This window comes from Vanacampus margaritifer, chromosome 6 (assembly GCF_051991255.1).
Source record: "Vanacampus margaritifer isolate UIUO_Vmar chromosome 6, RoL_Vmar_1.0, whole genome shotgun sequence".
NCBI classification, from domain to species: Eukaryota; Metazoa; Chordata; class Actinopteri; order Syngnathiformes; family Syngnathidae; genus Vanacampus; species Vanacampus margaritifer.
Genome location: NC_135437.1, coordinates 6624500 through 6911119, shown reverse-complemented (window position 1 = coordinate 6911119; position 286620 = coordinate 6624500). Strand labels below are relative to the sequence as shown.

General features: G+C 38.7%; 11 protein-coding genes, 1 long non-coding RNA gene and 41 other non-coding genes across 63 annotated transcripts; 48 read left to right on the top strand and 5 right to left on the bottom strand.

Moving 5' to 3' along the window:
• The first annotated feature begins 131 nt into the window (after positions 1-131).
• Positions 132-202, top strand: trnaq-cug (transfer RNA glutamine (anticodon CUG)). Its single transcript has one exon. It is a non-coding gene; the product is annotated as a tRNA-Gln (tRNA).
• A 449-nt stretch (positions 203-651) lies between these two features.
• Positions 652-723, top strand: trnaq-cug (transfer RNA glutamine (anticodon CUG)). Its single transcript has one exon. It is a non-coding gene; the product is annotated as a tRNA-Gln (tRNA).
• A 264-nt stretch (positions 724-987) lies between these two features.
• Positions 988-1059, top strand: trnaq-cug (transfer RNA glutamine (anticodon CUG)). The gene has a single exon. It is a non-coding gene; the product is annotated as a tRNA-Gln (tRNA).
• A 96-nt stretch (positions 1060-1155) lies between these two features.
• On the top strand, positions 1156-1227 carry trnaq-cug (transfer RNA glutamine (anticodon CUG)). Its single transcript has one exon. It is a non-coding gene; the product is annotated as a tRNA-Gln (tRNA).
• A 431-nt stretch (positions 1228-1658) lies between these two features.
• On the top strand, positions 1659-1730 carry trnaq-cug (transfer RNA glutamine (anticodon CUG)). Its single transcript has one exon. It is a non-coding gene; the product is annotated as a tRNA-Gln (tRNA).
• Positions 1731-1994: 264 nt separating this feature from the next.
• trnaq-cug (transfer RNA glutamine (anticodon CUG)) lies at positions 1995-2066 on the top strand. Its single transcript has one exon. It is a non-coding gene; the product is annotated as a tRNA-Gln (tRNA).
• Positions 2067-2483: 417 nt separating this feature from the next.
• trnaq-cug (transfer RNA glutamine (anticodon CUG)) lies at positions 2484-2555 on the top strand. Its single transcript has one exon. It is a non-coding gene; the product is annotated as a tRNA-Gln (tRNA).
• Positions 2556-2996: 441 nt separating this feature from the next.
• Positions 2997-3068, top strand: trnaq-cug (transfer RNA glutamine (anticodon CUG)). Its single transcript has one exon. It is a non-coding gene; the product is annotated as a tRNA-Gln (tRNA).
• A 753-nt stretch (positions 3069-3821) lies between these two features.
• Positions 3822-3892, top strand: trnaq-cug (transfer RNA glutamine (anticodon CUG)). The gene has a single exon. It is a non-coding gene; the product is annotated as a tRNA-Gln (tRNA).
• A 449-nt stretch (positions 3893-4341) lies between these two features.
• trnaq-cug (transfer RNA glutamine (anticodon CUG)) lies at positions 4342-4413 on the top strand. Its single transcript has one exon. It is a non-coding gene; the product is annotated as a tRNA-Gln (tRNA).
• A 96-nt stretch (positions 4414-4509) lies between these two features.
• trnaq-cug (transfer RNA glutamine (anticodon CUG)) lies at positions 4510-4581 on the top strand. Its single transcript has one exon. It is a non-coding gene; the product is annotated as a tRNA-Gln (tRNA).
• A 425-nt stretch (positions 4582-5006) lies between these two features.
• Positions 5007-5078, top strand: trnaq-cug (transfer RNA glutamine (anticodon CUG)). Its single transcript has one exon. It is a non-coding gene; the product is annotated as a tRNA-Gln (tRNA).
• Positions 5079-5663: 585 nt separating this feature from the next.
• Positions 5664-5734, top strand: trnaq-cug (transfer RNA glutamine (anticodon CUG)). The gene has a single exon. It is a non-coding gene; the product is annotated as a tRNA-Gln (tRNA).
• Positions 5735-6344: 610 nt separating this feature from the next.
• On the top strand, positions 6345-6416 carry trnaq-cug (transfer RNA glutamine (anticodon CUG)). The gene has a single exon. It is a non-coding gene; the product is annotated as a tRNA-Gln (tRNA).
• A 264-nt stretch (positions 6417-6680) lies between these two features.
• trnaq-cug (transfer RNA glutamine (anticodon CUG)) lies at positions 6681-6752 on the top strand. The gene has a single exon. It is a non-coding gene; the product is annotated as a tRNA-Gln (tRNA).
• A 417-nt stretch (positions 6753-7169) lies between these two features.
• On the top strand, positions 7170-7241 carry trnaq-cug (transfer RNA glutamine (anticodon CUG)). Its single transcript has one exon. It is a non-coding gene; the product is annotated as a tRNA-Gln (tRNA).
• A 449-nt stretch (positions 7242-7690) lies between these two features.
• Positions 7691-7762, top strand: trnaq-cug (transfer RNA glutamine (anticodon CUG)). The gene has a single exon. It is a non-coding gene; the product is annotated as a tRNA-Gln (tRNA).
• Positions 7763-8026: 264 nt separating this feature from the next.
• Positions 8027-8098, top strand: trnaq-cug (transfer RNA glutamine (anticodon CUG)). Its single transcript has one exon. It is a non-coding gene; the product is annotated as a tRNA-Gln (tRNA).
• A 96-nt stretch (positions 8099-8194) lies between these two features.
• trnaq-cug (transfer RNA glutamine (anticodon CUG)) lies at positions 8195-8265 on the top strand. Its single transcript has one exon. It is a non-coding gene; the product is annotated as a tRNA-Gln (tRNA).
• A 264-nt stretch (positions 8266-8529) lies between these two features.
• Positions 8530-8601, top strand: trnaq-cug (transfer RNA glutamine (anticodon CUG)). Its single transcript has one exon. It is a non-coding gene; the product is annotated as a tRNA-Gln (tRNA).
• Positions 8602-9186: 585 nt separating this feature from the next.
• On the top strand, positions 9187-9257 carry trnaq-cug (transfer RNA glutamine (anticodon CUG)). Its single transcript has one exon. It is a non-coding gene; the product is annotated as a tRNA-Gln (tRNA).
• Positions 9258-9706: 449 nt separating this feature from the next.
• Positions 9707-9778, top strand: trnaq-cug (transfer RNA glutamine (anticodon CUG)). The gene has a single exon. It is a non-coding gene; the product is annotated as a tRNA-Gln (tRNA).
• Positions 9779-9874: 96 nt separating this feature from the next.
• Positions 9875-9946, top strand: trnaq-uug (transfer RNA glutamine (anticodon UUG)). Its single transcript has one exon. It is a non-coding gene; the product is annotated as a tRNA-Gln (tRNA).
• A 96-nt stretch (positions 9947-10042) lies between these two features.
• trnaq-cug (transfer RNA glutamine (anticodon CUG)) lies at positions 10043-10114 on the top strand. Its single transcript has one exon. It is a non-coding gene; the product is annotated as a tRNA-Gln (tRNA).
• Positions 10115-10378: 264 nt separating this feature from the next.
• Positions 10379-10450, top strand: trnaq-cug (transfer RNA glutamine (anticodon CUG)). The gene has a single exon. It is a non-coding gene; the product is annotated as a tRNA-Gln (tRNA).
• Positions 10451-11716: 1266 nt separating this feature from the next.
• Positions 11717-11788, top strand: trnaq-cug (transfer RNA glutamine (anticodon CUG)). Its single transcript has one exon. It is a non-coding gene; the product is annotated as a tRNA-Gln (tRNA).
• A 264-nt stretch (positions 11789-12052) lies between these two features.
• On the top strand, positions 12053-12124 carry trnaq-cug (transfer RNA glutamine (anticodon CUG)). Its single transcript has one exon. It is a non-coding gene; the product is annotated as a tRNA-Gln (tRNA).
• A 96-nt stretch (positions 12125-12220) lies between these two features.
• On the top strand, positions 12221-12292 carry trnaq-cug (transfer RNA glutamine (anticodon CUG)). Its single transcript has one exon. It is a non-coding gene; the product is annotated as a tRNA-Gln (tRNA).
• A 617-nt stretch (positions 12293-12909) lies between these two features.
• trnaq-cug (transfer RNA glutamine (anticodon CUG)) lies at positions 12910-12981 on the top strand. Its single transcript has one exon. It is a non-coding gene; the product is annotated as a tRNA-Gln (tRNA).
• Positions 12982-13077: 96 nt separating this feature from the next.
• Positions 13078-13148, top strand: trnaq-cug (transfer RNA glutamine (anticodon CUG)). Its single transcript has one exon. It is a non-coding gene; the product is annotated as a tRNA-Gln (tRNA).
• Positions 13149-13412: 264 nt separating this feature from the next.
• trnaq-cug (transfer RNA glutamine (anticodon CUG)) lies at positions 13413-13484 on the top strand. The gene has a single exon. It is a non-coding gene; the product is annotated as a tRNA-Gln (tRNA).
• Positions 13485-14069: 585 nt separating this feature from the next.
• trnaq-cug (transfer RNA glutamine (anticodon CUG)) lies at positions 14070-14140 on the top strand. Its single transcript has one exon. It is a non-coding gene; the product is annotated as a tRNA-Gln (tRNA).
• A 785-nt stretch (positions 14141-14925) lies between these two features.
• On the top strand, positions 14926-14997 carry trnaq-cug (transfer RNA glutamine (anticodon CUG)). Its single transcript has one exon. It is a non-coding gene; the product is annotated as a tRNA-Gln (tRNA).
• Positions 14998-15093: 96 nt separating this feature from the next.
• On the top strand, positions 15094-15165 carry trnaq-cug (transfer RNA glutamine (anticodon CUG)). Its single transcript has one exon. It is a non-coding gene; the product is annotated as a tRNA-Gln (tRNA).
• Positions 15166-15261: 96 nt separating this feature from the next.
• trnaq-cug (transfer RNA glutamine (anticodon CUG)) lies at positions 15262-15333 on the top strand. Its single transcript has one exon. It is a non-coding gene; the product is annotated as a tRNA-Gln (tRNA).
• Positions 15334-15427: 94 nt separating this feature from the next.
• trnaq-cug (transfer RNA glutamine (anticodon CUG)) lies at positions 15428-15499 on the top strand. Its single transcript has one exon. It is a non-coding gene; the product is annotated as a tRNA-Gln (tRNA).
• Positions 15500-16000: 501 nt separating this feature from the next.
• trnaq-uug (transfer RNA glutamine (anticodon UUG)) lies at positions 16001-16072 on the top strand. Its single transcript has one exon. It is a non-coding gene; the product is annotated as a tRNA-Gln (tRNA).
• A 930-nt stretch (positions 16073-17002) lies between these two features.
• trnaq-uug (transfer RNA glutamine (anticodon UUG)) lies at positions 17003-17074 on the top strand. Its single transcript has one exon. It is a non-coding gene; the product is annotated as a tRNA-Gln (tRNA).
• A 656-nt stretch (positions 17075-17730) lies between these two features.
• On the top strand, positions 17731-17802 carry trnaq-uug (transfer RNA glutamine (anticodon UUG)). The gene has a single exon. It is a non-coding gene; the product is annotated as a tRNA-Gln (tRNA).
• A 2948-nt stretch (positions 17803-20750) lies between these two features.
• trnaq-uug (transfer RNA glutamine (anticodon UUG)) lies at positions 20751-20822 on the top strand. The gene has a single exon. It is a non-coding gene; the product is annotated as a tRNA-Gln (tRNA).
• Positions 20823-22154: 1332 nt separating this feature from the next.
• On the top strand, positions 22155-22226 carry trnak-cuu (transfer RNA lysine (anticodon CUU)). Its single transcript has one exon. It is a non-coding gene; the product is annotated as a tRNA-Lys (tRNA).
• Positions 22227-28953: 6727 nt separating this feature from the next.
• On the bottom strand, positions 28954-136684 carry LOC144054191 (polypeptide N-acetylgalactosaminyltransferase 18-like). 3 transcript variants are annotated; one of them, XM_077569387.1, is made up of 12 exons: positions 136564-136684; positions 136149-136456; positions 72489-72690; positions 72239-72405; positions 65376-65562; positions 63393-63590; positions 62552-62666; positions 58416-58601; positions 54295-54432; positions 50179-50274; positions 41137-41301; positions 28954-30304 (listed from the first exon to the last, which is right to left on the bottom strand). In XM_077569387.1, exons 2-12 carry the CDS (start codon positions 136390-136392, stop codon positions 30158-30160), a joined length of 1845 nt encoding a protein of 614 aa, XP_077425513.1. In that variant the 5' UTR covers positions 136393-136456; positions 136564-136684; the 3' UTR covers positions 28954-30157. The 3 variants fall into 3 exon arrangements, with proteins under 3 accessions (XP_077425513.1, XP_077425512.1, XP_077425514.1); XM_077569386.1 differs by having other exon boundaries at positions 136149-136679; XM_077569388.1 differs by having other exon boundaries at positions 62552-62630; positions 136149-136679.
• Positions 86129-87340, top strand: LOC144054273 (uncharacterized). Its single transcript, XR_013294636.1, has 3 exons — positions 86129-86345; positions 86565-86635; positions 86727-87340. It is a non-coding gene; the product is annotated as an uncharacterized LOC144054273 (long non-coding RNA).
• A 17635-nt stretch (positions 136685-154319) lies between the features above and the next one.
• On the top strand, positions 154320-177345 carry slc12a3 (solute carrier family 12 member 3). 4 transcript variants are annotated; one of them, XR_013294327.1, is made up of 27 exons: positions 154320-154929; positions 155066-155197; positions 156472-156547; positions 156645-156740; positions 157240-157379; positions 157698-157808; positions 158070-158181; positions 158278-158408; positions 158507-158591; positions 160477-160634; positions 161006-161113; positions 161366-161489; positions 161959-162060; positions 162280-162435; positions 162520-162619; positions 163779-163890; positions 164804-164929; positions 165535-165641; positions 165736-165818; positions 165983-166057; positions 166398-166502; positions 166584-166695; positions 168760-168846; positions 170846-170932; positions 171434-171714; positions 171831-171985; positions 172313-172391. XR_013294327.1 is itself a non-coding variant. In XM_077567171.1 (26 exons), exons 1-26 carry the CDS (start codon positions 154648-154650, stop codon positions 176852-176854), a joined length of 3066 nt encoding a protein of 1021 aa, XP_077423297.1. In that variant the 5' UTR covers positions 154320-154647; the 3' UTR covers positions 176855-177345. The 4 variants fall into 4 exon arrangements, 2 of the variants coding, with proteins under 2 accessions (XP_077423297.1, XP_077423296.1); XR_013294328.1 differs by lacking the exon at positions 170846-170932; XM_077567171.1 differs by lacking the exons at positions 170846-170932; positions 171434-171714; positions 171831-171985; positions 172313-172391 and adding exons at positions 173366-173504; positions 176555-176622; positions 176713-177345 and having other exon boundaries at positions 166401-166502.
• A 903-nt stretch (positions 177346-178248) lies between these two features.
• herpud1 (homocysteine-inducible, endoplasmic reticulum stress-inducible, ubiquitin-like domain member 1) lies at positions 178249-188489 on the top strand. The gene is made up of 8 exons (XM_077567175.1): positions 178249-178701; positions 179371-179448; positions 183679-183756; positions 184080-184246; positions 184714-184824; positions 184908-185282; positions 186890-187004; positions 187085-188489. Exons 1-8 carry the CDS (start codon positions 178549-178551, stop codon positions 187259-187261), a joined length of 1254 nt encoding a protein of 417 aa, XP_077423301.1. The 5' UTR covers positions 178249-178548; the 3' UTR covers positions 187262-188489.
• A 1940-nt stretch (positions 188490-190429) lies between these two features.
• cetp (cholesteryl ester transfer protein, plasma) lies at positions 190430-201333 on the top strand. Of its 3 annotated transcripts, XR_013294329.1 has the most exons (19): positions 190430-190590; positions 190953-191315; positions 191949-192063; positions 192143-192274; positions 192459-192529; positions 192634-192721; positions 192830-192899; positions 193024-193084; positions 194674-194765; positions 195096-195195; positions 195512-195591; positions 195674-195724; positions 195827-195973; positions 197950-198017; positions 198232-198271; positions 199820-199889; positions 200203-200288; positions 200369-201079; positions 201229-201333. XR_013294329.1 is itself a non-coding variant. In XM_077567173.1 (18 exons), exons 2-18 carry the CDS (start codon positions 191174-191176, stop codon positions 200465-200467), a joined length of 1512 nt encoding a protein of 503 aa, XP_077423299.1. In that variant the 5' UTR covers positions 190430-190590; positions 190953-191173; the 3' UTR covers positions 200468-201333. The 3 variants fall into 3 exon arrangements, 2 of the variants coding, with proteins under 2 accessions (XP_077423299.1, XP_077423300.1); XM_077567173.1 differs by having other exon boundaries at positions 200369-201333; XM_077567174.1 differs by having other exon boundaries at positions 190437-190590; positions 190956-191315; positions 200369-201333.
• Positions 201334-204531: 3198 nt separating this feature from the next.
• chka (choline kinase alpha) lies at positions 204532-226567 on the bottom strand. Of its 3 annotated transcripts, XM_077567916.1 has the most exons (13): positions 226423-226567; positions 224944-225135; positions 223698-223806; positions 221245-221298; positions 215276-215389; positions 214778-214911; positions 211925-212029; positions 211526-211584; positions 211364-211451; positions 208901-209009; positions 208690-208796; positions 208528-208609; positions 204532-207816 (listed from the first exon to the last, which is right to left on the bottom strand). In XM_077567916.1, exons 1-13 carry the CDS (start codon positions 226479-226481, stop codon positions 207757-207759), a joined length of 1272 nt encoding a protein of 423 aa, XP_077424042.1. In that variant the 5' UTR covers positions 226482-226567; the 3' UTR covers positions 204532-207756. The 3 variants fall into 3 exon arrangements, with proteins under 3 accessions (XP_077424042.1, XP_077424043.1, XP_077424044.1); XM_077567917.1 differs by lacking the exon at positions 221245-221298; XM_077567918.1 differs by lacking the exons at positions 221245-221298; positions 226423-226567 and having other exon boundaries at positions 224944-225427.
• A 69-nt stretch (positions 226568-226636) lies between these two features.
• Positions 226637-232806, top strand: LOC144054330 (uncharacterized). The gene is made up of 3 exons (XM_077569656.1): positions 226637-226898; positions 227539-228160; positions 230694-232806. Exons 2-3 carry the CDS (start codon positions 227555-227557, stop codon positions 231279-231281), a joined length of 1194 nt encoding a protein of 397 aa, XP_077425782.1. The 5' UTR covers positions 226637-226898; positions 227539-227554; the 3' UTR covers positions 231282-232806.
• A 2701-nt stretch (positions 232807-235507) lies between these two features.
• anpeplb (alanyl (membrane) aminopeptidase-like b) lies at positions 235508-252085 on the top strand. The gene is made up of 21 exons (XM_077568368.1): positions 235508-236143; positions 237976-238118; positions 238232-238365; positions 239560-239680; positions 241450-241604; positions 242010-242123; positions 242318-242461; positions 242550-242615; positions 244190-244255; positions 244363-244511; positions 245383-245462; positions 245765-245895; positions 246277-246332; positions 246462-246609; positions 246817-246862; positions 247010-247052; positions 249016-249132; positions 250353-250520; positions 250681-250821; positions 251234-251297; positions 251897-252085. The coding sequence occupies exons 1-21, from the start codon at positions 235539-235541 to the stop codon at positions 252047-252049; spliced, it is 2844 nt and encodes a 947-aa protein (XP_077424494.1). The 5' UTR covers positions 235508-235538; the 3' UTR covers positions 252050-252085.
• arpin (actin related protein 2/3 complex inhibitor) lies at positions 250062-257336 on the bottom strand. Of its 2 annotated transcripts, none has more exons than XM_077568366.1 (6): positions 257156-257336; positions 256264-256339; positions 255642-255774; positions 255089-255295; positions 254011-254210; positions 250062-253902 (listed from the first exon to the last, which is right to left on the bottom strand). In XM_077568366.1, exons 1-6 carry the CDS (start codon positions 257245-257247, stop codon positions 253894-253896), a joined length of 717 nt encoding a protein of 238 aa, XP_077424492.1. In that variant the 5' UTR covers positions 257248-257336; the 3' UTR covers positions 250062-253893. The 2 variants fall into 2 exon arrangements, with proteins under 2 accessions (XP_077424492.1, XP_077424493.1); XM_077568367.1 differs by having other exon boundaries at positions 252878-253902; positions 254047-254210; positions 257156-257335.
• A 2461-nt stretch (positions 257337-259797) lies between these two features.
• fam169b (family with sequence similarity 169 member B) lies at positions 259798-264004 on the bottom strand. Its single transcript, XM_077569415.1, has 7 exons — positions 263843-264004; positions 262459-262598; positions 262222-262324; positions 262055-262140; positions 261172-261334; positions 260403-260585; positions 259798-260217 (listed from the first exon to the last, which is right to left on the bottom strand). The coding sequence occupies exons 2-7, from the start codon at positions 262582-262584 to the stop codon at positions 260072-260074; spliced, it is 807 nt and encodes a 268-aa protein (XP_077425541.1). The 5' UTR covers positions 262585-262598; positions 263843-264004; the 3' UTR covers positions 259798-260071.
• A 128-nt stretch (positions 264005-264132) lies between these two features.
• ldhd (lactate dehydrogenase D) lies at positions 264133-277709 on the top strand. Its single transcript, XM_077569619.1, has 11 exons — positions 264133-264259; positions 267429-267541; positions 268159-268300; positions 268757-268898; positions 269806-269965; positions 270059-270258; positions 270441-270569; positions 271651-271778; positions 272162-272252; positions 272728-272839; positions 277418-277709. The coding sequence occupies exons 1-11, from the start codon at positions 264185-264187 to the stop codon at positions 277596-277598; spliced, it is 1473 nt and encodes a 490-aa protein (XP_077425745.1). The 5' UTR covers positions 264133-264184; the 3' UTR covers positions 277599-277709.
• Positions 277710-279048: 1339 nt separating this feature from the next.
• Positions 279049-280174, bottom strand: LOC144053139 (apelin receptor A-like). Its single transcript, XM_077567251.1, has one exon. It carries the CDS (start codon positions 280172-280174, stop codon positions 279128-279130), a length of 1047 nt encoding a protein of 348 aa, XP_077423377.1. The 3' UTR covers positions 279049-279127.
• Between the last annotated feature and the right edge of the window lie 6446 nt (positions 280175-286620).

Sequence of the window (286620 nt, the reverse complement as noted above, 5' to 3'; positions counted from 1 at the left end):
ATCCAGTGATCCGACTTTAAGTCTCGGTGGGACCTTAAATGTTTGTCATTATACTGGAAAGGAAAATTTAGTTCTCAGTGCGACTTATGCAGCCCTATGAAACTGTATGATCCTCAAAAACTATATACCACGGTTTCATGGTGTAATGGTTAGCACTCTGGACTCTGAATCCAGTGATCAGAGTTCAAGTCTCGTGAGACCTTAAATGTTTGTCACTTTCCTAGAAAGGAATATGTAGTTTTCAGTATGTTATATGCAGCCCAATGATACTGTATGATCCTCATCCTCAGGGTTCCATGGTGTAATGGTTAGCACTCTGGATCTAGTGAACCGACTTCAAGGCTCGGTGGGACCTCAAACATTTGTCACTTTACTGGAAAGTCATTTTTATGTTTTCAGTACGTTGTATTGTATTGTTGTAAAATTTAGTTCTCTGTGCGACGTAATGCAGCCCTATGAAACTGTATGATCCTCAAGCAGTATATACCAGGGTTCCATGGTGTAATGGTTAGCACTCTGAATCCAGTGATCCGAGTTCAAGTCTCGGTGGGACCTTAAATGCTTGTCATTTTACTGGGAAGGAAAATTTAGTTCTCAGTGCGACCTAGGCAGCCCTATGAAACTGTATGATCCTCAAACATTACATACCTGGGTTCCATGGTGTAATGGTTAGCACTCTGGACTCTGAATCCAGTGATCCGAGTTCAAGTCTCGGTGGGACCTTAAATCATTGTTATTTTACTGGAAAGGAAAATTTAGTTCTCAGTGCGACCTATGCAGCCCTATGAAACTGTACGATCCTCAAACAGTATATACTAGGGTTCCATGGTGTAATGGTTAGCACTTTGGACTCTGGATTCAGTGATTCGAGTTCAAGTCTCGGTGAGACCTTAAATGTTTGTCACTTTACTGGAAAGGAATATGTATTTTTCAGTATGTTATATGCAGCCCTATGATACTGTATGATCCTCATAAAGTACATGCCACGGTTCCATGGTGTAATGGTTAGCACTCTGGACTCTGAATCCAGTGATCCGAGTTCAAGTCTCGGTGGGACCTTAAATGCTTGTCATTTTACTGGAAAGGAAAATTTAGTTCTCAATGCGACCTATGCAGCCCTATGAAACTGTATGATCCTCAAACATTACATACCTGGGTTCCATGGTGTAATGGTTAGCACTCTGGACTCTGAATCCAGTGATCCGAGTTCAAGTCTCGGTGGGACCTTAAATCATTGTTATTTTACTGGAAAGGAAAATTTAGTTCTCAGTGCGACCTATGCAGCCCTATGAAACTGTATGATCCTCAAACAATATATACTAGGGTTCCATGGTGTAATGGTTAGCACTTTGGACTCTGGATTCAGTGATTCGAGTTCAAGTCTCGGTGAGACCTTAAATATTTGTCACTTTACTGGAAAGGAATATGTATGTTTCAGTATGTTATATGCAGCCCTATGATACTGTATGATCCTCATAAAGTACATGCCACGGTTCCATGGTGTAATGGTTAGGACTCTGGACTCTGAATCCAGTGATCGAGTTCAAGTCTCGGTGGGACCTTAAATGCTTGTCATTTTACTGGAAAGGAAAATTTAGTTCTCAATGCGACCTATGCAGCCCTATGAAACTGTATGATCCTCAAACATTACATACCTGGGTTCCATGGTGTAATGGTTAGCACTCTGGACTCTGAATCCAGTGATCCGAGTTCAAGTCTCGGTGGGACCTTAAATCATTGTTATTTTACTGGAAAGGAAAATTTTGTTCTCAGTGCGACCTATGCAGCCCTATGAAACTGTATGATCCTCAAACAGTATATACTAGGGTTCCATGGTGTAATGGTTAGCACTTTGGACTCTGGATTCAGTGATTCGAGTTCAAGTCTCGGTGAGACCTTAAATGTTTGTCACTTTACTGGAAAGGAATATGTATTTTTCAGTATGTTATATGCAGCCCTATGATACTGTAAGATCCTCATAAAGTACATGCCACGGTTCCATGGTGTAATGGTTAGCACTCTGGACTCTGAATCCAGTGATCCGAGTTCAAGGCTCGGTGGGACGTTAAATCTTTGTCATTTTACTGGAAAGGAAAATTTACTTCTCAGTGTGATGTATGCAGCCCTATGAAACTGTATGATCCTCAGACAGTATATACTAGGGTTCCATGATGAAATGGTTAGCACTCGGTACTTTGAATCCAGTGATCCGAGTTCAAGTCTTGGTAGAACCTTAAATCTTTGTCACTTTACTGGAAAGGAATATGTAGTTTTCAGTATGTTATATGCAGCCCAATCATACTGTATGATCCTCATCCTCAGGGTTTCATGGTGTAATGGTTAACACTCTGAATCCAGTGATCCGACTTTAAGTCTCGGTGGGACCTTAAATGTTTGTCATTATACTGGAAAGGAAAATTTAGTTCTCAGTGCGACTTATGCAGCCCTATGAAACTGTATGATCCTCAAAAACTATTTACAAGAGTTTCATGGTGTAATGGTTAGCACTCTGGACTCTGAATCCAGTGATCAGAGTTCAAGTCTCGGTGAGACCTTCAATGTTTGTCACTTTCCTGGAAAGGAATATGTGGTTTTCAGTATGTTATATGCACCCCAATGATACTGTATAATCCTCATCCTCATGGTGTAATGGTTAGCACTCTGGATCTAGTGAACCGACTTCAAGGCTTGGTGGGACCTGAAACATTTGTCACTTTACTGGGAAGTCATTTTTATGTTTTCAGTACGTTGTATTGTATTGTTGTAAAATTTATTTCTCTGTGCGACGTAATGCAGCCCTATGAAACTGTATGATCCTCAAGCAGTATATATCAGGGTTCCATGGTGTAATGGTTAGCACTCTGAATCCAGTGATCCAAGTTCAAGTCTCGGTGCGACCTTAAATGCTTGTCATTTTCCTGGAAAGGAAAATTTAGTTCTCAATGCGACCTATGCAGCCCTATGAAACTGTATGATCCTCAAAAAGTATATACCCGGGTTTCATGGTGTAATGGTTAGCACTCTGGACTCTGAATCCAGTGATCCGAGTTCAAGTCTCGGTGGGACCTTAAGTCATTGTTACTTTACTGGAAAGGAAAATTTAGTTCTCAGTGCGACCTATGCAGCCCTATGAAACTGTATGATCCTCAATCAGTATATACTAGGGTTCCATGGTGTAATGGTTAGCTCTTTGGACTCTGGATTCAGTGATTCGAGTTCAAGTCTCGGTGAGACCTTAAATGCTTGTCATTTTACTGGAAAGGAAAATTTAGTTCTCAGTGCGACGTATGCAGCCCTATGAAACTGTCTGATCCTCAAACAGTAGATACCAGGGTTCCATAATATAATGGTTAGCACTCTGGTCTCTGATTCCAGTGATCCGAGTTCAAGGCTCGGTGGGACCTTAAATCTTTGTCATTTTACTGGAAAGGAAAATTTACTTCTCAGTGTGATGTATGCAGCCCTATGAAACTGTATGATCCTCAGACAGTATATACTAGGGTTCCATGATGAAATGGTTAGCACTCTGTACTTTGAATCCAGTGATCCGAGTTCAAGTCTTGGTAGAACCTTAAATCTTTGTCACTTTACTGGAAAGGAATATGTAGTTTTCAGTATGTTATATGCAGCCCAATCATACTGTATGATCCTCATCCTCAGGGTTTCATGGTGTAATGGTTAACACTCTGAATCCAGTGATCCGAATTTAAGTCTCGGTGGGACCTTAAATGTTTGTCATTATACTGGACAGGAAAATTTAGTTCTCAGTGCGACTTATGCAGCCCTATGAAACTGTATGATCCTCAAAAACTATATACCACGGTTTCATGGTGTAATGGTTAGCACTCTGGACTCTGAATCCAGTGATCAGAGTTCAAGTCTCGTGAGACCTTAAATGTTTGTCACTTTCCTGGAAAGGAATATGTAGTTTTCAGTATGTTATATGCAGCCCAATGATACTGTATGATCCTCATCCTCAGGGTTCCATGGTGTAATGGTTAGCACTCTGGATCTAGTGAACCGACTTCAAGGCTCGGTGGGACCTCAAACATTTGTCACTTTACTGGAAAGTCATTTTTATGTTTTCAGTACGTTGTATTGTATTGTTGTAAAATTTAGTTCTCTGTGCGACGTAATGCAGCCCTATGAAACTGTATGATCCTCAAGCAGTATAGACCAGGGTTCCATGGTGTAATGGTTAGCACTCTGAATCCAGTGATCCGAGTTCAAGTCTCGGTGGGACCTTAAATGCTTGTCATTTTACTGGGAAGGAAAATTTAGTTCTCAGTGCGACCTAGGCAGCCCTATGAAACTGTATGATCCTCAAACAGTATATACCAGGGTTCCATGGTGTAATGGTTAGCACTCTGGACTCTGAATCCAGTGATCCGAGTTCAAGTCTCGGTGGGACCTTAAATGCTTGTCATTTTACTGGAAAGGAAAATTTAGTTCTCAATGCGACCTATGCAGCCCTATGAAACTGTATGATCCTCAAACATTACATACCTGGGTTCCATGGTGTAATGGTTAGCACTCTGGACTCTGAATCCAGTGATCCGAGTTCAAGTCTCGGTGGGACCTTAAATCATTGTTATTTTACTGGAAAGGAAAATTTAGTTCTCAGTGCGACCTATGCAGCCCTATGAAACTGTATGATCCTCAATCATTATATACTAGGGTTCCATGGTGTAATGGTTAGCACTTTGGACTCTGGATCCAGTGATTTGTGTTCAAGTCTCGGTTGGACCTTAAAAGCTTGTCACTTTACTGGAAAGGTAAATTTAGTTCTCAGTGCGACGTATGCAGCCCTATGAAACTGTCTGATCCTCAAACAGTATATACTAGGGTTCCATGGTGTAATGGTTAGCACTCTGAATCCATTGATTCGAGTTCAAGTCTCGGTGAGACCTTAAATGTTTGTCACTTTACTGGAAAGGAATATGTATTTTTCAGTATGTTATATGCAGCCCTATGATACTGTATGATCCTCATAAAGTACATTCCACGGTTCCATGGTGTAATGGTTAGCACTCTGGACTCTGAATCCAGTGATCCGAGTTCAAGTCTCGGTGGGACCTTAAATGCTTGTCATTTTACTGGAAAGGAAAATTTAGTTCTCAGTGCGACGTATGCAGCCCTATGAAACTGTCTGATCCTCAAACAGTAGATACCAGGGTTCCATAATATAATGGTTAGCACTCTGGTCTCTGATTCCAGTGATCCGAGTTCAAGGCTCGGTGGGACCTTAAATCTTTGTCATTTTACTGGAAAGGAAAATTTACTTCTCAGTGTGATGTATGCAGCCCTATGAAACTGTATGATCCTCAGACAGTATATACTAGGGTTCCATGATGAAATGGTTAGCACTCTGTACTTTGAATCCAGTGATCCGAGTTCAAGTCTTGGTAGAACCTTAAATCTTTGTCACTTTACTGGAAAGGAATATGTAGTTTTCAGTATGTTATATGCAGCCCAATCATACTGTATGATCCTCATCCTCAGGGTTTCATGGTGTAATGGTTAACACTCTGAATCCAGTGATCCGAATTTAAGTCTCGGTGGGACCTTAAATGTTTGTCATTATACTGGACAGGAAAATTTAGTTCTCAGTGCGACTTATGCAGCCCTATGAAACTGTATGATCCTCAAAAACTATATACCACGGTTTCATGGTGTAATGGTTAGCACTCTGGACTCTGAATCCAGTGATCAGAGTTCAAGTCTCGTGAGACCTTAAATGTTTGTCACTTTCCTGGAAAGGAATATGTAGTTTTCAGTATGTTATATGCAGCCCAATGATACTGTATGATCCTCATCCTCAGGGTTCCATGGTGTAATGGTTAGCACTCCGGATCTAGTGAACCGACTTCAAGGCTCGGTGGGACCTCAAACATTTGTCACTTTACTGGAAAGTCATTTTTATGTTTTCAGTACGTTGTATTGTATTGTTGTAAAATTTAGTTCTCTGTGCGACGTAATGCAGCCCTATGAAACTGTATGATCCTCAAGCAGTATATACCAGGGTTCCATGGTGTAATGGTTAGCACTCTGAATCCAGTGATCCGAGTTCAAGTCTCGGTGGGACCTTAAATGCTTGTCATTTTACTGGGAAGGAAAATTTAGTTCTCAGTGCGACCTAGGCAGCCCTATGAAACTGTATGATCCTCAAACAGTATATACCAGGGTTCCATGGTGTAATGGTTAGCACTCTGAATCCAGTGATCCGAGTTCAAGTCTCGGTGGGACCTTAAATGCTTGTCATTTTACTGGAAAGGAAAATTTAGTTCTCAATGCGACCTATGCAGCCCTATGAAACTGTATGATCCTCAAACATTACATACCTGGGTTCCATGGTGTAATGGTTAGCACTCTGGACTCTGAATCCGGTGATCCGAGTTCAAGTCTCGGTGGGACCTTAAATCATTGTTATTTTACTGGAAAGGAAAATTTAGTTCTCAGTGCGACCTATGCAGCCCTATGAAACTGTATGATCCTCAAACAGTATATACTAGGGTTCCATGGTGTAATGGTTAGCACTTTGGACTCTGGATTCAGTGATTCGAGTTCAAGTCTCTGTGAGACCTTAAATGTTTGTCACTTTACTGGAAAGGAATATGTATTTTTCAGTATGTTATATGCAGCCCTATGATACTGTAAGATCCTCATAAAGTACATGCCACGGTTCCATGGTGTAATGGTTAGCACTCTGGACTCTGAATCCAGTGATCCGAGTTCAAGGCTCGGTGGGACCTTAAATCTTTGTCATTTTACTGGAAAGGAAAATTTACTTCTCAGTGTGATGTATGCAGCCCTATGAAACTGTATGATCCTCAGACAGTATATACTAGGGTTCCATGATGAAATGGTTAGCACTCGGTACTTTGAATCCAGTGATCCGAGTTCAAGTCTTGGTAGAACCTTAAATCTTTGTCACTTTACTGGAAAGGAATATGTAGTTTTCAGTATGTTATATGCAGCCCAATCATACTGTATGATCCTCATCCTCAGGGTTTCATGGTGTAATGGTTAACACTCTGAATCCAGTGATCCGACTTTAAGTCTCGGTGGGACCTTAAATGTTTGTCATTATACTGGAAAGGAAAATTTAGTTCTCAGTGCGACTTATGCAGCCCTATGAAACTGTATGATCCTCAAAAACTATTTACAAGAGTTTCATGGTGTAATGGTTAGCACTCTGGACTCTGAATCCAGTGATCAGAGTTCAATTCTCGGTGAGACCTTAAATGTTTGTCACTTTCCTGGAAAGGAATATGTAGTTTTCAGTATGTTATATGCACCCCAATGATACTGTATAATCCTCATCCTAAGGGTTCCATGGTGTAATGGTTAGCACTCTGGATCTAGTGAACCGACTTCAAGGCTTGGTGGGACCTCAAACATTTGTCACTTTACTGGAAAGTCATTTTTATGTTTTCAGTACGTTGTATTGTATTGTTGTAAAATTTATTTCTCTGTGCGACGTAATGCAGCCCTATGAAACTGTATGATCCTCAAGCAGTATATATCAGGGTTCCATGGTGTAATGGTTAGCACTCTGAATCCAGTGATCCAAGTTCAAGTCTCAGTGCGACCTTAAATGCTTGTCATTTTCCTGGAAAGGAAAATTTAGTTCTCAATGCGACCTATGCAGCCCTATGAAACTGTATGATCCTCAAACAGTATATACCCGGGTTTCATGGTGTAATGGTTAGCACTCTGGACTCTGAATCCAGTGATCCGAGTTCAAGTCTCGGTGGGACCTTAAGTCATTGTTATTTTACTGGAAAGGAAAATTTAGTTCTCAGTGCGACCTATGCAGCCCTATGAAACTGTATGATCCTCAATCAGTATATACTAGGGTTCCATGGTGTAATGGTTAGCACTTTGGACTCTGGATTCGGTGATTCGAGTTCAAGTCTCGGTGAGACCTTAAATGTTTGTCACTTTACTGGAAAGGAATATGTATTTTTCAGTATGTTATATGCAGCCCTATGATACTGTATGATCCTCATAAAGTACATGCCACGGTTCCATGGTGTAATGGTTAGCACTCTGGACTCTGAATCCAGTGATCTGAGTTCAAGTCTCGGTGGGACCTTAAATGCTTGTCATTTTACTGGAAAGGAAAATTTAGTTCTCAATGCGACCTATGCAGCCCTATGAAACTGTATGATCCTCAAACATTACATACCTGGGTTCCATGGTGTAATGGTTAGCACTCTGGACTCTGAATCCAGTGATCCGAGTTCAAGTCTCGTGGGACCTTAAATCATTGTTATTTTACTGGAAAGGAAAATTTAGTTCTCAGTGCGACCTATGCAGCCCTATGAAACTGTATGATCCTCAAACAGTATATACTAGGGTTCCATGGTGTAATGGTTAGCACTTTGGACTCTGGATCCATTGATTTGAGTTCAAGTCTCGGTGAGACCTTAAATGTTTGTCACTTTACTGGAAAGGAATATGTATTTTTCAGTATGTTATATGCAGCCCTATGATACTGTGTGATCCTCATAAAGTACATTCCACGGTTCCATGGTGTAATGGTTAGCACTCTGGACTCTGAATCCAGTGATCCGAGTTCAAGTCTCGGTGGGACCTTAAATGCTTGTCATTTTACTGGAAAGGAAAATTTAGTTCTCAGTGCGACGTATGCAGCCCTATGAAACTGTCTGATCCTCAAACAGTAGATACCAGGGTTCCATAATGTAATGGTTAGCACTCTGGTCTCTGATTCCAGTGATCCGAGTTCAAGGCTCGGTGGGACCTTAAATCTTTGTCATTTTACTGGAAAGGAAAATTTACTTCTCAGTGTGATGTATGCAGCCCTATGAAACTGTATGATCCTCAGACAGTATATACTAGGGTTCCATGATGAAATGGTTAGCACTCTGTACTTTGAATCCAGTGATGCGAGTTCAAGTCTTGGTAGAACCTTAAATCTTTGTCACTTTACTGGAAAGGATTATGTAGTTTTCAGTATGTTATATGCAGCCCAATCATACTGTATGATCCTCATCCTCAGGGTTTCATGGTGTAATGGTTAACACTCTGAATCCAGTGATCCGACTTTAAGTCTCGGTGGGACCTTAAATGTTTGTCATTATACTGGAAAGGAAAATTTAGTTCTCAGTGCGACTTATGCAGCCCTATGAAACTGTATGATCCTCAAAAACTATATACCACGGTTTCATGGTGTAATGGTTAGCACTCTGGACTCTGAATCCAGTGATCAGAGTTCAAGTCTCGTGAGACCTTAAATGTTTGTCACTTTCCTGGAAAGGAATATGTAGTTTTCAGTATGTTATATGCAGCCCAATGATACTGTATGATCCTCATCCTCAGGGTTCCATGGTGTAATGGTTAGCACTCTGGATCTAGTGAACCCACTTCAAGGCTCGGTGGGACCTCAAACATTTGTCACTTTACTGGAAAGTCATTTTTATGTTTTCAGTACGTTGTATTGTATTGTTGTAAAATTTAGTTCTCTGTGCGACGTAATGCAACCCTATGAAACTGTATGATCCTCAAGCAGTATATACCAGGGTTCCATGGTGTAATGGTTAGCACTCTGAATCCAGTGATCCGAGTTCAAGTCTCGGTGGGACCTTAAATGCTTGTCATTTTACTGGGAAGGAAAATTTAGTTCTCAGTGCGACCTAGGCAGCCCTATGAAACTGTATGATCCTCAAACAGTATATATCAGGGTTCCATGGTGTAATGGTTAGCACTCTGGACTCTGAATCCAGTGATCCGAGTTCAAGTCTCGGTGGGACCTTAAACGCTTGTCATTTTACTGGAAAGGAAAATTTTGTTCTCAGTGCGACCTATGCAGCCCTATGAAACTGTATGATCCTCAAACATTACATACCTGGGTTCCATGGTGTAATGGTTAGCACTCTGGACTTTGAATCCAGTGATCCGAGTTCAAGTCTCGGTGGGACCCTAAGTGTTTTTTATTTTACTGGAAAGGAAAATTTAGTTCTCAGTGTGACGTATGCAGCCCTATGAAACTGTATGATCCTCAAGCAGTATATACCCGGGTTTCATGGTGTAATGGTTAGCACTCTGGACTCTGAATCCAGTGATCCGAGTTCAAGTCTTGGTGGGACCTTAAATCGTTGTTATTTTACTGGAAAGGAAAATTTAGTTCTCAGTGCGACCTATGCAGCCCTATGAAACTGTATGATCCTCAAACAGTATATACTAGGGTTCCATGGTGTAATGGTTAGCACTTTGGACTCTGGATCCATTGATTTGAGTTCAAGTCTCGGTGAGACCTTAAATGTTTGTCACTTTACTGGAAAGGAATATGTATCTTTCAGTATGTTATATGCAGCCCTATGATACTGTGTGATCCTCATAAAGTACATTCCACGGTTCCATGGTGTAATGGTTAGCACTCTGGACTCTGAATCCAGTGATCCGAGTTCAAGTCTCGGTGGGACCTTAAATGCTTGTCATTTTACTGGAAAGGAAAATTTAGTTCTCAGTGCGACGTATGCAGCCCTATGAAACTGTCTGATCCTCAAACAGTAGATACCAGGGTTCCATAATATAATGGTTAGCACTCTGGTCTCTGATTCCAGTGATCCGAGTTCAAGGCTCGGTGGGACCTTAAATCTTTGTCATTTTACTGGAAAGGAAAATTTACTTCTCAGTGTGATGTATGCAGCCCTATGAAACTGTATGATCCTCAGACAGTATATACTAGGGTTCCATGATGAAATGGTTAGCACTCTGTACTTTGAATCCAGTGATCCGAGTTCAAGTCTTGGTAGAACCTTAAATCTTTGTCACTTTACTGGAAAGGATTATGTAGTTTTCAGTATGTTATATGCAGCCCAATCATACTGTATGATCCTCATCCTCAGGGTTTCATGGTGTAATGGTTAACACTCTGAATCCAGTGATCCGACTTTCAGTCTCGGTGGGACCTTAAATGTTTGTCATTATACTGGACAGGAAAATTTAGTTCTCAGTGCGACTTATGCAGCCCTATGAAACTGTATGATCCTCAAAAACTATATACCACGGTTTCATGGTGTATAGTTTAGCACTCTGGACTCTGAATCCAGTGATCAGAGTTCAAGTCTCGTGAGACCTTAAATGTTTGTCACTTTCCTGGAAAGGAATATGTAGTTTTCAGTATGTTATATGCAGCCCAATGATACTGTATGATCCTCATCCTCAGGGTTCCATGGTGTAATGGTTAGCACTCTGGATCTAGTGAACCGACTTCAAGGCTCGGTGGGACCTCAAACATTTGTCACTTTACTGGAAAGTCATTTTTATGTTTTCAGTACGTTGTATTGTATTGTTGTAAAATTTAGTTCTCTGTGCGACGTAATGCAGCCCTATGAAACTGTATGATCCTCAAGCAGTATATACCAGGGTTCCATGGTGTAATGGTTAGCACTCTGAATCCAGTGATCCGAGTTCAAGTCTCGGTGGGACCTTAAATGCTTGTCATTTTACTGGGAAGGAAAATTTAGTTCTCAGTGCGACCTAGGCAGCCCTATGAAACTGTATGATCCTCAAACAGTATATACCAGGGTTCCATGGTGTAATGGTTAGCACTCTGAATCCAGTGATCCGAGTTCAAGTCTCGGTGGGACCTTAAATGCTTGTCATTTTACTGGAAAGGAAAATTTAGTTCTCAATGCGACCTATGCAGCCCTATGAAACTGTATGATCCTCAAACATTACATACCTGGGTTCCATGGTGTAATGGTTAGCACTCTGGACTCTGAATCCGGTGATCCGAGTTCAAGTCTCGGTGGGACCTTAAATCATTGTTATTTTACTGGAAAGGAAAATTTAGTTCTCAGTGCGACCTATGCAGCCCTATGAAACTGTATGATCCTCAAACAGTATATACTAGGGTTCCATGGTGTAATGGTTAGCACTTTGGACTCTGGATTCAGTGATTCGAGTTCAAGTCTCTGTGAGACCTTAAATGTTTGTCACTTTACTGGAAAGGAATATGTATTTTTCAGTATGTTATATGCAGCCCTATGATACTGTAAGATCCTCATAAAGTACATGCCACGGTTCCATGGTGTAATGGTTAGCACTCTGGACTCTGAATCCAGTGATCCGAGTTCAAGGCTCGGTGGGACCTTAAATCTTTGTCATTTTACTGGAAAGGAAAATTTACTTCTCAGTGTGATGTATGCAGCCCTATGAAACTGTATGATCCTCAAAAACTATTTACAAGAGTTTCATGGTGTAATGGTTAGCACTCTGGACTCTGAATCCAGTGATCCGAGTTCAAGTCTCGGTGAGACCTTAAATGTTTGTCACTTTCCTGGAAAGGAATATGTAGTTTTCAGTATGTTATATGCACCCCAATGATACTGTATAATCCTCATCCTAAGAGTTCCATGGTGTAATGGTTAGCACTCTGGATCTAGTGAACCGACTTCAAGGCTTGGTGGGACCTCAAACATTTGTCACTTTACTGGAAAGTCATTTTTATGTTTTCAGTACGTTGTATTGTATTGTTGTAAAATTTATTTCTCTGTGCGACGTAATGCAGCCCTATGAAACTGTATGATCCTCAAGCAGTATATATCAGGGTTCCATGGTGTAATGGTTAGCACTCTGAATCCAGTGATCCAAGTTCAAGTCTCGGTGCGACCTTAAATGCTTGTCATTTTCCTGGAAAGGAAAATTTAGTTCTCAATGCGACCTATGCAGCCCTATGAAACTGTATGATCCTCAATCAGTATATACTAGGGTTCCATGGTGTAATGGTTAGCACTTTGGACTCTGGATTCAGTGATTCGAGTTCAAGTCTCGGTGAGACCTTAAATGTTTGTCACTTTACTGGAAAGGAATATGTATTTTTCAGTATGTTATATGCAGCCCTATGATACTGTGTGATCCTCATAAAGTACATTCCACGGTTCCATGGTGTAATGGTTAGCACTCTGGTCTCTGATTCCAGTGATCCGAGTTCAAGGCTCGGTGGGACCTTAAATCTTTGTCATTTTACTGGAAAGGAAAATTTACTTCTCAGTGTGATGTATGCAGCCCTATGAAACTGTATGATCCTCAGACAGTATATACTAGGGTTCCATGGTGTAATGGTTAGCACTCTGGACTCTGAATCCAGTGATCCGAGTTCAAGTCTCGTGGGACCTTAAATCATTGTTATTTTACTGGAAAGGAAAATTTAGTTCTCAGTGCGACCTATGCAGCCCTATGAAACTGTATGATCCTCAAACAGTATATACTAGGGTTCCATGGTGTAATGGTTAGCACTTTGGACTCTGGATCCATTGATTTGAGTTCAAGTCTCGGTGAGACCTTAAATGTTTGTCACTTTACTGGAAAGGAATATGTATTTTTCAGTATGTTATATGCAGCCCTATGATACTGTGTGATCCTCATAAAGTACATTCCACGGTTCCATGGTGTAATGGTTAGCACTCTGGACTCTGAATCCAGTGATCCGAGTTCAAGTCTCGGTGGGACCTTAAATGCTTGTCATTTTACTGGAAAGGAAAATTTAGTTCTCAGTGCGACGTATGCAGCCCTATGAAACTGTCTGATCCTCAAACAGTAGATACCAGGGTTCCATAATGTAATGGTTAGCACTCTGGTCTCTGATTCCAGTGATCCGAGTTCAAGGCTCGGTGGGACCTTAAATCTTTGTCATTTTACTGGAAAGGAAAATTTACTTCTCAGTGTGATGTATGCAGCCCTATGAAACTGTATGATCCTCAGACAGTATATACTAGGGTTCCATGATGAAATGGTTAGCACTCTGTACTTTGAATCCAGTGATGCGAGTTCAAGTCTTGGTAGAACCTTAAATCTTTGTCACTTTACTGGAAAGGATTATGTAGTTTTCAGTATGTTATATGCAGCCCAATCATACTGTATGATCCTCATCCTCAGGGTTTCATGGTGTAATGGTTAACACTCTGAATCCAGTGATCCGACTTTAAGTCTCGGTGGGACCTTAAATGTTTGTCATTATACTGGAAAGGAAAATTTAGTTCTCAGTGCGACTTATGCAGCCCTATGAAACTGTATGATCCTCAAAAACTATATACCACGGTTTCATGGTGTAATGGTTAGCACTCTGGACTCTGAATCCAGTGATCAGAGTTCAAGTCTCGTGAGACCTTAAATGTTTGTCACTTTCCTGGAAAGGAATATGTAGTTTTCAGTATGTTATATGCAGCCCAATGATACTGTATGATCCTCATCCTCAGGGTTCCATGGTGTAATGGTTAGCACTCTGGATCTAGTGAACCGACTTCAAGGCTCGGTGGCACCTCAAACATTTGTCACTTTCCTGGAAAGTCATTTTTATGTTTTCAGTACGTTGTATTGTATTGTTGTAAAATTTAGTTCTCTGTGCGACGTAATGCAGCCCTATGAAACTGTATGATCCTCAAGCAGTATATATCAGGGTTCCATGGTGTAATGGTTAGTACTCTGAATCCAGTGATCCGAGTTCAAGTCTCGGTGGGACCTTAAATGCTTGTCATTTTAGTGGGAAGGAAAATTTAGTTCTCAGTGTGACCTAGGCAGCCCTATGAATTTGTATGATCCTCAAACAGTATATACCAGGGTTCCATGGTGTAATGGTTAGCACTCTCTACTCTGAATCCAGTGATCTGAGTTCAAGTCTCGGTGGGACCTTAAATCATTGTTATTTTACTGGAAAGGAAAATTTAGTTCTCAGTGCGACCTATGCAGCCCTATGAAACTGTATGATCCTCAAACAGTATATACTAGGGTTCCATGGTGTAATGGTTAGCACTTTGGACTCTGGAGCCAGTGATTCGAGTTCAAGTCTCGGTGAGACCTTAAATGTTTCTCACTTTACTGGAAAGGAATATGTATTTTTCAGTATGTTATATGCAGCCCTATGATACTGTATGATCCTCATAAAGTACATGCCACGGTTCCATGGTGTAATGGTTAGCACTCTGGACTCTGAATCCAGTGATCCGAGTTCAAGTCTCGGTGGGACCTTAAATGCTTGTCACTTTACTGGAAAGGAAAATTTAGTTCTCAGTGCGACGTATGCAGCCCTATGAAACTGTATGATCCTCAAACAGTATATACCCGGGTTTCATGGTGTAATGGTTAGCACTCCGGACTCTGAATCCAGTGATCCGAGTTCAAGTCTCGGTGGGACCTTAAATCATTGTTATTTTACTGGAAAGGAAAATTTAGTTCTCAGTGCGACCTATGCAGCCCTATGAAACTGTATGATCCTCAAACAGTATATACTAGGGTTCCATGGTGTAATGGTTAGCACTTTGGACTCTGGATCCAGTGATTCGAGTTCAAGTCTCGGTGAGACCTTAAATGTTTGTCACTTTTCTGGAAAGGAATATGTATTTTTCAGTATGTTATATGCAGCCCTATGATACTGTGATCCTCATAAAGTACATGCCACGGTTCCATGGTGTAATGGTTAGCACTCTTGACTCTGAATCCAGTGATCCGAGTTCAAGTCTCGGTGGGACCTTAAATGCTTGTCATTTTACTGGAAAGGAAAATTTAGTTCTCAGTGCGACGTATGCAGCCCTATGAAACTGTCTGATCCTCAAACAGTAGATACCAGGGTTCCATAATGTAATGGTTAGCACTCTGGTCTCTGATTCCAGTGATCCGACTTCAAGGCTCGGTGGGACCTCAAACATTTGTCACTTTACTGGAAAGTAATTTTTACGTTTTCAGTACGTTGTATGCAGCCCGAAGGATTTTTTAGTTTTCATTATGTTGTATAGAGCCCGATGAAACTGTATGATCATCATAGAGTAAATGCCAGGGTTCCGTGGTGTAATGGTTAGCACTCTGGACTCTGAATCCAGTGATCGGAGTTCAAGTCCCAGTGGGACCTCAAATATTTGTTACTTTAAACAAAAGTAATTTGTTCGTTTTCATTATGTTGTATGCAGCAATAAGGAATTTTGAGTTTTCAGTATATTGTATGCAGCCCTACGAAACAGTTTCATCTATAAGCCTGGGTTCCATGGTGTAATGTTTAGCACTCTGGATTTTGAATCCAGTGATCCGAGTTCAAGTCTCGGTGAAACCTTAAATGTTTGTCACTTTTCTGGAAAGGAATATGTCGTTTTCAGTATGTTATATGCAACCCAATGATACTGTATGATCCTCATCCTCAGGGTTCCATGGTGTAATGGTTAGCACTCTGAATCTAGTGAAGCGACTTCAAGGCTCGTAGGGACCTCAATTATTTGTCACTTTACTGGAAAGTCATTTTTACGTTTTCAGTACGTTGTATTGTTGTAAAATTTAGTTCTCTGTGCGACGTATGCAGCCCTATGAAACTGTCTGATCCTCAAACAGTAGATACCAGGGTTCCATAATGTAATGGTTAGCACTCTGGTCTCTGATTCCAGTGATCTGAGTTCAAGGCTCGTTGGGACCTTAAATCTTTGTCATTTTACTGGAAAGGAAAATTTACTTCTCAGTGTGATGTATGCAGCCCTATGAAACTGTATGATCCTCAGACAGTATATTCTAGGGTTCCATGATGAAATGGTTAGCACTCTGTACTTTGAATCCAGTGATCCGAGTTCAAGTCTTGGTAGAACCTTAAATCTTTGTCACTTTACTGGAAAGGAATATGTAGTTTTCAGTATGTTATATGCAGCCCAATCATACTGTATGATCCTCATCCTCAGGGTTTCATGGTGTAATGGTTAACACTCTGAATCCAGTGATCCGACTTTAAGTCTCGGTGGGACCTTAAATGTTTGTCATTATACTGGAAAGGAAAATTTAGTTCTCAGTGCGACTTATGCAGCCCTATGAAACTGTATGATCCTCAAAAACTATATACCAGGATTTCATGGTGTAATGGTTAGCACTCTGGACTCTGAATCCAGTGATCAGAGTTCAAGTCTTGGTGAGACCTTAAATGTTTGTCACTTTCCTGGAAAGGAATATGTAGTTTTCAGTATGTTGTATGCAGCCCTACGAAACAGTTTGATCTTAAACCCTTGGTTCCATGGTGTAATGGTTAGCACTCTGGACTTTGAATTCAGTGATCCAAGTTCAAGTCTTGGTGGGACCTTAAATGCTTGTCATTTTACTGGAAAGGAAAATTTAGTTCTCAGTGCGACGTATGCAGCCTTATGAAACTGTATGATCCTCAAACAGTATATACCAGGGTTCCATGGCGTAATGGTTATCCCTCTGAATCCAGTGATCCGAGGTAATTTCTTTTTTGGGGACCTGAAATATTTGTCACTTTACTGGAAAGTAATTTTTATGTTTTCAGTACGTTGTATGCAGCCCGAAGGACTTTTTAGTTTTCAGTATGGTTTATGCAGCCCTACGAAACAGTTTGATCTATAAGCCTGGGTTACATTGTGTAATGGTTAGCACTCTGGACTTTGAATCCAGTGATCCGAGTCTAAGTCTCGGTGGGACTTCAAATGTTTGTTATTTTTTCTGGAAAGGAAAATTTAGTTCTCTGTGCGACAAATGCAGCCCTATGAAACTGTATGATCCTCAAAAAGTATATAGCAGGTTTCCATGGTGTAATGATTAGTACTCTGTACTCTGAATCCAGCGATTGGCGTTCAAGTCTCGGTGGGACCTCCAATATTTGTCACTTTGCACGAAAGTAATTTTTTCGTTTTCACTATGTTGTATGCAGCCCGAAGGATTTTTTAGTTTTCAGTATGGTGTATGCAGCCCTACGAAACAGTTTGATTTATATTCCTAGGTTCCATGGTGTAATGGTTAGCACTCTGGACTTTGAATCCAGTGAGCCGAGTTCAAGTCTTGGTGGAACCTTAAATTTTGGGCATTTTACTGGAAAGGAAAATTTAGTTCTCAGTGAGACGTATGCAGCCCTATGAAACTGTATGCTCCTCAAGCAGTATATACCAGGGTTTCATGGTGTAATGGCTAGCACTCTGCACTCTGAATCCAGTGATCTGAGTTCAATTCTTGGTGAGACCTTAACTCTTTCACTGCCAGATGTTTTCAGAAACGGGATGTCGCCAGCGCCAGCTGATTTTAGCATTTTGACTGATCTTTCAAGGTCGACAGAAAATGTTGTGTTTGGACTATGGAAACACACATACTACCAAATGAAAGATTGAACTCTCATCTTTCATCAGAAAAAAAAGTTTGTTTCTACCTTATTCCGTTCTTCAGTAATCAACAATAGAAAATGGTTACTTTCACCGAAATTCTCTGTTTTGAAACAAAAAATGGAGAAAAAGAGCTTTTTGTGAAACGATGTTATTTCATGCACTCTAGTGAATTGTACACTTCTTTTTGTCCATGAATGATGCCACAAACACCTAAATAGTGCTTTACTTCTGTAAAACGCTTTCACCAACAATGAAAAAGTGTTTTTAGATTGCAAAATACGTTTATTTCCATTCAACAGTGTAACAATTTGACAAAACAATTTCGCAAACTATTTACAAATGTGTGCAACTCTGGTACTACTTACAATTATGTGGATGTTTCAAATACAGTTTTTCTTTTTATATCGCTCCCCTGCGTGCAAGGAGACGCCGCAGGACTCACACAACAGATTATAGTTTCACTTTCGCTTGTCCGTTTCACGTCCAAACGTTACACTTTCTTGACGACCTTTTTTTCCGGGGAATAAATAGCAAGTAGCAGACTGTACACACTCCTCCGATGAATATGCATTGGACTCGGGGCACTCTTCGTCGTCCGATTGAACGTCCGCCTGTGCAGAAGAGCTCGGTTATGCTCCGTGTTTTCCGGTGTCAGCATCGCTAGTCCGTGAGCCTTTATAACGTCGTCATAGCCGCCGCGTCAGCGCTTGCGACTTCGGCGTCAACTTCGGATTCACCATCATCATCATCGATGATGATCATCGTCATCATCAATGTGCTCTTTTAGCGTTGGTCGATGCCTTTCGTCTTGTAAGTGTAGAGCTGCTTGCAAACGGGCACCACTTCCTCCTCAGCCATCTAGCTCCCCCCACGTCTTCTACTGCCGCGTCAATGCTTTCCAACCTCGGATTCACCATCATCATCATCGATGATGATCATCGTCGTCCTCAATGTGCTCTTTATCGTTGTTTGATGCTTTTCGAATTTGAAAAAAACGGCTCGGGCGTGAGCTGCTCGCAACCGGTCGCCATTTTTCCTTTGTCTAACATTCTCATCTCCTGCTCGACGCTTTAGCTCCGCCTCTACTGACGCCCACCCGATCTTGTCAAAAGAGAGTCGTCGCTGCCTTCTAGGGGCCAAAAATAGTCCTTAGGCACAACAGACCTGCAGGAAAATTTCACAACAGATGAGGAAGGCTTCCCTCCACCCGTTTCAAAAAATAAAAATAAAAAATTGGATGAATTCTTTTGACGTCATTGGCAGCCCTCCGTAGGTTTTTACTTGACGTCTTTAAACGTCAGTGGCAGTGAAAGAGTTAATTGTTTGTCACTTTACTGGAAAGCAATATGTAGTTTTCAGTATGTTATATGCAGTAGTGATGGCAAAATGAAGCTTCATGAAGCACTTGTGTTTTTTTTAAGCCCCCTAGATGGTGCTCTTGGTTTAAATATTGAAAGAGGCTATTTATTTGTCCTCTTTTGCGTGTTCCAAAAATTTGAAGACAGATTTCTTGTAAGAAAAAACACCTTGCAAGGATGATTCATTAAACAGAGAATTCTCCGGTCACCGCAACAACACTGAACATCACGTATGAGGTGGAATTTTCAGAGTGCCCATGTGCCCCCTCCCTTTGCGGAATCCAGCTTTTAAAGAATCGAGATTTGAAAGTAAACGCCCCTTCTCCTCCTACTAAGAATGAGTAGAACAGATTGGTTCTCACACAATATGTTACATAATATTATTTTCGTACACAGACTGCACCTGTTTTCATTTTTAGACAAAATATACTCTCAGGGTACTTTTTCCCAAAACAAAATCTAGAGTAGCCGTGAGTGATGATGCGAACAGAGTCAGTGGTGTGTGTGTGGGTGTGTGCGCTCCCCCGAAGCAGAGTACGCTCCCACGAAGAGAATGTGTGTGCGTAAACACTGAGAGGGAATTTTAGACCAAACAAGGTGTACCAGCTTAGGTTAAGGTCAAATTATACTGAGCTCAACACCACCCTACCTACTTCACATCTATAAAACACCACAACATGGTCAATATATAAAACAAAGAACTAAAAATATTAATAATGTCTAACAGTATAAAGGCTAGTGCAATGGAAATGTATTAAATTTCCACTGCATTTTCCAACCAAGAGCACCATCTAGGGGACTTAAAAAAAATCACAAGTACTTCATGAAGCTTCATTTTGCCATCACAAATATGCAGCCCAATGATACTGTATGATCCTCATCCTCAGGGTTCCATGGTGTAATGGTTAGCACTCTGAATCTAGTCAACCGACTTCAGGGCTCGGTGGGACCTCAAACATTTGTCACTTTACTGGAAAGTAATTTTTACGTTTTCAGTACATTGTATGCAGCCCGAAGGATTTTTTAGGTTTCAGTATGGTGTATGCAGCTCTATGAAACTGTATGATCCTCAAAAAGTATATACCAGGGTTCCATGGTGTAATGATTAGTACTCTGGACTCTAAATCCAGCGATTGCAGTTCAAGTCTTGGTGGGACCTCAAATATTTGTCACTTTACACAAAAGTAATTTTTTCTTTTTCTCTATGTTGTATGCAGCAATAAGGAATTTTGAGTTTTCAGTATGTTGTATGCTGCCCCACGAAACAGTTTGATTTGTATTCCTAGGTTCCATGGTGTAATGGTTAGCACTCTGGACTTTGAATCTGGTGATCTGAGTTCAAGTCTCGGTGGAACCTTAAATTTTTGTCGTTTTACTGGAAAGGAAAATTTAGTTCTCAGTGAGACGTATGCAGCCCTATGAAACTGTATGATCCTCAACCAGTATATACCAGGGTTTAATGGTGTAATGGTTAGCACTCTGAATCCAGTGATCCGAGTTCAAGTCTTGGTTAGACCTTAATTGTTTGTCACTTTACTGGAAAGGAATATGTAGTTTACAGTATGTTATATGCAGCCCAACGATACTGTATGATCGTCAGGGTTCCATGGTGTAATGGTTAGCACTTTGAATCTAGTGAACCGACTTCAAGGCTCGGTGGGACCTCAAACATTTGTCACTTTACACAAAAGTAATTTTTTCGTTTTCACTATGTTGTATGCAGCAATAAGAAGTTTTGAGTTTTCAGTATGTTGTATGCAGCCCAATGATACTGTATGATCCTCATCCTCAGGGTTCCATGGTGTAATGGTTAGCACTCTGAATCTAGTGAACCGACTTCAAGGCTCGGTGGGACCTCGAACATTTGTCACTTTACTGGAAAGTCATTTTTAAATTTTCAGTACGTTGGATGTAGCCATAAGAAATTTTGAGTTTTCAGTATAATGTTTGCAGCCCTACGAAAGAGTTTGCTCTATAAGCCTAGCTTCCATGGTGTAATTGTTAGCACTCTGGTCTTTGAATCCAGTGATCCGAGTTCAAGTCTCGTTGAGACCTTAAATGTTTGTCATTTTACTGGAAAGGAAAATTTAGTTCTCAGTGCGACGTATGCAGCCCTATGAAACTGTGTGATCCGCAGACAGTATATACCTGGGTTCCATGGTGTAATGGTTAGCACTCTGAACTTCGAATCCAGTTGTCCGAGTTCAAGTCTCGGTGGGACGTTAAACTTTTGTCATTTTACTGGAAAGGAAAATTTAGTTTTCAGTGTGACGTATGCAGCCCTATGAAACTGTATGATCCTCAAAAAGTATGTACCACGGTTCCATGGTGTAATGGTTAGCACTCTGGGCTCTGATTCCAGTGATCCCAGTTCAAGTCTCGGTGGGACCTTAAATGCTTGTCATTCTACTGGAAAGGAAAATTTAGTTCTCAGTACGATCCTCAAACGTTCTCAGTATGATCCTCAAACAATATATAGTAAGTTTCCATGGTGTAATGGTTAGCACTTTGGACTCTGAATCCAGTGATTTGACTTCAAGGCTCGGTGGAACCTCAAACATTGGTCACTTTACTGGAAAGTAATTTTTACGTTTTCAGTACGTTGTATGCAGCCATAAGGAATTTTTAGTTTTCAGTATGTTGTATGCAGCCCTATGAAACTGTATGATCCTCAAACAGTATATACCAGGGTTTCATGGTGCAATGGTTAGCACTCTGGACTCTTAATTCAGTGATCAGAGTTCAAGTCTCGGTGAGACCTTAAACTTTTGCCTCTTTACTGGAAAGGAATATGCAGTTTTCAGTATGTTATATGCAGCCCAATGATACTGTATGATCCTCATCCTCAGGGTTCCATGGTGTAATGGTTAGCACTCTGAATCCAGTGATCTGACTTCAAGTCTCGGTGGGCCCTTAAATGTTTGTCATTATACTGGAAAGGAAAATTTAGTTCTCAGTGCGACGTATGCAGCCCTATAAAACTGTATGATCCTCAAACAGTATACACCAGGGTTCCATGGTGTAATGATTAGCACTTTGGACTCTGACTCCAGTGATCTAGATTCAAGTCTCGGTGAGACGTTAAATGTTTGTCACTTTCCTGGAAAGGAATAGGTAGTTTTCAGTATGTTGTATGCAGCCCTATGGTACTGTATGATACTCATACATTATATGCCAGGGTTCCATGGTGTAATGGTTAGCACTCTGAATCCAGTGATACGAGTTCAAGTCTCGGTGGGACCTCAAATATTTGTTACTTTACACAAAAGTAATTTTTTCGTTTTCATTATGTTGTATGCAGCAATAAGGAATTTTGAGTTTTCAGTATATTGTATGCAGCCCTACGAAACAGTTTGATCTATAAGCCTGGGTTCCATGGTGTAATGTTTAGCACTCTGGATTTTGAATCCAGTGATCCGAGTTCAAGTCTCGGTAGGACCTTAAATGTTTGTCATTTTACTGGAAAGGAAAATTTAGTTCTCAGTGCGACGTATGCAGCCCTATGAAACTGTATGATCCTCATAGAGTAAATGCCAGGGTTACATGGTGTAATGGTTAGCACTCTGGACTCTGAATCCCGTGATCAGAGTTCAAGTCTCGGTGAGATCTTAAATGTTTGTCAATTTACTGGAAAGGAATATGTAGTTTTCAGTAAGTTATATGCACCCCAATGATGCTCTATGATCCTCATGCAGTATATGCCAGGGTTCCATGGTGTGATGGTTAGCACTCTGAATCTAGTGATCCGAGTTCAAGTCTTGTTTGGGACCTCAAATATTTGTCACATTACTGGAAAGTAATTTTTACGTTTTTTACGGATTTTTTTAGTTTTTAGTATGTTGTACAGTATGCAGCCCGATGAAACTGTATGATCCTCATAGAGTAAATGCCAGGGTTACATGGTGTAATGGTTAGCACTCTGGACTCTGAATCCAGTGATCCGAGTTCAAGTCTCAGTGGGAACTCAAATATTTGTCACTTTACTGGAAAGTAATTTTTACATTTTCAGTACGTTGTATGCAGCCGTAAGGGATTTTGAGTTTTCAGTATGTTGTATGCATCCCTACGAAACAGTTTGATCTATAAGCCTGGTTTCCATGGTGTAATGGTTAGCACTGTGGACTTTAAATCCAGTGATCTGAGTTCAAGTCTCGTTGGGACCTTAAATGTTTGTCATTTTACTGGAAAATAAAATTTAGTTCTCAGTGCGACGTTTGCAGCCCTATGAAGCTGTATGATCCTCAAAGTGTATATACCAGGGTTCCATGATGTAATGGTTTGCACACTTTCTTGGGACCGCAAATATTTGTCACTTTACTGGGAAGTAATTTTTACATTTTCAGTACGTTGTATGCAGCCCGAAGGATTTTTTAGTTTTCAGAATGTTGTATGCAGCCCTACGAAACAGTTTGCTCTATAAGCCTTGGTTCCATGGTTTAATGAGGTCAAGGCTCGGTTGGACCTTGAATTTCATGTCGCTTTAGAGGAAAGGAATTTGCGGTATTCAGAACGTTTTATTTAGCCCAATGAAACTGTATGGTCCTCATACAGTACTTACCAGGGTTCCATGGTATTATAGTTAGCACACTGAATCCAGTGATCCGAGTTCAAGTCTCGGTGGGACCATTTTTAGAGACTTACCTAGCACCTTGCCAAACCTGATTACCTTGTGTGCACCCTTAGGAAACCGCATGTCCTTCCAACAGTCCCTCCCATGGTATAATGGAGACCACGCTGACTCCAGTTACCCAAGTTCAAGTTTAGTTTGGACCTCAAATATTTGGTCACTTCCCTGGGGTGTATTTTACAAAGCAGTTTTAGTGAGAACTCTGGGTCAAGAAACTCTGAAATGTGGGAAACTGCGTTTTCTGTTTCAGAAAGGGAGGTAACTGAAACCAGAGAAAAAGAGGTACCTCTAGCCTGTTTCATAAAAATAGGTAATTTAAGCTCTCAGACAGTTACTGTAGTAACATGTTCCATGAACTAAACCTGGCCGGTTGCACGTTTTTCACAATGAACCTCCAGGTTTTCATCAGCGAAATGTCTTTGTCAAAAAGGAGAAAAGTGGACACAGGGTGTCGGATTTTCAAGAAAAATTGACATATTCTTATAAGTTCACGGAGGTGAATGGGAAGCCCGTGTGCCTGGTGTGCCAGCAGCAAGTTTCGTTGCTGAAAGAATACAATATTTGGCGGCACTATGAATCTCAGCATGGTGAAAAATACAACTTTCACGGATAATTGAGACAACAGGTGAATGAAATTATGGCGCGTCTGAGAAAACAACAATCTGTCTTCAACCACAGCCGAGAAGCAAGTGAGGCTGCGGTGAGAGCCAGCTACGTAATTGCTAGCCAAATAGCAATAGCAACAAAGCCGTATAGGGATGGAAAGTTTGTCAAAAACTGCATGCTGTAGGCTGCCGAAATTTTGTGTCCTGAAAAGCGGCAAGCTTTTGCCAATATTAGTGTGGTGAGAAATACCGTGGCAGATAGAATTTCTGAGCTATCGGCAGATTCGGGCCACCAACTGAAACACAAAGTGGAGTCATCAGAACACAACAAAAACAACAAAAACAAGAGGGACCTCGCAGCGGTCGCTGCTTTGGCCCTAATAACTAGAGCTGTGAGCTGTTTTTTTTTGGTAGGTGTGATGAGTGTGCAAAGCGAAGAAAATATGAAACACAAAAAATGACGTCGCGTCCCCGTCAAATAGTATTTCTAAGGGTCAAGATTTTTTTCCACCTGTTGATGGGCAAGGTCTTGACATGGTATAGGCCAAGTTTGAAGTAAATCGGCTGAAACGTGTAGGAGAAATGGACAAAAGAATGCCCCCTGTAAATGTGCAAAAATCGGCAAAAAAATGGGACATTCAGAAATTCATAGCTCACTTTCTGTAGCTGTTGGGCTCCCCTCATATACCTAAATTTTGCCAGGCCAGATGTGTGAGCCAAGTTTTACGAGTTTCTGTGCATGTTTAGGCCCTCAAAATCGGCATTGTGTTCTTGGCAAACAGTGTGTAGCCCCACCCACAGTGATTCACAAAAAGTAACAAACTTTGTGTTGTAACATCATGAAGGCCTAAACAGTCTTCTGAGCAAATATGAGGTAGATTTGGTTAACCAGGTTGAAGAACAACATTGAAGAAAAAATAACATTTGTTTGGCCAGTAGAGGGCGCTATGACTATGATGAAATATCAATTCGTAGCTGTCTTCAGGACTGGACTCTCATCAAATGTTTGAAATTTGGATAGGATAATTTGGGTCAAGTTAAACCAGCTTTTACTGTCACGGTGAATCATCAGACTTTGCAGCACCATCGTGGCCATGCCCTTTGCCGAAAAGTCACAATATTTGGTGTGGGACATGATCAACATGTTAAGGCTTCTGTGACAAATTTTCCACTGGATCCCTTTTACGGTCTCAGGGCAGTAGATGTAAACGTAAAAAATCTCAACTTTTGTCACCACTAGGTGGCGATATAGATATGACCGAATATTATCATATAGATGCTTTTAGGCTGTAACTATTAACATACATGACAAGTTTTTATTTTTTTTGGGAGCATGTACAGGGGAGTTATTAAACATTTTCTCCTTTGTGGCAAAGCAAATATGAGACGCCCCCGTCATATAGTATTTTGAAAACTCAAGATTTTTTCCCAGTACTTAAGATGATACAGGCCAAATTTGAACTCCATTGAATGTATCGTCTAGAAAAAGAGGTCAAATGTATGACCCCTGTAAATGTGCAAAAATGGGCCAAAATTGGACATTCAAAATTTTCATAGATCACTTCCTGTACATTTTAGGATATGGCCCAAATTGACTTTTTTGTACGCCTCGGGGGCCACACGTGCCTGCCAATTTTCGTGGCTGTAGGTCAAACGTGCTGGGATTGTTTATTTTTGTGATTTAGGGGGCGCTATGGAGCCATGTCATTATGACAACTTAATAATATTACACATGCCCGAAGAGTGTGCAAAGTTTGGAGAGTTTTCGTTCATGTCTAGGGAGTCAAAAATGTGATCGTTTGCAGAGAAGAAGAAGAAGAGGAAGAAGAACAAGAACAAGAACAAGAAGAAATAATAGTGCATATATTTGTGAAGACAATTTTAAAAATGTGCAGAATTTCATATTAAAGTTTAGATAGCTCTTAGTATGAAAAGAAGAAGAAGAAGAATACCAACGAAAAACAATAGGGACCTCGCATGGGTCGCCGCTGGGGCCCTAATAATAATAATCCAGACAAAAACAATAGGACCTCTCAGCGGTTTCTGCTCGAGCCTTAATAATAATTCACACAAAAACAAGAGGGACCTCGCAGCAGTCGCTGCTCGGGCCCTAAAAATTCTGGTTACTTTTCAGAATAAAATACTCGCCAGATCCTATTTCGCAGTCATGTCAGCAAAACGTCATAATGCTTGACGCTTTACAAGCACTGCAGCGAACATGGACGAGGTGAGATTTATAATGGAGGTGGATTATATATGACATGGACCATCCTTTTTATTTGGACAACCTAAAAATGTATGTTGCAAGGAACGTAGTAGACTTCCTGTCCAGCTCGTGTAATGTCTTCAGCTTCATGAAAATCCGCATGTGGAATTCGGAAAAAATAGAAAGCTTGCGGAAACCCTTTGCAGCGCCGCATCCAATCGGCACCGCACTGTAGCTAGTGTGAAATGACACGCAGACTCGAATGCTTTCTATTCCTTGCGGCGTCCGTTCCGCAGTCAATTGGGCGTCACTCCAGTGATCCGAGTTCAAGTTTTAGGTCAACCTCAAGTGTTTGTCAGTTTACTGGAAAGGAATTTTCAATTTCAGTACCTTGTTTGAAGTCCTATTAAACCGTATGTCCCTTATACAGTACCTGTCAGGGTTCCATGGTGTAATGGTTAGCACTTTGGACTCTGAACCCAGTGATCCGAGTTTAAGTCTTGGTGGGACCTTCCTTATTTTGAGACTTAGCTGGCACCATGTTGCCAAACCTGATTACCTTGTGTGCACCCCTCGGAAACCACATGTCCTTCCCACAGTACTTACCAGGATTCCATGAATCCAGCAATCTGAGTTCAAGTCTCGGTGGGACCTTGGGTAATTTAACACTTAACAAAGATGCAAACACTTGAGGAAAATGGCCCAGCTTGTAATTATCGACCATGCAAGTCAATATATATTAAGCATGATTAGAGCAAAACAACTTCCTCCCTCCTGCACACTTAAAGTATTGACACAGACAACAAATTTTGCATTTGGTGCGGTGTAGTTTTATTTACACTTCTCATAAATATCTAATTTTGATACACCAATAAAATAGCTTGAACATTTTCACAACTTGAAATATTAACAGCCTTTCCAAAATTGATAAACTACAAAAATTCCAGGTTGTAAAACCTGAATCACAAGGAAAAGATTGAATAGGTTTGGTAATGGATGCTACACGGTAGCTGAGGAAAAGTGCACAGCTGCAGTCAAATAACAAATGTTTTATTTTTGTTTGTTTTAAACCAATTTTATCAGTAGGCTACCTGTGTCTGACTGGATTGAATAAGTCAACAGTCAGTTTGAAGTTATTATTTGTTTTACAATGCCTTAGGAGAACTAGTTAACCATAGAGATTTTGAGAAATCCACAAATGCCAAAAATATAGTCATATAGAAAATATATAGATTAATTATAACTAATATACTTGTGAAGGAGTTAGGTAGTACACAAAATATGTAGGGATGCATTTATCGGCCAATTTGATGTCAAACAGATGAACAAGATAATAAAGAAATCAGCTGATAGTTATCTTCACCCCCTCCCCTCTTCTATGGTAGTGTAGCATATTTGTGACGTCATAATGCGCGCGACCTCGTGTTCACAAAAGATGCATCGTGGGCTTTCTTTACTGTGTCTGCTCAAAACGTTACCCTCGCAGTTTTTTTTTTTAAAACATGATTGTTTTGTTTTGGCAAACTCAAAATGAGTTACTGGTTGTCTTTGAAGCAGAGATATCAATAAAATTCACTTTCACGGTGCTTTAGACAATGTTTCAATGAATTTGGACATGTTAGACTTATAGTAGGACTTGAAAGTATATTTGTATTCAAGTTAATTTTGCAAACAATTATCGGCTTACTTATTGGTTATTGACATCGGCACTTTCTAAATTATTGGTTTATTGGTATTGGTTGAAAATAGCATTATCGTGCATCCCTTAAATATGTAATCACATGTGGGTCACATGTTACACCATATCATGTGTTTACTACATCAACACGCAATAATGGTAATAATAGAAAATAGCAGAACACAATCTGTTAAGAAAAATGGGACGGATTGTGACCTGTTCCACTGTGTCACTGCTGAGATGCAGGGGGCCGGGAGCAAAATTGGTCACTGCGAGGATTGGCTTAGGGGGGAAAGGAGGTGCAGGTTCAAAACCCCTGGTGAAGGGCCCAGTCGGGGTGATGTGGTTTTTGTCTAGAAATAATGACCTTAATGAAGGAGCCCAGAAGCGAAGCAGAATATTTTTGTACTCCAGTGACATCATCAAACACCTGGCGAGCTATTACAACCTTCTCAAGAAACTTTGAGCAGACATCGACATATTTGTGACACTCCATTTTAGCTGTAATGACAAGGTTATTAACACAAGCACAGTGACTGACAGCATCATTAAAAACACTTTGGTCTATTCAGAGAAATTTTTTACAATATTATATTGATGTCTAATTTAGACTGACGTTTAGTAGTATGGAGGCTGTTTCTCGTGCTCTTTGTTGTTTCTCACCATCAGTGTAAGAATGAGATGTTAGTTTCACTTGAGTCATAAATCATCATGTGAATGAGTTGACACCAGTGTAAAAGCACTTGTGGAGCTGGAAGGTAGAAAAGCTGAGCACTTCAAAACTCTTCAGGCAGAGACGTTGCATGCTGTGCATTTACATGTAGAAACAAAAAATATTTCTCACTTTACAAACATCTGTCCAAAGAGTCTTCCCTTACCAGCAGTTTGTAGTAAATGTGGCAGAAAGAAATGTACTGGAATGAACCCACATATATTTTGGGCACTTGGGAATATTGTTTTTCAAAAGATATTCTGTATTGTGGTCTATGTGTATAGTTACTACTAATGGCATGCCATCAATCCATCTATTTCCTGGTTGCAGATTTATTTTGAAGCGTATTGCTGGGGTTTGTACAAGGCCATAGAACTTGTGAATATCAAACATTAAAATGGCAGTTAACTAAATTGGTTATCATACATTCTGTTCATTAGAATAGGTTGCCCTCTGCCCCAAAGCATATTGGAACAATCCAGATTGAATTTGGTATAGTTTTGTGATATGATAGTGGGGGCACAACTGCGGCCTGATACCCAAAATTTCTATTCTGCGAGCATGATTCATCTGTGAGCATCTACTCTTGAGTTATTGCAGGTGTAAAATGGTTATTAGGGAACTGATACTATGTTTCTGATTGAAGAATTTTTTTTGCAGTTCTCATTAAAATTACATCTCATATCAAAGCATGTTTTCATGCTCTGATCAGCAGCAGAGTCCTTTTCAAACTCAATTCTTCTTCTTCCACTGTGAAGCAGAGCTTACTTAGTAGGTGTCCATCTTCAGGTTGTTGTTGCCTTTTGTTTTGCAGCAGCTCATAAAGTCTTTCTTTTTCCATCACAACAAGGATGTCACAAATGTTCACTTGGGCAGGACAGTCAGTACATTAGTGATGGTCCATTTTTGTCCGCTGCAGTCCTTAATGGCAAGCTGGAAACTAAACTGCGACTGACTGCTTTCCACCATCTCCAGACAATGCTGAGACTCCGTGTTCTGGATGGCACCGTTCTAGACAGAGAGATTTAGGGAAAAAGAGCAAATGAGAGATTATTAAAATGAATGTGGCACTTTTGCTAGCAGTTTTTTGCACTTGGTGGAAAACGTGTTAGAGAATTCTGCTTACAAGGAAATAATTCAGCCATCAGTCATAATAATGATAACACACCTACAATGTGGTGTATGTGCAACATTTCTGTTCTGAGTAAAAGTGGGCAGTAAATGCTCAGATACCAAATACAGATAGCCAAAAATGAACAAAAAGAATTTGGGGGGGGGGGGGGGTGAGAAAATTGGAAGCGTGGGGAAAATATGCAAAGCTCTGACATGTTCAGGGTGCTCTCAACTGGAGATGGGGGACCTGAGAGAGAATGCAGCACTAACCACCCTTCTAAATGATATTTCAATATTGTACAATGAATTTGTTACAATTGATGATGTTGAAGAAAACGTTTAAGCAAACTCGTGTAACATCTTAATGTCTAAAAAAAAAAAAAAAAAAAACTGAACGCAAAAATAACATTTCTACCATAGTACAATCATTAAAATCCAATCCAGACCAATCCAGTTTGACATATTTTAGCATGCAGGAAATGACAAGCCACAGGTCTTTTAAATGTTTTATTTATTTATTTATTTTAGTTCACAATTTTTATTTCAAACATGTATTATAATAAATTTAAAAAAAAGTACAATAATACACAAAAATAATTGCACAAGAAACACATGAAAAATAAAACATGAAAAATAAAACATAATTTAACTTTACATATCTGAAAAGGAGTGGGAAGAAGTGAAACGTATTTACTCTCAACCCTTATTAATAAAATGATGTGATCTTCTTATAAGTTATTACTATAATCAATGTAGTGATTAACTGGACTTGACTGGACTTATTCAATGGCATTATCACTCGTCTTTACCTTAAGACCTAAATTAATTCCAAATAAGTATTAATATAACAGTTTGCAGTCTGTGTTCCTGATATTTTCATACAACATATATAAATACATATAAAGAATGTAATGATAAATCATTAACAAAATAAATTACCAGTAAACACCCCCATGCCTCCCATTCCTGTATATATTGAAATAATCTCTTTATACATCTTTTTAAATAGGATTATATTTGTACATTGTTTCAATCAATCCATCGTTTGACTCCATACATACAGTTAAACTACATTATTATAGCTACCTGCCACATGTGAAGATAATGACAGGAAACACAGTGTTCTTTCTTTGTTCATCATTTGGCGATGAATTACTGTTATCCTTGCTAGCGTTCTTTTATAATACATCAGACAAAAAAACAAATCCCTCTTTCCGTCCTGTATTTCTTGCAAAAACAGTAAACACATTTCATCACATCTATTGCAAGATTGAATGATTGGCTACTGTGCAAGTTTTACAAATGTTGCTCTCATGTATTTGCTGTTTAATATGCACTACTGACTACTTTATTTTATTAGAGGTTTCGTAATGCTGTTGCTCTGATGCTTCCAATAAATCATTCTTAATGTGGACTGGGAGAAGCACAGACATAGCATGAATGTAAAAATATGTCTGCGTTCTAAGCTTGTTTAAACCAATGCCACATTGAATAAAAGGCTTGCTTCACCCTAATTCAATTTGAGTCGCCACAGTTCCATTGTGTGTATGAGACCATGACTACATGTTTGTTTGTTTGCTACATGACAGAGCCTTGAGCATTAACATGGCACCCAGAGTTCCTTGGTGAGAGTTAGGAACAGGAACATGTTCTAATGAGTTTACAATGTCCCAGGAGAGCAGACTAAGTCTATTAACATCAAGCGTCTCGTGTGCTTCAGCATCACTTTTAAATCAATATGTTCGACATTACAGGGATGTCCAAATTTATTCCATCTAGGGTTGCATCCAGAAAAGTTGTCGGCTGCTGGCCAATTCAGCATTCATCATCGTCTTGTTTATGAACATGCCAATCAGTCAATGTGGTCAAAGAAATTATAATTAATTACATAGTATTACTTGGGGTGTCAAAATGAGTGTGTCAATTTTGAGTTAATTTAAAATTCCTTTAATGCCACAAAATTTGTAAACGTACGATTAATGACCTTATTTGGAATGCCTTTACTCTGGGAATTCCAGTCGCAACGCAGCAGACACGTCCACGTCAAAATTTAGCAGTAACAAATGTAATAATAATGCATATATTTGTGGAGCCTGGGTTCAAGCTGTATTTTACAGAGATTTTGCAGAATTTACTTCATGTTGAGGCCCTGCCGCTGCCTCCTGCCCTTCCTGTCATCTCCTTCCCCCGTCCCCTCCCCCTCCCCTGTCCGCCCGCCTCCCCCTCCCCTAGGCCAGGGGTTCCATCCGTGGCCCGGGTCTCGGCGCTCCGGGGGCCGGGAGAGTGGGCGGGATCGGTGTTGTGCCCGCCCCGCTCCGGTGGGCACTTAGGGCGGGCCCCGGCAACCCCGCTGTGGTCCCGGTGGGGTGGGTGGGGCATTGGTGGGCGGGTGCGCCCCCCCCCCCCCCCCCCCGCCCGGTTGGGGGGTGCCCAGCTGGTCGCTCCTCTTAACTCACTGCACTAGTTTTGCACAATACATTTTAGGGCACATAACACACTTTGGGGGGGAGTGGAGTAGGGTGGAGACACCGTCTCCGCCCTGCAGCTCCCCTCCAATTTTAATGCACCACACAACTGGGGGGGGGGGGGGCATCGGTTGGGGCAGGCCGCAGTATGGAGCAGTGCTGGCGGGGGTGGGGGTTGTGGGCCGGTGGGGTGCCTGGTGGGCCTGCAGTGCCCCGTCCTGCTGCGTTGGGTTGGGGGCGCGGGCCGCGTTGGGGTGGGGGGCGCTCCTGCTCCTGGGTTTGCTCTCCGGCCGGTGGCCCCTGCGGGGCCCGGGGGTCGTCCTTTGGCGCTGCCGCGGCCTGGGGGGCCCTGAGGTGTTGCGCTTGCTCTGTCCTGGCGGGGGTCGACGGCTCCCCTCTTTGGTGGAGATTTTCATGCATGCCAGATCCACCACACCAGCATCTACCGAAACTCAGACACAATTTGTTTCTCCCTCAGGTCATTGATTCGGTGGAGGCTGGTGTCTGTGGATCTCACTCTACTTCGTCTGTCCTTTCTACCTTTCCTCAGTTTCTCCTTTGGGCCCTTGAGGTTTGTTGGAATTTAGATGTCTCTAGGGTTGGTGAAGGACTCTGGTTAGTGGCCCGGTGGGTGGTGTCTGGTCGGTGCTGGGCTTCGCTTTTTCTTTCTTTTCTTTGGTCCCTCTTCGGGTCTCCTGGCGGCCCCACGACTCTGGCTGGATTTTGAAGTATTCGGTTTAGGTGAACGGTATGGGAATTCTTTTTTTTTTTTTACACGCACGCACGCACGCACGCACGCACGCACACACACACACACACACACATACAAAAAAAAAAAAAAAGGAGAACAATGATGATGACATGTCAAATGATCAATACTGAGCTCTCCCCGAGAAAAAGAAAAAAAAAAAAAGAATTTACTTCATGTTAAAGATTAGATCTTAATATGAAAAGAAAAATGCACTGAGTTGTCACCGTCTTACAAATGCGATTATGCCATCCAGTGGCAAAAAAATTACCAACACAAATATCACAAAATATCACACTTGTTTTTTTACAGTACATCTTTTTAATTTTAACTCAGTTTTATGAATATTATGAAATTACTGTATCCATGTGCAGTCATATTTCTATTAGTTTAACATTTTCTATTTTTATGTTAACAAGAGTATGAAGACTATTATAATATTTTATTGTACATTTAGAACAGGTCTAAAATCTGTGATTCATAATGAGTTAATTATTGAAGTCATGCAATTAATTCCGATTAAAAAAATGTAATCGCCTGACACCCCTAATTATTACACACACAAGCCAAAACAATATGACAATTGCACGATGTACTGCTTTATAATACAAGAGCTGTATGAAAAACATTGCCTTTAAAAATGCAATTCTATTCAATTGAACACCACGTTTATTATTTTGGCTGTAGTTTGCAATAGTGTCAAGCTGCTCGGCATCATTAAGAGAGCTGCCATCATTTGGACTCACTCATGTCATTAAGGGAAGCAGTATTAGGAACAAACTCTCAGTGTGACGCAAAACCGTTAAACTCCAATGAAAACAACAACTACACTAATAAACAGCCGAAGACTGCTAGTATGTTATGTTTTTTAAATCTGAGATTTACACCATTTTCTGCTGTAATTGAATTATCTGTGTTCATCAGCGTAATAAGAATTGAGATTTGTTTTTAGAATTAACAAAGCTACATTTTAAATCAAGATTGATTAAAGAAGACATTTGTTAGGCCTTATGTCATCATATAATCCCTTACAAACAATTGAAAGGTGTTAAAACAGAATGCAGACACGCAAAAGTTCAATGCGCGTATTACATTTAAAATGTGTCAGGGGCCTGTAAAATTGATCTTTGAGCCAGACTTTGGAAAGCTGTGCTTTAGAAGTTGCCCCTGAATCAGTACAACAGCCCAGCTCTGCAAAAGCTATTGATTCCCATGTCCTTTGCAGGGAATCCAACATATTGAAGGCCTGTGCAGGTGGGATAGCTTGCAGACTCACAACGTTCACACTACACACACATATAGACAGAGAAAGCAGAGAGAATCAATCTCCTGGTCTACTGAGCTTTTCCCACAGACCACAATGGACACGGACCTTTGTGCTGCTTTTGCGGTACATAGAGCGCTAAAGGGATCAGGTAGAAGCACCATTTAAATGATAACACAAATTAACTTGTTAATGGTGATGGTAATTAGTTTTGTCTAGAGTATGTAGATTTGTCTGATGCGCGTCTCCCCTCACCCATCTGCCCATCCCGATCCCGATTGTCATTGGCTACCTTTAGCTGTCAATCAAAGCCAAACCTGAAAGGAGGTATGTGGTTGGCTGGCACGCCGTGCGTTACTTGAAACAGAAGGTGCAAGTTTACATGACTGATAGGAAGAAGAATATATGGTTGGCGACACCAAAAAACAGCCAGTGCGGGCACGGCCCCCCAATGCCCGCCCATGCCGCCGGATCCGTGTGGTTGCCAATTGAGGTCCAGTCATATACCAAAATATCAAGTTTGTTTTTATTTTCACTGTCATACATCTTGCTGATTTTAGTCCTGTACAGTGGCTTGTATGATGGGTCAGTGGAGGCTGTTTGCAACACCTCAATGAAATCCTCATCTTCAACTATGTTCAGCCTGCAGTTCATTGCTCCCCTCTTGGTATGTTCTCTGAGGCCATAGCCCTCCACCCCCCTTCCTTGGTATTGCACGTCCTTATTTGAGAAGGACTGCCCTCGGGGTACAGTTGGGAAACATTGCAGTAGCTATGTATTTCCTACGCAGACTTAGGGTCTATGGAGTGGAGCAGAGGATCATGCTGTTGTTCTACCGGGCTGCATTGGAAAGTATCATCAGATACGGCATTGCGGCCTGGTACGGCAACCTGACTGTGCAGTCAAGGTCACAGATTGCCGGTCTGGTGCGGACTGCCATGAAGATCATGGGGGTCGGGAATTGTCCTTCCCTACAGATGCTTTATGAGCAGTCCGTCACCAGACTGGCACAGAAAATTATTACTGACCCGACTCACATTGTGCATCATGAGCTCCAGCTACTGCCTTCCGGCAGGAGATTCAGGGGCACCCAGAACCAGGCTGAACCGCTACAAGAACTCATTCCTGTCGACATCCATCAAACTGCTTAACAACCGACATTAACCCAGTGCAATAAGATATATGGTGCAATGTTGTGTGTGTGTAATATATGCAACCGTGCTGTAAATACTCATGTGTATATATATACTGTATATATATAGGAGTGTGTGTGTGTGTGTATGGGTGTGTGCAGTCCTCATGTATGTACTTCTCTACACATGTACACTTCTGTGAAGACTTCTGGGAAGTCTTCTACTTATTGCTGCACTTCTTATTTATTTAATTTTTATTTTATCTCTTTCTATTCTGTTGTTTTCTCTTTACTGTAAACTGCAGCTGGACGGAGTCCAGGAAAAAGTTCCCCACGGGGAAAATAAAAGTATATCGTATCGTATCGTATCGTAGCTCAGTCTTGGTATACTGTACAAAGTAAGGATTGTTTGAAATCACATCATTTACAAAGCATACCCACTAATTAACATGCTTCGCAACAACTTCACAAGATAAGCAAATGACAGTAATTTAATCTTGTAGTATTTTTGGAACTGTCCCTTTATAGCACAAATGTGATGCAAGTGACAAACCGGTTCATCTTGTAGGGATTTTAGAATTGCTATTATACACACGCAGTCATGTGTTCATCCATTGAGTCATTATCACACATGGTTTATGGTGCATCATTTTATTTGTAAGGCATTCAACCCAGAAATGCTGTAGTAGTCTTAACATTTAGACAAAACATTATAATGATAGAAAGTTATTCACTCAAAGACAAAGCCATGGATCACTCAAAATCTAAAACCAGAGCCAAGCCTGCTTCCTGGGAGAGAGAAAGAAAACACAAAAATACTTGGGTTATATAAACACACACACACACACACACACACACGCACACGCACACGCACACGCACACGCACACGCACGCACGCACGCACGCACGCACGCACGCACACACACACACACACACACACACACACACACACACACACACACACACACACACACACTTGGCATTTGTCCAGACCTTTGTCCTCAGTTCAGTGAGCCCACCTGTCATTCTGCAAAGTGCACAGTTGGAATGCACTATTGATTCCGCGCTATTAAGGCGGGAGCACCAGTTAATCAGAGGTTCAGACAGACAGTCAGCCAGAAAAGCCATCACGCACAAAAAAAAGACTGCTGTCTGGCTGGCAATCTGTCAGTTGCGTGGTCAGTCATCAAGTCATTGTAAAAATGCATCGACTGTATAGTGTAACATATCTACACGATGAAAACAGAACATGTGATGGGAAAATACTTTTCGTTGTTTGTGCTGTATCATGATTTTGCATTGAGCTTATGATTCTGTTTGGAATGTCTAGAATGTTAAAACTTTGCAACCTGGCTGGGAACATCTGCAACGGGCGATAAGGTCAGTGACCATTTATTTGACAATTATTATTATCATTTTATAACAGGAAAAATTAACTCTAAAGCAGCATATATGCCAATAAAGGCTAATGTAAATCCCCTTTTACGTCAAAAGGTCCTTTCTAAGAATATACAAACTTATGCTTACTCTCTATTGATAGCTGATCTCTCAAGTTGAGCTCAGTTCAATATTGTAAGAGATCTACATATTAATAATTCACCAATACTTCCTGCCTGCTCCACATGAAAGGCTTTGGCCTTTGCTATGTTGGCTCTTTCTCACACCGGTGCTCATCTACAGCAAAACACTTCAAGTATATTGAGTAAGGGCTATAATAGCAAAATGATAATTTTCCATTTCAGTTAATTTTGATATAAATATTACCATAGGAATCATGTAAAAATGTTGTGGGTTGCTTAGTTTGAGCAGAATACTGAATCCCCAGTTGCTCCTGATGCTGTGTCATCAGTTATAGCCTTGTAAGGAGAAAAAGTGCTATATAAATGAAGTACCGTTTACCAGAGTAAAGTGTAGTTTGAGTTAAATTTTTAAGTGTTAAGTGTAGTTTGGCAGAATTAAATGTTTAACACTGACACCAGTGTGAAGTACTTTCAAAACTACTCAGTGTTTACCAGTGTAGATTTTTAACACAATACAGTGTTGGAGTAACACTGTTTAAGTGTGGGGGAAAACTGTGTAGATTTGAACACAATACAGTGTTCGAGTAACATTGGTTAAGTGTGAAAAAAGTAATACTTAGAAAAGATTTACACTCCTTGGAGTGGACACATATAAACACTTTTCTAGTGTTAGATTTAACACTCTCAGTGTCAATCTAAACACTGGTAATTTTGCTGTGTAACTTTCTTCTCTCATTCTCAATGGAACCCCAGAATGGTTCTGGGGTTACATAGTACATAGAACATAATAAATAAACAGTATTTTGCCACAAACGTAAAATAATAATTTTCGGACTTATTAACCAAATTCATAGAAAATAGTGAGTGGGCGGGTTTTTCTGCTGATAAAGCAAATAATGTAATGGAAAAAAATAAAATAATTGGCATCTGCGTGAATTTGAAGATTGCTGAACCACAAATGTGTGGGGTTCAACTGTATTATTTGCAATATTTTTGTAATTTTTCATTATTATTTAATGAAGAAAATACAATAGTATTATCACCATTACATTACAAAGTACATACAGTATTTCAAATCATCATCCAAAGAAATCTTCTTAAAAGTCAAACAACATACAACTTGTTTTTCCTCTTACAAGGAATTGTAACATGAATTCACTGTTGTTAATTGCGTTCCTAACGCCCAACAGGCTATAATGCCCAACGGGTTTCAACTATTCGACTTCTGATACTAATATGAAGTGACAATGTTGATTTTTCTTGATGCTAATTGGAGGACAGATCTCCTCCATGTGTTCCCAAATAAAGAGGGAAACGAGCACTCAACATCTGTGGGAGGCTCAGAATCATAAATGGCAAAAATACTCACATGAATGAAGATACAAATGCACACATTTGGTGTGTAACATTACCAGGGTTGGGGAATCCAGGTCCAGAGAGAACAAACCCGGAAGCAGTTTGACTTCAGCCATAGATGCTTCTACTCAACAGGTGCTTCTATGAGTTTGTTTACCTGCCAGTCAAGTAGTAAAACCTGTGGCTCAAGCCAATCTGTGGCAGGGTTTTTACTTTCCCCAACTCTGAACATCACTCATCTTTCCATCTGTCATATTTTGAAATATACACCCTAAGCTTGATGAGTACAGATGCAGTTTGTCTTGTACAGTTCCAAATACCGATAGGAATAAATTTAAAACATAGAAATACACATTTGTGCATAACTTCTTTGTTCACCTGAATACAAGTACACTGTAAAAATTGTTAAATGCAGTTGTTCATTGAAAGTAATAATTTCCATTCAAAACAGGATAAAGTTATTGATTTGATTGTTAGAACCATTTATTTTGCATTGACAGACATCTATTTTGATTTGTACGCCCAAAGCACCCAAAATAAAGTTTTCGATTTTTTTCCAATGATTTTTTTTCTTCTTCAGGCCCTCCAGGTAATATATTTAGTTTGAGTCAAATGGACTTGTGCATGTGCATTGAAAACGACAGCACATTAGTACCACCATGGAATTGTTGTGTAGATTTTTTCCATTTAAGGCTATGCTATGTTGAGTGAGTGTTTTGAATTTGGTTTGATATTGAAAATGTTTGATATTGTTTAATCACACCTCGGATTGTGTAGGGCTGTTACCACGTGTGTTTGTCTGGGCTCATTTGCTTGTTAGACAATATGTTTAGTTGTTGTTGTCTGACATCTTTCGACTGCCCATGGGATTTTATAAATGGGATATTCTGCCTTATCCATCATCTTCTTTCTCCTTTTCTCTCTCCATACTCACCTTATCTCTAGTTCATATGTTGCATATGGCTCATGTTTTAAGATTAATAAATATATTTTGTGTATACTCTGTTGGCCAAGTGTCTTTTCGCATCGAGTTTATAAGATGGACAATATAAATTATTCTTTTAGCCAAATATAAAAACCCAGCTCAGTGGCCTAGTGGTAGAGTGTCTGACCTGAGACTAGGAGGTCGTGGATTCAATCCCTGGCTGGGGCATACCAAAAACGGACAAAAATAGGGCCTGTTTGCCTCCCTTCTTGACACAGCATTATGGGTTGGAGTTGAGGGGTGAGATGACCCAATGATCCTTGAGCGCAAGCCGCTGCTGCTTCTCACTGCTCCCTCAGGGGATGGGTCAAATGCAGCAAATAAATTTCACCCCACTTAGATGGGCGTGACAATCAGTGGTCCTTTAACTTTAGAAAATTTGAGAAATATTATTTGGTTATACATAAATTAATTAATTGGTGTCAAAGTGAATATGTTAATTCAGTTAAAAGTAATTAGTTTGGTTCGGGAACTAAAATGTTAAGAAAATAATTTGGATCAAAGCAAAAAATAGCAAAAAATAGAAAGAATTATTGAAATGAAATGATCAGCCACTCAATTTTGTTTCTGTGAAGTAAAACATTTTAAATGTGATATCTAGACATTTTTTTTATTTAGTTTAAGCGGGGTTATAATTTTTACAGTGTACAGTAACAGTTTAAAAATACGATTTGTACTCGCAAACAGAAGTCATACACTCAAAAGAAAGAAGCACCAATCCAATTCAACCATTTAACAGTCACATTATGACGGCTTATTCGGAAAGACAGTAGGCTGAAACACAACTAGGAAAATGTCAGATGAGAGTATGCAGTCACTGCAAAAGAATATCTGCTTAGCAGGTACACAATTAAAGTAGCTGAAAATGACAAATAACCCAAAAACAAAAATAACACTTTGAATGCACTACTTTTACCTTTTCTTCTATTGCTGTTCTTAGTTAATTATGAAAACTTATCTTCATCTTCCCTGTCTTTTTGATTAAATGTATTAAATAAGTAAAGTTAATGTTGCTCCAGATACTGCACCTGACAGAACAAAAGCAAGCAGCCTAGTCACCTGACCGTTGACTTGAACTTCCTCAAACTTCAGGTCAGGGTCAGACATCTTTGATTGTTGCCTTGACTAAAAAAAACCTTAACTCTTTTAGAGGCTGCTGCCACTCAAAATTATTCAAATTATTATTCAAAAGCTGTTTGCACTGGCAGCTTTTTATGGTTAAATACAAAAAAGTGAAATTGAAATGAAACGAGTCTTTACCGGAGTGAAAGTCCAGGTAAGCTTCATGTGCTTGGTGGCTGCGTATGTGCATTCCAGCAGTCGGGGTTTGCTGTTCACATCCACCAGACACTTGTTGTCGTCATCATCAATGGTTGGACTCAACACTCCCAGGTGAAGTTGCTGGGAACTGGTGTAATACACATTCTACGTGGAAACAGAAAACATAAACAACATATTACAGGAGCAGAACTGGAAAAAGGTTGTTGTTTTTCTTGTGAGATTAGAAAGAGACTGCTGAAATACAGCTTTATTAATTATGCAACAATCCTATGGAGGGTCTTACTTGGAGAGGTTATTTGGGCTCCAGGAATATCAGCAGCTTCAAATACCTGCTTGCTTACTGCTCATCTGTGGCTTTTTAAGAGCTGCTGTCTTAATACGGTATATTTGCCTGCCTGTCAGAAGCTTTCTTTAATACGTCTTTATTGGAACAAACTGGTTGCTCTCTGAGTGACGCACATTTTTCTACATTCACTGTTTCTTGACATTTCTAGTGTTTTCATTCATTTCCCAAGGCATAAATAAGACTGTCGACGGACTCCACGGCACATTCATCAGCAGCAGATACTTTCTTTTCACTTGTTTTGCATAAAAAGTGTGACTTGTGTAATAATGTGTTACAGCTGCCTAAAGTAGTTTTCCTCTAATTAAGCTGAACTGGTAACATAATGAACAAACCTTCCGGAATTTATATTAGTGATCTAAACAGACAATAAATGTATCCGGATATGAGGTGAAATCCAACTGGCATACACTACCAATACAGTATATTTTGTTTTATAATAATACGTAACAAAATTAATAATTTCATGTTGCTGACGTTGTGCCCAAACCTTGTACCTTCAAAATAGTGACTCTTCGGGAGACCCCCCAAAAAACGGCAAGAGCAAGCCATTCTCTGCACTTTTGATTGGCCAATAATTTATAAAAATACCACCCTGACTTATGAGGTAAGTAGCTAAAACGTGAAGCATGGAGAGTCTCGGTCACCGAAATGCACAAGTGCAGTAAATTAATAATGCTATCACTGCCAATAGCCACACTCAAATATCTACACTTTCTTCTTTATTATTGTCTGATTCCTGTCTGTATTATACACAATTCTCTTTTACCTTGATAATCACGTCATGTTGTTTGTATTTAAAACAAACAAACAAACAAATAAAACCAGCACAATATATTTCAGGCCTCAAAACATTGCTTCCAGATAACACAAGGAAGGGTCATAGTTTTTTGTTGCAGCACATTGGCGGATGTACAGTGGGCAGTCACCAACTGAAATTAAACTGAAATTAAATCCGCTAGAAATTATGAGCGCTTCCGAGTGACTCCGAACAGAATAAGCAGAGCAAACATGTTTGAAGACAACTGCTGAAAACACGTGCAAAGAGTGAGAACGATGAAATACTCAGTTGTGGAGTTATAGCGTTAAACTGTTTCTTTCCTGGCGTAGCTAAAATGGAGCCCAAGTGCCACGTACGAGTCGTCACTCCTCCACTATTTAATAACTTGAGCACTAATAGAAGCCATTCTATTAGTGAGTACATTAGGAAGAATTGCGAGTTACGTCGATATAATTGCTTGGCAGATTTACACCACTCTGGCATACAGTTAGCTAGCTAGCTACAGTATGTCTACATCTTGAAGCTTCCCTGGATGCCAAAATTTGTAAAACAGCTCGTGTTGTTATTTAAATTCCCAAGGATTATGTATTTTGTTTTTTCGGGCTACTGTTATATATTGCAACGTAAAACATTGCCGGTAAATAAGTAACAGAAAGTATATGCCAAAATGTCTGCCATGGAGTGTGAGCAACAGGTTGAATGGCATGTGCTGCCGACCATCAGGTTTAATTAACATTGGAATCTCCATGACATGTCTCAGATATATGGATCTACACAGCGACACAACACCTTGCGAGGAGACGACGGTGCCGTTCGGTGGTTTCCGAGGAGCCTGTTAGCTTGTGCATGAAAAGCCACGTGACGACTGTGGGATATTCTCAAACATGTTGAGAATTGAGATGCTTAGGATGCTGGACTTTGTGGTATTTGATTGACAGTTGATAATGGAGTGTGTGTGGTTTTAGCACATTCAGTTCTGAGAGTGAAGAGAACGCCTTGATTTTTCACCATTTTGAAACCTCATTTTATAAAATTTGCGATTTCTGTAATCATTCAAATTTGGCCCGGTTGTGAAAAACGTCTGTGGTCTTCCCGTCACAAGATGTTTTTATTTTCACTTTACAGGGACTTTATAGCAATACGTTACACTTGGAGTTAATGAAGTAAATCCCTTACATGCTCTCTAAGCTGGGGTAAAGGGTAAATGGTCATCACATAATGCTATTAAACCTTTTGGGAACCAAAGCTCTTAATGTCACCTCATTCAGCAAATGATTAATGGACTATGTTGGAATGAAGGGAAAGTTAAGATCTCATCCACATTCTGAGAATCTAGCATGAGGGGCAAGTGGGGATTCAGTATCTTGTTCAAAGATACTTTGTCATGGTCACAGGGGAATGTAAATCTTGCAGCAACCTTTGGGTTGGCACGACACCAGCTGAGGTAAGCTGAAGCTTTCGTCTTGCCTGAGGTTAGGCACAATGTAGATTTTTTTTCTCCCCCTAAAAATAATGTTTGAGTGCCAAATTGATGCTTGACATTGGATGCTACGCTGTATAGAAAATACATTTCTATGAACATTGACCATTTTCATAATAGTGTCCTTGATTTCTATGTTTTTCTCTTTTGTTCATGTATATCAGATCAATATGTGCATGTATGCATAAGATGTGTCCCTGAAGAAATCCTCCAGGAGTGCATGACGGCATGGCAGGTAAGGTTAGAAAAGTTCATTAGACTCCATAAGGATTATTTCGAAGAGCAAATGTGTAGTTTGTAGTTGAAATGTATCTTTTGTGACAATAATTCTGGAGCTTTTCATATACGTTATCTATACATTTAAGCACCTTCAGTTCCTTTACACAAATGCCAATATTAACATGGTAGAGCTCTATAAATAACTTGCTTTTCTTACTTAAAAAATATTTGCCAAGGTTACAATTAGTATCATGACTTCCAATGTCCCCAAAAAACAAACATTACTGTTAATTGGCCTAATAAAGCAGGAAAGCTGAGGAAAACAAGAGAAACATTTTCCAGAGGCAGAACCTGAATAAGAAAAAAGAGAGGTCAGGGAAATAAATGTACATCCTGGTTGCAAACATTTGCATACCTGAAAAAACACAAGGACACACTAATGAATTCAGTGGTTGGCCTAGTTTTGAAACCTTCTAAAGGTCTAGTGATGCAAATCAAACACAGCGCAAGTACTTCAAATCCAAAACCCAGACATACATTTGCCTGAGCCTGACAGAACAGTGAAAAATCCTCTGGAACCTGACATGAGGATAAGGAGGATGAGCGCTGACATCCAATCCTCACAAAAACTGAGATCAAGGAGAAACACAAGAGACAGCCAAGGAGCAGATTGTTCAGTGCAATCAGCACTGGTTTAGTGCACCGACCCTCTGCTCTGTGTGTTTTCAGAGGAGCGAGTGCACACGTTTTAGATAGGACTGATGAGTGTCTTGCAGGAACAGGGCATTCCCGGAAGGAGCCATTATCACGCTGTGAAGCAGCCACACAAAAGGCTTCTAAGCTGCTCCTTAAAACACTCACAAAGACAACATTTCAGACAGCTGTGTGTCTGAGTGCATCCATTTGAATGTGTTGCGTACGTCATTTGTTTCTCTGAGCATATACACAAATAAGAGCAATATGCATTACATGTGCCAGTAGACTGCTGCTAAAGTGCTCACAGAAGGCTTTAAAATGCTATCTATTTTCCTGTCACAGTGCCTTAAAAGCTCTAATAGGAGGATTAGCACACGGTTGTGTTAAACAGCATTCTCAGCAGACACATGTATGCTTTTACTGACACAGGAAGAGGAAAGCTTTTAACGCTGATTTTGTTGGCATTTAGGTATTACTGTACATCTAATCTATCTATCTATCTATCTATCTATCTATCTATCTATCTATCTATCTATCTATCTATCTATCTATCTATCTATCTATTGAAGACATTTAATATTTTCAATTTGATGTTTTACTGTTTCTGAATTTACTTATAGGCATATCAATGTGATATAATCATGAGTGTTTAAAATAATACAGTGGAGTAATGATTTTGTGAACTTTATTTTATCCTCTCACCCTCAAAGCTATTGAAGATAGGAATGTGCATGATGTTATTTAGAGCCTTTTGGCATTAGAGACTAAAAGTCTGGGGTTAGATCCTAATTGCATTTCTCCCCCAGTCAAGAAGGGGAACTGTATGTAATGTCTGTTTACTAATAACATCACGTCTGCTTGCTAATAACATCAACATTTGGTCACTAGGAGATGACATGTCTGCCCTTTGTTCAATCAAGAGCCAGGAGGAGGAACCTTTTATCTTTTTTGTATAAATGAGTCGATGTTCTGTAAATTGTCACACACTTGGAATCATCACGTTGCATTCTGATGTGATATTCTGACTGTGTCTTTAGAGGCCTCTAAATAAATTCTTGCAGGAAAACTTCTTCATCAGATCCTGAATACAATTATTTTGGACACGCAAAGATTACACTTAATATAGTAATTTAATATTCCTTCACTATCTATCTATCTATCTATCTTACAATGCTTAATATAACTTAAATGGAATTGGTAAGAAACACAAAAACAGAAAAAAATACATTCATCATATCAATAATTTCACTGATGTGAAACTACTACTACCTACTACTACTACTTAACTAACCCTAACCCTAACCCATATAATGTATTGCTTTATTCATTTGGCCACTGGATTCTTTCATTCATTTTATTGTGTCCTATACAAAATATGTATTTTATGAATAAATGGAAACAATACAATATCAAATTACCATTTATTTCATGAAATTTTAAGGAAAAATACTTAATATTGCTATACAGTATTTTGTTATCAGGATATAAGATTACCTGTATTGGGATTAGGGATGCACCAAAATTAAATTTTTGGGGCTGAAACCGAAAACTGAAAATAAGAAACGCTTGGCCGAAAACAGAAAAGCTGGAAAAAAATATGCCAATTTTTACTATCATTGCATTTATTATGATTCATTTAAATTACAATATTATTATAAAATATTTATTTAGCATTGGCATTCTAACAAAGCACAATAGAAATTGAAATGCGTCCACAATGCAGATATGCTGGCTAATGCTACATTAAACACCAAACGCGGGGTGAGCATTTTCGGGTGGTGCGATTGCGTTTAATAGTCGATGTAGTTTGCACGGATGCATGCGGTGTGGTGCGGATGATGTGTTTGTATTTGGAGCAAGACACGTTTGGTTGGCAGATTGCGATTCTATCCATCCACTGTCCATTCACACACAATGCAATGTAAACTTCCAAAAGGAAAAATGATTGAGGCCAGACTAAAACGTCCCTGCAGGCAGCAGCCATGAATAAGGAAGGTTGGCTTAGCGGCCTGGCCTTGCTCATGACACAAGTGGGCTGCCAAAGTGCCATGTTTTTTTTTCATGAGTACCACACACATTCACTGATGTATTTAGGAAAAAAAAATTCTGCATGGTTGCACATGACGCTTTATGACAACATTCCACTTAATGATATAATCCAATAAAGATTTAGAGGGGCAGCTGTGGTTTTCAGTTCAAAGACAAATTCTGACACCCACTTGTTTCCTACCTAGATTTGAAAATGATGATAGTGTGTGGGCTCCAGTGAGCTTTTTACGACAGTAGGCGATGCCAGTGTAAAAGCTTATAATTGGCACATCCCACCGCCCATCTGCCTAGTCATGAGAAGACAAAACAAGCGCATACACACCAGCCATAAAATTGATTGCACATAATAAAGAGGTTAATCTAGATGAGTGGATGACAACAGGGGACCCGGGAGAGCAATGGAGTGCAGGAAATGTGAACCGCAGAAAAACAGTTATTGGAGAGTCGAATCATTGAATTGGAAGTTTCTACTACAATACGAGAACTTGCCATTGGCTTAGACGACTTCCATTTGGTAAATGGAGTACTTCACTTACTGTACTAAAACTGTTACATTATTACAGTTTTACAAAGAGCTATCCTTTAAAGGAACAAAAGAAAATAATCCTGTAAGTTATTCAGAGTTGTTGGGAATATGCGAAATTCCGGAGGAATGGGTTTGGAATCTGGATGGACAGCGAATTAATGGGATAAAATGTATGGAATCGATGTGTTTGAGATCTCAGAATTCAGTCCTGTGCGTAGAATTCCTCCATGGATGTATCCAGAGGCAAACATAGATATGAATACAAAGTGTTTGGGTAAAGAGTGAGTGGCATGGGGTTGAAAACAAAAGAGTACATAGAAAGTACATATTGATTGACAATAAGGGTTCGAAGAATGCATGGCGAGAATGTGGTTGTAGGGCTGTTTATTCCAGAATTTCGTGTTAGAATGCCAACATGTCTATCAGATCATTTAACAGAATTAGTGGCAGCAATTATTTGTCTACAACGGGTGGAGAAGGGTGGTGACATGAACAGATTCAATTTCTATGGTGGAGAGTTCACAAGAAATGGGAATTATCAGAGAGGAGTAGTTTGTTCAGGATTCACAGGGGTGGCATAGAGGACCAATTGACCGTACCGTGGCACGCCCCTCCCCGCCCACTAAATGTGACGAGCAACGCCCTACGACATTTACTGGTCAAGTGCATCCACAGTAATGGCAAAGTTCCTTGTGATTTTTCGGTTGGGTATTTTCAGGACGCAGATATTTCTCTTCGAAGCAAGCAGAGGGGCTTTACATTTTTTAGTAAAGGGTAATCTTCACTCCCTCACCATGCAATTTTGCCCAAAAACAAAGGAAATACATGTCACTGCCTGCTGCCACAGAAGTAAAAAAAAAGAAGCCTGACTCACAAACCAAAGTTTTTGGACATTGTTCCTGTCAAACAGGGTACGTTTTTATATTACCTCATAGTTTTAATGTTTTGTTGGCATTAATTTTAAATAGTAAGCCATCAAACGTTAGCGTGGAAGGTTAGATACCCGGAGCTATCGTTAGCCTTTGGCTAAAAACAACAATGTAGTACAACATGGTAATTTTGGAGGAATTCAACTGGTTGTGTGCTCTTCCACAAAGTTTGATCCAGCGCAGACATTTTTCGTAGTTGTTTGTTTGTTTGAGGGTCTGGTGTACACCTCCTTCCAGTCGATCGGGATAACGGTTATCTCTCTTACACAAGCTGTGACTACAGCAGGACGCCGGTTAGTCAATCGCGATAACGGTTGTCACTCTTACACAAGCCGCGACTACAGCGTTTAATGCACCACCGGGAGTCGGATTGCTTTGTTTCTCCACAGCAAAACACGCGTGCCGACGCAGATATGAAGTCTTGCGTCTTGATTGGTTTACTAGGTCATGTGGGCGTGGTTTACGGTAAGGTCACACACACACGGAGGTGAAGGAAAATGAGGTGGCAGATGCTCTGGCAAAAAGAGCACTTGGAACAAATATTAACGGATGCAGTAGCATTGGGGAAAAGGAAAGGTTAAAAGCATCATTAGGGGAAACGGTTAGACATATGGCAAAAGAAAAAGATGGGTAAAGGAAAGGAAAGCAAGGCAATATTATAATATTAAAAAATCTGTGATGTTGAAAATAATTAAGGAAAGGAATAGAATAAAGGATGTTATCATCACGAGACTCAGGGTTGGTCATACGGGACTAAATTATATAATGTACAAATTTGGGAAAAGGGATTCTAATAAGTGTGAGAGATGTGGTGTTAAAGAAAATGGAATCCTCGTGCCGACCTTTTGTTACTGTTGTTTAAGTTATTATTTATTGTTTCCTTGTGCTTTGCTTGTGCAACTTTGTCGGAATAAAGGCTGTGCCTCGGCTCTCGAACCTTCACATCATGTGGGGGTTTATTCTCTGGCTTATAGGCCAACCTTGACAATCATTAAATATCTGCAGAAATGTGAGGGGTGTACTCACTTTTGTGAATGTCCTCTTGTGAGATACCGCATGTTGTGATTCTTCTCACGCTGCATAACCAGGACTAGACTTTGTTTTAGTATTTTCACAGACGCACGCACCATTGTGTGTGTGTGGACATGGCTGACTTGATTCACCGCCAATAGAAAAGGCTCCTTTCATTCCCTTTGAAATCGGTGTGCGAGAAGCGCACAGTCCTTGACATAGCAAATGGAGAATCTGATTTATTGGAGACCATCCAGAAGGTCGAAGCGCACAAAGCACATTTATAAGCTGTAAATGATGTAAAGCCAGGAAACTCACATATCTGTAAAGTGGGAACTTAGAGACCTCGTTCCACCCCGATAGAACGTAGCCCCCATGTATACTTGCCCTCCACAGCTGTGCTGCAGCCAGTGGGATGATTTTAAAAATACACAATAAAGATGAAAATAATATCCATCCATCCATTCATTTTCTTAACTGCTTAATCCTCCCAAGGGTTGCGGATGATTTCTGCAATTATTCAGAGGGTTCAATGAGAATCTTTCTGCCTGCACCTTGAATAAATTCACCAAAATCACTTTTCACTACCTGTGTCAATACTTAGACTTGGTTACAGCAGGAGCACCCAGCAGCTTATCTTCTTTACCATCAGTACACTGGAACGTCCAGTACAGCGCAGAGACATGAACCAAATTCCCAAACAAGCAGATCGAGGACTGCATCGACCTAATGATGAGGTCAGACCGAACTCAAGTTGAGTGATTCTCATGACACAATTGCATATAAAGTCACTGCAGGTCACGTAGAAAGGTGCGAATCAATTCTGCATGCATCGGCAAAAATCCCTAACCCAGTCTAGACCACACCTCAAGCTAGACTTGCTCTGATCATAAAAATACAGCCCTTAGTTTCTAATGTTTGTTTTGTTTATGGTGTGTTTAGACTGACAGAATGAAGGGTAAGGGAGTGAAATGACAAGTTACTAACCTGTGCTGTCATACCATGACAAAGATACATGATGGGTATGTTGTCAGTGTCGGGTCCTTGGTCCAAACACAGGTCATTTCTTAAACTATTCTTCAACTGTGAAAGTCAAAAGGAGATACAAAAAAAAGACAGCTAATATTAAAACAAAAGAAAATGTCAATTGTAATAATTAGACAACAAGTAGATAGTTGTAACAAGTATCTGAATGGCAGAGACATGCAGACAGGAGAGACAGACTCTTACCGGCATCACAAAAAGTAAAACATACAAACAAAAAACAAATATTGATAATCCTTCCAAATTTTTGTTTAGTTAGCTTCATATTGGTTTGCTTTTTTAATCAAATTCAGAGTTTGCAGTCAAAAATGCTGAATTTGCGTATTTCCTGTTCATATTCACAGGTGAGAGAAGTGTGACTACAAGCAGTCTCACCTTTCCTCACCTCAGATTGCGCAAACCTCACTAACTGGTTGAAGAGACGTGTAACTGGCAAGTGTCTGTTTCTGTCTGTCTACATCTCCAAAATATTTTTTTCAGAAACTTCTAATATGTTCACTAATTTTCCATAGTCAGGCTAATGTCTTCAGCAAGAATGTTTAGTCTTAATTCATACACTAAAATAATACATCATCTATCATGATTGTTGTCGACTCCCTTCTCATTAATGAACCAGTCCATCTTGTTGCATGGCATGTGCAGACTTGTTGATGTAGTTGAAAGGAAAGCATTGTAAAATACAAATGAAAGCCAAAAACGGGATTCTTACCTTAGAAATGTTGAAAAAACAGACTATGAAATTATTATTATTATTTTTAATTAAGGTTTATCATGTAACAGTTACTTACATACATGATACGTAGAGAAAATAAGATGAGAAATACATTAACAAAAATAACACGATGTGGATGTAAAAAGATATTGACATTGATTAAACTGGGCTATGAATCGAAACGGGATACGTTACATAACGGAAGACTGCCTAATTTTCTATCTATCTAATAAACATACACACAGAATCAATCAATCAATCAATCAATCAATCACTCTATCTATCTATCTATCTATCGTTTGGTTGCTCATTTGAAGGGAGAAATAACAATGGATTGTCAAGGGCATTTCGTCGGGTTTATTAACTTTGTAAGAGACATAAATGCTGCTTAAATAGCAGAAAGAAGCATTTAGTTTGTTCAATGTTGTGGAAACAGATACATTCAGAAGAAGAATCTTCTTCCTCAGTGTAGCATTTCAAATATTTTCTGCCGTCATAAAATATTAAGCTGCAGTCATTTGCCTTTTGACTGACCTTTCAAAAGTTGGGATCAGAATGGAAATGAGCCAAAGTCTGCGCTGCCAGTCATTAACCTAAGTAAAAATAACGTTTAGAATAGAAGCAGGCTAAAGTCCAGATTGAACTAAAACCCAAGTAGTGGCAGTAGAAGAGGAACAAATAAAAGAGAGCTCTCCTTTGCAAGCTTATTTTTTAGTATCATAAAAAGTGATTTAATATCGATTATTCTCTTTACTCACTGCATTTTCTCTCAGATATCCCATCCCTGTATTACATTTCTCCAAGGTTGAAGATAATTTCATCACAATTCTTAGAATCTATATGGAGGCTCTTTTTCTAATTTAAAATATCTCACTACTATCACAACTATTACAGCACTTGGTAATTGCATTGATCAATTGGATTAATCCTGGGAGGTATTTCGGATTTGTTCAGCTCTAACACATATCCTACTGTGAAGTGAGGCCAGAGGCCAGTGTATAAAATAATTATGAGGAAGCATATTCATTCATTGTTTTTTTTTAATCAGCTCTCTTATCAGCTTGATGTCTTCTTCTTTCAGACCAAAGCAGAATGGTTTGCGCATAATTTACATATTTAATCAGATTTGGTAAAAATGCATTTATAGCATAGAGAAGTCATTTGTCTTTGTTGTTATTGCTGCAGTAAAAGACTCACAATTGGTTTATCACACAATAACTTTTTTTCTTTAAATGTAAATCATGCAGTAGGCCTACGTGTGTCTCTTTTAAAATTACTGTGGCTACACTTTTTTTTGCCTTCTGGAGTCCTAAGTGTTCCAAGGAATCTGATGACCAGCAGACCAGTAATTTAGCAACCAGTCTCTGCCCTGAACTCTTCAATAGAAAACATGAAGTATGATGCTACAGTAGATGTCAGAAAGAAATAAACTTTGTTGTCAACAGGTTAAGGCAATTAGAGGAAAACGCAGCAAAGCAGAACAATGGAGCAGGAAGGTAATTTACCTTTGTTTCCCAACTCATGTTTGAACAGAGACAGGGAAGGTAGTGAACAAGGAATGAGTATGAAAAGAAATGAGGAAAGATTTGATATAAGAAAACATTTTCAGCACTTGTAGTAGATCCTCTTCAACTTTACTTTGTGGAATTATTCTGCTTAGCTTTTACAAGACAACATATTTTTACACAACCATACGACAAGGTTTACAAAGTGCAGGCGCTGAAAAAAAGTTTACTTAGAAATTCACAGTACAGTACTTGAAAGCGCATTTGGCATTAAACAGAAGGATTTTGAAACTGCTTCATTCAATCATTAGACTAAAAATATCTTTAACAGTTACACTTATTTAAACATTTTTTTTTACCAAGGATCTAATTTAAAATTCATCAGTGCATTGAGCACAAATGTAAGTACTGTATTTAATTTGGCTCTCTGCAATCAGAAAGAACAAATGTGAACTGGAGCATATCCCAGCTGACTTCGGAAAAGAGACACACCCTGGACTAAACATTCCGTCACAGATAATCCTTCAACACCAGTTAATACACAATTTAGCTAACCTAACATGAATATTTTTGAAGGAATGTCGACGTACTTGGAGAAAACCTACGCAAGGGCAGCAAGAAAGACCTAAGCTGAAATTCAAACATCTGACAAAGATGCGCTCGTCACATGCTTTGCTGCACCATCTTGTTTTTTGCCCCTAAATGTCAACTCAATACCTAATATCATACTGTGCTGCTTAATTAGTCTTAACATAACAGTGAAGTGGACCGCACCTGGCCAATTAAATTTGTGTGAGTGCAACACATGTTCCCCGGAGACCCACGAAAAGAAGGTGCGGCATTTTGCATAAAATAGATGGAATTCCCAAGTGCAAAATGCCCTATTTGTGTGAAACTGCCAAAATCAAAGCTGTAAGTCAGCACTTATTTATATGAATAGAATCATGAAACAATCTCATATGCCTGTATACCTCAGGACCGAACTGCACTGTGCTCAGGGAAATCATAATGCAACCTACAGTATTCACTAATTATAAATCCAAAAGGAACACTAATAAAGGGAAAACAACTGTTACGAGTTGTTCGTAATTTGCTGTGGAAATCACTGCATGCAAGCTGATTGTTCTTGGATATATATATATATATATATATATATATATATATTGCTCAAACAAGCAAAAATACTTGGTAGATAATTACAATATATGCTTACATAGCAGATGCGACGTAGTTCCACCGGTACGCTTGAGTAAAGTAGTGCATGCGTATGAGTAGTGGAAGCTAGCCTTGTCGTTAGCCGAAAGCTAATTACATGAGGAACAAGGGCAGTGGCACAAAGTGAAGCTCCATCGGCAGATTATTATGTCTAACAATGCACAGCAACTCTTTCTACTAATGAGAACTTCATTCATCATAGAATAAGAAATGCCATGACATTTTATGTGTGTTGAGTATGCATTGTGGGAATGTCAGTACTGAGTAATGATTTTACTCATTTTGTCATTGATTTATTCTTTGAGGTATTAGTCAGTATTAATTTGTTCAATTACAATGCGCTGATTTTTGTAAGGTTAGCATTTTTTAGGCGTGTAAAAAAACAACAACTTTATTTATAGTATACTGAATAAATAACTGTCCCACTGTAATGCTTCTGACATGATGGAATGGATATTCAGGTGAATTGTTCTAAAGTGAATTTCTATAGCTTGGCAACTTTGTTAATGCATTGTTGTAGTCTCAACAACTATACAACTACTTATTAGACTTCATAGTGTATTTTTATAAAACAAGATATCCCAGATGAATAGAATGCATAATCAAAGAACATAAAATCAATCTTACCACTCCATAAGCAACCGTGTTGCTGTACGATCGGAGCTCAGGGTAGATATTGGAAAGGAACCAGCTGAATGGTTGGCACTTGAGTCTGGATCGCAAGGCCCTTCTCTCAGAAATGTCCCCAATATTTATTCCTGAGTTCTATTGAAAAAGACAAGAACACAGAAATTACACAGTGCTTTCCCCTCTTATTACAACAAAAATCCAATAAAAACAGTTAAACCTCCAAGTCAAATGTCATAGAGTTGCAAAATTTGCAGTTTAATCTACATTTTCTGAAAAAAAAATCATTAAAAAAACAAAACTCTAAGACAGCATCGGGAAAAATACATTATGTATGAAAGATGTTAGCAATACAGTCATTTGAGTTATTTTGACACAGCATAATGGTACACCTGGTGGCGTTTTGTGCAGACACTGCGGGTTAAATTCCCGGCCAGTGCTCCAATACACAGCCACTGCCAGTTCCAAGCATGGACAAAAACACGAGTTGGTTGTGTTTCGTTGTGGTTGAAAGGGGCAACAACTCTAATTTGAACCTAGAGCTGCGAGCAGCAAAGGGCCCTCACAACACTGGACACATTGGGGTACTTGTACGTTGGGGTACTGGCACATTTGGGTACTATCACACAAGACAAGAATTCTGAAAAATCTAAATATTTTTGCCAGGCCTTTTTGTGTATGATTTATGAGTACTCAATAAAATATTACCTCCGTGGAATGCCAAAAAAGGTGCACAATTCCAAGTAAATTCAAAATGCTGTACTTCCTGTTAGGTATAGCATATGGCTACAAAATTGTTTTGTGTAGGTCTTAGGCCGCCTGGCAATTTTCCACCAATGTAGGTGAAACATACAATTGGGAATGCCTGATTAAAAATGTGTAGAGGGCGCTATTAGACCATTTATTGAAAAGTGCTTAAGAACTCTGTAAAATAGTGATTTTCATGCCTTTTCCGGGTCTGATGTTTCACGAGTTTTCGCCCATGATTAGACCCTCAGAAACAGCATCAATTTTCTTTGCAAACAGTGCATCTCAACAACAAAAGCCAGCAGTGAAATTAAAAGCCTTTAATAACTTTTAATGTTAAGCATCTTAAGATGAAACATGCCAAGTTTGAAGGCAATCAGATAAATTCTGTAGGAGTTTGTTAAAATATGACCTATGTAAAAGGCCCCCAAAAATTAACAAATTCTAAAATAAATCAAAATGGGAGACTTCCTGTTTAGCATATGGCTACAAAAGTTTATTTATTATTATTATTATTTTTTACCAATATCAGTTTGTTAGCTTAGTACTTTGATATGATGGGGAAATTCATTCAGAACGACAAACGTTTTAAGTTTGAACTTGTGTACTTTTATACAATTTAGTATCCAATATTTGTAATCTATTCTCTAAACAGGATTCAAGAACAGGTCCAACATTTACTTAAACCTGATACAGGACTGACTGAGGAAACGTGCATTATTATTTTTGGGATGGGTATGTTAAACAAAACAAAAATACATTTTCTGCAAAAATACATACAGTATGTCTTCTGTTTTTGAAAGTGTTTTTCTCGGATTACACAAAACAAGATGTTTGCGAGTTCCTCATCCTACAAGGCCTCCAGAGAAAGCTATTTGCAGCCAGATGACTGCTACGCTCAGTGTTTATTTTGAATTTGTATTGCTTTATTGAGTTGATTTGTGCACACAAACAATTTCCTTAATTGAAGTAAATAAATCCCAAGGGAGAATTTGGATATGTGACAAGATGCTTGCAGCTCAGGCAACAAAGAGCGCTTGCTATCTCACTACACTTCCAATGACTCTATATGAGGGAAGTAGGCTGCCTTGGCGAGCCTTGTGTTCCCCAAGGGTGTGCTATTTAGGAAGTGATGAAACAGATTTGCTCATCTGAAATGATTAGAAGTTTGGACCCCATTTCTCATTTTAAATGAAAATGTTTGGGAGTGAAAAACCTGTTTTTCTAATTACTGAAAATAACATTATAGCTGAATATATATATATATATATATATATATATATATATATATATATATATATATATATATATATAGTGCAGCCTAACTGTGCGCATGGGTTGAGTTTTAAAATCAGCACAGTCAAGGCGCACTTAGTCCTTGACATTGCAGACGCAGAAATTGACTTGCTGGGGGCCATGCAGAAGATCGACGCAGCAAAGTACGTTTACAAGGAATTGCAAGCTTGCAAGACTTGAAACGATTTTAACCGCATTCCACCCACCAAAGTTGTGTCTGTGTGTGCCAACTAGATATATACCAATATGGTTTTTCAGGACTGATACCGATTATTAGTAGTCAAGGAGGCCAATAGCCGATATTTGGAGTTGGTATTAATTTCCAGTAAAAAAAAAAAAAAAGGGGGGGGGGGTGTATTAGCATAAATAAGATAAATAAAATACAAATGCCAATCTTCGTTGTAATGTCTTAAACATTTTTACTGTACAATTTTTTAGACTTTTCAAAATGTAGAAGGTTTATATATATAAGACAATTGACATCCTTTTAAATTTCTAATAAAATGTTCAGGGAGCTCCCAAGATTATCAGTATGTCTTAAAAATGTAATATGTTTTTCTTAAATTTAAAAATACCTAAAATCATAAGATATTGTTCCATTAATCCAACGTCGGGTGTCGGACAGCGTTGGGCCGATGGCATGTGCCGTCTGATCAGTGTATAAATTAGTCGTAAAGTCGGATTGAGTTGGAATACGTCGGGGGAGTGGGGGGTTGTTCGACATGACAGCAGATTCGACATGTTTTATCGCGTTGGGCGTCAGGGCATTTGATCACTGTGATTGGCTGTTAGCTAGCGAATCAGCGCATGGGGCAAGAAGATGAAGTGACGACGCGGTTAAACAGATGGAAAGCCTGGACCATTTTTTTCCCCGCTCATTTTGCGCATCGTCACCCTGCTGTACCCTCTTCATTTGAACGTACAATGTCTCTCTGGACAGAAGATCGGGAAGATGACTTTGCCTCTTTGGTTCAAGAGAGACGTATGATATTACCGTTAAAGGGTATGCCAACAAAGGTATGAAAGCCAAACTATGGCATGACATGGGGACGCGACTGGAAAAGTATAGCAACTGTTTGTAATTAGTACAAGTATTCCGCCCCCATAAAGAGGTTTCCAGTTGCCTTTAGGAATAATGACTACTGCCGCCGATGGTATGGAGGGGAATTACTTTTCGTGCATGTGCTGAAGGTACGTAATAGTCAGGTCGGCACGGTGTGTATTTATGTCATTTTTCTACGCGACGTGCCGACATCTGAGCCAACGTCACAGGGGGTAAGCCCGACGTCGGATTGGTGTATCTAGGTCTAAACTTTCACATTTCTTTGTTATAATTAATGTCGAACAAAAAACGAAAGGTTCAGAAGGTTCCCATGGTCAGCAGCATCTCTTATATAGTTAACTAAAAATAAAAAGTTCCGTGAGATTAAAATTATTTTAGATTTACCTTTTATCGGCTGTCAGAAAAAAAAAGAAAAAGAAAAAAAAAAGAAAGCCGATACCGGTACAGGGAGTCCTCAACTCCCTGTATTTGTCAAAATGCCCGATATCGGAATCCCTATATCCCAAGTGACAACTCCTCACCCTAGAACACATACACACAACCACAACAAAGATGGAACTTCACTTTACTTTGTGCTACGTCCTTCATTCCTCACTACTTGTCCCATGTTCCCGCTTGTGTGAATACATTAAGACTAGTGCACATTGAAATGGCCAAAGCTAGCCAAGGCTAACCACTATGCTCTCCCATAACCAACTTATTTTTCTACTCTCTGACTCATGCAGATGAATGAATGAATGGTGTCGCCTTTGTTTACATTTTACTGCAACACAGATTATAATCCTGTGACAGCATCAGAATAGCAAGTCAAAAGTCCTCAGTAAATTGGCCAATTAGAAGATGAAATGCCCCAAAAAACAGGTGATTAGCGATTATTTGACTTCAAGGCATTGATGCGGAGTAGTAAAGTCGACTCGTCGCCTAATTGGTCTATCAAACACACAAAAATATCTGTCAATTAATAAATGTCACTTTCGTTGGTTTAACTGTTTTTCAGCTGGTTCAAATACGGTACCTGAAGTGGAACATTCCAGGCCATATAAACGTGACTCTTATAGTTGTCCATCCAGACCTCAGCTACTCTTAAAGCATTGCGCCGCACGAGGGCAGTCAGGTTTTCTGTGTAAGGCTTGTGGGCTCTCTCGATGTGCGCAATTCTGGAGCAAGGAAGGACCTCCACACTTCCACCACACTGCCATACCTAAAAGTGAGTGGGTGTGTGTGAGAGAGAGAGAGAGAGAGAGAGAGAGAGAGAGAGAGAGAGAGAGAGAAAGAGAATTAGCTTTATTTTCATTAACAAAACAACAAAATCATATGTTTTTATTAAATAAATCAATGATTCACATGAACACATCTTCTAAATGCAGTTATTCATTTGTCACAAAACAAAGAACATGATTAAAACAGCAAACCCAAAACAAAAGTTTGGTAGATGTGCACATCATTGATGCATCATCCAATCAGCTCAAAGTATTGTTCAGAATGTCCCACTTTTCCAGAGCAAATCACAGTGGAGCAGTCCCAGATTGATATTGTGGAGAACTCCCTTGAGTGAATCACAATTATCAATCTGGCTATTGCCAGGTTATTGATAACCTGCTTCAAGTACAAAAATAAATTGCAATAAATTACTCAAAATTGCACCAAGTTGTCACACCCCATGTTTGTTCACTGTTCCCATTCGGATTGGAAAATATCCTAACAGTCACAATACCATTATGCAAGGTGATTGCGCAACTGTTAATTTAATCAAATCAGTGGTTGTTGAATAATAGAAGGTTAGATCACTTGTTCCTCAAAGAAATTACCTTCACTGGTTATTTCACTTTTAAACAATGTGCAACATGAGGGAAAACCAAAATCAGATTTTGAACACTGATTCATTGACTTTTTTTTACATTTTGATTTTAATTTTTTGATTGAGTAAACACACTACAAGATATAAAAATACAATTTGAAAGAAAGAAAGAAAAAGATGATCAATAGATGCCATAGTTCACTGGAGTCCTACTGTAGGTGGAAGTACAAGAACTTATCTAGTACCACCCCATTCTACTCACATTATGTTAAAACGCAATTTTGGCAATGTTGTTCTAATTCTTGACCATTGATGTAGAATCCACATTAACCTTCAATATTGATTTAATAATTTGTTGTTGGGAAAATAACGTTGGTTCCATATCGTTTCAAACTGCTTGCTGTCTGGGGTGGCGCTTGATTGTCAATCTTCAATTTTCTCCTGCACTAAAAAACCCCCAAATAAACCCTGCCTGCTTTGTGCTGTGGTCTTTTATTACACTCAACGAAATGACAGAATAGGGAACGGAATCAACTTTCTCCGAACTGTAATGCTATGAATTGTATAACTTTTATTGTGAGTCCTTTCCCCCCACCTCAAAATAAACCTGAAGTGAATTGGCCGAAAATGGCATTTTTCTGTTTGTGTGTGTGCAATAAATTCCTGCCTTCTTCCCCCTATCTTTCCAATGCATAGACCTTCTGCAGAACAACAATACAGCAGCATTTGGCCAAGTGCCCAAGAACAGTAACAAAAAAATGGAGATATGTGCTTCCCTAAAAAAAAATTATACATTTCAGCATTCTCTATACAGATTTCGTAATACTAGAGATAAGACAATAAGGCAATATGTTTATGTAGCTGCAATCCGTCTCACACACGAGGGCATAGAAGTAAAGAAGTAAAAAAAAAAAATGCAGATAAAAGTGGAAAAGAGGAAAAAAATATAACAAATAAAATGGGATGTGAAGAAATAAGTTAAATAGCAGATTATACTAAAGAAGTGAAACTTTCTACACTGACCTCTACACTCTAATTCAGAGGTGGGCATCGAGGGCCGGAATCCTGCAGGTTTTGCATGTTGCCCTTCTCCAACACGGCTGATATATGATCAGCTCATCAGCAAGCTCTGCATAAGCCTGATAACGATCCTGTTGATTGGAATCAGCTTGTGTTGGAAGTGAGAAACCTCCAAAACCTGCAGGACTCCGGCCCTCAAGGACCGAGATTGCCCACCTCTGCTAATTCCATCCCTAAATGTCACATCTTAATGAATTTATTAATGAATTCTCATGAAGGTTAAATATACTTGACTGTTCATAAGAAAAACCTTGTCTCAGTAAAATCCCAATTGTATATCACTAGAATGTTATTTAGCTTATTTAGTTGACCTTAAAGCAACACTACTGAACTTTCAGTTTATGTTGATTATGGCGCCGCCATATGGACAGAAGTGGTAATGTTATGCCTGGAGGTAAACCTCATTTCCCATGAGGACAATCGCATTGGGTGATTTTTGAGCTCATGCCATTGAGCGTCGACATTCAAATCGACTTCCGTCTTTATAACAAACAGGTGACATAAGCCATAAAGCAGTCAGCATATTTGTATTTTTTTGTGTTGCAGTGTTCCTACCATCCTCCTCAAAGTTGCTTATAGTGCCAGTAAAAATGATACCAACCTCCTCAATTTTAAGTCGATGGTTCATCAAAAGAGTTATGAAAATATTTTATTAAGGTTGAAAAGTTCCCAAGTGCTACTTTAAAGAAATTGGAGAATAAAATGAGTTAGTAGTTGAAGTAATGTGGTGTGATTCATAGAAAAAAAATAGGAAAAATGTACAGTAATTTAAAACTATAATGTTATGCGATTGTACCAGTGACATGCGGTTAGGATAGGCAAGGTAGGCACCGCCTTGTCTACCCCAGGCTGAAATGAAAGTTGAAACCGTTTGGCTTTTTCAATTTATTTTAATTATTCCTTTCATTTCAGAAAGCGTACAATACCTATAGGTTTAAAAGTGACAACATTTGGTGATTTTCATACCTCAATTAAAAATGACTCATTACTTCGTCTGGCCTCCAGGCAAAAATGCTGCAAAAATTATCCTCCTGAAGGCACACCGCTACTGTGCTTTTCCCGGCTCTCTACGCGTAGCGATGTGTGTTTGCACATGCGTAGTCAGTTTCCCAGTAGAAAAGTCCTTTACGCAAATAGGCAGATCGCTACGCAGCCTTTTTACGTCGCTGGATTATTCCTATGCGAACCTACTTTCGCGCAGTGCATTTATGAATTCAAAACACACTTAGTGCACAGCAAAGCGGTAAGAAAACGCCACTCTGGAGAATATAAAACTATTTTCACGCCTTTCTTTTGAGGGAAAACGCCATCTTTTGAAGGATGGGAGACCAACGCCTTAGTTACCGGATCTTCAGCAAAGTAAGGGACAAAGAATTATTCATACTTTTCACAAAGAATGGTGCAAAAGGAAAGATTGGCTTTGTGGATGTGGTTCGATTAACTGGCTGTTTCACTTTACATGGTGTTTGGCATTGCTATTGCTAGCTTGATTTTGTGAGGAATTAGGCTGTTTTACAGGGAGATATTCACTTCATGACATTCTTTCCGGGCGTCCTAGCGGGTTTGAAATTGTCAATTGTTCGCTGTGCGCCAAATGGGAGGCAGAGTGCACTGCAACGTTTACTGTGGCTGGCAGACTGCGCACTGGCTGACGGTGTCCCAGAACTTTAGCTGAGTGGCAAGTGTTGGGCTGCCGCACCGGAGGCGATGGGTACGAACCCCGCTCGAAAAAAAAAGAAAAAAAAGATTGTGGAGTAAAAAATTTAAGACTTCAAAAGTGAGTATTTATTTATTTTTTCCCATACAAAGGAGGCATACGTCAAAATAGTTTGACTGTATGGCATCTTGTATCTGAGTATCAAGTATCTCAAGGTCGGGCTGAGTGTACTCTTTTTTTGGAAATGAAAACATGGTCACCCTAGGATACGTTGTACACTCGCCTGTCGACACACAAATTTGTAATTGGTGTGTGCGTCTCAATTTGCGAATAAACTAAACCTAGAGGTCACTGCACGTCACTGGATTGTACCTTGAGTCAGACAAACTGAAAAGGAAAAAAATGGCATGAAAAACAAACCTCTCATTCTTTCAAAGAAAGGTCATTCTCTTTAATCTGCATGCTTGAAATGTTTCCTTCCAGCATACCTGATTGTGTATGGTGACGACTGCATATACTTCTGAACTCAAGTTTATTTTTAGTTTATTTTTAGAGGAAATTGTTGTTATGTGGCGGCCTGCCTTGTTTGGATGCGGCTTGTTGTGCACAAACTTACCCTGATACCAAGCTCCACATTCTCCCCTCCGTAAACTTCCATCCCTTCATCTAGTAGGCCAATTTCCTCAAAGTACTTCCTGTCAACCACAAAGCATCCGATAAGAGCGGGACTCCTAAAAAAAGATAAGGGTAAACACAGAGAACAGGGTAAACACAGATTTTGAATACAAAAAAGGGTTCAACGGGGAACTTCATGACACAAAAACTACCACTGATCTCTCTTACTATTACTATTTAATTTCATGCTACTTTCCATAAAAGATGTCTTATAGGCATGAGCCTTTATTAACTTACTCTACTTGAAATATATCTCAGAACTTGACTTGTGTGAGTGTATTTTTTACTACATTTTTGTTAGTATAACTTTTTATATTATATAAAATAACTATGCTAAATAATATGTATTATTTAATAATTGTATGAGGTTAGCCACTTATGTTAACAAGAGTATAAAAAACTGGAAAAAAAAAATTCTACAATTGTACAATTAGAACAGATATGAAATGTGTGATTAATTTGTGATTAATCGTGAGTTAATTAGTAAAGTCATGCAATTAATTTGATTAAACATTTTAATTGACTGACACCCCTACTAAGTATGTAAAAAAAAAAGAAGAAAAAAAAAGGAAAACTTCATTTATAGTATACATTTATGCAGCTGCCCAACAATTACACCGTAACAACAGCATATAACAAAACCTTAGATAGGAGTTTGATTTTAATTGATTATATGTGGGCTTGGAAAGTGCTAAACCCCCTGAGGTATTTTTTATTAAAACATTCATCACATCTTAGGAAGAGAAGAATCTCTCAGGGCTCATGCTTACTCATGTTTTTACCTGATAGGAGCTGTGTGGTTGCGCAACGTCCACCAGGACTTCGGTGGGTTGAGGTATCGACACCAAAGCTCCCAGTCAAAGCCCTGAGCAGACAGCGGGTACTCTTCCATCTCAAATGTGTCATATTTGATGTTGTCGAAAGAAGGAGACACCACCCGAGTACGGTCCTCCTTTATTCGCTGAAGAACCGGCTCGGCCCTGTGGGAGGCCAAGAGAAACTTGGCTGAGAACTCTACATACTTTCATTTAATATAATTTAATTTACTAAATAATTCAATCATCTACCTAATTCTTAATAATATATGATGGCCACCTGGCCGTTATGGCAAAAAAAACAAAGCAGATGAAAAATGCTGCAACCTGCTTGTGATACATCTCTGATTCCAGTCCATGTTGTAGCCATTAGAAAGAAATTTGAAGATCTAAATATGCTACATTGAAATAACCAGCAATAAACTAAACACACTTCCTATGGTAATAAATTTATGACCAATTCTGAGACGTTCCATCATGTGCCATGTAAATCTTGACTGATGTAGTTATGAACGCCGAAAATATATGACCAATACAATTCCCAAAGACACATTGATTTTGTTAAAATCTGTTCTACCTACTTATCAATTGATGAGCCAATAATCATTTGATTAGTTCAGATAAAAAGTATCAATGTCAAGCATTTACAAGTTTACACCCTGCACGTCACCACTTTATACATTTGCTCCCCCCCCACACACACTTTGACAAAAACTTCCAAAAGGAACATGATTATTCACAATCTTTCTCACGACAAACATTTCCTTTTTTTTTTTTCCTGGAGAGCTCAGTATTGTTCATTTGACATGTCATCATCATTGCTCTCCTTTTTTTATTATTTTTTATTTTTTTATTTTTTTTACCCATAAAGAGGAGGCATACGTCAAAATAGTTTGACTGTATGTCATCTTGTATCTGAGTATCAAGTATCTCAAGGTCGGGATGAGTGTACTCTTTTTTTGGAAATGAAAAAAACAACAAAAAAAACAAAACAAAACAAAACGACAAACATTTCCAATGATCTTCACAATTACAGGCAATTCGGAGTCTTCAATGACCCCAATCTGTGTACAGATAGTGAGAAAGCTCAGTTTGGGCCAGTGTAGTGAAGCGGTTACTTGTTATTACCGTGTTGTTGTTTTCCCCTCTGGTTGCTCAGGCATTCTCACATGATCCAAAAATAATCTACAAACCAAAGTATACGATACTGTGGAGTAGTTTGAATTTGAATGTGACTCATTCAGGTGAAATATTTGACTTAAAATTTGGTAAAATTACTTTTTTTCCTGTTTGATAGCGTTTTTTTTTTTTTAAACTATCTCCATAATTTAAGATCATATGCAGACCTTGATATCAAAATACTATTGATCTGTAGAAAACAAAAATATTATCTATTCATTTTAGTCTTTAGAGACAAACTGCCAGAATCTGCAAACTAGCTTTAAGTGTCCCAATTGAGACATCAACAGACAATCAATTCATCCTCCCCAGAGACTTCTTGTAAAAGTACAAAGAAGCAATATCACAGCCATAAGGGTATTTTTTGTCTTTCATATTGTTTATTCATTGGAAGGTGAATCTTTCACCTGGTCAGACTGATTTAGTTATATAAATATAAAAGGCATTCCAGTATACAGTGAATCTACACAGCTGTTTACTCTAGGCGAGAGTGTGGCCGGGGATTTGAGGCCCTGAGGAAAAAATATCTCTATTAGCCATACCATCACAATGTGACAAACTAAAAATAAAATGTTATTCAGTCCCTTGTTGGTCTTTAGAATCCTCATCACTTTTCTCCCTTTCTCGCCTTGGACCCTATTTTTCCGTATTTCTCCATTCTTCTGTACTGACCTTTGTTAGCATTTTTATTTTTGTGTTTTTGTTCCTAAACTAAAATTCCAACACAGAATTACATGTCTGCATATTAAAAGCGTATTAATGCAAACTCACCAACCAGTGTTGAATTCCACATGTGCATCAAACAGAGCCACCACCGGTGCTGAAGCAACCCTCCACCCACTGACTCTGGACCTGATCAGTCCTTCCTGCTTGTCATGATGGACCACTTTGATGAACTCAGGTCCATGCTGAACATTTATCTCATCAATAAAACTCTGGAGGTGCTCTTTCAGTTCCACTGGAGAAAAAAAAAACACTCATTTGTATTACATGCAGTCAAATGAACATGATCTGTAATTTTGACATTTTTATTCGATTTTGTTTTGGTTCATGTGTTAAGTTTTCCAGTGTCTCGTGTTCATGTCTGCTTGTTTGGTTTTCATCCCCAACTGTTCTTGTCAGCCCTTTTCCTTGTGTCAACCAATTAGCTCCCTGTAGCCACTTTTGTCTTGTCAGGTGCAGAGATGAGAAGTAACGAAGTACAAATACTTTGTTACTGTACTTGAGTAGTTTTTTTCCAATACCTTGTAATTCATTTTTTAGAATACTTTTTACTTTTAACCCTTACATTCTAAAAACAGTATCTGTACATTTTACTCAATACATTTTCAAAACAGAGGGTTGTTAGTCGTTACTTTTGTTTTACATGCATGACGATTAAAAAAGAGATTAGATGCCGTCAATGTTCCTGACTCTTATGAAGCGTTACACACGGTCCCCGACCTCCATCCCCGCTTGTGATAAGCTCTATCTCAAGCTATAAGATGACGCGAGAACACGCAATGTTTGCCTGTTGTTCTGAATGTAGCATAGCACACGGCCGCCTTTTATTAAGAAGCAACATGGGTGACAATGTGGAGAATGTCGACGTTGTCAACATTACGGACTTGCTTGAGAAGGAGCTAGCAAGTCAACTGACCGCCCAGTCCACCCACCCATAGCCTTACCTGCGGGAAATGTTCACATTGGTCTGTTCGAAGAACAATTCATGGCGAATGCATTGTGTCCTGTGTAAACCTAAAGTGTACGAGCTAGCCGCCTACAAAAAATTCTCCGTATTATCTGAAAAAAAAAAACCATAACGAGGTAAGGTACGGTAAAGCTAAATATCATTACCCTTTCGTTAGCTTGGCCCTGGTTAGCCCCTTCAAGACTCACATTTTTTCTGCTGGGCAAAATGTTTTTTGTTTTTTTTGCTGATTTTGACTCTTTTCCCACATAAGAACAACATGGAAATGTTTTGTTGTTGTTGTTTTTTTGTTATAGTGGACACCAAGATAATATGGCTGTAAAGTGTTGTTAATTGAAAAGCTTACATGCAACATTTTTAACATGAACATCATGCAAATCAACAATCACAAGCGATCGTGATTGGTTATGTAAGATCCAATCATGAACCAGAAGTGTTGAGTCTGTTGACAACATTCAAATTATGCTTTTTATTGGTTTAGACATGCAAATGTCATGTCCAATGCAACCATCTATGGGTCTGAAGGGGTTAATGACAAGCACTTGTAATATTTTTTAAATGGCATTATTGGTTGATGCAGTGGGAACTTCCATTGCATCTTTAAACCAAGAGCACCATCTAGAGAAGTAAAAAAAAATAAAAAATACTGCAAGGGCTTCATTAGGCGATCTAGTCAGTTTTAAGAGTTTTCAGTGATGATCTTTTAAATTTAATGGTCTTCAAATAATATGACACGAAGAGGAAACGTGGTAAAACTACTTTTTATTTTTACTCGTTAAGTAAATTTTTGAGCGTGTACTTTTTTACTTTTAATTGAGTAATTATTTGAATGAGTACTTTTACTTTTACCAAAGTCCTTTTTTTATACAAGTAATTGTACTTTTACTCAAGTACAGAATGTCAGTACTTTTCTCATCTCTGGTCAGGTGTGCATAGCAATGCTGGTGTTGGTTTCCAATGCAACTCAAACCAAGTAGAACAAGTTTTACAAATGTTATTCAACAGGAAGAGCTTACAGGTGCAGAAAGGCAACAAAAAAAAAAACATGACAAAAGGTTAACGTGAAAAGAAAACAAAAATCATGACTGATATGATAGCTAAGGTATTGTAGGTGGATGGAGTGCCGCAAAGAACAGATGCTAAAATAAACAACACGAAACTAATACATACGTAAAGGAAAAGCAAAACACGGTAGTAAAAACGGAACAATGTGAATATTAGAACGAGGATGGAAATATACAAAATGCTGTGGCAATGGCGACAAGCAAGCAACCGCATCTTGGCATCTTCCCTCGTGTGTCTGGATAATTGTACATAATCATTTGCATGGATGTGCCAAAGCATTTGTAACTTGTTCAAATAAATGAGAAACTGACTTTTTCCCCCATGCACAAGTGACACAATGATGTGAAGATAATAAGAATAATAGAATTGTAAAGGCAATACTGTTCTTAAAAAAGAAGTCCTAAAATGGCACTTTAACTGTTGGTCTGTTCAATTCATGCTAGCGTTAGGGAAAGGTTAGTCTTGGCTATCTCATTTTATGTTGTATGTAACAGAAACAGCTCCTTAAATAATTATGCTAATGAAAAACCAGTAAACAAATGCATCAACATAAAAAGTTGTATTCTCACGTTCATTAAGCAGTTAAGGTTTGTTTGTGTGTGTGGCAGTGTTTTCTTAATGAATAATGGTATTGGTATGCACCGTAACGGCATTATTTGCATAGAAAGAATGACACAAACCACTTCAGACAGAGACTGTCCGCCGCAGAACAGCTCAAAATTCTAAATTACTCATTGGATTTATCCCTGCTATAATCCTGCCTGTAGGCTACAGCTGCTGCCTTCTCCTCTCTTTCCTATTACTACCAACCTAAATTCTCTTGCCTGTTTCTCCTTAATGAGCCAGAGTTTGCTGCTGACCTGAAAGAAGATGAGCTTATTTCACAAAATTTGAGAGTGTTTGAAGGGTAGGCTACCATGTGGTGGGTGGTTAGAGGCATTAAAATTAGATGTATCCAAACATTAAATAACAAGTCATTAAACCAAGCGCCTTATGTTACTAATTCATTTTCTGCCATCTCGTTAGCCTCATAACATTATTGACTAAGTCATTGTTTGGCCAAATTGTTAGCCTATTAGAACGGTAGTTGAAAAATGGGAATTTTTGCAATTTTGCATAGATGGCAGAATATTTTTTACCTCCTGAAGGGAGAATACCTCAGGAGAAACAAACAAGAGCTGAAAGAGGTTGCAGTAAAGGCCTGGAAAAGCATTTCAAATGAAGACTCAACAGTCTGTTGATGCAGACTCGGTGTGATGCAGCAACTGCAAGTATGGTTTAAGAAGCCAAATATTAAATGTTTTTTACTTTGAGTTTCATTTAATTTATTTTATTTAATAATGTCTATTTCAATACTTTTGCTCATTTGAAAACAGTGTGGCTTCAAACAAAAGGTGCTGTGTCCAGAGACGTTTAACATATCTAGATGTAAATAGCATGAAATCAAAGATGGAATTCTGAACTTTTGTCTCATATTCATCGTTTGATTTGAAACACAAATGTCTTCAGTATACAACAACAAAGGAATTGACTTTGGTGTTCCAATTCTTTCGGAGAAACTGTAAACTGCAACTAGACGAAGTGCAATTTCAGCAGAAATTGCGTCGGAATGCTGAAAGCTGAATGCTAATAGCTGAATGCTAAGCTGAATGCTTATGAAGTAAATTGAAAGATAAATTATGTGAAAATTACAAAGCATTAATTGTACATACGCTCCCCTACTTACGAACATTCGTGTTACGAACAACGGTACATACGAACATGTCTGCGTGCATTCGCGCATGTCAAAAAATGTTCGGAAAGAGATGCTGTAAGTTAGATTTTTTATTGCGCACCTTTTTCCGAGTACTGTAGTGCTTCTTTCCGCCGCTAATACCGACGCTTGGCGCTGTGAGAGCTCACCCAGCATTGGAGGCTCAGCAACGTGTCAAGGAGGGGGAAGAAGAAGAAACGCCTGCCGCTCATAGATAAAGCCATCGCACTCTTCGAGCAGCAAGACCCAAATATTGAACGTTGCACAAAGGTTGCAAATCAATTGAATGATGCCATACAGTGCTACCGCATCATTTATGATGAAAAAAGAAGAAAACTGTGCAATCGTAGTTAGATCGCTTCTTTCGGCCAGTTTCTAGTAAATCCTCCAAGGAAGATACTCATCAACCCTCATCTTCTTCTCCGCGACCCTCAACTTCTTCCTACATTGAAGTTACGGAGGAGGAAGTAACTTTTGAAGCCCATTCCAGCGACGACGAAGAACCTCTCATGATATAAAATCCTCCTCTTCCTCCTCTCCTTAAGCATCGAGTACATCTTCCAAAAGTAAGTTAAACTTGATTTTATTTATCTTATTACATACATATACATACTGTGTGTGTCTCTCGCTCTCTCTCTCTAACATACGTAGTACAGTACTGTACGTATTTTCTTTAAACATAAATTATAATACAAAATATAGCACTGAAGCAACTTACGAACAAATTCACCTTACGAACGATCGCTCGGAACGTAACTCGTTCGTAAGTTGGGGAGCGTCTGTAGTTGAAAGATAAATGAATAAAAAGAACACTTGAACCCAGAAGGCGTGAATTTTTGAAGCAAGTTGAAATGTATATGGGAAAGTGTTATCTGAAAGTACCCTCTATTCATTTAGATGGAAAAGTGGAATTAATGATATCCAGTTGAAAAATGCAACAAGAACAAAAGTAAAAAAAAAAAAATCACTCAATAGCAACACCTAGGCATGTAGTACCCTCCATTCATTTAGATGGTAAGCTATGATAGTCAGTTGGTATACATGTATGCCCTTAGCATAATTGCCATGGATACATTTGCAATGTACAGTCAGAGGTGGGATTTGAACCGGCGACCTCCTGGTTACAGGACAATTCAATTGACCAAGTGCGCCACTGAGTGATATCAGAGAGCTGGTAATGATGATCACTTGTATTTATGGAAGTGGGCGTGGAAAGTGGGACTTAGAAAAAGTCCAATGTCAGTCCCATTGAAAATGGATGGGGAAAAGTTGATATTTAACATTAAATTGTGTGAATACTGTAAGTAATGTGGAATCAGACGAAAAATACCCCGGAAGGCGTGAATTTTTGAAGAAAGTTGAAATTTAAACAGTGTAAATCGGAAGTATTATGTGGGAGTTGTTTCTCTGCCAAAAAGTGAGGAGAATAGAAATCACAATTGCTTCCAGCATTCCCACAATAACTGTCATGAAGAAATAAAGTTTAAGTACCACTGACTGTCACACCGACCTAAGTTGGGCAAAATTTGTTCTCCACATTTGACCCAGCCCCCAAGGGAGCAGTGAGGGGCAGCGATTGCACTCAGGAATTATTTCATGATCTAACGTCACAATTCCAACCCATAATGCTGAGTGTCAAGCAGTGAGGCAAATGGGTCCCATTTTTGTAGTCAGCCAGGGATTGAACCCACGACCTTTCAGTCTGAGGGTAGACACTCTACCACTAGTCTACTGAGCTCAGCTATGTTGTTTTTTTGGGGTGTCTTTTTCACCTTTTTACCTTTCTTGTGGTGTCTAAAATTGGGCACTGATGCACAATTTGTACTGGCTCAGAATCAGCACAGAATGCTAACAACTCCTGGAACGCAAGTGAACATTGCTTTGTGAGATGAGGATGAAGAGATGGGGATGTTTTGCCAGGACCAAACATGACAAGGAGGACATGATGACAAATCATCCTATGTAAAGGTATCTTTAAAAATAAAAAGGCATGAACATTTCCTTTTTTGTATCGAAAAATATTAAACCTTGCCATTAAAATATCAAACTGAACCAAACGGTGAATTTTGTTCATCATTGCAACCTAATATTTAAATCACATTGCGATCAGTCTGAACCAGGGGTGGCCAAGTTCGGTCCTCGAGAACCCCTACCCAGCATGTTTTCCATGTTTCTCTCCACCAACACACCTGATTCATGATCAGGATCGTTATCAGGCTTCAGCAAAGCTTGCTGATGAGCTGATCATTAGATTCAGCTGGTTGAAGAAGGGAGACATGCTAGCCTGGAAATACAGACTCACTCGCATTTCTAAGGCAGGGCAAACCTGAGCTACAGACAGTGGACTGAACCAATGAGCAAAGAGCGGACGTGACGTCAGAAAAGCGACTTGTTGAAGTCTTTTATTTATTTATTTTGCGGAGACGGAGTAAAAATCCAACCAGGTTACTAGCCGACGAGAGACAGTAGTGAATGACGTCGTTGTTGAATGTCGTTGTTGAATGTCGTTGTTGCGGGAAAAACTTGATGACTGAGGAGTGGCATTGCTGACGAAGACGATGTCACGCAAATAGTCGAATTTGATTGGGCCATCCTGTTTTCGGACGGAGCCGAATTGCTGCCTATGGCCGCCTGTCCGGCATGTCTCTAACCTGGCTTGCCAAAACTTATCCAAACACGACATTTTGATTAATATTGAGTCTGTCGAATATGAATCAGGCAGCAAACTCCACCCGTTTTTCTCCATCTCAGGGGGCAGCCATTTTGCCACTTGCTGTCAACTGAAAATGACGTCACAGTTGCTCAGGGCTCAGGTAACGACCAATCACGTCTCACATGTTTTCTGAGTTTGGTCATGTGACGTTTGCAAGTTGAGCTGTGATTGGTCGTTACCTGAGCACTGAGCAACAGTGAGGACATTTTCAGTCGACAGAATGTGGGAAATGGCCGCCCCTTGAGATGGATAAAAATGGGTGGATTTTGCTACTCAATTCATATTCCACAAATGCATCAGAATACCATGTTTACACTAGTGTGGCTGCATAGAACATATCGTAAAGAACATTTTGGTGTTGACTTTCCCTTTAATACAACATAAAACCACTGAAGAAGGTTAATAACCCTTACAGTTGGTGCTGTGGTCGTCCACAAGTATAATCTCCTTGAGTAAATAGGATGGAGTCCTCTGGATGGCTGTGCGCACGGAGCGCAGCAACACTGACAAGGCCTCATTGACAAAGATGAAGATGATACTCAACTGAGGAAGGTCAGATGAATACCACATGTTTTTACATCTGAGGGACAAAAACAGAGGAATTACATTATTCCACACATTTGACAGCTGTCAGCAACACAACCAAGTCACTTTCTGACTGACCCGTCCGGGCGAAAATCCGGGATTGGCCGGGTGATGGAGAGCCGGTCACTGAGGTAGCTGTTGTAACCATAGTAGCGGAACTTTTTGATGGCAACCCTTCGACTTTCTGGGCCCAGGTCATGACCCCAGTGATCAAACAGTGCAGAGCTGGGGTCTGAGGCTGATGACAATGAAGCATCTTCATCATCCTTCTGGGGTTGATCTGTGCACGGGGAAGAGAAAGTTCCAACTTTTAGTCAAGATCTGGATCGGTGTGATCCTGAAAAATAGCCCTAAATCATTTCTACCTTCCACCATTTCCAGAGTAGAACTAGAGTGTTATCTCATTTATTAGTTTCACATAAACTCATCAATAAATAAGTATCAGTGTGTGTGTGTGTGTGTGTGCACGGTATATACTCCATCCATCTTCTTAACCACTTGTCCTCACAAGGGTCGCTGGAGCCTATCCCAGCTGGCTTTCGGGCAGTAGGCGTGGTACACCCTGCACTGGTTGCCAGCCAATCACAGGGCACACAGAGACCAACAACCATCCACACTCACAATCACACCTATGGACAATTTGGAGTGTTCAATTAACCTGACATGCATGTCTTTGGAATGTGGGAGGCACAGGGAGGACATGAGAGAGAAAGAGAGAGATGCCATGTTTTGGTTTGTTATGACTCACCGGTTTACAGTAATTATTAAAAGTGCAATACTGGTCAGAGAATCCACAAGGAAAATTTGTATATTTGAACTACAGAAACCGTATGTACAGTTTCTCATGCGCATAAATGCAAATGTGCTGAAAATATTTACACAGTGTTTATTTCCATACTGGCTCGAGACTGATAAACATCAGACATATCTGCTGTGAAGTGCCTCCAAGCCTTGCCTTTACGGATGAAAAGCTATTTTTTTAATGATATTTGAAGCAGTGTTTTGCCTCCAATGATAATTACATGCTTGACGCTCTTGTAGGTGAAATGTCATGTCCCCCTAAGTCCTTTCAAAGCCATATAATAAACACCCTTGGAGCACCGTAAATGATTTTTCCATTACTCAACATGACATGCGTGCAACTACTGTTCAGATACAGTGTGAGGTGGCTGAAATTCTATGTCACTGCTTCGGCTTGAAATGTTACGAAATGTTCAAATGAAAAGACGTTTGAAAACGGCATTTATATTTTCGGTTGATTTTAGTTACTCCTGGCAACAGCTGGATAGATGGCTGTTGTCTGGGGAAGGTTTTTCAATCATCCGGTGAGTCAACTCACACAGGTGAGTGTACTCTATTTCTTGATATGTGAACTGATTAACACATTTCACTGACCAAAATCAGCTACAACTTGTATGATGTGAGGCTTATAAAAAATGTTCCCTTTTGCAATGTTCTTATTTAATTTGATTGAAATATTATTGTTTGCTGATACAGGCCTCTCCTTGCTCCCATTTGGTTACATAAAGTATATAAACAGCTGGAACTTGATCAAGGAACACAAGCTAAATTTACCACACGTGAATTTGTAAAAGTCAATTTGACCGCTTTGTGGTCTGTTTTATTCCTCCACCAGTAACTAATAGATTGATGGGTTTGCTTTTGCTGCCACTTTTGTGAGAACCAAGCCATGCTTGAAACACAAACACACACACACTCCCACTCACACCCAAGGATTGTGAAAGAATTTGTTTTTATACAGAGAATCACATTTGTGTAGCAATCCTTGCAACATTTTCTTCTTTGCTTTGTGTCCCAAAATTCAAGAGGCGTATGGGAATACGCAGACAATTCCTTTGCCTTTTGCACAGACTCAGATCCGCTCCATAGAACACAACTGCCCCGTTTCATATCACAGACAGTGATTACTGAAAAAGTGCACCTTTTGTGAGCTCTTTGCTTGCATTTGATGGTGTTGCCATTCACCCACACATCTCAGAGCAACTTGCTTTTGCAAGAAAGCATGCGAGAGAAAAGAGTAGGAGATTGAAGTCTGCCTTTGGTGCAATCGCCAACTGATGCAGTAGAATTTTTGCATTTCTGCACATTCATCCACACTCAAATTGAATTTTTCTTTCTTATAGGGCGAAATGATTTGATCGAGTGCATATACATAACACCACTCAGACAGATTGTTTCAGTGAGATAGTTTGGTTGTACTCCTATGGAGGATTTCTCAGCAAAAATGTGAGCAGTTCAGAGAATGGAGAATATGGAAATGTTAGTTCTTAGCATGCCTGCCTCACAGTTCTGAGGTAATGTGAATAAAATCTGCATTGCTTCTTGTTTACTGTAATTCAAACCCTAATTTGAGTGGGTGTCTCATTTAGAACCACTGACTGGGTTTCAGTTCAATTAAATAATTGTCTGCTTCATTATTATATCAAAGGTCATATTTCATACTGATGTGCTGACTATGTTAAAAGCCTGTACGTAATATTAAATTACAATTGTAAAATGTAACCTAATGAGCATTTTTATAGGAAATTACGTTAGAGTAGCTGTGATAGTAAATATTTAGTTTATCTATCTTATTGATGCTAGAAATGCATACTGTACAGTATTTAAAAAATATATATATTTTGTTTTTATTAACATTAGCTCACTTTGGGCATATAGCTTAATCAGAGACACATTACAATGGTGTGTGTCAACCAAGTGAAAACAACACACGTAGCTGATGGTATTGCTTCAAAAGTTAGTGTAGGCCTGTACACTGTTCAGGGCCTTAAAATGGATGTTATTTATAAAAACGGAACGTATGTTAGCCACTTAGCCACACAGTTAGCCACTCAGTATTATCATCTAGCACGGACTGTACTTGCATTGGCTAGCTGTACTAATAATACAGTCAGAATGACATACAGTTTGTAATGGTCCTTAAAGAATAAACTGATAAAACAAATAAAACACACTTTACTTTATTAAGTTAGAAAAATTCTCAGCAAAATCAAATCAAAGTCAAGTCTTATCTTTGATAAGTTTTAGTCAAGCAAGTCTAAGTCCGGATATTAGCTACTTAAGTCTGACTTGAGTCGAATCATGTCTCAAGTCCGCTGCCTCTCCCAAGCAGCTCACTTTGAAGGACGCTAGCTGGAGAAGACGTGTCCCTGTGCAACCAACTAACATTTGAGGCACAGCAGGCTACTGCCACCCAAAATTTTCTGGATCAGAGGCTGGGGGTGACAGCTATGTTTGTCCAGCGTTTTTTATCCTTGTATGTGATTTGCATCATTACCAGTCAGACCTGACTCAGATGGCATTGACCCACTAACAGGCCGCACCGAGTTAGAGTGAAGCAACCTGCCACAAATCCAAATAGAGCTACAAATCCATGAAAATATGACAAGAGACGTGCTTGTGATTTTCTGTGTATAGAGTGTGACACAAAAACTGGTGCATTTAAAATGACATAATTTCCAAGAGTTGTCATTTTTCTCCTAGATTGCATCATAAGGGAAAATGATTGTAGTCTTTTCCCCTGCATGCACATACTGCTACGCTACTCTGACAAAGTCCATAGAGCTTTTTTGTGAGTACTTGCCGAAGTTGTCAACAATCTTCCAATGTTCATTACAAGTTGAAGAAACCTTCTCTAAACCACCTAGTTTTGATAACCTCACAAGGATGAACACATATTATTCAATAGCAACACAAAGTCATGTGTAGCTCAATAAAATACAGATACTAAATACAATGTTTTAAAATCAATTCCAAAACAAAATATTGATACTTTTGATCCTTCAGTCAAGTGTAATGTGCAGTAGCTACATAATGAACAGGTCAAAATAACTCCTCAATTCAATTCCTCTTTATTTAAATAGTGCTTTCACAACAGCTGCAGCTGTAACAAAGAAATTATTGAGATATTGTTTAAATGACACGCAGTTAGTGAAAACTGCTGTTCCTTCTTGGGTAAGTACATATAACAGGTTTGCGCTGTGTTATGTTACACTGCTCATTTGTAGTCTGAACCTGCCCAGTGGCATTATGACAAACCATAAGAAGGAGTCATGTGTAGAGCTATTTCAACTCCAAATAAATACAAATATTTTGAATGTCATACGCAAAAAAACATTTTATTTTACTTTACTTGAATGCAATAGTTATATTTATTGCTTAAACAACCTAAGCTACCTTTAACGTAACCATTTGCTGTCAGCTAAAGGATCATCTGTGGTCAAAATTGATAGTGTGATTAATCTGCGTTAATAAATGATTAATGCGATAATTTTTTTTGTGATTAATTTATTATTTAACGCTTTTAACTTTGACAGCACTAGATTATATTTGATATTTAAAATGGGCCAGTGTATGTCAATGAACATTTACATGTAAATATGCCAGATTCTAAAGGTTGTCTGTTTTCTATCTGTCAGGTACGGCGTGACTCCAGAGCTACGTGGTGCTATTACCCCATCAGAAATCTGTGTAGCCCAAGTTTAAACCCTCCAGCATTTTAATGGATATTCTAAAATTAATTTAGAAATAGCTTTTTCAGCCCCCCATGCATCGGTCAAGTCCCATTTTAGCCCCGGGAGAGAAAAAAAATCCTGGAGCCTTGCCTGCTATCTTTAGCCTGTGGCAGGTTGTAACATTTTAAATAAACTTATGTACTGTTTACGAAGCATCAACAGAAGTATTCTCAAGCATTTTTTGCCAATGCACTCATCATGCACTCATCAGATCATGGTCACATCTTTTCACAGCCTAATCCAAAATTTAGAAGACCACAGATCATCATTGATTGATCGTGAATTAAATACATTGTACACAATCAGAAAATCTGCATAAAATGCAAAAATATCACCTGATCCAATCCAGCCAATCAGATCTGTGCAAAGTCTATGTGAAACCCCTTAGCTCAGGGGCCACATGGAGGAAAACATATTACCAAGTGGGCCGGACTGGCAAAATTATGGTATACGTACATGGTACTTAAAAAGTTGGTGTCAGTTTCGCACAGATTTTCGCCATTTGCAGGCCAGCCCTAAATAGCAGGGCTCAACTGTAAATACATTTTTACCTGTGTTGTTTCCAAAATGCATTGTGTGGCACAGTTAATGAAGTTTTAGGACATTAATCCATGTCATATGTGTTTGTGTTACCAGTAACTGAATGCGTGTCGTATTCAGCATGTTTATGTTTGATTTATGTTGGTTCATGTTTGTACATGTTGTATGTAACTTTTGGTTGTGAGTAAAACAATGACATCCAGGTCAATTCTGTGTGCAAGTTGCACTGCTCATCTGAAGATTGCTTGTGAAATTAGGAATTTATATGTTTTGATTTTGGCCGTCTGATTAATTAGGCAGATATTACTCCTTTTTATTTTACTTGGCAAGATCATCTAGCGAGCTGGATTAAAACCCTGTGGGCCGTATGTTTGACACCCCTGGGTTAAACCATCACACAGAATACAAAGCATTTATGGCGAGGATGATGTGTGGGCACGCAGTGTCGCTCTTTTCATTTAAGATGCTCAAGTACTGTTACTGTTCAAATTATTTAATACAGTAATGAAATAAGTAACAAAATGAATACAACAAAGAGCTGCATGAGTTCATCTTGGAGTAATAAGCGCACCAAGAAAAAAAAAGAAAAAAGATTATCTTTCTTTTCTGAATTTGCTTTTTTAGAACGATTTTTTGCTTGAGCCTGACTTCTGAGGGAATAATCAGAACAACAGAAGAGCATGCATGTTCTCTAAAAGAGAGGGCCTGGAAACACAGCAAGGGGAGAACAAACAAATTTGTTTATGCTGTTTTAGGAAGCTGATGAGAAAAAAAAGAAGAGAAAGGAGTAGAGATTAAATCTGGGCAGGGAGGAGGGGGAGAAGAAAGGAGAGAAATGACAACATTTAGCTGGCAATAGGAAAGACGAATTTGTTTCAATAAATCCCAAAATGCAAAGCAGACCGAGATTTGATGTTGCCTGCTGAATTGCAATCCCCCACCAGATGAGGTTCATAGTTTAAGGAGTTTACCGCTGTTACATAAACTCGGTGGACAGTGTCACAGGCAGAAAGCATCGAGGACAGCAGGAAAGCAGGAGATTTAGGACACTATCTAAAAGGTGCAGAACTGCTCTGAAAAGCTTAGCCCACTGAGCCTGCAAATCCACATAACCATACAGAAAAAGTCTCTCGCAAGTTGTGAGCACAGATGCTCCATGTGGTGCAGTCATCATCTTGGTAATCTTGTCCAACAAAGACAAGTTATAGTTACCTTACAATCACAACAGGTACCGTAACAATTGCTATTTCTAAAACAAATAATAATAATAATAATGTTGTTGGTGCTCCAATAGCACAGACTAGCCAACCAAAAGACAAAGACATGGTGTCTGGAGATGTTTATTTTATTTTATTTTTTTTATCTTAGATCAGAGGTCAAGGAAAAATGTTCACTTCTAATATATTCCATTGTATGTGTTTACACTTGGGTGTATATGCAGTGTATGAGTGCAAAAGGCTAAATGCAAGTTATTTTATTTTTTCTGCTTTATTTGCTTTTTCTGTTTGCGCTGTAGTCAGAGACCAGCATAGTGTAACATTTGCTGCTCCAAGCTGCTGATTGCTATATAACTTTAAAAATGGGCTAAGTTTTAATGCAAGCGGATCCGCATCGCAGGTCTCCCTCTCGAAAAATACACACATGCAAACACACACTGTTTAAACAGATGCACTATGGAAAAGCTTTTCTTTTTGCAGTAGTTTTAAATGGCTTACCTTAACTGAAATTCTACGTCAGCCAAAAGTAGAATCCTGATCGTTTACTGTGCATTTTGCTGCTCTAAATAGTAAATAAGTCATACTACACTATAACTTACACGAGACTACGGATTTTTGGTTCAGTAGCGCCCCCTTCTTTAGCATACAGTAGGTACCTATGGCTATGAAGGCCACTGGTGGTAATGCATGATTTCTTCTTCTTTCTTATCGCGGTTGGCAGGTGCGTTTGGTGCATTATCGCCACATTATTAAAAGGAGTGCATGCATGTGGCAGTAATTAAACCAGGGGTGGGCACACTTGGTCCTCGAGAGCCGGAGTCCTGTAGGTTTTGGATGTTTCCCTTCTCCAACACAATTGCTATACGATCAGCTCATCAGCAAGCTCTGCATAAGCTTGGTAACGATCCTGTTGATTGGAATCAGCTGCGTTGCAGCAGGGAAACCTCCAAAACCTGCAGGACGTCGGCCCTTGAGGACCGAGTTTGCCCACAACTGAATTAAACTGTACTTTAAATGAAAGAAAAAGCGAAAGAGGTAAGGTAAGAAATTGGACATAAAAACGCAAAATGTGGATGCATAATTATGCACTATGACTGTGTCTCTTATGTCAATAGTTTTTATTTATTTATTTAACCACTGGAACCTTAGCATAAAAACCGTCACAGGAATGTGAATGTCGTGATTTGCTTGAGTGTTTTTGCCACTTAATCTGCATAGCACTGTACAGCATTACTGTTTTGATCAGGTCATGTTCAATAAAATATACATGATTAATGTAACTGCATTGGATTCAATTATAAATGTAAATATTCAGATTTTTGCTAATGTACCAAGTAAAAGAAAGAAGTTTCTACTATTTGCAAATCTTCCAAATAAAAGTAAAATTGGTACTGCATGAAATCCTTAACTGAATTGAAAATCAATGTGAATCAAATCGAATCAGGCCCTTTTGAATCGAATCGATTTTGGAAATTTTAATCAAAACCAAGCCCTATCATTTACTGTACAAAAATCCTTACATCAATATAGATCAGTGAAAATTATCACAGGCAAATATTACAGATCTCTTCAGAAAAGTAAATCCAAAGGAGGTCTAGAGGCACCAAATTTTATGCACTACTATATAGCTAACCAGCTACAATATATGATTCTATGGGCACAACTCAACAGAGATACTAACTGTTGGCTGGAACTAGAACAGAAGGATTGTATAAACCTCAGACTTCTAGATTTACTCTTCATTACAACATCGATTAAGCGACACAATTGTTTTAAAACCCCAATGATTTCCGCCACCCTGACTGCCTGGTGGAAGGCACTAGAAATTACAAAAGCCCAAGTGGAGCCCTGCGGGCTTTGTCCCCTATGACATAACCCCGACTTTCAACTTAACAGCCAATCGTTTTATTTAGGTGTGTGGGAGCAGAAAGGAATTCCACATCTCCACCATCTTTTCTCAGATAATATGTTTATATCACATACATCCTTGTTCCAAAAAATAAAAAACTGAATTTTTTTACATTATCTGCAAGTTAAAAGTATGATAAAGAAACAAATTCCAACACTTCGGGGTACGCTCCAACCGCCTGTTTTAGCTAAAGATATTACCAAACTTTCTCCGACAACAACAAAAAAAACTTTCAAAAATATATAAGTTACTTTCATATACTGATAAAATGTCTTAACTCATCTCAAAATGGGAGACAGACTTGTCTATAGCTCCGGAATCTGACTTTTGGATTCAAGTTTGTGAAAACACATTTAAAATGACAAAACACACAAATTTACAACTTATCCAATATAAAAGTATTCATAGAAAATACATTACTCAATATATGATGAAGAAAATGGGACTCTCAGACTCCGACATTTGTCTCCAGTGTTTACAAAACACTACAGACACTTATTTTCATGCTTTATGGTTATGCACTCCGGTTATATATTTCTGGACTAAAGTCTTAGAAAAACTTTCCGCTATCTTGGACTGTAGGATACCTTTATCTCCAAACTTGTGTTTGCTAGGTGACCTAACAACAATTGACTTACCACATAAACAGTTTCAATCTACACTTGTAGCCCTTACTATCGCAAAAAAAAAACCTATTCTTGTTAACTGGAAAAATAAACAAACTCTGAATATCGACCAATGGTCTAACCTCCTCATAAATCACATTTTAATGGAAAAAAGATCTGCCTCAAATAAAAACCAAATATCAAAATTTATAGAAACATGGTCTACGTATATAGAATATTTTAACCTAAATCTGGGTACTTAATTTTGCCTGTTAGCGAGAGCCACCAGATCGCGATAACTTACATTGCTGTTTCTGTATTTGGCAATTTGTAGCTAATGGTTGTGTTTTTCTAGTCAGGAACCCAGTTGCTGCCAGCAGGATCGAGCAGACTACATCAAACGACACCTTAATCACCAACTCCTCAAGATTCACCTCCAATGGGCACTAAGGGTTAATATTCGGATTCACTGCATGCCAGTGGGTTAATTCTATAGGTGCCTGGCTGGGCGTGGGCGGCGCTGCCCCTCTGTTGGCTGCTGGGTGGCGGCTGCGTCTTGGCCATTCCCTGGGTCTCTTGGGGGGTGCTACGTTGCGGGGCTCTCCCTGGTGACCGGGGCGGCAGCGCCCTGGCACGGTCCGTCGCTCCGGGTCCGGCGACGCGGTTCGGGGGCCTGTGGGCCGCCGGGGTGCCCCGTGGTTCCTCCCCCGTGGTTCCTCCCCCTTCCTTCCCCTTGCTGCCTCTCCCTCCTCGCCTCTCCCCGCCCGTCCTCCACCTCCCTGTCCCTTCTCCCTCGTCCTCCTCCTCTCCCCCTCTTTCTGCCTGGATTCTGAAGTATTTGGTTTAGGTGAATGGTATGGGATTTTTAATAGGTTTTAGGTGAACTAATGAATACACACTCACACGCACATGCACATACACATTCTCACCCACATACAAAATAAAAATAAATTTAAAAAAAACAACAAAATAATAATATTTTTTTTAAAAAAGAGAGCAATGATGATGACATGTCAAATCGGTAAAATTACCGAATGAACAATACTGAGCTCTCCAGAAAAAAATTAAATAAAAAAGAATAATACAGATTTTCTCTCTGGTCCTCTGGCTAAATTCTTGGTGTGACGCTACATCTAATCCTTCTCGGATATTTGAGATTGTGGCGCCTCAATCATCCCTCACAATCAATATGAACAAGCACAGGCAGTGAAAAAAATTGATTGCTCTAGGCTAGTCTTTTCTCCTTGTGCCAGTGGGAGTTTTATCGTACAGAGACGTGTGCGACTCCGGAGGTGAAAGTGTGAACATCTGTGCAATACTGTATGCTTGCCTCGGGTTGACGGTATTGTTAATTATTTCTTGAAATGAAACATTTTGTATATAGAAAGTCTTTATGGGGCTCTGAAAGATATTTTCAGGAATACTGCATGTACAAATCACAAGACCTTTGCACATCTCATACTGTATATCGTGCAGGACAAATGAGAGGAGGACCCTAAGTCGAACAGTATATTTGTAAAGTCATTTGAGCAGAATGTGGATAGATAATATATAATATACTTGACGACACCATACTCATTTTTATAGCACAAAATTAGACCAGGAAATAAGTCCATAATGAACAGGGGTTGCCTGCATGCAAACGGATCATGGCGATGACTGACTAGAAAAAAATGCCCAATAATTACATCTTCTAATAAAAAGGAAATAAAAAATTATCATTTTAATCTGTTGTGTGGGTCAATTTGACTCAAATTAAGTTAATTTACGCGTTGTCTCAAATGTCGCTTTTACATCGCAAACACGTCGCCGATATACAGTATCGCAAAATGACAGAGACGACAATCTCATATTTTGCAAATTCAACATTCGCAGCATTCGACAATGTTCGCAGTTCAGTGGGATAGGGGCTTTAAAGATTGTTATAAAGGAAAATGGTAATGTTAAGGTTAGTGTTTGCCTGATATACTGAAGGCCCAAGAGCTAATTAGAGCTTCACCATAACACAAAATTATGCAGCATCCAATATTTCGACATTCATTTTCTTCTACCTTTCGTTTTTTATTTTTGGGTAATTTTTTATACCTGGTTTTTCATGTATTTTTGGGATTTTCTGACTTTCTGTCATTTTTGACAATTTTACGGACATATTATGGTCATTTTTTGCTTCTTTTCTTCCTTTTTTCAACATTTTCGGTTATGTTTTGGACATTTTTTCTGCCTTATTAGTTAGCAATTTTCTGACATTTTTGTGGACATTTTGATGTTTTTCTTTTGTTTTTGGACATTTTATAGTTTTGTTTTCTGCCTTTAAAAAAATATTATTATTAATACACTTTCTGACTTTTTATTGGCAATTCCAAAATATTTGATGGTAATTTTTTATTCAAATTTTTTTAATTCAATTCTCTGCCATTTTTGGGGCAATTTCCTGGACAATTTATAGTAATTTTCAGCTTTTCCTTTTCCTTTTTGGACATTTTATGGTTACTTTTTGAAAATTTTTAGGTAATTAAAAAAAAAACTTTTTCTAACAACTAAAAACAAATGGACTCTGACATTTCTATCTAAAGCATGAATTCATTTGAATAATATTTCATCTAAAACAAATAAATATGTAAAAAAAAAATTAGAATAATTTCTTTTGGGGGGTGGGGGGGGGCGTCCACAGGGAGCCACAGGAGACGTGCTCAAGAGCCACATGTGGCTCCACAGCCGCATGTTGCAGACCCCTGGTCTAACAGCTTGCAGAAAGAAGCCTTTCTTCAGCATGGTGGGACCGCATGATTCGTAGCCTTATGCCTGAGGGGAGAGGGCGTGCGTGTGCTGATGGGTTGGGTCCTTGATGATCATTTCTGTATCTCCTGGTCAAGATATATGTGGCTGTAATTGAGCTGCCACCCGTCCCTTTTTTCCCAGAATTGTTCTCTTTTTTTAAACAGCTGCCCCGTGAAAAAATACATCTCTCCTGGAACACAATTTGTCCCGGATTTTCGGAAAAATACAACAACCTAATTTTATTTCCTTCGCTCTGTAGTCCAGAGAGAAATGCTGCGCTTCTATGGTTATTTAAAATTGTCTCTGTTTGATTCCCGACGCACTCGCCCCAGCGCGAGTCAATAGAGAAAAAAAAGAAGAGGAAACTTGACGGAAGAAAGAGAGAGCGACAGGAAGCAAGCAGGCGGGCATTCGTTCTACGTTTTCAAATTTTGTCAACGGAATTTGACATGGGAGGAGAGACAACTGACAAGGAAGGAGAAGAAGCAAGTTCAGCTAAGTCAGCTACACGAAAAAAGCGATGCACTCGTTACAATCCCCACTGGTGACACTTTCAGGGTTTGAATGGGTACGGCCGACCCAGGAAGACAATTTTTATGCCATTTGTATTTTGTGTCCGGCAAAAATATCCATCAAATATGAAGGAAAAATCACTTTAGAAATCCACGCAAAAACAAAGAAACATCAAGCTATGGTCGCAAATAAACGAAAACAGGCTGTCATTGCCACTTTTATGACCAAAAAAGGTTCCTCTGAAAAAGACAAAATTGCAGTGGCAGAGCTGACAAGTGTTTATCATGGAGTGAAACACGGCCACAGCGATTTATCAATGGACTGCAGAAATAAAGTCAGTGCGAAGGTCTTTAATGATTCTGCTATTGCCACAAAAAAATCATGTGGAAGAACAAAAAGTGAGGCTTTAGTTCAAAATGTCTTTGCACCTTACAGCCAGGAGCATTTAGCCACAGAACTGCAAGGTGCACCACATTTTTCTGTCTGTTCTGACGCATCAGACTCAGGCAATACAAAAAAAAATACTGTATCCATATACAGTTCAGTACTTCTACAAAGAGGATGGCGTTAAATATGGACTGCTGGAATTTTGCGAGGACCCCCATGAAACTAGCAGTGCCATCTATGAGCAAAGTGTGGATATCACAGAAAAAAATGGCATGCGTGTAAGTCAGATTAGTGCATATGGACAATGCATTTGTGAATTTTGGCAAGCATAACTCAGTTTTCCAAAAAATGGAAAAAAGTCAAACCATGCATCATGAAGGGAAACTGCAAATGTCATTTGATCCATAACACCCTGAAAACTGCAAACAGAATTCTCAAAGCTGCGGGTTATGATGCTGAAGCTATTGTCTTAAAAATCTACAGCGAATTCTCATGCTCAGCCAAAAGAGCAGATTCTCTGAAGGAGTTTTGCGATTTTACTTCAGTACAGTATAAAGAGATACTGAGGCATGTTCCAACCCGTTGGCTGTCTCTGTTGCCTGCAATTCAGCGGCTTTTGGAGTGTTGGCCTGCCCTTAAGTGTTACTTTTTATCACTTGGAAAGGAGGACTGCCCTGACATTATTTGGAGGGCTTGGTGTAATAGTGCTGCTGATGTTGCTGATGCCGACAGTAGCGATGAGACGGCGCTGTCTGAGTGTTTCCTTCTGTTCCTGCACAATGTCATGCAAGAGTTTCAGTGCGCAATTCTGAAGCTGGAAAATGAGAGTGCTACTCTTCTGGAACTCTATGACGTAATGAGTCGATTACGCAGCAAATTAAGCACACGCCGTGCAGAAATGTTCTATGGTCAAAAAACAAAGCAAGCAACCAGAAAACTGAGTGCAAGAGAACAAACAAAGTTTGCAACAGTGGCTGACTGCTTCTTTGAAACTTTGATTTTGATGATCTCGTTTTTCTCACACCAGCTGTCTCCCGTCTAAGTGGTCCAATGAAGTGGGATGGACTCGAAGGATTGGTAAACAAACTCTGGACATAGATGAAGACAAACTGTACCAGGACTACACTGTACTGTACAGTGTCTTTGAATGCATCCCAGAAGAACTGGCACCGGACAAGAAATGGGTGTTTTCTTTTCAAGAAGGAGAAGTTCAAAGTGGTGTCTTTTGTTTTCTCCATACCGGTCAGTAATGCCTATGTTGAGCGTGTGTTTAGCCACATGGAGGAAGTCTGGTCAGACAAAAGAAACAGGACGTCAGTGGGGTTGGTCAAAGCAGAACTTCAAGTCAGACTAAACTTTGAATTATGTTTGGAGTTTAAATCGTTCATCGAAGGACAGCATGGACTACGGAAGGCAGCGAAAAGGGATGCCAAATACACATGGAAAAATAGGTGAGTGGATGCCCAAATTCATTCGTATTTTTTGTATTTTTATGCAATTATTTTCAATGATTCAATAATGTTTCCATCTGTATTTTTAAAATCTGTATTCAATATAGAGATGGGCAGCAGCAGACAAATTAGTTCAGTTTAAGTGCAGTATCGGCACATCTAATCACTAAATATGTTTTCATCTGTATTTGTTTAATCCATGAATACGGAACGGAGTAGCAGCAGCAAACAAAGGAGTCCATCTAGAATCACTGCAACAGGCTCCAGAACTTCTGTGTCACAACAAAAAGGTAAGCACAGAAATGAGTTGTTCCACTTTGAGCTTAGTATATTTACATATCGAATCATGTTTTTCTTAATCTAAATTTATATGTATTGTAGAAGATGGCAGCAGCAGGCCAAGGAGTCCACCCAGATTAAGTGCAACAGACTCAAGAACATCTGCATCAGACAGACAACCTGTTTCAAAGGGAAAAACATAGGCACATTAAGAGAGACAACAGGTATTGGTATTGCCCAGATAACTTCATTTAATCAATGTAGCAACTAAGGATGTAACGATACATTGAAAATCAATTTTATATTTAAACTTCTTATAATATGCATTGATGTAAAAAATAAAAGTATTGATTCGCAACGCCATGTTAACTGTTATATTGCACAGTTTTTCATCAGTTTTTCATCTGGGGACGGACATGTTTTGCGGATATCCGGTATTGTTCCTAGTAGTGGCAAGTGCCAGTAAAAACTTGGTTAGATCTTTGTAAGTAATCAATTTAATAACCTAGTATTGGAAATGCAAATATGCTCCTGTCACATCCACCATCTCCAATGCATAACTCTCCTAATGTCTCTCTCTGTGTCTAGTGTGTTGACATGGCTGAACTTAGATGTCTCAGGGCTGAGGTGACTCTTCAAAATTATTAGTTAGCGTTGGCCTACAGCTACCTTGGTTTTTCTATCAGTCAGCATTGTATGTGTGAGATTTTGACCCTTGATTGATTAAATGTATTAACATGACTTTTGTTTCTGTCTCCTATGTCCGAATGTTCATTTGGTTGGTCTGAACTTGTAATGGGATATATGCGACGGAGGAGGCGTGACTTCCAACTTCCTGGTTTTCACACATCAGCTTTGTTTCCGTTTCCTGTTTGCAACGTGTAGGCCGCATCCCAGTTCTTGCGCTTCTGCCTTTGTGCCCCTCGGTTGCGCGTTCCCGTCGACGGGTGCGAGTGTGTAGTGTGTCTGTCTCAGTTGTCCGTAGCATTTCAGAGAGTTGAGATGCCCTGCGCACTCTCGTCGATGGTCGGGTAGTGCCCATTAGTGGCCGGAAATGACGCTGATGTGTGGAACCCGGAAGTCGGAAGTCCGTGGCATCTACCCCATAATGCCCGAGCCCTCCGCCCCAAACATTTGGTCAAGTGTCCTTTTTTTTCTTCCACAAATCCAAGATGGCAACCCTAGGCTGTAATAAAGGTGTACTTAGCCTTCAACCAGGGCTTCTGGTTCATGTAGATCAGAGGTGGGCAATCTCGGTTCTCAAGGGCCGGAGTCCTGCAGGTTTTGGAAGTTTCTCGCTTCCAACACAAGCTGATTCCAATCAACAGGATCGTTATCAGGTTTATGCAGAGCTTCCTGATGAGCTGATCATATATCAGCTGTGTTGGAGAAGGGCAACATGCAAAACCTGCAGGACTTCGGCCCTCGATGCCCACCTCTGATGTAGATAGAAATGGTCTGCATGGTGGAGATTTCATTAGCACATTTTGAAATGAGGCATTTTCTTCCAGATCCACTTCTTTTTCCTGATTAGGTGTTTCTCTTAATATTAGTTTAGCAACCAGTTGTTGCTGAGCAGTGAAAACAGTCTTGAAGCAAAGAGGCAAACATTGACATTCCTGACTGTAGGCTTGGACCGTTTCCCCACTGGCTTATTGGCCTACAGGTCGGCAGTATGGAGATGTGGGCTCTGTATGCACCGCATATACTCGTGTACCCACACAGTCCATCATGCATTCCCCGCATTAGCGACATGCTGGTGTAAACATGGGAGAGTGTCCATCATTCTTACGGGGTAAAATCACCTTCAACCACACAACCACCCGTAGCTTCTCGCTAGCATTAGCATGAGCTCTGGGAGGCACGTAAGAAGCAGTGAGATAAACAGTACTCATTAGAACAGAACTGTTGAGGCAAGTAGTGTGGCCGGCATCAAAGTCAAATGCTCTATCTTAGTGGTGTCAGTCCGGTCCTCTAGGGCCTGAGTCGTGCATGTTTTAGAGGTTTCCTACGTTCAACACAACCGATTCATATTTAAGCTCATCAGAAAGCTCTGCAGGAGCCTGATAATTATCCTGATCATTGAATCAAGTGTGTTGGAGTAGAGAAACCTTGAAAACATGCTGGACTCAGGCCCTTGAGGACCGGATCTTGACATACACGCTCTATCTGTTCCCTTCTAAGTCAACTGTTTGTCCCCAACCAGGTAAGATTGTCAAAATACATTTTTTTAATGCCTGCACAATTAAAGGTTTTTATTAACATAATTGTATATTTATTAGTTGCTAAGACAATAATTTTATATTAAGTGAATTTATTGTTAAGGGAATTCTTGTCTAGTAACTGAATTGTGTTGGACCTCAAAGTTTCCAAATTATCCGCTGATTGATGCATTATTAAAGTTAAATTCATGGTTGCAATTAAGAATTTATATGAGACATTCTGTTTGTATCATTGTGTCATCTGAGTGGTCCCTAATCACAATAAAAAAGAAACAGCACTCATCAAAAGATGGGTAAAGCGGTGCTATTTCATTAGAGCAAGTGAATGCGTAGCAATGAGCACATGGAGAAAAACTGAAGAAAGAATAAACTTGTATGTAAAATATAATTCTGAGTTCTCGCAAAAAATAAAAATAAATTTTTTGTGCACAGAAAATATGTTTGTGTTTCATTCCAGTTCGAGCCCTTATATTTGCTCATTTTAACTTCATTTGAACCGCACGTCTCATACACAGTACATCTGCCATCAGAGGATCCTTGTAGTACAATTACCATAAAAGTGAGGGGGATGTATCCCCCCCTATTCCCCCGTCATCTGCGCCCATGATATAACATATACTGTAATACCCATAACCCACACACAATTTTGCTCATACTAAACACCAAGAAACCTTGTCACTTGTCCTTGTCCTCTCTAATTCTCGTCCACTTGCTACATGAGTGACAGCAGGGAATATCTGAAAACTGAGGGTCAGCGGTCCTGTAATCCGCTCTTGATTGTGTGTGTGTGTATGTGTGTGTGTGTGGTTTGTGTTGGTGACAATGTACAAGTGTGAGTGCGTAAAAGAGGGAAGAGACATGGTGACATAGAGGCAACTGTTTGTGGACTGGTGAGGGAACATTGCTTGAGGCAGCACAATGTCCTTGGCTGATATACTAGAGACGAACTGACAGCCTTTGTTTGCAAAGTCTAAGACATTTAACGGATGCCTCTGCTTTATTCACATCATCACAAGCCTTGCAATGGCTGTTAAAATCATATGGGGGGAAATCTGAGCTATAGGTAATAAATAATAATACACACAAGTGGAGTCATACACACATACACTCAATGCTATTGAGTGAAGGACACAAGAGAGTTACGGGAAAATGCAAAACTGCAAAACTACCAAACACCTGAATTGAAACGTACCATTTGCCACTATAACTTTTGCAATTGTTTTCTTGTTCGAAAAATACTGCAGACTGCTTATGCTACTAAACACAATTATGTTGGCTCCACTTTGCTTAAATCCCGGCTGCAATGCCACATTGAATTAATACAGATCTGACTATCATGCATATGAAAAGAAAAGATTAGGATTCTGAAAGCATTCTTAATCATTCTCCAAGGTCTGCAGTTGCTATTTACAAAAAAAAAAAAAAAAAACTTCAAATGAGTGACCGCCATCTCAAAGTGCTAAATCCCAAACTATCACACCTCATATAGCCAGTTCTGTCCTAAGAATTACATACTGCACAAAAACTGAATTAATGTCTTAACAAATAATGAGGCGGCGATCAATTTAAAGTATTTTATAATACCTTTGTTAATACATCAATGAAAAACTCAATTAAGTCTTCAGTGATCACCCTAGAGTGCTTAGTCTCTCTGCTCCACTGCACAATGACAGAGAGGGTCGGGGCAGCTGCAGTGATATTAAATCATTCAGATAATGTGCTGACCTGAGGGAGCACAGACACGGATAACTTCAGCAGTATGATAGCAGGAGAAAAGGATGTGACTGGACAGTGAATAAACACAGCTCATCAACACAGTACACTAGCGCTGCTCTTGCGAGGTAGAAATGGTGCAATAGGTGACCTCCAAACGCATCTAGAGGAATTCATGTATTATCTATTCTTGATGCTGGGACAGAATTACTGTTCTCTCTCAAAAGGGATTGGGTTCCAGTTGGGAGAGTTTGGTTTATTTAAAGGTGACACAAGGCTTGGCATGATTTTGATGCTCCCTCCCTGAATGGTTATTATTAATTTAACAGCATTGCATCTGTGGGCAAGTTATTTCAAAAGGTTAGCATACTGTATATTCCCAATGACTGTCATTTCAAAGTAGTAAATACACTCTTAGAAGTTAGGGTTCCAAAAGAGGGTTATTCTTCAAAGGCAGAAATTATATTCAGAATAATTTGCTTCTGGAAAAAAACAACCTTTTTTGAAAAAGGGAATCCTTCAAGGGTTCTCTGTAAGACTAAGGTTTCAATACAGAGAACCCTTTTCGGAAGAAGGATTTCTTTGAGGGCTGAAATTTGGGGGAAGCCCGCAAACCCTAATCCTTTTTATTACCCCCATCAATTTGCAATTTTGGTCCTCCATGCCCATGTTTTACCAAGCCTGCTGTCTCGCCTATACTGCCTACAAAGCCTGTTTTCTGCAAACACCCCACCAATCCGGACTCAGCTCTTGGATTTCCTCCACATCTGCAGACTTACAGACAACAGCTCTCCTTCAACTACTGCCTCCAGTTGAATAAACATACAATCATCTTAACTTGTTTCCTCTCATTTCTGCATTTGGGTCCTCCGGCGACCAAAACGCTGGCAGTAGATGCTTTTGCGAAACATTAGTATTATCTTAGCCCCGCAAATCAAGACTTGTTAACCATTCCTCACTGATCTGTGAATTTCAGATCCTTTTCACTGGCAGTTCAACCCCAAATTCCACTATCTTGTGCATTATCTATGACTTATGACTTATTAGTGAATTTGGGTCACAGAGAGTGCATTGGTACATTCGGTTTTAGGCCAAACATTTGTATTACAAGTAGCTATCATCCGTTGTATGCAACGACCACAATATTTCTCTATAACTAGCAAAAAGATAGATGTGCCAGTGTTTTGCCTTTTTCCAGATTGTGAGAACTGAAGGAAGTGATTACTTCTGAGGAATATAGTGCTATAATTCATTCATATAGAAACATAAATTATACTATGCTACTGCATGTGTCACTTTGTTGAATTCATTGTAGGCTTAGGAAGATGGAAACTGTGGAATGGATGAAAAGAGTATTCAAGTTCATATCCATTGTACTGTACGTCTAAAGAGATGCGGAAGGTATACACAGATGTAAAAGCTTTAAAGGAGGAATGACCAGTGCGTATCAAAAACCCAAAAAATCATGTAAAATGCCAAGGTTTAGGAAATCATTGAAAAGTTTCCAAAACCAAAGCTTCCTAAAATAGTTACTTTCAAGTATTTTATTGATCATATTTGATTTTATCTGAATTATTGCATTCATGATAAATCAAGTATTTGAAGCGGTAATACTTTATGTTCCTTTTTTGTTGTCCATCTTTCAGCTTCTGTGGGAGCATTCATTCTCACTAAAATCAGATTCTGCATTCATTTTTAATGTCTTCATTTGTGCGCAGACCTATTTACCAAACAATGTAATGTTTATAACATTGCTGCCCTAAATTAAGATAGTAAATGGTACTTCGTTTCTAAAGCGCTTTTCCATCTTACAAGGTCACAATGGCCTGGGATTGAACCCACAACCTCAGGGTTGCAAAACAAGCACTCCACCACTGAGGTACACCGCCGCCAAGAGAACTGGTCAACACACAAAAAGTTTTATTTTGCAACAGAACAATGAATTATGAAATGTCATGTGTTTGCCAATTTTGAAATGTTGACCCCATGAAGTATCGTGAAGGTGTTTCATTTGTGTGGCATATTCCTCACTTAACTATTCATTTGTGTGCACGTTTAACAGTTGTCAACTCTAGGTAACATTTCTTTTGATGTGTCCAACTGTGCGTGTTTGAATGAATTTTGACCTTAGAATCGGGGCTAACATGGGATCAAAAATGCAACCTGATGATTCTTTGCCAAAATTCACTCTAAGGCTGGTAAAGACGCTAGCGGTAACCCACTCTAAAAAGACAGGATTCATGCTTGTCTTATTATAATAAGTATTATGTGGGAGTTGTTTCTCGGCAAAAAAGTGAGGAGAATAAAAATCACATGACATAAGCAACACAACTAAACCAAAACAAAACGGAGGTACGGGTAATTGTCTTTGGCAATAAAGAAAAAAGGATTACTGTTAGTAAACACCTGGGGTCACTGTCTTTTAAAAATCAAAGACCAAAGTCCCTATTTTTGTGCTCAGAGCAAGTCTAGCGCAAAGCGTAGTTTATAATTGATGTCTTTCAAAGCATTTTTAAAATCAGCTTTCCAAAATCTTTTTCTTGCACTGTATGTTCTTTTAGTGATGTTAGTAAGCTACCTTTTATTTCTGTACTTTGTTTTAGATATCTTTAGTTCTTTTGTTTGTGAATGCTTTTAAGTGTAATTTTAGTCATGTAAAGCACATTGAGGTATCCTGCGTATGAAATGCGCTATATAAATAAAGCTGCTTAGCCTTGCCTCTAGGATTTGGCTGTAAATAAACGAGCATATTTCTGAAACTGTAAGATGCTAATGACAATGTCTGAATTAAATTGTATTTTGGTTTCATTTTAAGTAGTTTTTATACAGCGTTGGGAGTAAGGCTTCTTCCCCCCACCCTCAAACACGCTTTTAGGAGGATTGCATGTGAATATACTGCGCTGTGCGAGCAGACAGTGCTTGGAAGAAGACTAAGACTAGAGTTGGACTGAATTATGACTGCCTGACTGAACAGCTCTCTCGAGGTGACAGGCTGGTGAATAGGCTGAGGTAATGCAGCACAAAGAGTTGGGTCAGATATTTATCAGTGTTTTTCACATCAACATTCAGAAACAAATATTGACACCTTTTAAAATCATTTAAGTGTTTCAAAACAATGTTGATGTAAAATCAAAATAATAAGCACATGTACTACTACCAGCACTACATTAAAGACCTTTAAATAATCAAGCACTGCAATACAATAAACCTTGAAGTTAGAACCCCAATAGTTGTGCCAATTTTTATGTGAAAAATATGTAACAAATTTCAAGCAATTGTTCCCCTTCATACGTGACAAGCTATCAAGTTTCAATGCCAGTGATAATGATCTCCAGCAGCCATGTGGATGACTGCGTACAAATATTTGTTCAATAAAGCGACGTTTAGAGCAGAGGACTCTTTGCATGCAGACCTATTTTCGAACCAGGTCCTTTTATATTTTAGTATTTGAATACTTGACTGAAAATTCTATCGAGTACTGAAGTACTCGTATTAAATATATTTTTGCTTAGTTAAAGAGTAATTAAAGTGCTTAAAATTCAAAAATTTTAATTAACAGTTTATTTTTTCAAATTGTACACTTACATTATACGCCAGGGTAGTGAATGTGCATTTATGAATTTGGAGCAGCTGACCAGTAGGCCTAATAAGGCAAATTAAATAGGGTACTTAAAGGTATTTTTCTTTTGTGTTACAGGTAAAAAAAAAATAAAAGAAAAAGGAGACGCTTGTGATGAATCTGCAGACACGAAACACATTAGCTAATAGTGATGGGCATGACAGGTCTTTTAAGTGAACAGAATCTTTAGAATCAGTTCATTAAAAAGAACCGTTCAAAAGATTCGTTCATCGAATAGCTTGTCTACGACTGGACTCCCGCGAGTCGGCCGCACCCTCGGCCTCGTTCAGGGAGGGCGCTCTCTCTCTCCGGTAATGATCCTTCTGCAGGTTCACCTACAGAAACCTTGTTCGTCGTCGCCTCCATCTCCGCATTGCGTGCGCCCCTTCGATTGTCTTTAATTCCTTCGTTCCCGCTGCTTAAATCAAATAAGTAACATCCGCTTCTTCTTCCTTTACTTGCGTTGGTGATATAAGTGGCTAAATTAAAAGTAGCCCGTGCGTCCGCTATGCTATAGCCTTAAATAAATAAGTACTCTAGGCAGGAAAAAACCCTCTGATTTTTCATACTTGAGGTACCTGCGGTGGTCAATAAATACAAAATAACAATTTAAGCCGTTCGTTCCTAACCGGAAAACAGCGGGACCGATACCAGTATTGATAACCATCGCGAGTACCGATACCATGAAATATGTCTGGTATCAGTCTGATACCGAAACCTGGTATCGGTACTCGCCCATCCCTACCTAATACATTGAACGGGACCAACACCAAAATTTGCTGCGTATACTGAAAATATGTGAGTTGCCGACACCCCCAAAATGTTTACAATTGGCTATATTTAAGTTATACTTTAGTTTAAAACCCTAAAATGCCTGTGTTAATAAATGGCTTACAGATACTTTGAAAAAAAAAAATACAAAATAAAACGCTGGTATGCATGTGACCTTCCCAATGCACAAAAATGGCAATCACCACTTTCCTATCAGTCAGTGCTTTGGCGGAATCTTTGGACATCCTAAGGCATTACAGGAAAAGCATCGATAGTAGTGACTATATACAGTATGAGCTTCTTTCAATGAATAGCTGAGGTCAGGTTTCACAGAAACATGCAAATTGGTGAATATGTAAATGGTGAACTACAAATAGGTAACAGTGACGTTTTGGTTGCAGACATCATGGCCAATTAAAAAAAAACATGACACATTTTTAACATAAAGAAAATACTACACACAATTCCTTTGCTCAATCATGCTACACTAAATATATTGAAGAGAAGAAAATACAGTGCATGCCAGATTCTTCTCATAAGCATGACCATTTTTCGCACTAAATTATGGCAAATGTTCTCCTTCTTTTGGGCTTGTGGATAATAAATATTGAAGAACGTGAGGAGAAGATTTAAAATGTGTTGACACTAATATAGCCAAAATAGTGTTTCTGTGTTTGTCCTGCCTATGGTTCAAAGGCTAAAGTCTTGAGTTTTGATAATGCAATGGTCCCATCCTGTTTAATTCTGGCCTATCTTTAGTGCCTCAACCCTCACCATCCAGCCATCTGTCAGCCGTGACCTACTGGTGACATGAACATGGCTGCATGCCAATGACTGCGAGAGAGAGGAGAATTGAGGACAATGAGGCTGATGATGGCACAGGACCAGACTAAGGCGGGAAACTGATGATATAATTAAGGATACAAGACTGTGATAATGCCAATGCATAGGGAGAACGATAAAACATTAAGAGAATGGTATAAATCTATATGCCCTAGAAAGCTCAAATTTAATCTCTTGACTCACTTGAGCTAAGCTAGATGAAGTGGAAAAAAGGGGTTGCAGAAAAGGTTAACCACTGGATGTCAGATGACACAATCATTAAACTAAAAAGACACTGCAACAGGATACATTCAACAGATTTATTCTATTCCATATGATGTGTTTGCTTTTTGTCAGCGATCACAGGCCTCTGCCAAGGTCTTTGTTTTCTTGATTTCTAGTGTATGGTTATTGCATATGAGCAGTGTTTCCCACACCATGTTAATACTTGGGCGGGCCACCCAAGTAAATTGGCCACCACCTAAGTAGATTTTTAGAAAATTTTGTAAAAATGTATTTTTCCGCGACCAGATATACCGCATATAACATTAGTTCGCCGTCACTCATTTGTGGATCATGCGGACGCAAGTAGCAGGATTGAGAACACCTCTCCCTCGTTTACCATCTCATATCTACAGAGAAGTGATACAGGAGGAGGTATAAATAATATTTTGTGAAAATGAGGCGATCCTGTTCAGCGCAGAGACATCTCCTTTTTTTTCTCCCTAACGATGACGCCACGTCATTGCCGCACGTAATAAGTGAGCCATTTGGGTGGCTAAATTACTAATATCACCACCACAAATGTCATTTTTCTACTTCATGTTTCAAGTGGAATTAAATTAAAGTCAAATATAAAGCCACAACTGTTACTCGAAACAATTTTGCAGATTCACGTACGTCTCCCGAGCTAAGCGGACCTCCCGGATGCGATAAGCATAACTCAAGCTTAATGCCCCCTACCGCGCGGAGCGCAAATTGGACTTTTGATGACGTTGAGGTCAGATATATGCGACCTGGCCGTTCAGACTTCGGTCGCATTGCAAAAATTCAGATACGTATCCGATCTAGGACCACATGTGAAAGTGACCCAGGTCGAAAATTAAAAAATCGGAATTGAGCCGTTCAGACTGAGATAAAAAAGTCTGAAACAGGTCGCATTTGGGCAAAAAAATCCGATCTGGGTCGCATTTGCCTGCAACGTGAACGTAGCCTAAAATACATTCGAAGTGTATCCTCAACAATTGGCTACTGAAGAAGAAGAAACCACTCATTGACCTGACCACTGCTATGCTAGTTCTAGTCTGCGTTGAGTTGAATTTCTATGTTATTAAAATGCCAAGTTTTAGCCATTGATTCAACCAAGTGAAATTCTGTCAATGCCATTATAAACCATTGGAGTCTTGTTAGCATAACTGCCTCAGTTTGAATCCAGGCTCTGGCATTCCTGCATGTCACGTTAGTTGACAAGTCTAAATTGTGAGTGGGATTGTGCCTTGTGATTACTTGGTGGCCAGTCAAGTGTTACTTTGCTCTCATCCAAAGTCAGCTGGAATTATAAGGATAATCGCTATACAACATGGATGGAGGTATGTTAAGCAACTACTGAGAGTCTATTTAATTTTCAGCACCATGGATGAGGGAAAGATGCGCTTCTATTTGTCTGACCTTATTAATCCTGGAGGGACCTTTTTGAAACCGTAGTGTACTTGTAAACTTGTATTCAAAACAATGGTACGCTTCAGTGAGCCGGAAAATGTGCTCCCGCTGCTATCTTGTTTACCTGGTCTGATTACTTCAGGGCAAGAAAAAGAAAACATGATTCTACAGTGCCCAAAGATGAATCATATGTCTGCATTATATAATAGTGACACACAGCCTCAACTGTTTGAAGTAAGACCCCATTCAAATACTATTCTAGGTTATTGTTACAGTTGTAAGGTCTATTTGACTTTTCAGCCACTTTGGTGAACAGAAATTGATTAATAAAAATAAATAAAATAATAACTAAAATATACTAAATGTAATAAATAAATAAAATAACATTTAAAAAGCTAAATAAAATATATATCGAATGACACATGCAGTTGTAAATAGCTGAAAAAGAAAAGTCAATTGAGAAAAAAATGCAATCATTATCACAACAACATTGTTGAGTACTTCACCGTTGTATTAACATATAAAGTATATATATGTTAAACTACATGAAAAAAATGGTGAACTCTTATCAAAATAGCTTCATATTTGGAAGATAACACCAAGTCATTTACTTTTTTTTTTACAATTACTTTCTGTTTACGTCTTCAAATTGAAAACTAAAATAGAGCAGTTAATGGTCGACTCTGATTGACTGTTGTCACATTTTCGCCGGCTCTGATTGAGTAAATATGCTCACAGCTGGGGTTTTTTGTTGTTGTTAGGGACCACTGCCCCAGAAATTAGAGGATCGCCACCCTCACAACTTGATTTGATTTAACTACCAACTACTGTAGTTTAAATTTTCTGTATGCAGCCCTCGTGGGAGACGTTTGCATACTCTAGTTTTTTAGAAGAAAAAAAGCCACGTGCGTGTACAAAATTGAAGCATACTGTAGAAGGAATCTGTTTTTCTTTCATGAATTAAATAGTCAAGGATAAAAAGATTACAAGCAAACAGTATGCTGATCATGCCCAGAAGAAAGGATATAGGCAATAAAACGTATTTCCAGGTTTGAACATCACTGAGACTCTCCTTTTGGGTGCAAACCGATTGTTATTCAATCAGCAATAAATGGAGTGCACTTATGTAGCACATTATCTACACCATAAGGCAAACAAAACTCTTTACAAAAGCTCTTTCACACACTAATGCACGGCTGCTGCCATGCAAGTCACTGCCAGGCTCCCTGCGAGCAAATTAGGGTTCAGCGTCTTGCCCAAGGATCCCAAGTTGGAGCCAGAATTTGAAACTGCTCAACTGAGGGACAGCTGCCCCAATAATGCCCAACGATCAACTTGTTTTCTTTCCTCCAACATGTAGCAGTATCATCATCCTTTATCTTTACCTTATGTGGTTACAGTTCGCCATTTTACCGTGATAATGTGTGCGGAATACTCAGAATGTTAGCCGGAATTACTTTACCCATTTGGGATGTCATTAGCAAGTAGCCTGTATTATTTATTCACAACATTGTGTATATCTTATCCAAATCTCTGTTCAGTGTCATCAAGCCTGAGCAAATTCAATTTGATCCAATCTGTAGCGGAGGTTGCTGTTAAATAACCTTTTTTGCTCTTGTTGCAGAGAGGCAATACCAGAGGGAAGAGCAACCCGGCCGGTGCAGATGGCTATCGCTAACCTCTTGAGTTTGGGACGCGAATAAAATAGCGAGCAAGGAATGATGATTATATAAACAACAAGACACCAGCGCTAATATGTTGATTAAATGTGTCTACTAAACTAACCCATTTTAGAGGTCAAGAGGAAGTGTCTAAACCTGGAAGGATTTTGGTTTTGTTTGATTTAGAAGCATGGTGAACATGTCGCCTCACACTTTTGAAGATATGGGATTAAATACCGGCTCCAGCTTTCCTCAGAGTTTCTGTTTTCCCCGTACTTGCGTAAATTTGCTGTTAATACTTAAATGATTTGAATTCTCGTGGGATTTGTGAGTTTACTAACCGACGAGAATCCATTTTGTACTAAGCCCACTGATTTTCACCGATCCGACGCCAACGCCATTTTCATCCGTTGCCGTGATTGGTCCAAACAAAAGGCACATGTGCACAAGTTGCACATTGCCCAATTAGCTTGAAGTATTACATAAAACATTATATACAAGTTTGAAATCACAGCTATAAACTTTCCATGGATATGCAAGAGCATGCTGCCGATTGTAAAGTTTAAACAAAATCCTGTACGGTCAGTCCATTCCAGGCCATAATGGGCGCGCATGAGCCAAGGATGTCCGTCTGCATTTGATCAGTTCAGTGCTGTGCTACAGCGCATTTCCGCGACACAATTAGACTTTCCATCTTTTCATTCCCTTTGAAATGTGGTAGTGTGTGGAACATGGATTAGCGTATAATGCATATAACAAAAATAAAACACAGAACAGTAGTCAATTTGTACAAGTAAATAAATCGATTCCGTAATATGTGTATTGAAATACATGGCTAGAATAGTGTTGAAACTACTGCTGTATTCAGCATATGAGATGCGCAAGTGTGGTTAATAATGTAGAATTTGAGGCCCAAGTGTTGATTGTTTAATAAGGGAGCATTTCAAATGAGACTCAGCAACTTGCGTGTGTCAGAGGTCTTTACTTACTAGCGGAAAATTGCATTCAGCTTGTCTGCAAACACGTACAGTACAAACACACCAAGCGTGTTTTATATTTTAGGGCTGGAATAATTAAGACAGGTGGTATTTGTAGTAGAATTAGTGGAGACAGGTGGTGTAGAGAACGCTCATTTAATCAGACATGGACTGGTAACTGCTGTATAGGTGCATTCGAGTGTGTTGGTTTCTCCCTGAGACTTGAGGGCAAAATAGCTTGTCTTTTTGAATTTATTGGAATAACAGTTTGAATGCATCACTGTTATAAGTGGAAATGGACATGTCCTTCTTATGACTCATCTTTGAGCCACTGCTTGTCTCTCTGTAATGGTTCTTAATTATTCCCAATTTGCAAAATGGACAGCGAGAATATCATATACAAATCTAACAGGGAGGATAGCAAAATTTAGCCAAGCTCAAGACAAAAGGGGTGTAAGATGTGATGATGTTGGATGGAAAAGACAAAAACATCTAAGTCCACTCATAACTTCTTAAGATTCTGCTTCTGTTTTTTATGTTTTTATTTGAAAGGCAACATGCAGTTGTCACTAACCTAGATTGTTTGTCTGATAGGATTTGTAGGCTTGAATTGTATTATTCTATGACGTCATTTCATCCTTGATGGATTTTCTTGTCTGACATGCAGCATTACAGTATTCATTGATTTTTCTTTTTAATGATGAAAGTCATTTGATGAGGTAAATTGTCTTCAAATGACAGTGAGAGTAAATAAAGGTAGACAAATATTGATGACAGTTTGTACCTGCTTCTGTAAATTAAATCTACAGTCAGATTTTAGAACATAAGTGGTACGTTAATAAATGACTGAGACAAAGAATGGCTGTGTTGAAAAGCGTGTTACTCATTTAGAAGTGCGCGCTATATAAACTACTGTAGGACTGTGTATGTGTTTGTGATTGCCAAAATGGAATTATTGTCTGACAATGACAGAAATATATCAATTAAACAACCTGTATTAAAAAATGCATATAAAGTGAGAGATTCTGGGTCACTATTCTTATTTCTGCAAAACGATTAGGATTACGTTGGATAATCCATATTGCTGCACCGACAGAAAGACGCAGTATTATGAAAAGAGTACGGTAAGTGTTGATTTTCAGATTTCTCCTGTGTGGTGGAAATGCAAGTTCTTACAAAGACCTCATTGTGCAAAACGCTCAGAATTTGCATGTCAACAGAAAGCTGTGACATTCTGAAACTGAAATGCTACAAATGCTGACCATTTCTTGGAATTTATAGCTGTTGACAGGTTTAAAAACAGTCTGGGAAGAAGACATTGACCTGCCTTTTCATCATCTTTTCTCTCTCCTTCACTGATTTATGAACTGTCAGGTGTTGGATCTGATGAACTCAGCATGTCTTATCTTAGACTATAAACGGAGATATAAAAATTGAGAATGAGACGTTTTTAGTTGAGGCTATTCATAGGTCATTATATGGTGTCATTATACACTCTCGCCTGACTCGAATGCTGGCAGCAGGTGTGAATGTGAGTGTAAATGGTTGTCGGTTTCTGAGGATCAGAAGCGACTTTATCTTCTGTTCATGCGCGACTGGCAACGCTACAAATGTACAAAGATAACCATTTTTTCAAATGACACTGCTTTCGAGAATGATCCGAGAGGGCAGAGATATGTGACAAATGAGCCACGGCTTACAAATGCTCTGGTGAACAACGTAAAGCTTTACAACTAAAGCATAAGGCTCTAAATATTCACTTTCTAAATGAATATATCCTGACACATTTATCACTGAACAAAGCCAATGAAAGTTGTATGCATTTTTGACACTGATGATATATTCATACTTTCATTACTTTTGTCATAACTAATAACACCCAGGTTCTTCTTTGGGAAGCATGTCCAATTTCTCCTTGCTGTGCAAGATTAGTTTGACCCGTGTCGAACCTTTAGAGTGGAACAGCCCTGAGGACGCAAGTATGAGGATGAATTCACCTTTAAATCGCACAATACTTTGGAGAAGCATCTACTGTCATGTGAGATGTCGGTTTATTGTACAAGATGTTGACCCATCCCCCAAACCCCAACCTACCACACAACCTCCCCCACCGTTTCCATTCCATTCCAGTATCTCCTACGGGGGGAAATGCTTCCAAACACAAAGGAATTTGAGGTCAATCAGCATCCTCGAACCCATTGTGTTTGACCTCAAGTTTTCTTGATATCAGCCACCAACTCATCTCACTCGCAGTAATATTAGATTAATAATACAGCAATAAGCATAGAATTAAAAACAGTTTTTGATCATAAGCAGTAACCTCCTTTTTAATTGTGTTTTTAAGCTTGAACAGCCCAATATAAGGACTATGCTTAAGGACACAGAGTTGTTGCATATCAAATATTAAAACAGTTTGAGACTCTGGTATCAGGTCAGGAGGATTATGTAAATTATGATTTGAGGATTTGAGGACACTGGCGCATGCAGCCGTCATGACATTTCGATTTGTGTTCCAAAAAGCATTTATCCTCTCTCTCACTTCACTCATCATTTGTCTCACTTTCATATCAATTCGGGAAGCAGCTTGTCAGAAAGTTCACAACCTACATTTTCTGTCAGAAGCCAACATCTTTTGAGTAAAATGCTATGCAACCCTTAGGAGGTGATATGATGGACAGCTAGAAGACATTTGCGCACCCAATAAATGCCTCTCATACAGATCGTTGAAGAGACTATGATTGCCATTGGTTGCTACTAATTTACAGTAAATTCAAAGACATGCAGTCAGTAATGTTCAGATTTCATATTAAACGAAAAGATTTAAAGCTGTCCAATGCAGAAAATTTAATTTCGGGTCACTTCTGCCTGTTATGATTGGTGTCCTGTCTGACTTGTTTGCACCTGTACTCGTCATCCTGTTCCCTTGTGTCATCCAATCATCTCCCCCAGTCACTTGTGTCTTGTCCAGGTGTCTCTCGTTGTCTCGTCAGTTGGCTTGTATTTAGTTCCCTGGTTTGGTTAAGTCCTTGTTGGATCGTTGTCGCTGTCACCACTGGTGTTTTGTTGTTACTTTGATTTTTGGTCTTTTCAGATCTTTGTTGGTTTTGTTCACCCAGTACCCCTGTTAGTGTGTTTGTTAAATAAATTGTGTTTAGTAGTACATGCTTCCCTGCCGTGGTTCTCCTGCCTCCCTGCATTTGGGTCCTCCACTCCGCACCGTGACACTGCCACTTGTACATGTATACAATGCGTATATGACGTCACATCAGCAGACAGAGGGTGGGAACTTTAAACCGAAATTCGATCTGAAAACTATTGGCCAGAGACTTGCATGAGTACCAATTGTGAATAGCTACGTTGCTAATCTGCTAATTAGAAGGGGTTTTTTTTGTCCTAATCGGTCAAATATAAAGGCTATTGTCAAGATATTTGTGGGCAAAATGCTACATAGGGCAGCTTCAACCAACCACTAAACATTGTTAAAGAGTGTGAATGTAAATATTTCCTGTTGCGGTGTCACTGAATAAAAAGTTTGTGTTTGTGAGTTTGTACGAGCGGCTAATGCTATATTGTTAGCTTGGTTCAAGGTAGGCTACAACCAACCGCTGTAAACTCAGTAGAGGTGTCAACATGAATCAATTACTTGATTAATTACTTGATTAACTATCTTAATAATCCAGTAATTATTTAGAGCCATTGGTTAACATAAAATTGCCCAAATCTTAATAGTCCAAGGTTAACTACGTCATAACGTCAAATTCAAATCTGCCTGTTTCGTTATGCCTTTGCCTTTCAAAAGCTATTACATGCAAACAACAAACAGAGTAAATATCAAGCATAAAAAAACAGACATGTCACGTGCTCATTTTAACCAACAGTATTTCCAAGACGCACTTGAAATCATGGGGAATGAAAAAAAAAGCAATTAACATAATCTAGAAATATTGTCTATTGTAATGTTTAATGGATTCACATAAAAATCATTCCACAGGGACAAAATAATTAGCACAGTTAGAATTTTGCCAACTAATCAGAGAGCATAATGTCTGCAATGTCAGCTGCTGCAGCAATTCACAAGTATTACTCTGTCCCCTTCACTTACAGAAAAAAATAACACAAGGTATATATATATATATATATATATATATATATATATATATATATCTGTGCTGTAAGCAATTTTTTTTTTTATTGCTATAGTCTGTCACAAGACTATTCTGCTTCTGTTTATATTCCACTTCTTTGAGCACAATGACCACAAGTCAATTCACATGTTAAATAAAGGTACATACAAGTCATGCCAAGACTTGGAAATAAACAGAAAAAAATAGCCTATAAAAAAAATAACACGCTGGTACAACTACCAGTACATGCACTGTTTTTGTTAATTCCAAAAAGTCCTTAGATCTGCAATGATTATTTTGAGTGGGAGTAATACCTTAAATTATTAATGTAAACATCTACTGTATCAACATTGGTACTGCTTATTAACTTATCCTGTCAATGATAAAAATGATTGCTACAAATTGTTTTCTCACCCCTCCTCTCTCAAATCTCAGCCCAGCAGGTCAGAAAGGGTTTTTCCTTGTCTTCTTGCTCATGAGGACTTCCGATAGTTTGATTTAATGCGTGAGAAAGCAGCTTTTAGACTTGTGAATTTGCACTGTATAAAAATAATTGGCTTGACTTAGCACTCCATAATAGGTTGTTTGAAAGTAATTCAAATACAACTGCTAAATATGCAAAACAAAACAAATCCAGGGTCCAATCTGAGAATGCAATTTGTTTGTTTGAGAAAGCAATGTCAAATCATATTAACAGTAAAATAGAATCAGTGTTTTGGGCCCTAAATCAATAACCATATTCCATTACTTTTTGTGCACCGCTCACTCTATGAAATCCATTTTCAAGACAAAATAATGGAGGCTGAGCAACGAACTGTGACTTTGTTTCATAAAAGCACATAAAGAGATGAGAACATCAATCACGGTTGACCGGCAGGACAAATCTCATTACCTATTCAATTATCTTGTTTCATGTTCAAAGTGCATTCTATTAAAAATCCATTGTAAGAGGGCTACATGGTTGATGGACATGTCAGCATTTTATAATAACAATAAGAACCGAGCTTACTTTCAGATTCTCGTCTTCATTGATTGAAAAAGCCTAACAGCATAGAAACAATAGGCTCCAGTAAATCTGGTAAATTCAGCCATCAAAAGTCATTATTTAATTAAATATATTGTATTTTCTCATGTCAAACTACTTATTCATGCTGATGACACAATTTTCACTTCATTACTAAGCTGCTAATTACACTTGACAATAAGATAGGACAACTCCAAATATAGTACAGCATAATAGTTACCATACAAAACATGTTAGGGATTTTTGTTTTGTTTTTTCTTTTCTGAGTGAGAGTGTCATGAAAATGAGACTAGAACATGATGAATTCTAAGACAGTGATGAACCCAATGCACAGCAATGCATTTAGCATTTCCAGTGGAAAGGTCAGACGGCACAGTTTTCACTGTTACCAAGATGCCATCTAATTGAAAAAATGAGCCCTGTCATTAAATTTGTAATTAGCTGGGGTTGTGTAATAATAAGTATATTCATTCGCTTGGTGCTTGTGCTTTTCAAAAACTAGGCGATAGCTCCTTCAGCCAACAGTACAGTGCGCCACTACGTTCAGCGTCAAGTCTGTTCTGTGTTTTAACACGTTTCTCATGATGTCACGATGCATTTATCACACGCTGACGAGAAGTTAACGTGCCACCTTACACCGGGCGCCGAAGTACTGTGTGCATGGAGTTCATTGAAGGTTTAAGTCACTTATGGTCTACTTTATCTGCAGTAATGTTTTGTTTTTTATCTTTAAAATGATTTCATGTGTTATGTGATGTGTCCCATTGCATCATATTTTATTCACAAAGCTGAAAAAGTAACTAAAGCCCGGCTCTCAGGTTCATATTTTCAAAAATAATCTTTATTAATGAAAGCAGTTATTCCTGGCATGGCCCCTTTGGCACAATGTCATCACTCCTCAACTTTGGGACATATTAGAACTCAACTGTTCCATCAGAATGTGCTCTTTTTACGTGGACATGCCGTAGTTGGAGAACCACTGGCCTAAATGGACCCAATTATTTAGGATAAGCTGGTAGGTGTACTTGTTAAATTAAGAGCTATTTTTTAATTTTCCCATAAAAATGAAATTGCCTTCAGTAGCAGGGTCGTGACTGCTGTTGTCAAAATGTGTGCTTCCTATCTTTTCGTGTGAACTCTCCACAGTTGTATTAAAATGCAGTCGCTAATGGCTAATGTTGACTGATTTGTGACAGAATCTAATTTTCTATTGTTGTCTTTATCACAGGCGACCTTTATTGAGTAATGGATTTTATGGGAGCAGTCACTTTGAATTGTATGCGCATTGACACTGATGTAAATTATGCACTTACTTACTGTACATACTAAAAGAGATGCTGACTTTTCCTTAAATTACCTGTGGGACAGTAAAGAATAATAATAGATAATAAAATTAGACTAAAAGAGCATACAATTATCTATTTTATCAGATTGGATACTGTATGTTATTTCTTAAGTTTAAACACATGGCAGTTTTGTTAAACAATGTAAACATACATGTAACAGGTGAATTAACTGAAAGCAAAAGCCTTAATTAAAAAGGCTTAAGAATGTCTGCGTTGACACAACTCATGTTTAAACACACACTGCTTTTGACTTCACACACAGACATGAATGATGTAAGCAAGCAATATCTTCATGTAACCTGCAAAAGAACAACATTTTACCACACACTTCAGTGGAGGTTGAATGATAAACTATCCTATACTTTTTTGTAATTAGCTTTTAAAGTTTCTATGTTTATTGTCATGTGTTGTCACCATAATCCTTCTATTGAGCACACCCATGTGAATTGTAAAGAAACAACCCATTTTTTTTTTTTTTTAATTGATACATTACACATTCTGTTCAGCCTCCTCTGTTGTGCAGGCTTTAGTACAATGGGCATAGGTCGAGTTTGAATTATGTCTTCTTATGTTTAGTTAAAGTTAAATAATTTGTTATCGTTTCCACAGAGCAAAAAGAAAATGTGCCCCACAATCCAGAGCTTTAATCCTCCTACTGAGAAGGAAATTATAGACGTATTAAAGGCTTGAGAAATTCACCTGGTGGCCATGATGAAGTCAGAGCTAGTTTAATTATTAAATTTAGTTGCTCTATGATTAAGCCATTAACAATATAATGAAATCACTTGAAAATGGAATAATACCAAATGATCTTAAAACTGCAAAAGTAGTTCCTATGCACAAATTTTGTAATGATTTCCGGAATAACCGGATAGTGGATCCCACAAACACAGAGACACAAAGGGTGTGGATTTACATATTTAATTGTACACAACGGAATTCTACAACACAAAGCGCTGGACGAAGCCAGGAGAAAAACTGTTCACAAAAAGTCGCTGGCAAAGTATGCAAGGAAAATAAAGTAACAAAAATACACCAGAGTGCTGTAGAATCGCACAACACGAAAAAGAAAGAACAAAATACAAAACGAGCTATACAAAGCGGATAAACCAAAAGTGACGTGGGAAAAACAACACGTGGATACCAATCACTCAAGCGTAAAGCTGAGGAAACACAAAACTTCGGAGCAAAAAAGGCTCAACGCGGGGTTAACAAGTACTCACGCAATAAGCCAAGGAAACTATAACATAAAACTATGTGTCAAAAGACTCACGTGAGAAACTGGAAACAAGAAATTAAGCTAGAGATAAGAATTTGGAACACAAAGTCAGAATAAAGCTCTTGGGCAAGGATTTTCCAGTCCTTAGAAAGTGTTGATTTGTGAATGAGAAACAGGTGCGGTGCAGGATGACACGCCCCTCAACTCAATTAGAGATTGAAAAAAATAAAAATAAAACAACGCAATGAGAGCACAACCATAACAAATTTGGAGCGTGTAATTTAAAAAAAAAAATTGCCGCATAATAATGCAGCGGATTTATGTAGCGCTTTTCTAGACACTCAACAATGCTTTATAATGGAATATAAAAAAAATACACTGAAATAGTTACATTTCAATTGATTGACAAAGTTTATACTGTACTGCATTTAACAATAGTTAATTTGCTTTAGGAGTTTTTTTTTTTTACCTAAAGCTTTCAATGCTGCTAATAATAATATCTTACATCAAAATCTGTTTTTTTCTGGAACTACTCATACATGGTTTATAAATTATATTCACAACAGGCAGGTTAAAAAAAAGCAGCAAACACATAGCGCCTCATTCACAAAACACACGCAGATGGTGAAATTCCTTACCAACTGCGCTGCCCAGCAGAATGCATATCGTTGGTATTTGCACACATTTAAATTATGTAAAATTGCATAGACTTGGTGGAGAAATTTCCTACCTCTATGCAAAGAATCCTCATTGATAAACAGTGTTTGATTCCAGAGGTGGGCAAAACAGTCAATATTTACGGAGAAAGACATCTGTCATGCCAGATCACAAATATATATTTAAAAAAAAATCTCCTGTACACTGTAATTTCTTGCGTCTGGGTTATTTCATCATACTGTGGCAATTGCTGCTGGGCTCTCCCTGAGGAGTTTGCTGTTGTCCCAAGTTTTATACGCAATGTTACTCAGGATACAATCGGATTGCCATACGCAATATGTTAAAGTGAACATTCAATTTAGCCATAAGTATAGTGAGGAAAGTTCTCCCATTTCTCTCATCCCCACATTTACTCTGGATTATTCATTCATTACCTATAGTGAAGCTGGTACAAATCATCAGCTTCCTTCTTGGGCTCTTCATTAAATTGCCTTTAATCCAAAGAACTACAGTACCCTTTTAAATCTTATCCCGAGCCATAACAGGGCATTTTCTTACGCATATAATATTAGAGCATATAATCTGTTGATTAGTGGATGTCAGAATAGTAAACTGAAAAAGAGAGGCAGGTTGGCAAGCCAGTTAGCACAATCATGCTTTGACTGACTGGATGATAGAAATGGACACTTCAGTCTTGAACACATGAGAATCTCTTTAGGAGAAAAGACTTCTCCATTTTGTGAACAATCATAATCAACTGACCAATATACTCCTCATTTTTGTATGTGTTTGTACAGACCTGGCAGTTTACTGAAAATATGCTTTGAAATTACCATCAAGTGCATGCCATTGTCAGTAAGATGGGGGCTTTAGGACCCAGATGCAGGAAGGCAGAGCAAGGAGGCAGGGGTGCAGTCCAAAAAGAGGTTTTAATTTCTAATCAAAAAAAACTAACTTCAAAATACAAAATAAACTGAACTAACAAAACATGAAGCTAAACATGACAAAACAACTAAAGTGAGACTAACAACATGACATGGATCCTGATACGGCAAAGAGGTCAGCGTGACGTGGCGAAAGACTTACGACAGTGGCAACAGCAAAAATGAACCGACACAGACAGGGGGGAGACAACCGACTAAATACACCAACACTAATGACATGACAAGACACACCTGGCTGAGGGCACTGATTGGATGACACATGAGGGTAATGGGGAAAGGTGGACACAATCAGGGTTGACACAGACACCACACGAGGAAGGGCAAGTGACCAGAAACGAGAGGAGTCAGACTTTTCACAATAAAACAGGAAATGACAAGACAAGGGGAAAACATGACAGGGAGTAAACAAGACTGAAAATAAACATGACAGCCATAGCAACAGGTGGTAGAATAAATTCAAAGTATTCTTTATCATTCAAAAATAAATTTAAAGGCCCTAATAGCAATTTTGATAAACAGCAGTTTCAAGAATATTTTCCTATACAGTGTGTGAGCACAAAGTGTATGTTCACACAAAATGTTATATTTACCTTTTACTTGTTCTTGATGAACATTTGGGCTTACTACACAACTGTATTTAAATGTTTGCCATTATGGTGGTATTTGGTGTGAAATGTTTGTTTGGACAGTAATCTCTTGTGGTTTGAATCTTGAATGTGCTCACGGGGAATTTGTGTGGACTAGCTATTGTAGGATTGTGTGTGTGCAGGAATTTGCTGTGAAAACAGGAGAATTCAGTTAGTCAACTGTTGTATATGCCTTGGGCGAGAAAACAATCGCACCTGCTCCACCACTACACGCGTATGCACACACACACAAACACCTCTTTAACATTGTCCCCATGGATGGTGATTCTGATTCATATGGACTGAAGCACGAAATGCTGTTTATTTGTGTGTTTCTGTGTGTGGGTGCGAGAAAGAGAAGGAGAAAGGTGGAATGTTGAGGGGGTTTCTTTTTGTTCTGTAATCTACTCTGGGGCTCCTATGGGAAATGGGGAAAAAAATGGGGGGGGGGGGGGGTGTAAACACTTGATTATGTCGGAGTCTGAGGATCAAGAAGAAACATCAACAAGAAATATATTTGAGAGAGAGAGTTTCAAACACTCCTTTTTTGCTTCATTCTTTCTTTTTTCTCCATCACTCACAAATATTCTCCATTTTAGTTATAATCCTAATACCTCAACCCAATGTTCAGCCGCCCATATTTTACCCAAATTACGTACAGTCTAACTAGTAATAACCTCTAACATTGCAAAAAAACATCAGAGGTTGAACGGTGAAGGTGACATAAGAGAAGACTTCAGTTTATTCGGCTTTGAAAAGACGAGCAAATGTCCCAGCTATTTATCTGCCTCTTTGTTCTGTACACTGCAGGGCAGAACCACCTCAGGCACATAGCACTATTTGAGTGGAGAGAGTCTATGGAGGCTCGATGAAACACAGTATGCTAAATTATACATTAAATAAAAAGGGTAATAGGTGGCGAAGGCTACACATTGAGCATTGCAACAAAACCAACTGAGCTGCCGTACAGTGTTCGCAGATGCAACAGCCGCCCCAATCAAGAATGTACAAACTTCATAAAAACAGTATATATATATATATATATATATATATATATATAAATATATATATATATATATATATTTATGGAGCTCACCGATACAAATACCAAGTGCCGATACCATTTGTACTTATGATACGTAAAAATTTCACCAAAAAAATGACAGATAATTTGTTTTAAATTAGATATATATCCCAACTTTTCAATTTCCTTAAAATTGAATGAAATTAATGGCAATTAATGTATAACTTTTCAATTTTATAAAAGGCATTTTGCATAGAGCACACAATAAAATTAATTTCAAAAAATGCATAAATAAGATCAAACAAATATTCCAGTGGACAAAAAAAAAAGGTCCCAATCAAAATATGTGGTTGTACAACTTATTTTTAAGGAATACAGTGAAGTGGAAAGATTTCATGGGGCTTCAAGTAATTTATTATTATCTACCATGTTAAGAATTCTTCAAGCTGTTTAGTGTGTGATGTGTAATTATATCTTGTTTTGAAATACATGCTTTTAATTTGAAAGGCTGCTCTGTATAGGAATTCGTATACATAAAACCCAAATGGAAATGAAAAAGCCACATTACAATTATAATGTAGTATGTATAAGAGCTATAATTAGTGTCTGCAAGGGCCGTAATGGCACCGTTCTATTTTTAACACCACAGTTCTACAACGTTAATGCGGCAATTAAGAGTGCGGCAAACGTAAACGAGGCAATTAAACACGGCAAAGTTCTATATATGAACCACAGATATAGGTTATATTACTCACAACAAGAGTGTTTACTTGTTCTCAGTAATGCACACTGAAATGGCGCTTCCGGAAGTAATGAAATGAATAAGTGTTACCTTTATAAGGACACAGGAAACGAACGAGACTGAACAAAACCTTCGTTTCCCCTCAGTATTTCTGACAGTTCCTGATCGAAGAATTGGCCACAAAAGCGGGGGCCGATACCATGAAAATGGCCTGGTTTTGGCCCAATACTGATACCTGGTATCGGTACTCGCCTATCCCTAATAAATAAATATACAAATATATACAATATTATATATATATATATATAATTGTATTTATTTTAAAGAAAGAAAGAACAGCGAGCCGGCAGATACCACAGTTCCACCTATCCTTACCAGTACAGTCTATCTAATATCTATACAGTATAAGGGCTGAATGATTTTGCTTTTAAAAAAAATATTAAATTAAAATCACGATTCCAGACAACGCGATCATGTGATCGTCAAAGCTTTGTTTTTTGTTTTTGTAGCGTTTCAGATTGACCCAGAATCTGAACTCTCTCACACATAACACAGTGCAGTCTCCCGCCAAGTTCAACAAACACAAGTGGCATGCTACTCGTGACAGGTCATGCAAACCAATCAGCTCCGAGCTGCTGCTCGAAAACTGGGGAGCAATACTTGGCACTAATGCACCAAACCGAGATACAAGCTACGAGCTGCGCTTGCTAGCTTGTGTGGCTAAACATCCTCCCACGGTGCCAATCCTCTCCTCTAAGTAAATAAACCTTGCCTCCAGAGCGACAAATATGATACAGTTCTAATAAGCATCATCATCATTAAAGGCAGACAAGGAGTAACAAGACCAATAGAGGGAGCACAAGAAGCTAATGCTACATCGCCACACACCAGAAGAACTGCTTTGGTGTATACTTCACTTTTCACAGAACACTGGTTGAAACCGCGTTAACCAGCTACAAACAACAACTAAGCAGGTCAATAATAGTACAGCAACACAGAAGGCTAAGCCTCAAAACTGAAAATGAATCAGTTACAGGATGTGGCACTTATAAAGTCAAAAGTATAGTATTAAATATATTATATAGCGGTCTGAAAAAAAACGGTTATCAGAGGTCCATGGAAAACTGATTTCATAGGGTGTGAATTTAAGTTTTGTCTATTTGTGTCATTTTTGACCAGTAATCACCCAAGGGTGTAAACCCACCCACTCATCCGTCAGAATGAAAGGCACAAATTGAAGTTTTTTTTTTCTCCCACTGGCTGAATAGTAAGGGCAGACACTAGTAATATATTATTCTCTTGTTTTCAGTTGCAATGACAGAAGGTTCTTCGATCACCATCTGACAGTCTGCAATTCATCAAATCTGTCTTAATGGTATTACTTTGTCTACATCTTACACTTACAAAATAGAATAAAGAAAAGCTGTCATTCCAAAATTGATTATATATATATATTTCTTTTTTTTCTGCTTTTTTACATTACATCTTCCTGATGTGAAGCAAATTTGAGAAGCCTGAAATGAATTGCCTTAGGCGTCTTTCTGACATTCTCGCCCACGCTTGTTTTTCTATCAACCTTTTTGCAATTGTGCTGCCATTGCCTCACACTCAGCTTGTGCACATTTTATGACATTTCTTAATATCTTCCATCAATCTAACATTCTTGAATCGAGATTATATATTGGGCTTTTGTTGTTGTGCAATTAAAAGCCTCAGACTCGGTAGCTGAAGTTAAGGCAGGGGTAGGCAAGTTCGGTCCGAGAGAGCGCAGTCCTGCATGTTTTTGATGTCTCCCTCCTCAAACACAGCTGAGAGGCTCCTGCAGAAAGTAATTATGAGCTGATGATTTGAAACACCTGGGTTGGAGGCAAGAGACACCAAAACTTGAAGACTGTCTCTGTTCAACTGAAAGCTGTTTTATTTTTCAATCTGATCATATTAATTAATTACTAAGAGTGACTTTCTTTTAAATGGAATCTCCAGTGTTGTTTTAATGATTTTATATAACTTCGCAGTCATCCTGTTCTGCACTCCACAAACATCCTCAGCTTCTTCCAGTCATATCCACTAAAAGGATATGTGACATACATAAATAGATTGTGAAGTGGGATTTCCAGTGAGCCTTTGAAAATCTGCAATCCAAAAAGGCGAAAAGGATAATTCTGTGAGGGAGGTCGATTTGGAGACCAACAGATTGCAATTGTGGGTGGCAGATTCACACAACTTAAATAATCTTCCCACTGCAAAGGCAGATATCTCCAAACAAACATAATAAACATATATACATACATATACAAACATAATAAGCTTTAGCTTTCTGGCTTCTTTTTTTAAATAGAAGGTATTAACATGACGTAATGTGTTCACGGGTGTACGGATCAATATCAAATGTGAACTAACAAAGGAGTGCCCAAAGAGAATTGCAAGGATAAATTGAATAGATGAGTAGTCAAAAGTTTAGATTTTTAGATTTCTCCAAATACCCTCCTAAAGGTCTCTATTTTCCTTTCCCAGCAGCCCAAAAGCTTAAATTGTAGTCAACGTGTATAAAAATAAGTGATGGGTCAACAATGTTGTTGTAGTAAATATGCTAGTGCTAGTAGCTAGCATGATCTGGGAACTAGCTAACTTGTCTCAAAATAACCCAAGATTCTTCGCCTCTAATTCTCAATAAATGATTTAAATAAAACTGACAATTAGTGGTACTTTAACCTTTAACTATAACAGAGTAACCACCAATAAAAGCCAAAAGTACAGAAGACGTAAGGAAGTCTGTGATTTGGGATCAAATGGGACACGAATGGAGTCCAGACACCGGCAAATGTCACGTGTAGCCTACCGCTCCAAGGATTGCTGACCTAAAACTTCAGCATACGTCTTCTTTACACAAGTAATGTTAGAGGAAGCTGAGGCGGACATAATCATTATTATTATGTAAACACAAGGCTGAGAAAGCTGTAAACTATAGCTACACCATATGTCGATGACTCGTGAGATCATGTCAATGAATACCATCAGTTGCTGACTTGCTCGATAGCTGTCATCGCTTTCCTGTAGCTGGACGACTGTCTCAGCATATCGCTGGCGTTGGGCCCAAACCTCGTAAGTTAAAATTTGGCAAATTTCATATTTTTCCAAAAATCTAAACTTTTGGTCAATCCACCCATGTGGGTGTTATTTTTACATATTATTGACCAATCTAAAGTGTTGAAAATGGCTTATTCTCTTTGATGATGCAATGTTAATGGTTGATTAAAACATGTCGTTTTTTGAGGTTTCCTGAAAAGTGAGGATTTTGGAGGTACAAGATTTTGGCCCGACACCAGCAATATACTTTATGCATCATTGCACATGCAAAGTTTTCTATATAACAATTATTGGGCAGCTTGCCACTTTAAGAGGTACGACCATTATCTGCATCACTTGCACAACTGTCATTGTTGTGTAATTGCTGCACTACTGGTCACATTATCTTTACTCAAAGACTCTCTGCACTGCTTGCTGATTGCACAGCTGTGTGGTTGGTACTACAGCACAAAACAGTACCCTCACATAATGCAAAGATTCTCTATTCTCATGTGTCATGTCTTTGTTTGCCATTTTTGCTTGTTACTGCAATACTAGTGAAGCTCAAATTGCTGGAGGCAAATTCCTGATGCATTTGCACACATTTGGCCAATAAAGATGTGATTCTGATTCTAATTCTGCATCCGGTCAGTGTCAGTGACACTCAGCAACCAGAATTTTTTTCATTCACACTTTTGGGATGAACTACACCAGATATTGAAAATCAGGTCATTTCGTCCAACATCAATGAACTTCTCAGAAATCAATTTCCAGACAAACAAAATATTGTGGGAAAATCTCCCCTGAAGAGGAGAAGCTTTTGTAGCTTTAAAGCATCCAGCATAGCATATAATATAGGAGATAATTTTGGGGGCACAAATAAAATTAATGATTGTGACGACTACCCAGAGTCGTCACAGTCATTTATTGTTTTTTAATGAAGCATTGAGTCACTGCTACTCAAGTTGCTGTTTGAGTTTAACTCGACCTGTCATGTTCCCTATGTTGATTGCATGTTTTAACAAACTAGGCTCCTTTTAGATCACAAAAGAGTAATATGTTGAAGACAGTGACAAGTTGGATGTATTCAATACATGCAATAAAATCTGATTTTCTTCAGTGGCTTAGTCTTAGTTTTTACCGACTCTCACTGAAATCATTTGCAGGCCATTGCATGAAACCCCTGTGTGAAGGGTTTAGCCGTAGGCCAAAAGCTGTTATTGCTCACTTTGGCAGTTTGGATAGCTACATGTGAAAATTTTATGATGTTAGTTGAATGGAAAGTTACTTATTTTTAACAGATGGTAGCCTAGAGAATACAAAAGTGTATAAAATAGAGTAACAAAATAAGAGTTTTGATATGTCAACAGCCATTAGTTAGTATGCATTTTGAGTCATTCTGGTACAATAATTTTGGCATTAGCGTTGTCAAGAAATGACACCAAAAGATCAAATAATTATGGCCTACACTTTTTTTTATAAAGTCATCCAATGGTACATGAAGATTTGATCTAGAATCAATGTTGCCCATTGTTTGGTGACAATCGTTAACATCCAACAATAAAGTTGAATGGGAAGAAAGCAAAATGCTTCTTTTCTTGAGCAGTTACTTTTTGGGGGGGATTTGTTCAATCAAGAAATTTCTTAAATACCTCTCCAGGGAGGCGTCCAGGAGGCATCCAACCCAGATGCCCGAGCCACCTCAACGGGTTCCTCTCAATGCGGCGGAGCAGCGGCTCGACACTGAGTCCCTCCCGGATGGCCGAGCTTCTCACCGTATCTCTTAGGGAGATCCCGGACACCCTGCGGAGGACACTCATTTCAGCCGCTTGTATCCGGGATCTTGTTCTTTCGGTCACAGCTTGTGACCATAGGTGAGGTAGGAACGTAGATTAACCGGTAAATCGAGAGCTTTGCCTTTCGACTCCGCTCCTTCTTCACCACAACGGACCGATACAAAGTCCGCATCACTGCAGACGCTGCATCGATCCGCCTGTCGATCTCCCGCTCCCTCCTGCCCTCACTTGTGAACAAGACCCCAAGATACTTGAACTCCTCCACTTGGGGCAGAATCTCATCCCAAACCCGGAGAGAGAACGCCACCCTTTCCCAACTGACGACCGTGGTCTCGGATTTGGAGGTGCTGATCCTCATCCCAACCGCTTCACACTCAGCTGTGAACCGCTCCAGTGAGAATTAGAGATGGCGGCTTGAAGAAGCCAACAAACCGGACCCCCTCAACGCCTCAGCTGCACCTAGAAATTTGGTCCATAAAAGTTACGGACAGAATTCGTGACAAAGGGCAAACTTGGCGGAGTCCAACCCTCACTGGAAACGGATTCAACTTACTGCCGGCATTGCAGACCAAAACTCTGACACCGGTACAGGGACCGAACAGCCTGTATACTTTTTCACGGCATATTGTTGCATATATTGTTTAGTATTAATTTGTTAATTAGCAGGTCTGCTATTTGACTAAGATTCACAAAAATGTACAGTCAAGTTTTGTGATGCTTGGTGGGAGTGGGACAAAGTCCCTACTTTTCTTACACTTGCACTATCATATTTTTTTTCTTTTCCTAATACTCACGTTTTTGTTCTTTCCTTTTTGCGTGCCCTGGTCGATATGTTAGCTTGATCTTGCTGTGTTGTAGATGTATTTTCAACAAGCCTGCTGGTGGGAGGCCCCATTACAGTCCTCTCCCCCACACCCAGCGTGTCATTGCAATGCCTGTTTAAATCTGCGTCATTGATATAGACCAATATTAGCTCTCTGTCGGAGGTGGGGTCCAGCAGCTTTCTCCGGGTGTTATTTTAAACAGGAATGGAACTTAATTTCAAAAGATCTGACAGTTCTCTGGTGCCTACATGACAATTTTAGGTTTGTTTCTGAAATTTCACTGGAGACGTATACTGTAGTGCGATTGGGCAGCACTGGAAAGTCTCCTCGCAATGTCAAAATGCATCCTCGGGGAACTACCGTGTGGTCTGTAGAATACAGTGAGTGACAATGGAAGATGTCAGATGCATTTCCTGTAAAATGTGAACTGACTCCTTTATCTTCAAATGAAGACATGGATGCAGCCAGGCAAACAAAATACAAGACTCGATGTGTGTCTCCAACAAACTGCCTTCAAAGGGCACACAGCTCCTTACACACTTCCTGCTTATGGGATGAGACAAGCGTATGCACGAATGGCTGATTTAATGGCTTGCACTTTAATGTGTTTGGGATTTGGAAGACGTGTGTCTGCATGCATGACTTGTTTGTGCATTCAAATGGGCACATACACTGTACGTCAGGTCAAAACCACAAACCACCTTATGGTGACTCCGTGATGAGGTAAAAAAAATGGGAGATGTAGACCAAAACAGAAGTTTGCTTTGCATTTCTCACCAAATCGCCATTATTTAAGTACTTATAAGAACAGCTTTTGAAAACATTCTAAATAGTGACAGTAAAGTTGATTCCAGCTCATTTACAGTCTTCCTTGTAGTCATAATTACATATTCCAAATTAATAAATAATGACTTGACCTTTGATGCTTTATGCGTAAAACCTCACCAAGTAGCGCTACAAAAAATTACCTGTCCTGTTGTTTTCCGTTCCCTAATATATGAATACTGAAACGTATGCACTAGGCGTTCTTCCATACCAGACACATCATAGAAATGACACATCAACGATTTCCCCAAACTTCCCAAAAATGTACTGTATTGAATATTGTATTGAATTGCTGATAGTCAAATACTTTATTGATAATAAAGCAGCCAGACAATTTCTTGGATTTTTTAATTCATGTTATTTATAAGTAAGGGCTGGGTTTAAAAAAAAAAAATCGAATAATCAATATCGGAAAAAAATCCTTTTTGAGCCTGATATTGATTCCTAAAACCATTAATCGATTATTAAACATCCAATTTTCCAATACATTTATAAGAAAATAGAATTTTAAAGGCCTTTTTTTTTTATCTAACTGTGTTCATGTGTTGTGTCAACTGTGTTACATGAATTTAAAAGTATTTTCTTACATTTATGAAAGACCTGACTTATTGCACTTAAATCAGAATCTTTTAAATTTATATTTAACATTTTCACATCTGCCGCTGTCCTTAATTGCTCAATAAATAAAACTTTTGTTGATTAGTTCCTTTCTATTATTACTTTATGTAAAAATGCTAGTCAGGCATCTGGTTGGGATGCCTCCTGGACGCCTCCCTCCTGAGGTGTTCCCCACCTTGCTCCTCCACTATAAATGGCACATACTGTAGCGCACGTCTAGAACTAGAAACTGCCTTTGCACCAACCCAGACACAGCACGTCCCAACACTCAATGGTCATTAGGGATTGTAGAGTGTAATTCAAACTGTCCTGCACTAGAATAACAGTTCATTGGTATCATAAGTGGGTCGACGATTTCAATTCAATTTTTGATTTTCGATTTTTATTCAATTTGTTTTCCCCTATGCAACTAATCCTTAGCTATTCACTGAAAAATTTGACGTTGACATCTACATATTTGTGTATTTTTGTAATGCCTTAAGATGCCGTCATAGCACCAGCTAATAGAAAAGTAGTAAAGACCAGTATTTTTACTTGCAAAGACATGGATGACATCATACACACGCACACACACGTGCTACATCATGTTTCCACAATCAAATAATGTGTTAGCTATTTGTTTTTATTATCATCTTTTTTTCTTTTTTAAGTGATTTTTGGAGTTTGGGCTACAGTATATTTAGAATACAACTATTAATATTTAAAAACATTTTGAATTTTTAGTGGTGGGTCCTGGTCTTTGTAACTGTTGATATTTTAGTTTGTATGAAAAAAAAGTGATTGTTGTTATTTTTTTAACAGACTAAAATAGTTTTTTCTTTACTTTGAATGAAAGTAATTTTGATACAATTTTTTTTTTTTTTTCATTTGGAATAGTCACCTGTTCCCACTGCATTTGCAAAAAGTCTTGTCAGAAGTTTAAACTTCATTCATGAAATAACTGTTGGACTAACCACAATTATAGATGCAAAGGTAAAACTTGAATAGAGTGCACCCTCGCTATAACGCGTATCACCTTTTGTGGCCTCACTATTTTGTGGATTTTGCTTTTTTTGTGAAATTTTGCATGTTTTTTTTATTTCATTTTTACAGAAGTGCACCTATATGGTGTAGTAGCCATTGGCGCAATGACTTAATTATTTCAATGACCAGCTGCATGTTGACATGGCTATAGTGTAATTTTGTATTTAGTGCACCACTAGTACCCACAAGTGATCTGATCATGTCCCTCAAGTTTTATGAGCATAGCACTTTGGTACCGATTCTCAGTTTCATTTGAATGTTTAAGATATCATGAGTCAAAAAGACTAGACTATGGGAGTGCTTTGCTCTATTCGGCGCAGAGTGTCTTCAATCTCAGATAGCTTTAACAGTTTGCTACCTAGATAGTGGGCTAAAATATCTGTTGACCGGTTTATAAGTCTCATTGAGGTTTACAGAGATTGTTTGACTGCAGGGATGGTTACAAATGTTTATCTTGTCATCTAGTTAACACAGTCACTGTTTTTCTTTTTAAAGACAATATTATTCAAAGGGATGTGCAACAAAATAGCATCAATTTAATTCAGGCCAGTTTAATTTCTGTTGGACCTCAAAATCAAAGCAATGCTTGATTAGTTGATTTTCAGTGAATTCACAAAAGCTGGCAAGAATAACACCTGAAGAGGGGCAACTACAACCTGAAAAATGTTTTAGTGTCACATCACTTATCTTGAATGTGACAAATGAAAACATGGTTATAATAGTGGATTTGTTTGGGTCCCACCTACACTGCAAATGTTCCCATTCCTAAATGTTATAAATGTGAACGTGCAACTTGAAACAAGGGCACTAATGCACAACCTACCTAATGTGTGTGTCTTTCTATTACAACATTTTATAAATACTGTATGTATAAAGCACAAGTCCAAAAATGCAATAGGACAGGTCTTCGTACATCAAGAAGCACTTGCAGCTATGTTACATTCAATTCTTAGCGTACATTGATGTCAGGCTAAGTACTCGAATGAACACGATGTTAATAGGATCTATAGGCAAACCTAAACAAATTAGATTGCTATTGCAAACCATTGCCATGCACTTTTGAGGACACCACAAACTGTGTTATACAACAAAAGAAAGGCCTCATAATTCTCCCTCCACCCGGCTCCTCTTCAGATGACTGTCAACCTGGATTAACTTGCATAGTGCTAAAAATACAATGATATTAGAAGACAAAGGGAAATGGAGGGATTGTTTACGGGAAGGAGAAGACAATCCACTGTAGCCTAATACCCTCTTCTAATTGTCTGTCACATCTCGGCAGAGCTCTAACAGAGGATTAGGCCCTGCAGCACGAGTCTGTATGTTTACATGCAGTAAACAAAATCAAGCTTTTGTATGTAAGTGTCTTAATCTGACCGTGTTCTACATAATAGACTAACACACCCAGACTGTTTGGAAGCCAAATTCATCCATCAGTTAAGCATTGGAGTCTGTAAAATGACCGAACCCCAAGTGGAACCAAAATTCGTTCCATGACACTGTTTGTAACTTGAAATGTTCTTAAACCAATGAATGTTCCATAGTGAAATGAATGGAAATACAAAGAATCTGTTCCATACTTTACTTTTTATGATTAGTTTATGCTTAAAAATAAATGCAGTGTAATAAGTGAAAACACACTATTACAGGGCTGAGCTTTGATGTTGACAAAGGTGACTAAAAGTCAAACTCGGTTTGCGGTACCATTCGCCCGGATGGCAACCTGAAAATGATCGCGAGTGGAAAAGATTCCATACATTTTACACAGACTCTTAACACGCTACAAAAACAACACACTCATTTGGCAACTGAATTGAAAGAAGACGGCATCGACACCATTTTTTAATCACCGCTCAAACACCGTGATTCAGCGACGAATCTCGCGAGACCTCTTCCTTGTCATGTTTGCCTCATTTTCTGTCTCATGAGATCTTGAGACAAGTGTCTAACATGTTTGATCCTTTTCATCATGGTTATAAAGCCAAACTTCAACGTGTGTGAATTTGCGGCTGCCGTCATGTTGCGCGTTTTTTGTTGTCTGTGTGTGAGTGGCTGTGTGAGTACGGCTGATAAATACGAGTGTCTGCTCGACGACCTGCCGTGTGAGCAACCACAACAGTCTGCTGTGCTCTGCAGATGGAAAATAAAAGTGTAGATTTCGATTGACGTGTGTCAAATAGATGTTTATGCACAGGATGATCCTGAGCGGTGGCCTCAGCTTAAATTGTTTGAAAATGGAAGCGCCCTGTTAAATTGTCCTATATTTTGAGGATAAATAGGTCTGCATGTGGCCAAATCTTGTGTCGTCTGATTTTACTAATGAAAGGGAAGACAGATGAAACGAAACCAGTATTGCTCATCACTATTCGTCATTTAATCGATAAGGTGTCACGGAGCCGCTTGTAAAGTTTTGAAATTGGAAAATGGTCCGTCATATTAAGCAGGTACATTCTCCACACGTTAGCATGTGTGATTTTACTGACTGGAGATTGGCAAGTTTTATTTATCGCTAATTTCAGTGTTTAAATGCCGTTTACATGTCATGTTTCATGCCACATAAAATGTTGGACATGTTGAAGTGGTAAAGCCACAGATTTGATTGCATTATTGTTATAATCTGAATTTTACTTTGTTTAATTTCAAACTGATTTGCAGATTAATGCATAATATATTTACATCAAACTTGTATTGCAGAATTATCTTGTCATGGTGAATGCTTACAAGACTACATGCCAAAGTATTTAGTAGAATCGGGGGAAAAAAATGATATTAGCTTCATTTGCCTTTATCTTAATATCCTGTAATGTATAATAGATTTGACATCATTTATTGGAATTGATTACTTGTTGGGTAAAAAAAAAAAAAAGCATTGAAAAGGACCTTGAAAAAAAATCACCATATGATATCGCAATTGCAATTTTTGGTGGGGAGAAAAAAAAAACAATTAGATTTTTTTCCATAATCATTCAGCCCAAGCACATGTATTGGCAAAAACAGAGGCTGGCCGTACTCTGACTTCGAGTGGAAGTGTGAGTATGATCTCTCTCTCTCTCTCTCTCTCTCTCTCTCTCTCTCTCTCTCTCTCTCTCTCTCTCTCTCGCTCTCTCTCTCTCTCTATTTTCAATTTTGTGACAATACGACTTAAAAAAAAAAAGACCACATACTGGGCTACTTGGAAAATTGTCAGGCTACCTCACTTTCCTATGTTAGGAGCCCGGCTGGCTCCTTAGCTTGGCTGACTAAATCTCAGGCCTGTATTATGAAGAAATAAAACACCAAATAAAACATGTTAACGTTAAAAAAAAAAAAAGTGGAAAAACTACAGCTTCTCCACTGAAGAAGAGTCTTTTATAAGAACACAGGTATATTTAAAAAAAATTATTATGTCGGTTTCTTTTCTAATTCATTGGTTGATTTTGTCAAATCGCTCCAGGGAAACGGTCTTTTTCTGTTATATACAGTATATATACTGTATATTTATCAGAAAGTGGGATGTCACGTTTTAATTAAAAGTTGGCCAATTTTGTTATCATTTTTTGATGGCCTCGCTCATGCGATCACCAGCAAGTGCTTTCTCAATTGTCAGTCTCATAAATAGCAAAACAACACACTCAGTAACAACAAGATGTGATGGCAGTAGCCTACCTTACCTTGCATGATACACAGCGCCTGGTTACAAATCATGAGAAGCAAAGCGCACATCGTTCTGCACACAAGCGCTTCCCTACACTTTCTTTAGCAGTTTCCCTTTTCTTAGGAGCCATTCTAGCTGTTTAAAGCATTGTTTGTTTGTGTGTTTAGCAAATGTTCTGGCACCAACATCAGGTCTACATGCTAAGAATGTTACAGCAACCTATTTTTATCCAATAAAGACACATTACTTTTTAGTAGTTGTGAAAAATGGAATTTTTTTAATTATTAAATTAACATTAAAAGATAACATAACATGCTCAATACATTTACGTACATTTAATAGTGTTCTCTTACAATTCCCAAAACTCATGTTTCATCAATTGAAATTGGAATGCGTAAAGCACAGGCTAAATTTACTGCAACCCCACAGCATAATCAATTGGCACTTCTAAATAGACACAACATCCTTATCCAAGTTAATGAGGTACATGGTTTGTTGAGTGGCTCATGTAAAACACCAACGTATAGTACTTGTCCATGATTAATATTGTGTGCTCTATGGTGGGTATTGGCATGCATCAACATCTATGAAAGGGTTTTAATGTGTCACCACTGGGGCTGCAGAGGCTGAAACATCAATGACATAATCTACTTCCCTTTCATTTTTTTTACATTTAAGAAAATACAAGGGAACCTGAACCGCCAATTACCTTCAGACTTTCAAAACAGCATGACTTAACTTCACTGATCAAGGTGCAATATGAAGATTAAATGCAAATTCATCTGACCTGTAATCGTAACATAATTGTGTTAATAAGTTACGACAGTTGTATAGAATAATGAATTTTATTTTCAGTGAATGATAATGAATCTTTAATGACAAAATTCGGGGCCAACGTTGGAAGTTAGGCATGTATCAGTGTGTGCAATTTGGTGCTGATCTATACTAGGATGATTTGAACATTGCTTTTTGTAAGAAAACCACACAAAAGGATAAAGTGGCAGAAATTATGTAGAAGAAACCTGCTTACGCCAGCGTGACTGGCAGAGTATGCTGTAAACTGTGATAATGGCCAGTCTCATTTCAGCCGCCGCAAAAAAAAATAATAATTTGGATTGCGAGTGTGTGGGCTCTTAATGTGTTTTTCTTGCATAAGGTGGAGTGAATTGGTGGCTTCAAACTGACAGTTTCCAGTCTAAAAGCATCCGTGTGGCTCTTTCTTTTTATTTAACCACTTCACTGCAAACATATATAATGTAAAGATTCTCATAGTCAATTTGATATGCAGTAAATTATTGTGCACTAATCATCATTGTTATGACACACACAGGTAATTCAGCAGTAAGCAGGTGTCTTGATTTGATCATTGATTAAAGTTGACATTTTAAACCAAACACGTATGGCGGCAAAACAGCCATTATGTCAGTTAGGGTAATGATTTGCAAAGCTGCCGTGTTCTTTATAGTATTACTAACAAACTGGATTGACATAATTTACACTATAATTTATAATATAAATTTGCATATTGAGGTCAAATATTTGTCAGATTTTCATAGCACACACAGTAGCCTTGTTTTAAAATTACCTCAGCAAAAGTGCATTAAATATGACGGTATTTGCTCTGAATTTGTTACTGTCCATAAGGGAGTGCCACAATGTTCTGTATTAGGCCCCCTCTTATTTGTCATTTCTGTCAATGACTTAGTGTCTAAATGTGTCCAATTCAAATTTGGATTTCTATGCTGACAACACTGTTGCTTCATCAGGTTGTCAATTCTCTACAGAGGGCTTTTGTAGCTGTCCACCGGCAATCATTAATTCGCTTGAAACCTGTTTACAATGCTGATTAAACAAAGCATTTGTTGTTTTGTAACTAAAAAGTTGCCTCAAATGATTCCCACAATGTCCATTCTCAAGTGCAATTAAATAGAGGTGGTCTAGATGAATAAATACTTAGGTGTTAATTAATGACTCACTCACTTTCAAGTCGCATATAGAAAATCTTGTGAAGAAGCTGAGGCTAAAACTGTGATTCTATTTTCGAAACAAGCTGTGTTTTTCTTTTAATGTAAAGAAGCGTCTTGTTTTTGCAACATTTGTATCTGTTTTAGATTATGGAAATGACATTTTATACATAAATTCTGCTGTAAAATGTCTTTGGATCATTTATACTGTTTATCACGCTTCTTCTAAGATGTACATTCACCACTGTGAATTATACTCTCAAGTAGGATGACCTGCTTTTGCCCGTCACTGGTACGGTTTATTTATAAGGCAATATTGGGACTACTACCTTCATATACTTGTGCCTTAATTACTCTGAAAAATGCTGAATCCTATTCTCTTCAGTCGCAAGATTATTTGTTGCTTTTGGTCCCTGATGCTCATACGGAGTTGGGTGAAAGAGTTTTTGTTTACTCTGTTCCTTGGGCACGCAATATGCTACAAAATCCCGGAAGCTAACTGGGCACGTGTTAGTAAAATTCTGTGTTTAATATGTTCTTGTATTTTATGTTTATGTTTGTGGCTGCCTCTTGGGCAGGATTCCCTTGAAAATTTGGTTTTTAATCTCAATGGGATATTTCCTGGTAAAATTAAAGTTATATAAAAAATATAACATTACAAATGTTTACATCTTGTTATAATAATATATAAAAATAAGCTATTATTTCTTGCGCCACAGCATACCTCCATGGATTTATGTTACATAAATTTGTATTGGGCCTAAGAAAAGAGCTCTCACAAAGGCACATTCATGTTAGAAGTCATTTGTGAAGAGTACATGTAACCTAAAGGTTAACGAATACCACATAAGTAGTACTTATATTAAAAATGACTAAGTTTGATGCTAACATCTTAACTTGGGTTGATTCATGTACAATGTAGAGGAAGACGTGTGTGTGTGTGTGTGTGTGTGTGTGTGTGTGCGTGTGTGTGTGTGTGTGTGTGTGTGCGTGCGTGCGTGCGTGCGTGCGTGCGTGCGTGCGTGCGTGCGTGTGTGTGTGTGTGTGTGTGTGTGTGTGTGTGGTGGGAAGGAGGTGGGTTATGGGGAGGGATTACTTCCAGAATTCCTGGAATTATATTTGATAAAGTGATAAAAACGTGATTGGCAAAGGCACATTGTATAATATTTGGCACATCCAGCTTTCATCATTTTAGAGTTGTTAGTGAAATGCACTTTAGAATTTAGACTGGAAAAATCCTGCAAATAGATCAATGATGCTTTTACAAATAGCACATTAAAATGGGACATGAAGGACAACTTGTCTTCACTTGGGAAAGAAAGAAATGAAATCCACACTTAGAATCTTGACTTGATTAGGATTGTAATAAAACAGGAAAATACAGCATATGACCACATAGATTCAAAAACACGTAACAAATATACTCTTGTTGACTGCATGAAAATTAAGTATTTTTATTGTTATTAATAATTCAAAATTCTTGCATTTTCTGGTGCTGTCAAGGCAAGTGAGGGAACAGATCAGACGGGCTGGTATCCATAAAATCTTGTTATAATTTAACAGATCAATAGAGGGCACTGTTACTTGATTGTAATGAAGCTATGTATCAACGACCAGTGTTCAGTGCCAAACATGAGACTAATAAATATGTAAGATGTATACAGTTTATTCCACTGTGTGAGGAAGCAATTCATTGACTTGCCAATGACGAACAATAACACAGATAACAAGCAGCAGTTTGCACGTACTCTAGTTTGTAAAGAAACTTTGTGGGCACCTTCTATATGCTGTGCATAATAATTATAATCACCTGATCTCATCACAAGAGCACTGTGGTGAACCTACTTCATATATAAAACTGAAAACACAACAATCTCTCAAATAAGCAGCAACTGACAGCAGCCCCAGTTAAGTTGATTTATAATGATGTTACTTAGTACGATTAATTTGGAGCCTCTTAGCCTTACCCTGGAAAAATGAAGTCCTCGTTTTTATTGCTGTACTTATTTACAACAACTGAATGCTGAAGTGCTACAATTCAAAACTGTAAAAGTTGTTCAGTTTTTAAACATATTGCACAGTCAGTATTATTCACATGTAACTAGAATATTTATTTTTAGTCATATATCAATGCTACACTACGGAAGCGTATTGCATTCACTTGAAAAAAAAAAGTCCTGTTTTTCGTTGCGTTTCGAGCGTTGTTTTTTTGAATCATTTTTTCCCCCTGTTTTTTTAAATAATTTTTTTCATTTTTTAAAAATAATTTTTTTATGTTTTTTTTATTTTTTATTATTATTCTCAGTTTTTCTGACAATTTTTTGGGGTTCCTTTGTTTTTTTGAGTATTTTTTTTCTTTATGTTTTTCTGAATATTTTGTCAGTTTTACAGATTTTTTTTCTGTCCAAAAAATATTCAGAAAAACGTAAAGAAAAAAATTTATTCAGAAAAACAGGAGAAAAAATTATTCAGAAAAAAAGGGAAAAAAATATTTGTAAAAAAAAACTGGAAGAAATTTATTTAAAAAAACAGGGGAAAAAATTTGTCATAAAAACAGAACTCGTGTTCTGTTTTTCGGAGTAATTTTTTTTTTGGACCTCTGAACTCCAATTGACTTGTTGCAGACTCGCTAATGGAGGATGCAGACACTTTCCCGCATACCTCCAACGTACCTTCTGGCTCAGTTAAGGTAAAGCATGTACCTTAATTGGTAACACACTCACTATTATTGATGTCTTAGTGTAAGGTAGGTATATCATTTTATGTTATGGAGCATGCAAGTACACGTACATTTCATTCGATCGGCATGATTTTAGTAAGCTAACAGTTTGTTTAAACAATGCCCAGCGGGATTCTCGCTGGGCATTGATCATCCTTCACTTGACAAAAGTAGAACGAGCCATTCGTCATAACATCGTTTATATGCAAGTACAGTATGCACTACTACGCTCCCGTATCTTAGGTAGAACGAGCCGTATGTAGGCTTCGTCGTATCCTTATATGCTAAATATACGCAAACACTATGCTTAACGAGATAACGTCGTTAGGGTGACCATATTCCCATTTCCACAAAAAGAGGACACTCGCCCCGGCCTTGAAATTGTGGTACCAGTCGCAGCTACACAGTGCACTTCACCTCCTATAAGTCACGTAATGGAGCCATTTTCATGAATTTATGAAAGGACTTAAAAAATGGTCTGTCGTCCCAAAAATGACACATTTGGTCACCCTAGATAACGTTAATTATTATTATGGCTCAAATGAGAATCGTAACATATTGTTTAGCACGGGACACCTGTTTTAAATTGGAAATACGAAGAAGAGGTGAAGATGATACAAGAAGACTTTCCCTGTTCATAAAACTTACTAAAAAAATGGGCACAATGAGCAACAAATTTGGTGATTTTAAAATTTTTCACAAATGTTATATTATTGGTTAGTCCCCAGGTATTTTAACAATTGATTGACCAATCTAAAGTGTTGCGTGCTGCTTTTAAGAATGCAATGACAATGGCTCAACAAACTTTTTGAGGGAGGGGGGGGGGATTCCTGGAAAGTAATGGTTTTGGAGTTGTGGGGATTCCACCCGATGCCAGCAAAATATGACTACCTCTGGGGCTGTGTGATAAGCAAGCATTGGTTAGTTGACTTATTATTTTGGATACTTTATCAGCAGGCAATAACACACTTTTGTTTTCAGTCTAGGATGAAAATGAAAAATACCTCTGTTATATTTTCCACTGTTAAATAATGCAAGTTGAAACACTACCTCATATCAGACGTTAATATTGACAGCATATGTGGATCTGTTAAATTAAAAGGTACTTTTGATTGATTTGTTATTTTTTTTCGTGTCTTTATTGTTGAGTCATGTAGTTCAGAAATCATAGTTTCTGAGACATGTTTATGTATGTACTACAGTGTGAACATTGGTCATGTTTCTTTTGGTGCTTTTATTGCAAAAGGTTACATGTATCAAATGTATGCAAACTCAGGTCAAGATGCTTGCACTAATAAAAGTTATTCATACAGTATGCTTCATTTGCTGAAAGTTTAATGGCAACTCCTTTTTAACAAATGTATACAGCGACATTGCATTCAAATACATACTGTATGAATGTCTGATCTGTTTATGATAGATGACATGAAAATCCAATACAATTACCAAATTGTATTACATGTGCTACAAATTACACCTAAAATCTCTTCAAGAGTTACAAAAATTGGGAAGGTACAGTATACTTCCTTAGTGGTAATGCACAATAACGAAATATCAAAAGAGGAAAAAATATTTCACTTTGGTATTAATAGATATTCTGTTCGTAAAAGAACTACATTTGACATTGAGCATACACACATGGATAGGAAAATGTATTATATAGTGTTATATTGATAATTTTTTAATTTCGTTTTCCTTAACTGCTCTTTTTATAATGAAACCAAGGTCTTCCATTTTTTTCATTCAACTATTAACTCTTTCACTGCCATGGACGTAAAAAGACATCAAGTAAAAACCTACGGAGGGCCGGCAATGACCTTAAAAGACGTCATCCAATTTTTTTTATATATATTTTTTTGAAACGGGTGGAGGAAAACCTTGGCCAGCTGTGGTGAAAGTTTCAAGCAGATCTAGTTAGCCTAATGACTATTTTTGGCCCCTAGATGGCAGCAATGACTCTCTTTTGACAAGATTGAGTAGGCGTCAGTAGAAGATGTGAGGCGGAGCTAGAGGGGACAATGGCTGGGGAAGGGAAGAAAACATGGCGACCGGTTGCAAGCAGCTCACGGTCGAGCAATTTTTTTCAAAGACGAAAGGCATCGACCAACGCTAAAGAGCACATTGATGACTACGATGATGATCATCATCGATGATGATGATGGTGACTCCGAGGTTGACGCTGAAGTTACAAGCGTTGACGCGGCGGCTATGACGACGTCATAAAGGTTCACCGGCTAGCAATGCTAACACCGGAAAACGTGGAGCCCAACCGAGCACGCTCAGGCGGACGCTCAGGCGGACGCTCAGGCGGACGCTCAGGCGGACGCTCAGGCGGACGCTCAGGCGGACGCTCAGGCGGACGCTCAGGCGGACGCTCAGGCGGACGCTCAGGCGGACGCTCAGGCGGACGCTCAGGCGGACGCTCAGGCGGACGCTCAGGCGGACGATGAAGAGTGCCCCGAGTCCAATGCATATTCATCGGGTACAGTCTGCTACTTGCTATTCCCCGGAAAAAAAGGCCGTCAAGAAAGTGTAACGTCTGCACGTGAATGGGGCCATCGCAGTGAAACTACTCTGTTGTGCAAATCCTGCTCCCTCTCCTTGCACGCAGGGGAGTGTTATAAAAAGAAAAACTGTATTTGAAACATCCACACATTTGTAAATAGTTTGCAAAATTGTTTTGTCAAATTGTTACACTGTTGAATGGAAACGTATTTTGCAATTTAAAAACACTTTTTCATTGTTGGTGGTAAGTGTTTTACAGAAGTAAAGCACTGTTTAGGTGTTTGTGGCATCATTCATGGACAAAAAGAAGTGTACAATTCACTAGAGTGCAAGAAATAACATAGTTTCACAAAAAGCTCTTTTTCTCCGCTTTTAGTTTCAAAACAGAGCATTTCGGTGAAACTAACCATTTTCTATTGTTGATTACTGAAGAACGGAATAAGGTAGAAACAAACTTTTTTTCTGATGAAAGATGAGAGTTCAATCTTTCATTTGGTAGTATGTGTGTTTCCATAGTCCAAACACAACATTTTCTGTGGACCTTGTAAGATCAGTCAAAATGCTTAAATCGGCTGGCACTGGCGACATCCCGTTTCTGAAAACGTCTGGCAGCCGAAAAGTTAACTGTCAGAACCGATTTCCTCAATAATGAATAAACAGAAGATATAGAAAAGCACAAAGTGGAGATGTTCATTAGTATAAAATTCACCATTGTTTACAGCTGTAACTAAATACCCTTTACAGGTACAATTCGGAGGCTTACATCGTGTCATTTGATCCAATAAAGCACATTGCGTCTGGAGAGGTGGGTGGATGAAGATTATTTTCTGCCATGACAAGGCAGCAAATGTCAAAGACTGTATCATCGCAGGGGTACGGTCCCCTCTGAAGGCATTCCTCTCTGCAGGCTTCAATCTTTTGTCGGGATACCTTTTTCAGGTACTCTCTAGTACCAAAAAGTTGGGGTAAGGTGTACATCATCACTGGGCGCCCACCTGGAGACACAGCATTCCTGCTTGGGCGAATTCTGTGAGTGTTCCAGAGGTGAACAACTTCCTGTAGTTCTTTCTAAATAAGTATAAATAAAGAAAGTCATATACATCGGTCCACACATTTTTTGCAGTACAGTAGACAACATGATGCAAACTAGACAGTAATTTAGTCCAAATCTGCTCTCAACATCTGCAATAGGCTTAACTAACTGCAGCATGTAATTAAGAACAAACGCTAACGGGAACATTTTGCTTCATTTTCACACTTTAAGTACTAGTAATTTGAATATAGGCTGCAGTATACTGCTGATAATACTGGCCTCTTCCTTTAATGTGTGGAATCCTATAACCTAAAGACAGTGAACATTTTTCCACTATCTAAGCACATTACATGAATACCACACACAAACTGACCCACAGTGTGGTATTTTACTACGATTGAAGTAAAACATCATAAGCAGGTGCACTATGAGGGGAAAAATAGAAGTTATTTCAATTCTTACCTCTATTATTTCAAGACATGTGAACTGAATGATACTTTTATCCAGGAAGTCACCAGAAAAGGAATCCGAGTCTTTTAGGTCTTGGAACAGGTTCATCCAAAACTGTGCGTGTTGCCTCCTTAAAAAGTTCCACCAGTTCTCTATTCTTTGGTTGTGATTGCTTGATCGATACAGATAGCATCTGTGTGAAAAGTTGTCCTGATGGCCGTGCCTCAAGAACATCTGCATTTGTTCAATATAACAGTTCTCAGTGCAAAGGTCTGAACGAATTCGGGCACAAGTTCCATTCCTTGATGACACCTCATTAATAAAGTATCCAGCGATTATCTTCGGATCACTGTTTGTAGAATAAGCATGTAGCCATATCACCATTCGTGAAAACCCATCTATTGCACCATTAATGCAGATTCCGTACGGTTTGAGTTTGTCATAAGAGTCTACATGCCACAAAAAGTTTGGGCCTGGATTCTGGTAGATACGGCGCCGAAGGCGATTCCTGCGCCTCAGTTGCACACCATGCGGATCCAGTATTTTCATCAGTATCCTGATCGTTTCTTGAGTCACCACATAGCCAGCCTGAATGCATTTCAAATGCATCATTTTGTAGCCATGGAGCATGCTATATCAATCCAACTGATCCTGGACAAACATTGCTACATCTAGCAGATCTGAATGGGCTGAAAGTCCTCAGGTGCCTGCGTAAAGTCGACAAACTAATAATAATACCGTCTATATGACTCAAAGACAGGACTATCTCCCAGTGCCTTAAACCCATATCAAAATAAAACTTGATTAAACTGAATAAGATGGTCATGTTTACTTACTGGCTCTCAATAAAGGAATGAATGTGTATACTGTATTGTGGTTTGTTCTCTAAACTCTGAGGGAAAACCCCTTAAAAAAAAAAATCAGAAAAACAGAAAGAAAAAAAAATCAAAAAACAGAAAAAATATATTTTATAAAACGGAAAAATTACTCCAAAAAACAGAAAAAAAATTATTCAGAAAAACAGAGGAAAATATTTTTTTAAAAAAAATTAAAATTATTCAAAAAAGCAACGCTCCCCCCCAAAAAATTGTCAGAAAAACAGAGGAAAATAATTTTTTAAAAAAAACTGAAAAAATAATTTAAAAAAACAGGAAAAAAATGATTTGAAAAAACAGGGAAAAAAATTATTCAAAAAAACAACGCTCCCCCAAAAAAATTAGTCAGAAAAACAGGACTTTTTTTTTTCAAGTGAATGCAATACGCTTCCGTACCTACACAGCTTTTTGTTGTAAAAAAAAAAAATCTAAATCTGTAATCACTGTGTTATTCTCAATATTTTCTGCAGAGGTTCAATCGCACCTCAAGGGTTCGATGAGTTAGTCTTTGGGATTCGGCGTAGGTCAAGACACACACCTGACGATACACCCCACTTGGCCATCATTGGCTGCAAGTGCTGACACTACATTGCTTGGCCTATCAGTGCTACAAGTATCAAGTAATGTACATGGCTGGAATGTCATTGTTTGTAGTACAGTCCGCAGTCAGGGTTGTAGTAAGTGAAATGCATTAAATTGACTTAATCTTGCTCAAAAGAACAAACTTTAAGTAATAAAAAGCAGTGATTTTGATTGAAATGTTTGATTATTAAGAGAGAGAGAGAGTTTTCTGTTATTTTGCTTTTTATGCAAATTGGTGTTGGTGAAAATCGCTGTGATTGGCTGTGCTAGACAGGAAATGCAAATCAGTTGTTACTTTTCCTCCAGTAGGCTAACGTGCCTGTGTTTTTCTATTTCATTACAAAAATATATCAAAACACAAATCAAAGTTCAGTTAATTGTCATTATCTTGACTACATGGAGACAAAGATTATATGTGAATTCAATGAATAAATTCAACTAATAAATGAGCACATCACTCTTATTTTTTTAAGATGCTTTTATTGACACAATTCAACACAAATTTACATTAAAAAACATATATTGCATAGTTATCTAACAAAATCTCTGTTCATTATTCTTTTTTTCCATTTTTTTCTTTTCTTTTCTTTTCTTTTCAGTGTTGTTCATTCGGTAATCTTACCGATTTGACATGTCATCATCATTGCTCTCTCTCTTTCTTTCTTTTTATGTTCGTGAGTACGTGCGTGTGCGGGTGTGTGTGTGTGTGTGTGCATATATGCGTGAGAGTGTATGCGCATTAATTCACCTAAAACCTATTAAAAATCCCATACCGTTCACCTAAACCGAATACTTCAGAATCCTTCTAGTTGTGAAGTGGTCAGGAGACCAGAAGAAGGATCAAATAAATGAAAGAAGAGTGAGCTCAAGCACCGACCAGATATCACCTACTACCCACCGGGTTACCAACTAGAATCTTTTACCAATGCCAGAAAAATCTAAATTCCAACAAATTAGGGAGACCTCAAGAGACCAAAGGAAAGACTGAGGAAAGGAAGGAAGGATAGAAGAAGAAGAGTGAGATCCACAGACATCAGCCTCCACCGATTCAAAAACCAGAGGAAGAAGCAGATTGTGTTTAAATTTCGGTAGATGCTGATGTGGTGGATCTGGCGTGTATGAAAACATCCACCAAAGAGGGGAGCCATCGACCCCGGCCAGGCCAAGCAAAACCCCCCAGGGCTCCCCCCACGCCCCACCCACACCCGGCTTTGTATTGATGAAGGGGTATTAATTTAACAACACAGAGCAACCTCAGTTCTTAAAGTGCAATCTCCCAAAATTTTGTTAGCTTAAAAACTTGAAATATGTTTTGGGGTGTGAACGGAAACCAGAGTAACCAGAAAACAAAGATAATATGCCAACTCCACAAATACATTTTTCAATAGACATGTAGCTGCTCTGACAATAAGGCAGATCTCAGCTACTATTCCACATTGCTGCCGATTTGCAACTTGATCATGTTCATTTGTTCTCTAAACGGTGTCCGTCAAAGTGACATTAATTGTGCTATTTATTTCTAGCTTGCATGGAAATCTCCTGAGGTCCTCAGCTGTCAAGTACAGTGGCCAAGGACCAAAAACAATTTGGGGAAGGGCTATCTTGCAAAAGGTAGAACTTGGACAAGGAATAAAATCCCAGTTCCAGCTGTCACGCAAACACTAGAGTCAGTAGTAAATGTAAGATTGATTATTTGCCTCATTTTTTGCTTTTTTGCAATTGGCTCGCCACCAGTCAGTCCACTGTATACTCTCGCTAGGTGGAATAGCCTCCAGCTCACCTGTTACCCAAGTAAAGATAAGCAATATAGCGGATGGATTAATCATTTCTCGTCTACTATATAAATCCAGTCTAGAATAGATTGCTTTTTTCTTTGATCTCAATATTTGTTTTTGTTTTTGATACCCCCTTTCCCCCATTCATTCATTTTGTTATTTTGCTTGTCCTAAGACGTACAGTACAGCAAGGTAAGGTACACTGTGGACTGGCCGCCAGTCAATTACAGGGCACATACTGTATAGACAAACAATAATTCACAGCTATAGGCTATTTAGAGTCTTCAATTAACCTTGCTGCATGTTTTTGGAATGCGGGGTTACAAATCCATACCACCTTCATTGTACTTCCTGGATCGACATTACTGCAAACAATTTCCACAACAACACATCATCTTTATAAGGACTATAGATTCAGTAAAATATTTAGATGAGCCCGTAATAATGTTGTGACTGCTGAAAACTTTTACAACTGTTTCGGATGACTGATTCATTGAAGTGTGACTAATACTTCCCAAAACCGCCACTGCCGATCTACCCACGGGGGTGTTTAGTTCGTGATGTTCTAAGTATACATCATGTATCATTAAGCCTAAGTGTGTGAGGCTGCTGGGGGGGCAATCTCATTCTGCTCGATAATGAACTCAGACTGTGAGCACAACATCCCCGGGCTGCGTGTGCTGACCTTTGATGTGCTCGTTGACGACGCTCTCCAGCTTGTCCAGCCTCTCCATTATCCTCAGGGTCTCTCCTTTGCTGTCCTCCTCCAACTTTCTCTCCGCCTCGCCTCCAGCGTCCGCAACTTTCGGACCGCTGTTCGCCACGAAGTTGGTGATCCAGCCGACGTAGAGGAGACACACGATGTTGGTCATGCCGCTCAGTATCACGCATGTCGACACCAAAGTTTTAGTCCTCCTGGTGCACAGCATCGCGACATCCCTCCCTCGATGGGCTCTGAGATGTTCTCTTCCTCCCGTGTCCCAAGCGCGCAGGCTGCCGGTGTGAGAGGCGAAAGAGGCAGAGATGAAGAGTCAGAAGTCCTCCTCTGCTTTCGCGAGTCCCGTGCCAGACTTGTCTCAATTTTGCCTTGCTCGACCTACCTTAATTTCGCAGTCGAAATAACAGGAATTCCTATGATAACACTAACAAGAGAGTGCTCATCGGTGACTGAGCAACCAGCAAGTCAAGCTGTGCAAGCCGTTGCAAAGCTGTCTGATGATCCCTCTCTAATCCTCCAGTCCAATAGAAGGGGAGGAGGCGGGCACAGCTGGAGCACAAGGTAAAGGGAGGAGGAGGAGTGGGCAACAGGAGGAGGCTCATGTGCATCCGCGCCAACATTGCAAAGGCTCAATTGAAGTTCTTATAGAATTGATGCTCAAAATTTTGCTTGTGCAAAAATACTAGTTTATGAAGTTTAAACGTGTAATCTATTGCAGTGGTTCTCAACCTTTTTTCATTGATGTATGTACCCCCTGTGAAATATTTTTTCAGCCAAGTACCACTAACCAGCGCAAATGATTTTTTGTTGAAAAACAGAAAATACTTAAAATAGAGCGTTATGCCATCAGTGTCTGATTTATCGAACTTTGGATCTTCATATGTGGTCTCTCTTGAACTTTTTGGGGGGGAAATAAAGAGATATAACTAAAAAAGAGAAAGAATAAATTATTTATAAATATTTGTTGTAAAAATTATCACCACAAACTGACCTCCTTTGGGGTCAAAGCAAAGATCGGTTCTCCCCAAAAAATCACCAACTTGATTGACAGGTGAAATGATTGACAGGTTTTACTAGGTGGCATAGAACAGGTTGGGTCGATCATTCTGCTATCGGGAGAATAAGGTCTTTTAGGACAATCAAATTGAATAGCCGACTCAAACTCTTTGTTTTCCTTTTTTTTTCTTGAGAGAAAAAAAAGCCTACTATAACTCCATCCATCCATCCATTTTCTTAACCGCTTAGTCCATACAAGGGTCGCGGGGGGCACTGGAGCCTATCCCAGCTGGCTTCGGGCAATAGGCGGGGTACACCCTGAACTGTCAGCAACCACTGGTCCAGATTCAAAAAACACTGTATTGCTGGAAAGGGAAAATCATGTAATCAAAATTTGTTTTGCATGACAGTACGTTTAATGATCTTTTGGCCTATATGTTACCTTGAAATTCACAATCAGGGACACGCTCGATCTCAATGACGTAAATCCCCCAAAAAGTAGCCCTAAGTGTGGGATAGAAGTGTAAAGATAAAGCGTAGTGCAATGGAAATTTAAATTTACACTGTATCTTTAGACTACGAGTGTCATCTACAGTCTAAAATATCACAAGTGCTTCATGAAGCTTTGTTTTCCCATCACTCGTCATCATCATCACAAGTGACAAATACAGAACCATAACAACAAAGTGAACTCATGGCCCAGCCCAAAACACAGTCACAACGTTGTGCTCAGCAAAATGTAACTTTTTACTTTTACCACTTGTATTGTGATTGTGTTTTGTAAATTCCTACATTTTATTTCACGAAACTCTGACTGGATGGTATGATAAACAGTTATTTCTTGGCTTCTTGTACACTGTTTAGTGAATGTAGATCTCACAGTTTCCTCACCTGGGAGGTTACAAATATGTGTAGCTTCCAATGCTCCATTTTATGGGCTCCTCTCAACCCTGCCCACCCCACTAAAAAGGTTATGGCTATGTCTCTGATGAGGACCGTCAAGACACAGAACCACACATTTTGCTTTTAGAGCAAACTATTTCAGAGAAATGATCGTAGGCACTTAAAACCAGACAAAAATAACATACTGCACCGGACAACAAATAGAAAGGGATGAAAGCCTCGAAAGCTTTTGTTGGATTATGTCGTAAAAAACAGGAATGTCTTTACCCTGCATTGAAAGCATAGGCCAATCAGGCCAGTGCGCGGCAAGCTATTTGCTTGAAAATGTTTTATTCTCAATAATAACATTTGAATAGAAAATAGCCTCCAATCCAACCATAAGACAGAATCAAATCCTAACTAGCAATTTTGTTTTTCCCAATAATTGTAAAAGGCTTTCTAAGTTTCCTTTGGCCTTAATAAAAATCGATCTGTATAATTTATCTGCCTCCATGAATTTCTATATAAGCAAATGTGCAGAGTCACTGGTACCAAAATGAGAGCTCTGGTGCTGCTCTTCAGCTGGAATGTTGAAGGTACGGTAGGTTTTTGATTCATTTTGAAAAGTCACTTTGATCTTCACGTCCACAGCTATACAGATATAAACGTTGTTCCGACCATGTTTGTGGCTACGAACCTACTGGCAGATTTAGCCAACTGTATAAATAATAATGCATCAAATGCTCCGCTGAAATGAAGCCTATCTCCTTTAAACTGCTTTCAATCTTCTGTCAGTCTTTTTCAATCGCATGTTTCATTTTGGTGAGAAAGATCTGTCATGTCTTATTCCGAAGGCAGCATCAGCGGACAGTTTTAAAGAGGGTCAGATTTTATCATCCCGTAACACATGTTCTCAGTTCTACAGGGATAATTGGACGAGCAGCTTCAGATGAGATTGCTCAGAATGGCAGTGGCTAAAACTTGAGGATTCTTCGCACAAAACTTTGATTGCTCCCTGCTCACGCTGGCTCAAAGTAGGAACATATCTTGGCTCATCATGGGTCATTAAAATGACAGGGCTTCATATTTATCTACACAAGACAATAAAAGTATCCATTCAGTGAATCTCACTCAAATTCTGTTTCATTTTTTGACAAGAAGATCACGTTTAAAATACAGTTTAAAAAAAAGGGGGGGGGGGGGGTAAATACAGCGTTGTTCCTGTTATCACACAGTAACCTGGTAAGAATCACACAGATGTGATGCGTCAGTTTGTTTGTATATATTTTCCTGCTTTATTTCACTACTTGTCGCTTCGTTGTCCTTGTCAAGTCTTGTTGCTGTTTGTTTGTGCCAGCAGTTTTCTGTTCTGCTTGGATTTCATTGTCACGTCTTCTAGTGTTTATTTTGGAGTAATTTATACTTTGTTATTTTTTTTGTTGTTGTTAATTTTGTATTTTGAGAATACATTTTGCTTCTGAGATCCTCCTGCTTTTCCACATTTGGGTTTCTGCAGAACATAACGGTGACATGATCATAAAACAAGTTTTCAGCACACTGCCATATCAATTCAGAGTTTAAAAATGATTGTCAGAATTTTGCCTTTTCCCTGTTCCTCCCTTTTTCTTGCTTTTCTGAAGAAATGTGGCAGTAAGACAAAAATAATCTGCGAAACGATACATTGAAGTAAGGGGACTACACCAAATTGAAAAGAAGCCTAAGACCTTGCGTGAGTGATTGTTTTAGTGTCATGCATGTTGGAGGTGACCAAGTTTTGCACATACAAAATTAGCAAATCAAGGACCTAAAAAAAGCAGCCAGGGAACTTGTCATTTCAGCACATTTCAGTTTGATAATACAGGATACCATCTCTGAGTTGCCAAGCTGATTCTATAGGTCCATGCCTGAATGCAAAAAAGGGTTTAATTAATTCCGCTTGTATGTGGATACAATGAGAAGCCCTCTGGGTTGTTTACTCTGACAGACAGAAAGAGAGTAGTGGCCCCTGTGCTACAAATTCATAATACAATCCACTCAGCAGAAAGGTCAAGGTTGAGCAAATATATACAGTGTGTGTGTGTGTGTGTGTGTGTGTGTGTGTGTGTGTGTGTGTGTGTGTGTGTGTGTGTGCGTGTGTGCGCGTGCGTGCGTGCGTGTGTGCGTGTGTGTGTGTGTGTGTGTGTGTGTGTGTGTGTGTGTGTGTGTGTGTGTGCGTGTGTGTGTGTGCGTGTGTGTGTGTGTGTGTGTGTGTGTGAGTGTGTAAATATGCAAAAAAAAGTCTGTGAACGTCAATAGTTTGCTACAACTAATACCACGCAAAACACAAGTGGTAAATGGAGGGCAGCACTTATGTGGCGCTCTTATCTACAAAGCACTTTTATATTCACCCACTCACACACTAATGGGTGATTGCTTCCATGCAAAAAATGTCAGGCCCTTTAGAAGCAAATTAGTGTTCCATGTCTTGCCCAAGGGCACTTCAACTGCGGACAGCTGGAGCCATCATGGGAACCAGCAATCAATGTATGAACGACCATTTGAGCATACAGCCGCTATATACGGTGCTGTGAAAAATAAAAATCCCTAATTAAATCCATTACCAAGACAGCATTCTTATTAGTTACAAATATTTCTGACTCTATCCATGCCCTAATCACTTGTCATCCGGGAATACCGGTACTTTACAAGGTCCTGGCCAAGATCCAATAATCCAGACCTCTTCCGCCATCCTGCTGAAAACCTTGGCAGCATACCACCCCCATTCTTAAACACCTTCATGGGCACCCATTAAAAGTTCCGCATTAGTTTTCAAACTTAACATTTCCTACAAATTGATCCATACCTGAGCCCTACCATGCATCACTGACCTCCTCCTCCTCCCTAAAACCCCTTCTGGGAAACTGCTGTTATCTGACTTCCTTGACACCAAACTCAGGACATTTTTTGAGATCAATTTTTAGCATCACAGCGCCCTTCCCGCTGAAACTCTCTCCCCATGGAAATATGTGAAATAAATATGATACATGCACACACACACACACACACACACACACACACACACACACCAGATTCATTTTAATTATCCCATGAAATAGCGTTTGCTATGAGTTTTTGTATCCACTTGAAAGACTTTGTATTAGGGGCATCAAAATGAGTGTGTTAATTTTGAGTTAATTTAAAGTTCCTTTAACGCCACAATTTTTTTTAAATGCGTGTTTAAAGACCTCTTACTTGGAAAGCCTGTACTAAGGGAAATCTAGTCACAACGCAGCAGACACGTTCACGTCAAAATTTAGCAGTAATAAATTTAATAATAACGCATATATTTGTATAGATTGGGCTCAAGTTGTATTTTACAATTTTAAAAATTTGCAGAATTTCACAAGTTACTTTATGTTAAAGATTAGATAGCTCTTAATGTGAAAAGAAAAATGCACTGACCCGTCAGCGTCTGACAAATGCAATTATGCCATCTAGTGGCAGAAAAAGGACCTCAACACATATTAATATCACACTCGTTTTTTAGAGTACAGTACATCGTGGCAACCGTGGCTCAGCGTGTAGAGACGGTCATTCCGGAGGTTGTCTGTTTAATCCCTGCTCTCCCCAGGTCATGTGTCGTTGTGTCCTTGGGCAAGGCACTTCACACACATTGCCCCCAGCGCTAATCACACTGGTGTATGGAAGGTGTGAATGTTTGGTGGTGGTCGGAGGGGCCGTGGCAGCCACGCTTTCGTCAGCCTGCCCCAGGGCAGCTGTGGCTACCTAAGTAGCTTACCGCCACCAGTGTGAACGTGTGAGTGCGTGAATAAAAGCTGCAGCCATATTTCTATTACATAAAAAAAAAAAAAATCCCGCTAACAAGAGTATGAAACTTTAAAAAATATATACATTTTATTGTACATTTAGAACAGATATAAAATTTGCGATTAATCGTGAGTTAACTATTGAAGTCATGCGATTAATTACGATTAAAAAATCGCCTGACACCCCTATAAATCTTAGTTATGAGTAAGTCATAAAATTATATTGTACAATTTGCTGCCAACTTGTGGGAATTTTATTACATTTAGAAATGTGATTTTTATTTTTTCCATTGATTTGCATTCAGAGGTCTAACAACAAATTAAAACGTAGAAGAAAATGCAATCTAATGGAAAAATAATCACAAAGGAGCTTGAAAGTTATAGTGGAAAAACACAGGCACAAACTAGTTGAGGAGCAGGAAATTTTGGACTGACATGCACACAGTTACTGAAAATAGGTGTACAGAAATGGTGTGAAAGTGTATGGGTGGGTGGTGAAAAACACACCTGAACATTCCTAACATGGCTTGTGAGAAGAAAAAGAAGCATGCTGTAAAATTCTATTGGAGATGGAGCCTCGATAAGTAGACTTTGAAAGAAAAATGCATATTTGTTTCATCAGTGCAATAATAAAATTATATGAATACTGTAGTTGGAAAAATCTGTCATGTATGTGAGACAGAATAGAGGCAGAAAATCTCTGTAAACTGTATTACATAAAAATGTGACTCACCTCCAGCTCTCTTTGAAGCACCGGCATCTCACTTAAACTCACACCTAGTATTCAAAGGCATTCAATTGACGTGAATGACAAGTAGAACACGCAAACACCACACAAACTCTGATCTTTTTCACTGTGAGGCAGACATGCAAGCCACATGCTCCACATTCATCTATTTTCTATATTGCTCATCTTCATTAGGGCTGCGCATAAACAGGAGCCTATCCCTGCTGACTTTGGACAAGAGGCACAGGGCACTCCGGATTAGACGCCAGGTAAATAGTAGAAAATCAGAAAGCTCTGTATGCTGGAAACCTCTTATAGACAATTTGGTGCTGGAGGGCGGTCGAGTGGTTAAGATGGCAGTAATGCAATTACTCTACCCCCGTATTTTTCCTATAGCCCACATGGAATTTTCTGCTTTTATCTTCTCAACTTGCTAAGAAACCACACAAACATCTGAAGAGGCTTGCACACTAGGTAGGGATGTTATGGTCCCATACAGGACATTTGGCTTAACATTCTTCAAACCTGGATATAAAACACAAAAGACTGTAGTCTCCTAGAGCCCAGCATGCATTGTGCTATTATGCCTGTCACACCAGGAGGACGTGCATAAAATGATGTGAAAGGAAGCAGGAAAATATGGATTTCTCTGCAGCAGCATGTGTCACTCATCACAGTTTTCCTCTAAATAGTCACTGCTTGCTTACGTGTTGCTATTCATCCTAATTTTTATTTGAATATGCTAACGGTTGGTCAAATGCAATTTGTGGCCAGATGGTATCCATAACAGCCTTGTACTTTTTGTGACATATAGGTCCCGTTTAGATTTGCTGTCAGCTTTAGTTTTCCAGAGAAGTTAAATAGAGGACGATAAGGGAGGTAAGTGGGTGATTGGTTACTAAGATTTTATTCCGTGAAATAGTCAGCCCGGGGAAGGAGAGTGCCATGGGGATATCAATCATTGTAATCCTCTACTTCCACAGATGAATATTTTGTAGAATGCCTTTTTCTGTTAAGTACGACCATGCCCAAGTGCACAAAATCCAAGGCACATGTTTGGATGTGTTTGGTTGGCCAGGTTGAAATTTACCCCAAAATACAGACAAGCTTTAAAAAAAATAAATAAATAAATAAATAAAAAATTTATATAGCACATTAACATTGTGAGCTGAGTGCCAGTTATCTGTTTTGCACAACCCAAAGTAAAAAATATTTCAACTTCATATATTTTGAAACAGGCGTCGTACATAGACAAATCATCAGCAAATCATATTTAGAGGAGAAATTCAGGCATCTTGTCATGCCTCAGTCACTGCTCTGTTTTAAGCTAACTTTAAACTAGAGCAAGTTTTAGCCAACATGGTAGTTTGGGGCAACTTGTCGCAGTCATTTTGGGGTTGGTTGTCACATGAAAAATGCACCTGTTGGCAGTTCAGTTTACATATGCCAGAATTGCCCTTCAGATGATGAGTCTGAAGAGTGAGGAAATTAGTTTGCCAGGTTTTGTTTCATTGTTCAAAAACTGATTTTCCAGTTGTTGTTGGAACTATACAGTATGCCCACATGTCAGGACTGGTTTAAGTTTCACGATGAACCAATCATTCATCCATTAACCGAAATGCTTTATTTTTTGAAAATCTATTTACTCTCAAATTTCCAGTTTAAGGGAAGCAAAGCAGGCATTGGAGGCTGAGAGCTATGACCTAGATACCAGCAGCTCCTAAGGACTTTAATCCATTTCATAATATTTTTTGTTAAAGTTTGCTCCATGACAGCACTGTAATGAATTGACTGTAGAATTTACAAGAAATAACTGGCAAAAAGGTTGCCAGCTAATTCTTGTAAAATCTTATTTGATTACTGTGAAAATCTACTACACTAAAAACATATATTTTTTTACAAGTATTTACTGTATATAAATTACAGTTACTGACTGTAATTACTTCTTTTTTTTATATGTTGTAGCTGACCGGATAAAGTTTATCCGGTCTCGTCTCCCCTTCCTTTGTTGATCTTTTCAAAAGATCTATTACAAAAAACAAAAGGTAACAAAAGAAACAAAACTAAAGTTAACTTAAACAAATTGTGCAAACGAAAAGATGAAGTCCAGAGTTCGGGAGGCAGGTGGCAGCAGCAGATGGTAACCTCAGGAGCACGCAGAGGAGGAGACTGGAGGAGCGAGCGAGCCACGAGCAGGGCCACACACAGGCTCATTAGCAACCAGCTACACCTGTGCAGAAGAAGGCAGGGAGGAGCGACCGCCACAGCCCATGGACCCCACCCCGTTAAAGGCCCAGGGCTGTAACATTAAGAAAACAGCAATTCACTGTAATCTAGTTTATTGCTTCTGCTTCTTGTATTCTAATTTACAGGAATTTACTGGCAACTTTAGTTGAATAATACAGGGTGTCGTAAAATCCATCCATCCATATTGTTAACCGCTTATTCCTCAGATGGATTGCGGGGTTGCAGGAGCTTATAGCAGCTGGCTTCAGGTAGTAGGCGGGGTACACGGTGAAGTGGTTGTCAGCCAATCTTAGGGCACTCAGAGACAAAAAGCCATCACCTTGGGACAATTCAGGCCCCGTCCAGACGGAAGCAAAGTCGGCTTCATTCCTCAAACAAATCTCGTACACACAGAAGCATTTCAAGACTTGCGTGTGTCCAAAAGAAGACGCTGAGGACGTTAACTCTTTGACCGCCAGACGTTTTCAGAAAAGGGAAGCCATGGGTGCCAGTCGATTTAAGCATTTTGACTGACCTTTCAAGGTCCACAAAAAAAATTGTGTTTGGACTATGGAAACACACATACTACCAAATGAAAGATTGGACTCTCATCTTTCATCAGAAAAAAAAGTTTGTTTCTACCTTATTCCATTTTTTCAGTAATCAACAATAGAAAATGGTTAGTTTCACCCCAATGCTCTGTTTTGAAACAAAATACGGAGAAATCAAGCTTTTTGTGAAACTATATTATTTCATGCACTCTAGTGAATTTGACACCTTTTTTTTCCATGAATGATGCCACAAACATCTAAACAGTGCTTTACTTCTGTAAAACACTACCACCAACAATGAAAAAGTGTTTTTTGATAGCAAAATAAGTTTATTTCCATTCAACAGTGTAACAATTTGACAAAACAATTTGGCAAACTATTTACAAATGTGTGCAACCGTGGTACTATTTACAATTGTGTGGATGTTTCAAATACAGTTTTTCTTTTTGTAACACTCCCCTGCGTGCAAGGGGACGCAGCAGGATTTGCACAACAGATTAGTTTCACTGCGCTTGCCCCTTCGCGTGCAGACGCTACACTTTCTTGCCGGCCTTTTTTTCCGGGGAATAGCAAGAATATACTGCAGTGTGTGTTTGGCCATGTTGCCATCAAGTCTACTCTCAGGATCATGATACGGTGACATTACGGTGGTGTTACGTCTGGCTTCCTCATGTCCTTCAGTTCCTATACCGGGTGGTAAGAGATGTTCTGATCCATCTTATCCGCTCCATTCATGGTGGCATCGTAGTCCATAACCAGTGTCTTCTCCGTGATCAGACTGTACCCACTCCTCCGATGAATATGCATTGGACTCGGGGTACTCTTCGTCGTCCGATTGAACGTCCGCCTGTGCAGAGGTGCTCGGTTGTGCTCCGCGTTTTCCGGCGTTAGCATCGCTAGCCGGTGAGGCTTTATGACGTGATCATAGCCGCCGCGTCAACGCTTCCAACTTCGGCGTCAACCTCGGAGTCACCATCATCATCATCATCGTCGTCATCAATGTGCTCTTTAGCATTGGTCGATGCTTTTCGTCTTTGAAAAAAATACTCAAGCGTGAGCTGCTTGCAACCGGTCGCCATTTTCGCTTCCTCAGTCATTCTCCCCTCAACACTCTAGCTCCGCCTCACATCTTCTACTGACGCCTACCCAATCTTGTCCAAAGAGAGTCATCGCTGCCATCTAGTGCCCAAAAATAGGCATTATACTAACTAGATCTGCTTGATACTTTCAGCACAGCTGGCCAAGGCTTTCCTCCACCCCCACCCCCCCCCAAAAAAAAAACAACAACACAGTGAACGTCTTTTAACGTCTTTGGCGGTTCTCCGTAGGATTTTCCTAAACGTTATTTAACGTTTTTAGCGGTCAAAGAGTTAAACGGCTGTGATGCATATGCCAAGTCTGGAGTGGCGCTGTAGGGAATTAACGGAAAGCGTAGAAGAAGAATCAGCGAAGAAGACGAACACTTTTTTTTCTGACTTTATTGCAATCTACAGAACAAACATGGCTTTGCATGTATCGAAAACAACATGAAAAAGACGAACACAGGAGAAGTGACAATGGCGGGTGATTCAAGTACAACACCGCTTGTTGAACGTGGGAATAAAGAAGCAACAGGGCCTCAAAGTGCTCAATTAACCGGCCATGCATGTCTTTGGAATGTGGAAGGAAACCAGAGCATCCGGAGTAAACTCACGCAGGCACGGGGAGAACATGCAAACTCCACCCAGGAAGGCCAAAACCCGGACTCAATCTCATGGCCTCAGCACTGGGAAGCGGACGTGCTAACCAGTCATCCACCATGCCACCCTTGTTATGAAATCAAACCTCGTTCTGCAGCCGAATGTATAAATGAATGTTAGCTGCAATGTTGCCTCTTTATCAGAGAAATGCGATGTGAAGACACTGCAGACTGCCCTCGTGCTAGAATATTATTCACCAATGCGCTGAATTCTTGTCCTTGCTCCGGTGACAATATAGGGTCCGCTATTTGCTTCTTCTCCTATAGATACCTGCCTAAACCCAACAATCTTTACACTATTTACATGTAATCCACATACTGTATATACATGCCAAAACATAGTTTCTGTAAAGTTTATAGTATTGTACTTTGTTTTTACCCATAATGCACTTTCTTTTTTGTTACCCATAAAGCATTGCTATATAGAGTTAAATACTGTAAAATTAAAAAACAAGATAATGCTGTAATTTTTTACTGTAGAGTTTACAGAAATTTGTTACAGTGTGGTACATTTTCAAGGTCAAATGATAAACAATTTCTTGGCTGTGAAAAAACAAACAAACAAACGGGAGAACAAGGACAATTGTGTCCTTGTTTTTCAAAATCCAGTGTGACATCTTACCCCATATTGTGTGGCAACTTAACATTTGGTGGAGCAACATGTCACATGTTCACTCCCTCTATTGATAGCTTATAACTCAAACTGGCACAAAGTATGAAAATGACATGAATACAAAAAATATACCTAAGACTTTGGTCTTTCATCTGGTACACATTTTGTTTATATATATTGTATTGAATCCACGAAATATATAAAAGTATGAAAAGTGACACAACTAGTCTCCCCTATATGAATTGAGTGTACGTGGTAATCTCGTGCCAATGAACTTCAATGTGTCAAGAGGAAAAATGGTTTATCCTTTAATAGACAAGATACAGGATAAGCACTTTTAAAATAATTAATGATAACGTTTAATACAAAAAAAATGTGCACGTGAGGAGACAGTTCAAACCGGAGGGTTGCTTTCTAAGAAGCGCCTGCCTGGTTCTCCTCAAGCAAGGTCATATATACACACACAAAAACAGACAGTTATCAGTTTCTGTGAAAGGGTGCAGGTGCATTTTCTTTCTATTTTGTGTGCAGTAAACTTGCTGAAAAATATTTTGTCCTCAGTGATTGTTTTGTTGTTGTTGTTGCCACTGGACATTTAAATCTTTGCTGTGTGTGTGTTTAATCTGAAAAAAGCTTCAGTGCCATCTACAGCAATTTCATTAATTCTATTGGTCATCCAGAACATGCTTACAAAATGTTGACTATGGAACATATTTTATGCAAAGTGGAATATCATACAACCACACCAGTCCTGTCGGGAATGTCACATAACATAACAAGGAAATATTTGAAATGTTTGCTGCCAAGCCACCCAAACTGAGCGCTGCTTCATTTGCATGGCCGCATGTAGTGTAATGAATCCCATTGGAATGTGTCACAACAGATTGTGCTCAGTGTCCACTGACTTTGCATTGCCTTCTCTTTCAGAGGAAGTGTCTCATCCTAAAGCCAACATCCTTGTTCATCTGCAGATTTCATGGCAGTTGCTACCCAAAATGCAGCATTGCCGCCACATGCAGCGTGAAAATTAGCTTTACAATGCTAACTATTTACAGTGTTTACAAACACACCGGAACATTTTAAAGGCTGGTTCATCATTCAAAAAGTCAATTTTAAATTGTTTTTATCAAGATGCTACATTTTCAAGCGCAGTGTATAACCTACAGTTGCACACTGATGGTGTCTTAAAGGTCTATTTATAGGGGCCCAGTTCTAAATGAAATCAATACAAAAAAGGGACTAAGTGCGGTATATAAAACACTGGCACACATTAATTCATGAATGAGCAGCAGATTGCTGCTGCATGTGATGCTCAGTGTTCAACATTGTAACCAATAAAGAACATTTCTTCGCTGTTATATTTTCATCTCAAATATACAGTATGCCAAGAAGTAACTTAAACACACACTTGTGAATTAGACAACAGTTGTTGCAGTGATAAACATGAATAATGCACGTACTATGAAAAATCATCTTTACCAATCTTAGACACACAGAAAATGTCAGTTAACATTACTTCTATGATTTAAGTGTCTAGTAAGAAGATATTTTAGCTTGCTAATTACATAACCTAACAAAGAAGTGCAACTTAATTTTAGCCAATCTGGCAATTGAGTTTTTCATATCGTCACTGTCCTGTGAAAAACACTTACAGTTTGTCCATTTTTGTTTATGGGAGGAAATTGGATGCAAACATTAAAAAAAAATGGACATAAGTGTTTTTCACAAGACAGCGATATGCATCCATTTCATTAACGCTTGCAAAGCTGTTGAATGAATCCTTTGAACCAGCCAGTCTGATTTTTGGGGCATTAAAAGAAAAAAGGATCAACTGCCTCTTTACTATAGTGAAATCATATATGCTCCGCCAAATAATAACAATGACAAATAAATGCAGCTTAGTTAGCAGCAAATGGTCAGAAAAATACAGGTTTGCTCAATGATTCCATATTGCTGTTATTACATTAATTAAATTAAAAGTGGGTACAATAGAACTGTTATTAATGCTTGTTCAACAGAATTTACATTGAATGAGCTAGACTGACTAACTAAACTGAATAAAACTAATCTGATTACATTTACGTTAGATTACGCTTGCTAAGTATAACATTGAAAATCATTGCACATCATAGTGTATATTTCAATAGGCTGTATTCAAAATACCCAATCTTGGGGTTGTGATTGTGAACAGGCTGCAGATCTTCGCATTGACCTTGTTACACATTTACAATCCCTTATTTTACTTCAGTAAAAATATGTGATTTATACCTCATGCACACAGGCTTGCAAGGTGGTGACTACAGCATCTCTTTTTTTCCCCTGAAGTGACCCTGAACTGAGGTCAGCACAAGACGGCGCGAGAGGTAAAACCACAGCGGCATTTCAAATGATATAGTTTGATGGATGAGACAACTGGCCTAAGGTCATCAATAATGTCAGGTCTGGTGACTCACTCTTTTTTTCGTGTCCCTCCTTTCTTAAGATGCACTTTAAATGTTTGGTAACATACAAAATAAATATATTGATATTTTCCTCAAAATAAAGAACCCATAAATTATGACATATCTGCAGTATGCTAATTAGCTGTCATATGAGCTACTTGACAATTCAAAAGCGGAATGTGCAATGTATTCTGACAGCTGTAGCAGAACCACTGTGTAAAACGAATGACAGACAAACATGCTTTGGAGAGATCACAAAGAAATACGGACTTGGTAGAAGGTACCAGCATCTAATTCATTAATATATTATTTTGTGGATAACAGCATGACTGGAAAGTGCTTCTCTTCTCCTTGAGGCAGGAAAAAAGGTATCGAAACCAGTAGTCTACCATAATGAAATAGTCAGGGATTTCTTTTGTTACCCCTATGACTGAAGATCAGTGCTGATGATGGAACATTGAAACTTGGAAATCAAAAGTCAAGTCGCCAGTGGTTTAAAAATAGTATTGTGCTTTTAGTATTACATTACAGAGAAGCAATTATAATAATAAACATTTGAAATGAAATACTTTTTGAACCAAAAACAGCTCAACAATAAATACGGCAATTGGTGTATGCGTGATGAAATTCATTAGCACAGCCGTCAAACACAGAAAGACTACTGAAAAGATCATCAGCGCCATCTGCAGGCAATCTCTATTTATTGGTTAAGTGGTTACAAGTTGAAAACAGCAAGACGAGTGACTTAAAATGTACAGTATGCGATTTTTTTGCACATCATAGAAAAAAAAGGGATTTATATAAAAAATATATAAACATAAAAGAGAGTTAAATAGTTCAGTAAATTAACATCAATGTACTAAGTAGGACAATCTTATCAAGAAGGGAAAATGATCAGTTGCCCTATTCTCCCCAGTTTTTTATGAAGCAATAAAAATATGTGAGTCTTTATAAGAGAGTGTTCAAGAGTTCAGTGCCACAAATAACAAAACGTAGCTACGGATTTCTTCGGTTCCTGCCATTGTGGTTCATCTAGGTTCTGTTCGTTTTTGTTATGTTTTTCTTTTCTGATCCACAGACGGCTGATCTTTCATCTCCGACCTTAAACTTGGGTACCTGCATACAGGACCATGATGGAGGTCAACGGAGGCGCCCAATTAAAGGTCATTGTCATGTTGATGCGGTCAAATTGTCGAGTTTCAATAAATTATTTGTAAAGCTTGTATTTGTGAGCCCGAGCATGTCATATATGACAGCAACATGCTGGAAGAACTTAAAGCACTTTGTCAAAGTTTGTAGAATTTTAAGCCTCAACAGAAGCTCAGTGTTGATTTAGTAAATGTCACATTAAGCAAACATGGTAGGGTGTTTCATTGTAAACAACACTCATCGCGCAGGCCCAATCTTCGTCTTTACCCGAATGCTGTCCTTGAATCAAAAGAGTAATTACAGTTGGAGTGTGATCAACTAACTGAAAGCTGTTAAGGTGAGAGGAGTCGGCACTCCATTTAAATCCATCCAGAGCTGGAATGGATCCAAAGGCTTTACTTGCTGAAATGCAGCGGACACACATCCACTCAAGTCGAGTGGTGTGTTGTGTTAAATTGCCACTGTGTTAAAAGACACGACGGATATACTGCATTATTTACAGAAAGGAAATTCTCTTTCCAATGTGGCTTTGAAATGAATGCCAAATCGAAGCATTTACCTGACCAATTGTATCAAACAGCTATCTGTACGCTTTATACTACCCTCCCCCAACTAATAAAACACACCCCTGGGTGTGGTGTCATGTTAGTCTGACAGCATCAGTATCAGGGGATACAAACCAGATGTATAGAGTCATTAGGATTGAGCTATATGAAGGTAAAGAGCCTTTCTGATTCAAAGTGAAAATTCAGGTTGCCTTCGAGTCAGGCGCTATTTTCATTTTGTATATTATTTTTACAGAATTTCGCTGATCTAACTATTCGCAATGTACGTAATGTATTGCAGTACTCTCTAGTCCCTATATTGTAGGTGGTGTACATCCTGAACGGCTCGCCAGCCAATCGCAGGCCCCCATAGACCAACTATCCATCACACATTAAAAAAAATTGTGAGTGTATTGTGTTTGTGTGCGTGTACATTCGTGTGCGTGGGTGTGTTTATTATTTATTGGGGGATTCCCCATTAGCTTCCACCGCATTGGTTTCTGTTCTTCCTGTGGTCTCAGTTACAAATCACAATAAATGCAAACATTGGAAATGATAGCAACATTACAATAAAGCATTTGTAGCAAATCACAAATAAATGCAGCGTGACAATAAAAACAGCAACATTACGCTAAAAGCATCCATAACAAATGAAAAACAACTGCAATAAAGTTTAGAAATGAAAACACACTTCACATATAATAAATAGATTTTAGTGTTTGTTTGTTTTTTTGTTTTTTACATGTAAATTGGGTAAATCTTGGAACTTTTGTGCACACCATTCCAAAGATAGGGAAGACTAGTAGCATAAATTTGTGTCTGGGTAATTTAGCTAAGATTTTTTTTTTTTTAAATAATGTTTACCTGTCAGAATTATTTTCTTTAAAACCATTTAAGGATCTTTGTGCAATTTGTCACTTTTTTACTCACGACTGCCACCTCTGGCCCAAAGCGGAACTGCAACATCTGTGTCAGGCTCGTTCATGGTGCGCGTGCGAGTACGTGCACGATCTTAAAGCGACAGTCACATTTGACAAACGAAGACATGACTTCAAATGAGGTAAGAAAAACTTCACCCTTCCCCTCCCCAAAGAAACTGTGGAGTGTGAGGGTCCGCACACGCTACTATAAAGGGAAGATAAAAGCTGATAGGTGCAGTCAGAGTAAACCAGTCAGGGCTCTTCATACTCATCTGGGCATTGGTGGAGCATGCATGATGTAGAAAAGGCTTTAATATGACCTTTTTAAACGGCACAATGCACCTTTAAATTAAGCAAAGGCCAGGACAAGACACAGTGCATTTCCTTAGCACTAGTTGAAAAAGGTCATTTTAACACTAGGAGCGGCCAGTGTGTGTGTGTGTGTGTGTTATGTTGTAAGTAACTAATTAGCCTAAGTTTTCAGGCAATTAGGCAGCTTCTATTGCTTTAAGCAAAAAGCACAAGCCATTACATTTTATCGGAACATGAAAGGTTTTGAATGCTCCAGTGAAATGGACAACAAAGGTCACTTGAGTAGAGCTCGAAATGTTTCAGTGCCATTTTATTAGCATGGTTTAATGTTTTTTTTGTGCACTTGACCTTGCAAGCATCATGCATCAAAATAGGCCCTCTGGGCGATCATTTTGGAGATCAGGTGATATTGTTAAGTTGTCATGCATATTCTGGTCCCTGTTTCATGCAGTTAACAAAATGAATAGAAATACAAAATATATAAGCATGTAATTCCCATAACTCATTCGTCTTTGAAGTGTTTTTGCGAAATGTTTAATTTAGTCACGCAGCTTTAATTATAGCACATTTTATACACAATGTACAGTACTTCACATAATTAAGTACAACATTGCACTCAATCAAAATATATAATAATAATAAAATAGTTAAAGGCAAAGTAAAGAAATAAAGGGTAGGTTACTAAATGTATTGAAAGAATGTACAGTGCAACATCAAGATTTTTAAATGCTGGTTGCAGTTAGGGATGTAACAATATCCAAACATCACGATACAACCTTATCACGATATGAAGGTCACGACACGATAATTATCACGATATTGTAGAGAGTTAGGGAGACAAAAATATTGTAAAAAAAAGAAGAAAAAAAGAGCTCATACTAAAAAAACAACAATATTGTGCTTTTGTACATAACAGCAATGCATATAAACAACCTACAATCTCTAATAACACTTAATATTGAGACACTTAATTGCCAAAGCAAGCACACATTGAGTTCCTACTCATATTGAATCGGTTTACAAGCATATTACGTTCCCCTTCATCTGACCATTAGCGTGGTTTTAAACATAAAAGAGCAAAAACATGCCTTGAAATTTAAAAGGCAGTAAAAAAAACTAGCCACCAGAGGTTGCTAGAACTGCACAAATAGAAAGCAAGCTGACTTTTTTTAACAGATGTTCTGCTTTTGATGTGACATGACGATATTGTCGCTATCGTTACATCCCTAGTTGCAGTACGTATCGAAAAATGCCTACTGGGTATTGAAGATTAGCATTGAAGATTAATAATTGATATGTACAAACTAAGCGAGAGAAGGAGAATTCATTTCCTTGTACAACAAAGTAGCCTGCATTGTGTTGTGCTTTAATATATCCTTTAATGAGTTGTGTAACTGTTCATTGAACATGCCTCCTACATAGCCTGAAGCTCTTCCTGGTCTAACTAAGGTGGAGTATAAAAGTGACGGACACAATGAAGCCTCCTTCAGACGGCCTTGACAAGAGAATGTCTTTGTCCCCTTGACTGGCCTGATTTAAACTGCTTTATTTGTATTCTGAATGGAGCTACAAGTTATCAGCGATGGTATTCAACTGTCTGCATATAGACCCAAAATTGCACAATCAGTGACCGATGGAAAGGCAGCATCATCAGAGTACGAGTCTGATTATTATCATTTCTATGAGGACAGAAGTCCTGTTGTGTCCTGTGGATCTGATGTCCAAAATCTCTATGAGACTCTGGATGCTCCACCAAACTCGGACTTCTACGCTAATACAGAGGTTTGCGGACGACGGAAGCGCTTCAGGCCATCTCTCTACCAGCTGTATGCAAACCCTCAGGTGAGGAAGCATCATGCAGTCATTAAAATGCATACCAACTATACAATTGTAGTATTATTATTGCGTGTGATTTATATTCAATTTGAAGCAAATTTGTGTTTCTTACTTTTCGGCTACATTTTATTGCCTTTACCAGGATGACTCTCAACCTCCCATGTATGAGGAGAGAACGACACTTGGATGCATGGAAGGTGACAGCTCTGAGGAAGAAGAGCAAAAGGAGCCACTGCATGAACCGACACGATTTGGTTGGGTTCATGGAGTAATGGTCAGTATCAAAGATGTGGCTGTGAGTTGTCGCCAAAGATACAATTAAATGATCAGCAATTTGGATTGCTAAGTAAATGTAGTAAGTGATGTTAAGTTCTTCCAAATGACATAATACGATCATAACGAATCAACCGTTTTACTAACTCCCCTGTTAGTAAAGTTTTTGTTGAACAAAAACTGTTCTCATCACAACAACATAGAAACAATGTAATTTACAAACATAAAGCCTGAAGCGAGTTATGATTTATTCACAATTTCATTTCATTTTTTTATACTGCAATGTTCACTAATAATACATCAAGTGCATAACTGCAAGTAAGATAAGATAAGATAAGATCCACTGATTGTCACGCCCACCTAAGTGGGGCGAAATTCGTTCTCCGCATTTGACTCATCCCCTGAGGGAGCGGTGAGCAGCAGCAGCCGCGCTCGGGAATCATATGGTGATCTAACCTCCCAATTCCAACCCTTAATGCTGTATTACCGGTAATAGCCTCTAAAAAATGGTCTATGGGAATTGTTGTCCAAAAAAATTAACAAAAATACTTTACGTTTACGCATTCATCTCTTATATTTAAAATACAACATAAAAGCGCTCCCACGTAGTAAATATTATTGTTTGCTTAATATGGTGAATTACAGCAAGGCAGTGAAACATGATGACAAGAAGTGCTTCATCTTTTGGTGAAATTCTTCCTAAATTATTATAAAAAAAATTAAATAAAATACCTAACATGAATCAGGTGTACTTAACAAAAACAATGATAAAATAGCAAAAGAAGTAAACATTTATATTAAGTCATTTAAAGGACCATGAGAAGAGAAAATAAAGGAAATAAGAGTTGCCGAATATGATAAAAGCTTATGCGCAATTTTGGTGTGTTTCTAAATACCTCTAACATTGCCAGCCTTGATCAACTCAAAATGTCTTGTACCTTTCAGACTAATCTCTTTAGGGACCTCTAATGTAAATCAGCCTTTCATTTTTGGCACATTAAAGCCAAAGCCATTGATATCATCTCTTCAACGGAGACTGATTGGCCATCTTATTTCATGTCATTGGACACCTTTGAAGTAAATCAGATGCAATTGTTTACTTGAAGGTTTTTGTCTGATAATTTTTTACTCACAGTGTGTTCACGGCCATTTATTACATCAGAGCAAGAGTTTAAAACTTTTTTTTTTTTTACAATGTTGGAGCTTGTTTCTCAAATTCAAGAACATGTGATGCCTGTATATTTGACAATATTCACACAGTTAATGTATATTTAGATCCGTTGCATGTTAAACATTTGGGGGGTGATCTTGTACCTGAGGCTGCCTTGGATTACGGCACAAGCTGGCATAGGCAAGTAAACGAAACTTTCCTGACTATAGGTTGTTTTCATTTCTATCTATGTATCTTACGTTGATTGTTTTCCATTTACTATCGTGTATTTCTCCAGGTCTGACCTGGGTGATCATTCTGTTGTCCTCGTGTATAACTGGCATCACCGGGCTCTCTACATCAGCCATCGCTACCAACGGCAAAGTCAAAGGAGGTCTCCTCTATCAGTCATCAATCACCGATTTATACAAGCATCATTACACCTCGGCTACTCGAAAGAAAATGTTTTTAAAACAATCACATGTGCCATAGTGTAGCCTTTAGTCTGCTCGCTTAAGGCTAATTCTAACGTGGGCAACGATTAGCATCTATGTGGTTGATTATAACCCTTTTTAAGGTACGGCAATTTGAATACAAATTATATAGCAGCAGTACCCCCAGTCATATGCAGTCAATACTTTTTCCTCTCCAAAGAATGACTCTATGAATCCCAGTTGATTTCTTGGCAGGACACAACCCACAGATTCACGCCATTGTGTGTTTTAAGTGTTATATTACGTTACAAGCCTAGTGAAGGAACAAATTAAACTTTTATCTTAAGGCAAAAATGTATTTGAACTTACTTTAAAATGAAGCTCTATTCTTAGTTTTTGTCATACATTTTAACACTTTTGTGATGGAGCAGAATAAATGTTGTCCTAACGATTCCTCAGGTGGGACCTACTTTCTAATCAGTCGTAGCCTTGGTCCAGAGCTGGGTGGGTCCATTGGTCTGATTTTTGCCTTTGCCAATGCTGTGGCTGTGGCCATGCACACTGTAGGCTTCGCGGAGACTGTTGTCGACCTCATGCAAGTAAGTGGCATACTGAGTGGTATAGAATGTGGATAATTATTGAAGTTTGTGCTTACTGATTTGTAATTACTGTGTACTGTACTTCAAACAGTTTGTATGGTACATTTTATTTAAATAGACTATAGAGTTGTGGTCAAAATTGTTTGGTCACAGTAGGAAGGCTGAATCCCTCATAGTACTAGTAGTACATATATTCACTCTGACTCATTTCTTATTTTTGTTTTTCATGATTTTGTCTAAATTTATTTGGTAGTCAATCAATAGTCAGTGTTCTTTTACCTCAGTTTCAATCTCACACAGATTTACTTTGTCTCTAAGGAAAATGGCGCGGTGATGGTGGACCGAATAAATGATATCCGCATCATTGGTATCATCACAGTCACATGTCTTCTCGGTATCTCAATGGCTGGCATGGCATGGGAGTCAAAGGTAAGAAAAACATAACATAAAAACATAATTAAGTGGTTGGCAGTTCTTAGGAATATATTTTCAACATATGTTAATTCAAAAGCACTCAGATGCTATTATTGTATTTTATGTAGTTGACTTTTACTAGTGGAATCTGATCCAATGGCCATTACATGTGGGGTCCCTCAAGGGTCAGTCCTTGGACGCCTTTTGTTCAGTCTGTACAGTATATGTTGCATTCACTTCCCATTTCTATGTAAATGTGTTTTTTTTCTTTTAAAGGCCCAGGTTTTATTTTTTCTGGTCATCATGGTGTCATTTTCCAGTTACATTGTTGGAACCATCATGCCTGCATCACCACAAAAAGAAGCCAAAGGATTTTTCAGCTATAAAGGTGAATTTCTTCTGTTGCAGCGTCTGCCCATGCAGAATCTTTAGCGTCTGACTCACTGTTTAGCAACAGTCTAATTAACAAATTCATTCCCATTAGCGGACATTTTTGCAAACAATTTTGTGCCCAATTGGCGAGGACAGGAGGGCAGCTTCTTTGGCATGTTCTCGATTTTCTTTCCTTCTGCGACTGGTGTTTTGGCAGGGGCTAACATTTCTGGAGATCTAAAGGTATGTTGCATTTTCCTGCCCTTTCTTGCCTCTGCTCTTATATTTACCTGTATCAAATATTAAACTTTTGATTGAAATACTGCCTCTGCCCTTGACAGGATCCGACAGTGGCTATCCCCAGAGGAACATTAATGGCTATATTCTGGACCACATTGTCATACCTCATAATTTCTGCTACCATTGGTATTGTATGCTTATATCACAACCAAAAGCCATGTTCTTTAAAGCTACTAAATGCAGAAAATTGTATTTTTAACCGCTACTACCACCTGTGGTTAAAAAATTTTACAACACACACACACACACACACGCACGCACGCACGCACGCACGCACGCACACACACACACACACACGACGTCACCTCATCAGACAGACTGTGGGAAATTTGAACCCAAATACTGGAAACTATTGGCCAGAGGCTTGCAGAAATTCCCATTATGAACAGCTAATGTGTTAATCTACTAATTAAAAAAGGTTTCAGTCATAAATGGGCAAATAAAAAGGCTATTTATTGTAAAGATATTTTGGGGCAAATTGTTACAAAGTGCAGCTTTAAGAATGGATGTTGTTAAAAATTAAAATAAATGAGGTGATATGGGGGTTTGTGCCGATTATGATACATAATTTAACAACAGCATTAAGCCTGTTTGGGTGGTAGCCCTGTCAGGCCATTATGAGTCATGTGGTGGACCTTCCAGAACTGGCACTGGACCTGTGTATTCACATGTTTCAATGACTTCATAATTTAGTGTCTTTGTACTGTTTGATTGAAGCTTTAAAAAAAAATACTTCTTGTGTGATTACTTTTTTTTTGTGGTACAGTATACAATGTAACTGAATCAAAGGTGGGTAGAGTAGCCCAAAATTGTAGTCAGATAAGAGAAGTGTTACTTCAAGAAAATATTACTCAAGTAAAAGTAAAACGTAGTCATTAAAAAAAATTATTCGATGAAAAAAATACTCAAGTACTGAGTGACTGCTTTAACATGAAGTCTGATTTGTTTTATAAAAAATCACATCAAACACACAAAAACATAAAATTATGTGCAAATGCTGGCACCTTCAAATTATTATTCTTTGTAAATTGTTTTTATTTTTTTAACTTTTTGAGCTCAAACAATAGTGCAAGCAGACACGTTAGCACAAGCATGCACAATCCATTCACAAATTGTGCCATAACTCGCCCGGCGCTGCCTCCCAGTCTAACGACCATCGGTGGCAGTTTCTTAAAGCAGAAGCACCAAGACGTCATCTTTCAGTTGACTCTTTCGGGTTCTTACCATGCCTGCCAGTCTTTAACCAGGGTTGCATTTCCTGTATATAAGCAATGTATTCGCTGAAATGCCCCCACACAGCCAGTCAAGCAGAGCGCTTACGTGAAAATACGGTAAATCTAATGTATGAATGGGGAGGCGGGTAACGACTCTAGTGTAGCCCAATATATTGGAGAAGAGTAGCGTTTCTTATTCACACATTTACTCAAGTAAAAGTAGAAAGTATTGTGTGGTAAAACTACTCTTAGAAGTACTTTTTTATAAGTTACTCAAGTAAATGTAATAGAGTAAATAAATGTAACTTTTTACTACCCACCTCTGAACTGAAAATTTAACATTTAACAATAATGATTGGTCTATTTAAGTTATTCAATTCTAAATATTGACTACAACAGCAGAACTTGTTGATTTAATCATATTTATTTAAACTGGCAAATTGAACTGGCATCAATGAATTTACGGTGGCCCACCACAGTTATGTAGTGGCCCGGGACCACCGAGTCACTGTTAATGTAATCCTGCACATTGATTTCAGAAATCATACGATGCTTTAAAAAATATGAATATAATATTTTCAATATGTGGCATTGAAGTGAAATGGATTTTTAATGGTACCCCAAATCACCCTGGGAATAGTCTTGTCCTTGAACGGGTGCACCCTCAGACAACCTGGTTCAAAAGTTGCCACATGCATCATATACAGTACTGTAGGTAAAAGGTTTGTGTGTAAGCTATATTTCATTGTGCGCGTGTACATGTACACGTAAACAGTATGTGCTCTTCTTGCTTCCAGGCTCCTGTGTGGTCAGGGATGCATCAGGACTGTTAAATGACACCTTGTCCTCCTCATCTAACAAGAATTGTGTTGGTTTAGCTTGTCAGTATGGTTGGGACTTCAGTGACTGTATCAACAACAACACATGCATCTTTGGCATCAGTAATTACTATCAGGTCAACACACAAATACACACAGCATCAAAATGAATGATGTGTTCTATGTCGTTTCTGTCTTTGTAAATATAAATGTGTGGTAGAATTGATCAAAATTGGTTTGTTTACAAAACATGATTATGCTACAAATTGACTCAATCTTATGCTTGTCTTAGTTCAAGAGTGTGGAAATTAGGATTTGTGGCTAGAGGGCTCTCAATATGTAGAACTGTTGATGTGCCTCCATGCTGAGAACTCAGCACCCAACTGCTCAGTGTGTTATCTGTTGAAACAGTCTTTATTTTAGAAGCGGTAGTTTTGTGAAATACAATTTCTTGACTACCAGTAGTGAGAATAGTGAGCAATAGTAAACAGAATCTTTGTCTCTACAGTCAATGAGCTTGGTGTCAGCATTTGCTCCACTCATCACTGCTGGTATATTTGGTGCAACACTCTCTTCTGCTTTGGCCTGCCTAGTGTCTGCACCAAAAGTATTCCAGGTACAATACATAGACTCAGACACCTATTTGTGGGTTGAATCATGAAATTAAATCATCATAAATATGAGGTAGAGTTCTACATGACATAAGTCCCAGATTTGGAAACATTGGTACGGTTTCCAATTGTATGATGCTTTTCAGCTTATGTAACAACAATTTTGTTTTTACATGTTTCTTTCTGTGTGGGTGGTGGTGGGGTTCATGTGATGTGCCTTCACATTGTATATCTTATTTTGTCTCTGCTTTCTGTAGTGTTTATGCAAGGACGAGCTCTACCCTCTGATTGGCTTCTTTGGCAAAGGTTATGGCAAAAATGACGAAGCACTGCGAAGCTACCTCTTGGCATTCATAATTGCTGTTTGTTTCATTCTCATTGGTGAGGACTGAAACAGTACAGAAATGTGAACTTAGAATGTGTTATTTTATGTCACACTTTTTTCTTAAAGTAATAGTAAACCTTTTCTTTAAAAAAATTAAAAAATACAAATAAAAAAACATAATTCCAATAGCCCTTGATGACCTGACTGCATTTTATTAATAAACTATCACAAATTAAGATTAAAATGTAGAGTGAGACACAGACTTTTGGCCAGCCTTAGCTTAAAAGTGTATTAATCTGAAGCTGAACACTCTGACTGGTCTTTATTACATTTCTTTTAAATGTACAATAAATTATTCATATTACAAAATTAAAAAGCTAGCCATATTTTTTTCTGAAAGACAGCTTTAATACTTTGTACACATAAAGCCTCTGAAGTTGTCTCAGTAAAATATAGTAAGTCTGATATTGTTGACACATTGAAAGATCCTTTCTCCTCTTGCCCTTTTCATTTTGGTTACTGCAGCCGAGTTGAACACGATAGCGCCGATCATCTCAAACTTCTTCCTCTGCTCCTACTGTTTGATCAACTTCAGCTGCTTCCATGCCTCAATCACCAACTCACCTGGTAGGATAAGATGACGTGTTCCTCTATGACATAATCTTAATACACAAATTTTCAATCCTACAATGTAGTTATGAATTATTATGAGAGAAATGTTTTTGCAAAGATTGTTTTACACCACTGATGACAAGAACACACGGTCACTTCATTTCAGGAAGTACTGTAAATTAAATAAATGCATTACCCAATGTATCCTGAAATTGTATGTTCTTTGTATTACAGGTTGGCGTCCATCCTTCAGGTTCTACAATAAATGGCTGTCTTTGCTGTGTGCCGTGTGTTGTCTGGTTATCATGTTCTTGTTGACTTGGTGGGCAGCTCTCATTGCCTTTGGTGTCGTCTTGCTCCTTTTAGGATACACACTCTACAAAAGGCCTGGTAAGCAATAAGCACACTGCACATTTACCGTTCAAGGCACACTAGACGTTAACTCGTGCAAGTTTTTCTACACTTTGTGCCTAGCTGTGAATTGGGGCTCATCAGTGCAGGCCAGCTCCTACAACATTGCACTCAATCAATGTATGGGCCTTAACCAGGTAGAAGACCATGTGAAGAACTACAGGTGCGTGACTGATTGTTATCCTAGCCTAGATTGTTAGGTGCAAAACTTGATTGACTCAGTGTTGTACTTCATAGCCAGATAAATTGCGTTTCTTGAGGTGAGAAATTGAGGCCAATTCCCATTAGTAACTAATGACAGCTATGGGCTAAACTAACCATTAACTAACCACTAACCCACAACTAAAACCAATGTTATTTATGTATTGTGACAGTGACGTGAGTTATCTCCGGCATTTTGTAGTGTGTGTGAAATCTGTAATAGAGAGAAAAAAATGCACAAAAATAACTGGGCTTTATTATTGTTATTAGCCACTTACTAAAGTTGCTGCTCTTTTGATCAGTGATCTGTCAGTACATCATTTGTTGCACCAGCAATAACAGGAAATTTCCTTGGCATCTTATTTTTTAAGGTTTGTACTCTTCAGTGTGCACTTGACTTGCTCACTGTCATTTTTGTTAAGATATGCTGAGAAGCGATGAAAGGCCTGCATGAAATTTGTACCGCAATTGTCAAAAATATTTTCGGTAAGGAATTTTAGAATTATTTAAATTTGGACACTTTACATCCAAACTAATTATGTAATATTACTTTTATCTGATTTATTGACTGATTGAGTTTTTCTTTACTGCTTTTTTTTTTTTTACCTTACTGCTTCTCTGTGTAATTTTCACCCCATAATACAATAAGAACTTATTTGTCTGTGGGCTCAAATGCAGTGGTGCAACCTTAATACAGGTGGACAGGATAAAAAAAAAAAATAAATAATAAAATAAAATAAAAACATTTAAATGCATACGTATTCAAATTAATGAAAAAAACACATTGTTTGCAAGTAATATGGCCTCAAAAGCGCGACAGAAAGTCAATTTAATTAACAGAAATGGGGTTTCTTTAAACAGTTTATTCACCAAAATAGCTGCTGTTAATTCACATATATTCTTCATTCATTCACAGAATTTGACAACCAAAGGAAGGAGTCAATTTTAGTTCTTATTTTCATAAGAAAGTGCTAGAAATCTGAAACGCTGGGAAGTATGATGAATGTCATGACAGCGGATGATTTCATTTTTTTTTATTATATGAGCACATATTGTACATGACTTAACCTTTGATCATCCTATTAACCTGATGTTTGTTTGTGTGTTTGTTTGTTTTGCAGACCACAGTGTTTGGTGCTGACGGGACCTCCCAGCAGCCGACCAGCTCTTGTTGATCTTGTCAGCTGTTTCACAAAGAATCTTAGTCTCATGATGTGTGGCCATGTGATCACTGTGAGTGAAACACTTTGTGTAATGATTAGAGCTGTCAAACGATTAAAATTTTTAATCAGATTAATCACATCTTGGAATTTTGATTAATCACGATTAATCGCTTAAGAAAAAAAAAATTTTTTCACATCGTTTATGTGTTAATTCTTTTGACATTTAATGTTATGAGTACGTCTTCAACATTTTTTGATCCACTGCGTTCTCATCCTCCTATTTTTCTAATCAGTTAATTACTTGCATAATTTAAAATGGAAAAAAATGACCCCAATATTTTGACATGAACAAATATTCAAAATGTGATATGCAAACATGTATTAAATGCTTTACTTTAATGTATAAAATTATGTTTATTGCTCAAACACCACCGGTGCTACCTTAAACGTACCTTAAACGTAGCCATCCGCTGTCAGGCTAAAGGATAATCTATGGTAAAAAAAAATCTGCGTTAATTCATGATTAATGGGATAATTTTTTGTGATTAATTAATCAAATAACGCTTTAACTTTGACAGCACTAGTAATGATATATATGTACAGTATATTTGTTTATATTTAAGTGGTTAGCACAGCTGCTTATTGCTTAATATTTCTGAGGTTGTGGATATGAATCTTGGCTAGAGCTTTCCTGTGTGGAGTTTGCATGTTATCTCTCTGTTGTGTTGGATTTCTCCTCTTCTTCCCACATTGACAGACTCTAAATTGTCCTTAGCTGTGGATGTGAGTTGAGTGGCTGTCTATATATGGCCTGAAATTGGTTGGCGACCATTCCAGGGTGTAGCCAGCCTCTCGCCAAGCTGGGCTTCAACTCAATTGTGACCATAATTGGGTTACGGGATGGATGGATGGAATTGTTTGAGATGTCTTTACATGTTTGATAATGATAGTTTCTGACCATTTCTTATAACACTTGTTTCCAGACTGATCTTTCCGCAGTAGTGCAAAGTGAAAGTCACATATCCTGGTTGAACCAGAGAAAGGTGAAGGCATTTTACAAAAATGTGGTGGCTGAAGACCTACGATCAGGGGTGAACATGCTGCTACAGGTCTGATATAAAGGACTTCATTGAGTCTCTCCTGTCTGTCACCCGCTTTGCTTTCTAACCTACATATTTCACGCTGTGCAGAACTTTTTTTCAGAACATCATTTTAATGGCTGAAATCGGTATATTTTCTTCAGTACATTAATCACATTTATTAGAAAATATCAATCATCCATACTTTTACAGACTACATAATTGCAGTCATAGTTCTTAGATAATACAACATCTCGCTTCATGTTCCCGTAAATTTACATGCCCCGTGATTTGAAGAATGTGGTAAATGTGGACTACATAAGGGTAATTAAAGAATATGGATGGATGGATGCACAACTTAGAATATTGCAATTGACCAAAATGCAAACTAACTAAATGACTACCTATACTACTTGACCATAGTTTAACTCTATGTAGGTGCTGTGACAATGTGGAAAAATATTGTGTTGAGTTCACTTTGTAATGCAAAACTAACAATACAAAACAAAATTAACCTTTACTGCAGAGAGGATAAGTGGTTCAGATAATGGATGGATGGATTGATGGATGGATGGATGCTTACAAATACTTCAGTTAGAGATACTTGATCAAAAGTCTTTCATCTTTTCTACCAGGGGACAGGTTTGGGTCGGATGCGACCCAATGTCCTTCTGATTGGTTTCAAGACAGACTGGCAAAGTGACTCACCACAGGCCGCACACAGTTACATAGGAATTTTGCAGTGAGTGGCATTTTGTATGCAGGCACATGCACCACAATATTTGGCATCAAGAATACAAGCAAGACATGAAATTGGTGCTTGTCCATTTGTTCAGGGATGCATTTGACCTTCAATATGGCGTGTGCGTGTTAAGAACAAGAGAACGACTAGATGTCTCTCATTCATGTCAGTCACACGGTGAGAATGTCAATTAAAATACAGTCATTTTAAATAAACTGCCATCATAAAATTGAAAGAGTACCAGTACATAATAGAGGTGATGAATAAGGTTGTGATGTAATTTAGAACTTCTAAAAATCCTCTGATTTGTATTTTGTTTGATTTTTTTTTTTTTTAAACAGACAATCCAAGCTTTGATGGAAAACTCGAAAGCATGAACACCATATTTACCACTTCTGGACTTAACATAATTTCATGTATGTACAGCTTGCTTTTTTTATATGACAGGAATTTAGTTATAAATGCTCAACCATATAATAACAAAGTCCATGTATACAGTATGTGTGTGTATATATATATATGATTTGTATCAGACATACGTACTATGATTTGTATCAGACATACGTACTGTATGATTTGTATCGACATCATGTAAATTTCAGGTGTGTGTTTAACGACATTGTTCAAATGTCCTCTCTGACAGTATCATTCAATTTATGACGCAGCCCTAATATTAGGCAATATTTAATAGTTTTGGTTTAGCCAGTGTGGTGGCCATGATGTATGAATGAAATAACACACCCATTTTATTTGCAGCAGCTGTGCCCATTGACTCAGAGGTTCAACCGAGCAGGCCTACACTGTTTCAGAAAAAACAAGGAAAGAAGACAATTGATGTATATTGGCTGTCTGATGATGGAGGTCTGATGTTGTACATGTGCAAGTCAATATACACTTAAGTAGTGTAAAACATGTTTTCTCATTAACGTTGTTCATAACTAGGTCTTACTCTGCTGCTCCCTTACCTCCTAACTCGGAAGAAGCGCTGGGCCAAATGTCGAGTTCGAGTGTTTGTGGGAGGAGACAATTCCAGAAAGGACAAGAGAAAAGAAGAGTAAGTACTTGGATCAGTTGTTTAACCTTCAACCTGTTGAAAGTTGCTCAAATATTTTTCTCGCATTGTTTATTTTATTAATACTGTTGTAATGATCAAGCACAGTGCAAATGCCAATTGCAGCTCTGCTGAAAAAAAACCCAGACCAAAACAGAACAGTACTGTCAATGCAACAAGCCTGCAGCAAAAAGAAACAAAGGTGTCTCAAAATTATGTAGCTGTAGTGTGCACAAATTGGGCACTTTAATCAGCCACAATTAGTGGGGAGTATTTAAAACTACAACAACACTCAGCTCAGCTAATGTTACAGACTAGAGCAGCAATTTTCAATTGGGCCCAAAAGTGGTTCACGGACAGCTGGTCAAAAAATCGCATGTAAATTACATGTATTCTTATTTTGATTATTCCGATATAGTACAGAGGCGTACCAAGGTCCCACATGGAATATATCAGGTAAATGTTTTCAGTAGGGGTGTTTCAATCAGTGTTTTATGGTGCTTAATGCCAATATGCTCATCTATGAGTAAGATTGGCCGATACCAATTCTGATGCTGCTCATATGGATTAGTGGCACTTTTTTTTTTTTTTTACATTTTAGAGCTTCACTAACAATTATTTTAATAATCGATTAATCTGTTTCTTCTTCTTATTTTATATTATTATTTTCTCAATTAAAGTGGAAGTCAACTTTCAACATTTCTTGACAATAATTTGTTACATGAGACCTCACTAGTCTAAACATGACATTCTGATTAATATTACATTTTTGGAATATGAGTTATGAAGCAAAATCCAGCCGTTTTTATGCATCTCAGGGGGCGGCCATTTTGCCACTTGCTGTCAACTGAAGATGACATCATAGTTGCTCAGGGCTCAGACAACGACCATTTAGAGCTCACCTGTTTTCTGAAGCTGCGCTGTGATTGGTTGTTACCTGAGACCTGAGCAACATTGATGTCATTTTCAGTCGACAGCAAGTGGCAAAATGACCGTCCCCTGAGATGGATAAAAAAAAAAGGCTAGATTTTGCTGCATAACTCATATTCCACTAACACAATATTAACAAGAATACCATATTTAGAATAGTGGGGCTGCATAGAACATATTATTATTATTATTATTATTAATATATCATTTAAAAAAAAATTAGAGGGTTGTACAAAAAAAAAAAAGAACATGGTATTCAAATTGCCATCCATTTATTACACAAGAACAGGACATTATTTCAAATTGACAGTGCAGAAAATACACAAACATGAATTATGATTCAATAGCTGGTTTGGTCTGTAACATGCTGTGCGGGTGACCGTTTTTGTGATCGGCAATGAAAGGCATTGATCAACATTTGCCGATCATATACTTTTCCATGGAGAACGTCCGATCCCGATTGGTGGCCGATCGATCGGAGCACCACCAGTTTTCAGAGACCTTAAAAACATGTTCTTTATCCTTAATTTTGACAGAAGTGAGTTGATGGATTATACTAGTTTGCAAGTTTATGATCTGCAAGTTGTACAGACTTCTTCATACTACATCATACATTCGTTGAGAATTGTTCAAAGTGTTTCTGTTCCCATGTCTTATGGGTAGTACACGTGCCGTTTGCAGGTGTGTAAACATTACAGCATTACAGATAAACTTACTGAGCTTGCCAAATCTAATATCACCCTTTCTATAAAAATACGAACTTTTGTATGCATAAATAGATCAAGTAACCTATTGAGACATGTCAAAATGTCAATGACGAAAATTAAGGGGTCTTTATTGAGTGTTAGTGCACGCAAATAGGCAGCTTTATTTCAAATAGGGCAAAAGCAAGACGCTCCATTGTGATCAGCACCAGTTGATTGGCTTGTTTCTTAGTTTGTATGCAGAGTTACGCAAAAACTACGTAAAGCAATTTTGAGTTTAAACTACTGTAATTGGCTGGCGACCATTTCAGGAATGTATGCCCGCCTCTTGCCCCAAGTAAGCTGGGATAGGCACCAGTCCACCCGCAACCCTACTGAGGAAAGGTGGTATAGAATATTGATAATTGGAAAGAGTTTCTTTCTTTCTTTCCAGGGTGATGACACTAATCAAGAAGTTCCGTCTTGGATTCCATGATGTGGAAGTGCTTCCTGACCTCTTTCAAAAACCTCAGCCTAAAAAGTAAGTTTGCCAGGATGTTAACCACAATTAAAATGATTGGTGAAGTCTTTATTTTGCTGAAGAGAACACATAAATTAGATCATTAGAGAATTACTATGTTTTTTTGTTTTGTTTTTAGAACTAGGGCTGTGCACGAATTGGGGGTGACTTGAATTGAGATGGAAATTGGCCGTAAAAAATGCTGTAAAAAATGACTCAGATTTGAGTCAGAATGAGTCATTTCATCTTGTCGCACAGACTGAATGGCAACTCAATGTGTCTTCTTCTTCTTCTTCTTCTTTTCCTTTCGGCTTTTCCCTTCAGGGGTCGCCACAGCGAATCAGTTGCCTCCATCTAACCCTGTCCTCGGCATCCTCTGCTCTCACACCAACTACCTTCATGTCCTCTTTAACTACATCCATAAACCTCCTCTTCTGTCTTCCTATAGATCTCCTCCCTGGCATTTAGAAACTCAGCATCCTTCTGCCAATATACTCACTGTCTCTCCTCTGGACATGTCCAAACCATCTCAGTCTGGCTTCTCTGACTTATCTCCAAAGCCTCTAACGTGCTGTGTCGCTGATGTACTCATTCCTGATTCTATCCATCCTGGTCACTGTCACGGTGTGGTCACGAAGCGGCGTGATGTCTGTCGGCGTGTGAGGTGGAGGACCCACAATGCAGGGAGGCAGGAGAACCACAGCAGGAGTGCAGGCGAGACTGGCGTGCTTTATTTTACAGAAAGCACTAACCGAGGAACTGGTTAGCATAAAATAAACAAGGAACTGAAAAGGTACAAAAATCAAAATGACAGCCAGAACTCCGGGGGCGACCGTGACAAGCGGCAATGATCCCACACGGACTGATTACCACCCGGGAACTAAATACACCCACACTAATTTGGTAACTAGCCACACCTGGGGCCAGGCACAAGTGGCTGAAGGCCCGGATTGGTCAACCCGCGGAAGGGCAGAAACCCACTCAGGGCCCTCAACCAAAGCCAGATCTCCCCAGACATGACAGTCACTCCCAAAGAGAACCTGAGCATCTTCATCTCTGCCACCCTCCAGCTCTGCCTCCTGTCTTTTCCTCAGTGGCAATGTCTCCAGACCAAACAACATCGCTGGTCTCACCACAGTTTTATAAACCTTTCCTTTCATTTGAGCTGAAACTCTTCTATCACACCTGACACTTTTCTCCACCCGTTCCAGCCTGCCTGCACACGCTTCATCACTTATTTTCCACATTCTCCATTGCTCTGGACTGTTGACCCTAAATACTTAAACTCCTCCACCTTCTTGGTCTCTTCTCCCTGTGACCTCACTCTTCCACTTGAGTCCCTCCCATTCACACACAGATACTCTGTCTTGCTACGACTAACCTTAATTCCCCTTCTTTCCAGTGGAAACCTCCACGCCTCTAGCTTCTCCTCCACCTGTTTCCTGCTCTCACTACAGATCACAATGTCATCTGCAAACATCTTAGTCCATGGTGATTCCTGTCTAACCTCATCTGTCATCCTGCCCATTACCATAGCGAACAAAAAGGGGCTCAGAGCTGATCTCTGATGTAGTCCCACCTCCACTTTGAACTCCTCCATCACACCTACAGCACACCTCACCACTGTCTTAAAGTCCTCATACATGTCCTGCACCACTTGAACATACTTCTCTGCCACTCCAGACTTCCTCATACAAAACCACAGTTCCTCTCTGGGCAACCTGTCATAAGCTTTCTCCAGATCTTTAAAGACACAATGCAGCTCCTTCTGACTTTCTCTGTACTTCTCTATCAAAATCCTCAAAGCAAATACTGCATCTGTGGTACTCTTTTTTTTGGGGGGGGGGGGGGCATGAAACCATACTGCTGCTCACAAATGTTCACCTCTGCCCTCAGTATAGCTTCAACTACTCTTTCTCATAGCTTTAATGTGTGGCTCATCAGCTTTATTCCTCTGCCACAACTCTGCACGTCTACCTTGTTTTTAAAATGGGCACCTGCACACTTCTCCATTCCTCAGGCATCTTCTTACTATCTAAGATCCTGTTGAACAACCCAGTCAGAAATTCTACTGCTACCTCTCCTAGACACTTCCATACCTCCACAGGTATATCATTAGGACCAAGTGCCTTTACACACTTCATCCTCTTCAATGCCCTTCTCACTTCATCCTTATTAATCTTTGCTACTTCCTGGTCCACAACAGTCACCTCTTCTATTCTTCGTTCTCTCTCATTTTCCTCATTCATCAACTCTTCAAAGTACTCTTTCCATCTTCCCATCACACTACTGTCATCTGTCAATACACTTCCATCCCTATCCTTTATTATCCTAGCCTGTTGCACATCCTTCCCTTCTCTGTCTCTTTGCCTTGCCAACCTGTATAGATCAATCTCTCCCTCCTTACTGTCCAACCTAGCATACAAGTCATCGTAAGCCCCTTGTTTGGCCACTTCTACTTTCACCTTACGCTGCATTTCCCTGTACTCCTTTCTACTTTCTTCAGTCCTCTCAGTGTCCTACTTCTTCTTAGCTAACCTCTTTTTCTGGATCCACTTCTGCACCTCCTCATTCCACCACCAAGTCTCCTTATCCCCTTTCCTTCCAGATGACACACCAAGGACTGACCTACCTGTCTCCCTGATCACATCTGGTGTAGTTGTCCAGTCATCTGGAAGCACCTCCTGACCATCCAGAGCCCGTCTCAACTCCTTCCTGAAAGTTATACAGCACTCTTCCTTTTTCAACTTTCACCATTTCGTCCTCTGCTCTGCCTTTGCCGTCTTTGTCTTCCTCACCACCAGAGTCATCCTACACACTACCATCCTATGCTGTCTGGCTACACTCTCACCTACCACTACTTTGCAGTCGCTACCTACAAGAGTGGAGGTAGGAGTACACAGGTAGACTACATCTTGTGTAGATGGTGTAATATGCAGCACCCTATGTTCCTGCCTCTTCTGGAAAAAGTATTCACGACAGCCATTTTCAATCTTTTTGCAAAGTCAACCACCATCTGTCCTTCTGCGTTCCTCTCCTGGATACCAAACTTGCCCATCACCTCCTCATCACCTTTGTTTCCTGCACCAACGTGTCCATTGAAGTCTGCACCAATGACAACTCCCTCACTTCTTGGGATGCTCTGCATCATTTCATCAAGGTCTAACCAAAAATTCTCCTTCTCCTCCAGCTTACATCCTACCTGTGGCGCATACCCACTAAGAACATTGATCATCACACCTTCGATTCCTAGCTTCAGGCTCATCACTCTATCTGACACTCTTTTTACCTCCAGGACGTTCCTAACAAACTCCTCCTTCACGATAACTCCTACTCCATTTCTCTTCCTATCTACAACATGATAGACCAACCAGCTCTCTACCTTTTCCCTACTCTCAGTCCTAGACTCTTGGTGTTCCTCTTCTCTTCCTCCTCCTCTTCTCTTTCTTCCTAACACACCTTTCTCCTCTCTTTCTTCGACCAACAGTAGTCCAGTTTGGCCCAGTGACCCTGTAGGTCAACAGCACCGATGGCGGTTGTTGTTAACCCGGGCCTCGACCGATCCGGTATGGAAGTCATATGTTTGATTCGCATGTTTGATTTGGCCAAAGTTTTACGTTTGATGCCCTTGCTGACACAACCCTCTGTCTTTATCCGAGCTTGGGACTGGCACAAGAAGACACTGGCTTGTGCCACTTTGCGGCTACATTGGCAACTCAATGTGTGTGACATACGTAAATATACGTATGCAGGGAATGTGCATAGGTCGCGTAAAGGCAGTCAGCGGTTTATTCGAGTGAGATCCTGAAAGCATGTGGGAATAGTTACTTTGCTGTTGACCTCTCACCATGTCACAGCAACAAACAAATTGAGCTTGTGCATGTCTGCGTTGCGGATTCTGGTGGTTAAAGTACTGTAAGTTATTTTCAACAAAAAAGGGAAATTTCTGTTGGTTGTTGCGGCTGTGTTAATGCGCCAGTAAATACGTTAATATGAAAACGCTTTAGACAACATATGGTAGAATTAATACCTTTAAAAACGATTTTTTTCCACTTGCTGTCGACTGAAGATGATATCACCTGTGCTGAGGAAGCAGGTAACAACCAATCATGGCTTAGTTTGCTGACCAAAGCCAGAAAACAGGTGGGCCGTGATTGGCCATTACCTACTTCCTCTGCACAGGTGATGTCATCTTCAGTCGATAGCAAGTGGAAAAATTGGTTTTCAAAGGTATTAATTCTACATGAAAAATAATAAGCTATTAAATTCATTCTCAACAAAATATTAACTTTTTACTGCTAAACGTGGCTCAATGAGTCAAGTATCCCTTTGAGACCAATCATTTCAAAACCACAATTGCCATTATTGTAAAATGTAATATATGTGACAATGAAACCAAGGGTTACCTATTGGGCCATAATTCCAAAAGGTATGTTTACTGGTTCAGACAATGAATGAATAAATTAATGAATGAATTAATTAATTAATTAATATGTGTAGCACAATTTTAACCCCTGACTACTTTATCTCATTGTAACAGCATTCATCACTTTGAGAACATGGTGAGTTCCTTCAAGCTGGATACAAACATGAAAAATGAATCAGATTCTGGCTCATCAAGAGTGCGTGAGGAGCCCTGGTTGATCACTGAGCAGGATCTGGAGAGGAACAGAGCCAAGGTAGGTTTGACTCACGCACACAAAACTTTGCTTGGCAAGTTGTATGGTCTTGTTGGAGAGTTGGTTGAAATCACGATGGACTCTTATGTCATGACCAAGAAAGTTAGCCATGCTTAGAAGGTGCGTTTCCATTACAGTTTTTCGCAAAAATAAAAGCGATATTGTTTATATTACTTTAAAAACATCTCCCTCCCCTCATCGGGCGGGTTCGGGCATTTAGTGTTGGTGTTGTGTGTGCGCACGCTTAGAACTTGTGTTATGGTGCGGACGGATAGAGTTCAACGACGACGTGCGCCGTATGCCGCTCGCTTGCTTGTTGCCCAGGGTAACGGCCATTTCTTTTTCTTTTTTTTTCTCCAGGAGAGCTCAGTATTGTTCATTCGATTTGACATCATCATTGCTCTCCTTTTAAAAAATAAAAAATAAATTTAAAAAAAAATGGGTTTTTTTTCTTTCTCTTTTTTTTTTTTTAAAATATATATACATATATATACATATACACACATACATATATATATATATATATATATATTTTTTTTTGTATGTGGGTGAGCATGTGCATGTGCGTGCGTGTGTGTGCGTGCGTGTGTGTATTCATCAGTTCACCTAAAGCCCAAAAAATCCCATACTAATAATATAATATAATAATAAATTGCCAAATGCAGAAACATCAATGTAAGTTATCACGATGTAGTGGCTCTCGCTAACAGACAGAATTAAGTAACCAGAATTAGGTTAAAAAATTCTATATACGTAGACCATGTTTCTATAAATTTTGATATTTGGTTTTTATTTGAGGCAGATATTTTTTCCATTAAAATGTGATTTATGAGGAGGTTAGACCATTGGTCGATATTCAGAGTTTGTTTATTTTTCCAGTTAACAAGAATTGTTTTTTTAGCGATAGTAAGGGCTACAAGTGTAGATTGAAATTGTTTATGTGGTAAGTCAGTTGTTGTTAGGTCACCTAGCAAACACAAGTTTGGAGATAAAGGTATCCTACAGTCCAAAATAGCGGAAAGTTTTTCTAAGACTTTAGTCCAGAAATACATAACCGGAGTACATAACCATAAAGCATGAACATAAGTGTCTGTAGTGTTTTGTAAACATTGGAGACAAATGTTGGAGTCTGAGAGTCCCATTTTTTTCATTATATATTGAGTAATGTATGTTCTGTGAATAATTTTATATTGGATAAGTTGTAAATTTGTGTGTTTTGTCATTTTAAATGCGTTTTCACAAACTTGAATCCAAAAGTCAGATTCCGGTGCTATAGACAAGTCTGTCTCCCATTTCGAGATGGGTAAAGACATTTTATCAGTATACGAAAGTAACTTATATATTTTTGAAAGTTTTTTTGTTGTTGTCGAAGAAAGCTTGTTAATATCTTTAGCTAAAACAGGTGGTTGGAGCGTACCCCGAAGTGTTGGAATTTTTTTCTTTATCATATTTTTAACTTGTAGATAATGTAAAAAATTTCCGTTTTTTATATTGTATTTTTGGAGCAAGGATGTATATGATATAAACATATTATCTGAGAAGAGATGGTGGAGATGTGTAATTTCTTTCTGCTCCCACACACCTAAATAAAACGGTTGGTTGTTAAGTTGAAAGTCGGGGTTATGCCATAGGGGAGAGAGCCCACAGGGCTCCACTTGGGCTTTTGTCAATTCTAGTGCCTTCCACCAGGCAGTCACGGTGGCGGAAATCATTGGGTTTTTAAAACAATTATGTCGCTTAATCGATGTTGTAATAAAGAGTAAATCTCGAAGTCTGAGGTTATTACAATCCTTCTGTTCTAGTTCCAGCCAACAGTTAGTGTCTCTGTTGGGTTGTGCCCATAGAACGATATATTGTAGCTGGTTAGCTATATAGTAGTGCATAAAATTTGGTGCCTCTGGACCACCTTTGGATTTACTTTTCTGAAGAGTAGATAGACTAATCTTTGCTTTTTTTTTATTCCAGTAAAATTTTCTAACGGCTGAGTCCAACAACTGGAACCATTTAGCCGTAGGTTTAAACGGGATCATTGAGAAAAAATAGTTTATTTTGGGTAAAACTTTCATTTTAATGGTGGCTATTCGTCCTATTAGAGAAATAGGAAGATTATTCCAGCGCTCCAAGTCACTATAAATGTTATCCAGAAGTGGGTAACGGCCATTTCTCATGTAACGATATGGAACGTGCATTGAACGGCGGCATATTGGTTCTATAGCTAAATCGCTTTGTCCTTAAAAAGACTTGTTATCCCCTCTGGAGTCAGCTCCAACACGAAAGCGCATCCTGGTACTTCCTACTTATTTTCCTTCGTGACCGGGAGGGGGGTCACATGACTACAGGGAATTCGCAAAAAGTGTTTTCATTACACTTTTGCGAAATACTTCTATAAAACAACCTCATGAGAGCGTAAAAGCGTTCTCGCGATATTTGAGTGTTTGTTTGTTTTTCGAAAATCACGTGTTTCTATTAACAGCTTGCTTTTGCTGAACTTGCCTTTTGCGCAAAACTGAGGGTAATGGAAACACACTTAGTGATCATCATGTTTGCTGCATGCTTCCGCAGTTTGGTAGATGTAAGTGACATGGGAGACTTAAAAAATACTAGGAATGGCAGTCTAAACCTCCCACTATATGTCATGCAAAGAAATACTGGTTGTCTTTAAGAACTTGACATGGCTCTCTCTGCTGAACAAGAAATATTCATGCACACAGTGTTTTTGGTGCTAGGAGAAATGGGACTGGCCTGCCACATTCCTGCACGATTTTTTTCTCCACTTTGGACAGTGACCAGCCCATATCCTTGTGCAGTTTAGTAGTAGTTTCTCTTTTTTGGAAATGAAGATAAGGGCATGCTTGCATCAGGCTGAGACACACCTTTGTCAGCTTTGGCCAGGCTTTGGTAGAAACGTTTTGAGCAGGGGATTTGTGAGGCACATTTGGCATAAGTTTCTTACTTTGTGCGATTAAGAAAAATATTGAACCAATGCTACAATTACTATACAAAAGATAATAAAATATGTTCTACTAACTAAACATTTCTATGGAAATAAGTCTTTCCGTCAGATTCGCCTAAATGAAATTCTGCAGGATTACTCACGAGAAGCCGCACTGATTGTTATGTGAGTATTAGTATTTATGCATTCTTTATTCCTTTAATTAAATGTAACACACACTCTCAATGCAAATAATCTGTCCTTGTATGCCTCCAGCACCATGCCGGTGGGGAGGAGAGGAGTGTGTCCCAGTATCCTGTACCTTGCATGGTTGGAATTCCTGTCACGTGACTTAAGACCCCCTGTCCTGTTGGTCAGAGGAAACCAAGAAAATGTCCTCACCTTCTACTGCCAATGAATTGCCCTCTTTTTTTCTGTGCCTATATAATGAACAGCAGTTTGTCATTTCTGACAAATCTACATCTTACTCTTCATTTAATAATTTAATTCTGTCATCAAAACCATATATCATACTAAAATAAAGTCAAATGTAATGATTATAAATGACAACATCATTGACTCACTGTGACCAATAACCATGATATGCATCATTTACTATCATGTCATGATTAGTGTCAATAATGGTTGTATAGATAACTTTTGTATTTAGTCACTTTTACACCAATTACCACATTGTGAATCCTGATTAGTGCAACTCAAATTGTTTGTTGAGATCGATTTGAATGAATCATTTTATGTTTGTTTGGAGGTCCATCAAAGGTAGATGAGGATTGTACAGACCTTCCTTTTTTTCCATGGGCCATCACTTTATCACACAGACATTTTGACAACTGGCATATGAATGCGACTGAATGAACTAGAGGAAACATTAAATACAACTGAATCGTGCTCAGGCAGTGATGCATTCATGTACCACTAAAGCAGTGGTTCTCGACCCTTGTCCTCGAGTACACCTATCCAGACTGTTTTCCATGTCTCCCTCAGCCATCTCAGGTGTTTCAAATGATCAATTCATCAGCAAGCTCTGCATGAAGCCTGATGACGATCCTCAGCTGTGTTGGATGGAGGAGACATGGAAAACAGGCTGGATAGGGAAACTTGAGGACCAGGGTTGAGAACCATTGTACTAGAGGAAGCCCTTGTACCACTAGTGGTATCCATACCTCACTTTGAGATGAGAATCACTGGTATAGGATGTTTACACTTGTTAAATAATGAACATTTGTCCATAGACATTACTTACATAATTGCATTCAATTTTTTAAAACTAATATGAAAAATTAATTGAATTGAAATCTCTCATACAAACATGAATGATTACATTTGGACGTACAGTATGTAGCTTGTGTCATAAATGTCTCCTTCAAGAATGTCCCTGTTTGTGTGCGCGTGTTTGTTTGTTTTTTTAACTAAACTCGGTCAAAAATAGCTGTTGCGGGTAGTAAATTAATTCCAAAAAGTTTTTCAAATGGTTATTTATAATTGCGAAGATGATGCAACATGACTGACGTGTTTACGTAACAGCGAACCATGCCTGAGTGCTTCTCATAGAGCGACCTCTCACTCTTTCGCTGATGACATGCACAGCACTTTCCCGGAAATGTTGTAATTTCCCAGCATTTCCTGCAAACCTTCTGTTGCTAACGAACTGAAAAGCACTCATCAATCTGTTACCTCGATCAGCTCAGCCTAAAACATGAACATTAATATCGAATTCAAATATGTAATCAGTTCCAGTCACACGACTACGGTACGAATGCTTTAAAAGTAGAGAGACGATCCTTTTTTTTCAAGTATGACGGGCGCATGCTCAGAACGGGTCCAGTTTCTGACACTCCACGTAGGGACGCGAGCAAAATTTGACCAATCAGCAGCGGCCACACTGTTTGTTTGGCAACAACATTCTGTCTCTTCGCAGTTTGGACAGCATATGTACAAACGCCTATTAAACAGCCTAGCTGTTGTATACACCGGTTTTGATTTTGACGCAAAATAATCTTCTTAGTTTATTTTTGGTGACCGAAAGACTGAATTTTTACGTACACTGAGTTGTCGCCGAAACGTGACACCAAACGTGAGAAGTGGGGAAAAATGGACGCGGAGGACTTTCAAGCGAAGACCATAACTATTGTCATAAAAACACCCAGCCAGACTGTGGAAGACCAAACAGTCAAAGGAGTCCATCTAAACTGGACGGTGAAGGACCTAAAGACGCATCTGTCGGCAGTCTATCCAACTAAATTGGTGAGTGTTTTGAGGCGTTGGCTAACGTTAGCGGAACTAGCTAGCCCAGTGTTGGAATGTCAAGACTTGCTGTTTGCTTGCTTGTGTCGGTCAGGCAGACTGACGCCTCAGAACAGCTGTTGCTTTTATTACAGCCTCTTTCCAGCTCCAGCTCATAAGGGCCGTCGTTTTTATATTTTCTCTCTATACGCCTGTTTGCATCTAGACTGTCGTGTATTTTTGTTAATCAGTACAGTAATGAAGATTACTTTGTTGGTATAACATAAAAAATGACTTTGTGTAATATACTGCATCTTATTTATGGGAATATCTTTCCATTTAGATCCAAGAGTAGGTCAAAACTATGTGGAAACAAGGCAATCACTTTCAAATTCAGAGCAAGCATCAGATTTAAATTAAAATATGCGGAAGGAAATGCAGTACTGTTGCTCTCAAATCAAGTCAACGGTCTTGGATTTGCTCCACATGGAAAGTGTGTAGGGATAACTTGAGCTTAGCTATATAAATAAAATGGTTGGTAAAAGGAAGAAATGCCATCCAATATTAATTAATGTGCTGGTGAAATTGTGTGACTTCAGATTTTTTTGGGAACCTTTATCAACATTAGGAAGTAGTAGGTACTGTAAAACCCAAATCAGACTTTGTCATTTTGTTGTTTGTTTCTATCAGGCCGTGAGTGATCAGAGGCTCATCTATGCCGGCAAACTTTTACCTGACCATCTTCACATCAGAGATCTCTTCACACAGGTATGTCTGAGTTAGTGATTGTTTGTCTGCCCACGCTGCTGCAAGCTGTAGTTCACCATTCAACCTTGTGCCTGGTTATTCCATGCTAGAAAATGTGTATGACATTGCAACAATGGAAAATTCAAGTAACAGTTTTATTTATTTCTAAAATGTTTCTGTTAAAAGGCACTTTGGGGAGGCAGCATGGCTTGGTGGTAGAGTGGTCATTTCCCAGCCGTGAGGTTGTGGGTTCAATCTCAGCCCTTGTGACCATATTATATGTGTCCTTGAGAAAAAAACTGAACCCTGGTTTGCGTCCAGTGGACCTGGCAGCAGTCGACCACCGGTGTGTGTGTGTGTGTTTGGGTTTGGGAACCATATGGTGTAGATAAAGCGCTAAAGAACAGTCAATTTATTAAATGGCATTGACACAAAATTAATTTGTAATTGATTATAAACAAATAATTGGTTCTTTGGAGTGCCCACCCACCCATCAAGTGTGACATTACATGATCACATATTTTTTTTTCTTCAAAGCTGCCTTTTTGTAAAAAAATTGCTTGTAATCCAGTCGTGAATTTTGAAGAGTTCTGGCATAAAAAATGGCTAATTACAATAATGTTACCACCTCCGTGTTGAGTTTCTCCACTGATGACTTTACAGCTAGGATGGTCGAAGCTTTCATTTCCAAGATGGAGCACTATTATAATTGATAGTGTTGCCTCCATGAGTGAAAAATGCTCACTTTTCTCATCAGACTCTGGGCTTGACTTGGGCTATGTTTATACAACATGTCAGTTTTGATGTCTCTTTTCATGTTAATAAGAACAGTTAAGTTGTGATGATTTTTTTTGTCCTCATATCTGGGATAGCAAGCTAGCCCCTTTGCTGCGACCCTTAATGGAAGAACACGCGGATATTGCGTCAGTTTCAGTGCCAAAAAACAACCGCATTGCCCCAAAGTCGTGAAAAACCACTTTAAATTCCCAATTACTGTGCCAAAAAAAACCAACAACTAAGCAGGATGAGTGACACGGCCATTTAATCAGGATATCAGGATACAAATTGTCATATCAAGTCTGAGTGTTTGGATAAATCCCCGTAGCTTTGCCACTTGTCAGGACAGCAGTATTTTTTTCTGTAAAATGTGTGAAAAAGGATAATCAAAGAGGGATGTTGCAGAGGGACATAGTTCCAAATTATGAAAATACTGTAGACCACAGGTGTTTTCTACCCGGTTAAATTTTTATTTTAGTGGTCGTCTGCCCACATTTCCCCCTCATAAGCTCAGCTCTGATGGATATAGCATAATCACACAATGACATTCATTGATTGATGCCTTTGTGGTATGTAGTATGGCGTCCCGCAGCTGTATCTAAAACTACAGTAATCTTGACCTAATGTCATATGATAATATATATATATTATATAATGAAATTGCATGTACTGAATATAAAGGTTTATAACTAACCTACCTGTATACAGACATTATATACAGTCATTTTTTTGCGATGGTCCGGTCCAAGTTGGGTTCGAATCGCAGTGCACATTGTGCATTGGGTTTTAGTGTTCTTGAAAAACAATATCACAACGGATGAAGATAAATATTAGGGCCCAACCGATTAATCGGCCACCGATATTATCGGCCGATTATTATTATTATTATTATTATTGGCCTTCAAACATTGGCCAAAACAATCAGCCAAATGGTCAATTATTTCCCCCTTAAAACGTTATCGAAGAAAACCGACGTATCTGACGCTGTGAAAGTACCGGTACCCTGAATGCACCATTTTTGCTTGCGTAGCATTAGCAACTAGTAAGTGTGTATGATACTCTGGTTATTATGTTGTCCCTAAGCGTTCTTTAAGCTATCTAATGACACCTCAGTTGGAGTTAAGTTATGTCCTTTATTTGCGTCTTCTGGGCATGTTATGTCCCTGACGGCACTAGGCCTGTTGTCGCTGCGACCATTGCAACGGTGGCTGCTCCGCTTCCGGCTCGACCCGCTGCTGGACCGTCGGAGGTGTCTCTGAGTGTACAGTCGGTTCATAGCTACTCTCGCACCTTGGGGTCGCCGGTCTGTTCTATCAGCGGGAGTCCCGCTGGTGGGGTACACGTCACAAAGTTGTCACCACCGATGCCAGCCTGAGCGGATGGGGTGCAGTTTGGCAACACAGGACTGCTCAAGGCCGGTGGTCTGCAGGGGACAGGTTGCTGCACATCAATGTGCTGGAGCTGCGGGCTGTGCATTTGGCCCTCATTCAATATTTTGCCAGGTCCTGGTACGATCAGACAACACTTCCACTATGTATCACCTCAATTATTAGGGCAGGACGAGATCCGCCCAGTTGCTACGAGCCTCACAGTGGCTTCTTGGATGGGCCGCCCCTGTTTTGCCAGCCTGCGGGCCATTTTTCTCCTGGGCATTGTCAACCAGTCCCTCTCCCGCCATCGTCCGCCTCAGGGGGATTGGCGTCTCCACCCAGAGGTGGTGACCCTATAATATAAACCGATCTTTTCCACCGATCTCATCTCCCTCTTCAGAGGTCTGAAAAAGTCAGCCACTGTCCTCTTTTGTTGAGATGAATAATAGGCTTTTCATTTATATTACAGAGAACTAATTAATTTGCAGTTAAAACAAACCGTTTGTATTATTTCACAGATATTGTTCAATGTTTTCCAATAAAATAAGATTGGAACTCTGAAGGTGTATGCTACTTGTTATAAAAAAAATCGAGATCGGCAAAAATCGTGATTGGCAGGTCAGACTTTGTAAGAGATCGGAGATCAGCCAGAATTGTGATCGGTGCACCCCTAAAAGGTACCCATCCCTGCTTACATAAAAGTAGAAAAGTTTCATTTAATTTGCTTTTCAACATGGTTGTGGTACAATAAGATAGCATCATGAATTGAATCCCTGTCTCTTAACTCTTTGACCGCCCAAAACGTTAAATAACGTTTAGTAAAATCCTACGGAGGACCACCAAAGACGTTAAAAGACGTTCACTATGTTGTTGTTTTTTTGGGGGGGGATTTTTTGGGAAACGGGTGGAGGAAAGCCTTGGCCAGCTGTGCTGAAAGTATCAAGCAGATCTAGTTAGTATAATGCCTATTTTTGGGCACTAGATGGCAGCGATGACTCTCTTTGGACAAGATTGGGTAGGCGTCAGTAGAAGACATGAGGCGGAGCTAGAGTGTTGAGGGGAGAATGGCTGAGGAAGCGAAAATGGCGACCGGTTGCAAGCAGCTCACGCTTGAGCATTTTTTTCAAAGACGAAAAGCATCGACCAATGCTAAAGAGCACATTGATGACGACAATGATGATGATGGTGACTCCGAGGTTGACGCCGAAGTTGGAAGCGTTGACGCGGCGGCTGATGATCACGTCATAAAGCCTCACCGGCTAGCGATGCTAACGCCGGAAAACGCGGAGCACAACCGAGCACTTCTGCACAGGCGGACGTTCAATCGGACGATGAAGAGTACCCCGAGTCCAATGCATATTCATCGGAGGTGTGGGTACAGTCTGATCACGGAGAAGACACTGGTTATGGACTACGATGCCACCATGAATGGAGCGGATAAGATGGATCAGAACATCTCTTACCACCCGGTATAGGAACTGAAGGACATGAGGAAGCCAGACGTAACACCACCGTAACGTCACCGTATCATGATCCTGAGAGTAGACTTGATGGCAACATGGCCAAACACACACTGCAGTATATTCTTGCTATTCCCCGGGAAAAAAAGCCAGCAAGAAAGTGTAGCGTCTGCACGCGAAGGGGCAATCGCAGTGAAACTAATCTGTTGTGCAAATCCTGCTGCGTCTCCTTGCACGCAGGGGTGTGTTACAAAAAGAAAAACTGTATTTGAAACATCCACACAATTGTAAATAGTACCACGGTTGCACACATTTGTAAATAGTTTGCCAAATTGTTACACTGTTGAATGTAAATAAACTTATTTTGCTATCAAAAAACACTTTTTCATTGTTGGTGGTAGTGTTTTACAGAAGTAAAGCACTGTTTTCACCTTTTCTGAAAACGTCTGGCGGTCAAAGAGTTAAAAAAAAAAAAGTGCCAAAAAAAGAACCACATTGTTCTGTGTAACTCGGTCAACATGTTATGACGACACTTAACATACTATAAACAAGTAACAAGGTAATGTAGATGAAGCTATGGAAAAAAACTGAGCAATTTTGTAGGAACGCAGCTGTCTGACGTCTGTCTCCCTCTGCCTTCTCAGACAGATACCGTTCCCACGCTGCATCTAGTCTTTGCTGTTAAGATGCAGCCCAAAGCACATCTGGGAGCAAGACCAAAGGTGAGAAGGGCAACATTAGACACAGTGTTAAATTACTACGCAACTACAGTGCTGTGAAAAGCAATTCCCTCCACCTCCCACCCCACTTTTTAATTTTTTACTGAAAACATAAGTTACAGGCCACATTTCCGCCCAATTTGATTCATTAAAAAAAGCTCTTAGTGCAGCTGTCTGAAAAAGGGAAGTGGGAAAAAAAAGTGATCTGAAACCTAAGTTTGGTAATTATTCAAACAAATCAGAAAAAATCAGGAAGGGGCACTAAACGTCTCCAGTTTGATATCAGATGATCATAGTAATGTTATTTTTTTTATTTAATTCATTAGGTTAAGGAACCAGGCCAGCCGCATGTGTCTAGTCCGAGGCCTACGCCATCCTCTCCTCCAGAGTTGAGGCAGAGGAGGCAGACGTCTTCAACTTCAGCTGCCAATCCAGCAAACACGCACACGCCTGCATCAGGTGCAGGAGCCCCGACATTGTCTGCCGCCAACATGTAAGAAAGAGTGGAAACAGCGTTGTGGCTCTCAGTATATATTTTTTTCACAGTTAAGTTTAATAGTAAGAGTTTGAATTTGTACATATTTTTGGAATGAATTTCAAACTTGACCTTCATCAATGTGATATTTAGATGTTAAACAATAGTTTTGGATTTGACTGTATAATAAGATTTGTTTTAAGCTAGTAATGTGACTTGTAGCAAAGTCTTTTTAAAAATCAACTGTGGGAGGTCGGTATTTAAAAGCCGCAAAGGGAAACAGGTGTTGAAACACTTGACTGACCTGATTTGCATCCTGGAAGGTTATCCATAAGCTTACGCTTGATCTCGTGAGCCTTGTGTAACACACAAAATGTGACTTGTGATTTGATACTTTTGCCCTTCTCATGAATTTGTGCTAAAATTATTATGGCAGTGTGAAGCAGATAATAATGACTTAACAAAATTATAATTTCTTTCTGCAGGACCGGATCACCACAAATGGCCCAACCAGCATTTCCAGACTACTCTCTGTACAGCCCCCAACAACTTCTGTGGCTCCAACATGTCTATGCTCGACAATATTACATGCAATAGTGAGTTTGTTTCCCAGCACTTTAAAGGGATGTTTATGCTAACCTTACCGATCCCTAAGCCGAACCCTGTAATCGACCAACAGTCAAGCAGCAATGGCAGCAGCTGGCACCGGCTCTTCCATAGCACCTGCAACCGTTGGCCTTCACCCACCTGTACCCGCCCACCAGGTACCTGTGCCGGCACCCATTGCCAATCAGGACCCCATCAACAATCTGCAAGCGGCAAACCAGAACCCAGCGCAGGATGGTGCGTTCATTGACCCGGACGTAGCCAATCAGAACATGCGAATGAATGCTCAGGGGGGACCCGTAATGGAGGACGAGGAAGACATCGACCGGGACTGGTTGGACTGGTTGTACTCAGCCGCCAGGCTCGGCGTTCTGCTCATGATTGTGTACTTCAACTCCAACCTGAGTCGCTTCCTTCTGGTCATGGGCACCCTCTTCTTCATGTACCTGTGAGTCATTCTCTCTTAACGCACATTCCCTTTCTCACGCGATGACATCTGGTCATCTTTCTCACATAATTGAAGCAGCAAACAATTATATTATTAATTTTATTTGAAGCAAATATTTCAAATGTGAGTCAAATAACGGTGCCGAAGAAGACCTTTTCAACAGTGGTTAGGCAAAGGATGTATACTGAGCGTTAGTGGGGCAAAAGGTGCTTAACTAGTCAAACATCCACACTTGCAGTGTCAGGCGTGTTGTATTACCTCGTTCGTGTTAGTGCACCTCAACACTTGAGCTCAATTCTTTTATTTTCAATTTCATTTAACCAGGAAGTTAGGAAGGCCAGTTACAATAACTTTCATTTCCGTCATTGCTGATTTTAAAACATTTTTAAACACACTGAATGATGGGAGTGATTTCAGATTAAATGTGGTTTGGAGTTCATTCCGAGCAATTAAAGCATATGTTGAAAAAGCTGTTTTTACCAAGTTCTGTTTTTGACAGTGAAGTAGTTAGTAGCATTTTTTTTCTGATGACCTTGCCTGATAAGTACTATTATGGTAAGACAGAACATTTAAAAATGTAAGAAGGTAGCTTACTCACAAGTGCTTTAGCAATAATAAAAAAAAAAACAGTGCATGCGTTTTCCTTCTAATGTGAATGGAGGACAATTATGTGTTTCATACAGAATGCAGTGGCGGGTTCTGTAATGAAGTGTAGTGCTGAGTGGTAGATAACATCATTTTTTTTTTTTTTTTTTTTGCAAAAATTGTGGTGTGCATATACATTAAATCACCATAATCCAATACTGATAAAACAGTGCACTGCACTAGAAAGGAAGGCACTTTTTCATAAAAAAAAAAAAACTCTTAACTTTTTTCTTTTTTAAAGGCTCTTAATATGGACTCCAGAAGACAGCTTGTTGCCCAGCCAAATACCAAATTTTTGGTATTTGTAGGATGGCACCCTCTCTATTGAAATGATGTCCAGATTTGACAAATTGCCGTCCATTGTGAAGTGTAATCTTATGCATATAATTTAAACTCCTGGTTTGAAGTCACCCTTTTGTTAAACTTCGTTGACTGGATTAGAAAAGGCACCCTCATGTAAACAGAAGGCTTCCATATTAAGGTCCAGGCAAATTCTGAATATGCTTGACGTGTTCAACAAATAGTGACTTAAAATCCAAGTGTCACATCCTCGGGTTCATAACACATGGAAGTTTTTCCAATTGATGCTGAAATTATATTTTGGCATAAAACTGCACTGAAATAAATGTAACTTGCGGTGCAGAGCCACGTTATTATCGCGGTATGATAGCAGCCATGGTGAATGACAGTTCTACATAGGGAAAATGTCAAGTGTGTTCAGGTGTCTTTATCTGCATGTGTTGGTGATATCAGCACTTGTGACCAGCTTGTTCATGTCCTACAAATATTTGTTTTTTGTATTATATCGCCCAAGGACACTCATGTGCCAACTCACGCATGCACAAATTCTAAAGGAGGAAACATTTATAGTCACATAATGACATATTTTACTGAGTTTTCTTCTTCTTTTTTTTTACTGAAATATTATAATCGAGTCCTCTTATTGTTTCTTGTATGTACAGTCACACCACAGGCTGGTTCAACATTAGAAGACGGCAGCATGTCCAACAACCCAACCACCTGCAACCACCCGAAGTCCAGCACAACCAAGAGAATGAGAACAGAATCCCAAATCCTGTACGTAAACCGCCGTTGACGTCGACTTGGAGATAATTCACATTTATTATTACCGAAACATTGATGTCAAGTGTTCTCAGGACGCTGGAGAACAGAGGGAGCTTCCTGCTGAAGCTGACCAATCGGATCAACCGGAGCCAATGCCAGCTGTTTTGGTGCCGCCACACAGAGTGTCAGTCATGTGGACAGCCTGGGTCTTTCTCAAAACATTCTTCTCCTCGCTTATACCTGAGGTTCCTCGAGGGGTGGCCAACTGACCTGGGCAGTTCTTATTCACGGTGGAAGGAAAACTACAACTTGACCAAAAACAGCAGCATCATGTGAACAGGTGTGAAAGACGGGGGCCAGCTAGTGGGGATGAGCGGTCCTGTCCTGTAGCTCTCTAAGAACAGACAGAGACATTTAAAATCAAACCAAAATCCTGCAGTACAAAATCACATTTATGTTGTTAAATCTATGAAAATGTGCTTGTGAACTGATTACGTGACTTTTTGCTTCACAAGATCTTGCGAAGCTCCAAGCTGATAAAAAGTGAGTCTACCGTTAGAGAAATGGCCGTTGTGGCCTCCCATCCCGCAAATAATGATCTTAATCACAAATGTGCCAAAATTAGATGGTGTGGAGAGAAAAAAAACTTAAAAAGCTCAACCTTTGATTTTATGTATTTTTGCTGCGTGTTAAACTGATCACATGTAATTACGGCATGTAAACCAGAAAAAAAATTGGTGTGGTGAATTTAGTTCATTCTATAAGCTTGTTCAACATTAATCCAAGCAATTTAAAATGAAATAGACTAACTGGATACGTATACATACCAATTGTACACGAGAAGAAATCCTGTAATGCAAATCATTAGTCCAGCATGATTCACAAGAGATCCCCTTGTACAAAGACAGCTTCGTTTTGCCCACTGTAAATGGTTGGCATTATGAAAACATTGTATATACTTTATAACGCACTTTATTTTGTAACTGTATGCAAGCATCTTTACACACGGGGGTTATTAGTTGTTATTAAAACAATTATAATATAAATGGTAGAGACAGAGTGGAGATTAAACAAATCGATTTGAAAGTAGTGAATATTGGCGGGGAACAGATATAATATTTACTTTCTAACGACTTGAAGGCCCTATCTATGTATGCAGCTCTCTTTACAGCATTTCCTTGATGTGAACATTGTTGATGGTGTTGGTGTACTATCAAGGCTCCAAGGATTGATGGTTCACTTTTACCAGATGTTGATTTCAGTAGTCTTTGGATGGACTAAGCTTTTCATCCCCTGTAATTACGTCATTTGTATGTGGGGCATACAGCTATCCCCATTTGTAGGATTTATACCCTGGTGAGGGAGACAATTTTGTGACCTTGGTCACTATGTACAATATCAATGAACATTTGAAAGTTCGCTCAATTAAGTTATGTTGAGTTGTTTTGTATGTTGGGAATACTTGCAATAAGGTGCAATAAATATTCTTAACTTAAACATGTTTGTGTTTGTTGCAGTCGTTCGGGTCTTAGAGTGATGGCATTATTGATTTGATTCCCCTGAAAGAGTACAAAGGTTTTTGACCAGAGGCTGAAATGATTGAACTTGTCAACACAACACAACACCACAGCATGACAACAGTACAACATTCACGTGATTACGTCATGAACTGTGGCATTCCATAGCTTGAACGGCACCTGTGCAGGACCTCCTGCCCCGCCTCCGCCCCCATAAGCACTACCGCAAGTGCACACAGATGATATTTTTTCTCTCATGCCAGATTTGCATATTTTCTAGATATGAACACAATGTGTTCCGAGAGGAAGCTTTTTGTTAGCTGATTTGTCCACAAGTCGTTACAGCCAATTACATTTCCAAGCCACCAGGGGGCCAACCAAGCTCTGTGTAGTCTTACCTGAGAACGATAAAAATGTCCTGTCTTTATCTGTCTCTAATATTTGTTTATTACATGCCTTTTATGCTAAAAAATAAAAAATAAACATAGGATATAAATAAAATATACTGTGATGATAAACAGTGGCTGGTGTTTCATCTATCTACTTTTCCCATTAGCGAGAGTACTAAACAAAACAAGACTCCGTAATGGCATCAAAAAGAAGTTATCTCAGCAACGGCAAAAAAAGAAAACGGAAGAAAAATAAACAGTCAAAGGAAAAACGTTGGCACTTGTTGATGGCTAGTAGGAGGCGAAATAACATTTTATTAAATTTTTTGCAAGTTTGTTTGTTTTGCTAGCCAGCTCACTAGCCTCTGGCATTTATTTTATTATTTATAGATGTTAAACTTCCCTTGGCTAGCCCCTAGTTTAACTAGTAAATTATTTTGGAAAATGCTTAAAAGTGACAAATTTGTAATTGATTACAAGCTTTAAAGAGACACTGTACATCACAATTTTTAATATAAAAACACAAGTTTTAATAATTCATATTACTGCAATAAAAACTAGGAATGTAATTAAAAAAAACTAGGAATATCCACTCGTGGTCTATTTGTTTGATAACCTAAGGAGCCACTTTAAGTTAGTTTGTTTTCTTTGTTGCACTTTAAAATTTGAGTTTGTTTTGTTGTGTTTTATTTAAATTAAACATTTATCTAAACACTTGAAAGCTGTTTTATTTATTGATGTAAAAATGACTGTCAACTTAAATGTTTTTATTAATTTTAACTGTAGTCTGTTTTGTTCATAAAGTCTCATAGAATGTGCTATTGTAGGAAACCATCTAAAGGGTTAGAAATCTCTTCATTGTAGTTTGGCAAACTTGGGGCCCCCAAACAGCATGAAGCTAGAAACGGCCCTGGGAATGCTCACCACTGAATCAACCCCTATTTTATTAATTTTTTTCTGATAAACTGTATGTAAACAGGTGTCTGCTAATGCTGTCTACATGCTCTGGTCATTATTTTTGACATTTTAGTGCATACTTGTTGAAAGCTTGAATTTGGGGCACAAACCGTCCGTGTGGCGCCATCTTCAGGTTAAACACTGGGAAGCCACTTGTACAATATGACGTACTCGCTCTGCCACCTACAGTCTCTACATGCATGCCTCCATCGCAAGTTGGAGTTGGGGAGTAATAGAGTTTTGCAAACATCTTTATACCCATTTTCAGGTTAGTGATTTATTAGCATAGCATTTGGTTAGTTTAGTAACCCTCCCCCACACAGACAAACATGGGAAAATAAAATATTGCGTTGGCAAAATTCAACAGCTAATGCTAAATGATGTAATTCATCTCATGAGAAGAGTTTGAGCAAAGATAAAAGTAGGAGTTAGCTAGCTAACTCTGGAGAAACCGATGAATGTGCTACACACGCACATTTGCACTAGATGGTGCTATATTAGAGGTTCCATAAACTGACTTCTGCTGTCAATGAGTTACAACCAATACAGCAAGTACAAATAAAAGTAACTGGGTTCAAAAAAAGGCTTACTTGCTAGACAGCTTGCTCATTATTGAAATGGTCACTTATATTTAGTTTGACAACTCCTTGGATTGTTCATATTTTTGACTGGGTACACTGTTGTAACCTCAACATAGGAAAAGCACGGACAGAAGACAAATTGAGTGGGGAAAAGGTTTGTTCTCTTCATATTGTTACGCTAATTTCCACAGGGCATAATGAAATCTGTGAGCGATGTCTGCTCATTTTAAACACATCATTATTTTTGTATACAAGTCCATTCTAGTTTGCCCCAGTCTGCAATGAAATCTAAGCAAGTGTAAATATTCAATTAGGTGGATATGAATGCTGTTAAAAAAAATTTTTTTAGAAAAAATGTCCCATGACAATGTAAGGCTTATCAGGCAAATGTAAATCGCTACAGCATTTGTGTTCCCCCCCCCCCACCCCCCCATCAAATGGTTTACTGAAAGTGTAAAATTGGATATGTATATATATATATATATATATAATATGCATGTTCTGTCTTCTTTTCAGAAGAAAGTTCAACATCTGTACGATTCTCTGAGTGATAACAAAGGCAAGATCACAAGTAGGTTGAAATTAACCTACTGGAACTGAAGCAGTTCAAATCAGCACAAGCCATGGGCTGTACTGGCAAAAGAGCCCAACTGTGAAAGTGAGCCGAAACCCAAGCTGTCCAAACAAAACTCACAGATCGCAAGGTTCAAGAGAGAGCTACAGTGTCCGTTTGCAAAATGACTCATGGCCTTTCTCCACTGATACTCGTGCTGCTCTCATCTATGTATGGATTACCTCATGGCTGCCTGCAGGATGCTGCCTCAGCCTACAGATTCACTGGAGCCGTGTGCCGTCTCACCTACCCTGCTGCTGTTGTGTGTGAGTGCCTAACAGCCTGTACAAGTATTGCACTTACAAGCATGCTATCTGACACCGGGAATTCTGCTTTAAAAAGTGATCATCATCAGTAGAGTAGGTACAATATGTTTAATACTCGTAGAAGAATAGTTAGCTTCTGCCTCACAGTTTCTGAGGGTGCAAGTTCGAGCCTGGAATGTTCATGTGTTTTAGTTTCAATTTTGGTTTATTTACACATTCTTGAACAAAACAAAAATTCAAATATAAAAGCAACAAATATATCATATGTAAAAGTGAGGTAGAAACCAATAACAGACTTATCTAAGGAAAAACATGAAAGTACGGAAGAGGATTAGAGCCAGTGGAGAGAGAAAAAAAAAGTTTGGCAGGAATCTCACTTTAAAGTCTTAAAATCAGAATTCTGACTTTAAAGTGAGGATTCTGACTTTATTATTCTAAATAAACAAACTCATGTGGGGATTGACCAATAGCATTGATTTATGGAAAAAGAACTATGAAATGGGTCACATTTGGACTTGGGAAGTTTTGTTCCCAGGCCAGTGAGCAATATGCAAGATGAGATGAAAGACGGAGTGGGTGATGCATGTTTGATGTGTTTCTGTTTGTGACTGCATTCATCTCCTTTATATACAGTGAATGAGAAAACCACAAAAGTGATCGAGGCAGCGTTCCAGCATGCTCGATATCCAAGTGTGAAAGGAGAGAAAGCAATGCCCTTCATGGGCATAGTCTCATACGGCCTTGAAAAGTGAGCAAATGCATGACATACACACTGTCAGAAAACAAAATGTCTTTAAATCATGTGCTGTTTTCATCTCTTCCTCCAGTATGGAGATTCACAACCTGACGATTGGTCACAGCTCCTTTAAACTTCTTCCAGGTGAAGGCATCGCCATGGAGATAAGCAACGTATCTGCAGTCTTCACTGGGACCATCCATTACGGATATGGCAATTGGCTGTGAGTATGTCTGGAAAATGAAATACATTGAAAGTAAATAAGTCAAATAATTATTCAAACATTTTACCCACTGTTTAAATTCCTAATGTGTGCAAAATATGCCTTATGCAAATTCAGGAAAAGCAAATGTAGTCCTATTGTTAATCCAAAAAATATGAACGCATTTGTTTTTCGTTTCATCTAGAGTCAACGTTGCTCAGTCAATTAATTTTGAGATTGAGTCACAGATTGACCTTGGAATCAACCCCAAACTTTGTAAGTAACCTATTTAACTAAGTCAACTTGGATTGAAAAACAGATGAATATCCGTGACATTATGATCATATTTTTGACATTCTAAACTGTCTGGCTTGTCTTAGACTGTGGTAAGGGGAAAGTAGCAGCAGACACATCGTCTTGTTCCTTGAACTTTGACAAGCTGCGTTTGCACCTGCAGGGAGAGAGAGAGTGAGTTACTAATCATTTCTAAATCATTATAACTACAGTATCACTATCATATTGTCAGCTGACGACACTTTTGCACATTTGTGTGTGTGTGTGCGAGTGTGTGTTCAGACCAAACTGGCTCAAGAAGCTCTTCACTGACTTCATCACGTTAACTGTCAAGCTAGTCATCAAGGGACAGGTAAACCATAAATACCCTTTTAATTCTCTTGTGATCATCACAATCATAGCCACCCACAATATTGTCTTCTATAAAATAAAAATTAACAAATAAATAAAAAGCTAAAGATTTTTTTCTTATATAGATTTGTAAGGAGATCAACAAAGTGGCAAACATATTAGCTGACTTCATACAGGAGAGAGCAGGTGGGTTCAATTACAGTCCTTCCGAAAGCACATCCCTTTGTACTTTTACTTCTTTAATGTTCTTTTTCAATATTCTAAACCACGGCATCACTTTTTTATGACACGGAACAGAACGATAGCCAATTAGGAAGTGACCTGAAGTTTACGCTGTAGGCACTTGTCAAGACTTTGCAACCACAGCAAAGTTAGGAAATGAGCTAACAGTCAGATCTATGTTTCTTTTTTTACTGCTTTTTTTTTTCTTCTTCTTTGTAGTTTAGGGTCACTCATGTTACTCTTGATACTATGACAGATTTTTAGTAAAGTGTTTGAAAGCACAAACAATTCAAGCGGAGAGAACACACATGACAATCTTTTCTTCATTATGCCTGGGCTCTCTCACTTTTAAAAATGGTAAAGAGGTTAAAAATCAGTATGTCGGTATACATTTTTATATACAGTTGTGCTGGAAAGTTTACACTAGGGCATGGGTTTGCAACCTGTGGCTCTTGAGAAACTGTCCCTTTTTATCTTTTTTTATTTTTTATTTTTATTTATTTTATTTTTTTTAACATATATATATATATATATATATATATATATATATATATATATATATATATATATTTTTTTTTTTAGATAAAATATTATTTAAATGTATGAACGATTTAGATGGGAACAAATAATAATTAAATGCTCAAAAAAAAGTTAAAGTCCACATTTTTAAGTTATCAGAAAAAGAGAGACAAAAGTAAGAAGAAAAACTTTTTTTTAATTACCTAAAAATGCCCAAAAAGGAAGAGGAAAAGCATAAAATTACCGTAAAATGTCCATGAAATTTAAAAAAAAAATGGCAGAGAATTAAATAATAACGGCAAAAAAGAAAACATTCAAAAACTAACAATAATGTGTCCAAAAACAAAACAAGAAAGGAAAAAAAATACTATAAAATGTCTTTGGAATTTAAAAAAAAAACAAAAAAAAGTCACAAAATGGATTTTAAAAAAGGCTGACAAGAAAACGTTTAAACGTAATCAGAAAATGTCTACAAAATTGCCTAAAATTCAGGACATTTTTTTTAAAAGGCAGAAAAGAAAACATTTAAGAGCTACCTATAAAATGTCCAAAAACAAAAGAAGACATCCCAAAAATTAACTCATTCACTGCCATTGACGGATATAGACGTCATTTTTTTCCTTCTCTTTTCTCTCTTATTTTTTTGTCACATATATTGTTCATGTAATGAACTATAGTATGAATTGTTTCTCTTTTGTTTAATTGTAAGTTATTGCCTGAAATAAAAGAAAAATGAATGAAAAAAAATCAATGAAAGATTAATTGTAACTGGGCTGGCAGTGAATTAGTTAATAATAATAATAATAATAATAATAATAATAATAATAATAATAATAATAATGCATTACATTTATATAGCGCTTTTCTAGACACTCAAAGATGCTTTACAATGGAATGGATACGGGTATGTGAACTTTCAAGTACTTCACATTTCCTTGCCTTGCATTTACTACAATCTTGCTTCACTACATAATAGAACTTTAGCTGCTTTGTTGATTTGTATCATGTAGTGTGATATTATGATGTGTTTTCAGAGCAGTTCCTCAGTGACGGAGACATCACTGTCGATATCGGTGTGACCACTGCGCCCACCATTACTGCTAACTACATAGAATCGTACCACAAGGTAAACAATATCCAGGCATGTAGCCTACTGTATTGTAAACAGGTAAGTTACGTAAACTCATTTATAAAAGCACAAGCTACAGTAAAATCTAATTATTTCATACGATAGCAAACAGGTCAGTTAGCAATGAATGCTAATAACTTAGTTACCGTATTTGCTAAGTTACGTAAACACATTTATAAAAGCACAAGCTAGTGTAAAACCAAATTATTTCATACGATAGCAAACAGGTCAGTTAGCAATGAATGCTAATAATTTAGTTACTATATTTGCTAATCACTTAAATGATTGCTAATCCTTTGATTTGTTCTGTTTCCTTCCGATTTCCAGGGACTCACGAATTTCAACAATACTTCTGCTGTCATAAGTGATTCAGCTTTCAACCCCAGTCAGTTGACTGAAAACAGGATGCTCTACTTTTGGATCTCAGGTCAGCATTTATCCAATACAATAACACAATAAAATGCATGAGTCACAGAATGCATACCTCCGAAAATGACCAATTCTTAAAAGATGAATTTTAGCTGCAGGTGCGACCGAACTATGTATATAAATATTCAATAAAATTATAAAATATTCTGTAAAATAATTATTAGTTGAACATTGCAGTTAATGGGCATGATTGTCAGTGTATGACATAGTAACAAAATTGATCTCTCAACGATGCGTATTCAGTGCATTCCTTCCTTAAGCTTGTTTTTGGTTTTGTTTTAGAAAGTTTGATGTTGAAATGTATTGTTACCTAGATCATGTCTTCAACCCCGTGATGGCAGCTGCCCACCAAGATGGTCGCTTCCGGCTTAACATCACTGGAGCGGAGTTGATTGTAAGCAAACACCACAAATCAATGCTCATATCCACCAGGATTTACAAAGTTACTTTCACAACTCTTATAAATGTGATTTCAGGAACTTTTCAGGTTAAATGTCTCTACAACCATTCCAGATTTTTTTAGAAAGGTAATGCGTCATTGCTCATTCATATGAAATTATGTTTTTTCTTTCTTTCTCCATTCTGGAGATACTTTGATATTGCCTTACTCTGTGTGTTTGTGTATCAAGTGTCTTGTTGAAACAAGTTACCCAGAATTACGTGTATGGAGTTCATCTGTGCCGTACGTAAACACCTCCACCTTTGGGACAAGCGTCTGGGCCGAGGCCTCTGGCCAACTGTGGTGCGGGAGTCAAGAAACTCTCTTCTTTCAGACGGTAAGACTTCGTTGAGTGGCTGCTGGTTGTATAGACTCGTCATCAAGTGAGTCATGAGATTAATTACAATTAAAAATTGTAATCGCCTCTTGCCCCTAATTTTTATAATATATATATATTTTTTAATGAATTTATGGCAGTGAATGAGTTAAATGACAGTTTGACATTCCCACTCACTCTAGTGTGCTTTTGTCACTGCTCCGCTTCCTGCTTTCTTCACCTTGTTTGACCTGCTGACGCGTTGCTGTCACAGATATGGAGGGTACAACAATTACTCAAGCCGTTAATTATTTTATTTTTTTAACATTTTGCAGCATAAGATAAGATTCTTTAATTTCACTCCTTTGTTTCATTTTTGTTCTTACACATTACAACACGCTCTTGCTTGCTGCAAGAACGGGCTGGGACCACTTTTGTTCTATATTCTATGGCAGGGTTCACCAATTCCGGTTCTCAAGGTCCGGAGTTCTGCAGGTTTTAGATGTTTCAGCCCACTAGCACCCCTGATTCATTTAATCAGCTCATCAGCATGCCTGATAACGATCCTGATCTTTAGTATCAGGTGTGTTGGTAGGCGGAAACATCTAAAACCTACCGGAATTGGTGAACCCTGTTCTATGGCGTATGTGCCACGGAGGAGGCGGGACTTTCGACTTCCGGGTGTCACACACCGGCGCTGTTTGCGGTTGCTGTTTGCGATTTTCACTCCACAAACAGATGTACAAAAACTCTTCAGTGTTGTTCTTGAATACTTTGTCTTTATGTTTTGAATTCCCCTCAAACCATAACATCCCTGTCACTCTGAAAACACATTGTCAATATTGCCCGGCAGTAAATTATTTCTAGCTTTATACACCAATTGTACAGTATTAAGTTCCACAAAGAATTTGACAGTTTTAGATTGTAGAAACAGTGTGTTGGTGTGGTGGAGATATCCTACATTATGGGCTTCTCTTATAGTGCTTTTTTTGCAACAGAAACAGAGGTTGTAATGATGTCTTGTAAGTGTTTCACCAAACTTCTGAACAATAATTCAAATATGGTGATACTAGAAAACAGTACAGATTTTTTATCTCATTTTTATATAAAAATTAACTCATTCACTGCCATTGACGGCTATAAACGTCAAAAATGTATTTTTATTATTAAAAAAATATTGTACATTTAGAACAGATATACAATTTGTGATTAATAGTGAATATAATAGTGCGATTACTTACAATTTAAAAAAAAAATGTAATTGCCTGACGAGATGATTATTAAAAATTAGGGGCGTCAGGCGATTAAAATTTTTTAATCGTAATTAATTGCATGACTTCAATAGTTAAATCACGACTAAGCACAAATTTTATATCTGTTCTGAATGTACAATAAAAAGATTATAGGTTTTCATACTCTTGTTAACAAAAGTAAAAAAAAATATTGTAATAAGAATAGTTAAAATGATTTTTTGATGTTTCTAACCGTCAATGGCAGTGAATGAGTTAAGTGTGACTTATTGTAGGCTACTACTTAAAAAAGAGTCTAAAACTGGCCCATGATCTAATTTCGATCTGGCAGCATGCTCACGAGAGCTGTGTCCTCTGCAAATGTAGTAAAGTGCCTGTTTTGGAAAGTGTGCGTGCATCAAGTTGTGCTTTAAATGAATAATAAAGGAGATAAAACAGCTCACTAAAATAGAATTTACTGGCGAAAATGTCAGCAGGAATCTTAAAATGCAAGGGGTGAAGTAGTTGAAAGTCCACATATAGAATCTTTGGTTTCTCAAGGTAAAATTCTAAAAGGTGCATTCATCTCAAAATGCATCAATCAGCTTCTTGGAGACTTAATAAGTGAATTGCAGCTTTGGAATCCATCACACACCAATGAGCAATGTCCATTTGTTATCTTTGGTCGACTTCTTTCATGATGTTTTTTTTCTCTCTCTGATGAATGTGTTTGTCATAATGTTTCTGCTGTTTGTTTGTTTTGTGCAGTTCATCACCACTGATGTCACGGTTTCGTATGTCAACAAACACCTCTTACTACATGGCAAATCTTTACAGTAAGAACTTTCTCATCCATTTTTGATTATGACTAAACCTCCGTTTCATACTAATTGTATCTCATTGGGATGCACAGGATTTATAGTCATTTATATCAGGTGTGCCCACACAGGCACCTCTGCAGTGCTAAGGAAGCTAATTAGCTAAGTTTGGAATTTTGTTGCCATCCCGGATGCTAAGTACAAATTAGTGACAATCTATTTAATCTTTCAGGGTTGATGTACTACATGCTGAATTCTACCAGAATCATCTGGTAAGTGGATTGCTCTGATGCTATCTCATATTCTGCTCACAACCGCTGGTGCCTTTTTCGTGTCTAGGGGATGGATGTCTTTGTTAAAAGAGACTCTCCCCCCCCCCCCCCCCTCACATCTTATAAAAAGTTTTTCTTCTTTCTTTGATCACAGTAAAAGGATATGTAAAGTAAAATGACAGTTTTAACAGTCAGGTTGAAGCAGGATGGTATTGTGGGTCAGCTGTATCAAATAAAAAACCGGATGGTATTGTCTCTTGTGGAGGCAGCACCTCATCAAGCTGCTAAATTACTCTTGTCACTTAAGTTCAGTGGACGCATCACTAAACATAAATGCGCTCACCGCCCGTCGACAACCCAGTTGAACATTGGAGTTTGTGCCAGGTATCACAAGCAAACACTGATAACACTGTTGGTCAATGCTAATCAGTGCAAACACTGCAACTCTGCTTTTGGCTTTGACATGTACTGTCATTGATTTCAACATTAGTCCGTCTCTGTTTCTTCAGTTTCATGTTTATCTTAAATGCCTGCTACAACTAAATGTACTTTTGTTTGGGCAAATATAATGATGGCAACAAAAATAGCTCATAAAAGTTTCATTTAAGAGCTTATATTTAACCATTTTGCATGATTTTCTTAATAATAACCTAAATCATTCAAGTTCTTACATCAATAGCTGTGGCATTGTACTGCCAAAAACAGTAGTTTCAGCAAGTCACCTGATACACCTTTAGTGGGACCAGCCATTAATTCATTCACTGCCATTGACGGTTATAGACGTCAAAAATTCATTCGAACTATTTCTATTAGTTAAAAAAAAAAAAATCGACTTTTGTTAACAAGAGTATGAAAGCCTAGAATTTTTTTATTGTACATTTACAACAGATATAAAAATGTTGATTAATTGTGAGTTAACTCATAAAGTCATGCAATTAATTACGATTTTAATCGCCCGGCGCTCCTAATTTTTTTAATTGTAATTAATTGCATGACTTCAATAATTAACTCACGATTAATCATAAATTTTATATCTGTTCTAAATGTACAATAATTTTTTTTTAATAGGTTTTCATACTCTTGTTAACAAAAATGGAAAAAATGTTAAACTAATAGAAATAGTTCAAATGAATTTTTGACGTCAATGGCAGTAAATTAGTTCAAATGAACAAGAAATTAGGGCTGTGCAAGTAATCAAAATTAAATTATATTATCATTAGCCCAACAGCCCTATAAGAAATTGAAGAAAAGATGGCGGTTTAATATTTCTCTTCATGGCTTTATAGTGCTTTCACAAAATGGCAGCTCTTTGGCCCAGCCTAGTTTCTAAGTCATTGGTGGAGAAAATGATTGGTGAGCGGGCACTCCAGAGAGACCCAATTATCAACATTCAGAAACAACTTTCCTTAGAAAGTTTCCAATGCTTTTTCAAAAATTGTGCACATATGTCACATTTGGACAGATATAGCTGTCGATGGCAGTGATGGATTCTGTGTACCGTAATTATGGACAATGATCACACCCTTAACCAACGATTTTTCTTTTTAGGTAGATCAAGCACAACTGAATTTCATACAAGAAGCTGTGATGAAGATAGGCGTCCCCAAGGTGTTATCTGGTAAGAATATACCGTAATAGACAATAATAATGTGCTTTAGTACTGATAGCATCAATTGTATCTCACCACATGTTCAACGTTTTGGTGTATAAAGTCTTACTTTCACATTCTGAACTATCTAGTGATTTGCTATTTTGAGTGTACCATCATTTCATTCCAACATATACTATCATCATTCTGTGAAGGAGCAAAATATTTCCAAACTATTTGCGAACACAAGGGTGCGAGGCAAAACGTTTAAACTACTATGGCCTGTGTGTAAAAGCAACATGTTGTTGAATAGACAATGGTATTCTTCTGTTTGTTGCTCTAGTACTTGAAACCGAGATAACCAGGCTGTTGGACAAACAGGGATTATACTTATTTGACATCTACAAACCTGAAGTTCTTCCTCGGGACGTACGTGCCACTTGAACACATGTTGTCATCTGCCCATTTGTCACATGTCTTAAACTAAGTGTTATTCACTTTTTGCTCAGGGATTTGTGATTATCCAAATGGACTTTGGTTTTCCTCAACACCTCCTTGTTGACTTCCTCAAGAAGACACTACAGCAAACAGGCAGTATTCAACAATAAAGGCTCAAATTTGACAAAAGCTTTGGCACCTTTACCCCCACCCACATTTATCGATTTACACTGTAAGTGAGTTTGTGGTTACAAATGACAAAAAAATCAAATAAAATTAACTCATTCACTGCCATTGACGGCTATAAACGTCAAAAATTAATTTGAACTATTTCTATTAGTTTAAAAAAATCCACTTTTGCTAACAAGAGTGTGAAAACCTGGAGAGAAAAAATACTGTAAATTTAGAACTGATATAAAATTTGTGATTAATCGTTAGTTAACTAGTGAAGTCATGTGATTAATTACAATTAAAAAATTTGGCCTAATTAAAAAATATATATATATTAAAAATAAGGGGTGTTTAATCGTAATTAATCGCATAATAATTTTATATCTGTTATAAATGTACAATAAAAAAATCTAGGTTTTCATAAAAAATGAAATGAAATGAAAAAATGTTAAACTATAAGAAATAGTTCACATGAATTTTTTTACGTCTATAATCGTCAATAGCAGTGAATGAGTTAATAATAATGATGATGATGATTTGAAATGAACTAAATTCAGTCGGACTGACCTCAAGATGGATATGCACAGAAGTGGCTTCTGACCATTTGACAGGTTTGGAACACTTTTATAATATTACCACCACAAAAAGACTGAATGCTGTTGTAATAAACACATTAATAAATAAATAAATACAATTTTAAAAAATGCTAAAGTAATGTGCATCTGTTGTCTTACCTGTACTGAAACATTTCACTGGACAGGTCACAACACCGACAACATACACATGAATGGACATCAAACATCCTTCCCGAGAAGACTTTCCTTCTTTGATATCGGTAATAAAGTGCTGCAGATGCTTTATCAGCCTGTTGTTGCCAGTATTCTTTTCTTTGTTATGGTGTTTTGGGGCGGCAGCATTTAAAAAGGAGGATTCTGTATCAGGCTGATCAGGTAGGCTGGATCTGGAATCCTCCGAGGAGAGATGCAGACTGCTCTAAATGTGAATTTGCACCTGAAATACTTGAAGTGCTCTTATTATAGCAACATTAAGCATGGTAAAAAAAAAAAAGTTATAAAGTTGTTGTCATCTTTATACTTTGATTATTTTATTATGTACGCGATGACGTCAGATAATTCATTGTACATTAACTCCATCCATCAGTTTTCTATATTGTGAGGCAGATTGTGTGCTATCCACTAAAATTGCACTGTGCTGTCCGTTCCACTAAGTTTGAAATATGATATTAATACAATATCAGTCATGTGCTTTACACATTATGTTATGTGATATCATTATTTACACAAAAAGGTGGGGTGGGGGTTCTATCAGATGTTCTTGTTGAAACAATTGAGGGACATTAATGTCGATCAACCGCTAGGTGTCGTCGTTGTTACTATTATTTCAGAGCGCCTCTGACATCTTGAACACATACAGTGTCTGTTTAGAGTTTGTCTTTTAATCCGAATCGTCTCAAACGAGCACAGCAATAAAAACATAAAGGAAAGAGAGAAAATAAATAATTATATATATATATATATATATATATATATATATATATATATATATATATATATATATATGCATATGCGGCAAGGTGCCTGACTGGTTAACACGTCCCCTTCGGCCTTCCTGGGTGGGGTTTGCATGTTCTCCCCGTGCTTGCGTGGATTTTCTCCCACATTCCAAAGACATGCATGGCAGGCTAATTGAACACTCCAAATTGTCCATAGGCGTGATTGAGAGGTGTGAGTGTGCATGGTTGTTTGTCTCTGTGTGCCCTACGATTGGCTGGCAACCAGTTCAGGTTGTACCCTGCTACAATGCTGACTTCTCATACTGCAGGTCCCCGTGATGATACAGACCCCCTCAGGCCATAGCAAACGTACCATTCAACTAGTTTTAGGTCTATGTTTCATCAGAAGAGATATAAAAATATTTTATCAAGCTTGAAAAGTTCCTTAGTGCTATTTTAAGCATATAATTTATAACATGTATTTAAGGCAAGTTGCAAAATGTCTGAAGTCCTCTTGTTTATGTTTAACAAATTTAAAACATCACAAATCATGCTGTTTCTACTAAGTACTGTTTCAAATGTTCTCCAATTTCGATACTGTAAATGTATAGGATCGTATGCTAGATAGGTTTCTTGGGAGGACCAATATGGCGGCCTCGCGACTTCAAAGCTGCGAGGCCGCCATCTTACTCCCCCCAACGAACCTTTCTTGGACGACGCATTTGCGACAAATTTGTCTTATTTTATTTTATTTTTTAAACAAACTAACTTTAAATTGCATGTAAAATAACGACATACAGAGCAATTCCGTGCACAAGTTGCATTGCTCATCTGAGGATTGCTTGTGAAATTACAAATTTATATGCTTGGATTGTGGCCGGCTGATTAATTAGTCCGACATTATTATTATTATTTTTAAATTTTACAAAATCAATTTGCGGGCCGGATTAAACCCCTTTGCGGGCCTGTTTGACACCCCTGTTTTAACATTTCTAGCAAATATTGATGACATGTAAGATCAAATAACAACTGCATTCAACAATACGGTAGACTGCGACATCAAAACTGACCCGCGACATAAGGCAAACAAAGGTTACAGTTCACCAACAACCCAAATGAGGACAAATGCTAACGAAATGAAGGGATGGAAGTTGTCGTATACGTTTTAAAGTGCTGTTTACTGATGCAATTTCCAATGAGTGCATCACTCTGACATCCTGTTACTCACAGTTCTCTGTCCAGCAGCACAGAGCCATGAGTTTCACACGGCCTACTATTTAGCCGCAAAGCCACGCCCTCTTTGTGATAACATTCCTCTGCGCCGCATTCTTGGCACTGTCTGTGCGTCAACAGGTGCTTTATGCCAAACAATTCCTTGCTCCAAGGTCAAGATGGCCAAGAGGCAAAATGATTTGATCACAGTTAATTAAATTCTGCTCCCTGTTTTCAAACAGTAGTGTGTGGGATTAACAAAAACGGACCATCTCAATGATCCTGTAAAATTAATAGTTACATGACTTGTAAAAAGCAGAATAGAAATGTTGGTCTTTTTACTTGAAAAGCTTGATGGATTTGGATTTTTGGGGCAGAAATGTTTGTGCATCTTGGCAAACATACGCTGCCGACAGAACACGTGGATGTAAACAAGCAACGTGTCTGGACAAATACCCCAGCTGATCATTTCGACTATTTAGCCTCGCAGACCTCTTTGTCTGTAATAACATTCCTCTACGCTGCATTCTTGCCCCCCTCCTGTCTATGTGTCAGCAGAGGTTACACACCAAACCATTCCTTGCTTACATGTCAAGAGGGCCAAAAGGGTCAATTAATGTTTCAGATCACAGTTAGGAAGTAAATTCTGCTCAACGTACTTGCAGAAAATTAATTGGAAATATTTATATGTCATAACTTTTGTTTACTTTGGCTTTACTTCAAGATGGTGGAAGAAAGAATTTGCCACTCAAGTCCTGGTCAGGGGCCTTCATCCCTTCCCCCATTTTGTTTTCACTGGCTTTGCATTCCTTTCAAGTTAAAACACAGTAGTGGTGGAAGGTCAGGGCCGGCAAAGCCTTTCCCGCTGGTCTAAACAACACCACAATTTACAACCTAAATGCAATAAAACTCTTGCCATTATTATTGTGCTAATATCACCCAACAGTTTATTATTTTTTGATAGCATTTCTCTTGGCTGCACATCTGCTTTCAGTACTAGAGGGTTTCCCCCCCCCCCTCCCCATCATATCACATTTCTGCCTCACTGTGCTGCACTGTCACTCAATTCTGCCAAGGGAATTCAGAATGATTCATGCTAACTGATGTAACAAACAATTAGGTGTGTGCATCTCTCCAATAAAAGACTATTCGATACTGATGTTAAAAAAAAAATGCTGCTGAAGTTTGTTTTGTTGCTAAATATATAACATAGCAGAACTACCTTACATGTACTCGCTAGCTAATGCTTATAGCAGGGCAAACACACTGTCAAATTGTTTGAATCCAACATTTAATCCATCCCAGCCCATCCAAGACGAAGCAAAACAGACTCTGCCATAGTTTTTGCATTTATTTTTATTTGTGCAAAGCATAAATACAAGTGAGGAAGGAGGTTCATAGTTTCTATATATACTGCAGTATACCTTTAACCTTTTTCAGTTCAGTTAAGGATTCATGCCCAATAGTGTTGTGCTGAATGTAAATCCACAACATTTATTGTAAGTATATCACAATCTTAGTAATTGAATATTGCAAGAAGTTCTGTGTTTTTCTATAGGAGCAAGCTGGCCCAGCGTGAACATGAATATGCACATATGTAATGTTCAGCAAAAACAAGAATAATTTTTTTAACATAATAAAAGTTTAAAAGAATCCATTTAAAATTACCAAGACACTTACAATGGGGGGAAAAAAGACTCAAACATATATACATTCGAAAATTAAAACAAAACAAAAACATAACTGAAAAAAAGAGCCATGAATGAGTGTTAAAATAAAGTTAAAAAAAAGTATTAAAATAAGCACTGAAGCGGTTAAGACTTTTGCCTCAATAGGGATGAACTTGTCAAACTTTTGGGATGGTAGGTCAAGACCTACCAACCAGTTTAGGTTTGGTGCAAACGAAAATTTCAAGATGGGAGTTGCTTGTAGACAAGGGACTGAAATTTGGTCTCATGTAATTTGTTCAATCAAAGTCAAATAAAGATGGCTTAGTGTGTTCATGATGTTCAAGGCTTGTGGCACTTGTTACTGTAGTTCGGAGCTCCTTGGCCTCTTTACTCCAGATAATTTCACTTATAATTGTGGTAGCTGTTCAATATTTGCCCAAAAAGTAAAAGGATAGAGCTCTTTAATACTGTATACAAGGATATATAACGTTGTGTCAAACAAAACAAAAGCTACCTGCCATATTCTATTCAATGTAACAAAAGAATACAACTTGGCTCATACTTTCAAATGTGAAAACACTCAAAATGTTTTTTTTTAGTCAAATGGACAACATTGTGATGCACCTTTGCATCTCAAAATTATATAACGACAAACACATATAAGTTCAAAAAGAAGGATAACTGTCAAGTATAAATAAAAAAAATATTTAAAAAAAACGGCATGTGGAATAAAACAAATGAATCCCAGTTCAACACTGAAGGACTTTTTCTTGTTTTTATCTCCAGTCCTTCAAGATCCAAAGTGCTACACAGGACTTTCAAACACATCTGGATAGTTCCAACATCAGACAACTGGCATATTCAGTAGATGATGGGAGTTATTTCCCTCTAGTCTGTGTAAATCACAAACAAATTATGAGCCACCACTCATATAAACAATGAGGTAATACCAACTGTACCCTTACAGGATCACATTTTGGGGGTTTGCAAAATTAAGTGGCTCAGACACTACTGTAGATTGTTGTATAGACACAGTGCTAGACATATTTACGAGACCACCACCCAATATACGCGTTATGCATGGTTTCAAACTAAAAACCACCATGTCGCTATACTTAGTGAGTCAAATGTCGCTAGATTAGCTGCACATCACTAGATTTTCACCAAAAAATGAAATGATATTTTTAATAGTAAAATCTATCAAATTTTTGACTATGACAAATTAACATAATTTCTGACTTCTTCAATGAGTCCAATATATCACGTCTTAAAGTCACTTCATGATGTTGGATGGTATCAGGTGGTCGAATGCATATGTGAAGCACTGTGAAGTCCATCAACCTTTTGAGGTAATTGCACAGCTTTCAGCACAACGCTGCATAACGTACAAAGCATTTCAACAGTTCACGTGAAATATGGAATAAAGTACAGTAATTTCTGGACTATAAGCCGCTACTTTTTTCACTTGCATTCGACCCTGCGGCTAATACAAAGGTGTGGCTGATCCATCAGCTCACAAGGGGGCACACTATAAAGGAAGCGCAAGAGCGTCAGGCAGAGCAAAACAAACCAAGTGAGCCCAAATACAGAAGGAGAGACAGAACTAGAGCGAGACAATTTGCGCCCTCATTATGGAAAAGAAAGTAGCGGGAACCCTTGTATACCGGTGCGGTAACACGGTCGGATGCGGCTTACAGTCGGATGCAGCTTATATGTGTAACAAACTCAAGTATTCATCAAAGTTAGCTAGCGCGGCTTATAGTCAGGTGCGCCTTGTAGTCCAGAAATTACTGTAGATGCCTACTGATGATGATTTTTTTATGACCATCTAATTGTTTAGCAGTATGTTTGTTTTGATGTCCTTGACAGTTCTTATTATGGGTATTGACAATTGTGCAATACACTTAGGTTTGTTATATTCATGTCCCAATACTATACTGGCCAGGTATCAAAAATTAGAAGAATCATATATGCATTTCATTAACCATGGAACTGTCAATAGATGTATATCAAAACTATTTTTCTTCATTGCATTTACATGCGTATTTACTATAATTCCCCAATCACCAACAGAGAGTAAGGCAACAATTTATTAAGGTCATAAACTCATAGATGGAATGTTGTTTTAGTTGAGCTGTCACTACTGTATATTTTACTCACTACAAGTGTCCAGCTATGTGCAGAGCCATGCCAGAGTTAGTGTGCTGTTACCATGACGGATAATACTGTATAAGACAGTTTCACATTGATGATTTGAATAGGATCGTGTTCAACCTAGAACAATTCACATACATGGGAATACAACATAATACCTTTCCCTGGCCTAAATCACATGGCATATACCGCCATTGAAACCTAAAATAGCATGTCAACCAACTGTACAATGTCAAGTCATAACCCCACCAAGCAAGACGGTCCATTAGTAACAGAGGCGGCCAGGTTACTGGTACTTCGGGCTTTACATGTAATATACATACAGGTAGTTGGATGCTTAAGTAAGCAGAAATCTACCACAAGAAGTTCACATTTTGGCTCTTTCCCACAGAATGATCAATACAAATACATTGATGCAATGCTAATGCGTCCAGTCTAGCTTCAACTGAAATCCATTTGCGATCTGCTTCAGTCACAACCTATATTAGTTATATTCACTGAGCAATGCAGAAGCAAAGGTAGCTCTGACAAGATTATCTGTCAGCAAGCAGTTGAAACTTTGAGCTGCAGCAGAATTTGGGGTGTGGACGAGCACCCGGACCGGTGATTCAATTTGGCACCACCGCCACCAACAGCAGCCAGCAAATACTCTTGTGGCAGAGTGTAAGTAAAGCATGGAATCTGTATCAGCTAGTATGACCTCCCTCGAATGAGAAGGTCGTCCAATCTTCTCGCTCTCTTAGACGGCCCACATTTTCTTTTGCTGGAAGTAAGCGTCAAATCTGTCCATGGCGTATTCCTACAAAGAATAATATTTTCAGAAAACACAGATTAGATACAAATTCATTGTGGTGGTGTTTATAGTGGAAAAGGTGTCCCAATTGCCCTCAACCATAATGAAGAGCAGTACAGTAACAGGATGGTTCAATTACGGCAAAATACATCATTGTTTGTTTAATTTCATATCAATTGTGGTGGTGTCTAGACCAAAAGATATTCTAAGATATTCAATTGGCCCTTGAATGCTCTGAACCAATGGCAGGGCAGCTTTTTCATGTTTAACCCCCACCCCAAAAACAAACCTAGGTATTGGTACGGTATCGGCATTGACTGATACCGCAAAACTGGGTATCGGAATCGGGGGCCAAAAAATGGTATCTGAACAACACTAATATAGTATCCCATTAAACTGTTTCCGTCGACCCATAAGAAATTTTGGATCCGGATTTGGCTCTTCCCCCTTTTCGGCCATTATGACCGTGCGCTGCAACTGTTCACCCACTGATTTGACATCTGATCAAAGAGAGACCTTGAGAAGAAGTTTGCGTTTATGAGTGTGTGACACACAAAGAGAACTGCAAACACTCAGCCAATATGACATGTTGATTGACATGGCAGTCTGACCTGACCTGTGCCGACCAGCCCTCAACAGCAAATACTGACTTGCCCCACTCTGCAGGTCAATAATGCTTACTGTAAACTAATCCAAGTTGTAAATGGCATCACTCACCAGATATCCAAACTTGATGGTGGATAGACGGGCCTGGATGATAGACCACAAGCCCCAAAAGAAGTGGGATGCAAGGGAGAACCTGTAGGCACAAGTAAAGCACACTTTGCTTGCCTTTCTAATCAAATGTTTTACAGTGTCAAACGTAGTCCGTTCACTTACCTGTTGACCTCCATGTAGAGCTCCTCCTTCATTTTCATTTGGTCCTGTTGACTCAAGTTGTCAAATCCTTGATCAGACGCACGCAGGTAATTTTCAATGAAGTGGAGCTGTACAAAAAAAAAAAAAATCACACGGTTGCTTAAATCTGTATATGATGCGGAAAACGCAAATTTGTTCAAGGCAAAAATTCATTTTACGAGATCCCACACACCTGCTGAGCCTTGGAAGGATAAGCCTGAGCATTCACTTTGAAGAAAGGAAACTCATCACAGTTGTAGTCATACATCCACTCACAGAAATGGTTGCCGATATCAAATCCTCTGCAACAAATGTAAAAAATAAATACATAAATAGTTCAGACGATTTATGGCACAGTGAAATGACCTAATATGTGCACTATGATAATTGATCAGGCAAATAAATTCCTAATTTACAGTCAGCAGACCAGACATTATGTATCATTTGTTTTTAAATTAGGTTTATACTGCAGTAATCAAAGTGTTGAGATTCGAAAGATTTAAAAGATAATCATGTTATTGAACCCACATCACTACATAAATAAGAGTCCCGCATCCAACTCTGTGTATGTTTTCATGCACTTTCCTCTACTTGAGGAGAACATGAGATCTTGTTTTTCCATCGAGGTGCACTACTTTGTTGTTAGGCTCCCTGCATTGAAGCCCTGTGGCTCATAGCTGCGAACACCAACAAAAACACAGCAGATGCGCTGTATGCTAGTTTGGGAAACTCTTCAACCAAACACCCACAAACTGAAACAAAGAACTGTCGATTGTGGTTGGGAAATTTTGTGAAACGCTTTTTTCCCCCCCGCTGTTGGATACATAGTGCAAAGCAAAGGCTGATTGTGTACGCATCGGAATATATAGTCACCTCCAAATGTATTGGAACGGAAAAATTAAACGGAACGGAAAAGAAGATCTGATGATGATTCAAAACATACGCTACCGGTTTATATTTATGAAGCACGTTGGAGGTAACGTGATGGCTTGGAATTGCATAGCTGCTTCTGAAACTTGTCTTTATAGATGAAGTAACTCGTAGTGGTTGCAGCAGAATGAATTCTGAAGTCTACAAAACAATTTTGTGTGGCAAATTACAGAAAAAATATTCATCATGCACCAAGAAAATGGCCCCAAAACACACTGTCAACAAACACATTAACCTAAATAACAGTATCCATCAGATTAGTACTGTGGAGGCGTCAATGCGTTTCCAATCTTTTGATTGGAATCCAATTAAGTGTACTGAATCTGTGCAAGCACCTGCAGTCCTGAAAACATCGGGCACACTTTGGAATTAAGGCAGGCACATTCTTCATTCAGTTAGTTCCTGTATAGTCAGAAGTGTTGACCTAAACTAAGTTTAGAGCCCAATTCCATGATATACCACGCCTATGGTGACAAATCCAAACAAATACATTTTAACATGATTTGTTTCAGTTATTGGTATTCAAATGCAATGCAATGCGTTCATTAGCAAATTAGGGCTGAGGAGGCGCCATGGCAACACGGCTGTATACTCATGGCCTTGTGCTACAAAGTAGGTCATGTCGCAGTGGACAAACATACAGTGCACCATCGATCCAGTTAGATCATGTGATCATTTCGAGGTATATTCTCCCCAATAAATTTAAGAACATGTGCTCAACAGATTATGTGTGTGGTATGTCAATTGTGTGCAGTACAGTACTGTATGTCACATGTCATATGAGGAGCCTTGGATGCGCGGGGAGGGTGAGGGGGTACAGCTGGGGGATGGGACAAAAGGACTGTGGGAGAAAATGAAAGCTTTGTCTACTATTCACTGTGAGTCCAGGCCAATGTTAAGCTATTCAGTTTACCCGGTCTTGAAATGCGTAAATAACGATAAGCATGCTCTCAAGGACATGACTGTGTCGCTTCTTTAAACACGGCAAGCATAATGCACAATCATTGCATTAGATCTGGATACTGTCCATGCTGCTTGCTCTCACTGGCCTGCCAAATGCTGGTTACATAACCACTGCAGAGTATTTCGACATTGCAAGCCGTAAGGTGGCTGTGAATTATGACTGCTGGGAGGATGTATTGATTCCATCCAGGTTAAGTGCCAGGTGGTGTTCTTTTTCCTCTCCTTGAATCCCATCAATGTACATTTAGTCCAAGTATCTAGGTTATGTATCGAGCCATATTTCTATTTGTTTAACATTTTTTTCCCACTTTTATATTAACAAGAGTATGGAAACTCATTTTATTCTACATTTTAGAACACATAAAATTTGCGATTGTGAGTTATCTATTGAAGCCATGCGATTAATATCGATTAAAAAATTTAATAACGTGACACCCTATAAATATATATAAAAAATTATATATATATACAGTATATACATACACATACATACATACAGATTGGTGCTAAGCATCCTGTCACGTGTTTGCACATGTAGTTTCATCGATTTGTGTAAAATCAATGTCAGTGACACAGACGCAGTGTTCTATGCTATGGTAGTGTAGGGTGCAACAATGACATGAATCATGACGTGAATCATAAAATGAACAAACCAACTTAGGAAAAAAAAGCCAGTAAAAAAAAACATCCATTACATTTAGGCTGCAACTAGGCACTTGAATGGCTTGTGTACAACTAATGCAGAGTGTGAAAAAATGCCTACCTATAGTTGTAACTGCTGTACTCAAAGTCAATGAGCATCAGCTTCTGTTTGTCCGACTGATTGTGGCCTTTTAGTAGCAAGATGTTTCCTAAAGCAACAAACACAAATGTTTTATATCGCTGTCACCTTAAACAATGTCGATTTTATAGTGTTTTAGTTCACCTTCTTGACAGTCATTGTGGCAAAACACCACTGGAGAGTGGGTGGACTCCAGCAGACTCCTGAACATAAACAAAAAGAGGTCAGCAGTCACAAAATGCGTGTTGTTATGCTTTAGCCATATTTTATAAACTTGATGAGAAAGAATTTTTGGGAAGCTGACTGTCAACAAACTTAATCAGTGTTGTAAAGGTCATCTGTGTAGAGGAAAGTATGACGCCATCCACCGGCGCCATCAAGATAATCGCCCATTAATGAACATAATCAGCTTAAATATCACAACAGCTCTCGCACGCAAGTAATGTTTTGTCATCTGAAGTATGAGCTGCCATCGACCATATGGAAAACACCTTCACATACCTACATTTTCTGTTATGCAATACCGATCTAAGAACAACATACTTGAGCCAATCCATCTCCTGTTGTAGGTTGTAGCTGAGCAAGCGGTCGAAATGCTGCAAGTGAGACTCTCGGGTAAAGTTGAGCCTCATGACTTGGCTTAAGTACCTGATGACAAAAACAGGCAAACACAAAGGATGTATTCACTCCACATGTCAATTATGTAGTCGGCACAATGTGAACGAGGCACCATGAATTTCTCAATACTTGCATGTTGACACACTAAAAGTGGATGTCACTTGCGTAACATAAAAAAAGTGCATATTTTGAGCTTTGAGTACTAATGTCAGTAGTGACAATGACAACACAATGACAACACAATGACAACTAAGTCTTTATGAAGACAGTGTTGTGATGTATCTAACATGTCCATGTTTTTGTTATTTTGTAATACTGTTAAATGTTTTGTTATATGTTTTGTAAAGTGTTTTGTGACAGCTGCAGCTGTTGTGATTTTTACGTTACAACTTTTTGAGTGAACTGAATTATTTTTTTGTTCCCTTACCATTACACTTGTAATACGTGATAAAGATTTAACCACAGTAAATAAAATGGCAATCTATTCATCTTTTAGTTGTTGTAAAAGAATATTGGCACGGATTGATTTAAAATGAAACAGCAGTCAAGCTACACTATATGAGTAATATTCCCTTGCACACCATAAAACATTATTTTGGAACTTTCCATGAAGAAAAGTGTGACAGGGCAATGGACTTTGTCACTATACTGGAAATAATTGTGCAACGTAATCAATTGTGCAACATAATCCTACCAGACAAACTTTGGCTCAGTTCAAACGGAAGTACATCATGATAAGACAGTTATCGGAATCTAGACATGTTATCTTTAAAAGTGGGGAATGTTGACTTTAGAGTGAAAAAAAAGTGGTGCAGTCTGTGTTTACTAATTGCGTCAACATAGAAAAAGACGAGGAGACAGGATGGATCATTTTAGGTTGTTTGAAGTAATTTTCCGGATTTATGGCATGTCGGAAAACTACTGGACATTACCTTTTATGTTATAACCTTAAAGTGATAGTTCTGGATTTTTTTTACATGCATCTGTACACTGAAAAAATGGGGAGTGATATTTACTTGAGAAAGCTTCGTAAAGGTTGATGCATTCAGAAATTCTAAGTACATTTTACAAGGAGTTTAACTAGAATTTCTGAAGTGAACAAACTTTACTAGATTTTTTCAAGTAAATATCAATCCCCATTTTTTCAGTGTATGGATGGCATCCTCACCTACAGTGGTGTGCTATCAGCACTTATTTACCGCTGCCCCGAGATTGGGTCCGGTTTTGATCGAGACGAAAGTCGTCCGGCTAGTTGGCTGGTGTCACGGAAATAAAGAGTTTTTCCTTCTAAAAAAAACAATTTGTGTTCAAAAGAGTATTACATGTGCATCACAACACTGCAATCTGCACCCTACTCCCGAATGAGGGTTCACGCCATTTTGTAGTGGTGTCCGAATGTCCAGGGAGCTAAAATGTAGGGCTCTCAAAATTACCCACAATGCACTCTGAAAAGTAGTGAACATAGATGTTTACTCAACCGGGTTGATATAGACCACAATGGACTGCGAGTATGAAAAGAACATTGGTGATGCATTAAATATATACTAGGGAAATAATTCATTCATTCATTTTAGTTGAAATTAAGTACAACAAAGGAAATAAAGTACAGTTTTAAAACATTTTCATTCACAATAAATAGTCGGATATTTATGCGCCGATGGTCACCTGATATGCGACGAGGAGAAAGTAGTGAGCTGGCTGTCCGTATTGCCAAACAGATTGAGGGCAATACATGTTAGGCCACTATATAGTGCGGGGTTATGGAGTGAATGAGGGGTTAGGGGATAAGGGTGGACATTTGGACACAGTCTGTCTTTGTCGTCAGTGTCGTAGTCAGACATGTTATCGTGAGTTTTCAAAGTTATAATTGTGGTGGAACTCGCGCGTATGTCAGCTGGATGCAGCGCGCCGCGCAGTGATACAGAAAAATCACAGAAAAAAATTACAGAAAAATAGTGCCCGGCGGTAATGGAGTCTGACTTTTTTCTAGTTTGCGGTTTTGTGATGCAAATTTATCACTCTTTTGAACACACGTTGTTTTTAGAAGAAAAACGCTTTATTTACGTGACCCCAACCAGCTTGCTGGACTACTTTAATCTCAACCAAAACGGACCAGATCTTGGGTCACAGGACGCCGCCATAAAGATTATTGTCAAAAATCCCAAACTATCCCTTTAACCGTTGTTAAAAAAAAAAAAAAAAAAGAGTTTGAAAATACAAATTATATATAATTGTAGCTGTCATGTTGGTACAAATCCTCCAATACATAAAAAACAGAACAAAAAAACAGAATCAAGCCAACAGTGTAATTGCCTAAGTTAGTCACACAAAGTCTTAAGTATCCTATTAGTGTTCCCGTCAGCTTGTAAGCTGTTATCTAGCCACTATTTCCATAACATTCATCATCGCTTCAGCAAAATTACACCTTCACAGCAAAATCAACATCTCGGTTGTAAACAGAGTAAACACAGGGAGGTACTATAGAAAGTGAAAGGACAATTCTCCATTCAAAGCGAGGCATTTAGACATCTGCAGCCAAGTGGCCGATGGGTCAGACCAACAGGCACTTGACTACAAGGAGTGCGAGAGGACGCGTTTGCAATCATCTAATTTAATGTCAAACAGAAAGAAGAAGAAAATGATAACAATAAAGACATTTAAAAACTTCATAGAAAAAGTGTTTGGTTGAACCAGCATACACACGATTACGACTCAGAATGAAACCTCCTCTGACTCAATTTGGGTAGGGAAAAACCCTGACAAAGTTTAGTAACTTACTTGTCCATGGTTCCAAACAACCATTTGGGCTCCTTGTTGAAAGGCATCCTCATTCCATGAAACTCAGCCATTTTCTCAGCAACCTCTGCCGAAATGCTTGTGTCACTCAGTTCACATGTTTCCAGCTTGCGGCTCTGTCGATACATAGGATGTTTTACTTACAGGCGTGAATTTGTGTTCTCTTTAATTAAAAATATGCACTGACCAGTTACAAAATTATAACCGGATAGAATATGAATGGGGAGACTAAAGGAGTTCACTGTGTCCGTATGATGAAGTACAGTTTTATTTGTAATTTATTTCATTTTTTACATATGCAAAAATGTAATAAAATCAAAGTTATTTTAACTAGCTAACAACGGTTGTTTGAATCAACTAATGTAGATATTAGAACCCATGTGCTGGAATGCTAACTTAGAACCCAGAGTGCAACAACAACAAGCATGGCTCCCCTTCCATTAACATTAACATGCATGTTAGCAAATAACGGTAACTTACAGGCATATACTGCTCCAGTCGTCCCTGAGGAAAAATACCATAGAGTTTAGGACCCAATTCCCTCTCTGCCAGGATTGCAAACATCACACTCTCCAGGACCATGGCCTCAGCCCCCTAAAACAGACAACCAATAAGCATAAGTAACAGCTGAAGAGGTCTGCAACTCCAACTGATATATGATGCACAAGGACAACAAAAACAAGACATTAGGCTAACAGGGGGTAAAAGTCAAGATGGACTCATCTGGCATAAGTCACAACTCATTGTTCCAACATTTGTGATACTTTAGTACAGCTGAATACCTTAAAGAGGAGTTAGTTAAAAATGACACTGTTCTTATCTCAATAACTCACTTATGTGGATATGCCTTATATTGTCTTCAGGAATTTAGCTTCTTTCTTCTCATACAATTAACAATACTAATGAAACGTTAAGTTTAATAACGTCACTAATAAAACCATACCAATTGACATCATTACCTCAACCGAACACTAAATCATCAAGTACAGTTCAAGAAAAATACTTCATAAAAACGTTTTCGTTTGTATAAGATATGCACACATTAGCTATAAAAATGTCTGAAACAGGCTGAAGTAAAGAAACAAGATGGAGAAAAACATTAAAAGGAGTCAAAGAGAATGCAGTGGTTTCTGGTTAGTTGGATTTGCGGTCAAGGTTGTGAGGGAAACGCAGCAGATGGATTAAAACTTCCAAGAAGCATTGGCGCACCGACAGCACCAATCACTGTTTAAGCCCCTAAAGCAACAGACAGCCTCGTCTTTCTTCCTTTATCTTGGTAAAACACAAATCTCACACAGCCACACACACTCAATGAACTCTGCCAGAGACTCTAGGTTATATGGGAAAAACTGCACCATGCACAATTTCCTTCACTGGTTCATTTCTTATCTACTTTTAATACATGAACATGCTGCAATGTCTTTTGAGCTTTAGTTGTAAAACTTATCAGACTGACATGGAAACAAAGTTATTGGAAATACCATTAATGCCAGTGCAGTAATTAGTAATGTACCAAATGCTACCATTTTAACTTTAGTGAATAACCTTGAGCTGAATGGCTGCAGAGGCAAAACATTAGGATGACTGGCTGCAGGGTTTTTTGGCCATCAGCCAGGGAATGTATTATAATGTGCCAGCAGGACGATGCATTGGCTTACAGGAAAGAGCCCTTAAACGTCACATCAAATCCTTTTAACAGCATCACTTGTAGCGCAAGGACAGTAACTGACAGACTTGACATTTCTATCTTCTGTAAGGGACAAACGTATAACATACACTACTCTAAAAGAGTTGGAAATATTATGACTAATAGACTTTCAGGAATTAATTTCAAGTCAAGAACAAAATGATGACAAACAGTTAAAAGTGGTTATTAAGAATTCCGCATTGCTTTCAATCATGTGACTCCTAATGCGTACGTTTGCTGATGGTTTACTCTATTTAAACTGTCGAGCAGCAAATGGGCTACAATGTTAAGCCAATGTGTTGTCAAGCAGCAAAAATAAGCAAATGAGAAAGAAGCATTAATAATTCAGACAAATCTTTGTGGTAGTAAATCATTGCAATTGACCCACAGTTCATATGCTACAGTGCATTCGAGAATGATCGGAAGTCGGATTTATCCGAGTTGGTTGTTCCCAGTTCTGACCTGAAAGCGTTAGAGGCAAAAGTAAACAACCAAAATGGTGGATCGTGATAAATTGTTTTTTATTTTGGTACTCTAAACAAATTTTGACCTCCAGGCTCCAGCAAACTTGCCTTCTCGCAGTTTTGTTTCATTTATTGTTTTTATCTTGTTTCATAAGCATTTCATACAGTTCCGTAGTTCACCGTATAATTTCATGCAGGGAGATAGCGCCATCCTGTCACGTAAGTTGTGTTACGTGAAGTTATGTCAAATATTTATGAATGAAGAAAACTATTTAGTTTTAAACTCGAGTCAATTGTTTTAACATTCACGGTCTGTGTTTCCAAAGGACGTCATATTATAGTTAGCCGGGGTCCTTTTCCCCCCCGACTTTTTTTCTTAGTAAAATACATGCTGTTTATTTCAGGATACATATTAGAACAGTCCTAACAGTCACCACATTTAGTCATCATGAATATAAATATGTCTGCTCATACCAAGCAGAATATCCTCAATGCCACTGCAGAGTAAGATCCCCATTCTTATATAATAACCTTTTGCAGTGCCAATCACATGCAGTTTAAAATCTCCAGTCCACATCATATAATATCATTTTACCTTGCATATAATTATTCCACCCAATTGTTAGCTTAAGTGGGTTGGTGAATTCACTATGCTCTTCCTAAGCTCTCAAGTGTTGTTTTCCACTAAGCAGAGCTGCAGACAAGACTGAAAACAATACCAGTCCTCATTATTAATCATTTAGTACATCACACTTTGGATGTCAAAGTGAAGAGGTTTTTTATTATTCCTACAGTAGTTTGCACCTTTCTCATACTATTTCTGACACTGGAAGTTGATGAAATCCTAGTCTGAAAGCTGTCTTAAGTTCAGACATCAGAGCCAGTGTCATATATCAATGCTACAATATTACGTGGCTGGCTTTGGAGTGTTGAGCAGGTGCACTGTGGGCTAACGACAGCTGCTCCAGCAACCTCAATACTTATCTGTCCCATAATGTGTGTTAATAAGCCAGCAGAGACAAATGTGATAACTACATTTTACCTGCCATAGAAACCTGATCTGAACTAGAAACTAAAAGCCACCGAATTTGGGCTAAATAAACATTGACAAGACTTTGAATATGTCCTGAGTTTGCGTTATGCAACACTGGCCATGGTCTACATTTGTCTACAGTATGTCCAAGTAATACATTGCCAACAAGTGGAAGCTGATATTGCACTATGCTTCAGAGCAGCCTGATATAACCACAAAGGGATTAATGCAGTGTCATTGCTTTTAAGCTAAATAGGATTTACCTGAACCAGACACTACAGACGATCAAGGGTAATTTATCTCGGGAACAGGGGGCAGCTGCGGCTCAGTCTTTTCAAGACTTTGCCCCTGCAGACCAAAATAAGGCCACGGGAAATAGTGAAATGTTAGAGATGCTAGTCCATGTGCCCTTGAGCAAGGCACCGAAACCCCTAATTAATAAACAATATTGAGACTAAATCAGTATGCATTTTCATCAATTAATGAGGACGAGACGAAAATGTACTTCACTTAACAAAAACTAGACTAAAATCAATGGACATTTTAGTTCAAGAACGAGAGGAAAATTCTATCCATCCATCCATTTTCTTAATTGCTTATCCCCACAAGGGTGGCGGGAGGAAAATTCTATGATTTTGTAAAGTCTCTACTAATCTGTCACTGTGATACTGTCATGTGACACACAGTGACACTCAAATCTGCAGCTAGCGAGTGCAACATGAACAAACACATGGGACAGAGAGGAGGTAGATTCACGGTGAACAGTTAAAATAAATAAATTGTTATAACGCAACATTAATCCAAAGGCTATAACCTTTCAGCAATAATGTTAATCCAACAACTAACTAATGCTGGCTAACTTAGCTAGCTCATAGCATAGAGCCTTAGTAGCCACTTTTGATATATTGTAATTGTGTGTGAAGTTGTTTTTCATCAAAAAGATGAGAGAAAATTTTATGTGAAATAGTTTTAGATCTGTAATGTTCAACATTATCTGATGACAAAAATATACTTGGGTAAAATGATTGTACTGACTAAAACTAGACTAAAACATTGAGAGTTTTTGTTTACTAAAACTTGAATAAAATTATGTTTTCTTGGATTAAAATAAAGATTAAATTGCTAGATTTTTAGTTGACTAAAAATGGACAAAATAAAAACGGGATGAGGTCGACCAAGTATGATAAAAACTAACAAGCGTGATTAAAACTGCACTGAAACTGAGACTAAATTTAAAAATGGCTGATAAAATGAACACCACTGTTTGGATTTCAGTGAACGGCAAACATAACAGAAGACAGCAATGTCCCCTTTCTAGCAATACAGCGCTTGGAGGGGCTACAATCTAATGACTTCATCTCAATCACATGATGTGATTCACCCTCACAATGTGAGAGGTCTGTGTGAGAGGTCATTGTGAGGCTTGCGGGTGCCTCAAGCTGCTATCTTAAACTGAGCTCATTCATGTAGCTTCTGTTGTGTTACAAATAGTTCCCTGACAAATATTTTTCTCATTTATTTATTTCACGCCCTATGAACTGGGCTTTAAAGGTCTCGTATTATTCAACTTTTCAACATACTAAAATAGTTCTCAAATGTGTAAAAGACATGTCTGTGACATGCATTTGTCAAAATTGACTTTGGACCTAATATTTTTGCTGTCCCTAAATCAGCCAAAAAACGCTCTGTCAAAAACAGCCTGTTTTAGGGGTGTGTCCCTTTTATGTAAATAGCTGCACCAGGCCACGCCTAGGCCATGTGCTAATGTTGTGAATGGAAACGACTGGCCATGGGAGCAGAAAAAATGAAAAATACAGACATGTCTTTTACACATTTGACAACTATTTTAATATGTGGATAAGTGGCATAACGTTTTACTATAAGAAAAAGTAGCATAAAGTTACTACAGAGACGATATTGTAGCGTTAGTTTGTGATTGTTTACGCAATGGTTATTTTGCCGGAAACAGCAAATCTCCCGCCAATGTTATTTTGCTGTGAATGTCTCTGATTTGCTTGCTTACTTGTAGACATTTACAAGCGGTTATAAATTACACAAATGTGCACATTTAGGCCACTGCGCGGTCGCAACGTGCAAGCAATCTCGCCGAGACCACTTAGCGGCCGGTTAGCATCACAATGTCATGACAAGTAGGTGGCGAGTTGCCAGTCGCGGCAAATTAACCACCGTAGATTGTATCTTGACAAAACAAAACGCAACCGCTTCATATTATCCAACCACCGTCTACTTTTTCATATTTGACCTCTTGTAGCCAAACAGCCTCCACACGACAAATGTAGCTCCCACTTTAGGCAATAAAAATACACCAGTAATATAGTAGAAGGTGCACATCTCTTATTAGAAAGGATAGGAAGGAAGGCTAAATCAAAAATGTTAAAGTTACATCTTTCCCGTTTGCAGTCGTGTCACACTGTTGGGACCGATCCATTATGTTTAAACATGTTGCAAATCAAGCTCTGAATAGGCTTTCACTGACAAAACAGTCTTTTGAGAAATTATGTCGGTACACGTTCTTCAAAAATAAAATTAAACCACTGTCTTCTCAAAGACTTGGAACGAAGGAAGCAACCACTTTTTCCTGATCATCGTTTCCCCTCTCCACGGAGCATTTGCAAGCAGGGAGAGAAAAAGAATGGTGCAGCCAGCTTCTTGAATTTCAGTGCACGTGACAAACCTTTAGCAGAGGTGGTGCCACTAAGCCGAGGGGGCTGGATTGAGTGCGCTTCCGTGTCTTTTTTTACATCACTAAATCACGGAAGTTTAATCTGCCCGTTTGAAGCACACATTTTAGAAAGGAGAATAAAGCTAAAGAAGTCACGGGCGGACTTTTTTCATACCTGGTTGGGATGTAGACAGGACATGTTTGCATATTATTGATAGAAAACCCCACTAAAATAAATTTTCATACTATGGGTCGTTTAACCCCTGGGCGTTATTTTATTTTGAAATGGCTTGGTCAGAACCAACAAAAAGCCAAAAAATGGTCAAATAACGCCCAGGGGTTAATATAGGCCATCACTGTCACATTTTGCAGCAGTTTACAGTCAGGCTGTGCAGATATTCAATAGGGTAGAGGTGTTAAATTACCCACAGAGTTACAAAGATGTACTGTAGCCATCTCAATGACTTCCTGAAGAGTACCATACCGAAAATACCGCCACTTTCAGACACGATGAGTGTTGATTGGGTTGTCAATAGACACAGGAACATGCTGTACATTTTGGCACCGTCATCCATTACTTACTTGAAAGGGATTCTCTTTGTTTGACTGTTGGGATTCCCCTTTATTACAGGACATCTATCAACAAAAGAAAAAGGAAAAACTATCCATGAATACATGAGAAGCCATCCATGAGCATCCACACCGAGCCATGCAAATAAACACACACACACACGCTTGTCGGCTGCTTTCATGCATGATGCAATAGTCAGGAGAAATAAAACAAAAGGTACTATCACGTTTTTTTCCTGACCCAACCAAGAATTTACTAAAGCTGCGCTAAAAATATCTGCATCTATTTTATGAATTTACTCATGGTACAATATTCCACTCACATATTTTCATTGCTGAGAAACGACATCTCTAGCCAAAGTAAGGTTTGTTTAATCATTAGAAGCTGTGCACTGTGGCAGTGAAATCAAACTTCCTTAATCGTATTAGCTTTTTGATTAAACATCACTAACTACTAAAATGGGACACTGTATTGCAGAAGATGGCTGCAGTTACCTTGGTGAAGGACACAGTGTCTCTGCTCTTAGACATCTCGAGCAATAAAAGCCACGCTTAGATTAGACCCATTAGCACGTCCGTAGCCAGCAGTTATTAACTAGTTCGGGTCTCATGTAGCCTGAAGCTATTAGGCACAACCACAATAAATGGCTTCAGGACAGAAGGGACACATTTTTGTTTACAATTTGTCAGTGCCTCAAAGAAGTACCAACACATTTTAACACATGTCATTGAAACATTATTAGAGTAAGGACAGGTAAGTATGGCCATTTGAAATCTTGAAGGGGAATTGTCTTGACAGTTATATGTTATATGTGACCTCACTCGTCTAAACATGACATTCTCACTAATATTACATTTGTGGAATATCAGTTATGCAGCAAAAGCCAGCCATTTTTATCCATCTCAGGGGGCGGCCATTTTGCCACTTGTTGTCGACTTAAGATAACGTTATGGTCAAGATAATTGTGACGACATTCAATTGAAATGTTGATGTGATAGCGAAACGGGTTATCCATCTAACGAGAGCTGCAGTCATGAATTCCAGGCACAACAGCCACGTCATCTTGAGATAAAGATGTCTTTCTCTTTGAGTTGTCAGTAACTGTGTAGGTTTGTTAAAAAAAATAAAATAAATCATTAACTAATAGCTTCTGAGCAGTTAAAAGGAATAACACCAGGCCAAACTGCACTCAAGCAGACGACTCCTGTTGTGTGCCTTCATTTTTACTGAGTGAAGATTATAGTCGCTCGACTACAATGTGACAACTTTGAGGAGCTATGACTATGTGTGTGTTACTCGCCAATTGACCAAATTATTGTCTGTTGGAAAACTGCAGTTCTTTATTTACATTCAAATTCAGTTTGTAGCATTCGTGTGTGACATTGACGCGCTATGATTGTGACATTACAGTTTCAGTGTTTTGGCCAAAGACTTCTATAATCACGTTGCCCTCATATTGGTCTTTGGGGACTTCAATCTGGCTCTTCTCTCCCTCATTTATGTGCAACAACAAGGAATACAAGTCTATTCTTCCAGTTTGGAAAATTCTAATGTCAAATAAGATGTTTCATATTGTATTATTAGAATTGTCAGTATTGTCTTTAATGTTCTATGTAGCTGCGGTTATTTTTAAAGTACTCTAAAAATAATGTTTTGTTGAATTGTTTTTTCAGCTGGGCAATTGCAATCATGGATTCAACCAAAGCCCCCGCTAGCTTTGAAACGGTTTCAAAAGTTGCTCCAGGAAAAGTTGTTCCAGGTGACTGCCTGAGTACAATCACTTGGGTGGAGTTTCACACTTTGTTCTCTTGCCACACTCTAACTTATTAGTGGGTTGTGCTACGTGTGTGTAATACGACTTTGTATTAGTCTGAGATTTCACAGATCTCATACTGTACCGTGTTTTTTGGTGGGTTCAACAGGGAACAAGAGTGCCCAAGGCACGCTCCTTTGGGAAGCCTACGGCAAAGAACACATGCATGTACAGCCATGGGGGTACATCACTATGTACGACAATGGCTAACACGTGCGCAACCACACAGACACAACAGGAGTGAAGGCATCACTGCGCATGCGTGCATACATTATCATCAGCCTATGAACTTTGCGCGCGCGCGGACACACGCACACACTACGACACAACCTTTCTCTATGTGTCCCATCACATACTGTAGATACAGTGATCAGCTTGTTTGTTTCTTTACTATCTTAAGCAACAAATTATTGATCAAGGGGATACAAATACAGTATCTGCCCTAAAGACTCATTGACATTCATGTCAATTTGGTTTCAAATCTGTGTATTACTTTACATTTCTGATTGACTGCTCAGCCAGAAAATATTCTACCGTGTACGCAGGCTCATAACGCATACTTGTGAAGTGTTTATCTCGTTTTTGATTTGGTGTAGGGAAAAGACAGCCATGGGCTGTTAGAGAAATTACAATAATAGAGAAGACTCCCACCTGCAGGATGGCCCCATAAAGGCGCAGCAGAATGCTCCTTGGCTCGTCTCCAACAGTGTCCACACTGTCTGGGAGGCTGCACAGGAAGAGCTTGTTACTCAGCCCACCCCTGGAAGGCACATAAATAAGTCAGTATGATAAATTGACTAGGACATCGTGATTGCCAAACCAGATCCAGCAGTATACACTCTCTTTTATTCCTTCCAATTAGATTAAGTACAATACACACACATTTCTGCATCGAAACAGTGGCAGGGTGATTACCCAAGTAATCGATGAAGTAATCAATAGGATTAGCAATGCTAGTTATTATTCATCATTATTATTAATCTGGTCATGTTATTGGTTTCACAGAATAATTGGGCAACAGATGAATATCAATATGCAACACTTTATTCGTACAAATCTTTTCCATTGCTTACATTTTCCAATTTACAGGAAAATCACAATGCCTCATCACTTGTGAGCTATTTTTAGAACAAGCCTGTGGGCTGCTCATGTGGTCACCATGTTGGTGACCCCTGATCTAGAGGAAGATGTCCTCTTTTATTTTCGTATTCTTAATTTTTTCTTCAACTGGAAGGAACAAGAGTTTTGCCATTCAAAATAATGCAATCATGCTACTCATATCAGGAAAAAAAAATATATATATATTTTTTTTTTATAGCTATGGTTGTTCTTGGCCAGTCAGCATAGGTGCTAACACAGCTAGCATGTACTCTTGAGCAAACATTGAGCATTTATTTTCAACCCTGTTAAAGTAATTAGAGCAATATTAATTAATATTCAAATTAGAGTAACATTATTGAATGCAGCATTTAATAATGATGCATTTGACAATATTTAAAAATGTTTTTTGAAGTGTCTGATCACCTGTAAGAAGATTCCACACATTATAACAAAAATATTAAATGACAAAATATCCCTTAAAAAAAAGTGTACCAGTGATGGTTGAGGGGGTGGGCCTCCAAAATTGTTCTCGAATGACCTTATACATATGGCTATCGAAGTCATAAAGACACTTAAATTACAAATATGACCCATGAGTTTGACGTGTGGGTGTAGCGTATAACACAATTATCATTGATTTTTAGTAAACGTGTGTGCCACAATAAATTTATTTCATTTTAAAAGCAGAAGATTTGCTCCACCTGTGCCAGCTGAACACAATAACAAGGATGCGCCATTGCTTTGAGTAACATTTATAATCACCCACTAAAAACACACACACACAAACACGACGTACCTTATAATGGTGATCTCGAAGTCGTCCTCGGCCAGGGTTTTCCATGACCCATTGAGGAATTCCTTGCACCAGAGGTAAGCATTTAACCGTGTGTCCTGGTCGGGAGTCTCAGGGCGGATCAGCTCCTTGCAGTCCTCTTGAGCACCGGGCTGAACCTGCAGGGCGTTCTCGGTCACCAGCAAACCCAGAGACATGGAGGGGGAAGAGACCCCGTTGATAAATTTAGTCTTCATTTTTGCTTTTTAAAACAAAACAATCAAAAATCTACGCCGAACCCTAAAGCAACAGTTCACCAGTTTCTTCTCAAAATGATCAGATTCGTTCACTCGCTCTATATTTATTTTCAAGCAGTTGTTTTCTCGCGTCCGTCAATTTCAACTTGGAAAATTACAACAAATAGCAATGTGACGTTCAAGCTTTGTAAACGAGGCAGTTGCTGCACGCGGAAAATTACTGCTTGGGAATGAGTAAGATGCTACGGGTCGTGTGGGTTTACTGCGAAGATGGAAGGGCGGGGAGTTTGTGGTCACGTGACTCGCATACGCCAATTTCCTCTCCTGATTGGTTGGCCCAGACACAGCCCGGCGGGGATGGCTCTTTGTAGGCTGGACCAAAACAAACCGGACTTCCTTCGTCCACTTGAAACGTGCACCGCGTAACACGTACCGCGTCGACATTACACGGTTGTTTCCGTGAACAGTCACGTTGGTTTCCAACATCATATATGGAGACAATAATCCCTTGTAATGTGGTTGTCAATACTGACATCCTAAAACCGCTCTATTTGCTCTATTGAGTACTGTCATGATCTAATGACAATAATCTGCTCGTATCTGCCATTAATTTTAAAAGTGTATTATTGTCTTTTCAAACATGAATTATATCATTAAGTGAGTCTATTGCATTAGCACGTGTAAACATTTCTTTGTAATTATAAGTGACCACCAGAAATTAATTTGGCAGATGTAAATAATTAATTATGCCTGGCTGCTGCTCTTGTTAGTTTAGTATGATTCTCCTTTTAAATAAGAAGGAACTTAAACACATGTTTTCATTGTTTTCTTGTTTCATAAGCTTTTCCAACATCTTTTGGTTGACAGGAAAATAATTTACGATCACAAATAATAAGAGTACTGCATATCCTGTAATGCAGATATGCGCAGTCGCCTTTTAACTCATGTAAATGTATTTAAAAAATGTAACATTAAATGTAATATAAACATAAAACTGCCCTGTCTAACGGCAAACGTTTGAGAATTTAAAACAAACAAACAAATAAATAAGGCGCTGGTTTTACTGCAACAAAACCACTACTGTGAGCACCAATGTTCTATTTTTTATTTTAATTTGTTTTCTTTAAAAAATAGCACGTAACTAGACTTAATTTGTGTGAAATTTTATGCATGTATGTATACTGTGGATACACGTGGAAGAGGAGCAATGTGTGCTGATTAGTGTGTTACTGTGTTCAATACTTACTGGTACAAAATCGCATTTCTTCCATCCATCATAATCACGATTGTTTCCGACGCATTCATTTTGCTTTGCACTTCGACTGTAGTTTACCATCTGAGATAGGCTGATTTAACAACGCCGCCAACGCTTTAACGTGCAATAATGACAGGCTCGCGCCCTCTAGGCTTTCAATTTAAATAATACAAATCGGCGGCTTTTGATGACGTCACGTGCAGCTCAGCCCTCAGCACACAAAAACAACAGTCAGCTGTCTGGCTCAAGTTGCTACAAGCGGAATTCGCAAAATCTAGCTTTTTTAAATTGCTTTAGGTCTTCTGTACTACCCATAACGATTGCAGCGTCTCTATTCAACTACTGACACGACGTGGAAATAAATAGCTTCAATCGGAAACTTCTTTGTTTCTTTTTTTGCGTTAGCCATTAGCAGGTTAGCTTCACAAACTGGATGATCGGGGGAGCCCAGCCTGTTCGACCAAAAGGTAAATACACGTAGTTTGTCTCCGTTATGATGACCTATAAACAGGATTGTTGTAAAAGTACAGTCTCTACATGTTGACTTAAATTAATAGCAGTAACGTTATCAACCAAACCTGGTGTCAACAAACAACATGCAGTATATAAACCGGTGATTAATGTCTTGGTAAAATGTGGATGTTTTTATTAATGTGACATCTGTTGGTGAAAATCCTAACATATGCCAATTAGTCTGTGACATGTGTTCCACTATACCCATGAGGATGAATAAAGTTTTCTGAATCCGAAGTAGGACCCCTTGCGTCATTGCGTGCCTTTGAATGGTTTGTTTATCCTCTCTACAATAAGAACTCGTGTTCACTATCTAGTCATGTTGTACAGATGTGTTATATGTGGAAAGCATCACATAAAGATAGCACACAAAACTACAAAAAACATGATTGTAGTCTGTGTTGTCATGTCCGTTCAAAATTTATTTGACCTCAAATGCGTGTAGTCCAGCGTTCTATAAAAGAGATGTCCATATGATAGACATTTAACGCCTTTGTTAAAACGTAGATGGGTCTTTCAATAGAACAGTGGGTGATATTCAGCAGCAAATCAAATTATCTAACCAAAATGTGTCTTTTTTCACTTATCTTTAAGCTGAAGAGGAAGATTTATGGCAAAGCCAGACCACGACCTCCCGGTGGAGAATCTTACAGTCCTGCATTGGCTACCATTCTGTCCTATCAACATGTCACCACGTAAAAGACCCTTGGTTCCTGTAAGCAACCGTCGCAAAGCAGTGGACGACTACTTCCCTTTCAACCTCCTACCGGTGGAGTGCCAGCTGCATGTGTTGTCTTTCCTAAACGAGGTGGATAAATGTAGCTGTGCTCTGGTTTGCTTGAGCTGGAGTTGCCTCGTTCGCTCAGGGAAGCTGTGGCGGGTTGCCGACTATTCCCGTCGAGGCGTTTTCCACCTGGGGCAAGTGGGACTGCTCGTGTCTAATCGTGAGTTTGAGAGATGGAAATCCTGGGTTCACCTCTACACGCACCATCTCATCTCGCGGCGGTCCAGCCTTCTCACACTGAAGGCCAGCTTTGATTTGGGGGATCGCTGTAATAAGTGGGGTGAACTGCTAAGCCACCTGTTGGATAATGTTCACTGCAGGGACCTCAGTCACCTAGACCTCAACTGGACGTTTACACTTCTTGAACCTCTGGATCTCAGAGTTCACTCCAGCTCTAGTTCCCACCAGGACAGCATCACTAAAATGGACCAGGTAACTATTAATCCGGATTGTATTTATTGACTCCATATTAAACAGATGGGCAGTCAGACAACCACAGACAGTAAGGAAAGCCTGGTGGGCTTTTCGAGCTAATAAAACGCGGGGACCTGCACATTGTCACCCTTAACCCTGGAGAACCCAAGAACCCCTTTCTTCTTTGGAAAATTATGAATTAGACATTAAATGACTGCTATAAGTTCACTGAACACCAAAATATATGTTTTTTTCAACTTTAACCCTTTTTTTTAACTAGCTCAGAGTTGCTAATTTATCAAAATATATATATAAAACATACTCCTAGGCATTCTGCAACATGATATGAAATAGATTAACAAAAAAAACACAATTTTACCATCTGATGGTTTGCTGAGAAGATGGTTTTGTTTGGATTGATTTCCAGCTCAACAAAACAGCATGTTGCCAGCCATCTTGTCACCACCATTCTGGCTCATGTAAGTGCAATATTCATCCACTAGATGCCCCCATGCAGGGGTCAGAAGTGGCACTCTGGACTTTTGAAGTTAAATTTATAAAAAAAATTATTGTGTTATTTGAGTAGCAGAATTTATAGGTGCCAAATTTTTACCGGTGGGTTCTCCAGGGTTAAAATACTTGCCCAAATCCTTTTTGGGGCAAAAAATATTTTTTTGCATAAATCATCTCCTCATGCTGCAAATGGTTAAAAAAAATGTGTTTCCTTAGTTTATTTAGGCAATTATTTTAAGAAGTTGTTGAAATGTGTTTGTAACACTATTAAGTGTTGAATAGATCCATATTTTTGGAGGATACAAATTTCCTAGTCACTTGAAAAAAAAAATCTGTTTGTGTAGTTTTGAGATTGGTGGTGTTGTGGTGACTTCGGTTGAAATATTTCATGGGTGACAAGTGTCTCTAAGCAAACTAGGCAGATAGATTTGAATTGATATTAGCTCAGTGGCCTAGTGGTTGAGTGTCCGCCCTGAGACTGGAAGGTGGTGGGTTCAATCCCCGGCCGGGTCATAACAAAGACTGTAAAAATGGGACCCGTTTGCCTTCCTGCTTGACACTCAGCATTACAAGTTGGAATTGGGGGGTTGGATCACCCAATGATCCCGAGCGCAAGCCCCTGCTGCTGCTCACCGCTCGCCTAGTGGATGGGTCAAATGCGGAGAGCGAATTTCACCCCACTTAGATGGGCGTGACAATCAGTGGTACTTTAAACATATAATCTGCTTCCTATTTGACCTGACAGACTTGACCTAATGCGGGGTCCTGGCGATATGCCAGGACACACTCTCCTCTGATGAACTCCAACCTTGTGGTTGGAGGCTCTGATGAGCAAGGTCTTATAACGTCTTTCAACAGCTCAGTCACAGTTTATTGTCAAAAAATGAATGGATCTATGTCATCCCTGCCATCAAGGGGAACTCCATTTTCACCGTTGTCTGTTTTCAGGCAAAGACTACACACACTAGCATGAGACACGCAAGTAGTGTTAATTGTATCCGCCATTTTTAAATTAAGTATCAGTAGTCCAGTTTCAATCACACTCGTTAGTTTTTATCACATTTAGTCAGCCTCGTCCCGTTATAGCTAGTCAACTATAAATCTAGCATTTTAGTCTTTATTTTATTCCAAGAAACATCATTTTATTTGTCTATTTTTTGTCAACAAAAACTGTGAACGTTTTACTCTAGTTTTAGCCAGGACAATCATTTTACTCCTGTAATTGAAAATGCTACCAGGCTTACCTTGCTTTCTTTAAAGGCGTTTCACATTGCTCGGCAGAGAGCCTGCCGTCATTCCACGTCACTGCGTACGGAATGCGTTGCGACATAAATAACAATGGCCAAATAAAGTTCCTACAAAACGTATTTTGAAAAATGAATCTGATAGTTATGTTAGTAACAACCAAATAGATAAAATGACAGTCAGGGTTCCTTTTAACATATTTGCTCCCAAAAGCGTATTTATATGTTTTTTATGTTGTTGTTTTTTTAATGCTACCGCATACAGAGGGCTTTGATGCAGCCTCTGACTTAAAGAGAATGCTTAAAGTAATGGTAGTTATTACAAAAACGGCCAGCAGGTGGCAGCAGAGTATAAGAGATCCATGTTCCAAGAGAGCCATGATGCAACAATCTCTTTTTGACAGTGTTTTCAACAGTTTTGTGAATAATGATGAAATTTAGCTATGTTCTAATGCTAATTGCTGCAAAACAGATACAAATATACATTTTTTTTTCTGATGAAATAAGAGACTCTAATCTTTCTTTTGGTAGGTTCCATGTTTATATAGCAATAGAACACAATATTCTGTGAGATTTGCAAAATCAGTCAAAATCCAGTAAAACAGCCTGGAGCAAAGGGGATTGCTTTCGCGAAAATGGTTGGGAGTGCATGAATTAATGAGTTGTGGAACTGTTTAGTTCTACCATAGTGTCTTCTTCCCCGAATGTCAAGACACTGTCCAAATTTTTTCCTCATGTTATATTCGCAGCTTGTTTTTCCCTTTTTCATGAACCAATTCAATTTGTTTTGACAGGTGAACAACTTCCAGGAGCTGCTGAGCAAACTCACCCAGAGCTGTCCTCGTATCACCAAAATGAGGTTACACTTTGACTGGTCAGATTTGTCAGTGTCTCTGCTCACCCAGTTCCAGCAGCTGAAAGTTCTTGAGCTTAAGTACTTCTGGGTCTTCAAAGGAGTGACTCCATCCACGCTGCAGACCCTAACAACATCCCTTCCCAATTTAAAATCTCTGACCTTGCACATCCTTGTTCCGCTGAGGAACCTCGGCATTTCCTACACTCTGGAGTCACTTTCTTTGGAGTTCTTGGACGTGTCACCCAGCAGAGGACTGGTCTTCTCTTGTTTAAAGTTGCCCGCTCTGCGTGAGTTTCGAGCCAAGAAGATCGTTCGCGGCATCACATTGGACAGACGCACCAGGCTGAGGATTCAGAGTCGATGGCCGTGCTTGTATCATGTCCTTCAGGAAGGGACGCCAAGACTGCAGGCGCTCAACAACGAGAGGCTACTTCCTACGTGGAGAGAGAATAGCTACGGGGAACTTTCGGCCATCTTGGAAGAGTCCTGTTACTGTGTTCAGCATCTCGACAGCTGGCTCTGGTAACCAACCATTTGTGAATGTAATTTTATTTCTCAATTCTTGTTTTATTTTACTCACCTTCTACTCAGAGGGCTCATGTCACATAAGACTGTTGGTCATTTTTAAGGACGCTCCAATCTGATTCTTGTATCAAGTTTTGGTCCCGATATTGGAAAATAAATTGGATCAGACCATAAAGGGTGAAAGAAAAATAATAAATTCTTGGAATAGGTAATATATGAAAATGATTGAACTCTCAGTAGTATCAAAAATTAGTGCTAAGGTGCAAATGATAAGGTGTATATTTTTTACTTTGTGGATTATAAATTATTTATAATAAAATAAAACTGTATTCAAGGTGATGTGTTCAATAATGGCCACATTCTGTAGCAGCAAGCTTAAACCCCTTTAAGCTTTATTTAGCAGCTGGTTGCTATTAAAGTAAAAAAAAAAAATCTTTACAGTAATATCTTCAATGTAGAGCTGTCAAAGTGAATTGATTAATCAACAAGTAATCGATTATCAAATTAATCGACAACTATTCTAATAATCGAGTAATTATTTGGAGCCAATTTTTAATTTAAACCTGTCCAAATCTTCTGATTTCAGCATATCAACAGTAATTGTTTACTGATTTCTGTATGAAAGAAGACTGATTATCTTCTGTATAAAAATAAGACATTTGCAAACATCTTTTTATACTTTGGAAAACAATGACAGAAACGGTAACATAGTACATCAATCCACCTTCATCACTATACGAATACAAAGTACGAAATAAACACTAATCACTGGTTAATAAACAGTAATCTGGATTAAAAAGTACAACCTGAATCTGATTAATCGATTGAATAATCAATAGATTAATCGATTAAAAAAACATTCGATAGTGCACCCCAACTAGTCTAGTTCTATTATGCATACAACACATTAAAGAAAATTCTTGACTTGGCTTCGCCTTTAAGAGAGATGCGTTGTAATTCTGATGAAGTCTATAAGGAATGCAACACATTTCAGCCTGCATTCAATGCAATTATTGACCAAAAGATTTCAGAAGTTGTCAATATAGATGTGTGCTGCTTCAGAATTTCCATTGCTGTTGTAGATGTGTAATATTCCTGAAGTAGAGCGAGTGTGTTTGCAAATGATGAAAGTTTGTGAAAAAGGTATTGATTCGATCCTGAACAAGATTCTCAACTGTTTGGCTTCTCTATCTGAGAAACACAAGCAGTGCTTTTGCAATTACACACGCTGTTCAGCAGAGGCCCTTATTGTCAATCTTTTGCTTCTGAACATTTACTGGAGATCTTTTTGCACATTTATAGAAAAACATTGTTCTCTCAACTAGTGGATTGTGATCATTTCACTGGATCATGTATTTTAAGGGTTATTTGCTGCAAAGGACTAACTCGAGTACTTTTCTTGCTTCCTTACATTCCCTCAAAGAAAGAAGTGTTTTCAAGTTACTTTCATCTGTATTGCATTCATATACTGTAAGCTTCTCTGTGTACGGAGCTCAGCACAGATGATTAAACCAAGTCATTCCAAACCTGCTTTGCAAAGACTTAATAACCACATGTACAATTTACGAAACAATGGTATGATCTGTGTTAAGTTGGAGGCCCCAAGCTTAAGATTGATGTCGAAACAACAGGTCACCTCTCCGTTTTGGAAAATATATCCCCTATTGGATTTACGCAAACAGTAGGGGTGGCATAAGTCAGGTGGTAAAGTTAAAGTACCACTGGATGTTACACCCACCTAAGTGGGGTGAAATTTGTTCTCCGCATTTGACCCATCCCCCCGAGGGAGCGGTGAGGGAGCAACCGGGGCCGCGCTCGGGAATCATTTGGTGATCTAACCCCCCCAATTCCAACCCTTAAATGCGTGTCAAGCAGGGCGGCAATGGGTCCCATTTTTATAGTCTTTGGTATGACCCGGCTGGGGACGGAACCCACAACTTCCTAGTCACAGGGCAGACACTCTACCACAAGCCACTGATCTGGTAGTGTGGCATTCTCCCAAGCTTAAGGTAGTGAGTTCGTTCCTCAACCCTCAAGTGATTTATTTTACTCTCTTCAAAGTGTAACTCTTACTCTAAAACTGAGTCAATTTGGTCCCACTCTTAACTCTGACTGCCAGACGTTTTCAGGAACGGGATGTCGCCAGTGCCAGCCGATTTAAGCATTTTGACTGATCTTTCAAGGTCCACAGAAAATTATGTGTTTGGACTATGGAAACACACATACTACCAAATGAAAGATTGGACTCTCATCTTTCATCAGAAAAAAAAAGTTTGTTTCTACCTTATTCCGTTTTTCAGTAATCAACAATAGAAAATGGTTAGTTTCACCTCTGTTTTTAAACAAACGTCTTTTAACGTCTTTGGCACTCCATAGGATTTTACTTAACGTTATTTAACGTTTTTGGCAGTCAAAGAGTTAATAGAGTCAAATTTACAGAATGTACTGTGTAGGTGGTCTAATGCGATCTTGGCGGATTTGCTCGAGGTGCAGGCAGAGATTCTGAGCTCCGCAATAATAATAATCTGCTTCCTTTTTTCTTTTCTTTTTTTTTACCCGAGAGCCATAATTTTCTTGAGCTAATGGGGTAGATGCCACGGACTTCCGACTTCTGGGTTTTACACATCAGCGCCGTTTCCGGCCACTACTGGCCGGCCACAGGACTCCTCGAGGGACATGGTCGAACGCTTTCTCCAAATCTACAAAACACATGTAGACTGGTTGGGCGAACTCCCATGCACCCTCGAGGACCCTGCCGAGGGTGTAGAGCCGGTCCAGTGTTCCACAGTCGGGACGAAAACTACACTGCTCCTCCTGAATCCAAGATTCGACTTCCAGATGGACCCTCCTCTCCAGCGCCCCTGAAAACCTTACCAGGGAGGCTGAAGAGTGTGATCCCTCTATAGTTGGAACACATCCTCCAGTCCCCCTTCTTAAAAAGGGAGACCACCACCCCGGTTTGCCAATCCAGAGGCAATGTCCCCGATGCCCACGTGATGTTGTAGAGGCGTGTCAACCACGACAGCCCCACAACATCCAGAGCCTTTAGGAACTCCGGAGAACACTCTCATCCACTGAGGAGCTTTCCAACCACCTCAGTGACTTCGACCCTAGAGATAGGAAAGCCCACCTCAGAGTCTCCAGACTCTGCTTCCTCTAAGGAAGACGTGTCGGTGGAATTAAGGAGGACTTCGATTTATTCTCCCAACTGACTCACGATGTCCCGAGTTGAGGTCAGCAGCACCCCATCTCCACTATACACAGTGTTAATGGTGCACTGCTTTACTCTCCTGAGACGCCGGATGTGGACCCGAATTTCCCCGAAGCTGTCCGGAAGTCGTTTTACATGGCCTCACCGAACTCCTCCCATGTCCGAGTTTTTGCCTAAGCGACCACCGAACCTGTGTACCGCTTAGCCAGCCGGTACCTGTCAGCTATCGTATTGTGACCTTCATATCGTGATGATATCATATTGCGTTTGGATATCGTTACATCCCTAATACATATGCACACTATCAAGAATAATACTTTGCTGTAGCACCTTTGATTTTTATTAAAGTAATCAGTCAGTCTTCCATATTGCCAGTTGCCACCCTATCATATCAGATATACGAAAAAGATGGGAAAATGTCACATTTACTTAACGGCTTGTAATTGCTGGAAATTCCTGCTTTTGACTGAAACAATGTTCTGCCAAAAGTATTCACACATCTGCCTTGATTGGGCTCTATTTTCATAGGCAGGCGTAAAAATGGGCACATCTCAATTTTTTTTCTTATAATATTTAATTGGGTAATTAATAGTGGCAAAGTTTTTGAAATGAACTTTGTCACGTATTTTTTATATCACCTAGCATTTAAACACGGGTGTGTAGACTTTTTAAATCCACCGTAACGATCAAGCTGAGAAATGGAAGGTGATGAAGTGAGGCGGAGACATGGGCTGCCTTGCGCTTGATGAGAATTATCTTGGAGTTTGTGGCTGGACCACAATAACCACTTCCAGATGTTTGCGCACTCTCGATGACGTGTAATTTACAACCATCCCTACTGAATCACTTACTCTTTGCTCCCTATGCAATGTCCAGGTTAATGCTTAATCCAAACACAAGACTTGGGATAGCAGGGCCAAGCCCTGTTTATGAGAGGGCGGTTACTTGGACGCAGATAAGTTTTTGCAGATCCGAACTTGCAGAGATCTGTCATACTAAACTCAGCCAGGCAAGCAAAACGGACCGACCCCCGGTACAGCAGCCACCATGCTGAAGACCTCCACGTCCATGGTCTTCGCCGCTGTTTTTGGCATCCTGACTGTGTCTGTCATTGGCAGCGTTCTCACGATGATCATTTTTTACAAAACTCAGATTGCGACAATGAACCCGACGCCACGTCCGACCGTGCCAACCACCACTTTAGCACCTCCGCCTGTCATGCGGTTGCCGACAAATCTTGTGCCTGAGAAGTACAAGATTTTTCTCCATCTTCATCTCTACTCCCAAATCATCGAGGAAGTTAATGTCACCACTCCCAACCAGACGATGCTCTTCACTGGTAACTCATCGGTACGTTTTCATTGCGTTGAGAAGACAAGGAGCATTTACCTCCATAGCCGAGACTTGAGGGTTTATAATCCATTGGTGAAGAACGAAATGACAAAAAAGAAGATGGAGATCTCTGACATGATACATCATACAGATGAAAGTGATTTCTTGGAGATTCAGTTAAAGAATGCATTGGAGGTTGGAAAGAACTACAGCTTGTTTCTGGCATTCGAGGGAGAGATATCACAAAATCTTCAAGCCTTGTATGTAAGCACATATGATGAAGGCGTTCCCCATTCTGAGGATAATACAAACACAGAGAGGTAAGGGAGAGAATTTGATTGATAAATCTGTTGAGTTATTACTTTCAATGTAACTTTTTTTTTTTTGAAACATTATGTTGAACACTTGGTTGCTGTATACAATACAAGTGACCTTATTATTCATGAGTAATGATATTCATTTATGTGAATAGACTTATCATATTCATGATTTCTCAAAATAATTAGGGATCAATATTAAATTGCAGCATTTTTTAAATCAATTTCAGCCAGTCTTTAGCTCTTCAAATGATGACTTCTCTAAGATTGTGAGAAAATCATAATGTCCCATCATTAGTCACCTATTTTTATAACACGGCAGTGGGTTACTAATGTGGTACTTGGCGGCTACATGCATGGTTGCCCCTTGCTCTGGTTATTAGAAAAAAAAAAAAGAAGAAAAAGATAACTACAGGTGAGGGATTCAAGCCAAGTAAATTAATTTGAATCATCAGAATTAGGACTTGGTACTTCATTGTGTTAAACATTTTGTTTATTATTTCTTTCCACTACAACAAAAATGACAGATTTTTCGAGCTTCAATTTCAGGCTTTGATACAAAACGGCAAGTGGATGCCCCCAATATGTTTAAAACAAAAATTCTTTTTTTTCAAAGTGACAAAAATACAAACAAATGTAAAATTTCAATTCCAGTTTGACAACTAAAACTAAATAGTTGAATTAAACCGAAAGGGGGATTTGCTTGATTTGAATGGTTATTTCCTGTTTTTGTTTGACTCCAAACATTGTGTCCATCATTCTAGTCATGCTTGCTTTTACTTGCACATCTGAAAATGCTTACTTGTACTTTTTAAAAAAATATATAATAATAAATCCATGGTACACATCTCGAAATTAGCACCTGATGCTATGCTGGACGCTAAACTTCATCTTAAAAGCTATGCCATCCTATACACCGAAGTGATGCAGCAGCACATGTATAATAATTTGATGGTCACCGGCGAACATCCTGGCATTTCTTTTATTTTGGCAATGCAATGCTTCATTTTTGTATTGTATGTATTGTATTGCTTTTGCTTGTGTTTATCATACAAACCAGGCAAATTCTTATAGTCGTCAAACAATATTTGATCACATTTTCCCCAAAAATATTCCTCACAAATGAAATTGCAACCATCCAAAGGCCAATGCTTTCCAATGAGCGTGGAGTATCATTTCACAGAGTTGACCGCCATTTCACCAAAGTCAAATATTCATTAATCTTCTTGCCAGTTATGCATTTAATAGAAAAGACAATAAAGTGATACATATTAGACATTACAGAGACTATAATTTTGAAACCATATAAATATATTTTTAATATGATTTCAGCATAGATATCAGACTCCATATTGGATTTGGCAGGGTCCGGTCAACTAATACATGTCTACTCGACTTCATTTCAAGTAACATCCTACAAAATTCACAAAATAATCTCTCTCCTTCACTTCATTCTTCTAAATGATATAAGTACATATAATGTTTATATTTCATACTCTTAAGTTGTTAAATTTTTAGAGTTGAAAATATACTTTTTGCTTTCATTGCATTTCTAGAGCTGTCAATGTACTTTTTTTGTGTCATGATCAGTGAAAAAATATTTCACTGCAATATATGTTGTAACTGATCAAAATTGACTTGACTTAAGACTTGCTTGAACCAAGTAATAACTTTACTTGCTTGCCTCTTTTTTCTTTTTCTTTGTGCACAGTAACTTGGGACTTGCTTGAAACTTGACTCGAGACTTGCTCATGACTTGCACATATGTGACTCACTACTGTACTCCAAACTCCCGACGTACTTAATGGTGAAAATACTCAACTTTTTATTCATAGATTTCTTGCTAGTACACATCTGCAGCCAACAGACGCCAGAAGAGTGTTTCCTTGTTTTGATGAGCCGGAAATGAAAGCTGTGTTTGATGTGACAATCATTCATAGAAAAAGCATGGATGCACTTGGAAATGAAGCTCTGGCAGGTGAATAAATAAGATTTAGAATGCATTGATGTAACTATGGTAAATATGTTTTTGAAACAAGGCTAAATGTATATTTTCATGCAATCTACTTTCCATCCACTATCCCCTTTCAGAAAATCAAAAACTTGACGACGACTGGGAATTCACTCGTTTTCATCCCACACCAAAAATGTCCACATACTTGTTGGCATTCACCGTTTCAGAGTTCACGTCCATCACATCGGAGCACGACCGTGTGTATATCCGAGTAAGTGTGCTTTTATTTTAAGTGGCATATAAATGAATGAAAAGTTATTTGGATAATAGATATCAGTACTTACAGTTTAACAATATGCAATCAAAACACTTGAAGATCACTCATGGAGTTCCCCAAGGGTCTGTGCTAGGCCCCAAATTATTTATATTGTATATAAATGATATCTGTTGTGTCTCAAAAATATAAAAAAAATGTCTTATTCGCCAATGACACAACTCTCTACTGTTCAGGAGAGAACCTGAAGCAGCTTCTGACTACGGTGCAGAATACATTGAACACATTAAAAAACTGGTTTGACTTCAACAAATTATCATTAAACCAAGATGATAGTTTTTGCTACTAGACAAACAAACCACACAACAGGTCAAAATTATGGTAAATTCAATTGAAATAGAAAGAGTGCATGAAAGCGGCACGGTGTTTTTGTTTTCTTTTTTGCTTCAATTTATAGTTTAGACTTGTAATGTGTTTTCTTTGTGTTTATATATTCAACCAAACCAAAGTAAGACACATTGAGTTCATGTTTGCTATGTTGACTGGCAGCGGGGCAGGATTGGCCATCTAGTATACAGGGCAGATGCCCGGTGGGCCGATCTCTTTTGGGGCAGATGCAGTGCTTTTTAATGATTATTTTCTTCATTTTACTACTGGCCCGCAATTTAGAAGGACCAGTCCATTAATCAATTTCGAATATGGATAGCAAACTGAAACATCATCAATAAACATCAGTGGCAGAACTACATGTTAGGCAAGAGTCAGGCTGGGCTGGGCCAGCCTGGCAGGCCTAAGTCAAAATGCCTGGGCCGATTTTTTTGTGCCAGTCCAGCCCTGACTGGCAGCATCTTTTGCTGCCCTTTACACTCATTTGTTGTGACTTTTATGGCCAAAATTGTTGGCACCATTCCCATAAAGAAATAAAAACATAGGTGCCACTAGTGCTTATGACTCATTGTTCAGTTACGGGAAATCGGTTAATCCAAATAGGCCTAATTTTGCTGGACCACAAAAATAAAGTGCCTTGTTTTCTTTTGTTAATTTTCAACAAATTAAGCAAAGCGAATTTTACTAAGTTGACTTTTCTTTCTTCAACAATAACAATTTTGTCCATGTGTGCAAATGTTTCAGATGAAAATAAAAACAAAACTGGACCTTACGTATTGTTCCCTCTATGAATTTCTCTTGCAGACATTTGCTCGGCCAGAGGCTACTGCTGCTAGACACACTCAATATGCAGCAAATGTTACCGGAAAGATTCTCACGTTCTATGAGAAACACTTTGAAATGAAATACCACTTGAAAAAGCTTGGTAAGAATGTATTCAATGTCTTGATGGATAACATTCTCTTTCTGTTTCCGCAATGTCAAGCCCGAGGAAATCGGGCGTATTGTGCCCCGAGCCCGCCTCCATCTGCAAACGAGTGAGGGAGGCCGCTACGATTGGCCAGGAAAACGCTTTGTTTCATGCCACAATAGAGCCCTCACTGTTTATTGAGCCTTAACATTGCGCATATACAGTACGTGTAACCATGGCGATGTAGCTCCGCTGTCTCAACAACCAATGATGACTCCTGCCTCTGTTTTTCTTTTTCCGATATCATAAAATCCTTATTGATAGAGAGGGAGCGGTAAAAGATGTTATCTAAATGTTATTATAAAACTGTTCGTCCTTGGAGCTCATTCTCAATTATCTTATTGTACAATTAGCATATTGAAATTCTTTTCATCTCAGTAGCACTACAAATATTACTGGTAAGAGCTTTCTTAACTCGAGATCTTCAAATCAAATCTTCAAAATCCAAGAAGCACTTTTCTTATTCGGAAATTATAATACTGTACACTTGTGCCTCTAAACAAGGGATCACCATCCGTTTTGAAACTGAAAGCTACTCCTACTTATTGCATGCTGATTCATTTAAACCCCTTCAGACCCAGAGATGGTTGCAGTGAACATGACATATGTGCGTTCCTAAACCAATAAAACTGATCATTTGGATGATGTCAACACTCATGATTGGATCTTAACTAACCAATCACAATCACAAGTTGATTTGCATGATGTTCATGTTAAAAATATAAGCTTGGTAAGTTTACAACACGTTACAGCCATATTATCCTGGCGTCCACTCTAACAACTAAAATCATGAGATAACCTCAAAAAATAATTTCTATGTTGTTCTTATGTGGGGAAAATTATCAAAATCAGCGCACATAAAAAAGAAAGAAATTTTGCCCAGCAGAAAAAAATGCGTGTCTAAAGGGGTTAAATGGCTACCAGTTTGATGCACACTTCTAAAATAACACGTTTACTCAAATTAGTGCACCTTTAGTTGTATGTAATTAATAATTCATGATATTCATCTATGTGAATGCATCATTCATGTTAGTTATTCCTAATAATTAATTAATTGCTGACAGTGTTTTAACAAAGTAGGAAACCGAATAATATAATTTGGTCAGAATGCAGATTCGAAACATCACTCACATGTCCCCAACTTGTTTCCCCCGATGTATGTGCCTTGACAGGATTTCTGGAAGAAGAACCTCACTATTGCTTTGTGGATAGTTAACTCATTCACTGCCATTGACGGCTATAAACGTCAAAAATTAATTTGAACTATTTCTACTAGTTTAAATTTTTTTCCCCACTTTTGTTAACTAGAGTATGAAAACCTAGAATTGTTTCTTGTACATTTAGAATTGATATAACATTTGTGATTAATCGTGAGTTAACTACTGAAGTCATGCGATTAATTGCGATTCAAAATTTGAACCGACTGATGCTGATGATTTTTTATAATTTTTTCTTTCTTTTTTTTTTTAAAACGCGTCAGGCGATAATTATATATATTTTTTAATTAATCGCTTGATTTCAATAGTTAACTCACGATTAATCACGTTATATCACATGTTATATCTGTTGTAAATGTACAATATTTTTGTTTTAGGTTTTCATACTCTTGTTAACAAAAGTGGAGAGAAAAAATTAAAACTAATAAAAATAGTTCAAATTAATTTTTGACGTCTATACCCGTCAATGGCGGTCAATGAGTTAATTATGCTTAATCATTCCTTCAGATCAAGTTGCACTGCCAGATTTGTCTGCGGTAGCGATGGAAAACTGGGGACTGATCACGTATGACGAGGGAGCCTTGCTGTATGAAGAGGGAGTGTCATCCCAATTGCACAAGGAAACAATCTCCTACCTCATTGCACATGAATTGGCACACCAGGTTCGTAAAAAAGAAAAGAAAAAGAAACACATGAGTAATTTTTCATTCTAATCAAGCTGCTAGTTATCCTAGTGACACTTTGACAGAAGTAGCTATAGTGCCTGGTCAGCCTGGGCTCTAAGCACTGGAGATGCTATATGAGTGACACAAACTACTATTCATCCCGCAGATCGCCGTCTTGTCAGTTATAATAGTTTGACAGATGAAATCCATTAATTTTGACCATGAAATAACAAATCAAATTCTGTACTATTAAACAATTTGCACCAGTGGTCTATGTTATTGCTCGCTTCAGTCTCTGAAATAAAAATAAAATAACAAGTAATAATTACTATGGGCACATGTCATGTGTAATAACTCATTCTCTTTAGGTATGTGTTCAATTCTGTCTCCTTGTGCTTGCAGTGGTTTGGAAATCTTGTGACTATGAAATGGTGGAGTGAAGTTTGGCTAAATGAGGGCTTAGCCACCTACATGGCAACCTTGGCAATGGACGGCGTTGAACCAACGTTTAAAGTGGTAAGATGAGCTTGTATGTGGGGATGGATTTTTATATGCTTGTAGTCATTTCCATTGTCTGTTTTTATCTCTATAAAGCACTTTGCGTTGCATTTCTGATGTATGGAAGGTGCTATATTGATTTGAGAAGTTGATACCTCTTACTAGTCTTGTTTATAGGCATTATTGTGTGCTGTGTTGTCTGTCTCCCCCAGAGAGAAATGTACATCATGCATGAACTCCATGTAGCACTTGAGCACGACGCATTGGCTTCTTCACATCCTCTGAGTGTCCCACAAAGCAACATCCAGTCCACTTCACAGATCACTGAGAAGTTTGATGTTATATCCTACTACAAGGTATACTCAAATGTGGAAAATACTGTAGTAATGTTCTCATGTATTGATAAGACGAAGTGAACTTTGGGTATGTTTGTTTATGCTGTAGGGAGCAAATGTGCTGAGGATGCTGGCGGATGCTGTGGAGCAAAGAAATTTCGACAAAGGGATTAACGTAAGTGTTGATGTACCCTTGCGTGAATCAGCATAAATTGCATTTTCATTGTTGTATTCTGTGGCGCGACCCATTAGCCTGCCAGAAAGAAGTTCCACTCACTCAGGCTCGACAAAGAAAATGACCTCATTAATTCTGTGTTGCTGGTCGACGAGTCAATTCCAATTTCAAAACAATTTTTCACTAATGAAAATAATCCATTCTAGAGTTTACTTGCACTTTCAATAACACTTTGTGAACTGTGTTAAGTAACATTTAACATTCTTTACTTGTTTCTTTACAAAAAATGCCTTGTTTTGTCATAAATTAGTAGTTTTCCTGAAGTTTAGACATTAACAGTACTCCCCTTTTTGTATACATTCATTATTAGCAATGTTGTACTGTGCAACCACTATAAGACTAATGTATCAAAAATATTACAAATAATAAATAATTAACTAATTGGATCTGAAAGAGATGCAATATGACATATTATATTCATGTACCATATTTGTTGCAAAGTACTTTTATTGGAAAATATAACACAAATAATAACAATAATTTAGGAAAATATGACACATTATATAATATTTCAGTGCAGGTTTAGGACAGTAACAAATGAGCAATACAGTCATATAGGAAATTCAAAATATTATGAGCGCGTATCCTTCAAATGTTGACACAACGTGGCAGTTTTAGAACCCATACACAGAGATAGAGGTTGAGGCTAAAGCAGCTTTTATTAAACAAAACAAAAGTTCCTCGTTGAGAGGGAGAAAACAAAAGCTATTCAAAGTTAAACTAAAGGCGCTCCAAAAGGGAGGAAGTCTAAACTACAATCGAAAATCACTCATTAACTAAAACAATACTGTGGCTATTCAAAGTTACAAGTTACCTGAAACGAGAGGAGTCAGAATTTTCAAAATAAAACAGGAAATGACAAGACAACCTCACCGCGGTGTGACAAATGTAGGCTTTGCTGTATACTGCCCAGTCCGCCCACCAGGTCCAGTGAATTATAGTAGGATGAGTAAGCCCATTGGCAGCAACATAATCACTTTATGTCCTAACATCTGTTTTGCGTTTTTGTCTTCATTTATAATAAAAGAAACATTTTCATTGTCAGAGTTCTCTGAAATCCATCCCTTCTGAGGTCTCTGTTTTCTTCCTCCTTTCATTTTTTCTCCCCTCTGTGACTCAAGTGTTGTATTATTTAAAATGACTTCCGTCAAGTCAATTCGACAGACCAAGGAAACAACATTAGTCCTACTTGAGGAGGTTGTGAGGGTCAAAAAAATGTCAAAAGAAAAAAAGTGTAACAAATTTCAGTGTAGGGTTTGTCACTAGAACAATTGGAAGTGAGATGCTACGGTATAGGTAAGTGTAATTTATGAATAATGCTTTCATGAATGCATCTGAATTACAGATTATATAAAAAAATATATATTAATGAAGTCAGCTCGGTGCACATCTTTTACTGATCCTCACATAAAAACTGAAAGGTGATATTTGGCAGATATTTTGTATTTTCCACCTTTCTTCCAACAAAAAAGAACACCTAATCCATTTTTTCCCTCCCTTTTTAATCTTTCCAGAACTACCTCAGTGACTTTAAATTTGGAACCACTGACCAGTATGACCTTTGGGGTGAGATACGAAAGGTAAGTTAACAAAATCATCCAAAACCCCAAATGTTTTTAAACTCACATTAGCAGGCCTACACAAAAGAAAAGCATCTATATTACACGCTTATGTTCCATACATTCAGGCTGTTGTTGAGGATGGGGGTCACACCGATGTTGCCAGGGTGATGGGCACATGGACCAATCAAGTTGGATATCCTGTCATTACCATCAACACTACAAATGGCAGGATCTACCAGAAGCACTTTCTTTTCAACAGTTCTTTCGACTCCCGGTATGTCGTGTGTTACATTTTCAAGCAAAATGATTATTACTTCATTTGTAACTCTTATGGTTAGCAAACAACAGAGCAGACGCCACCAACATCGTGCAACTCGGTAGAATTTATTCAACCGAAAGTGCGTGTTAACTTGAAGTACAAAAAATTCATTAACACGCTGTAAAAAAAGAAAAGAAAACATGTTTAAAAAAAAAAAACTATGAAAAGAGGTTTTATAATAATTTGTGTTTGATGTAATATAACATTATATGACAAAAAATAATGTGATTCATCTTTCAAAACATGTTAAAACAAAAATAACAGAAATATTTTGTGTTTTCACAATTACAGTGTTGGTTGTCATGTTATTTTACATTCACTATATAAGATCAGTCAATTTTTTTAAATTAAATGAAAAAAATCAGTAAAATACAATAAAATAAACATTTAAATTATGTTATGATTTTTTTTTACAGTGCAAAAATGGAAAACTATGGCAATGAAAAGTAGTAAGCCAGTGTTGAAAGTATTCATTCTGCTTTAAAAGTTTTTTTCCACATTTTGTGACTTGAGTGTATTTTGTTGAGATTTTATATAATAGACCAATATAAAGTAGCACATAATTGTGAAGTGGAATGAAAATTATATGGGGTTTTCAAAATTTTCTTCAGCCAAATGTATATGATATATGTATATAGTAAATGTATAACCACTTTAGTTGGTGTCGATCAACCATATAACCTTTGTCAAGGCAACATTTTAAACACAGCTCTAATGTTGCATTGTTCTATCTGCAAATGACATCATGACAGCCCGAGTTCAGCTGACTCACTTAACTACCCGAAAAGACTTCAACTGATTACTGTCTGTTATTTTCACTCTTCAGTCTTTTGTGGCATATCCCAATCCGAGTGATGTCAAATACATCAGGAACTACTCTCATCTGGTTGAAGGGCAGAAGCGCAAGTAAGAGAATAGCAACTTGTTACACATTTTAAATTAACCACTTTTTTTTCTTACTTTTTCCTAATCAAAACGGTGACGCTCAGAAAGAAACAATTATAGTTGTTCTGCAATCGGAGTCACAAACAAATATCTTCTCCATTTGAATCTGAGCATACCTTATTTAGCAGTCAGTTGTAGAATATGGCATATTCTATCTTCTGGCCTCTTTCTACTATATTTTGTATTTTTAATGATTTCCTCTTTTTTTTATTTATTTTTAAATATTCTGTATACAACATTAACTAATATCTCCTTTGGAGCAGTTCAAGACATATTCACTTCTAAGCATGGAGAGTGGATCCTTGCAAATGTCAATTGCACTGGATATTACAGAGTCAATTACAACCCAGAGAATTGGGAGCAACTCCTCATCCAGCTGGAATCAAAGCCAGAAGTGAGTTTGAGGCCAACCTGCCAAATACAGTAATAGAACTACCAGTAAGCATTGTTGTAGCATGCATACTTTAGAATTTGTTTTGAAAGTTATGAGTTAGATTAAGTTTGTAGAGCAGAAAGGGCAGTAGGTCTTTTTCTTTTCAAATGGAATATTATGAATAGATTGAGTGTTGGTTGGAACACCCTTGAGCAAGGCACCATACCAAAGCTGATGTAGCTGCTGTCAAGTTCACTAACTTCTACTTATGTCCCTCTTTGACCTCACAATGGTTGCCCAAAAATTTGACACTTTAGCCTGAATTGCATTTGTCACTAAAACCCAATAGGGTTTTGAACATCAGTCTCATATTTTTTATTTTATTTATTTATTGTTGTCTAGCACATTCCAGTGATGAACAGAGGGCAGCTCATTGATGATGCATTTCATTTGGCAAGGTATTGCTGATTTTATTATTATTCTTCAATCTTTTAATCAGAACATTGACATAATTGGACTCCACAGAGGAATTTTCTGTAGATCAACACAATTAAATAGTCACTCACTTTGCTATTTTTTTCTTTCAGGGCCGAACTTGTTGATGTGACTCTGGCTCTAAATACAACATGGTTCCTTCGCAATGAGAAAGCTTACATACCCTGGGAATCTGCAGTTCGAAATCTTGACTACTTTATCCTCATGTTTGACCGCTCCGAGGTGTATGGACCCATGCAGGCATGTTCCATTACAACATTATGAGCAGATTAATTATGCTTGACACTACTATTTGTCATGTTTTTGAGAATGTTGACTTTGTAACTGATATGTTCACCAAGGACATAAAAATCTCTGCTGGTTATGAACATCAAACTAAATGTACAACAATGTGCTTGAGAACCTTTCCATGCATGCACTCTGTAAGACTTTTGTTTTCTTTCTCAGGCCTATCTTCGGGATCAAGTTGAAAACTTGTACAGTTACTTCTACAACTCCACAGGCAGCTCCAACAACTCCACAGACAGCTCTAACAATTCCACAGACTGCTCCAGCAATTCCACAGATTGCTCCAGCAACTCAACAGACTGCTCCAGCAATTCCACAGATTGCTCCAGCAACTCCACATACAGCTCCAGCGACTTCACATTCAGCTCTGAAATTCCAATGGACCACTCCTTACAGTAAGGAACAAATGCTTCCCTTGCACTTTCTGTTTGTATTGCTGTTTGATGTATATAGTTTAGCAAGAATATACATATTTATTCCTATAAAGCCCGAACCATGAAATATATGAGAGAAAATTCAGATTCTTTGTAAATGAAATATTTATTGGTCCTTTAGAATCCACATATGACTTTTGATTTGTGTAATTTTGATACATCCGGTCACAATGCTTTAAATTGGTACATTTATAACTGTAAAAAAATATATCATAATAAACAGTGATATCAAACATATTAATATTTCCCAACATCAGAAAGAACATTTCTCATGTCTCTCCTTTCTCAATTGGGATGATCTTGCAAGGTCGCTGGAAAAGCTATCAGCTGGGTGATACTGCCCTCTAATGGATTATCCGTGCAATGCATGTGTCAGATCATATACATCAGGGTTTTAATGGGGGGGATATAATATACTCATGAAATAGAGGTTTCAAAATGTCTTGTATTTAATATGATACGTTTTTGCTTTATAGGGTTATATAAGTAACTCAAGGATTTTCCTTACCCTTTCTGTGTAAAAAAAAAAAAAAAAAAAAAAAGCAAGAGCCCATAAAGACATGCAATAACGGAATCGTGGAACTGCCAATGTCGAGTAAAGATTTTTGACTGGCGAGTACATTCGAACATATTTGCGAGTACATTCAAACAAACTCTCAAATACGTTCAAACATACTCGCAAGTACGTTCAAATATACTCGCAAATGTGTTTGAACATACTCGCGAGTACGTTTGAATGTATACTTGTAAGGTAAATGCTACAAACAGCATATTAGTATTATTTGGGCCTGGGCAAGTGAAAAAAAAATTGGGCATTTCACCCAATATGTTCGAAAAGTTAATTAAAAAAAAAATTGTTTATTTGTAACTTTTATGATTTATTGTTATGCCTGCAGTGCATGATGTAGGTTTTGATTTTTTTTCCGAGTAACGCAACGGCGCATGCGCAAGCCAATAACCCGGGGCATTATGGGAAAATCTGCTGTTTGTAGCATTTAGCCTACAAGTACGTTTGAACATACTCGCCAGTGTGTTCAAATGTACTTATGAGTATATTTGACAGAGGTACCAAAACAAGGTCCAGAAAGTAAAAACTCTGCTTTAGCCTCAGGTGCTAGTTAGCTAGCTCCCATGGTGTTCATTTACCTGCTAGGGAGCTAGCTAGCTAGCAAGCACCAGGGGCTAAGGTCAAACAGTGTCAGGGTTTTTACTTTCTGGACCTGGAAATGCCACCTCTAGAGTTTGAACACATTTGCGAGTACGTTCGCATGTGATCGCCAGTCAAAAATGTTTCCTCCACAATGGCAATTCCATGCTTGCGTAATGCAAAGACAAAAAAAGCGTTTTCGCTCATGAAGGTAGTACTTCATACATAACATATCATTCACTTTTCATTTGATGGAGCAGATCTGTGCTCGTTAGGCTTTCACTGTGGCCTCTTTTAGTTATTATTTTGGACGTTACTCCTTTGAGTCTTCTCTTTGGCAGATAAAATTCATAATCTATTGGGTTTAAGTCTGGAAATGGATTATTCCAGTCTCGCCATTTCTTTCCCCCTTGAAATTGTTTGTGTTTAGGCTCTTTATCTTGCTGCATCACAAAAGAGCCATAATCATTTTTGTTTTTATCTTTCTTTACATTGGCAGACAAAATGTTTCTGTACACTTTAGAATTGATTTTGCTAATGACATAATGTATTACATCAGCGATAACTGAGCCCATCCCAGTAGGTAGGTAGACAGTCAGCGCAATTTATCATTTGAGAATTTAGTGTAATAGGACAAAACTGGGTAAAAAACAAACAAAACACAAAACAAAACAAAACAACCTATCATTCACATGTTGTTTTTGCTTTCCAAACAATATAACAAACAAGGTCTACTGGTGACTTTACAAAAGAAGTAACACTGGCTTTCATTTCAAGGCTCAACCAGATCACAGCCATTGACTTGGCTTGTTCCAATGGACTCCAAGAATGCATAGATATGGCTACACGGATGTTTGACAAATGGATGAATAGCAATGATACCAACATAAACAGGTATGGACACACTAGGCTCAGTAAAATGTGTTATCAAATCAACCCACTTATTTCTTTGATTGATTTGATTGATTAGGACACTCTAACAGCATGGTGATCTTAATCATGTAAATTGTTATTCTTGGCTTTAATCTACGGCAAAGGTTTAGCAAAGGTAAATGTCAGTTTTAGGCCAGTGCTTCACTGTCAAAAAAAGCTTTTGTTTTTGAGACACCCTCTACTTTAGGCAGACAAAAAATAACAATGTTTTTCCTTCTCTATAATTCTCCCATCTTCAAAATGGTGTATTTTACTGCAAAACATTGTTAAATTGATACATTTTGTTATCCATCTCAAACCTAAAAATGAACAAAAATCGAGCCTGGCCATAAGGATGTTCTGGCATACAGTATAAACCCATGTAGATTAATATCACACACTCTGACAGCTTTGAAACAAAATTTTTTTTTGTCACCATTGATAATGAGCAGTGAAAACTCAACTATGTCAGTTTCAGTTTATATCAAGTTGTGGCTATCAGAAAAACTATTGAAAGCTACCCCAAAAATGGATTAGCCGTTCAGGAAACCCCTGAAATTCCCGATGGCCAGTCCTCCCGTTATGAGGCTATTTCATGTATCTTGCCATTCACTTTTAGTTTTTCTAATAAATCCCAGACCTTTGAGAACAGAAGATATAGTTCTTCTCTTATGAAGAAAGTTGGTAAGTTGTAAATGTTTCCACAGAAATAGTGAAACACACTTTCGTAGGCAATTCTGGAGCTAAAATCTCCCAAGCTAAGTGTGCTTAGCATAGCTTTTGATGCATATTTTTCTGAAATATGTTTTGTGTTCCTAACCATGAGATCAACTTTACGGGGTATAATTTATGATTCCACTTAAAAGAGATAACTGAGCCCATCCCAGTAGGTAAGTAGACAGTCAGCGCAATTTATCGTTTGAGAATTTAGTGTAATAGGACAAAACTGGGTAAAAACAAACAAACAAACAAAACACAAAAAACCTATCATTCACATGTTGTTTTTGCTTTCTAAACAATATAACAAACAAGGTCTACTGGTGACTTTACAAAATAAGTAACACTGGCTTTCATTTCAAGGCTCAACCAGATCACAGCCATTGACTTGTATTGGGTTCACGGAACATCTGTAGGAAGAAATGAGAAAACAATGCATCTCAGAAACTGTGATCATGTTTGACGTGTGTGTTTGTGTGACGTAGCATTCACCCCAACTTGCGGTCAGTCATCTACTGCCAAGCTGTGGCCGCTGGGGGATCAAAAGAGTGGGAGTTTGCTTGGAATAAGTTCCAGACCACCAGTAAAACCTCAGAGAAAGATCAGCTTCGTAAAGCGCTGTCGTGCACCAAGGAGACCTGGCTTCTAAGCAGGTGACGCTAACGAGTAGCGCTGATGTTCAAACTTGATGTTTCATATTATTAAAAACGATAAAAGGTTTAATAACATTATTTTATTATGGCTACGCCTTCAGATAAGGTAAATTCCAACTAGATGAATAAATAAATAAAGACAGACTTGTTTATCTTGCAGATACCTGAAGTATACTTTGGACCCTGAGAAGATACGACTGATGGATGTTGCTTCGACTATTAACTACATTGCCACAAATGTGGCAGGACATGGATTAGCCTGGAATTTTATTCAAGCACATTGGGACTATGTTAGTCAGAGGTTGGTTCTTGTTTCATTCTTAAATACATCTGAGGATCTGTGATTCCAAATGTAGACATTAAACTGTGTTCATCTGGTGGTCCAAGGCCACAGATGGGAACAAGTTTAGTCCTGCTGTTGTCTGTTTGCATCAGACATTGAAGTGAGCACATTCTTTGAACAAACCCATAAAGATTATGATCCACAGTGGCTTGTTTAAATTAGTTGTCATCGAGTACAAAGGTCTTCAATTGTAATCAGTGCTTATCTTGACTTATTTTTTTCATAACGGCCACAAGGAAGTGGCGCTGATTCATTACAGTTTATATGTATGTAATGTGGTCTTAATGACGTCAGGAGAAGGTTTATTCAAGCTTGACCATTTTCAGAACAATTAGTTTCAATGGTACAATTCTATTTTATCTGTTCCCAGCGATGGAGCCAAGCTGATCGAGGTAGTGAGCAGGAGGTTCTCGACACAGTTTGAACTGGAACAGGTATTTTATCCTTATAGCAGTGATGTCAAAGCAAACATATCATAACACATTCGATCATAAGATAAGTCACGCAATCGAAGCTGTCATTCCCATCATGGTTTTTATCGATGTTCCATTGAGCTATTTTTTTTTCTTTTAATCTGGATGGTGTGACAAACTATTAAACAACCATGTTCATTTTGGGTCTCACCAACAAGTCATCAAGGGACTGAAGGGTATTAAAAAAAAATATATATATATATATATATATATATATATATATATATATATAATATTTTACGTTTACAGTAGTGATGTGAAAATGAAGCTTCATGAATCTCTTGTGATGTTTTTTTGCACTTGGTTTAAAGATGGAGTGGAAATGTAATCAATTTCAATTGCACTAGCTTTTATCTTTAAACCAAGAGCACCATCTAGAGGAGTAAAATATATCGCAAGTGGTTCATGAAGCTTCATTTTCCCTTTCACTAATTTACACTACGTTCCTGGCGGTCACCAGTTGCTACATATTCAGTTTGGTTCAAGCTTTTGCACAAATTGATGACTAGAAAGCCGTAACTCTTTTACATTTAAAATGTTTTACCTGTGTATCTCTGCAGTTGGAGGCTTTTGCCACAAAGAATGATATTGGTGCTGCTTCTGGGACTGTGGACAACGCAATTGAGCAGATCAAAGTCAACATCCAGTGGGTCAGCGAGAACAAGGAGACCGTACTGGACTGGTTTCTAAGCAGAACTGATTACTACATGTAGCGTTTGTTTAGCCCATTCGATGTTGAAGGCAATTTTGAAAGGCCTTCATCTGCTACTAAATCCAGAAGACAAGTCCAACAAAATGGACCAAAAACTGACTGATGCACTTTTCTAAAACCCAATTTCCTGAGATCAATACGGAATGTAAGCAAAATGCCGATTGCCGTACTCTTTTCTGCAGAAAACAGTAATCAATATTTATTTATAATATATCCTTCCAAATCAAGTGGAAGATGAACGCTGCCAAAGTCCATGTCTAGCTTCGACATATATCAGAGCCGAAGAACAGAATCTTAACCGTTTTATATAATACATAACATATTTGAGATAACTGAGATGTTTTTTGTAATCATATGACCAATTAATTGGTGTAGATGTCTGAAATGTAGTCCTTCTGTACAATGGAGTGGCATCAGAAGATATTGGAAGTAATGGCTAGTGGTGGGTTCTAATGTACAGTTGTGGCAAGGCCCAATTCCAAAACACCAACAAGCCATCAAACAAACCATCAGTCTTTATTTAGCCATCTATTCCATATAACACCCACTGAGTTAAGAAAAGAAATGTAAAGAATGATGGCAGGTTTTGTTGTTTATGTTTATTGTTTACATTATTAGATTTATTACATTATTTTATTAGGAAAAAAAGCTATAGATGGTATTTTGGAAATGGGAAACACTTATGGATAAAGTGTATTTGTAATATGTATGTATGTAGTCAAAGATGACAAGAAAAGTTGGGACTACTCACCGACAAGTGATGTATGGTATATTAAAGAATTGTTAAAAAAATAATAATAATTGAATTACCGTAAATGGAAAAAATGAGTACAGTATGTCCATTTATTTTTACACCATTCGTTTTAAAGCAATAAATCACCAACTAAGTTGATATACACGTTTATGTCTTATTGTTCTGAAAAGGAGTCATTGTATAACTAAATCTGTAATTGTTCTATTTTCCCCCCACTATTTTCATTGTACATACTCTAATGCATTTTATATTTTTTAATAGTGTCAAGAGTTTTTGTTTGAGATTTTCAAATGGATGTAAATTTGCATAGCTACTTTAGTAGGGGATTTCGGGAGTGTAACGTTTCACATAGCTGACTGAGACACAGCTGGCGTAGGATGGGAATAATTTGCTCTCAATGTTCTACCATCTACCGTAAAGTCTAATAACCATTGCATTATCAATTGTTGTATACATTACAGCAGGCACACGCGGTCAATGGAGCCATGAGGTTAAAAAAAAAATCAAAATAAAGATAAAATAACATTCTTTTCAATTTTAGTTCTCTGGTATGTGAAGGCCAATTCTGAAGCTATATAATATAGTTTACTTTCAGAATAATTATTTACAGGGTAAGGTGGCCATCGGGAATTTTCGGTTGAATTCCCATGCCCATTCCAGGCCAAATGCTATTGTCGGGATAATGACTATCCTTCTTTGGTCATATCTTTGTTATTGTTGCATAATATATTACCTCAACCGCTATTGGAAGAAATTCAATCCTATGTAGTATATTGGGAGTTTGAGCTTTCTTTCTAATGCAACATGACTGATGCAAATATGCATGAAAGTAGCAAAGCAAGTGAAATAATAGAGCGCGTGTCGGTGACCAAATCATAACCAGAGCATAACGCTGTCAGTTTTACTAAGGCGAAAGAAGAGTTCAGTCTCATTTCGTATGCTTGAAGAAACAGTTCAAGGCAAGGCCACATGTGCAACAAGTTTGGTGTTCTGGGGGGTACCGAGGAAATCGGATCCATGGCATCAAGCTGAAGTTGAGGTGGTTCAATCTGGAGATGGTCCAAGAGCTCAATACTGATGTCGCCTTCTCTTTAGTCATCCTGAGAAAGAAACAACATAGTGAGCTTTTTAATATTAATCATGCAGAATGTCACATTTTTACCCTCTTATATACAGTACATTGTTCTTGCAATGTACACCGTACGTACGTCTGAACTAGGTTGAATTTCCAATGCTGCCCTCACCCATTCATCCTCCTGCGATCCCTCTCCTTCACCCGCAGGCTTCTGGGTGTCATGTGCTCCAGCTTTGTTGGCCATAATCTTGTCTGTCCACGATGCTCCAGCATTCTGATCTCCAGCAAAGTTACACTTGGACACTGTGCCACCATCTACTTTGGCTAAGGAGACTATAAAGAGCAAAAAAAAAAACAACGAAAAAGGTGAAAATACCCACCAGGCCAAACATAGTCCAAAATGATCTATAATTAAGGCTTATTTCTTTACTAAATTAAAAAAAATAATAATAATTTATTAAATACATCATTTTATCCAAAGCAAACCCATGAACATAATCCTACTGAAATTAGAAATAACCACAGAATGTTTTAATCTAATCAAGTCCGATCTTTTAACCCTCCCCAAGTAGTATAAAAAAATAAAAAATAACCTGAGTTCATTTACACTTTAATGAAAGCTCATTAAAGGGGAAGTCAAGTCAACCCCAACCCAAAAAATGATTGACAATAATATGTTCTATGCAGCCCCACTAGTCTAAATATGGTATTCTGGTTAATATTACGTTATTGGAATATGAGTTAAGCAGCAAAATCCAGCAGTTTTTATTAATATCATTTTGCCACTTGCTGTCGAGTGAAAATGACATCACAATTGCTCAGGTCCCAGGTAAAAAACAATCACAGTTCAGCTTCGGTGAGCTGCGATCGGTCGTTGCCTGAGCCCTGAGCAACTGTGATGTCATCTTCAGTGGACAGCAAGTGACAAAATGGCCGGCCCCTGAGATGGATGAAAACGGCTGGATTTTGCTGCATAACTCATATTCCAAAAATGTCATATTAATCGGAATGTCACGTTTAGACTGGTGAGGTCACTTATAACATATTATTGTCAAGAATTGTTTAAGGTTGACTTCCCCTATACTGTTGTCCACCATCTGTTTTTTTTTTTGTTTTTTTTTTAACATACAGTGTCACCTCAACTAAACCAATCCCAAATTCTCTTTGGACCCCGATTGGAACATCATGACATCATTATAATCCAGACTCACATATAAAGGGGCTGTTCCCTCTGGTCTTGAGTCTAACGTCTGTTTCTGTCTCCAGCTCTGTTTTGTCCATCTCGCATTCAGGATACCAGAAGGCCCACGTCCCGGCAGGTCTGTGCTTGTCGGTGATTTTCACCAGATCGGCTTTGCGTATCAGTGCTGACAGCTGCTCCCCGGACAGGATGTCTGACTCCCCTTTAACTTCCACCTCTACATGGAAATTTACGGAAACACAGGCACACATGTAGACATTAGAGGAAGTTAACTTTTTTTTTTAAATTGGGTTGGAGTCTTAGCTCTTCGCTCCATTTCTGTCCTTCTTACAAGTGAAAATAGCTTGCAGGAGGCTGCTTACATTTTGTATCACAGTACACTTGCCAGTGTATCTACAGATTTAAGGAATCTTTAAAAAACTTTTTTAAGATGCACTCAAGATTATATTTAAGACCTCACATTTACTAAATATTTAATCAAATATTCCATTATGAGGAAAAGCAGACCGATACAAATGCAGGATGGAATTTGATCAAGTAAATAAAAGTTGGTTTTCACTTACTGTAGGAGGACATGAGGAAGCCTGTGTTGACTTTTCTAGTGTCACTGAAGTTTGGTTCAATCTCGTTCCCACTCGGGTCGTACTTCCTCCGATGGATGCGTCGAGGTTTGATGTACAGCACATAGTAACGAACCTGCCAAATAAAATAAAAAACATTTTGGGATTTTTGTTGAACAGTGTTAAATGGTTCAATGAGTACTATTTTTGCAATAAGTTTGTTTGCAGACTAGAAAAAAAACAGGCAGGGGTCTGTTGACTGTAGAATTACACACAAACCAGTGTCCAGACTCTGCATATATAACACATGCACAAGAAATATCACCAGAGACAAATACCATCATAGCTGCCAAATCATGGGTGGAGAAACTGTGTGGGGTTGGTCGTATGTAAATTAGCCTTACTTTTACGTAATGACACAATCTGGGAAAATTCAGAACAGAAAAATATGTTGGCAGCCCCCAAAAAGATATTGTTAGTTGAGTATTTTCACACTTGAAGGTCGAGGAGGCACTTCAGAGAATCAACTACTGTAAATAAATTTCCTATGTTTGCATTGATTGAGCACTTGATGAAGGGAAACCTCGTTTTTTGTATTGTGATCAATTAAGTCCACATGCAGTACCTTCTGATTGTTGACATCAGTCAGTGCATGTCTTGAAACATCTACAAGCATTCCTTCAGTAATCACTCCAGGACCACTGCAGAAAAAAACCCGAAAAAACCCACAAGTTTATTCAATACAAACAGCATTTTGAGTGAATTTTTTTTGACACTTAAATAAAAAGATAAGATCAATAGCTAATATAAATTACAGTTCCTTAAGATGTGCTGTTTTTAAATTTATTTAATCAACCAATAAATATTACATTTTAAAAGCATTCATATGCAAAACTCCTTAACAACTCCCTGAATATAAATTAGATGAGTAGAAAAAAAATAAACAAGATAATAAAATAAAAATTCACAGTATAACAGGTCAACCATCTCACTAAATTATGCTGTTTTTGCAACATACCTGGAAATGATTATGTCAAATCATTGCAATCTACAAATTGTGCTCGCATGCAACACTCTAAATTGTCCCTAGGTGTGATTGTGAGTGTGGAAGGTTGTTCGTCGCTGTGTGCCCTGGATTGGCTGGCAACCAGTTCAGGGTGTACCCCGGCTACTGCCCGAAGCCAGCTGGGATAGGTTCCAGCGCCTCCCCGCGACCCTTGTGAGGACTAAGCGGTTAAGAAAATGGATGGATGGATGCTCGCATGCCCCCTGGAGGACGTGAACACTACAGTCACATCACAACCAAGATCAAATGCCGTATGATCTTCCTGTCCTTAATGATTCGAATATATGTTTTTTAAAACATTTTTTTCCCCTAGGATTGCGCCGATACGACGGCAAGAACATTAGAAGAGGAAAGCAATTAGATCAGCCGAAATACTGTAGCAAATGGCAATCGTTAGTCCATACTAAAATTAATGTGTCGGATTTACTTAATTATAACAGGTTTCCCCTACCTTTCATGTGAGCCGGGTGACCACTCACTGCCATACTTCTCATTGTGTACTGGTTTGTTTTCTAAAGATGTGTTATGATAGATTCGGCTCATTTTCCGCAAATTATTCTATACAGTATTCCAAAAAATCCCGTCAGTAATTTTCCTGAAACTGACATTTCCGGTTCCACCCACATTAACGGTGCGCTTGGTTTTGACACTTTACGTACCGGAGGGCATGACTAGTGCTGCCTTTTTTTCTTTATTTTTTTTTTAACCAACGAACATTTTGGGGGTGAAAAAGGTCAACATGCATAATCTTTAAATCCATACAGGAGTCGATAGAACCCAGGACCTCTCAAATGTGAGGCAGACAAGTCAAACTAGAAAATTGACAGTGTGGTGAAATAAATTTGCGTTTATTTATGGGTTTGTTTGTTTTTATTAAAAGGGTACCAACATGTTTTTTTAAAACAAAAAATTCAAGTAACATGCCTGTGACATAATATCCCAAAGATAATTAATTACTTAACACTTTAAAACTACACAAGCAATTCAATTCCATATTGCCTTTTTTAAGACGTAAAAACAGTACAGTGTACAGTATATAATAAACATATACAAAACCTTAGGCGAACGAGACAGCTAACCAAATTCTTCGGACATTGAATCGATCACAACTGGACTGCTCTGGTTGTATAAGAATTTTTGCATCTCATCCGAGTAGGCTTCATCTGTTCTTGTACGGATGAGATGACATGGTGAATAAGAATATCCACAAACACAGCTAACCAAAATAAATAAATAAAATGAACTTCACTATATTTAATTGTTAACGTATTGTAATGTTGGTTATTGTTGTGTGTGTTTGAGGGTGGGGCCAGTTAAGTGGGACGTGACGTCAGGGAGAGGGGCGGTGGCAGTTGAGGAAGTTGGGCGCTGGGTTTGGTGGATTAAGTTTTATTTTAAAATGTGACTACAATATAGATAAACTTCCGGTAAAGCTCTCTCTGTTTCACAAACAAGTTCGTTTTGCATGGTCCCTTATTTATAAGCACAACTTCTCACCCCATAAATATCAGATTTGGAATAATAAAAATATATTCTATAAAACTAAATCTTTGTTTTTCTCTAATTGGGTTGAGAAACAGATCATTTTTGTGAAACAGCTGTTTAATAATAATGGACAATTTATGTCCTACGCTGAATTTTTAGGTACTTACGAGTTTCCAGCTACCCCAAAAGAGTATGCCATTCCGACTGGTGTAATAATGTTATTTAAAGATGTTCAATCAAATATTATATCTGTTTCTCTCCCCAATCCTATGGAAACATATATTGGGAGAATCTGTCTGACACATTACACGAATAGTAATAGGAATATCCGTGCATTATTTCAAAAAGACTGTATCCAGTCCTCTTGTAATTTCTTTTTGGAATTCTTTTGTAAATGATATTGACTGGAAAAAAGTATGGACAATCCCAAACAAATATTTTGTAACAAATAGGGTAAAAGTCTCATATAAAATTATTCACAAATGTTATCCTGCAAATCAGTATATGACCAAATTCAAAAGGGACATTGATGTGAACTGTTCTTTCTGCGGAAGTCATCCTGAAACCGTCCAGCACCTCTTTTGAATCTGCTTACATTCTACAACTTTTTGGAAAGACTTTTGTGGATTTATTACTTCACAGTTACACAAACACTTTAGTTTAAAATGGGAGAATATTTTATTTTATTATGAAAAGCAAACAAAGGATGTATATTTTATTATAAACTTGTTGATCGTCTTAGCTAAATTCTATCTCCACAAATGTAAATACAGCAACCAAAAACCAAACTTTAAACACTTTCATAATTATACTATGTCTTATATAAAATTGATTAGGAGCTCACTTAACAAAAAGGCTTTAAAAACGATCAGTATTTGTACAACTTATAAACTCTTTGAGCGCACGTAACCTATGTATGTACCCCCTGGCATGTGTTTGTTCAATTGTATACAACTTTCTTTGTATACTTGTTCTTTTGAATATGGTTAATAAAGAAAAAAAGTTGGGCGGTTAGTCAGTCTGTTTGAGCCTTGAGGAATGCATGAGCGTGAGTTGCGGCAGCTCGTGTAGATTGTTTTTGTTTCTGCTGTTATTTTTGATTAAAAGTGATCAGACTGAATCCGCAACTGTGTGCATCCTTGATCACACACTGCGGTCAAGCCAGCCGCTCTTCATTTCAAGTTTGCCTTTTCTGTTTGCCCCTTTATAGGATTTGCGGTAGTATGCGCAAAAGTACGCTGTGATCACACGTAGGGGCATTGTAATGTCAATGTAATATTTTCTACAACAGTGTCCCTCCAGCATGCATCTGATTGGACGTTGCACGGCCATATTTTGAGGATCAACTTTGTGAGAATGATCCATTTTCAGATTTTTGATACAAACACCAGAAAAATAAGTAGAAGTCTCTTCCCAGTTGGAATTGATAGTTATTTCTTAACTTGCTTCCTTGTTTTTCTTGAATTTAAATCTCTAAATCTCTACAATTGAGCAACAAGAGGCCATAATACAATCCCTTGTGGTGTAAACATTCATATTCATTCTCTAGCCTGATGTGTAAATTGGCATGTCTTCACCAAATTTCACCTGATTTTCACAAACAATAAATCATTGGGAAGAATTTTAATGCCCTTTCAGAGAAGAAAAAAGAAAAGAAAAATTGTCCTAAGCGATCTTCTGCTAGGTGTGTAAAATAACTCCCAAATAACTCGCCACATGCATGGGCTGGCAAACCGTCCGGAGAGTGCCCCATCTCTCACCCAGGGTCAGCTAGGTTAGGCTCCAGCTCACCCGTGACAGAAAAAGGATAGATGCAAGAAACCACAAACATAACAGTTATGACTTGTACAAGATGACTCTTGGATCAAACGAGGTTTTCCATTCAGCCAACTTCTTGTCCACTGATCAAATAGCAGGATATTTGGATGTTGAGCCAAATGTTACGCCGTTGAGTCCATGCCCCTGGAGCCTCGACTTCATACAGACGGTCTCTGTGATCTTCATTCAGCTGTAGGAAGTGCCTACACACTAAAAACAGAGGTTACTTATGGCATCATGAGGTGAAAATGTATTACTGTACATTACTTATATTACACACTGGATTATATCTTTAAAATAAATTACTGTTAAAATAACTATCTGAAATCAGTTTTGGTTTACTGTATATTGTCGGCATTTAAATTGTTGTGCGTAACCCTGGAAACTGTTCTAACCTGCAACCATGCTGGCTGAAAGCGGCACACTGATTCCCAGCACCTCCTCGTTGGGAAAGGACGAGCAGAAGTCAGTCAGCATCTTAAGTCCCAGCCCTCTCCTCCTCCAGCTTGTCCTCACCAACACAGTATCCAGAACAGGCAGCAGGTAGCAGCGGCTGCTCCAGCTGTCACACAGTGTGCCTGAAACGCCACACAGATGGGAGTCGGGTGTGTACAGCACGAGTGATACTGCAATGCATGTTGACAAAATAACATATGTACTGTATTTAAAGTCGCTCTGGAGTATAAATTGCACCAGTCAAATAAAACAAAACAAGTCACAATAAGCCACATTTTTGGGGGAAATTTTACGATAACCACGACAAAGAACAGTAAAGCTCGGACTATTATTCAGAGTACCCCAGTGGTGCAATACCACCACCACCTGGCCACTAGCAGTAATGCACCAAAAGTATTTGCCAACTGCCAAAACAAAGTCGAACACGATTTGGGAATGGAGATTTTGGGCGCCAGTCTAAGCTCTAATTTGAATATATACAAGTCGTGGACCAGCCAAATATAAAAAGAAGTGTGACTTACAACAGTACATGAAATGTTCATACTGAATGCCAATGCTAGTACACAAATCCAGAATGAGTAAAAAGCTGAATTCATCCGAACCACATCTGGAGCACTTAATATTAGACGGATGGATTGACGGTGAGTCAGTTAGTTAGTTAGTAAGACACAGCAAATCACATATAGTACAATGTTTTATTTTTTTTACCTTTGTTCTTGACAGTGTAGAAGCCTACTGCTTGGCCTTCTCGCCACAGCAATTTGGCGCTCTCTGTGGGGGGGTGCAGGGAGAAGAGTGCTTCCTCCTGCGAAGGCCTGTCCACGATCTGACTCAGCAGGAACATAATCAGCCTCTCCATAAGTGACTGCACCTAAAAACAACAACAACCTGTCATCCAATCGTAAAATGATACTGTGTGTTTCTTTGTTAGCATGACAGCATGTTTGAGTTTGAAATTTAATTACAAATTAATTTAGAATTTAATGATATGAATGCCAAGGTCACTCAATTCTGATATAATTTTAGGATGTTTTCAATCAGGACTTCCCGCGAGGTCACCATTTACCTGATTCAACAAGATAGGTGGCCTATGTTATGATAGACTAATACATTCACTGAATAATACGACGCAGTGTGGCAGGCACTTTGAAGTCAAATAAAACCGATTTAATCTACAACTCAACTCTGACTTTAAACCTATTCTAGATTAGTCTGATCACGTTGCAGCAAGGTTCTTGTGTGAGAAACTTCATCTCATCATTATTTCTTGCCAGCTCTATTTAGTAAATTTGAACCTTCAAATTCTCAAGACTATTGGTTACATTCAAGTCATGTATATTTTGAGCATTGCGAGATTAAGAGTATCATCTACATGTAAAATTTATAAATTTCCCAACTGTCTATATTTTCTTCACAGGAAATTGATAGAAATGATAACATAATAAAAGCTGCTAGATTTTCCAAACTGTTCAAGACCAGGATCAACGTTTATGTTAATACTTTCCACACAGAAGATTCCTCAATATTGCACTATACCTTCAATACTATGGTGTAACCTCATATAATAAATAAAATCTGAAAGTGGGATTACTGGAAGCAAGCCAGTTCTGGTTTTGCAGGACGTCCGTATAACATCATTCACACACCACCAACTTCCATGCAAGTACAAGGCCACCACTAGAAGGGAAATGGAGAGCAGGGAGTGTCAGAAGGTGTGTGTGTGCATTTTTGTTTGCCTGTGCGGATGCGTGATCACACCTTGAGTTGGATTGTCAGATGGATGAAGTGCCAACAATGAACAACCAGTTTGGTCGTCCTCAAAGAGCTGCAGCCATTTAATGTTATTTGCTGTTATTTCAAACTAATTGGAAACACAGAGTAAACATTCCTTGAAATCATGGGAACAACATAGACATTGTATTAATATAATGATAACGATAATGGTAAATCGTCATTTAGTCATACAACCTGGGGTTTTAAAATGGACCTGCATACCTTCGACGTTTTGGATGATTGAAACCACTCATTATCTTCAGGTCTGGATTCCAGCGACAAAATATATTGTTCAGATGCTGACCTCAGGTCAGAGTCATCCACAGGTGGAAGGTCGACAGGGAACATCTTCCTGCACAAAACTTTTAAATTGATGTGCACATTAGAATAAATTACGTCCAACCAACAGTCAATGTTCATTTCAATTACTCAATTTAAAACTGACAGAGAAACATTTGAAAATTAAATATTAACTTTTCAATCCAATCAAATGCATTTGCGCTTTAGGTGAAACGACCTTATACGCCACTCTTGTGAACATTGTATTGCAAAGTAGCACTATTTAAACGGCGAGCGCACCGATTTGATGCTAAACAATTTGAAACCTTTTCTCAAAGAAAAGAAGCAATGAAGCAAATAAAAGGTGACATACCATTCCACTGTTCAGTTGTGACAAAAACAAAGAACTACCTTTGTTGGAGAGGCTAGGTTTGGCCTGTATAGGTTTGATTCAAATAGAGTATCTCTTTTCGCCCTCGGGGTGTCGGTCAGAAAACAAATGAACAGTGGAGCGGAGATGTGGATTGGCAACTTTAATCCAGGAACATCAGCAAGAGGCGGTTACAGTAGTTGCATTTAAGTGTACAGGCATACAGGCATGGGCTGCTATGATGCAGCCACTGTGGCTAACTATGGATGCTTGTAATACTGAAGTCCTGTGTATGCATGGTCTGATCATCTATGTGTGTGTGAATGTATGTATAGTTCAATGTGTTTTTTTTTTTTGGTAAACAGAAAAACAATACAGCGTATGAGTGTAAATACTTGACTCCTAATAAACACAAATACAGTATTGCATTACTTAACAGCACACAATGATTGGCTAAATAACTGGGCTGCAACATTACTAATTTTACATGAATAAGCACTATGTAAGCTGTGCACATGAATGGCTATAAACACACACAAAAGTTGTACAACATACTAAACATGAGCTAATTACTCAAAAGTATGACGCACGTAACGAATCACTAAATATTATTGTGGCCGACCACGGCCGTGGACGTCGCGTAATGGCGCCGCGCAGTGAGAGCATAATGTCCCAAACTGACCGCAGACATTACGTGCAAAGTGGGACACAACATGCAAATAAGCGCACAAAACTTTAGTGAACTTCTCTACTAATGTCTAACACACAGAAGAGAACACATTTATGTAGTTAAATGGTGTTTAAGACACTTAATTAGTTACATAGCGAACTTCAATGAGGTACTCAACGAGCTGTCAATCAAATGGGCGTCGGAGCTTAATAAGGCAAGCAAGACACACCGTAGTGCGACAAATAAACACCATACACATAAACTAAAACACTACTTAGTGTACTCACTTTTGGTCAAAGACGCACACGATCACAACAGCTCGCAACACATTCTGTCATGCCCTGTTCTTCCTTTTCATGTCACACGCCGCACACTTGACAGCGGTCATCTGTCTTGCAACGCCACGGCTTAGCGAGGAAGCTGTTACGTCAATCTCTCAAAAAGCAAGTTACAGATACGAGAGGGAAAATTACCGGAAATAGAATCCTTTCCAAATAAAATTCGGTAAACGACTGAAAAAGAAAGACAAGACGTGGTTGTGTGCTTGTAACTTATTCTGAATATTTAAACGGAAGTGTTTGTTTGTTGTGATAGTAAACAGACTAAAATGATACTGTAAACGTAAAAACATGTCGCTTCTGCTGACAGCAAGTCAGCGACTTTTTTGTCAGCGTCGCAGCATTCAAACAATCAACTTCGCCAGAGTAAGTAAGTCCCCCCCCCCCCCCCAGTAAAGTATACGCCAGTTTTGATAGTTTCACTAGGTCGAGATCATATGTGCGCCAAAATGTCAATATATTGTTGGTAACACACTAACACCATTGGAAGGAGGTTTCTGTTTGTAGCGTTAATTGTGCAGAAATGCATCTTAATATAAATTAATGTATGGAACTCCCGCTCCGTTTAGTATTATGCTGTCACAGCGTGGCTATTTCCCTGGCTTCTGACGTGCTTGAAACAGTTAATATTTGACTGATTATATAAAAGGTATAACTGATAGTACAGTTAGTACACTATAGTGTAGGGTAAATGTCCAGATGAATTTGGGCATTGTACACCAATTTGGGGCACACACACACACACGCACGCACGCTCGCACACAACTAACATCAACAACAACAAAACAGGATCTGTTTACAATGTAGACAGATCTTAAATGTCAAGAGGTTTAACAAAAACTTGGTCCTTTTGGTTTTGTTCTGTTTGTGGTCTTTAGTTTTCTTTTCGCTAAAGTAAGAGGTTAGTTTCATAACAAAAAGGGGGTTCTCCTGAGTGGGTTGTTAGCCCTCCGCAGGCTAGTCGGTTGGTGGGGCTGCCACCTCACAGCGTACCGACACGCTGGGGTCTTGTTTGTCTGGAACCGACCTGGAGACCGTCCCGTCAAGGGTGACCCTACCAGGAGCTAGCTCCAGACGGTATCGCTCTCCAGGGTCACTGGAACGCACAACCCCCCTCGCCGCATCAAGGCCAAGGCCCAGAGGGCGGGCTTCATGCCAAACCGCCCAACATCCGATCACGTCTCCGCCGTCCGTCTGCTCATTGATAAGGTCTATGAATTACGGAGAAACCAGCATCTCTACATTGGATTCCTAGACCTCAAGGCCGCATTTGATACAGTCCACCACTCATCACTGTGGAGTATCCTACAAGCCCTCGGCACACCTCCAAAGATCACCAGCCTCTTCAAGCTGTGAGTCTCCGACTGGTTTTCCATCTTCAGCGGTGTTCGCCAGGGCTGCGTAGCTGCTCCAGACCTTTTTAATTGCATACTAGACCACCTGATGTGCAGGGTCTGTGAGCGAGTACCCGGAGTGTTCCTTGGCAAATACCAACTGACTGACCTGGAATACGCTGATGACACCATCCTGCTCAGCATCTCCTACAGCCAGCTGAGGGACGCCTTGAGTGTATACAGTGAAGAGGCAGAAAAGCTTGGTCTCCATCCATGTGAACTGGGCCAAGACCAAGTTCATGCATGTTGGTGAGGGACCTGATCCACCCCCATCCTGCTTGGTAATGACACCGTAGAGCCTGAGAAGAATTTTGTGTACCTAAGGTCCACGGTGATTGATAACGGGGTTCTTAAACCAGAGATTCTCCGCAGGAGAGCCCTGGCAGCAGTCCCTTTGGAAACCACTCTCGTGGCACCAAACCATCTCACGCACGACAAAGCTCCGAATCTATAACACTCCCATACTCTCAATTCTCCTTTATGGCTCCGAAACATGGCCCTTAAGCAAGACCTTGGCCGCAAGAATAGATGACTTTGACATTAGGGCTCTCAGAACCATCGAGAACATCAGGTGGCCCCAGCGAATCTCTAACGAAGCGCTTAGAGCCCGCACAAACCAGTCTAGAGCCTCCCGCCTGGTTGCACAACGCAGCATCCGCTGGTTCGGCTGTGTTCTTTGCCTTCCCCCTGACCACCCAACAAGAGCCATTCTGAAGTTTGACCCAAAGGCATCAGGCTGGAGACGACCACGAGGAAAGCACCGCACCCGATGACTAGACATCACAGCGGACGACCTCCAACAACACGGAGTTACCATGAAGGATACTGATCTGCTGGCACAAGACCGCCAGTATTGGAGGGGCCTGGCTCACCTGGTTGGCTCCACGCAACGGGACGGAACACCAACCCCAACGCAGGAGCAGTGATAGATGATAGATAGAAAGTAAGAAGTTGCCTTTTCAGGTGGCTTAATTGACGTATACTCAATTCCTTTGTCTTCACAAGTCCTGAGTTGCTTTTGAGGAAAGTTTAGGACAGACATGGGACCAAGTCATGGTTAAGGTCACAAGTGCAAGTCTCAAGTCGTAGTCTAGTCTCAAGCATGTCTTAATTCCTTTCTTTTTAATTGAGCAAGTCAAGTCGCAGTTTTCTCAAATAAAGTCAAGTGATTTTAATAATGCAATCTCATCTGCACTACCTGGTCTAGATAAAGAGAGCCCAAAAGGACAAATAATTATATTACTGCTCAATTTATCTAACTTGTACCTATGGTGTGAAAAATGTGATTATTTAAACCTACATGGCCTTGTGTGAAAAAAGTGATTGCCCCCTAAACTTAAAAACTGGTTGTGCCATCCTCAGAAGATATTTTGGCCCACTCTTACTTTCAGAACTTTCACGGCGCCGATCAATGACGTCTGATAGGCTAATTAAAGGCATTACAGCTAATCAATTTTTTTTTGCATAAGATGCAAAATCCAGCCAATCAGATCTGTGTAATGTCCTACAATTCACGGGTGGGCAATCCCAGTCCTTGAAGGCCGGAGTCCTGCAAGTTCTAGATATTTCCCTTCTCCAACTGTTAGGGTTTACATTTAAATCTTCTCAAATGATGCAACTCCGTGAGACAGGAATCAAGTACCACACCCGAGTTTGTTTTTCTGCAGAAAGAAGGAAGTGGATGCCTTCAGCACCAAAGGACTTCCTGCCTCCACCTCCCTGCTCTGTGCATTTATTCACAAGTTTTAGAAGGCGGTACTAAACTAAAAAAAAACATGCATCTGGTGTGTGTGTGGGTGTAGCATTTCAATTACAGCAAATACTAAAGTGCTCATTCATGTGATAACTTATTATACAATTTTTCCAACACCAACACACCTTATTCAGCTCATCAACAAGCTCCAACAACCTACATATAATTGGCCTGGCCGATAACGGTCTATTCCTAAATTTTAAGGAAAATTATATATTGGGATATAGGTATTTATTTAAAATGATCTGTAAATGCCTTGATGGAATTTTTTTTTATGTATTACAAGTACTACAACTACAGTATTTTAGTTTTGTTTAATCTAATTTGAGAACTGCTGGTCTAAGTAACAGAAAATTATTTAACGTGTGCCTTTTGTGTGTCTACACAGAGTGCTGCTTTGGACAGTGCGCTTTCATCATTCAAGTCAATATGCGGCGAGGATGGGGTGTCACTGGGAACCGCCGTCAGAGAGCAACACGGCAAAGATGAATCAGTACATAGGTCACTGTAACACTATTTTCTTTGGAATGGTGCATTGTGGATTGGCATTTGCTTAATCAACTGCGGGGAAGATTAAATGCAAAATAATTGCATGTTACTTTTAGTTGGCACAAAATACTAAGTACATATTATTTTTTAAGGGAAATCTTTTTTCAGACTTCCTTCTCCCCAGCCACTTTGGCCAGCTCGTTTCCAAGCCAAAAAGGAGACATGTCTCTCTAGCGTGTCCTGTCCTGAATCGTCCGCGAGACATCCTACCAGTGGGCCGTGCCCCGGCTTGCTGAAGCCATCAGCACCACATCATCTGCTAAAACCCGAGATGTCATACTGTGGTCACCAAACCGTATCACCTCAACCCCTTGGCTGCACCTATAAATAGAATCGGTGACAAGGGCAGCCTTGGCGGTGTCCAACCCTCACTGGGAACGTATCCGACTTACTGCCACTAATGCGGACCAAACTCTGACACCGGTTGTGCCGGGTCTAAACAGTATTTTTTTTATGACATCAAATGGCATTGTGTTAGTTAATTATGTGCCTTTTCTAACCTCGCAATGCAATTTACAGACCGTGATAAGCCGATTCACAATGAACTCCCATGTCAATGTCTTTTTTAGATGCCGTCCACCGGATGTGGTTGTTTTTCCACGCTGTGTAAAGGAGGTCAGCGCTCTGGCGAATGTCTGCCATAACAAACAACTTCCCATGATCCCATTTGGTACCGGAACTGGCTTGGAGGGAGGGGTAGGAGCAGTGAAGGTGAGCAAAAATACAATACAGAGATCTTATTTCTTGCGACAACATTGGAATAATTTCACTTTTCTCCTAGTTGTTAACGTCACCTTGGGATATGGTCTGCACTATACAAAACATAAATAACATTGCTAATTCGTATGCTTACATACAACTACTCACCATTGTGTTCATGCACAGTGTATTAATATTGCCTAGAAGACCACGCTTATGTGAAGTAGTCTACCCGTACTTAAAAAGGCCAAGTAAAAGCTAAGTACTCAGATTATGCGCATCACTGTTTTGTGATGTGTCTCAAACAGCGGAAAACAAAACCCCTTCACAGATTACTATCCAAATTTGACGTCAAATTTAAAGTTGCCATTAGAGCTGGTTGCATTCAGCATCCCCTTAGAACTAGCACAAGTGGATACACTGGTAGAAAGAATACTGGATGGAGCCTGTTTATCCCTCTTTTCTTAGGGTGGTGTGTGCTTCAGCCTGAGAAATATGAACCAGATTTTGGATCTCCACCAGGAGGATTTTGATGTGACGGTAGAGCCCGGTGTGACCCGAAAAAACCTCAATGCCTACCTTCGAGACACTGGACTGTGGTTTCCTGTTGGTCAGTCAAACCCCAACCCTGAATTAACGGAAGTCTTGAGTGCAGAATCACAAATGATACAGTGACAACCATATGCAAATGTTTCGGTCTGAATAACCACACATTGTTGTTGTTTTTTTGCGTTGACTTGCGAGCAAAGATTTTAGATAAAAGGCACATAGTGAACAATTCTTCACATGGTGTCATAACCCTTTAAACCTATCCTCTGTATAGAACTAACATTACTGTGGCTTAATAACGAGCCAAGACTATCTCCATATATCTGTATGCCTGCATAATACTGCCTCCAAATGGCATTTGAAGGAGCAGCACAATGTTCAACACATTGAATTTAAAAAAAGAAGTGGCAAAAATGAGTTAATTTCTTTATGATTTAATTATGTAATGATTATATGTTTTTATAAAGTAAAACATATAAAATTTTAGCTTTTTTCACATTTTTCACAACTTTTTTTGTGGGGGACGCTGGAACAGATCAATTGCATTTCCATTCATTTCGATGTGTAAAGATGATTTGAGATATGAGTGTTTTGATGCACAAGCGTGGTCATGGAATGAGTCAGACTTGTAACTCAAGGCGCCAATGTCTGATATTATTTACTCTGTGAAAGTCCTTCGGGTGCCTTTAGGAAAACTCCAGGCAGGCTGCTATCTATGTCCCTTTTACTAAGGAATGATTTCTGTCAGGTGGAATTTTCTACAGAGATGGACGTCCTTCTGGAAAGTTATTCTCTTTCCACAGAAGAACACTGGACCTCTGACAAAGTGACCATAGGGTTTATGCAGTCCAGTCATTTAATGTTGACTATTATAAAGACTTACAGGAGGACACATTTTATGTATTTAGTTTTATAACGCGTTTTTATTTTGATTTGGAAAACAACACTGAGCTGCAACTTCCTCTTAGATCCTGGAGCTGATGCTTCACTGTGTGGGATGGCAGCCTGTAGTGCATCTGGTACCAATGCAGTGCGATATGGAACCATGAGAGAAAATGTTATAAACCTGGAGGTGGTACTTGCAGACGGGACTGTTATTCACACGGCAGGCAAGGGCCGACGTCCCAGGTAAGACAAAAGAGTTCAAAGTCATTCGTAACAATAATGACACATTGCTGCGCTTATGTAAGTTTCTTCATCTTCATTTTAAATCAACCATAGGAAGACATCGGCAGGCTACAACTTGACAAACCTGTTTGTTGGATCAGAGGGCACTCTGGGAATTATCACTAAGACAACGCTGCGCCTCTACGGTATTCCAGAAGCCATGGTGTCAGCAGTCTGTTCGTTTCCTTCTGTGCAGGCTGCTGTGGATAGCACTGTGCAGATTCTACAAGCTGGGGTGGCCATCGCTCGCATTGGTGAGCACAAGTCGCCTGCGCTAATAAAACACACACTACATCACAGGCAGAGGCTAACATCATCACAATTTGCCTGTAAAATACTAGCCACTTATTTAAATGAATTAGATCAAGATAATTTTGACAATTTAACACATACTGTAAATACTGATGATATAACTGTGTGTGTTTGTGTGTTCAAGAATTTCTAGATGATGTGATGATCAATGCATGCAACAAGTTCAGCTCTCTGTCGTATCCCGTTACCCCAACCCTATTTCTGGAGTTCCATGGTTCTGAACAGAGCCTAGCACAACAAGTCAACACTAGTGGTGAGTCGGTAAATTATATTTATTAATATACAGCGGTCCCTCACTACTTCGCGGTTCACTTATCGCGGATTTGTATTTGGGTCCAAAATTCATACGTTATCTTGGGATGTACCTCACTTTTTCACAAGTTTTTCACAAGTCTATTGGGCTCTTGATTCTGAATGTATATCACAAGCTTTGAGTGAGCCTGCAATTGTTTTTGTCGACCGACCTCACAAATGAAGACAAGTTAGTTGACCTCTTTCCACACACCACCAGGATTTTCACATCACCAGAGAAACTGTTTGATAGCATCCACCTTAAAAAATGGTTAAAGAACCACTACACAAATGCTCTGAATCTGTTAATAAAGTTAATCTTTACTGAACTCCATAGAGCTAGTATTGTGATTGTGTACTATCTACACCAGTGCTCCCGGCTGTTTTACTGGATTTTGATAGATTTTGCAAGGCCCACAGAATATCGTGTTCTATTTCTATATAAACATGGAACCTACCATAAGAAAGATTAGAGTCTCTTCTTTCATCAAGAAAAAAAGTATATTTAAATCTGTTTCCATTTTGCAACAATTGGCATTAGAATATATCTAAGTTTCATCATTATTTACAAACCTGTTGAAAACACTGTCAAAAAGAGCTTGTTGCAACATGGCCCTGGCTGAGCTCTTATATTCTTCTGCCACCTGCTGGACGTTTTTTGTAATAACTATCATTGCTTTAAGCAACCTCTTCATGTCAGAAGCTGCATCAAAGCCTTCTGTATGCTCTAGCATAATAAAAAAAACATAAAAAATGTATAAATATGTTTTTGGGAGTGAAGGACAAAGTATTAAAAAATGTATCTACAGTATACGTTTTTGGGTTTGAATGAGTTAATAATTCAGAAAACGATGGCACAGCACTCTGTTTTAAGTTGTATTTTTTTCAATCAGAAATGCTTTACGCTGGTTCGGGGGTACTTGGCTGAAAAAATATTTCACAGGGGGTACGTCACTGAAAAAAGGTTGAAAACCACTGCTCTACACACCTATGTAACTTGTGCTTAATTGGAATTATGTTGGATTTTTGTCACATTTCCACAGAGGAAATCACACAGATTAATGGTGGGTCTGATTTTCAATGGGCCAGAGATGCAGAAACACGAAACCGATTGTGGAAAGCTCGCCATGACGCCTGGTATGCTGCTCAGGCTCTCAGGCCTGGTTGCAAGGTAAGGTATTGTGGCTCTCTACTATTTTGTGAAACACATTGAAACAAATTGGCACATTGGTAAAGTGTAAATCTCCAAGAAAAAAAAAGAAGAAAAACATGCAGTATGCATTTCTAATTGCCAAATAACTGTTGGTGCAACATGAAAACCAAAAAATATTTTGACGATATAAGACGACCATGGCATTTTTATTTTATGTGAACCCTTGATGTGAACGAAAAATGCTTGTATGCTTTGGTGAGTTAAAAAAAAGAAGCTATTTGCTATTTTTGAATGGAAAAGCATTATAACAGTGTGGTTTAGGCCCTTTTATACATTTTTATTTTGTTACGACAGCATTTTAATGCAGTTCAAAGTGGGTAAGCCAGTGTGTCTGCTTGTAGGCCTATTCCACAGATGTCTGCGTTCCTATTTCCCACCTGCCTCATATCATTGTGGAGACGAAAGCGGACCTGATTAAGAACAAACTTACAGGTGAGCACACTGCAGAAGTGAGGCCTCTCTTCTTCACACCATTACAGCCACACAAACTAATAACTAAATAAAATATTACAATAACTTTTACCCAATATTTAAAGCTAAGAAGAAAGCAAATAAATAAACAATCGGTGTCTCCAAAATACCATTTTGTCCTAATTGTGTGATTTGAGAGATTTCAGTAACACACTACAAGGTGCACTTTTATGATAAACCGTTGTCCTTGTTTTGTGTATGGCAAAGTTGAAGCAAGCATCCTAAAGTGTTGCTCCTACTGAACATCTGTCTGCCCTTCGATATTCATACACAAAATGCAAAAGTCATTCTGAAAGCGGAAAGTTAAGTCTTAGTCTCGACAGTGTGGACATGATTGCGATCTAACATGGATGAATCTCACTATCTGTATTGTAATATTATTTTTTGCAATTAAGAGGTTCCCCCCAACATTCCATGCAATGCAATGCTCATACAGGTCCTATCGCGGGTCATGTTGGTGATGGAAACTTTCACTGTCTGATGGTAGTTGATCCAAATGACCCAGAAGAACTGCATAGGGTCCATCTGTTCAGTGAGAGACTGGCAAGGTAAAGTTCTTTTATTTCTTTGTATTATTATCGTCTTTTAGAAAAATCCGGCTTAAAGCGAGACTCCCAAACTAATTTTACTGACCGCATCCTTTTCTCTTCTGTTCTTGATCTTCTCAGTCCCACACTTTGTTGCCTGCTTTTCTAAGCATGCATCTTCTCATGAATTTATAATAGTTTTAGGTGAACTTTTTTTATTTACAATTACGGAGTGCCGTACATTTGTTTGATTGTCCATCTGTTAGTAGGCTACTTCCTAGTTCATGGATGATGACGAACAGACGGGTGGCGACATTCTGAATTTCGGGGTGAAACCATCCAAGTGTTTAGTGACTCAAATGTTCAAACAAAATTTTATTTTTGATGGCACAGTGTATATGTGTTACATTTAATAAATATAAACGCACCCAAATTAGCTGAAAGTTACTTTTATCAGCAGTCCATTCGTCTGATGTTAATTGAAATTCCAGAATAAAGAGACAAAGTGAGTGGTAATTGGTTTTATATTGTATGCATAATCTCTAACTGTATCCGTCCTTTTATTTACCACTTTGTTATACCAAAATGACTGTTGTTGAAAAGGTAAATAAAGCAACAAAGCTAGTGATGCCCTAAGGCTATTGTACGACACTACTTTCTCCAAATCCAAAATTTGAAACCCATTTTACACCTCTGTATTTACTAAATCCAGTAGGAGGTTGTATCAATATAAGCTTAATACAATTATCGTACTAACCACCATCTCTTCAAGTGAGATTGTTTGTTTTTTATCAAGCATATGAACTTTTTAAATGTCTATTTTTTATTTTTTTGCATGGCTGTTTCTCCTTTGACATTGGGATGATTATTCGTTTGCAAGAAACAATGTCTGGAGCCTTTGGAATTAATTGGATTTCTGCATAAATTGTTCAGAAAATCTGATCTGATCTTGTAAGTCACAACAATAAGAAAACATGGTCTGTTTAAACTAATACCACACCAGCAATTACAGTACAGACGCTCCCCACCTTACGAACGAGTTGACGATCGTTCGTAAGGTGAATTTGTTCGTAAGTTGCTTCAGTGCTATATTTTGTATTATAATTTATGTTTAAAGCCTATATAAGTATATTGAAGGTTTATATAAGTATGTTTAAGGCTTGTACAAGTAACCTGCATTGGTTTGTACTGAAAACAACTTTTAATAAAATGGAGAGAATACATACAGTACTGTACTGTAGTACGTATGTTAGAGAGAGAGAGCGAGAGACACACACAGCATGTACATGTACGTAATAAGATAAATAAAATGAAGTTTAACTTACTTTTGGAAAATGTACTCGATGCTTAAGGAGATGATGGAGGAGGAGGAAGAGGAGGATTTTATATCATGAGAGATTCTTCGTCGTCGCTGGAATCGGCTTCAAAAGTTATTTCCTGCTTCATGGGGACCGGCGTTTCTTCCTCCTCTTCCTCGACACGTTGCTCAGCCTCCAATGAGCTCTCACAGCGCCAATCGTCGGTATTAGCGGCGGAAAGAAGCACTACGCGCAATACAAAATCTAACTTACAGCATTTCTTTCCGAACATTTTTCGACATACTGTACGCGCAGAAATGTTTGTATGTACCGTTGTTCGTAACTCGAATGTTCGTAAGTAGGGGAGCGTCTGTAAATGTTTGTATTGGACACACCATGTAAACAACATGCATGCAAACATACAACCCCCAAGGCTAATGACATCTCCAAGAGCTAATCAGTAACGAACCAGCCAACCTCAAGTCCAATCAATGTGACGAGATATTGATTAAAGCTGCCTTGCCCTATTTGAGGATGGATGAGTACAGATACCAGATATCGGTATCAGGTCGACACTAGACCATATTTCAAGGTATCGTTACCAAGGTTATTTTAGTTAACTAAAACTAACAAAAAAACTAAAACAAAAATTCAAGAAACAATTCCCTTAACGAAATAAAATGAAAACAAAAATGCTTTTTAAAAAACGAAAACTAATTGAAACTACATTTTATGTTTACAAAACTAACCTGAACTAACTATAATGATAGCAAAAAAAAAATCATTTTAGTCTTTGGTAATAAATTTAATGCATGAGCCTGTGGGGATGATTTTAAATGTGATTTGCATGCGCATTGCTGCCCCCCACCAGCATCACGTTTTTAAGTATTCCTCCCGTTTTATGGGCGTAAATAAGAATAAATATTTAACGTGTTAAGTAAAACTTTATTAAATCTAGAACTTTTTTTTTACACAACTTAGTTTAACAACTGCGATTTATAATATATATTAATATATATTAAATATGATTTACTATATACACACAAGATTACACAAGATATTTTTTTATAGATGTACCACAGTTTTAGGAGAATCAAGACAAAACCTGCAACTCACATCGGTGTCTTTCCAGAGATTTATTTTTCAAAAATAATTTCCAGTTTAATAAATTTTGTAGAAACTTTATTTGAACGTACGCCGCCATTGTTATTCATGTCACAATAAATTCAGTGCGTAGTGTCGTAGAATGGCGGCTGGCTCTCTGACAAGCAATGTGAAACGCCTATAAAGAAAGCAAGGTAAGCCTCCGTTATGTTCCTAAAGAGGTTTTTTTTTTGTTTTGTTTTTTTAAGGAGAGCTCAGTATTGTTCATTCGATTTGACATCATCATTGCTCTCCTTTTTTAAAAAAATAAATAAAATAAAATAAACAATTTTTTTTAATTTTTTAAATATATATACATATATATATATATATATATACATTTTCTTTTGTATGTGGGTGAGTATGTGTATGTGCGTGTGTGTGTGCGTGCGTGCGTGCGAGCGTGTGTGTATTCATCAGTTCACCTAAAGCCCATTAAAAAAAATCCCATACTAATAATATAATATAATAATAAATTGCCAAATGCAGAAACATCAATGTAAGTTATCACGATGTAGTGGCTCTCGCTAACAGACAGAATTAAGTAACCAGAATTAGGTTAAAAAATTCTATATACGTAGACCATGTTTCTATAAATTTTGATATTTGGTTTTTATTTGAGGCAGATATTTTTTCCATTAAAATGTGATTTATGAGGAGGTTAGACCATTGGTCGATATTCAGAGTTTGTTTATTTTTCCAGTTAACAAGAATTGTTTTTTTAGCGATAGTAAGGGCTACAAGTGTAGATTGAAATTGTTTATGTGGTAAGTCAGTTGTTGTTAGGTCACCTAGCAAACACAAGTTTGGAGATAAAGGTATCCTACAGTCCAAAATAGCGGAAAGTTTTTCTAAGACTTTAGTCCAGAAATACATAACCGGAGTACATAACCATAAAGCATGAACATAAGTGTCTGTAGTGTTTTGTAAGCATTGGAGACAAATGTCGGAGTCTGAGAGTCCCATTTTCTTCATCATATATTGAGTAATGTATGTTCTGTGAATAATTTTATATTGGATAAGTTGTAAATTTGTGTGTTTTGTCATTTTAAATGCGTTTTCACAAACTTGAATCCAAAAGTCAGGTTCCGGTGCTATAGACAAGTCTGTCTCCCATTTCGAGATGGGTAAAGACATTTTATCAGTATATGAAAGTAACTTATATATTTTTGAAAGTTTTTTTGTTGTTGTCGGAGAAAGCTTGTTAATATCTTTAGCTAAAACAGGCGGTTGGAGCGTACCCCGAAGTGTTGGAATTTTTTTCTGAGAAAAAGAGCTGATCAAAACTCTTGAATGTGCCTGTTGAATGACGAGAGCACGGCGTGGGGGAGTGTGACTCTCCCAATCGCATGTTGTTTGTTTAGGAACGCTACGAGGCTTAACTTGCTTTCCAAATAGGCGTTTCACATTGCTCGGCAGAGAGCCAGCCGCCTTTTCATGTCACTACATGCTTTTAATTTGGAAGGCTGCTCTGCATTTCCGTTTCCTTCATTCATCTCATAGACCGTTTTAACATGATATATATTACTAAATTACTTGGAACACTATTGTATTGAATTGAATTATTTTTACTTCACTGTATTCCTTAAAAAGAAGTTGTACAACCACATATTTTGATTGGGACTTTTTTCTGACCACTAAATTATTTGTTTCATTTTTATTTAGCTTTTTTTTTGTATTATTCATTTTATTGTGTGCTCGATGCAAAATGACTTTCATGAGCAAATTGAAAACCATATAACTGCGATTAATTTCTAGCTATAATTGGGATATACTATATTGGTAATCTGTCATTTTTTTTTACTGAGAAATGTTATGTATCATAAGTAATGGTATCAGCACTTGGTATCGGTATTGGTGAGTACTGAAGATTTGAGTACTCAAAAAAAGTGGTATTGAAATCCCTAGATTGAGTTTTCTTTGTTCAAGCTCTAATGTCCAATGTGCGCTATGCCTCACACAAAAGGGATTTGAGAATACCTACAATTATTATTTTTTTAGCTTGCATAAAGCTGGAAAGGGCCAGACAAGCGGCGTTATAGTTGCTAAAGGAAATATCCAGGTCATTCCAAATGTTCGCATAATTTTTCTTTACTTTGTGTATGTTTTTTCTGAGTGGGGAAAAAAAACAAAAAAACATCGCTTTGTTTTCTCCCAGACGGGCCCTGGCTATGAATGGTACATGCACAGGGGAGCACGGAGTTGGTTTGGGCAAGCGAGCATTGCTCCAGGAAGAGATGGGATCCAAGACTTTGCGAGTCATGCAGGACATCAAGGATGCCCTTGACCCAAACAACTTAATGAATCCAGGGAAGGTCCTATTGCCAAGAGAGCCTTGAAGAGTTCAGTGAACAAAGTAACAAAATTGTGTATATGTGCACTCCCCTCTTTGCTTTGTTTTCACTTGACATTTTTCTGGTGGAATACAAAATAAATGTGTGTCAAGCTACTGCATAATGAGTTGAAGTGAGTGAGAAAGAGCCACCCGCTAGGCACCACCAAGACAGAAAAGTACACATATTGGTTTACAATATTTGGCTTTCAGGTGACATTTATGGAAAATGTAAAAAGTTCACGCTACAGTAATATCATATCATGAAAGTAGGACATTTAAGTAGAAGGATGCACTAGTGATTTCCTCATCCCAAACAATTCATTGAAACAAAAGTTAACAACAATGGTGGTTAGTTACACCACAACAAAAAAATGTCAACGTCTCAATAACTCTTCCCAATTTCCAGACAGAAAAGAAAGATCCAAACAGATATAAAAGAGGCTAAAATAGAAAATGTCTTTGACACATTTATTTTGTCAATATCCTGAAACCAAGGGAACAGACGGAAGCATCACAAGCAGCAGTACGTGTACGTGTAACAAAACTAATGGACTGACGGTTATTTAAGAACCTGCTTCTAGCCCCAATTTACCCCTCAGTGAAGAAAGATCCTACCCGTCTCTTCCTTTGCGTCCCGGTGTCCCTCCTCGGCCCGACTCCAGGTAAAGTGCACACATTCAGCCAAATATTAAACACTTAAATAAGCTTAACTGTGTCCCAACAGAGGGCATTCAGTAATGACATGCTATGCATGTTTAAAATAGATTAAATAAAAAACCTTCTTTTCGTTGAACGGTCCAAATCAGAGCTTCCCGTTAGACAGACTCCATTAGTTTTCAATGAAAAGTTGGTAGTAGGCTACTAGCCAGTCTACGCACAACACACCACGCTGCCGACATGTGCATTTCGTTTATTTTAATGCCTATTGTGCTGCTATTGGCTAGCTCACTAACGTGTGTGTGTGTGCACGCACGTGTGTGGTTATCTGCCCTTTGGTTGATGGTACATAGAGAGCCAGACACAGAGTAGACAAAGACACACAATAGTCAGAAAGTCAGAAAACAAACATTCTGTATTAAGTTAATGTCTGTTCATATGTTTTACATGTTTTTCATTTCAAAGAAAAGTCCAAAAACAAGTCCAAGGCACATTTTTGTACTCACTGTAACGTGTGGGGGGTTGGTTTACTGCAGAAACATGCATACTGTAAATGCGTATTTTGAGGAGCTGATGTATCAAAAAGAGTACCCTTCCCCCAAAAATAAGGGCTAGGACATGTTTATATTTTATTATTACAGTCCTTTTCTCCTTTGAATAACTTTTATTAGATTTGTCTTACTCACTGACTTACTACGCACTTTTTGGAGCGGGAAGGGAAAGTACTGTTCATTTCCTTCCCACTCCAAAAAGTGCGTAGTAAGTCAGTGAGTAAGACAGATTTAATAAAAGTCCACGTCCCTGCATTCAAAGCTTACTTCACTTTTGGTCCCAACAGTCACTCGGCCACAGAATCCAGAATCTGGAAGTAAAGACCTAGTGTTGATTGAGTTCTCGAGGCACCTTGGTGGGTATCTGGCGGGACTTCTTGAGGTGAAGCAGACGCAGGCACTGCGACCTGAAATTCAGGTCTAAGAAGGCATAGAGGAATGGATTGAGGCAGCTGTTGGCATAGACCAGGCAGGTGGCGTATGGATAGGCCAGCTGCAGGAAGCGCAGGAAAGCGCAGGTGATTGGAAACAGGTCCAAGTTTGAGAAGGCGATGGCACTTCCCAGAGCATGGAAGGGGATCAAGCAGGTGGCGAAGACCACCACTAGCGCGATGATGATCTTAAAGAGTCGCCGCTTGCGTTGGTGCATCTTGCGGCGGATGTTGAAGTGCCTGAACAAGGTACAGACAATGAGCCCGTAGCACACCATCATGACCAGGAAGGGGAGCAGAAACGACAGGACGGAAAATGACAAGCTTATCCCGGCGCTCCAAAGGCCCTGCAGATGCTCGCTGCTCCCCGCTAGGCGGAAGTTCAAAGCACACGCAGTGTGGTTGTTGATCTTGCTGTGCCAGGTTTTCTGGAAAACGAGGAAGGGCAAAGCCAGAAAACCCGATAGCGTCCAGACGGCAGCGAGGGAGGCGTACATGCAGCTGCGGGTGCGCACCTGCAGGCTGGACAGCGGGTGCACTATGGCAATGTAGCGGTCACAGGTCATGCTGGTGAGGAGGAAGACGCTGGCATACATGTTGAAGAACACCACGTAGCTGCTGATCTTGCACAGGAACCATCCAAAGGGCCAGTGGAAACCCAAGCTAGTGTAGACCACCCACAAGGGCAGGAAGGACACAAAGGTCAGGTCGGCGAAGGCCAGGTTACCGATGTAGACTAGGGCTACCCGCCGCTTCCCCTGCGTCCGCCAAACTGTGAAAATGACTGCACCGTTGCCAAACAGGCCCAAGATGAAGATGAGCATGTAGAGCACCGGGAAGAGCGTTTGGTATGTCGCAGGCTCGGAGAGGTCGCAAAATCTGTCGTACGCCGTCTCCTTGTCGGAGAAGTAGTAATCGGGAGGGCTCTCTGTAGGCTCCATGGCTTTTCTCTTCAAGGCTAGTGGCGGAGTGTATTGCTGCTCATCTAATCTGTGGCCTCATATGCAAGGCAACCCTCTGTGCCGAGAACCCTCCCAGTAGCCCCCCGCCTCTTTTCACAACACCTCTTCCCACCAGTGGCGATTGGACCCATAAATAAAGAAAGTGATGAAATATGCACTGCTGTGTGTACAATTCATTATGCGCTAGAGTACCTTCATCTTTTGTTAAGAATCAGCTACTTATCACAGATCGACTTCCTTCTCATTCATCCCTGCAGTGCCACGGCACTTTAATGATTTATTTACACAATATGACATTGCTTGAAGAGTGGATTGTTCCACTGTGCGAAATGTGGACAGTTATTGGATAAATGCTGGGCTTTTTCCCGCCTCTCTGACGCTCAGACATTTGGCTACTACATGATGATTGGATGATCTGTCTGAGGTGTAAAAAAATGACCGTCCTATGCTCCATTTTTTCTGTTGTGTGTGTATATATATATATATATATATATATATATATATATGTAACTATGATTTCATGTTACTTCTGTTCATCTGTTGTTTCAGTGATCTGACACCAAAAAGTTAGTGACCTAACATTCCAGTGGCTTATTTAAAGCATTTCTATGGTGCCCAGCGGATTTTAACTTCCTGGGAATGCACTTAAGCCAGTATTAGGGCCATGTATAAACATATTTTTTTTAGGGGGGTAATATTCAGAGAAAAAACTCACAAATTTATGAGAAATAATCTAACACATTTGCGACATTATAAAGTGTCAAATTTGCAAGAGATTTTTTTTTGTAAATTTACAAGAAATAAACTTGCAGAAAAAAATTCAGAAACTTGCAAGAAATACACGTAGCGTACTTGGATGTTTGTGACAATTAGTTATCATTAAATATAAATAAAACTAAATTCATAATATAAACTTGCTTCCTCGAGGAAATTGCTTACGACTGCAATTGTGCTTGTCATCTTCTGTTTCAAGTCTTGTTCAACTAGGCCCAGAACTCTTGGTCATACCCTATGAACTGGCAACCTCAGTTCTCCACAAAATGAACAACCACCACTGTGACTAAAGCCTGGCGCCATAAGTGCACGTATTTTTGGTGATTTTTTTTGTCTTATGAGACCTTGAGGCGAGCAAACAACTTAATGAATCCAGGGAAGGTCCTATTGCCAAGAGAGCCTTGAAGAGTTCAGTGAACAAAGCAACAAAATTGTGTATATGTGCACTCCCCTCCCAAAAAATATTGAAACTGTGAAGCTAATTCCTTTCGAAGGAATAAAGATGTTTTTTCTTTATTTGACATCAACAGATGAAGTAACAGAGGGGATCAACATTTCAGATTATTTCCAGCTGCTTACATCTGGATCAGATACACAATTTGAATAGAACCTGACTATATCATTGTCATATATATATATAAGCAACCACTCATCATTTTTTGTTGGATCTGTGAACATGCACGACAGTCTGACTAATCTTGGATCTGTTTTGTCTTCATTTGGGAAACAATTGCACTTTAACTTTTATTTTTGCTTTGTTTTCACTTGACGTTTTTCTGGTGGAATACAAAATAATGGTGGTTACACCACAACAACAACATGTCAACGTCTCAATAACTCGTCATATACCCTTGAGCTTCAATTACAGACATTCCCTGATGATGCGACCTCGATGAGCTGGAGCATTGTCGTTTGTGAATTTTGCCGTTAAGCTCCTTGTTAGAGAACAGCAACTTGTGCAAAAAGTACTGAAACATTTAACAGTTGGACATTGTGCATTCAAAAGCTTAGAGAAGTTCACATTAATTTCACCTGTACAGGTTTAAATTCAAAACGTTTTTGGTCAATTCATCTAGGTGCAATAGTAAGTGAACCCTGAGCTGCATTGCTTAAAACAAGCAGTCAAGTAGGATCAGGTAGGACAAATTGGTAGCTAAACTATGCTAACCAATGAAATGAGAGGTTTAGCAAATAATTTGTGCATCACTGACTGAAACAGAGACAAAACCACGTCACTTTAGTCCTACCCATGTGAACCCATACAGGTCAGTCATGCTGAGAGCAAGAGAAATCTCAGGGGACCTCAGGAAGTGGATAGTGACAGCAACTTCTCTGTCTGGGGAAAGCTATGAAGTCATCTAAAAAAAAAATTGAGCTTCATCATTCCACTGTGAAGCAGATCATCTGCAACTAGAGAACACTGAAAATTACTACAATCCTGCCTAGAAGTGGACAACCTCCTAAAATATCAGCAAAAACCACAAGAAAAATGATAGTTCAGGTAAAAAGCCAACACATGGATCACATCAAGGGATTTGCAGACCTTTTTTTGCTGCATCGGGGACACGTGTGCATGTTTCAACAATCAGAAGAAAAGTCCATCGACAAGGCTTTCATGGAAGGCTTGCTAAGTAGAAGCCTCTGCTTACAAAAAAAAAATCAAAGCTGCCCATCTCAACTTTGCCAGCGAGTACCTGGACAAACCTGAAGCTTTTTGGAAGTCCCTTCTGTGGACAGATGAGTTCAAAATTAAACTGTTTGGTCACAACTAAAACAGTCATGTTTGGTGAAAAGTCAACACTACATACCAGCAAAAGAATCTTCACCCTACAGTGAGGCATGGGGGTGAGAATGTTAAATTCTGGGCTGGCTTTTTATCATTGGGACCTGGATAATCCAAGGAATCATGAATTCAGAGGAATATTGTGAAATCCTGGAACATAACCTGAAGCCGTCCTTCGTGAAGTTACAGCCTGGTAGACGATGGATCATGCTAATAATCCAAAGCATTCCAGCAATACAACCAAGGAATGTCTTAAGAACAGCAAAGATTAATATTCTGGATGTGCCCAGTTAAAATCCTGACTTTCTTTCAAAATACTGTGGCGGGACCTGAAGTGGGCAGTTTAGGCTAGACGCCCATCCAACCTCTCTCAATTGGCTGCATTTTGCAAGGATGAGTGGCAAAAATCCTTGCAAAAAGTAGATGTGAAAGACTGATAAATCACTAAAGAAAGTGTTTGGATGAAGTTCTCATTGCAAAAGGAGGTGCAATTTCCGATTAATTATCATTCTTTTTGTTCAAGTCCAATATTTTCAATGTCAGTATTTTAGATTAGAGTGTGACTAAACATCTAATAAGGTTATTTTAATATTTTATACAAAAAATCTGACCATGCCTGCAGGGTTCACAAACGTTTGAGCAGCAGTGTATATATATATATATATATATATATATATATATATATATATATAATAAGTATAACTAAAAAAATTCCCGCGGAAATTTTGAATGGGACTGCTGACTCTTGCAAGGTGGAAAGACGCATGTAGTACTTGTAGCAATAGTAGTAGTAGTATAGTAGTAGCAAGTTCTTGTAGTAGTAGCAGTAAGTAGTAGTAGCAGTAAGTAGTAGTAGTAGTAGTACTTGTACTCGTAGATGTAGTAGTATTAGTAGTACTTGTAGTTGTAGTAATTTTAGTAGTAGTCAAATGGCCAAGATGGCCGCCGACCCAGGTGGGAGAGAGTGCTTGGCGTACCTTATCAATTGGACAAGATGGCCGCCGCCCTGGGCGAGCAGAGTGGCGAGAATCCTGGGCGTACCTAACCAATTGGCCAAGATGGGCTGTTGGCTGGGCATGGGCTTCGTTGTTGGGCCCCAGTTAGGCAGTAGGTAGGCAGTAGATGGGTGAAACTAAGTATGGGCAATAATTGGGGCCAGGCGGGGCTTCACTCCAAAATATTCAAATTTTGCACAGTAACAGCATCCGCGAATTGTAATTATAATCAGGTTGGCCAGACAGCAAGTGTCTATGTGGAACATGTCTTCACTTAGAATACTTTTGAGCTCAAATCAGCTATCAATGTTGTATATCATCTGCTATCAAACACTACTCTTATATTCATTATATTATTCATACAATACGTTCATTCTCATATATTTTACATTCCAATATTACAGATTTCACCTCATTACAAAAGTCCCATTTCCTGTCTTTTTATCCATAATTAAAAAGCATTTTGTCCTGCTGTCCAGGTCCGTCTGTCCGTCTTGTACTTAGCTTTTAAAGGATGAGTCTTTGATTTTATAGTAGTAATAACTTAATATACTTCATATGATATACTAAGTTAAAGGTGCATTGTGCCATTTAAAAAGGTAATATTAAAGCTTTTTCTGCGTCATGCATGTTCCACCAATGCCCAGATGAGTATGAAGAGCCCTGACTGTTTTACTCTGACTGCATCTATCAGCTTTTATCTTCCCTTTATAGTAGAGTGTGCGGACCCTCACACTCTACAGTTACTTTGGAGAGGGGAGGGGCGGAGTTTTTCTTACCTCATTTGAAGTCGTGTCTTCGTTTGTCAACTTTCGCTTTAAGATCGTGCATGTACTCGCACGCACACCATGAATGAGCCTGACACAGATGCAGCAGTTGCGCTTTGGGCCAGCGGTGGCAGTCATGAGTAAAAAAGTGACAAACTGCACAAAGATCCTTCAAAGCAAAAAATGTCTGTTCAGAATCAATATATTATTGAGTTAAGACTGCTTTCTTTGTGTTAATTCAGAGTAGCTTATTAAAATTAACTTTTTTTAAATTTTATTTTCAATTGATTATAACGTCTTCATGGAACAAGCAAATTTTTTAAAGCATTTAAAGCCCTTGATTTGAAGCTTTACTCACTATGAATCATTTTCCAGAGTGTATGATTTCGTAAGTTACTTCCGTTCAACTATTGTTTCAGTGATCTGACACCAAAAAAGTCAGTGACCTAACATTCCAAAGGCTTATTTGAAGCATTTGTATGGTGCCCAGGAGATTTGAACATCCTGGGAATGCACTTTAAGCCAGTAACTCGCTGAGCAGCAAACGTTGCAAAGACGTTCACCAGACACGCAGACAGTTTTTATGCTCGCAAACCGTTTTCCTTGTCGCCATGCTATCAAATTTTTAACAGGTTCAAAATGTCTTTGTCCCTCGGGAAGTCCTGAGGTGGGTGCTCCGGAAGTACGGTCTACCGAGCCCCCTGATACGGGCTGTTTGGACGCGTTCGGTGACAGTTTGGTCCGCATTGCTGGCAGTAAGTCGGATTCGATCCCAGTGGGTGTTGGACTCAGTCAAGGTTGCCCTTTTCACAGATTCTGTTATTATTTTTTTGGTCTTTTATCTTTTTAAGACACACCTTTTTAGTTTGGCAATTAAATGTTTTTTGTTTTTTTACCCGTTTCATTTCTTTTGAGTTCCTTTTATCATTAGGTCTTTTAGCTTTGTTTTTACCTTTTATTCTGTTTTATTTTAGTGTTTAACTGTTTTCTTCTAGCGTTTAACTGTTCTTATTTGGTTGTCACTTAGTTCTTAGCTCCAGTGTTTCCTCATAGGAAGGCCTCCGCACTGGGAGGAGTGGCTGGTCTTCTCTTGCGACCGGACGGTTGTCCTGGGGGCTCCTTGGCCCCGAGGGACTGTGGCACGCTTCACTCTGTGTGGGGTGCGCCGCAGTCAATCTGGGCCGGGGGTCTGTGGGATGACATTAGCCACGTTTCCACCACAGGAACTTTGGGGTAAATTTACGGGGCCAGCCCCATATGTGCACGTCTCCACTGCAGGAGCCTTCAGTTTGTCAACAACAATGGCGGATAGCCGTGTCGTAGTCGTTTTGTTCAACCTCCTTAGCTTGCTTATGCTTTTGCAGCAAAATATTTTGCTTGTGTTCGTCTTTTTCATGTTGTTTTGATACATGCAAAGCCATGTTTGTTCTGTAGATTGCAATAAAGTTAGAAAAAAAAGTGTTTGTCTTCTTCGCTGATTCTTCTTCTAAGCTTTCCGTTAACTCACTGTGGCTGCGCTACAGCACCACTCCCGACTTGGCATATGCATTACAGCCGTTAAACGTCCTAAGCCTCTTCTTTTGGACACACGCAAGTCTTGAAATGTGTGTACAAGATTTGTTTGAGGAACAAAGTCGTCTTTGCTTCCGTCTGGACGGGACTCCAATCAAGTTGCCAATGGACCTGATTAGTGGTAACTGGTCTTCCAGCTGTTGTGCAATTGACTTTTCCAGCCTCTTATTGCTACCTGTCTCAACTTTTTTGAGATTTGTTGGCACCATGAAATTTACAATCAACATAGTTTTCCCTTAAAATGATACATTTTCTCAGTTTAAACTTTTGACCTGTCCATCTATGTTCTATTCTGAACAAAATATGGCACTTCCACATAATTGCATTCAGTTTTTATTCACAATTTGTATAGTGTCCCAACTTTTTGGGAATTGGGTTTGTAGAGCAAGGCCTCCATATAGACCCTTTAGGCTATTGTGATATTACATCCCAAACTGAAATGTTGGGCGCGGTATGATTTGGGCCCAACCGAGTAGATTAATCAGCCTGCCGATAAAATCAGCCGATTATGTTCCTTCAAACATCGGCCAAAAT

Coding starts and splice junctions, on each gene's coding strand:
- LOC144054191 (XM_077569387.1), bottom strand. CDS start 136,392: ATGCTGTGCACCAGGAGGACTAAAACTTTGGTGTCGACATGCGTGATA. Junction 50,275..54,294: donor ACACGGTTGCTTATGGAGTG/GTAAGATTGATT, acceptor TGACTTTCACAG/TTGAAGAATAGTTTAAGAAA. Junction 30,305..41,136: donor TTACCTGGACTTTCACTCCG/GTAAAGACTCGT, acceptor CTCTCTGTCTAG/AACGGTGCCATCCAGAACAC.
- slc12a3 (XM_077567170.1), top strand. CDS start 154,648: ATGGAGCTACAAGTTATCAGCGATGGTATTCAACTGTCTGCATATAGA. Junction 156,741..157,239: donor CAACGGCAAAGTCAAAGGAG/GTCTCCTCTATC, acceptor ACGATTCCTCAG/GTGGGACCTACTTTCTAATC. Junction 162,061..162,279: donor CTCAATCACCAACTCACCTG/GTAGGATAAGAT, acceptor TTTGTATTACAG/GTTGGCGTCCATCCTTCAGG.
- herpud1 (XM_077567175.1), top strand. CDS start 178,549: ATGGACGCGGAGGACTTTCAAGCGAAGACCATAACTATTGTCATAAAA. Junction 184,825..184,907: donor CGACAATATTACATGCAATA/GTGAGTTTGTTT, acceptor ATCGACCAACAG/TCAAGCAGCAATGGCAGCAG. Junction 185,283..186,889: donor ACCCTCTTCTTCATGTACCT/GTGAGTCATTCT, acceptor TTGTATGTACAG/TCACACCACAGGCTGGTTCA.
- cetp (XM_077567173.1), top strand. CDS start 191,174: ATGACTCATGGCCTTTCTCCACTGATACTCGTGCTGCTCTCATCTATG. Junction 193,085..194,673: donor CTTCATACAGGAGAGAGCAG/GTGGGTTCAATT, acceptor ATGTGTTTTCAG/AGCAGTTCCTCAGTGACGGA. Junction 195,196..195,511: donor GCTCTACTTTTGGATCTCAG/GTCAGCATTTAT, acceptor ATTGTTACCTAG/ATCATGTCTTCAACCCCGTG.
- chka (XM_077567916.1), bottom strand. CDS start 226,481: ATGAATGCGTCGGAAACAATCGTGATTATGATGGATGGAAGAAATGCG. Junction 225,136..226,422: donor AGAAATGCGATTTTGTACCA/GTAAGTATTGAA, acceptor TTCCCCCTCCAT/GTCTCTGGGTTTGCTGGTGA. Junction 207,817..208,527: donor CCATCAAGTTTGGATATCTG/GTGAGTGATGCC, acceptor TATTCTTTGTAG/GAATACGCCATGGACAGATT.
- LOC144054330 (XM_077569656.1), top strand. CDS start 227,555: ATGGCAAAGCCAGACCACGACCTCCCGGTGGAGAATCTTACAGTCCTG. Junction 228,161..230,693: donor GCATCACTAAAATGGACCAG/GTAACTATTAAT, acceptor TTGTTTTGACAG/GTGAACAACTTCCAGGAGCT.
- anpeplb (XM_077568368.1), top strand. CDS start 235,539: ATGCTGAAGACCTCCACGTCCATGGTCTTCGCCGCTGTTTTTGGCATC. Junction 242,124..242,317: donor TTGAACCAACGTTTAAAGTG/GTAAGATGAGCT, acceptor TGTCTCCCCCAG/AGAGAAATGTACATCATGCA. Junction 244,256..244,362: donor TTTGGGGTGAGATACGAAAG/GTAAGTTAACAA, acceptor CCATACATTCAG/GCTGTTGTTGAGGATGGGGG.
- arpin (XM_077568366.1), bottom strand. CDS start 257,247: ATGAGCCGAATCTATCATAACACATCTTTAGAAAACAAACCAGTACAC. Junction 255,775..256,263: donor CTGATGTCAACAATCAGAAG/GTACTGCATGTG, acceptor TTTATTTGGCAG/GTTCGTTACTATGTGCTGTA. Junction 255,296..255,641: donor CTTCCTCATGTCCTCCTACA/GTAAGTGAAAAC, acceptor ATTTCCATGTAG/AGGTGGAAGTTAAAGGGGAG.
- fam169b (XM_077569415.1), bottom strand. CDS start 262,584: ATGTTCCCTGTCGACCTTCCACCTGTGGATGACTCTGACCTGAGGTCA. Junction 261,335..262,054: donor CCAGAACTGGCTTGCTTCCA/GTAATCCCACTT, acceptor TGTTGTTTTTAG/GTGCAGTCACTTATGGAGAG. Junction 260,218..260,402: donor TTCAGCCAGCATGGTTGCAG/GTTAGAACAGTT, acceptor CTCTGTTTTTAG/TGTGTAGGCACTTCCTACAG.
- ldhd (XM_077569619.1), top strand. CDS start 264,185: ATGTCGCTTCTGCTGACAGCAAGTCAGCGACTTTTTTGTCAGCGTCGC. Junction 268,899..269,805: donor TGGACTGTGGTTTCCTGTTG/GTCAGTCAAACC, acceptor ACTTCCTCTTAG/ATCCTGGAGCTGATGCTTCA. Junction 272,840..277,417: donor TTCAGTGAGAGACTGGCAAG/GTAAAGTTCTTT, acceptor GTTTTCTCCCAG/ACGGGCCCTGGCTATGAATG.
- LOC144053139 (XM_077567251.1), bottom strand. CDS start 280,174: ATGGAGCCTACAGAGAGCCCTCCCGATTACTACTTCTCCGACAAGGAG.